Here is a 281,890-nt window from a genome sequence, read left to right as displayed (position 1 = left end):
GGACTAGCTCTCTTTGCAGGATCAGAGGAAAAGTCTCTGATCTGGGCAACCCATTACACTTTGATAGACTCCGCTTGGGAAACCTTTGATGACCCACCTGGAAAATAAGTGTAAGTGCAAGAGCTAAAACATAACATATTAAAACCAAAACAATAGAAAGAGGAATTCATGATAGTTGTACATGTGAAAATCTAGATCCCAGCATACCTTAGTTGTGACACTCTTCTCTCTTCACACGCTCCCTGTCTGTACCAGGCTGTGGAGTCTGTGTGTGTGTTTGTGCATCTGGAGAACTGCCTTGGCTGGTACTCTTGGTACTTACTTGCTCTCCTGCTCACGGTACATTCAGAGAGAGACAAGTCATCCGCCGTGCTTATCTGTCAAACTGACTACTGTTTCTCTCTCTCTCCCACTATACTCTCTCTCCAGCGCTGTGGATCTGTTCACACCACTGAAGAAGGAAAAGAGGGATCGCTCTCTTTCTCTCCTTTGAGGATGTGACGAGCTATAGCTCCTCCTACAGGTGAACCAAGGGCTGTCAAAAACATCAACCTCCCTCCAGATACACTGAACAAAAATACAAACAACATGTAAAGTGTTGGTCCCATGTTTCATGAGCTGAAATAAAAGACCCCAGAAATGTTCCACACACACAAGAAATGTGTTTACATCCCTGTTAGTGAGCATTTCACCTTTGCCAAGATAAACATCTACCTTACAGGTGTGGCATATCAAGAGGCTGATTAAAAAGCATGATCATTACCCAGGTGCACCATGTGCTGGGGACAATAAAAGGCCACTCTAAAACGTGCAATTTTGCCACACAACACAATGTCACAAGTTTTGAGGGAGCGTGCAATTGGCATGCTGACTGCAGGATCACGTGTATTGCGTTGTGTGGGTGAGCGGTTTGCTGATGTCAACGTTGTGAACAGAGTGACCCTAGGTGGCAGTAGGGTTATGGTATGGGCAGGCAGGCATAAGCTACGGACAACGAAAACAATTGCATTTTATTAATGGCAATTTGAATGCACAGAAATAACGTGACGAGATCCTGAGGCCCACCTCATGTTTCAGCATGATAATGCAAAGCCTCATGTCGCAAGGATCTGTACACAATTCCTGGAAGCTGAAAATGTCCAGGTTCTACATGGATTGCATACTTACCATACATGTCACCCATTGAGCATGTTTGGGATGTTCTGGATCGACCTGTATGACAGCGTGTTCCAGTTCCCACCAATATCCAGCAACTTCGCAAAGCCATTGAAGAGGAGTGGGACAACATTCCACAGGCCACAATCAACAGCCTGATCAACTCTATGAGAAGATGTGTCGCCATGCATGAGGCCAGAGACACTTGATTTGGAGCACTTGAAGCAATTTCATAATGCAATGTGTGGGAATGTTAATATTGTAGCTGAAGTAATAACAGACCTGAGGGCTCCACTTTTGTAAAATGGTACATGGTAATTGTTTAACTGCTTGGAGAGGCGTATTCTCAGACACCAGATAACCAAGTCTGATGGCCAAATTTAGAGGATGTCATTACCCCACATAAGAGATGTTTTTCTCAACCATGTTATTACTTGCATCAAATGCTTGATCAAATTTTTCATTACATACAGTACCAGTCAAAAGTTTGGACACCTACTCATTCAAGGGATTTTCTTTATTTTTACTATTTTCTACATTGTAAAAAAATGGTGAAGACATCAACACTATGAAATAACACATATGGAATCATGTAGTAACCAAAAAAGTGTTATATTTAAGAAATAAGGCACAAGGGGATGTGGTATATGGCCAATATACCATGGCTAAGGGCTGTTCTTAGGCACACGCATCACGGAGTACCTGGACACAGCCACTAGCCGTGGAATATTGGCCATATACCAACAACCCCCGAGGTGCCTTATTGCTATTATAAACTGGTTACCAACGTAATTAGAGCAGTAATAATAACTGTTTTGTCATACAGTCTGATATACCATGGCTATCAGGCAATCGGCATTCAGGGCTCGAACCACCCAGTTTATCATTTATATTTGAGATTGTTCAAAGTCGCCACCCTTTGCCTTGATGACAGCTTTGCACACTCTTGGCATTCTCTCAACCAGCTTCATGAGGTAGTCACTTGGAATGCATTTCAATTAACAGGTATGCCTTGTTAATTTGTGGAATGTCTTTCCTTAATGCGTTTGAGCCAATCAGTTGTGTTGTGACAAGGTTGGGGTGGTATACAGAAGCCCTATTTGCCCTATTTGGTAAAAGACCAAGTCCATATTATGGCAAGAATAGCTCAAATAAGAGAAATGACAGTCCATCATTACTTTAAGACATGAAGGTCAGTCAATCCAGAAAATGTAAAGAACTTTGAATATGCAGTCGCAAAAACCATCAAGCGTTAGGATGAAACTGGCTCTCATGAGGACCTCCACAGGAAGGAAAACTCAGAGGTACCTCTGCTGCAGAGCATAAGTTCATTAGAGTTACCAGCCTCAGAAATTGCAGCCCAAATAAATGCTTCACAGAGTTCAAGTAACAGACACATTTCAACATCAACTGTTCAGAGGAGACTGAGTGAATCAGGCCTTCATGGTCGAATTGCTGCAAAGAAATCACTATTATAGGACACCAATAAGAAGAGACTTGCTTGGGCCAAGAAACACGAGCAATGGACATTATACCGGTGGAAATCTGTCCTTTGGTCTGATGAGTCCAAATTTGAGATTTTTGATTCCAACCGCCGTGTCTTTGTGAGACGCAGAGTAGGAGAACGGATGATCTCCGCATGTGTGGCTCCTACCATGAAGCATGGAGGAGAAGGTGTGATGGTGCTTTGCTGGTGACACTGTCGTGATTTATTCGAATTTAACACTTAACCAGCATGGCTACCACAGTATTCTGCAGCGATACACCATCCCATCTGGTTTGCGCTTAGTGGGACTATCATTTGTTTTTCAACAGAACAATGACCCAACACACCTCCAGGCTGTGTAAGGGCTATTTGACCAAGGAGAGTGATGGAGTGCTGCATCAGATGACCTGACCTCCACAATCACCAGACCTCAACCCAATTGAGATGGTTTGGGATGAGTTGGACCGCAAAGTGAAGGAAAAGCAGCCAACAAGTGCTCAGCATATGTGGGAACTCCTTCAAGACTGTTGAAAAAGCATTCCTCATGAAGCTGGTTGAGAGAATGCCAAGAGTGTGCAAAGCTGTCATCAAGGCGAAGGTTGGGTACTTTGATATGTTTAACACTTTTTTGGTTACTACATGATTCCATATGTGTTATTTCATAGTTTTGATGTCTTCACTGTTATTCTACCATGTAGAAAATAGTAAACATATAGAAAAACCCTTGAATGAGTAGGTGCGTCCAAACTTTTGACTGATACTGTAGGTTTTTGCCACCACATTTAAAGTAAGGATGCTATTGAACAGCATTTCTCTACTATTCTCTGGGTCAGAGGGGTGATAGTGTTGCATTTCTTATGATCTTATGCTGTTAGCCATGGCATTCTTTGTATGTATAGTAACTGCTGTGTGGAATGCCATAGATGGTGCACAGCAGTCTCCTGCTGGACCACTGGATGGTGTAAGGAGGGAAAACATGGTTTCCATGACAACCTCACTGGAGCCCTTGAACCTCTGACATGTGATTTTTGAGCTCTCATGGAGGTGACTGCATCTATCATTCAAGAGTCTCCTACCGATGTGAACCCCACAGCTGGTTTGATTGTTTGGCTTTTATTGTTGGTCCACTGTAGAGTGAGCTCAGTTAGGGGAAAGACCATAAGCTGTCAATGACTCCCATACTCCCGTCTTCATCTGAACTCATCCAAACATTTTGAGCGGGGACTTAAACACATCATGTGTCTCTGATGGTACCCCCCAAATGACCATCTGAGCTGGTCTCCATGGAGACAGCAAGGTATGGCTCTGGAATGATGTTCTGCTGCCAGCTACAGTGTGCAGGGATCCGCTATAATAATGGCTGCTGTCAGCTTCTTTGAGTGTTTTTCAGCAGCCAACTCCAAAATGATATCCAGTTATGTACATATTCAGATGTTTCCATCTGGTTAGCAAAATCCCATCAATTCTTTGCAGTAAGCTGCTTCAGCTCACAGTGGAGACCAGTACAAAACCCCATTTGATGTGGGACTGGGCAGAGAGCAGTGCACTGACATGCCCTTTGTGATGGCAGATGACTGGCTAGGCCTATTTACTTAACTGGCACTGTAGTTTCTGAAATAGCCAGATACTTTAACCAAAGCATCCGAGAAAGTACAATTTCAGATGATTCCTGTCCTTATACAGTGCCTTGCAAAAGTATTCATCCCCCTTGCCGTTTTTCCTATTTTGTTGCATTACAACCTGTAATTTAAATCGATTTTTGGGGGATTTCATGTAATGGACATACACAAAATAGTCCAAATTGGTGAAGTGAAATGAAAAAAATTACTTGTTTCAAAAAATGAGTTAAAAATAATTCCTGAAAAGTTGTTTGTGCATATGTATTCACCCCCTTTGCTATGAAGCCCCTAAATAAGATCTGGTGCAACCAATTACCTTCATAAGTCACATAATTAGTTAAATAAAGTCCACCTGTGTGCAATCTATGTGTCACATGATCAGTCACATGATCTCAGTATATATACACCTGTTCTGAAAGGCCCCAGAGTCTGCAACACCACCAAGCAAGCGGCACCATGAAGACCAAGGTGCTCTCCAAACAGGTCAAGGACAAAGTTGTGGAGAAGTACAGATCAGGGTTGGGTTATAAAAATATATCAGAAACTTTGAATATCCCACAAAGCACCATTAAATCCATTATTAAAAACTGGAAAGAATATGGCACCACAACAAACCTGCCAAGAGAGGGCCGCCCACCAAAACTCACGGACCAGGCAAGGAGGGCATTAATCAGAGCGGCAACAAAGAGACCAAAGATAACCCTGAAGGAGCTGCAAAGCTCCACAGCAGAGATTGGAGTATCTGTCCATAGGACCACTTTAAGCTGTACGCTCCACGGAGTTGGGCTTTACGGAAGAGTGGCCAGAAAAACGCCATTGCTTTTGGTGTTTGCCAAAAGGCATGTGGGAGACTCCCCAAACATATGGAAGAAGGTACTCTGGTCAGATGAGACTAAAAAATGTTTTGGGGCCATCAAGGGAAACGCTATGTCTGGCTCAAACCCAACCCCTCTCATCACCCCGAGAACACCATCCAGCATCATGCTGTGGGGATGTTTTTCATCAGCATGGACTGGGAAACTGGTCAGAATTGAAGGAATGATGGATGGTGCTAAATACAGGGAAATTCTTGAGGGAAACCTCTTTCAGTCTTCCAGAGATTTGAGACTGGGATGGAGGTTCACCTTCCAGCAGGACAATGACCCTAAGCATACTGCTAAAGCAACACTCGAGTGGATTAAGGGGAAATTTAAATGTCTTGGAATGGCCTAGTCAAAGCCCAGACCTCAATCCATTTGAGAATCTGTGGTATGACTTAAAGATTGCTGTACACCAGCGGAACCCATCCAACTTGAAGGAGCTGGAGCAGTTTTGCCTTGAAGAACGGGCAAAAATCCCAGTGGCTAGATGTGCCAAGCGTATAGAGACATACCCCAAGAGACTTGCAGCTGTAATTTCTGCAAAAGGTGGCTCACAAAGTATTGACTTTTTTGGGGGGGGGGTGAATAGTTATGCACGCTCAAGTTTTCAGTTTGTCTTATTTCTTGTTTGTTTCACAATAAAAAATATTTTGCATCTTCAAAGTGGTAGGCATGTTGTGTAATTCAAATGATACAACCCCCCCAAAATCTATTTTAATTCCAGGTTGAAAGGCAACAAAATAGGAAAAATGCCAAGGGCGGGTGAATACTTTAGCAAGCCACTGTAGGACCTGTCCATTGCCAAAATATTTATGGGCTTGCTCAAACAGAATTTGACGAATACAACTAGACAGCATGACAGATTGAATATGTACTACTGTACTACAATGTCACTGAGACCACTGTCAGCACTCTGATTTCAAAGTGAGGGATGATATATTAACTACACCAGGACCAGTCAGAATCCATAGCATTGTAGGCCTATTTTTGTTTTCAAACACTTTTTTTCTGGTTACCAAGTAGTTCTCTATAATGCCATAATAAATTAATTTCATAAAACCAAATAAGCCTTTGATATTCAGTTTTAATAAGGTTTAAATATTATGCCGCCAAACATTTAATATGCCATAATCCCCTACCATTGTAAAATGTCAACATATAACATTCTAAATTACTTATAAACATATACAGTTCCATAAACCTTTATTCATTTTCTCACATTTGCTCCATTTAATATAAATTTAACAGCTCCAGAGGCCAGATGTCCCCATTTTAGAAATAGCATAAATCATAAGAAAACATGTCAGACAGTCCAAGACTGGGTCAACATAGTTAAACTACACTACAATTATTTTAGAACATAGTGCTCTTTGAAGCAGAATAGCTATATGAAGTTCCATTACATGCCGGGTCTACCTTTTTGATCAATGCATTTATTCCACTCTGGTTTTCATGCTCTCTTCCTCTACCTCTTCAATTTTCTCCCCGACGTCTACGTTTCCATCCCTAAATCAGACATGTCGGTTAGAAAATGTCTATATTGTAACTGCATCAAAGTTTTGCTTGACTGCAGTATTTTGTCTTCTCTTCACTAAAGACTTTACAACAGTCTCACAGTATTATGTAATGCAACATTGTATATAGAACTATACCACATGGCGTCCGTGGATTTCCAGCTGCAGTGGTATTCCTATTGGCATTAGATATTGTATGACTAAAACTAATTGTTAGTTGGAAGACACTGCGACACACACTTGTTGTCATTGTAGGTACCTTTTCTCCATGTCACTCTCAACACTTTGGTCATCAACATCGTCATTGTCATCCAATATGAAGACTGGTGCCGTTCCAAACTCTTCTCCCTTTGTTTTGACAAACTGCTCATTCAAACCAGCTTCCCTCAGCTTGTCTCTGTATATACGCTCCGCGTCAACCTTGGCGTTTTTCTAGAGCAATTCCATCAAAGGCCAGGGAATAGACAAGGTGCACAACAGTAAATAATACAACAATTGACCGCTTAAAGGCTCTTCTCAAGTGTTTGCAATTCCAGAAAATGAGTTTCCAGGTCAATGCAAGCCCATAGTTTACCTGGGACACCTGTTCAAACAGGTAAGGACGGACAGTTACTCTGGCCTTCATATCCTGTAGCTCCTTCTTATACTCTCTCGTCCTTTGTTGGTCGGCCTCCCTACATGTACAGAGCCACATAAACATTAAGTACAGATTAACAACTCTTTAATCAGTCTGTTCTTTTCTGTTTTCATCTGAGGAATTTCCCAGTACTCACCGGTGCTGTTTCAGCTTCTCATGATACACCTCTTTCAGGCTGCTATGAGGGTCCATGACCTTGGCGCGGACAGCCACTGTCTTCTTCATGGCCTGAGACCTCTTCCTATGTCTCCGCATCCACTCTACACTCTCCTGCTCCTTGCTCTCTTTCTGCTCCACAGACTTTCTGATGGACCAGGGAGAGGACAGGACAGAGATGAGTATGACTATGTCCTGTATCTTTACGTATTGAGACAGACACACCCGATAATGAAGTTCACAGTTCCCTTTTACCTAATGGCCATACAGCGTTTCCTTGCTGCATCTGTGATGTAGGTGGGAAGCGTATCTGTGGACAGTGATGTTAAGCCTCCAAAGGAATTGCTTCTCTTCAAAACGGCACTGACTATGGGTTTCTGAGGACAAAAATAATACAAGGAAACAAAACGTTTCCAAAGATACAAAGAGACATTTAATTTCAAGTTCTATTTGCAGAGTTCTACAGTAAGCTCACCTGTTCTTTTTCAGAGCTGCTTCTGCTTGGTCTTGAAGGCAGAGTTGACGTCCGCAGGTGGAAGGGCTGACACTTGGTAACATTTTTCCTCTCTGCCCTCTTCAGTGATTCCCTCTGAAAGGCCTTGTGCAGCCTGTCAAAATCAGGGACCTGGGAGTTGGTCTTTGGCTGGAAGGTAGGCTTCTGATCCAGGAAGGCCAGAACCTCCTTCTTAGTCCGTTGGGCGGTGCGAGGCTCCGGGTTCTCAGTATGAGTTTGGTTCTCTATAGGTGCTGTGGACTTCCTCAAAGTCTCCTGGGCCCTCAGCTGGATGCGTACCTTCCTGCGCAGCTCCTCCTCTACAGAGCATACAGAATTTAGTGAGAAAAACTTAAGATTTAGGGAAGATTATAATACTTTTATAATACAATTTACTGCACCTAAGCAAGATCTCTGGAGATATATTATTTAGGCAACACACCTTTTAAATGCTCAGAGACAGCATGGTCTTTGATTGCTTTCGGTATTGGTTTCCTGACATTGGTGGCTTTTTGAGACTGTGCCACCGTGCTTATCATTTGCATCAGCTTCTCTCTCTTCTTCTCATCTCTCTCCAGGAAGCTGAAGGGTTTCTGCATGGAGAGCAGGAAGTCCCTCCTCTGTTCATGGCCTTCCTTCCTCTCTTTCTGCCGCACCTGCGTCATCTCATCATAGAGGGGCAAAAACACATGGCCAGCCACAGGAACAGCACGAAACTTCCTCTGACATTCCGCCTCCTCTTTCTCCTCTTTGCTTAGTTGGAGCTGCTCTGTTTCTGTTGGTCCTTGGTGCTGAAGATGCTGTGGTCCTCTGTGTGAAACAGTTGTGTCAGAAGCCCAGGCTGCAGAGGATGTGACAAACCTCCCTGACTGTCTGAGCTGTGGGGATTTCCTGCAGGTAGACCTCCTACCTGACACCAGTTCAGACAGGGAACTGGATTTCCTCGGTCCCCTACATTTGAGATTGTTTTATTTAACATAGAACAATAGGATATTTGAGACTTATAAAACAAATATATTGTGATAACTTATTTGCATCATTGGGTGACTTGACATACCTGGCCTGAGAGCTGAAAAACAGGTCCAGTTGTCTGTCAGCACTAGACTTCCTGTCGAAGCCTGCTGACAGCATAGAGTTCTGCTGGATCCTTTTCTCAAGGCCCTCTCTCTGTCTCCTCTCTGTCTCCTGCAGCTGCTGCTTGTAGGCCTCCTTCATCTCCTGTAGTTGGTGCTGGAGCAGCAGCCCTGAACTCAGGCCATCCTCCAGGAAAGCCTGCAGGTCAGCCATGTTCCTCTGCTCTTGCATCCTAGCAGCAGTGTGTCCTCCTGAACCCAACATTCACCAAACAGCTATGGAAAGAAGGAAAAAGGGGAAGATATTTTGAATTATATTCCAAAAACACCTAATCCAAAAACACCTCCCACAGTGAGATAAACCCTTGTTTAGATCAGACATTTTTATTTCCATAGAACTGTGTCCCACATTTGATCAATTAATGATCATTAATATAATGTGAAAAGTTATGCAAAACTCCAGCAGCACATGATGTGAGCCTCCGCAAGGGTTGCCCTAGCAACCAAATTGCTTCTCCAAAACATTGCCAGAGAAGTCTTATTATATGTCTATGTTAACATAGTAGGCTACATGCTAAACTGTTTTAGGGCAGAAAATGTGTATTGTTACACAATGCATAACTACAATACATATTGAGATGACAATTTTGGAATATTGCAAAATAGAAAATATAACCTGATGCTCGTGCACTTTAGAACTACAGCATACTTATTCCAGTGGATTATTATTATTGTCCATTGTTGTCCATCTCTTCTTGCTTCTCTGCTTCACAACAAAGACTGTCATGTATCGACATCATATATTGATTGTTACAAAGTAATAACTTCGAATCAATGGATGATGTTTCGCTACTTGTTGTCAAAGCTAAGATATTTGACTCCACCCCCTGGAACTCTCTAATGTTTGATTGGCTGAAGTAAACGCTTGCGGTATCTCGATCTATACCTCAGTGATCTCGATTGGGCACTATCATGTTGACACATTTGTAACACATTTTTTTATTCAAGAAGCGCCTTAACTATCCCTTCTACATTGTCCTCCTGAATAAAACGGAATTATGTTTAAATATCAATAGCACCAAAGTGCGGACAACTTGTGAAGTGAAACTAGTGCGGTTCCTTTTTCTGATTGGTTGAGCACTACAGGAAGTACTTGCCTCTTACGTATGTCAAAATATACAACATGGCTGCATTATAGAATGGACACAGCTGCGATTAGTAGGACATATTCAAGGGGAAACATTTAGTTCTGATTCTAAACAATACAGTTTGAGTTGTTTAAGGGTTAGACGAGTACCACGTCGTTACGTTGTTTTAAAGATGCATAGTCTCACTAAAACGGCACTATCTTTCAAAGGAATCGGGCGGCGGTGTGTTGCTCTGAACCGTTTTTCAGAAACAAGAATCATTTGCAGAGGACTCACGTGCGCAGCAGAACATGGGGAACATGAAAATGAGCTCTATGATGTCATTATATCTGGAGGAGGGATGGTTGGGACCGCTATGGCTTGTTCTTTAGGTGAGTCAAGGTGATCTCCTGATGCTGCCCAGTCAAACAACCCCTCTGCCCCTATTTGCCCCCATCTAAAGGAGGAGGAGCCGTAATTCCGCTCCTGGATGCAAATTCTCAGACTTCATTCTCACAACTAAATTGCAGTTGTGGCTTTGCTGCTGATTTACACCATACAGCATTTGCCTTAGTTCTGTGTTGCTAAACAAGTAAGGTATAATTAAGACAAACATGCAGAGGAACTTTCATTTCTTGTTCTCATGGCACCACTAGTGATGCCAAAATGTAGGCTATATCAATGCTACTCCCACCACAACTTTTAATCTGTCTGTTTATCATTTTGGACGGAGCATCAATCAATTTCATGCATCCTCATTATTGTTGACAGGCTTGGATCCAAACTTGGAGGGGAAGAAGATTCTTTTGCTTGAGGCAGGCAACAAGAAAGTGATGGACAAGGTCCCAGACACCTACAGTACAAGAGTCAGCTCCATCAGCCCGGGCTCTGCCACCCTCCTCAGTGGTACACAACCATATTACGAAACACTATTATCACGTTCCCTGAGAAAGTAATCTCTCTAATGGCATTAGAAGCTCTGTTTTCCATTGGCAGCCAATGGCATCAGAAAAATGTAGGGAACCTCTCTGCATACAGATAGACATGGCTGCAATAGTATGAGCTTCATAAAGTACAGTAGGGGTGAAGAGTTGTGTGTAGATAGTTTGGTAGTTGTCTATTATTTGTCAGGGTTGGTTTATTGGTTTATCCATTTAAAAAGAACAAACAGTACATCTTGTCCAATGACAAAATAGCTCATGTTTAAGTGGCCAGCTTCCTGTCTGATTAAGCCTATTTGTGGTGTGGCTCAGCATTAAAAGGTTGTCAGGAAGTAGGTTAGTGATCAGGCCCAGCTTGTCTAGTCACACATGCTTAGCAGGGATCATATCTGGACTCTAGTCTACATCAATCATTGATGGGATCCTCTCAACTATTATTCATGTCTCCTTGGGTTTTAATTGACACCCTGATGATGTACTGCATGTCAGTAAGGAAGTGAAGGAAGTGATTTGGATACCCATGGCCATGTCAAGCCCAGTTAAATTGACTTGGATGTATACTGAACAAAAATGTAAACGCAACATGCAACCATTTCCAAGATTTTACTGAGTTACAGTTCATATAAGGAAATCAGTCAATTTAAATAAATTCATTAGGCCCTAATCTATGGATTTCACATAACTGGGAATACATACACTACATGGTCAAAAGTATGTGGTCAGCTGCTGGTCAAACATCTCATTCCAAAATCATGGGCATTAATATGGAGTTGGTCCCCCCCCTTTGCTGCTATAACATCCCCCACTCTTCTGGGAAGGCTTTCCACTAGATGTTGAAACGTTGCTGCGGGGACTTGCTTCCATTCAGCAACACTGATGTTGGGCGATTAGGCCTAGCTCGCAGTCTGCGTTCCAATTCATCCCAAAGGTGTTCGATGGGGTGGGGGTCAGGGCACTGCAGGCCAGTCAAGTTCTTCCATACCAATCTTGACAAACCATTTATGTATGGACCTCGCTTTGTGCACGGGGGCATTGTCATGCTGAAACAGGAAAGGGCCTTCCACAAAGTTGGTAGAACAGAATTGTCTAAAATGTAATTGTATGCTGTTGCATTAGATTTCCCTTCACTGGAACTAAAGAGACTAGTCCGAACCATGAAAAACAGCCCCAGACAATTATTCCTCCACCACCAAACTTTACAGTTGGCACTATGCATTGGGGCTGGTAGCGTTCTCCTGGCATCCGCCAATCCCAGATTTGTCCGTCGGACTCCTAGATGAAGCGTGATTCATCACTCCAGAGAACACGTTTTCACTGCTCCGTAGTCCAATGGTGGCGAGCTTTACACCACTCCAACAATGCTTGGCATTGCACATGGTGATCTTAGACTTGTGTGCGGCTGCTCTGCCATGGAAACCCATTTCATGAAGCTCCCGAGGAACAGTTCTTGTGCTGTTTGGAACTCGGTAGTGAGTTTTGCAACCGAGGACAGATTATTTTTACACGCTTCAGCACTCGGTGGGTCCCGTTCTGTGAGCTTGTGTGGCCTACCACTTCTCGGCTGAGCCATTGTTGATCCTAGACGTTTCCACTTCACAATAACAGCACTAACAGTTGACCGGGGAAGCTCAATTTATATATCTGTCAGCAACAGGTGTGGCTAAAATAGCAGAATCCACTAATTTGAAGGGGTGTGCACATACTTTTGGCCATGTAATGTATATGCATTTGTTGGTCACAGATACTTTTTATTTTTAAAGGTAGGGGCGTGGATCAGAACCAGTCAGTATCTGGTGTGACCACCATTTGCTTCGTGCAGCGTGACACATCTCCCTTGCATAGTGTTGATCAGGCTGTTGATTGTGGCCTGTGGAATGTTGTCCCACTCCTCTTCAATGGCTGTGCGTAGCTGCTGGATATTGGCGGGAACTGGAACACGCTGTTGTATACGTCGATCCAGAGCATCCAAAACAATGGGTGATATGTCTGGTGAGTTTGCAGGCCATGGAAGAACCTGGACATTTACAGCTTCCAGGAATTGTATACAGGTCTTTGCGACATGGGGCCGTGCATTATCATGCTGAAACATGAGGTGATGGCGGCGGATGAATGGCACGACAATGGGCTTCAGGATCTTGTCACGGTATCTCTGTGCATTCAAATTGCCATCGATAAAATACAATTCTGTTCGTTGCCCGTAGCTTATGCCTGCCTATACCCCACCGCCGTTGACATCAGCAAACAGCTTGCCCACACAACGCCATACATGTGATCTGCAGTTGTGAGGCCGGTTGGATGTACTGCCAAATATTCTAAAATGACATTGGAGGTGGCTTATGGTAGAGAAATGAACATTAAATTATCTGGCAACAGCACTGGTGGACATTCCTGCAGTCAGCATGCCAATCGCAAGCTGCCTCAAAACTTGAGATGTCTGTGGCATTGTGTTCAGTGACAAAACGGCACTTTTTAGAGTGGCCTTTTATTGTCCCCAGCACAAGATGCACCTGTGTAATGATCATGCTGTTTAATCAGCTTCTTGATATGCCACACCTGTCAGGTGGATGGATTATCTTGGCAAAGGAGAAATACTCATGAACAGGAATGTAGACAAATTTGTGCTCAACTTTTGAGAGAAATAAGCTTTTCTGCATATGGAACATTTCAGGGATCTTTTACTTCAGCTGATGAAACATGGGACCAACACTTCACATGTTGCATTTATATTTTTGTTGACATCGCCCACTTGAGTTCTTGTCTCATTTAATCATACTCCTCTAACAAGTAATTATGGGGCTTGTATGCCTCATACATAACATCCCTAGATGTTATAGATCTTGTATTCTATTAAAATGTTGTGTGTGCCTTTTCAGGTGTTGGCACATGGGATCACATTATGAACATGAGATGTAAGCCCTATCAGAAGATGCAGGTCAGTTCTTGGAAACGCCAAGCCCTAAAGTAATTTTTTATTGAGAAGCCCATTTAAGTCGTTAGAGTTATACTGCTATATACTTACTCTCATTCTCCATGCATCAGTAACTTGTTTGGCTATAAAGTTTTAGGAAAATTGTATCTCCCCTGCCATTTAACCTCTACTCAATCATGTACTTTACAATGCCATTTCTCTCGAGCATGTAATTGTTCACAAAGAAAACGCAAACCCAATGGCGGTTTAAAACACGCATTTTGTTCATTCCTCTGCCCAATTTATACATCCTCAGAGGCCATGCAAATGCCAGGGTGCCTCAACCCCCAAAGGACAGGAGGTCAATTTAAAACGATGATCAAAACTCCCTGGCTTAGTGAAATGTTTGTTTTTTCCCCTCTGGCCACAATCAGAGTAATTATTTAATTAGGATTATATTTAATCGGAAAAATATCTATTTGGCATCTTCAACTAGGCGTTCATCCCCTGTGTGTACTAATTATAAAGATGAATGTGACAAGCAGGAGGCAGAAGATGGAAGATGACAGGATGTGTGGATGTCAGTAGCAAAGTGACCGTGTTTTACAGCTGTGGGCGCAGGCTGAGTCCCTTCTGTAAGATGTGGTCAGTTTATACCAAAGAAAAAAACACAGGGTTTCTCTCATGGCCAAGGATGTCATCATAAAATATAATATGGTGATTATAGTGATATACCTCTTCCATTTTACCTTAACTGCTCTGCTCCTTTTTTTGCTTGTTTGTTTGCAGATGCATATTACAAGGATAGAGTAGTGCGTTGAGGTTAACCCCAAAAAATCTTCATTCACTATCCTAAATAGTTAACTACTGGCTGAAGAAGGAAAAAGAACCTGAATATTAGTAGGCCATTTCCAATGGTCTCTCTCCTGTCTGGGTGTTAAGATGGAAAGATAAGCAGGTTTTAAAGCTCCCATTTGGGGATTTCTCCTAGCAAAGAGGACAATAAGTACATAGCAACACATTCCTTATCAACAGAAGTATATCTTTCTTCAACATAAAAACTCCTTGGAATTTGCGGTTTGGTTTCATTAAATCTTTCAAGCAGCCAACCACTTGTCACAAGTTGCAAACCCACCACCATTAGTGGTTTTCTGTAGGGTAAAACCCACTACTTTATGGCATGTTGGGGGGGAAAGTAGTTTAGCTGTGTTACTTCTGAATGATAAGGTCTGAGAGAGAGTCCTACATAAGCATAACCACTTCCCTGCGTCACATGAAAAGTCTTGTCATTTACCATCTCAGAAATGATGTGCCTCAATTATGTGTTCTATTTTGACACTCAACTTTTTTGGGATACATTAACCAATATTTACCCGCTCGGTAATGTTAACAAATGTGTTCTGTCGGGCCACAAATATTGCCATAAATCCACATCACAAATGGCATTTCATCGTGCATCAGTAAGCTCCCTAAGTCAACCATAGAAGGGTGTTGTTGACCTTTCTAGATCTTAGTTTGGTCATTTAAGTAGTGCCTGCCAAGCTCTGGCTGCAGCTGAACAAATTTGATGTGTTCAGTTCAATTAGGCTGTGGCTCTTTGGCCGGCTAAATATAGGGAATGGGGATGCATTTAAGGATAGAGTTGTTGACCACAGGGATAATTGATTTCTGATTTAGGTTTGGGATGCCTGCTCAGATGCCCTGATTACATTTGATAAGGAGAACCTGCAGGACGAGATGGCATACATTGTGGAGAACGACATCATTGTGGCAGCCCTGACGAAACAGCTGGAGAATCTCTCTGGTAAGAAAGCAGTGCCACACACAGTCCAGTTGCATTGCTGATTTTCCCATGAAACCCTCACTATGCACGAGTAGTGATGTGACTGTCCTTAGAAGACATATTGAGTTCATTGACATCCTGTTAATGAGCACTGGGTCTGGCAGCTCATGTAATGTCACCACATTTGTTCCATCCTGTCCCTGTGTTTTGTTTATTTGTATTTTCCCCAGTGTCTGTTTTTAAAGACCAGTGCAGCTCTTGGACGCATCCATGTTTTTCCTGCTATTTCAATCAAGCTCCATATTTCCTGTGTGCCAGTTAGTGCACTCATAGACCGGGTGCCATGTAAAGGCACGTGCAGTTGTCCAATTACCTATTTCACATTGACATGTGCTCCCACGCCATTAAGGATGCTAAAGTGCTGACGGTGTGTTGTGCTGTATTGTTGTTGAAATTAGGACGACTTTTTGGAGGTTCAGAAATGAAACCTTAGCACTGCCTTGCGTCCGACTGTAAAACAGCATATTTATAAACGGGCTTTTCTACATTTTGCACTAAACAGATGTGTGGTTGCAGGCAGCAGGTTTTCCTTAAAGGCATCATGTTGGTCCTCTACTTAATTTTTTCTTCCTTTGGCCATGATGTTTCTCTGCTTCTGAGGCAGTACATGAAAAGCGTGCACTAAGCTAACTAGTTTGGTAGTAACTCTGCTCTCCAATCACTGCAGGCCAATATTTGTCGCTCGTGTTCAGGAACCAGTAGTCAATCTGCGGACGGGAACCTCTCCAAGTGGGCAACGCCAAGTGTAATTCCAGATACTTTCATGTTCGGGATGACCGACTACCGATAATTCAAAGAAAGTGGGAGTTTTGGTGCAATCCCAGCATGCGGAAAGTGTGGCATGGTCTGCTTGTAGATAAACACTATTAATCAATGCTATGCGGCAAGCCAAGACCATTAAGAAGATTGTCAATGTGAGCTTCGGCAGCTGGTCCCTGCCAGAGAGGGAAACCAGTGGTGTTTTACAAGGTGGTTTGTAGATCCTCCACTGCCTTAGTCACTTACAGCCAAACCTTACACTCTTTTTTTCCTTTTTGGAGGAAACAAGTAGCAAAGTCTTGATTAGTGTGACCAATTGTGATGAAAAATACTTACTGGCCCCTTCCTTGTTTAGAGAAAATGATTCTCTGTGGTGAACCCAAAATCCCCTTGGCTCTGCTTTTGACCATTTATTTTCTCTGTGTTCGGTCTCTCAGATCAGGTGAGGGTCCAGTACAAATCCAAGGTGGTGAAATACACCTGGCCCAAGTCCCACCAGGTAGCTGACGCCATCCCCTGGGTTCAGGTCATCCTGGCCAACGGACAGACTCTTCAAACCAAACTACTGGTCAGTCCATCCTGAGTAGTAACTCTTTTATTTTATGAATGTTTTTTTTGTTTTTTTGTCTTTGACCATAATGCTCTAGGATGTAACCGCTGTGATTGGCTGGTTTGCAGATTGGAGCAGATGGGCCAAATTCGATGGTAAGGCGGGAGGCGGGGATACCCACGGTCAAGTGGAATTACGACCAATCAGCTGTTGTGGCTGTCCTGCATCTGTCTGAGGTGAGATATACATCTTACAACCTGTCTTTCATCAAGACACATGGAGGCCATACTAATTGTTATCATGTGTTTCTATAGCCAACAGAGAACAATGTTGCCTGGCAGAGGTTCCTTCCAACAGGCCCCATAGCAATGTTACCAGTAAGTTTGTATCATAGGTTCAAAGTGCAGCTGAGCTCTTTGCTTTTTTCTGTCCCTTAATTTTAACCAACTCCCCCTTCTCTCTTGTGGCTGTAGTTGTCGGACACAGAGAGCTCTCTGGTGTGGTCGACCAGCCACCGCCATGCTGAGGAGCTACTGCAGCTGGATGAGGAAAGCTTCGTGGACTCCATCAACACTGCCTTTGTGAGTCCCGGCCTGACCCCACCGAATCAAATAATGATGAGGAACAGGTGCCTTTATACAGCAGAGAAAGAAATGGATTTCTGATACATTTGTATGCGTTATGAATAGTACATTTATGAATGGAAATCCTCTTGTTACCAACATGCTGCAAGTGCACCAATGAACCGGTTAGTCAATGCCAATGGGTGCACTTGTCACTGTTTTCTGTCTACTCTACATCATACATGTAGACAATACCAACGTTTTGCCAGCCTAAAGTCGCTTTCCCAAGCCTACTATTTTTACTGGTCCTGCCGATGGGGTCACCACGGTTGTCATGCTTGGTTTCAGGCCTGGTTTGCTAATTAAACCTGTGGTCTGCCAGTTGGTCATTACTGCATGGAATGTTTTTTAAACTAAGCTAATTCAACAGCAGGCCTGACCAGCCTCTTCTTTTAATTAGCAAGGGTCCTGTAACGCTGCCAAACCATTTTGTTAGTGAGGAAAAGTACACTCACTCTGCATTTCTGCTCTAGTTTGTTTCTTTAACATCTCTCTTCTCTCTGTCTACCACACCCCTCTATCTCCCCTGTACCTCTCTGTCTCTACCTCTACCTGCTGTTTCTACCTCTCTCTTCTCTCTGTCTACCACGCCCCTCTATCTCTCCTGTACCTCTCTGTCTCTTCCTCTATTTGCTGTTTCTACCTCTCGCTATCTCTCTTCCTCTTTCCCTCCGTCTCTTCCTCTCTGTCTCTCTCTCTCTCTCTCTCTGTGTCGTCTCTTTCTGCCAGTGGAGTAATGAGAACCACAGTGAGCTGGTGGAGACTGCTGGCTCTCTGTTCCGCACTGCCCTGTCAGTCCTCATGCCTTCTGCAGGCTCGGCACGCCAGCTACCCCCCAGCGTGGCCGGGATTGGCCCAAAGAGTCGGGTCATGTTCCCCCTGGGCATGGGCCATGCGTCAGAGTACATCAGGCACCGGGTGGCACTCATTGGGTAAATCCCCACTCACCCCTGGGGACACGCCGTTATTGAACTTCACATCGGTTTGCTTTAGAAAATTGTGACTAATATTTGACCTGGCATTTTGTAAATGTAAGGATCATATGCCCTTATTCTATGAAGGTATAACAGGATCATATAAATAAAATAAAAAAGATACTTATCAACTGCATCAAAAAAAAGTAAGGGTTAATGCCTCTATCCAATTATTTCTGTCTATTTGAAGGGAATGCTTGCTTTGATCCTACCCTGTAGATGTGGTGACTAGATTTACACGGCGGAGGTCTTTATTTTTCTTTGCAGCGATGCAGCACACCGCGTCCACCCTCTAGCTGGCCAGGGAGCCAACCTGGGCTTTGGGGATGTGGCCTGCCTCACTCAGCTCCTGAGCCAGGCGGCCTTTAACGGGAAGGATCTGGGTTAGTGACTACCCTGAACAGACACCAAACACAGTAGCCGTAGCCAGTGGTTTCTCAGAAGCTCTTTTCCACAGCCCAGGCTGGGACTCTTGCTGTTGATCTTGATTATAAAAAGAACAGTATTTCTTCCAAAGTTTATTTGATGTTTTTTTCATACAGTTCTTGGCAGAAAGGACAGTTCACAGAAATGGAAATCCTGTTATGTGAATATTTTATTTGTTCTGAATAGTTCCAATGCAGAAAACACATTAACAATGTACACAGGTCCAGAAACTCTTTTCTCCATGATTTGTTAACCCCTGGTGTTTTGCTCTGCCTGTGTTGTGTTGAGCAGGGGCCATGCAGCACCTGTTGGGATATGAGACAGAGCGCCAGCGACACAACCTGCCCATGATGGCTGCCATCGACCTGATGAAACGACTGTACTCCACTAACGCTGCCCCCATGGTTGTCTTACGCACCTTCGGTCTGCAGGCCACCAATACACTGCCAGCCATGAAAGTTAGTATGCTGTCTCCTCTTTAACCCCACCTTTCTCGAATGTCATGTCCCTTGTCAAAGTGAACCCACAACACTTGTTCAAGTAGAAGCCATCTCTTCTTCCATTCCCAAGGTTTGGCCACATGTCAGAAGTAAGCTCCACTTTGGCTTCATTCATGACCCCACCCGATCCTGACCTTTTTTCTGATTACATGTCTTTTTACTTCAGCTCTGCCTATAATTTCCATGGTTGTCAACTTACTACTACGGCAGCTTAGTTTAGCCCCAAATGTAGTGTTACAGAAAGTGTGTGGGTGGGATGCAGTGCTGGCCCCGGGGCTGCGTTACGGCGGTATTGACTTGTGTTTTCACACCCCTTTTATTACAGACCGCTGATGTGAAATGGCTTTATTCCCTACTAAGTGATTCAGACCAAAGCAACCGTAAATGGTTGTAGAGGCATTTCTCTCTGGAGACCCAAAGTTATGCTTGACATTTTTCCATATTAAATGTTCAGAGTTTACAGATCTTGTATACAGAGGTTTGTAGTGCCACTTTTTACACAGATGGGAAAGATGCTAGTCATCGTTTTTTGTAGAACTTGCTAGTGCTATACGTGGCTGTTGGATTCATGTATTTGTGGATAGGTATGGATGGATTGACAAAATGGATGTTTAGATTTGTGAGTTAATGTTCTTTCTCTCCAGGCTCAGATCATGGCGTTTGCAAGCAAGTGACACACACTGGTCCTGCCGTTGCAGTTTGATGGTACGCCAATGACTCTGTGAATGGAATGTAAAAGTGTAAATGAATAAAGTTATATTTTATGCTCTGTTATAACTTGAACACAGTTATTCCTGCACGTCTTTCTTTCTGTGTGAAGATGATTTTGGGGTTTTCCAAGCATTTCCGGGGCAGCAGGTAGCCTAGTGGTTACTAGGCCAACGCTCTAACCACTAGGCTACCGAAAGGTTGCTGGATCGAATCCCCGAGCTGACAAGGTAAAAATCTGTCATTCTGCCCCTGAACAAGGCAGTTAACCCACTGTTCCCAGGTAGGCCGTCATTGTAAATAAGAATTTGTTCTTAACTGACTTGCCTAGTTAAGGTTAAAAAAAATAATCCTGTATCCGTTTCACAAAACATTATGAACACCTGCTCTTTCTTTGACAGACTAACCAGGTGAAAGCTTTCATCCCTTATTGATGTCACTTGTTAAATTCGCTTCAATCAGTGTAGATGAAGGGGAGGAGACGGGATAAAGAAGGATTTTTAAGCTTTGAGACAAGCGAGACGGAATGTGAATGTGTGCCATTCAGAGGGTGAACTATCAAGACAAAATATTTTAAGTGCCTTTGAACGGGATATGGTTGTAGGTGCCGGACGCACTGGTTTGTGTCAAGAACTGCAACACTGCTGGGTGTTTCCTGTGTTTATTAAGAACGGTCCACCACCCAAAGGACATCCAGTCAACTTGACACAACTGTGGGACGCATTGGAGTCAACATGGGCCAGCATCCCTGTTGAACAATTTCAACACAAAGTCCTGATGAATTGAGGCTGTTCTAGGGGCAAAAGGGGTGTTCAACTCAATATTAGGAAGGTGTTCTTAATGTTTTGTACACTGTATATTGGGCTGTTTAAAGACTGAACATGTTAGGGAAAACAAATACATCAAATACACTTTTAGTATTTTATTGAAACATACATGTATAATGTATACACACATTTTACTTGCACCAGGTTTTCATAAAATATTGACATGATCTGTCAAACAGTTCACCTTAAAACATAGTGAACATTATGCAGCAGAAAGAAAGTTTTCATCTGCAAAGTCAAAGCAGTTAGACTGGTAAGTATTTTACTAATACAGGTTTACTTTGTAGTGTTATATACAGCAGTAGTTATTGGACATGTTTGCTACTGGACAGATAGCGGCTATGATTGCACGAGGAGCAGTAATACAGCAAAGTTAAATTTTGTACAGATTGCAACAGCATTTTAAATATTTGTACAGTTCACAAGAAAATTACAAACAGTATTAAGCATTATGTGTGTCTTGCACCAAGAGCTATATCCCTACAAATGAAAGATTAATGGGTTGAAGGTCTTTGATATACCTGACATGCTTAGACGCTCTAATAATAACATTATGACTGGTTGCTGAATACAGCAACAAGCTAAACCTCTGACGGTCCTGTACACGGTTGATCGAACAATGATAATTTAGTGCGCCACCGTAGACAACACAAATAACACAGAGTTCACCAACAGTCAGAAACACAAGTCACTCACTCTGATTCAACACAACTGGCCATCCTACGCAAGGCCGCACATCTACCAAGGCAGCACTTTTAAACATTAACACCATACATACAATAGTATTCATGTATCAAATGCAAGACTTACTCAGTGAGAACACTATCGTCTCCCCCCTCTGAGCTTTACTTGCCTCCTGAGTTGTTTCAAATTGGACACCTCCCTTTAACATGGATGGATATGTACAACTCTGTAGACAACATCCAAGCAACAGATCTCCAATACAGTATCTGCAGTTAAAGTGTTCTGTGCAAAGTATGAGGGGGAAAGCTTTGGCTAAGTCATTTCAACCATCTATTGTTATAAGCCTTGTGAGGGAAAATGTCTTATTCACTTGTCCTACAGTAGAATGTACTGGAAACACATTTCCAGATAGAATGAGTTGCAGTTTAACATTTACCTTTTGGATCTCCACCCAAGTCCAGGATCCCCACTGTCATTCCTGCAACCAATTTTTTCAAATATTCCACTGTACTTTACAGTGCACTCCATGACCAAAGTTCTCTAAATACCTTACTAGTCGCATTGCTTTTAAATACTCTACACACTCAAAGGTAGCCAAATAAGACTGCATTTCAGGTCAGACAGCCCTAAGGAAGCGAAAATGTAAACGCTTGCTTTGCAAAAATAAAGTCATCTCACTAATTATGGGTTAAACATACAGTAGAAATAGCTGTCCTTATAAAAAATATAGTGATTTCTTTGTCAACAGTTCTTGGATTATTTGCAGGAGATTGCTGAGGGAGGGAGGGGAGGGGTAGGCTGGAGGAGCGTGGCAGTGCTGCTGAGCAGGAGGGAGGGGCTAGTCAGGGGTCGGTGGCAGAGGAGATGCCCCAAGTAACAGGCTGTCCCTCTCAGTGCCTGCAGACAGTTAGGATAGCTGCCCTTAGTGGATGTTGAGGTTGTTAAAGTGATCAAATGTGGCTCCCAAGGCCCAACTTGTCTCAACGTTGTTCACCTTCTTGGCGAGCTGTGGAGCAGAACAAAAAACGATGTTTGTTAAGTTTTGACTTATTAACGTCTTGGTGCCTGTCCCCTACCTTTGTGCCCAGTGACCTGTTCCTGTCTCACCTGCAGCATTGTGTTGTCCTTGAAGCCAAAGCCCTCCTTCAACAGGCAGGTGATATATGTCATATCCATGCAGAGGAAGGGACTGATGGGACGGTACTTGGTCATCTTGTTGCACACTGAAAACAAATCAGGTAGGCACTACATTAACAACAAATCACAAAGGGCAGAGAGCACTGTGATATAAATATTATGTATTCACCTTATTTGGTGGATATTTAACAAGTATTTACTTAACAGTAACATAGTTCTGTCCTGCTAATGCTGAGTTTTATGACGACAGCACGCGTGGGCATATTTTGAGACATCTTGTATCATGTCTCATGTGGGGTCAAGCAGCAGACAACCTCTAACCTGTACACCACATAATAGAAAGCTGGTCATCTTGTTTGGTTTATTTTGTTTGTTTAGCTGACTGAGAAAGGGGGTGTGAGAAGAGTCAAGTGCTGAGGGTCTGCACATGTTGGTGATTCTGGGGATGGGTGGCAGAGCCAACAGACTAGCTGTACACAGTGTCTCTCTCTCAGGCTCAGCCTCCAGGTCAGGTTGGTGTTGTGTGGCTGTCAGGTACGAGAGAGAGAGCTCACAGCTGCCCAGGTCAACTGCCTGCCAACCTGCCCAACACCTGACGACCTGCCCAACGCCTGACGTGTTCATCAAGGCCATATGACTGTTTTCGCAATGCAAACAGACTTTACATAACACACCAACTTGTTCCTGCTAGCTGTAAATCTAGCACAGGCATTTATTGTGCCACGCGCTCTAACAGATTTACCCAGGCTATATGTCAATCTAACGTGCCAGAGCACTTTCCACATCAGATTACTGTAAATGTGTTAAGTAGCTAAATGTCAATGTGTATGTCAAATATCAACATATTTGTTAATGCTCTGAGAATAGTTATGAATCAGACATTTCATCTGATGGTCCTTGGTTATATTGGAAATGGCAGACGAAAGTGCCAATGTTCCAGGTTCGGTTACAGTAGTGCCAAGATGTTTGGGCACAAACAAGGTTGAGTGTTTGTGTGAGGTAGAACAGCGTGTATTTTTACAGCAGGATTTTGTGGTGAGGAACTGATGTTTTGTAAGGCCCGTGAGATTGTTGAGTCTAACATGCAAATAAGCACCAACATTTCTTGTTTGTACACTGTGTACTGCATCAATATAGTCAACATGTTTCTGAGGGGAAAAGCCTAGCACTCACCTTCTTTGGCTCTCTTCTTGAAATCCCTGACTTCTACCATACCACCGCGACTGCCATCTGGAAAACAAAACATTTATACTTATTCTCATCTGTCATTTCAGTTTTCCAAGCAAATCCTAAAAACTACAGTTAAATGTATATGAGGAGAAAATAACTAAACATTTTATTCATTTTTTTACTTTATTCCTTTCATATCATTATGAGGTTTAACTGGATGCTTTCTGAATGGTGGTTTTGTATCTGGTCTGTGTCTACTCACCGATGAGGCCTGACTCCACAGCTCTGTCAAAGTAGTAGGAGAAGGCATAGAAGATGCTGCTGCCCTTCACCTCAAACGGCTGGTGCACGATGCCTTTCACCACCCTCATCACCTCATAGTAACACAGCTTGTAACCTGCATAGCCTGGAGACACACACAGATAACATCAAAATAATCATTAGTATCTATCACAAACTCTACTGAATCTTCAAGGCAAGTATCATAAAAGTATAGAGTTACGTCAGCTTCATGACAACATAACACTCAAGTCAATTGTTAAGAAGTCCGAATAATTTTAAATTGGCACCAACGATAAAAGGTTTATTTTTAAATGAGAGTAAAATAACTGAGTTTGCTGCATGCTTGTGGTGCAATGCACTGGGAGAACCCGGAGCCTCTTTATGAGATCAAAATGGGGTTGAGGCTATGGGCTCTCCAGGGCTCTACACTAGAAAAACCCCAAAAGGATACTTTCACAGCACCCTGGGATTGGTTTGTTGGTTACAACCGGGGAAACCAAGTGCTGACAAGACTAGCACACGCCTGTTGGGTTATCTATTTTTACCACATAATTGTAAGCGGTCAACATCAAGCCTCTCCTTACACAGAAAAAATTACAGCTCGGGGACTAACCCAGTATCTTTTGTCTACATGACCGTGGTATGGGAGTGTTGCATTATTTGCGGAGTTAACTCACAATTTTCCTCTCATTTAAACACAAGGTTTGCTCTATTATAACTGTTTAAAGTCTGCATGCAGAGAGAAAGAATGACAAAACATGCATTCTGCACTGTCCAGTGGGAAAATGTTCTCAACTCAGACTGAACTAAACTCTAACATTGCGCTCTGAGACTGAATAATTTATTTCTAGTTTCGAGGATTATAAAAAATTTAATATTATCGAAAGTGTATGTTTTATCTTGTGCTTACCGTCAGGAATTCCACTAACTTTGTAGGTGATTCCACCAAAAGTCCAGTCCTCTCTGAATTTCTTGGGTAGACAGGAACTTGTGAAAACTTTCCAATCCAGACCTGAAAGAGTAAACCAGATTGGTTATTGCATTGTCCCCAACGAGGATGACAGTTAAATAGTGTGTCTGATTTATAGAAATCTAGTGTGTCTTGCAGCATTATACAAATGTATTTATCCAGCCTGAACAGATGACTGCAGTTGCCTAGCTTGAATAGCTAAGCAAATACTGTATGACAATTCAAATTACCATCAGCCCCCAAAGCCCCAAGAGTTGCCAATCGAGCCGCTACAAGTCCATTTCCAAGGTAGCTGAATGAGGACAGATATTCAGAATACATTCATGACAATGCCAAGGTATTGTGAGTATGCTATTTTCATTGCATGCCATGATATACAATGAGTATACAAAACATTAAGAACACGTGCTCTTTCCATGACGTAGGTGATTCCAGGTGAAAGCTATGATCCCTTATTGATGTCACTTGTTAAGTCCACTTCAATCAGTGTAGATGAAGGGGAGGAGACAGGTTAAAGAAGGATTTTTAAGCTTTGAGACATTTGAGGCACGGATTGTGTATGTGTGCCATTAAGAGGGTGAATGGTCAAGAAAAAATATTTAAGTGCCTTTGAACGGGGTGTGGTAGTAGGTGCCAAGCGCAACGGTGTGTCAAGAACCGCAACGTTGCTGGGTTTTTCACGCTCAACAGTTTCCTGTGTGTATCAAGAATGGTCCACCCAAATGGCATCCCGCCAACTTGACACAACAGTGTCAACATGTTGGAGTCAACATGGGCCAGCATCCCTGTGGAACGCTTGACACCTTGTAGAGTCCATGCTCCAACAAATTGAGGCTGTTCTGGGGGCAAAAGGAAAATGTACAACTTGTAGTGTGTTTGAGTTTTAAAAAGGCTTCTGAAGTTTGTAATTTCCACTTTGAAATTTCCGACTTGATTTTCCTTTTTCGAAAAATGTATCAACCCCTACAAATATTTCCATGAATTATAATCCACATAATAATTCACATTTCCTGTTACAGCATGATTAATTTCCTACAAAATGAAGATCTGTACTATAAATGCTGCACCAATGCTTGTTTACTCACCTGTGAGTATAGAGTTGTAGAGTGTGGTTGAACATGTTGATGTTGGCAATGTAACTGGCTGGGGCAGTGAAAACTGTTTTCTATGGGTACAGAGAGAGGGGTTGAGTAATGTCTAATTAAATAGCAATGGTTATCTAAATCTTCATAAAACATCAGTGGAGTTCAGTTGAACATTTACCTTTGATTTTGGAAGGAAAGTGATCTGGGTAGATCCTCCACCCAAGTCCAGGATCCCCACTGTCTTCCTGGTTTTGGCATACAAGTGACCTAAAGCAAACAGATGGAAAGTCAAACACATAGAATTGGAAATAGAAAACTATAGACAGGATGCTATTCATCATCAACATTATAAACAGAAAGTAGAACATACAGGTACTGTACATTGACCACATACTGCATTTAGAATTCATTCATTTTCCAACCACCCGCTTGAGACAAAGACAGGCATTCTAATAGATACAGTTGAAGTCGGAGGTTTACATACACCATAGCCAAATACATTTAAACTCAGTTTTCCACAATTCCTGACATTTAATCCTAGTAAAAATTCCCTGTCTTAGGTCAGTTAGGATCACCCCTTTATTTTAAGAATGTGAATAATAGCATAGAGAATGATTTATTTCAGCTTTTATTTCTTTCATCACATTCCCAGTGGATCAGAAGTTTACATACACTCAATTACTATTTGGTAGCATTGCCTTTAAATTGTTTAACTTGGGTCAAACGTTTCGGGTAGCCTTCCACGAGCTTCCCACAATAAGTTGGGTGAATTTTGGCCCATTCCTCCTGACAGAGCTGGTGTAACTGAGTCAGGTTTGTAGGCATCCTTGCTCGCACACGCTTTTTCAGTTCTGCCCACAAATTTTCTATGGGATTGAGGCAGGGCTTTGTGATGGCCACTCCAATACCTTGACTTTGTTGTCCTTAAGCCATTTTGCCTTAAGCCATTGTCCATTTGGAAGACCCATTTGCGACCAAGCTTTAACTTCCGGACTAATGTCTTGAGATGTTGCTTCAATATATCCACATAATTTTCCTCCTCATGATGCCATCTATTTGGTGAAGTGCACCAGACCCTCCTGCAGCAAAGCACCCCCACAACATGATGCTGCCACCCCCGTGCTTCACGGTTGGGATGGTGTTCTTCAGCTTGCAAGCCTCCCCATTTTTCCTCTTAACATAACGATGATCATTATGGCCAAACAGTTGTATTTTTGTTTCATCAGACCAGAGGACAGTTCTCCAAAAAGTACCATCTTTGTCCCCATGTGTAGTTGCAAACCGTAGTCTGGCTTCTTCCTTGCTGAGCGGGCTTTCGATATAGGACTCGTCTTACTGTGGATATAGATACTTTTGTACCTTGTACAAGGTCCTTTGCTGTTGTTCTGGGATTGATTTGCACTTTTCGCACCAAATACGCTAATCTCTAGGGGACAGAACGCGTCTCCTTCCTGAGCGGTATGACGGTTGTGTGGTCCCATGGTGTTTATACTTGCGTCCTATTGTTTGTACAGATGAACATGGTACCTTCAGGCATTTAGAAATTGCTCCCAAGGATGAACCATACTTGTGGAGGTCTACAATGTTTTTTCTGAGGTCTTGGCTGATTTCTTTTTATTTTCTAATGATGTCAAGCAAAGAGGCACTGAGTTTGAAGGTAGGCCTTGAAATACATCCACAGGTACACCTCCAATTGACTCAAATGATGTCAATTAGCCTAACAGAAGCTTCTAAAGCCATTACATAATTTTCTGGAATTTTCCAAGCTGTTTAAAAAGACACAGTCAACTTAGTGTATGTAAACTTCTGACCCACTGGAATTGTGATACAGTGAATTATAAGTGAAATAATCTGTCTGTAAAAAATTGTTGGAAACATTACTTGTGTCATGCACAAAGTAGATGTCCTAACCGACCTGCAAAAACTATAGTTTGTTAACAAGAAATGTGTGGAGTGGTTGAAAACTAGTTTTAATGACTCCAACCTAAGTGTATGTCAACTTCCGACTTCAACTGTATACAGTACCAGTCAAAAGTTTGGACACACCTACTCATTCAAGGGTTTTTCTTTATTTTTATGATTTTCTACATTGTAGAAAAATAGTGAACACATGAAAACTATGAAATAACACATATGGAATCATGTAGTAACCAAAAAAGTGTTCTTTTTTTTATATTTGTAGCCACCTTTTGCCTTGACAGCTTTGCGCACTCTTGGCATTCTCTCAACCAGCATCACCTGGAATGCTTTTCCAACAGTCTTGTAGGAGTTCCCACATATGCTGAGCACTTGTTGGCTGCTTTTCCTTCCCTCTGCAGTCCAACTCATCACAAACCATCTCAATTGGGTTAAAGTCGGGTGATTGTGGAGGCCAGGTCATCTGATGCAGCACTCCATCACTCTCCTTCTTGATCAAATAGCCCTTACACAGCCTGTGTGTTGGGTCATTGTCCTGTTGAAAAACAAATTATAGTCCCACTAAGCGCAAACCAGATGGGATGGCGTGTCGCTGCAGAATGCTGTGGTAGCCATGATGGTTAAGTGTGCCTTGAATTCTAAATAAATAAAGACAGTGTCACCAGCAACGAACCATCACACCTCCTCCACCATGCTTCATGGTGGGAACCACACATGCGGAGATCATCCGTTCACCTACTCTGTGTCTCACAAAGACACGACGGTTGGAACCAAAAATCTCAAATTTGGACTCATCAGACCAAAAGACAGATTTACACTGGTCTAATGTCCATTGCTCGTGTTTCTTGGCCCCAGCAAGTCTGTTCTTCTTGTTGGTGTCCTTTAGTAGTGGTTTCTTTGCAGCAATTCAACCATGAAGGCCTGATTCACGCAGTCACCTCTGAACAGTTGATGTTGAGATGTATCTGTTACTTGAACTCTGTGAAAGATGTATTTGGGCTGCAATTTCTGACGCTGGAAACTCTAATGAACTTATCCTCTGCAGCAGAGGTAACTCTGAGTCTTCCTTTCCTGTGGCGGTCCTCATAAGCGCAAGTTTCATTATAGCGCTTGATGGTTTTTGTGACTGCAAACTTTCAAAGTTCTTGAAATTTTCCGCATTGACTGACCATGTCTTAAAGTAATGATGTACTGTCGTTTCTCTTTGCTTATTTGAGCTGGTCTTGCCATAATATGGACTTGGTCTTTTACCAAATAGTGCTATCTTCTGTATACCATCCCTACTTTGTCACAACACAACTGATTGGCTCAAACGCATTAAGAAGGAAAGAAATTCCACAAATTTACTTTTAACAAGGCACACCTGTTAATTAAAATGCATTCCAGGTGACTACCTCATGAAGCTGGTTGAGAGAATGCCAAGAGTGTGCAAAGCTGTCATCAAGACAAAGGCTGGCTACCTTGAAGAATCTAAAATATATTTAGATTTGTTTAACACGGCGGCTATCATTTTGGGCATAGGATAGGTTTTAAAATAAATGTTACACTAACTCTGTGTAAAAAGTGAGGGAATTTTGCATCCCATCGTGACCAGATGGTGGCCAACATTCAAGACAGTCAGACAGGAGACTTTCACTGCTCTGCAACTGTGTACAGTGTTTAAACCTCAGAAATGACCCCCCTGACCATTAACACCACCTTAACAAAACATGAGCAATGTCTTACCTGTCAAAAAGTTCACTGTTACCCAGGCCAGGACTCCTACAAGAGAGAGTAGATGGAGAGTGTATGAGTAAAACATTCACTCGAGCCAAATCATATGCAATTGTTGCCTTTGTAATCGTGTTGTTGGAAGTTACTGATACATATTGCCATTTGAACACATGCAGTTCAGAGACTGTCAGTTAAGATATTGGAGGTTATACTAGTTTTCATTCATTTAGCAGCTGTTACATTAGCAATATTTGTCTGACATGGATAGACCAACCCAGGTCATTACTACTGTCTCAGAGCTCATGTTATGGCTCTCATAAAGTGAGGCTAATGAATTGCACATCTGATGAAACAGGAGTTGGTGCGGGTGTCTTAATGAGTGATGTGGAGGATCACTTAATATTGAGTGTGGGAAGGACAACCCAGACAAGGTTATTTAATTGCTCTATGAGGTAGCGATAGAGCTCTTATAAACACATGTTACGAGGACAGTGTTGGGAGATACCAACCACCTGGTTTGACAATACTGCAGCGTTTAGCTAATCTAAGCAATTTCTACAGTTTTCCTCTTTACCAACATACCCACAATACCACAGTACCATAAAAGAAAATGTAAGACAAATGTTTGTGGCACCAACAAAGTGACATACCTTCATTTGTTCCATTCATTATGGAGACACTGTTGTTCGGTACAAAGAAGGGGGACTCGTCAAAGACTTCCCGAACCTACGGAGACAATTTATGATGACAGTGCATATTAATAAAGATCATGCTGAATAAAGACAATAAGAAAATAAAAATAGATACTTATCTCAAGACTCAGGAATTGTTATGAGGCACATTTGTCTGAGAATGACGGAATGCAAAACCACAAGCATGGCTAGAGTAGCCGCACTAATTTAATAATTCAAATGACATATTCCACTACTCCAGACAACCCCAAAACAGCAGTTTTTTGCACAGTGATTGCCACCTCGAAGTGGGTAGACTTTCCCCCACAGTTTTTCAAGAACACTTGTAAGCACTTAGCAGTTTCATGTCCCGATCCTTGGCAGGACGGGTCATCCCTGTGCCAAACTAACTGAGGGGAGAGAAAACGTGCCTCACCTCATCCAGCAGAGCATTAGCCTTCTCCTCGGGCAGGAGGCGGAGCCCGGCTGTGGCTTTCAGGACCACCGGGGTCTGCTTCCACTCATCCTCTGGCACCGTCTTCTTGGCCACCTTCAGCAGTGCTCTGATCGTGTTCCCACCCTGAATGGGATAAAAGGCATTAACAGATGAGCAGGGTCTCCACTGGAACACTCAAATCACAGGCGTGACCAAAAGGGCTGATATAGATATTTCAACAGTGAATGAAGTATATACCGGCATTAACGTATTCAGTTGATTAAAGGGTTGATATGTTTGTCCACATAGGACTTCACATCGTCTGGTTTTTAAGATGTAGATCCCAAGACAGTAAAGATCAGACTTAGTGACAGCTTCAGCAGAATCAGTTCATGTAATTACATGGTCTACATCGCAAAGCCTAAATGAGAAAATGATAGACATGATACATACCTCTTCAGGCTTATCTTTATAGGCAGACAGACCAGGCTTCACCGCATGATACATCTCATTGTCCAGAACTGGCAGCTCAACTAAAAAGACAAAAAGTAGATGGGGAGAATGCATTCAATTTTCAAACAAGATATAAATATATGAAATGTGTGAAATAACAGAACTCTTCTGCATTAATGTGTGCTTTGAAATTTGCTTTGTTGCCTCAATCACTCCATTGCTAGGCTTTACAATCACTGATGTTTAAAGTAAAGTAAATACAAAAACAGCATATCAAAGTCCATTATTAGAGGTTCGTTTTTAGGGATTTCGGCCACACTAACAGATGATTAAAACTACAACTCAGCTGCCTCTTGGTTCGGTCTTGCCCATGATTGCTCTCTCCCCATGCTGACGGCACATGTTCGTCTTTACACCACAGAGCGAATGACCCAACAGCAAACATATACTCTCTGGGAGACAGCTGAATGTAAACCCCTATTGGCTCCTGGGACTAAGCTAAGGCTGAGAGATACTGAATGAGATACACAGAAAAAGAGAGAGAAAACACTCACCTGGGTCTTTCTGGATAAATGTGTAGATGTGGATCCGGGTGCCTGTGCTCCCAGCATCGAACATGATCCCATAGAAAGTGCGGCTGAGGTTGACAGGATGGGAGACCTCAAGCAAGACCTCAGGCAAGACTTTGGGCACGACTTCGAGCAGGAGGTTTTCGGGCAGGAGGTTTTCCATGTTAGCAGAGTGTTCGTGGTGGACTGTCTGGCGGGGATGGTAGGTTGCCTCCGCTTGGAAGTTCCAAGCCAGAACCGACATGGACATTACTGTCAGGAGAAGCATCTGAAGAGCCATCTTTTTTTTTACAAGAGTCAAACTGTGCTTTATTCAAGATAGTCTTCTTCAGAGGAGCAGCACAAAATGCAGTGGCAGCAGCTTGCAGAGGTGATGAGAGACAACCGGAGAGGCAGAGACAGTGTGGGTAGCAATGCACATTCAGGACTGTCTGGTCATCTGTTAACAGTATATAAAGACATAAGGTCTTGGCGCTGGGCCACACCATGACAGGTCATCCACCAATCCTGTTGCGTTCCATCTAGGTTCCTTCAAGAGTCCCCCTTCTGAAAGAGTTGGATACTGACTATCTGCTTACCAGCAGCAATTATTTTTCTCTCTCTTCATCTTTCGTGGGCAAACTGGAGCCAAAAATCCCCCTAAGTGAAGAAAGAGGATATATCAAGACATCAAAATGACTGGCTTGTAGAAATTTGAAGCAATTGTCTTAAAATACATTTTAAAATACATTTTACATTTTATTGGTGTATTTAATTAAGACTTACAGGCAAGCTTGTCGATTACTACAGTTCCTTCCCTGCACAAGTAGCCTATTACTCATATTCGTCTTAATTTCTTGTATTGCCCGTCTTGACTTGGGCTGTCAGGTAGTAGGTAGTAACCTGACAGCCCAAGGCAAGACAGGCAATACACCTTTCTCTGGATATGTACAAGTCATTTTTTGTGTGTATCACATTCCGAACCAATAATGACATGTGTGAAAATTACCACATAAAAACATATGCTGCAGACCTTTAAACCCAACCAACCTTTCACAAGAGATGTGCTGATGCAACTTGCACTCCAACTGGCATAAATGCTGAAAGAAGGACAGCAATAATCTCACTCCCACTCATCCCTGTGCTAACCACAAGCTTTCCTAGGAAAGAATATTTAAAGGCACGTTTCACAGGCGAAACCATGAAAAGCATGAGTAGCTGTTTTCAGTTTTAGCTGGGTGGTTGGCAAGGTGTCTTTAACCAGTCTATCAGCAAAAATATTCTAATGTACTGTAATGTTCAGAGTTTCTGGTTTTTAGGAGGGAGGGAGGCAATAACAATGTACTTCTGCAGCTCAGCAAAGAGGCCCTGCTAACTCAGAGACCTCATATGAACTTAGCTTTGCACCAGAGTGGGATTTCCTTCACTCAGTCCCCATGAGAAGCTGCAGCAACAGTAAACAAAGACAGGGCTGAAACAGGTAGAATTTGTATATTTCTAGAGACTGCAGACTTGCTGAACTGGTATCACCCAACTCTGCTCCTGCTAACAGGTTCACCACACAGTCACACACAGGGTGAGTGAAGCACAAACTGTGGTGGCATGTGTCACCCAGCTCAGCTGAGGGGGTGTGATTAAGCCGGAATGGGGGCGGCCAGCGGTCCTGCAGCAGGACTTGAGAAGGGCAGAGAGAAGGTCCACAGAGAGGGCATGAGGAAAGGATGGGGCTTGGCACTAGCATGCCATTCCAATCCCAGGACACTCCGCTGCGCAGCGCACTGTTCTAACACTGTAATTTGGACTAAAAATATTGCACTTTCTTTCCTCCTTCCTTTTTGTCTAAATACTGTGGCTACTTTTTTCCAATCCTGTGGTTCACCATTATGGTCCATTTCCCCTATCAAAGCATGCATGTGCAGGACCTCTCATTGACTTTGTGTCAATTTAAAGGTCCAATGCAGCTGTTTTATCTCAATATTAAATAATTTCTGTGTAACAATTAAGTACCTTACTGTGATTATTTTTGACAATTTTAACTGAAAACAAACAAAATAGCTTCTTAGCAAAGAAAAAGAATTCAGTGGGGGAGGGAAAAACGGAACATTTGCTGTTATTGGCAGAGGTTTGTAACTCTTTATTGGTTTATTAACTCATTCACCGCATGGTGATGTCACTATGGAAGGCCAAAACTCCATCCCACTAAAACAGGCTGAAATTTCAGGCAGTCTTTTCAAAACAGCTACACTAAAAGGGCATCATAATTTTCACAATTTCACAGTATTATTCCAGTGTGTGGAAATATATACATTACCAGTCAAAAGTTTGGACAAAACCTACTCATTCAAGGGTTTTTCTATTTAGACAATTTTTTACATTGTAGAATATTAGTGATGACATCAAAACTATGAAATAGCACATATGGAATCATGTAGTAACCAAAAAAGTGTTAAACAAATCAAAACAGATTTTAGATTCTTCAAAGTAGCCACCCTTTGCCTTGATGACAGCTTTGCACACTCTTGGCATTCTCTCAACCAGCTTCATGATGTAGTCACCTGGAATGCATTTCAATTAACAGGAGTGCCTTGTTAAAAGTGAATTTGTGGAATTTCTTTCCTTCTTAATGTGTTTGAGACAAATCAGTTATGTTGTGACAACTTGCAGACATGTTTACGTGCTGCTGTGCGTTTTGTTGCCAACCTTACTTTGCTACCTGACAACTTTACGGTTTTTACTTTTAATTACCGTTTATGTTTTTCGTTTTTCCCTCACTCAACTTTTTTTCATTCAACTTTTTCACTCCGGACGTTTTATCTGGACATGGTTCATCAGGACTTCCAACAGCCGAAGCTAAGTAGTAACATTAACATGATGCCTTCTAATTGCAGTCGCTGTACTCATAATATACAGGAGAACGATCGCCTTACGGCGAGGATAGCTGTGCTGCATGCCCAGCTTCAGACGCAATCGTTAGGCAAGGGTAAATTCAGTGTAGGAAAGGATGAAACAGCGTCTGTGCCACCAGTAAGTACAGATAGTAACATTAGTATAAATCCCCTCGCACGGTCCCCGCAGCCGGACAACTTTCTCATGGCTTCTGGAGGGAAATGCTGTAGGATTGCTCAACCGGTGTCGCTCATTCAGCCGACAGAAACTTTCAACCGGTTCTCCCCATTGAGCAGCGAGTCGGAGTCAGAGGCCGAGCCTTCTCTGGTCTCTACTCCTCCCGTTACGGGGTCTGAGACGCCGAAGGCTCCCACCATTAGCTCTCACAAATTGAAAACCCTAGTCATTGGCGACTCCATTACCCGCAGTATTAGACTTAAAACGAATCATCCAGCGATCATACACGGTTTACCAGGGGGCAGGGCTACCAACGTTAAGGCTAATCTGAAGATGGTGCTGGCTAAAAAGCTAAAACTGCCGAGTGTAGAGAGTATAGGGATATTGTTATCCACGTCGGCACCAACGATGTTAGGATGAAACAGTCAGAGGTCACCAAGCACAACATAGCTTCAGCGTGTAAATCAGCTAGAAACATGTGTCGGCATCGAGTAATTGTCTCTGGCCCCCTCCCAGTTAGGGGGAGTGATGACCTCTACAGCAGAGTCTCACAACTCAATCGCTGGTTGAAAACTGTTTTCTGCCCCTACCAAAAGATAGAATTTGTAGATAATTGGCCCTCTTTCTGGGACTCACCCACAAACAGGACCAAGCCTGGCCTGTTGAGGAGTGACAGACTCCATCCTAGCTGGAGGGGTGATCTCATCTTATCTAGGAACATAGACAGGGCTCTAAGTCCCCTAGCTCCACAATGAAATAGGGTGCAGGCCAGGGGTCTGCCACTAGCACAGTCAGTGTAGTCAGCTCAGCTATCCCCATTGAGACCGTGTCTGTGCCTCGACCTAGGTTGGGCAAAACTAAACATGGCGGTGTTAGCCTTAGCAATCTCACTAGAATAAAGACCTCCTCCATTCCTGCCATTATTGAAAGAGATCGTGATACCTCACATCTCAAAATAGGGCTACTTAATGTTAGATCCCTCACTTCAAAGGCAGTTATAGTCAATGAACTAATCACTGATCATAATCTTGATGTGATTGGCCTGACTGAAACATGGCTTAAGCCTGATGAATTTACTGTGTTAAATGAGGCCTCACCTCCTGGTTACACTAGTGACCATATCCCCCGTGCATCCCGCAAAGGCGGAGGTGTTGCTAACATTTACGATAGCAAATTTCAATTTACAAAAAAAAAAGACGTTTTTATCTTTTGAGCTTCTAGTCATGAAATCTATGCAGTCTACTCAATCACTTTTTATAGCTACTGTTTACAGGCCTCCTGGGCCATATACAGCGTTCCTCACTGAGTTCCCTGAATTCGTATTGGACCTTGTAGTCATAGCAGATAATATTCAAATTTTTGGTGACTTTAATATTCACATGGAAAAGTCCACAGACCCACTGCAAAAGGCTTTCGGAGCCATCATCGACTCAGTGGATTTTGTCCAACATGTCTCTGGACCTACTCACTGCCACAGTCATACTCTGGACCTAGTTTTGTCCCATGGAATAAATGTTGTGGATCTTAATGTTTTTCCTCATAACCCTGGACTATCGGACCACCATTTTATTACGTTTGCAATCGCAACAAATAATTTGCTCAGACCTCAACCAAGGAGCATCAAAAGTCGTGCTATAAATTCTCAGACAACCCAAAGATTCCTTGATAACCTTCCAGACTCCCTCTGCCTACCCAAGGACGTCAGAGGACAAAAATCAGTTAACCACCTAACTGAGGAACTCAATTTAACCTTGCGCAATACCCTAGATGCAGTTGCACCCCTAAAAACTAAAAACATTTGTCATAAGAAACTAGCTCCCTGGTATACAGAAAATACCCGAGCTCTGAAGCAAGCGTCCAGAAAATTGGATCGGAAATGGCACCACACTAAACTGGAAGTCTTCCGACTAGCTTGGAAAGACAGTACCGTGCAGTATCGAAGAGCCCTCACTGCTGCTCGATCATCCTATTTTCCAACTTAATTGAGGAAAATAAGAACAATACTACATTTATTTTTGATACTGTCGCAAAGCTAACTAAAAAGCAGCATTCCCCAACAGAGGATGGCTTTCACTTCAGCAGTAATAAATTCTTTCAGGAAAAGATCATGATCATTAGAAAGCAAATTATGTACTCCTCTTTAAATCTGCATATTCCTGAGTCTGCACAACTCTGCCAGGACCTAGGATCAAGGGAGACACTCAAGTGTTTTAGTACTATATCTCTTAACACAGTGATGAAAATAATCATGGCCTCTAAACCTTCAAGCTGCATACTGGACCCTATTCCAACTAAACTACTGAAAGAGCTGCTTCCTGTGTTTGGCCCTCCTATGTTGAACATAATAAACGGCTCTCTATTCACCGGATGTGTACCAAACTCACTAAAAGTGGCAGTAATAAAGCCTCTCTTGAAAAAGCCAAACCTTGACCCGGAAAATATAAAAAACTATCGGCCTATATCGAATCTTCCGTTCCTCTTTAAATTGTTTGTAAAAGCTGTTGCGCAGCAACTCACTGCCTTCCTGAAGACAAACAATGTATACGAAATGCTTCCGTCTGGTTTTAGACCCCATCATAGCACTGAGACTGCACTTGTGAAGGTGGTAAATGACCTTTTAATGGCGTCAGACCGAGGCTCTGCATCTGTCCTCGTGCTCCTAGACCTTAGTGCTGCTTTTGATACCATCGATCACCACATTCTTTTGGAGAGATTGGAAACCCAAATTGGTCTACATGGACAAGTTCTGGCCTGGTTTAGATCTTATCTGTCGGAAAGATATCAATTTGTCTCTGTTAATGGTTTGTCCTCTGACAAATCAACTGTAAATGTTGGTGTTCCTCAAGGTTCCGTTTTAGGACCACTATTGTTTTCACTATATATTTTACCTCTTGGGGATGTCATTCGAAAACATAATGTTAACTTTCACTGCTACGCGGATGACACACAGCTGTACATTTCAATGAAACATGGTGAAGCCCCAAAATTGCCCTCGCTAGAAGCCTGTGTTTCAGACATAAGGAAGTGGATGGCTGCAAACTTTCTACTTTTAAACTCGGACAAAACAGAGATGTTTGTTCTAGGTTCCAAGAAACAAAGAGATCTTCTGTTGAATCTGACAATTAATCTTGATGGTTGTACAGTCGTCTCAAATAAAACTGTGAAGGACCTCGGCGTTACTCTGGACCCTGGCATTGAAGCTCGTTTGTAGGTTAGATAGCACAGTGTCCAAGGAAGGGCCAGAAGTATACAGAATGGTGTCGTCTGCGTAGAGGTGGATCAGGGAATTGCCCGCAGCAAGAGCAACATCATTGATATATACAGAGAAAAGAGTCGGCCCGAGAATTGAACCCTGTGGTACCCCCATAGACTGCCAGAGGACCGGACAACATGCCCTCCGATTTGACACACTGAACTCTGTCTGCAAAGTAGTTGGTGAACCAGGCAAGGCAGTCATCAGAAAAACCGAGGCTACTGAGTCTGCCGATAAGAATATGGTGATTGACAGAGGCGAAAGCCTTGGCCAGGTCGATGAAGACGGCTGCACAGTACTGTCTTTTATCGATGGCGGTTATATCGTTTAGTACCTTGAGCGTGGCTGAGGTGCACCCGTGACCGGCTCGGAAACCGGATTGCACAGCAGAGAAGGTACGGTGGGATTCGAGATGGTCAGTGATCTGTTTATTAACTTGGCTTTCGAAGACCTTAGATAGGCAGGGCAGGATGGATATAGGTCTGTAACAGTTTGGGTCCAGGGTGTCTCCCCCTTTGAAGAGGGGGATGATCGCGGCAGCTTTCCAATCCTTGGGGATCTCAGACGATATGAAAGAGAGGTTGAACAGGCTGGTAATAGGGGTTGGGGGGGGGGGGGGGGCCGAGGTTGTTGGCCGAGGTTGGAGTAGCCAGGTTGGAGTAGCAAGCTGTTGGCCGAGGTTGGAGTAGCCAGGTGGAAGGCATGGCCAGCCGTTGAGAAATGCTTGTTGAAGTTTTAGATTATCATGGATTTATCGGTGGTGACCGTGTTACCTAGCCTCAGTCCAGTGGGCAGCTGGGAGGAGGTGCTCTTGTTCTCCATGGACTTTACAGTGTCCCAGAACTTTTTGGAGTTAGAGCTACAGGATGCAAATTTCCTGACTGACTGTGTGTATTGGTTCCTGACTTCCCTGAACAGTTGCATATCGCGGGGACTATTCGATTCTATTGCAGTCCGCCACAGGATGTTTTTGTGCTGGTCGAGGGAAGTCAGGTCTGGAGTGAACCAAGGGCTATATCTGTTCTTAGTTCTGCATTTTTTGAACGGGGCATGCTTATCTAAGATGGTGAGGAAGTTACTTTTAAAGAAGGACCAGGCATCCTCAACTGACGGGATGAGGTCAATATCCTTCCAGGATACCCGGGCCAGGTCAATTAGAAAGGCCTGCTCGCAGAAGTGTTTTAGGGAGCGTTTGACAGTGATGAGGGGTGGTCGTTTGACCGCGGACCCGTAGCGGATACAGGCAATGAGGCAGTGATCGCTGAGATCCTGATTGAAGACAGCAGAGCTGTATTTGGAGGGCAAGTTGGTCAGGATAATGTCTATGAGGGTGCCCATGTTTACGGATTTAGGGTTGTACCTAGAGGGTTCCTTGATGATTTGTGTGAGATTGAGGGCATCTAGCTTAGATTGTAGGACTGCCGGGGTGTTAAGCATATCCCAGTTTAGGTCACCTAACAGAACAAACTCTGAAGCTAGATGGGGGGCGATCAATTCACAAATGGTGTCCAGGGCACAGCTGGGAGATGAGGGGGGTCGGTAGCAGGCGGCAACAGTGAGAGACTTATTTCTGGAGAGATTCATTTTTAAAATTAGAAGTTCGAACTGTTTGGAAATGGACCTGGAAAGTATGACATTACTTTGCAGGCTATCTCTGCAGTAGATTGCAACTCCTCCCCCTTTGGCAGTTCTATCTTGGCGGAAAATGTTATAGTTGGGTATGGAATCTCAGAATTTTTGGTGGCCTTCCTAAGCCAGGTTTCAGACACGGCAAGGACATCAGGGTTGGCAGAGTGTGCTAAAGCAGTGAGTAAAACAAACTTAGGGAAGAGGCTTCTGATGTTAACATGCATGAAACCAAGGCTTTTTCGATCACAGAAGTCAACAAATGAGGGTGCCTGGGGACATGCAGGGCCTGGGTTTACCTTCACATCACCCGAGGAACAGAGGAGGAGTAGGATGAGGGTGCGGCTAAAAACTATCAAAACTGGTCGCCTTGAGCGTTGGGGACAAAGAATAAAAGGAGCAGATTTCTGGGCGTGGTAGAATAGATTCAGGGCATAATGTGCAGACAGGGGTATGGTGGGGTGCGGGTACAACGGAGGTAAGCCCAGGCACCGGGTGATGATAAGAAAGATTGTATCTCTGGACATGCTGGTTATAATGGGTGAGGTCACCGCATGTGTGGGAGGTGGGACAAAGGAGGTGTCAGGGGTATGAAGAGTGGAACTAGGGGCTCCATTGTAAACTAAAACAATGATAACTAACCTGAACAACAGTATACAAGGCATATTGACATTTGAGAGAGACATACAGCGAGGCATAAAGTAATCGCAGGTATTGATTGGGAGAGCTAGCTAAGACAACAGGTGAGACAACAGCTAATCAGCTAACACAACAACAACAGGTAAAATGGCGATGACTACGCAGAGAGGGTCGGATTAACTACACCCAGAGCCTGAGTTCGCGGCTGGGGCCGACAGATGTTTTTTTTAAACAACAGAATGGAGTACCGTGATTAATGGACAGTCCAGCAGGCATCAGCTATGTAGCCAAGTGATCATAGTGTCCAGGGGGCAGCAGTAGATGGAACAGGGAAGCCGCAGAGTAGTCGCCACTACGCTAGCACGCGGGCGACACAGCGTTTAAAGTTAGTAGCCCGGGGCTAGTGGGAGCGTCTGCTCCGACGGAGGCCGGTTGAAGGCACAGCGGATGAAGTATTCGTCGGCAGACCAGTCGTGGTGGTGCGGCGGGGTGCCGTGTCGACAGAGGATCCAAGCCAGATGGCGAAAGAGGTATTGTAGAATTTAGTTTGCTAGCCGGGAGATGCGCCTGGCTCACGGCTAACTGGTGCTAGCTTCGTGGCAGGGAAGTTTGCCACTAGCTAGCTGTGAAGGTCAGAAGTAGTGGTCCAGGGATTACGGCAGGAAACCGGCGTTGTAGTGGAGAGACAGTCCAGTACTGGTAGATTGGCGAGTATATTCCAGGCTAAAAACAGGTTATTATCCAGGCTAAAAACAGGGCTGGTATCTGTGCAGAAGGTAAAAGCCGCTAGCAGTGGCTAACAATGACTAAATAGCTTGTAGCTAATTAGCTTCTGGTGGTTCTTGAATGTGTTCTAAAATTAAAAATAATAGCGATTCCGTATCACATTGGTTGAGGCAGGTTACCGGAAGGTATAATCGAATTAAAATGGAAAAGAGTGAAAATAAAATGGAAATATATACAAAAAAGAAGAAAAATACAAAAGTACACGAGAGGACGAACAAAAACACGTCTTCACTGCTACGCCATCTTGAATCATGTGTTGGGGGGCTAGGGTCAGTAGTTTATGTGTCGGGGGGCTAGGGTCAGTCTGTTATATCTGGAGTATTTCTCCTGTCTTATCCAGTGTCCTGTGTGAATTTAAGTATGCTCTCTCTAATTCTCTCTTTCTTTCTTTCTCTCTCTCGGAGGACCTGAGCCCTAGGACCATGCCTCAGGACGACCTGGCATGATGACTCATTGTTGTCCCCAGTCCACCTCGCCGTGCTGCTGCTCCAGTTTCAACTGTTCTGCCTGCGGCTATGGAACCCTGACCTGTTCACCGGACGTGCTACCTGTCCCAGACCTGCTGTTTTCAACTCTCTAGAGATAGCAGGAGCGGTAGAGATACTCTCAATGATCGGCTGTGAAAAGCCAACTGACATTTACTCCTGAGGTGCTGACTTGTTGCACCCTCGACAACTACTGTGATTATTATTATTTGACCATGCTGGTCATTTATGAACATTTTAACATCTTGGCCATGTTCTGTTATAATCTCCACCCGGCACAGCCAGAAGAGGACTGGCCACCCCTCATAGCCTGGTTCCTCTCTAGGTTTCTTCCTACGTTTTGGCCTTTCTAGGGAGTTTTTCCTAGCCACTGTGCTTCTACATCTGCATTGCTTGCTGTTTGGGGTTTTAGGCTGGGTTTCTGTACAGCACTTTAATATATCAGCTGATGTAAAAAGGGCTATATAAATACATTTGATTTGATAGCACTATTTGGTAAAAGACCAAGTCCATATTATGGCAAGAATAGCTTAAATAAGCAAAGTGAAACGACAGTCCATCATTACTTTAAGACATGAAGGTCAGTCAATCAGGAACATTTCAAGAACTTTGAAAGTTTCTTAAAAGTGCAGTCGCAAAAACAATCAAGTGCTATGATGAAACTAGCTCTCATGGGGACCGCCACAGGAAAGGAAGACCCAGAGTTATCTCTGCTGCAGAGGATAAGTTCATTAGAGTTAACTGCACCCCAAATAAATGCTTCACAGAGTTCAAGTAACAGACACATCTCAAATAAACTGTTCGGTGGAAATCTGTCCTTTGGTCTGATGAGTCCAAATTTGAGATTTTGGTGAATGGATGATCTCTGCATGTGTGGTTCCCACTGAGAAGTATGGAGGAAGTGTGGTGTAGGGTGCTTTGCTGGTGATACTGTTGGGGATTTATTTAGAATTCAAGGCACACTTAACCAGCATGGCTACCACAGTATTCTGCAGCGATAGAACATCCCATCTGGTTTGCGCTTAGTGGGACTGTCATTTGTTTTCAAAAGGACAATGACCTAAACACACCTCCAGGCTGTGTAAGGGCTATTTGACCAAGAAGGAGTGATGGAGTTCTGCATCAGATGACCTGGCCTCCACAATCACCGGACCTCAAATCAATTGCAATGGTTTAGGATGAGTTGAACCGCAGAGCGAATGAAAAGCAGCCAACAAGTGCTCAGCATATTTGTGAACTCCTTTAAGACTGTTGGAAAAGCATTCCTCATGAAGCTGGTTGAGAGAATGCTAAGAGTGTGCAAAGCTCTCATCAAGGCAAAGGGTGGCTACCTTGAAGAATCTAAAATCTATTTTGATTTGTTGAACACTTTTTTGGTTACTACATGATTCCATGTGTTATTTCATAGTTTTGATGTCTTCACTATTATTCTACAATGTAGAAAATCGTTAAAAAAAAAAAAGAAAAACCCTTGAATGAGTAGGTGTCAACTTTTGACTGATACTGCATATAAAACACAGGAAAATCACATTGACAGACATCTGACAACAGCAAAGCTATATGAGCCAATTTAACAGGTTGCTGGCTGCTCACACTCAAAAAACACAAGGTGTCACATTAGAGTTACTAACTCCAGTCCTTACGAAAGCCATGACGTTGTGTCTGCTTTTCCCCCATGCTGCCATCTCCAAGGTCCTTCGTGAGAAGAAGACTCGTGCCCTGACAAAGACAAATGTATTCTACCGCATAATTAAGTTTGGCGTTCAGACATACAACAACTTACTACTGTACTACTATAGAAAATTATGTATTTGGATCATGTGCAGTGTTTTGATTGATTTGTCCCTTGGAATCTTACTACTAGTCCCTATTGTGTCAAAACATGCCAAACCTTCATGATCAGATTACAATGATTTTAGAGGAGAGCCATGGTCTGACAATTTCTGAGCTGAGCTGTAAACTGTGAAACTAGACAAACTACATTGTTCAGTGGTCATGGTTGAATACTATGATAAAAGTATGTTTAGTTTGAAAATAGTTTAGATCTTTGTAAAGCAAGGTAATTGCTTATTGTACACAACCATGCTTTGTTTCAGAATATGTAGGCTAGTTGGTAAATAATATGTATATATATATATATATATATATATATATAAAAGGTTGTGTTAGTCTATAGGGCTTCACGGAGGGAGGCATAGACCTATAGAAATTAGGTGGCAGTAAGACACAGCAAATACTAGTCAAAGGACCAAAAAGAAATCCTCAGTGGTATCTTAAATACAACTTTTGATGTTTTGTTGCATCTTAACCAAAAGCTTTAAAGCATGAGAGGTGACCCAAGCTTTGTTATCCAAGGCTTGCAATGTATTATTAATATGCTGCAATGTTACCCTCAGGAATATCATGTTTGCGGGTGTCCTACCACAACACTCTATTGAAGAGACCTAAACCATGTTATTACAATTCCAATGATAATGACAGCTTCAAAATGCTCAGGGTTATTTCAGTTTTCTACTCCCTGTCATAGCAATTAGCTTTAAATTTAGTCGCCAAACTCTGCATGATGCCAGTGCAAAAAGCTATATGCTTAAATTTACAGTAACTACACCCTGACATCTGTGATATACTTTATTGTTCAACTTTTGGTTGAAGAATGTTCCTTGGGCACCTTCAAGTTTCTCCATAAAGCACAATTTGGAAGCCAGTTGAGAGAGGGCATGTAATGTGACAGTGGCTTTTGGATTCAAATGACCCGCAATAACTTTACATTGATTATTTCAGTTGGTTCAGGTACTCAGAACCTGTAAAGTCAACTGCAATTTGTTGAACTTTTGTGGCTTCTCCGAAATTTATGTAATCCAACAAAACAGTGTGATCCTGGTGGCTGTGTAACCTGTCAGCGGCCCAAGGTTCTTCCCAGGACACGCAGCACAATATTCCTGTTAGAAGGGGTGCAAATGACGTTACATACCAGGGGGTGCACCTCAATCCACATGTAGGCCTATAAACAGATCTGTGTTAATGTGTCACGTGTGCTATATTTAACATATTCACATGACAAGAGGCTCAAGAAGCAGAAAATGAACATGTCTTTCTTGATATTCATGCAAAGGTCTGTTGATGGGAAGTTTCTGTATTTTATTCGTCTGAATGTTTGTAGCGCAGAGATCCTATTTGTTATATTATGTAGCTAGCCTAACTTTATTGCGTGTAGCCTGTTTCATTTGAATATGTTTTTGTGTGATTGCATTCTAAGTCAAATTTACCTGGAATAGTTTTGTATACTGTGCATATGACATTACCTGCTTCAGGTGATTGTGAAGTAGACTGCTAGCATGTCCACAGCCAGTGCCACATGATATGGTTTCTATGGCATCAAAATTGTAAAACACAGGTTCCCCAGTGGCTTGAAGTGAAGCTTACCTAGCTATTGTTAGGCAAGGTCTGTGTAGGTATAGCCACTACAATTCTTTGTCCAAATTGTATGTCTACAAAAGGAAAGAAATGAGGCAAACAGGAGTCAAAAGCCAATAAAGAGTCTGACATTGAGAAGGAAAAGGTCAATGCTGCTCTTCTTTAGCTTTTGCAGAAGCAGCAGCTGTTCTTCCTGGTGTCCACAAAAAAACACTGGTACACTGATAGTCACACAAATGTAAAATAAAACGATATACAAACAACTTTCTTTTTTTATTACAAAAAAATTAGCATATCCTGTTCCAACTTTTTTTGTTGTTGCAGATTACAAGGCTGGAGGGACAATTTAAAAAGTAAAATAAATAAATAAAACAGGCCCTTGAGGAAAATTAACAGCTGGTAAGTATTTAGTCTTTGTGAATTAAGTTCGGGTAACTAACCTCCCAGGTAAATCTTCCATCATTTTGACCTAACAGCCACATTCAAAAGAACAATGAGTGACTAGACAGGGCAGAAATGGACCAGGAACATTTACATGTAGTCTATCTAATAATACATATTAATTGTCCTGTAAGTCCCAAGGGTATACATTGTTTGTACTCCATCAAAATAAATGTGCTGTGTTGGTTCTGAACCACAGTGTTCTTTTTAATTAGGCAGTCCCTATGCTAACTTATATGAAAAAACAAAGAAAACAAAAACAAAGAAAAACAAAAACTAAGAACCTACCCCATACACTTTCAGCCATATAGTCTGAAATTATGTTTTGGTAATGCCCTTCTTTGGAAACAGAAAAAAAAGTCATTAAAATGTGCATGGTCTCAAACATACAAACTAGTTTTTATATAGGCTAAGAAGGTATCTTTCCCTCATGTGTCATATGGATTGTTTGTGCTGGTGTGCAACTTTATTTACGGGTTAATTTTGACAGTTGATCTCTACAGAGAAAAATAAATCATATTGATTGGAGTAAAGATCCTTGAAATATCTAACTGCCATTGGAATGGTCAAACAACAACATGTTCCACTTTTGCTGACAGCTGTTTTCCATCTCCATGCTGGTAAAAATGGGACCCAATAAGCTTTTGAGAAATAAGACGCTCGGTCTGGACCAACTTAAAACATCCCCATTTTAGACATGCATGGCATTGTCACTTATGCCCATGTAGCACTAATTCTGGAAAATTATTTTTGTGGTTGACCCTAATGATGTGATTTCACGACATGCCCCTCAACCCCCTTTGCTCATTGTAAAGTGATAAAATGGTTCATCTTGAAAATTGACTTAGCTAATGGAAATCATCACATAAAAGCACTCCGAGAACATGAGCCCCGTGGCATGTCTCAAATTAGTCTGACAACGTTGAAAAAGTCAGCCACCAAACAATTATATCATCAAGATATTTAGCAGTTGTCATTTTCCAGTCATTCCACTGGGTCAGTGCCATATTTTCTTTGCAACTAAAACACAGCATTAGGAATAACAGAGAAGAGAGAAATGCTAAACTTCTGAAGCACAAATCTGGCCATTTGATGAAAGAATGCAAGCTTTCTGAAGAAAGCTGTGGCTAATTGAATTGACCCCTGTCCTAAGTTTATGGAATACAGTCACATAGCAAAATAGGTGGCATCTAAAGTAGCATGGCATTCATAAAGTAATCTAAAGAATAACAATTAGGCATAACATTATAATCAAATGGTTGCTAACCTATCATTTAGTCATCATGTACCTGATTGTGGGTGAATGTTTTGCTTGCCTTCCATAACTTTGTCCACTTTAGTCATTTCTGACTGGAGTGTACACAGCAGCATTTAAACTCTGATTTCAGCCTCAGTTTGACTGATTTGGGTTTGGTTGCAAAGGCCATATTTCATCTGAACTTTTAGATTTTATTCCCAGCTATTATAGGTGGTTGTTCTCCTCCTGTTCCTGGAAGCTATGGTAATTTCTCAGAAAATCTGCATCAATTATATTTCTGAAATAGCAGCTGCCATCTCACGTACAAATATGAAGTGGACACACACTTAGCTTTGGAAAGTGTACATTCTCAAAATGTTCATTGTATACATAAAGTAGCTAATAATATCGGTATACAGTATTTACACCTGCTGTGTAGAGAACATCATTTTCTTTGACTGCAAAATCCAAGTAATATACAGTATAACTAACTCTGATTGGTTGTTGCAGGTTTCAGAGTACACTCTTACATTCATTGAGCTGGATGAGAACTTCAAGAGATCCATCGAGTTCAGGATGATCCAGGGTGAACTGAAGACTATCAAGGAGTTTGGGGAAAAATAAAGCCCGAATGGACAGGAGCTCAGTAGCATGAGAACAAGATGGACAGAAACCTTGTTTCATACCCTGAAGTACCACTCTTGATTATGAATGATTTCACAGTTCTATCAATGATCATCAACTCTCTCTTTTCTAGATGAAAGAAAGCATGTACATTGCGGAGAGGGAGCACAAGTAAAGCCTAGCTAGAATGGAGCACACATTCTTCAGTGAAAAAGGTATGACTTTAAAAGGACAAATAATTTTGTACATGAAAAATACACTTAGGGAAAACTAGCCTTGAGCTAATCAAAAAGTATTGGATTTAATGGGTAAAGATGTTAAGGTGTGAAAAGCCTACTTGCGCTATAGAGGGGGGCGAGAGGAACAGTGAGTACTGTGTTCTCTGCAGGTTCGCCTAGAGGAGGCAGAGCAGAGGATCGCCCAACTGGATGAGAGGGCCCACAATGAAGCCGTTGTGCGAGTGTCTCCGCTGGCCAATTACAGGCTAATTTTACTGTTCAAACTGCACCTTCAGGCCAGGAGAAAAAAAAGAGGCAAAATAAATAACATGGGAGGGGAAACAAGGTTATTATCTTGACCACACCAGTTTGTCTTCCTTAAGATAGTGTACATCACCTAAGCCAATGATGACATCCCAAGCAGTTCCAGAATGCCTTGGAGGGAAGAGGGTCCTGGTTTGGAACAGTGGGGAAGACCTCTCTGTGTAGTGTATAGTTCAAAAGCCAAGTACTATATATACACTTTGAAGTCTGTGTGTTCTTTTATAGTCTATAAATGATCTTCAACACTGATACTGAATGTGGCATTTTTCATAGATTGTATTGCCAGTTCTATACTTCAGTTCTTGGTGATTTATATTGTAGAAATAAATGTAAGCTGCATTTTCAGACCAATTTGGTGACTTAAGGCAAATTAAAACCAAATCTTCCCCAGCATTCTAAGCTTGGAATTTGATGTCACTCATAATCTTCTCTACTACATCACCAGACCACTCCCTGTCCCATCACCAAACCCAGTGCACCACCTTTATGCCATTTATACCTTAGAGTTTGGCACATGACAGGTAAAACTGTCAAGCAGCTAGACAACGCATCACTCTTCATGTTCAACAACAACGTTGGTAGCCTAGTGCCTGGCTGAGACTAAGTGGAGAACCTGAGGAAGATGACTGTCACTGGCTGAGGAAAACGCCTCCCTGGCACTGCATAAGGTACACCAGCCCCAATGGCGCCACAAACAGAACTGTAGGCATTTTCATGCACTGGCAGTGCCTGGACAAAGATTCATCATCTCAATAACTTGTCTTTTGTAAATTGTTAAACACGTGGCAGATCTCCAGTGGACATATTTCAGATGGTATTTCCCCTTTTATTTATATTTACTGACCCCATGTTTGTTTTGCTTGCGGCCCCTCATACGGCCCCTCATACCCTCCACAGTGCGAGCTGGTGGCTTTGGCAAGTTTCCACTGGCTTCTGGGTTCCAAGTCAGTGGCTTCCCCCCTCAGCATTTTTGGGCACTGTTTCTCTAAAGCAAATACCATAATCTCACCCATTATTTTAAAGTCCTTCTTTCATGCTCCAGCCTCCTTCCATTCCCTTCCATGCTCCACCCATTCCCTTCCATGCTCCACCCATTTCCTTCCATGCTCCACCCATTCCCTTCCATGCTCCACCCTCCGATTCCCTTCCATGCTCCACCCTCCGATTCCCTTCCATGCTCCACCCTCCGATTCCCTTCCATGCTCCACCCTCCGATTCCCTTCCATGGTCCACCCTCCGATTCCCTTCCATGGTCCACCCTCCGATTCCCTTCCATGCGCAACCCTCCGATTCCCTTCCATGCGCAACCCTCCGATTCCCTTCCATGCGCAACCCTCCGATTCCCTTCCATGGTCCACCCTCCGATTCCCTTCCATGCGCAACCCTCCGATTCCCTTCCATGCGCAACCCTCCGATTCCCTTCCATGCTCCACCCTCCGATTCCCTTCCATGCTCCACCCTCCGATTCCCTTCCATGCGCAACCCTCCTTCCATGTGTTAGGTTTCGTTCCTTACGTCCTTCTTTTTCAATCATTGGTGAAATTAGTATTATGACAATATCTTTAACGCCCACTCCCCAAAGCTGATTTATTGTGGAATGTTTGACTAGTCTTATCTCCTCCACTCCCCTGCAGAGCTCCTTCTTCACAGTCACACATTACTCCGAGGGGCCTCTTCATAATGAAATAGAGAACTAAAAACAATTGTGGAATACTAAACCTCTAAAATGAATTTGTATTGTTAATCTGTAGTCTATGACCCTATAAATGTAAGGAAGGTCTTATAACCCCTCCTTTTCTATTAATATAACATAAGCATAATCAATTATTCTAATACACCAAACATTTGTACAGCCCCAATCATAACCCCTAGGTAAATCCTGACATGCTCAAACCTCCATCCATTTCCTTCCATGCTCAAACCTCCTTCCATGCTCAAACCTCCTTCCATTCGGCAATTAAGCCCCCCCAAAACATTATTAATTCATCAACATGCCATTTAGTGGCTTTAATTACATTACTTTGGAGAAAGCCATATGTATATTGTTTTGTATATTTTTATACACTGCTCAAAAAAATAAAGGGAACACTTAAACAACACAATGTAACTCCAAGTCAATCACACTTCTGTGAAATCAAACTGTCCACTTAGGAAGCAACACTGATTGACAATACATTTCACATGCTGTTGTGCAAATGGAATAGACAAAAGGTGGAAATTATAGGCAATTAGCAAGACACCCCCAATAAAGGAGTGATTCTGCAGGTGGTGACCACAGACCACTTCTCAGTTCCTATGCTTCCTGGCTGATGTTTTGGTCACTTTTGAATGCTGGCGGTGCTTTCATTTACATTACATTTACATTTAAGTCATTTAGCAGACGCTCTTATCCAGAGCGACTTACAAATTGGTGCATTCACCTTATGATATCCAGTGGAACAACCACTTTACAATAGTGCATCTAACTCTTTTAAGGGGGGGGGGGGGGGGGGGGGGGGTTAGAAGGATATTCCTTAAAGAGGTGGGGTTTCAGGTGTCTCCGGAAGGTGGTGATTGACTCCGCTGACCTGGCGTCGTGAGGGAGTTTGTTCCACCATTGGGGTGCCAGAGCAGCGAACAGTTTTGACTGGGCTGAGCGGGAACTGTACTTCCTCAGAGGTAGGGAGGCGAGCAGGCCAGAGGTGGATGAACGCAGTGCCCTTGTTTGGGTGTAGGGCCTGATCAGAGCCTGAAGGTACGGAGGTGCCGTTCCCCTCACAGCTCCGTAGGCAAGCACCATGGTCTTGTAGCGGATGCGAGCTTCAACTGGAAGCCAGTGGAGAGAGCGGAGGAGCGGGGTGACGTGAGAGAACTTGGGAAGGTTGAACACCAGACGGGCTGCGGCGTTCTGGATGAGTTGTAGGGGTTTAATGGCACAGGCAGGGAGCCCAGCCAACAGCGAGTTGCAGTAATCCAGACGGGAGATGACAAGTGCCTGGATTAGGACCTGCGCCGCTTCCTGTGTGAGGCAGGGTCGTACTCTGCGAATGTTGTAGAGCATGAACCTACAGGAACGGGTCACCGCCTTGATGTTAGTTGAGAACGACAGGGTGTTGTCCAGGATCACGCCAAGGTTCTTAGCACTCTGGGAGGAGGACACAATGGAGTTGTCAACCGTGATGGCGAGATCATGGAACGGGCAGTCCTTCCCCGGGAGGAAGAGCAGCTCCGTCTTGCCGAGGTTCAGCTGGAGGTGGTGATCCGTCATCCACACTGATATGTCTGCCAGACATGCAGAGATGCGATTCGCCACCTGGTTATCAGAAGGGGGAAAGGAGAAGATTAATTGTGTGTCGTCTGCATAGCAATGATAGGAGGGACCATGTGAGGATATGACAGAGCCAAGTGACTTGGTGTATAGCGAGAATAGGAGAGGGCCTAGAACAGAGCCCTGGGGGACACCAGTGGTGAGAGCACGTGGTGCGGAGACAGATTCTGGCCACGCCACCTGGTAGGAGCGACCTGTCAGGTAGGATGCAATCCAAGCGTGGGCCGCGCCGGAGATGCCCAACTCGGAGAGGGTGGAGAGGAGGATCTGATGGTTCACAGTATCAAAGGCAGCCGATAGGTCTAGAAGGATGAGAGCAGAGGAGAGAGAGTTAGCTTTAGCAGTGCGGAGCGCCTCCGTGACACAGAGAAGAGCAGTCTCAGTTGAATGACTAGTCTTGAAACCTGACTGATTTGGACCAAGAAGGTCATTCTGAGAGAGATAGCAGGAGAGCTGGCCAAGGACGGCACGTTCAAGAGTTTGAGAGAAAAGAAAGGGATACTGGTCTGTAGTTGTTGACATCGGAGGGATCGAGTGTAGGTTTTTTCAGAAGGGGTGCAACTCTCGCTCTCTTGAAGATGGAAGGGACGTAGCCAGCGGTCAAGGATGAGTTGATGAGCGAGGTGAGGTAAGGGAGAAGGTCTCCGGAAATGGTCTGGAGAAGAGAGGAGGGGATAGGGTCAAGCGGGCAGGTTGTTGGGCGGCCGGCCGTCACAAGACGCGAGATTTCATCTGGAGAGAGAGGGGAGAAAGAGGTCAAAGCACAGGGTAGGGCAGTGTGAGCAGAACCAGCGGTGTCGTTTGACTTAGCAAACGAGGATCGGATGTCGTCGACCTTCTTTTCAAAATGGTTGACGAAGTCATCCGCAGAGAGGGATTTCACTCTAGTGGTAGCATGAGACGGAGTCTACAACCCACACAAGTGGCTCAGGTAGTGCAGCTCATCCAGGATGGCACATCAATGCGAGCTGTGGCAAGAAGGTTTGCTGTGTCTGTCAGCGTAGTGTCCAGAGCATGGAGGCGCTACCAGGAGACAGGCCAGTACATCAGGAGACATGGAGGAGGCCGTAGGAGGGCAACAACCCAGCAGCAGGACCGCTACCTCCGCCTTTGTGCAAGGAGGAGCACTGCCAGAGCCCTGCAAAATGACCTCCAGCAGGCCACAAATGTGCATGTGTCTGCTCAAACGGTCAGAAACAGACTCCATGAGGGTGGTATGAGGGCCCGACGTCCACAGGTGGGGGTTGTGCTTACAGCCCAACACTGTTTATTGGGGGTGTCTTGCTAATTGCCTATAATTTCCACCTTTTGTCTATTCCATTTGCACAACAGCATGTGAAATTTATTGTCAATCAGTGTTGCTTCCTAAGTGGACAGTTTGATTTCACAGAAGTGTGATTGACTTGGAGTTACATTGTGTTGTTTAAGTGTTCCCTTTATTTTTTTGAGCAGTGTATATAAAGCCATATGTATATATGATGATCGCAACCCTATTTTAAGACTAACCCCTCAACCATTCCAATATTTCCCAGCCCTAGAAGACCAGTGAGCTGATGGAGAATGTGTCCCAGGTGAGGGCCCAGGAGATAGCAGAGCTGAGGGGGAAGGTGGGGAGCTTGAAAGACACAGCACCGGGCCCTGGACAGCACCAAGGCCGGCCAAGTGGAGTTGGACAAGTTGCAGAAGCTGGTGACCATGCGGGAGAAGGAGATGGGGCGAGTGAAGCGGCAGCCACAGCATTGTGTAGCAATGCGCAGAGCTAGAATGATTCTTCCAGGAGGCCCTGGGCAAGGTGAAGCATGAGATCCAGGCCTGCCCGCTGCAGTACAGGCAGGAGGCCCACAGTAGGAGGATGAGTAAGGCCTGGTCAGGCAAGCAGTACTCCTGAATCCACACCTCCCCCAAAACCCCTCACAGCACCAACAGTGTCGACACCGACCTGGAGGAGGCTGAGAAGTGGTGAGGCCTGCCTGCGGTCATCACCACCACTTACCGTACATTGCCCCATTTCTCTGTTAGCAACTCCTTGTCAGCTGTATATGATTCAGCAGTCATCTATTCAAAACACAAACATTGTACACTGTTCAAAAGTTGACAAATAATGTCTAGACTGTTCCTACATGAAAATCAATTTTTCCACTACACTTGTGTTTCAGGAAAAATCTCCAGAGCAACAAGGTTGACATCTCTGAACTCACGTGGGAGAAGGAGAAAGAGCTTAGACTGCCAAAATGAAAGGACAGAAAGCAAGGTAACAGCTAGCTACTACATCGTGTGGGTCCGGTGTTGTCTGCCAGCAGACATGCTCATTGTTAGCTTCCCTCTTTTCTATTTCTACTGCGTTCAGTTTAGATGATACCATCAATTTGGAATCATTAAACATGAAAACAAAACCCCTGGCACAATAAAGAGTTGAGATCAAAACGCAGTGATACCATAAGAAGCACGAGCCGTGCTGCAGTCTGAGGGACTTTAAGACATTTAAAAAGGAGTCACAAATAAACAGCTCTTTTGTCAGCAGAAGAGGATACCATAAAACATCAGTTAGGTTTAAACCAAATTTTCTTTTCCGTCCAGCTGCTTAAAAAGAAGGAAGAAAGAGTCTGGGCACAATAGTAAAAATAGGGCCGGCCACAGAGTCCTGTGCTTGGAAACAAACATCTGGCCACGCCGATTTGCCTTCAGCCTCTTGGCCCCACTTCACGTGCACAAGGAGTTTATTTAGTTCTTTGAACGTCTGTGGTTAGGGAACAGCTGGCAGCATGATTGTCAAGTTGAGTGCAGGGGATCTGAATGTATATGGTGTCAACATTGTCCTGACGTCTAGCCTTGCAAACAGAGCATTTGGCAACCTAGGATGAATTTACAGAAACCCAGTAGAGTATGAATCATAATGACTCATTTCTGCAGTCTACAGCTAGACAGAACAGCTGCCACAGTATAGGAAAACGTTCCTTTAAAAAATCTACAGCATTTCAATCTACTCTTCCTTTTGCAGGAATCTGAGCCAACCTTTGGCGTTGTTGGCATCCCCAGATAGGAACCAGAACGACACAGATCCCGGGTAAGACACCAAAACAATACTTGAGAATGTCCTGGTTTCTCTTTGTAATTACAAAGCTTCGGTAGATTTATCTGTCCCATAGAGCATGTTTAAACACTGGCAGTGAGACAGTGATTTATCAGACCTTGTAGATTTTTTGCTACATAATGACATATGCCTTGCAGAATTACAGAGGAGCCGTCCCTTGCGACCATCACCCAGGCGCCTGTGTATACCCTGCCCTCCAACCCCAGCGCCCTGCCGGATATCCAGAACACATGAGCTCCCCGACAGTCCCCTGCGGTGTTAGTGTCACGGTCGGTCTGAGAATTTTGCTGCTCCAAATGAAGTCTCCAGAATTATGTTGATGTTTTGTGAAAAACGTTTGTGTGGTATTTTCTGAACGTCATAATTTAAAGCGTACAAAAGGAATACTTTAACTTTTTAAAAGGAGTCAGGACAGACGAACGATAAAGGGTTCAATTAAAACAGATAGCTTCTTATTAAAATGCAACCTGTACTGAACGTAATGAAATATTGACACATGCAGGAATAACTGCACCACAGGATGTGTGTATAACACACATTTCTAAGATCCAGATGAACTGAAACCATGATTAATAGTGGCATCACATTTGGCAGCTACACATTCATCAATATCATAATGTTGTTGAGGCAGTATATTTTGAACGCTGACGTTATAGAAGAAAAGCTATGCAAGTACTTCACACCGTTTAAGCTCCTACAGTTACTTTGCATTATTGCCAAAAACGTAACATAGATCGTCATGATCTGTGAGAACCCTTGGGAGTTGCTAGCCTAATATACACATAATTACTAGAAACTTGCCTAGAGCAAGGGTACTGTCAATCAACAATGAAGCCAAACTATTTATCCATAGTGAGTGAGTGAATGAATCTTGAGATAACAAGCAACTAATGGCACAGTAGTTTTGACATTTTGCTTCACAAAAGACATGAGAAATGTTTTCCTCCAGACCAGTTAGCGTCCCATGGTTGGCATGGAAACTGAAGGAGTTTGCACAGTGGCGTCTTCTGCCTTCCATTGTGAAGAACAGTTTTGATCTGTGTGTAAACCTGGATGCCCAGTAGAAAGTAGGGAAAACAACTATAATATGCTGCTCTGTAACTATATATGTGGCATCATGACCGTATTACATCACTGAGAACATTAAACAAAGCTGAAAATCTGGACTGAATACAGTTGGCTTTGATCAGTTATCACTAGTTAAGAGGACCGAGTGGTTTACATCACTAGTCAGCCACAGAAACTCCAACCTTCATGTGGAAATTGTCCAGCGCAACTTCCTGTTTGTCAACCTTACCTTATGTCAACTGATACTCGTTTGCCGTAGAAGTTGGTGTCTCCTCTGAAAGAACCTTGTGAGCCAGTGAAGGAGAACATGGGCAGAGGAACAGGGATAGGAACATTTATCCCAATCTGAAAAACACAAACTTCCATTACTGCACTGGAAATGCAAGCTGTTGACTCAAAACAGGATCAGAGCAACTGGATGAGTAACTCTGGGAGAGGAAGGTGTACTAAATGCATGAAATTAGTTACATCAAACCAAAAACCATTGCTGTTGTTTTTGAGGCCACTGGAAACTCATGGTTGGTTGAGAATGTTTGAAAAAGCAGGAGAAATTTTGGACACCGGAGTCAAGCCTTTTGGCTGAGGGAGCGAAAAAAGATGAGGCTTTTGTTACAGCGAGGTTTGTAGGAGATTACAGCACATGGCCTGCCCTACACGGTGTTCTCCGTCATGTGAAGAGAAAACACTGGGTATAGCTGAGGCCCGCAAACAAATAGGGTAAATTCGGGCCATATTTATGCTTTAAATATTTAACAGGTCCTAAGGAATCCCTTTTGAGTTTAATTTAAGATTCTCTCCTATAATCCTACCAGGAAAATGTCTTTCTATGCCCCCCTGTTTTGATTAAAAAGGCACATACTTTATTTGCTATAGCTATTTATAGTCCACATGGGGCCAGGTGGTGAGGGGCAGAGGAGTTGATTTTAGAGCAGAAGCAAACAAGGCTATACTTTTCATGGAAAATAATTATTGTTGAGTGTATGTTTTAGAACAGAGGTGCGATGTCCTCCTTGTTTAAGGTATAGACATGGCAGAGGGATATGAATGGCTCCATTCTCCCAGGACATAGGGGGACACACAGGGGTCCACAGCCACTCACCTGGCCTACGTCCACCTCATGAGTGTATTTGCGTGCTGTGGCTACGTTTGTGGTAAAGATAGCTGTGCTGTTGCCATAGGGGTTATTGTTGACCGGGCTGATGGCATCATCTAAACATTCGGCCTCCAGGACCACCAGAACAGGCCCAGAGATCTCCTCAGTATAGGACTTCATCTGGGGCGAAGAGAAAATTAAATGAAAGTTTCAGGATTTGCACAGAAATTAACATAATTTTTGGCATGACAGCTTGTCATCTGCAAGCACACACAAACTTACTGTGACATTGCCGATGATGGTTGGTCCAAAAACGTTGCCGTTCTCATTGCCCTGGACTTTGACGTTCCTGCCGTTGAGCAGCAGCTGGGCTCCCTCATCCATCCCACTCTGGATCAGGCTGTTGACCCTCTCCTTGGCCTGAGAGATCAGGGGCCCCACGTCCACTCACACCTTGTCCCCTGAGAGGGTTCCCCGAAAAATAACCTGCAGTGAGAACTCTCCCTCACAGCCACACACATTCACACAAATACCCCTTCAGCCACACACAAACACTCAAAAGCCCAGCCAGGGCGAGGGGCACCCAGCGGCACTCCCTCTGAAATGGCTGTTTAAATGCAGCCACACAAATTAGAGAGTATATCATTGCAAATAAGGGGCATCATTCATTCTTCTCCCCAACAACTTCCTTTCACAAAGACTTGATGCTCTGAGCTACTCTTAAGCATTGGGCGCAAACGCCACCGCAAATTTGCAGCATGAGTGACTCAACAAGCCCTCTCTTCCAGCTCAGCCCCATCTGAAGTTATGGTACAGCAAAGAGGCGAGATGTGGTTAGGGCTGCGTGGGAGGATTTAAGAGGACTAAGCAGAGGGCCCATTAGGGCTGGATAGGGTGGGAGGTGTGAGCAGGGTGAGGTACCTGCGTTAACGCGCAGAGCCTTGGCACATTCCACCAGTTCAGGCAGCCAGCTGAGGCCCTCGCCCACCAGGATGGCTGTGGAGAGGGCCATGCAGCGCTGTTCTGGTTCCCCGAACACCGCACCCACCAGCTGGTTCAGAGTGTTCTCCTTATTGGCATCAGGCATCACCACACCATGGTTCTTTGCTCCCTACAGCAGAGCATAAGGGGGAAATGTTTAGCCTCCTGCCACTTGACTTGAATACCAAGGAGAGTGATCCAATTCAAGTAAAAGCCCATCACATCATGTCTTCAATGTGGTTGAACGCAGATTCAAACAGAGATGGTCTCAAAAGTTCATCCTCTTAAAGAACTTTAGTGAGCAAACAATAGAAAGTACAATATTGTAAGTGCTTTACATTACATCAGTGCATTTCATTTGTAGATAATGTGAATGTGTTAAAAAATATTAGACTAATTTCCACAACGTGTGTAAATGGCTGTCTGGCACAATACCTGTTCTAGCTGTACAGCTAATCAGCCAAATTGGAGAAGAGAAGCAGAGAGGACATCCTTCAACAACCGTTTCTAAGACAACACCGCCACCCTCTGTTTATTTCTAGAAACACCATATGCATGTCAGACTCGCCATGTTGGACTGTACACTCTTGCCGTTTTTGGATCCCCTCTCATAGATGTACTCTCCAGCTTGGTTGGAGCCCACAAAGCTGATGGATGGATGATCACATAAGGTATACAGCTGGGAAAGACAGGGACTTATTTTAGATTGAGCACTGACAGGCCAGCCAAAATCAATTCATAATCTCTGCACTTTGTAATACAACAACGACGTCAATGCATGAGAATCAAAGCAGAGAGACAAATTGAATAATTCACATCACATTAGTAATGCCTCCAGATATATCTCAGAGAACAGCAGGTGATGGGGCATGTAGCTATTGTCTTACCGTCCTGCAGCCATGGATGATGTTCAGGGTCCCGTATAGCATCCCAGCGTCCTGCAGCACCTTGGCCAAGAGCATGATGCAGGCTGGCTTCAAGCAGGTAGGTGTTGCCACACGCCATGCCAATGGGGAACATCCACAGAGGGATCATGGCGGGGAAGTTGAAGGGGGCGATGCCGGCACACAGCCTGATGGGCAGGCAGCATCTTTGGTGATGGAGGGTCTTCCCCAGCATCAGGGAGTTGATGCTGCATGTGTGCTTTACCAAATCAAAACAAATTGTATTGATCACATACACATATTTAACAGATGTTATTGCGGGTGTAGCGGAATGCTACCACCTCTGGAGACGGAAGTGGATGTTCGTCAGAGAGAGAGAAGAGCTGGGTCAGTCCCAGAATGTGTGTCACTACCCCTCACATGGAGACGGTCACAAGCGATAGACCAAAGATCTCTTTACATTATTTCAATGTCTAGGTCACTAGTGGAAAGATGAACCATTTCCTTGGCTGCACCACAAGTATCCAAAGAAGCTTATAGACCATATCCCCAAATATTTCCCTTCGGAAAGGCTGGTGCACATGAGACTTATGCAATCCTCTGAACACATCCCCCTCTGCATCTGCCAGGGTCTCGCCCTTCTCCAGAGTAATGCTCCTGGCAAGCTCTTTCTGTAACAAGACACACACACCATGAGCCAACACACACACCAAATCAGCTTCCTAATTTAAAATGAGTAACTTGCATTAAAGTCAACCCGAGCAACAGTATGGGTAAACCAATTGTATAGAGGCATGCTAAATATGTAGGGTATAAATGTTTCAAACGATAGGGCAGGGCATTCAGGGGTAGTCTTTCAACCGCATAATATGACAAAAACAATGTGCCAAGTTCATGTTGCTAAACGTGCAATGAAGCGTGGATGATGAGATTTTACCTTTGCTTCTGTTTATTTATATACATTTAACTAGGCAAGTCAGTTAAGAACAAATTCTTATTTACACTGACGACCTACACTGACCAAACCCGGGCGACGCTGGGCCAATTTGGCGCCGCCCTATGGGACTCCCAATCACGGCCGGATGTGATACAGCCTGGATTCGAACCAGGTACTATGGTGACGCCTCTTGCACTGAGATGCAGTGCCTTAAACCGCTGCGCCACTCAGGATTGGATTGTACTTCAGAACAGGTTCTTATCCCTGAGGTGTTTCAGACTTACAATGTTGTCCTTAATAAGCTGCTGATAGTGCAGAAAGATCTGTTGGTGCGCCAAAATGGAGGTTTCAGACCAGGAGCAGTAGGAGTGTGAGCAGGAGTCCACAGCAGCCAGCATCTCATCCTGTGTAGCCTTGGGGACACAAGCTATCACCTCATTGGAGGCCTGTGACAGTCAGAGGGAAGAATAATTTAGTGGGTGAACTGCAATCTGATTATAAAACAAAAATATTTGACTGTTATGAGCTGTGTGCTGAGCTTGAGCAGATAACTTCAACACATTATGATTGGACAACTGACAAACCACCATTTGGGGCCATTTCATCAAAAAGATGACCATCTACAGAAATGTCTGAGAGGAATGCTCTCAAGAGTCATTCTAAACCTCTATGATAATCAAACTGAAAGCAAAAGGCCAAACGAGCAGTGTCAGCTAACTGACCTTTGAACATTCATGCAAAAGCATGCTTGAGAATTATAACTGGAGATAAATGTCAAGAAAACAGCACAACAATATGTACACTCAAAAGTCAAGCTTTTCTTTTACATAATAGTAAATGGGCCTTAACCTTCTTATTGCTGAAAGTCAAATCCCACTTAACTGTTTTTTTACATTTATTTTACCTTTGTTTAACCAGGTAGGCAAGTTGAGAACAAGTTCTCATTTACAACTGCGACCTGGCCAAGATAAAGCAAAGCAGTTCGACACATACAACAACACAGTGTTACACATGGAGTAAAACAAACATACAGTCAAAAATACAGTACAATAACAAGTCTATATACAATGTGAGCAAATGAGGTGAGATAAGGGAGGTAAAGGCAATAAAAAGGCCACTGTGCGAAGTAAATACAATATAGCAATTAAAAACACTGGAATTGTAGATTTGCAGTAGGTGAATGTGCAAAGTAGAAATACTGGGGTGCAAGGGAGCAAAATAAATAAATACAGTAGGGGATGAGGTAATTGTTTGGGCTATTTATAGATGGGCTATGTACAGGTGCAGTGATCTGTGAGCTGCTCTGACAGCTGGTGCTTGAGATAAGTGTTTCCAGTTTCAGAGATTTTTGTAGTTCGTGCCAGTCATTGGCAGCAGAGAGCTGTAAGGAGAGGCAGCCAAAGGAGGAATTGGCCCTGGGGGTGACCAGTGAAATACACCTGCTGGAGTGCGTGCTACGGGTGGGTGCTGCTATGGTTAACCGGCTAAGCAGACATTGTAGCTGCACCTTACTGCAAAGTGCAGCGGCAGACCCATCCAAGGTCTTGTTTGTGCATTGTGACGTACGTTGCACTGAATGAAAAAAATAGACTACTAATACAAACGTTCCATCAATAAACAACTTTGTGGTAGGCTGTGGGTAGAAATGTAAAACATGTTACATTTAAATCGGTTTGTCATATACAGTCGTGGCCAAAAGTTTTGAGAATGACACAAATATTAATTTCCACTAAGTCTGCTGCTTTAGTGTCTTTAGATATTTTTGTCAGATGTTACTATGGAATACTGAAGTATAATTACAAGCATTTCATAAGTGTCAAAGGCTTTTATTGACAATTACATGAAGTTGATGCAAAGAGTCAATATTTGCAGTGTTGACCATTCTTTTTCAAGACCTCTGCAATCCGCCCTGGCATGCTGTCAATTAACTTCTGGGCCACATCCTGACTGATGGCAGCCCATTCTTGCATAATCAATGCTTGGAGTTCGTCAGAATTTTTTTTTTTTTTTTTTGTCCACCCGCCTCTTGAGGATTGACCACAAGTTCTCAATGGGATTAAGGTCTAGGGAGGTTCCTGGCCATGGACCCAAAATATCGATGTTTTGTTCCCCGAGCAACTTAGTTATCACTTTTGCCTTATGGTAAGGTGCTCGATCATACTGGAAAAGGCATTGTTCGTCACCAAACTGTTCCTGGATGGTTGGGAGAAGTTGCTCTCGGAGGATGTGTTGGTACCATTCTTTATTCATGGCTGTGTTCTTAGGCAAAATTGTGAGTGAGCCCACTCCCTTGGCTGAGAAGCAACCCAACACATGAATGGTCTCAGGATGCTTTACTGTTGGCATGACACAGGACTGATGGTAGCGCTCACCTTGTCTTCTCTGGACAAGCTTTTTTCCGGATGCCCCAAACAATCGGAAAGGGGATTCATCAGAGAAAATGACTTTACCCCAGTACTCAGCAGTCCAATCCCTGTACCTTTTGCAGAATATCAGTCTATCCCTGATGTTTTTCCTGGAGAGAAGTGGCTTCTTTGCTGCCCTTCTTGACACCAGGCCATCCTCCATAAGTCTTCGCCTCACTGTGCGTGCAGATGCACTCACACCTGCCTGCTGCTATTCCTGAGCAAGCTCTGTACTGGTGGTGCCCCGATCCCGCAGCTGAATCAACTTTAGGAGACAGTCCTGGCGCTTGCTGGACTTTCTTGGGCGCCCTGAAGCCTTCTTCACAACAATTGAACCGCTCTCCTTGAAGTTCTTGATGATCCGATAAATGGTTGATTTAGGTGCAATCTTACTGGCAGCAATATCCTTGCCTGTGAAGCCCTTTTTGTGCAAAGCAATGATGACGGCACGTGTTTCCTTGCAGGTAACCATGGTTGACAGAGGAAGAACAATGATTCCAAGCACCACCCTCCTTTTGAAGCTTCCAGTCTGTTATTCGAACTCAATCAGCATGACAGTGATCTCCAGCCTTGTCCTCGTCAACACTCACACCTGTGTTAACGAGAAATCACTGACATGATGTCAGCTGGTCCTTTTGTGGCAGGGCTGAAATGCAGTGGAAATGTTTTTGGGGGGATTCAGTTCATTTGCATGGCAAAGTGGGACTTTGCAATTAATTGCAATTCATCTGATCACTCTTCATAACATTCTGGAGTATATGCAAATTGCCATCATACAAACTGAGGCAGCAGACTTTGTGAAAATTAATATTTGTGTCATTCTGTATGACTGTACAACCACTATAATGAAGAGTTTATTCTAAAAGTATTATTTATGTTATTAACTCACCACTGAGGAGGAGTAACATGCGCCCAACCTCCTGGTAGAAAGCAAGAGGTTAGCAATTGATACAAATAATAATAACGCATGAGTTCATGCATTTATTGTGAATAGTATCATTTCAACTCTCAGCTATATAGCATTAGAAGCAAAGTAGATGCACTAGGCCTACTACCTCATAGGGGGGGTGGTTCTGATACCCAAGCTGACAAGGTGAAAAATCTGTCTATGTGCCCTTGAACAAGGCACTTGCTCCAGGTGCACCGTACTGTTATGGCCAGACCCTGTAAAACACAGGTGTCAAACTCATATCATGGAGGGCCAAATGTATGAGGGTCTTCGCTCCTCCCTTGTACTTGATTTATGAATTATGGTCACTAATTAGTAAGGAACTCCCCAAACCTGGTCTTCTAGGGCTTAATTGAAAGGAAAAAAATAAAAACCTGCAGACACTAGGCCCTCCAAGGAATGAGTTTGACACCTCTACTGTAAAACAACATTTCACTGCACTGTCCGGTGTATGTGACAAAAGCAAATATAATTTTTACTTCCAGGCCTCTTGTTAGGACGGGATTAATGTACAACTACGGCAATCCGGAATGTCATAGAAGTGCAACTGGGACATAAAGGTGAATGTTGGGGTCAATTTCACAGCGATTTTTAGATGGATTACTAAAAGCTAAAAATGTATGAATTAGACAATTTAGCTGTACAGCACACATGGGAGTCATACCTCATCCCGTCAGTAGAGGATGCCTGGTTGTTCCTTAAAAGTGCTTTCCTCACCATCTTAAATAAGCACGCCCCATTCAAAAAAACGTAGAACTAAGAACAGATATAGCCCTTGGTTCACTCCAGACCTGACTGCCCTTGACCAGCACAAAAACATCCTGTAGCGTACTGCATTAGCATCAAATAGCTCCCGCGATATGCAACTTTTCAGGAAAGTTAGGAAAGGCAAGCTTTTTCAAACAGAAATTTGCATCCTGTAGCACTAATTCCAAACCGTTTTGGGACACTAAAGTCCATGGAGAATAAGAGCACCTCCTCCCAGCTGCCCACTGCACTGAGACTAGGAAACACTCACCACCGATAAATCCACTATAATCGAGAATTTCAATAAGCATTTTTCTATGGCCGGCCATGCTTTGGCTACCCCTACCAACAGCTCTGCACCCCCCGCCCCGCTTCTCCACCCAAATCCAGATAGCTGATGTTCTGAAAGAGCTACAAAATCTGGACCCCTACAAATCTGCTGGGCTAGACAATCTGGACCCTCTTTCTAAAATGATCCACAGAAATTGTTGCAACCCCTATTACTAGCCTGTTCAACCTCTCGTATCGTCTGAGATCCCTAAAGATTGGAAAGCTGCCGCAGTCATCCCCCTCTTCAAAGGGGGAGACACTCTAGACCCAAACTGTTATAGACCTATATCCATCCTGCCCTGCCTTTCTAAAGTCTTCGAAAGCCAAGTTAACAAACAGATCACGGACCATTTCGAATCCCACCGTACCTTCTCCACTATGCAATCTGGTTTCCGAGCTGGTCATGGGTGCACCTCAGCCATGCTCAAGGTCCTAAACGATACCATAACAGTCCTCGATAAAAGACAGTACTGTGCAGCCGTCTTCATCGACCTGGCCAAGGTTTTCGACTCTGGCAATCACCGCATTCTTATCGGCAGACTCAATAGCCTTGGTTTCTAAAATGACTGCATCGCCTGGTTCACCAACTACTTCTCAGACAGAGTTGAGTGTGTCAAATCGAGGGCCTGTTGTCCGGACCTCTGGCAGTCTCTATGGGGGTGCCACAGGGTTCAATTCTCGGGCCGACTCTTTTCTCTGTATATATATCAATGATGTCGCTCTTGCTGCTGGTGATTCTCTGATTGACCTCTACGCAGACGACACCATTCTGTATACATCTGGCCCTTCTCTGGACACTGTGTTAACAAACCTCTAAATGAGCTTGAATGCCATACAACACTCCTTCCGTGGCCTTCAACTGCTCTTAAATGCTAGTAAAACTAAATGCATGCTCTTCAACCGATTGCTGCCCGTACCCGCCCGCCCGACTAGCATCACTACTTTGTACGGTTCTGACTTAGAATATGTGGACAACTACAAATACCTAGGTGTCTGGTTAGACTGTAAACTCTCCTTCCAAACTCACATTTGGAGATGCTTATCCAAAATGAAATCTAGAATCGGCTTCCTATTTCGCAACAGAGCCTCCTTCACTCATGCTGCCAAACATACCCTCGTAAAACTGACTATCCTACCGATCCTTGACTTCGGCGATGTAATTTACAAAATAGCCTCCAACACTCTACTCAGCAAATTGGATGTAGTCTATCACAGTGCCATCCATTTTGTCACCAAAGCCCCATATACTACCCACCACTGCGACCTGAATGCTCTCGTTGGCTGGCCCACGCTACATATTCGTCGACCAAACCCACTGGCTCTATGTCATCTATAAATCTTTGCTAGGTAAAGCCTCACCTTATCTCAGCTCACTCATCACCATAGCAACACCCACCTGTAGCACACGCTCCAGCAGGTATATTTCACTGGTCATCCCCAAAGCCAACACCTACTTTGGCTGCCAATGACTGGAACGAATTGCAAAAAAAATAAAATCACTGAAGCTGGAGACATATCTCCCTCACTAACTTTAAGCATCAGTTGTCAGAGCAACTTACTGATCACTGCACCTGTACACAGCCCATCTGTTATTAGCCCACCCAACTACCTCATCCCCATATTTTTTTTGCTCTTTTGCACCCCAGTATCTATACTTGCACATCATCATTTGCACATCTATCACTCCAGTGTTAATGCTACATTTTAATTATTTCGCCACTATGGCCTATTTATTGCTTACCTCCCTAATCTTACTACATTTGCACACACTGTACATTTTTCTATTGTGTTATTGACTGTACGCTTGTTTATTCCATTTGTAACTCTGTGTTGTTGTTTGTGTTGCACTGCTTTGCTTTATCTTGACCAGGTCGCAGTTGTAAATGAGAACTTGTTCTCAACTGGCCGACCTGGTTAAATAAAATGTGAAATAAAAATAAAATATAGCTGCAAACCTTGACAGGCAGCGGATATGATAAGCACTTTAAAAAAAATGAATAGTAGGAGGTTGGTTTGGTACCCATTTCTAAGGAGGAATGCTTCCTAAAAGTGACCTACGGAATAGTCGATAACAAGACAAGCACCAAGCCACGACATCTATAATTTTGTAAACAAAGTGAAACCTATCAAAAGCATTTAGTCGTCATTAACTCGTGGGTAAAGCATTATAACATGATTTCTTACACCTTTCTTTCAACAGTGATCTCGATACAGTCCATGCCATGATGAAAATGTGTTTATTGCTCGATCTATCCCCGAACTATGTCTCCGGCCAGCAGTGTCAGCAGAAACACCCTTCAAATTTTCTCCATCACCTACATCGACAGAGGGAGGAATCTGGAAATAGCTGATCACTTATTGGCGTAGAACACCTCCCACAAAAATATGAACCTTATTGGCTGAAATTACAATTGTATTAGCCAATCTCTATGTAAAATTATAGACGAACCAACTTTTTAGAAAACATTTATAAAGCGCAGATCCGTCTTTTTGACAACCCGACTGGGTTATTTATGGTCCACCACAGACAATAGCTGAATATGGTCCAAAGATAATGATAGAGGTCTCTAGTGGCCAAAAGGCTATATTAGAATGTGCAGCGCCACTCAGGGCTTCCACCATTTTAAATGTAGTCAACTGGGTGGAACTTCTACTTTTGTTGGCTGATCCCTCCTGGTGACCCTGTTGGAGTCTTGTCCAACCAGGTCATTGGGAGGATTCAGCCTATCATGAAGAATAAAATGTATTACTTTAAAATCGAAATAGCATCAATGGCGCTACACATGATGTCGCAGACGCTATAGTTGCACAGCTACAAAAACGAGTCCTCTACCTATCTCTATGATGTGGTCGCCTATGCTATATAGGAAAAGTACCTACAAATGTACAATTAGTTGGCGCTAATTTTATGAAACACGGGGGAATTTATATAATCTGCATAATATAGTTAACGTTTCCATCTTGCAGTATTGCGCAAAACCGCATAATAAGCTGTCATCGAAGTATTCTGTGACATGTAATGCCACATCCGCTGTTAAATGCACAACAAAGTAATAGTTTGTCTACTGTCTCTAGCCTACCTACCCCTTATAACCTGCAATGCGTCTCTCACTCTTGTCTCACAACGTTTCAGTACTAGACACTGAAACGTGGAATTAATTGAAGATGCTGGGAAAGTGCTTAGTCATAGACAAAAACCAGGGAGGAGGGTATTTGGGAGCACATTCTTCTATTGGCTGCAAGGAACACAGTTGTTTTCGTTATCATTCTGGAGTAACAGAATTTGCAGTAGTTAAACGCCTGATCTGTCTGAATACTATGGCAAATCAAACCAAGGTGAATCAATGAGGAATGTTAAGTAAGATATGAGAAAATGACGTATCACGTGCACTGATGTACTTTTCTTTCCTTTAGCCCATTATTCATGGGTATTTTAGGAGTTCGTGCTCTTGGAGGGTTGGAATCGGTAAGTACCCTTTGACTATGTATAGTCCACATCTCTGCGTACTTTACAGCATAAGAAAAGTGGCAATTCCTTTTGACACGGTAAATAAATAACCTACGTTGCTTCTTCCAGCTTTTGCTCTGAAAGGTATTGAATTTGACCAAGTCCCAGTCAATCTTATCAAAGATGGGGGTCAGCAGGTAACTTCCTCACGCTTTTGTTTTTAGGTAGAGGTATTGAACATCAATGTTGTAAAATATATGTTCTCATACTGTACACATCAGTTTACAGAACAATACAAGGGGTTAAACCCTATGCAACAAGTTTCTGCTGTTCAAATTGATGGCATCACGCTGTCACAGTCGGTGAGTCCAATGATGTTATTGGTTTGTCAGTGTTTCAACAGTGATGTACTTCTGATAAAATTTAAAATACAACTTAAATCTAACTCCAAATTTCCCAAATGTAACATTGACAAGACTAATCCACTTACCCTCAGCTGGCAGTGATCCAATACATTGAGGAGACCAGAACAGGACACAGGCTTTTCCCTGCAGACCCAAAGAAACGTGCCCAGGTGCGCATGATCTCTGACCTTATCGCCTCTGGGATCCAGCCTGTGCAGGTAAGTGAATTACAGCACAAAGAAAGTGGATAAACAAGAGACAAGTACAGTGGGGCAAAAAAGTATTTAGTCAGCCACCAATTGTGCAAGTTCTCCCACTTAAAAAGATGAGAGGCCTGTAATTTTCATCATAGGTACACTTCAACTATGACAGACAAAATGAGGAAAAAAATCCAGAAAATCACATTGTAGGATTTTTAATTTATTTATTTGCAAATTATGGTGGAAAATAAGTATTTGGTCACCTACAAACAAGCAAGATTTCTGGCTCTCACAGACCTGTAACTTCTTCTTTAAGAGGCTCCTCTGTCCTCCACTCGTTACCTGTATTAATGGCACCTGTTTGAACTTGTTATCAGTATAAAAGACACCTGTCCACAACCTCAAACAGTCACACTCCAAACTCCACTATGGCCAACACCAAAGAGCTGTCAAAGGACACCAGAAACAAAATTGTAGACCTGCACCAGGCTGGGAAGACTGAATCTGCAATAGGTAAGCAGCTTGGTTTGAAGAAATCAACTGTGGGAGCAATTATTAGGAAATGGAAGACATTTCTCATACATTTCTCATAATCTCCCTCGATCTGGGGCTCCACGCAAGATCTCACCCCGTGGGGTCAAAATGATCACAAGAACGGTGAGCAAAAATCCCAGAACCACACGGGGGGACCTAGTGAATGACCTGCAGAGAGCTGGGACCAACGTTACAAAGCCTACCATCAGTAACACACTACGCCGCCAGGGACTCAAATCCTGCAGTGCCAGACGTGTCCCCCTGCTTAAGCCAGTACATGTCCAGGCCCGTCTGAAGTTTGCTAGAGAGCATTTGGATGATCCAGAAGAAGATTGGGAGAATGTCATATGGTCAGATGAAACCAAAATATAACTTTTTGGTAAAAACTCAACTCGTCATGTTTGGAGGACAAAGAATGCTGAGTTGCATCCAAAGAACACTTTGCATTTCAAGGTCCTGGAGTGGCCTAGCCAGTCTCCAGATCTCAACCCCATAGAAAATCTTTGGAGGGAGTTGAAAGTCCGTGTTGCCCAGCAACAGCCCCAAAACATCACTGCTCTAGAGGAGATCTGCATGGAGGAATGGGCCAAAATACCAACAACAGTGTGTGAAAACCTTGTGAAGACTTATAGAAAACGTTTGACCTCTGTCATTGCCAACAAAGGGTATATAACAAAGTATTGAGATAAACTTTTGTTATTGACCAAATACTTATTTTCCACCATAATTTGCAAATCAATTCATTAAAAATCCTACAATGTGATTTTCTGGATTTTTTCTCCTCATTTTGTCTGTCATAGTTGAAGTGTACCTATGATGAAAATTACAAGCCTCTCGTGTTTTTAAGTGGGAGAACTTGCACAATTGGTGGCTGACTAAATACTTTTTTGCCCCACTGTATAACCAATTGAAGGCACACAGTCCACTGCAGATCTGACCAAGTTTGCAAAACAAACTTTGTTTACTGTATGGACATCATGTGTTTGAATTGCCATTGCAACAATGATGACTGTAGAGCTACTCAGTCACGTCTGATAATTTGTATTTCAGAATTTGTACGTGCTACAGAAGATAGGAGCCGAGAAGGTGCAGTGGGCGCATCATTTCATCCAAAGAGGTTTTGAAGGTGGGTAAAAATAGCCTTACATACAATACCAGTATCGCTCTAGACAACCATTCCAGTCCTGATTTAATGTCCCTGTGTCTTTCAGCCCTGGAGCCCATTCTGAAAGAGACAGCTGGCAAGTACTGTGTAGAGGACGAGGTGAGGGGACACTCATCACACAGTAGACCTCTCTTCAAGTTTAGGAATTCTTGAACTAACCATGTTTACCTTTTAGATTTCCATGGCAGACATCTGTCTCGTCCCTCAAGTCTATAATGCTGAACGGTAAGGCAACCAGTCATTCAGAATTGTTACAGAAGAACACCACAGTATGAGACCGATTCATCACTGAACATACAACCCACATGACTTGTACATTTGCCCAACAGGTTCAAAGTGGATGTTGATCAGTTCCCAACTATCAAAAGGCTAAACGAAACCTTACTGAAGGTAGATGCTTTCAAAGAGAGTCATCTGTCCTGCCAACTAGACACACCTGCTGAAATATGTACATGAGAACCCCTCTGATGTCTAAGGGAGCCAGTAGTGCCACCATCATTGACTGCTTCTATAAAATGCCTTTGTCTTATTTAATGCGATTGAAACCAAAGACAATCTATTACTTGTATGATGAAGTTTCATTATTTTAATATTCATATTTACCCTCTAAGAAACAGTACATTCACCCATCTACACAAAATATGCCAATGCTGACCAAAGTGGATTTGTTAAGGGAAGCAATACAAAATGTAAACACATGAACAAATAGTGATGTATTAAATAATTTAAAAAAACATTTACTGTACAAATTCCCAAGTACCATACTAGCGCTCTGTTGATCCTTCATGTTACTGTAGAAGTTTATGGAATGTGAAACTGGCTGTCTGCACTTTGTTAAATAATCGGTTTTGTAAAAAAGCTGAAGTTCAGCTAACTTAAATTCAAATAAAACAGAAAATTGATTTCAGCTCTACCATGTGATAACACACATTGATGAGAAAATATTTAAAAACAGAAGATTGCTTGTCAGATCTGATGTGTATACCATCTTCTCAATGGGAAAAATGCCACTTAAAACAAATGGGTCACGACCCATAATGTGAAACACCACAATGGGATAAAAAGGCATCACTTGCACCATAACTAACAATCAGCCCCCCCAGGGAAAAAAGCTGATCAGACAAGACTACAGCACAGAGCAAACAAAGGGGCCTTAAGCAGCCACAATAAAACTGTAACTGAAGACTTGATGAAATCTAAGCCTAACGTAACAGAGCCTTTACGCAGAACAGAAAATACCAAGGACTCAAAAGTCCCTGTACGATTTCCGCCCATGGCACATTCATATTATTTAGAATGTGTAAACCAGATACAGGGATAAAAGGTCAATTTATTTTCCTTATTTCCCAATAAGGTCGTAATCGTCTCCCCCTTAAGATCCAGTCTCTTATTCTACAGGGATCTCCACTGTGCACTTCATTGTGTTATTGTAGAAGGTCCCAGCGCAGTCAGAGCCCCCAAACACCAAGAGGGTGCAGTGGATATTGGCATACTCCCCCTGCTTCTGTTTATCAGCATCTGAGATGATAGAGCCTCCCAGATTGATCACACTGTGTCCGGCACGAGGCCTGGCGCAGAGCAGAGGGGAGACCACTGACTGCCACATACTGGTGTCTGAAAATAACCAAGGCAGGCATTTTTATTCAGAGCAAATGAAAGAGGCTGGATTACCATCAACTTTCTTGAAAAAAAATTATAGGCCTTGGTGAGTGTGTACTCACCCGTGTTGAAGATATGAACATCCTGCAGGGCTCCAACAGCACTGCAACCGCCACTGACCAGCATCCTGTTGTCTGATACTGGCAGTGCTGCATGATATCTGACCAAAGATGATAGGGCAACTTTAACTTAGTAAAAAGGAATTTCTACACCAATATACATCCTTGTTGTTTACAGATACTAAGCAATAAATATCAGATTAAACAAATGGCATAGAATTAAATGGTTGCAATATTGGTCTGTGTGGCAATATAGACATTTTTCATCACGCCAAATACTTGTTGATGTCCTAGATATCTGAAATACGAAAAATGTCAGATGGGCATTGTGTTTATATTTTACAAGGTTTGATTTGTATATGTTCTCACCCTCGAGGCAGTGGTGGCATGTTCTCATATTTCACAGCTGTGTACTCCATGAAGCCTTTTGCCAAAAATTAAGAAAATTAAATTTGAAGATCGTGGCAACTAGCTTTTTATATAGAGTACTCCACATTACCACTGTCAGTGCCTTACCAAGATCCAAAATGTGGAGGTCGTTTAGGTAGGTTGCAGTCTTCCTGCCACCAAAAATGAGCAACTGGTTGGACAAAAGCGTGGTTGTGTGCCTGTAATGTAAACACAAAATGTGTTTATTAAATAAGCACTGTCGTCCTGTAATGGTTAGATACAGTAAGTGAAATATTCTAATAGCCCAATGCCTTGTCTACAGAAATATAATCAAGGAACACTGACCCAAACCTAGGTAGAGGTCGGTCCCCCTCGACGATGGGTTGGTACCAGAGCTCAAACTCTGGGTTAAAAATGTACAGAGCATTACTGCAGACTTTGCCTCCAGGACAGCGGCTTGGGTGAACCCCCCCAAAAACAAAGAGTTCTTTCTTATAGATAGTTGCAGAGTGGTAGGCCAACATGGGGATATCACCTCTTGCCTAGAAGATGAATTTCCACAAGAGAGAAAATCAAACTTTTCATTTGAAGGTCCTTAAGGTCAATTAAACTATAAAGTTACAAGTGGCACTGGACAGGACACTCACTGTGACAAGCTTCCACTTCCAGGTTAGAGTGTTGAGGATATAGAGGTCGCTGTAGCGCTGGCCCTCCCTCAGGCCACCGTACACGTAGACGACCTTGGAATCAGGGTCATAGGTTGCAGAGTGGCCATGGGCACACGGTGGGACAGGTCCAGAGGTGGAGGAGTTCATTGGGAACCAAAAATCATTGTCTGAGAAGATAACGTTGACAATCAATTTGATCAATTAAATGTGTGCTGGGCATTTCAAGATGCCAGGTAACAAATATTTACATTTTGGCTCCAAATTGTTTTATACAAGTTATTAAAATGGGCAACTCATCTCACCTATCTCCAGTTTCCATAGGGAGTCCTCGCAGTGAGTCTGGTCAGAAGCTTCTCCTCCAATGACAATGGCCGTCTCAGGATCACTCAGACACATGGTGTGACTCCAGCGCTTTGATGGGCAAACTGAAAACAAAATATCCTTCATGTTTTTCATTCAGCAGAATAGCTGCTATTTGAAATAAACAAATCATTTCATGGCGAATTCTGTAACCTGCTCTGCAGTTGGTCTTCTTCATTCCAGTCTTCTCAACACTGTTCTCTCTAGATAGCTTTATTTTTTGGGGGCTAGATGCTCGACCAGTGTGCTCCTGAGGAATAATTTCAGGGCTCCATGCGATGCGACCCCTCTTCCCAATCACCGTCCGTCTGGGGGTCTTATCCTTTAAATACCATTAAGATGAAAAAGACCGGTTCAATTTCTCCCGCCACACCACTCTCTACTTGGAAAGGTTCTTACTCAAGCATGAGCCCTACCGTAAGCGAAATACAGGGTTTCTCAGACAAAATGGAATCATTGATTTCTGTCTTGTTAGCTTTGAGTTCGGCATAGCAAATGCTGTCTCCTAGATGTGATGAGTTGGGGGTTGTAATCTGCAAAGAGTGATACATTGGATTTCTGTCTCACTGAACTACAATTTTAATGACAGTGTAGACCAGAAAAATGCCTCAAAATCAAGAGTGTAGTGACAGGTCTACTAACTAGTGGATAACCCTGCAATTTACCCTCTGACTCCCAGAGTTGTTGAGCAGAGTATGGGAGAGATGGCTGTTGTGCGCGACTGGGCTGGAGTGTTTTCTTGGCACAGGTGGAGTATTGCTGATGAAACTGGCTTCATTCTTTTTGAGGAAAGAGTTGAATAACATTATTTAAGACACTGGTACATTATGTAGGCTGTTATTAATCATTCCAGAATCCTTTGCAAAGACGAATATAGTATCTGGTCAGTATTTAATTTATAATGTGAGATGTCACAATAAAGTGACACCTGTCACAATAACAATATTGAAAATGTACAGAATAAAAACGCTGGAAACCATACCTCTCCACAAACAGTGAGCAAAACCTTCCCATATACTCCTCTCCTCCCTTTCTCTGTTGCCTCTTGGACAAGGTCAGCATTCCAATCTCCCTCCCAAGTCAAGCATCTTTAAAACAAGCAATATAGACCTTGTATGCATTTTTGCAATTGTTATTAATTAGAATGCATGTAGGCCTAATGTACCTTGTCTGGTCTGACAATGTACCAATCCTCTGCGGTTTCACGTCCTGGCTAACCAGAACATCAACTGAAATGGTTGTCTCGCTTGATAAGAATCGCCATTCCCCAAGACTGAATACAACAAGTTGTTTGGGAAGTGGCAATGGAACATGGACTTGGTGGCACTGGCGATTGGATTTGCTGCAATAATTACGGACAAACATTTATGCTGTGAACTACAAGGATGAAGATTGGGCATGTCTGTAATGAATAACGATGGCTCAATTTGGGAGTTGCTGCGTGCCCACTTTCAAAATTTCAACAACGAAATACCTGATAACTACCTGATAAACTGACGTGGTGCATCGTTTAACGACCAGAGGACGAAAAAATTTAGCCGTCCCATGTTGATTTGCTCCGAAGTGAATCAGCAAAATTGCAGATTTGCGTTAACGAAGATTGTCCTAATATCACCAGGACAAATCGCTCGCCAGCGCCAGTGCAAGTGAAAGTGGCGTGTAATTTATAAACTGCGCACCTGTTATCGGCTCTATTGGGTTGCAGTGTGCACAGATCTAGGGTCAGTTTAGTCTCAACCCAGTCCAAATCTTCACCATTATGCGGGCCGACTTTACCCTGCTGTCATGTGACCATGTTCTATCCTCATCTGATTACTTTTTGGAACAGCTCAAAATAAAACTGTTGATGGATGTTTCATCAGCTGTGTTATACTTACATCAACTCCCTCATGATTGTTCTTAATGGAGAATCATGGGACAAACTCCCATAAGAGCATAGGCCTTAAACTGTATGTGTGAGATAGGTCAGCTCTAATGATCAAATCCTATAGCATTTATGTAATGTTCTCTATCTTCAGAACGAGTTAAACAATTCAGTTTATCCAACTGATTCTGTCATTTCAGCAGTTGCAGGATAACAAAACAAAATAAAATCAGATTATATTTGTCACCTGCGCCTAACAAAACAGGTGTAGTAGACCTTACAGTGAAATGCTTCCTGACAAGCCCTTTTAACCAACAATGCAAAAACATTTTTAAAGAAAGAAAATATTTGCCAAAAAAATACCCCCAAAAATTAGGTAGGAAAAAAGTAACACAATAAAATAACAATAACGCTATGTACAGGGGGTACAGGTTAGTGGATGTAATTGAGGTGAAATGTACATGTAGGTAGGGGCTTTTGTGAATTTTTCAGTACATATGTGGCAATTATTTATTTCAGATGGAGCCAGCAAAACCAGTGCACTAGTTTTGTGCTCTGGGTCATTAAACACCATTAGACCTGGTTACACCTCTTGGGTTTTTTCCAGAACAGGGGTGTGTCCCTTTCAGAGGAGTCAGCCGGAGGACATGTATTGGTTATTCCTGTAGCGTGCCAAGGTCTGTTGCTATGGTTCTACATGCATGAAACTATTTCTGTGAGACTCTACAGGTTGCATGTCCTAATATGAAGGCAATATATAAAATAAAATAAATATTTAACCTTTATTTAACCAGGTAGGCTAGTTGAGAACAAGTTCTCGTTTACAACTGTGACCTGGCCAAGATAAAGCACAGCAGTTCGACACATACAACAACACAGAGTTACACATGGAATAAACAAACATACAGTCAATAATACAGTAGAAAAAAAAGAAGAAAAAAAGTCTATGTACAGTGAGTACAAATGAGGTAAGATTAGGGCGGTAAGGCAGTAAATAGGCCATGGTGGCAAAGTAATTACAATATAGCAATTAGACACTGGAATGGTAGATGTGCAGAAGATTAATGTGCAAGTAGAGATACTGGGGTGCAAAGGAGCAAGATAAATAAACACAGTATGGGGATGAGGTAGTTGGATGGGCTGTTTACAGATGGGCTATGTACAGGTGCAGTGATCTGTGAGCTGCTCTGACAGCTGGTGCTAGTGATGGGTCTCCAGCTTCAGCGATTTTTGCAGTTCGTTTCTGTCATTGGCAGCAGAGAACTGGAAGGAAAGGCGGCCAAAGGACGAATTGGCTTTGGGGGTGACCAGTGAGATATACCTGCTGGAGCGTGTGCTACGAGTGGGTGCTGCTATGGTGACCAGTGAGCTGAGATAAGGCAGGGCTTTACCTAGCAGAGACTTGTAGATGACCTGGAGCCAGTGGATTTTGCGACGAGTATGAAGCGATGGCCAGCCAACGAGAGCGTACAGGTCGCTGTGGTGGGTAATATATGGGGCTTTGGTGACAAAACGGATGGCACTGTGATAGACGGCATCCAATTTGTTGAGTAGAGTGTTGGAGGCTATTTTATGACATCGCCGAAGTCGAGGATCGGTAGGATGGTCAGTTTTACGAGGGTATGTTTGGCAGCATGAGTGAAGGATGATTTGTTGCGAAATAGGAAGCCGATTCTAGATTACATTTTGGATTGGAGATGCTTATTGTGAGTCTGGAAGAAGAGTTTACAGTCTAGCCAGACACCTAGGTATTTGTAGTTGTCCACATATTCTAGGTCAGAACCGTCCAGAGTAGTGATGCTGGATGGGCAGGCAGGTGCGGGCAGTGATCGGTTGAAGAGCATGCACTTAGTTTTACTTGCATTTAAGAGCAGTTGGAGGCCACGGAAGGAGAGTTGTAGGGCATTGAAGCTCGTCTGGAGGTTAGTTAACACAGTATCCAAAGAAGGGCCAGATGTATACAGAATGGTGTCGTCTGTGTAGAGGTGGATCAGAGAATCACCAGCAGCGAGAGCGACATCATTGATGTATACAGAGAAGAGAGTCGGCCCGAGAATTGAACCCTGTGGCACCCCCATAGAGACTGCAAGAGGTCCGGACAACAGTTCCTCCGATTTTACACACTGAGCTCTGTCTGAGAAGTAGTTGGTGAACCAGGCGAGGCACTCATTTGAGAAACCAAGGCTGTTGAGTCTGCCAATAAGAATGATAACAGTGGCTAAATTCCAGAGGTGATAAGCCATTAAGAGGAGTTACTATGAGTATGATGTAAGGAGGACAAATGTATAAGTAGCTTGTGCTAAGACTGGAAGGGAGTTACTTCATGATTTGACTCGGCTTTTGTTATATTGATTAATAAAAGTCTATTTGAACTCACATGCTCCGGTATTTGTGAAATATGATTGACCAAATATTTCCACAACAGGGTAAAGTGACTATGCATAGATAATAAACAGCGAGTAGCAGCAGTGTAAAAAAGGGGGTCAATGCAAATAGTCTGGGTAGCCATTTCATGAACTGTTAAGCAGTCTTATGACTTGGGGGTAGAAGCTGTTAAGGAGCCTTTTGGACCTAGACGCTCTGGTACTGCTTACCGTGCGATAGCAGAGAGAACAGTCTATGACTAGGGTGGCTGGAGTCTTTGACAATTTTTAGGGCCTTTCTCAAACAATGCCTGGTATAGAGGTTCTGGATGGCAGGAAGGTTGGCCCCAGTGATGTACTGGGCCATACGCACTACCTTCTGTAGCGCCTTGCGGTCGGATGCTGAGCAGTTGCCATACCAAGCGGAGATGCAACCAGTCAGGATGCTCTCGATGGTGCAGCTGTAGAACTTTTTGAGGATCTGAAGATCCATGCCAAATCTTTTCCGTCTCCTGAGGGGGAATAAGCATTGTCGTGCCCTCTTCACGACTGTGTTGATGTGTTTGGACCATGATAGTTTGTTGGTGATGTGGACACCAAGGAACTTGAAGCTCTCGAACCCTTGATATCCGCTTGCTTTATAATGCTTTATAATCGTTCTTTAAAAGTAATTTCCTCACAATCTTAAATAAGCATGCCCCTTTCAAAAAATGTAGAACTAAGAACAGATATAGCCCTTGGTTCACTCCAGACCTGACTGCCCTCGACCAGCACAAAAACATCCTGTGGCGGACTGCACTAACATCGAATAGTCCCCGCGATATGCAACTTTTCAGGGAAGTCAGGAACCAATCAAAGGCTAGCTTTTTCTAACAGAAATTTTCATCCTGTAGCTCTAACTCCAAAATGTTTTGGGACACTGTAAAGTCCATGGAGAATAAGAGCACCTCCTCCCAGCTGCCCACTGCACTGAGGCTAGGTAACACTGTCACCCCCGAAAAATCCACGATAATCGAGAATTTCAATAAGCATTTCTCTACGGCTGGCCATGCTTTCCTCCTGGCTACCCCAACCCCGTCCAACAGCTCCGCACCCCCCCGCAGCTACTTGCCCAAGCCTCCCAGCTTCTCCTTCACCCAAATCCAGATAGGAGGTGTTCTGAAAGAGCTGCAAAACCTGGACCCGTACAAATCTGCTGGGCTAGACAATCTGGACCCTCTCTTTCTAAAATTATCTGCCTCCATTGTTGCAACCCCTATTACCAGTCTGTTCAACCTCTCGTATCATCCAAGATCCCTAAAGATTGGAAAGCTGCCGCGGTCATCCCCCTCTTCAAAGAGGGTGACACTCTAGACCCAAACTGTTATAGACCTATATCCATCCTGCCCTGCCTTTCTAAAGTTTTTGAAAGCCAAGTTAATAAACAGATCACTGAACATTTCGAATCCCACCGCACCTTCTCCGCTGTGCAATCTGGTTTCCGAGCTGGTCACGGGTGCACCTCAGCCACGCTCAAGGTCCTAAACGATATCATAACCGCCATCGATAAAAGACAATACTGTGCAACCGTCTTCATCGGCCTGGCCAAAGCTTTCGACTCTGTCAATTACCGTATCCTTATCGGGAGACTCAACAGCCTTGGTTTCTCAAATGACTGCCTTGCCTGGTTCACCAACTACTTCTCAGACAGAGCTCAGTGTGTCAAATCAGAGGGCCTGTTGTCCGGACCTCTAGCAGTCTCTATGGGGGTACCACAGGGTTCAATTCTCGGGCCAACTCTTTTCTCTGTATATATCAACAATGTCGCTCTGGCTGCGGGTGATTCCCTGATCCACCTCTACGCAGGCAACACCATTCTGTATACATCTGGCCCTTCTTTGGACACTGTGTTAACAAACCTCCAAACGAGCTTCAATGCCATACAACACTCCTTCTGTGGCCTCCAGCTGCTCTTAAACGCTAGTAAAACCAAATGCATGCTTTTCAACCGTCGCTGCGCGCACCCGACTAGCATCACTACTCTGGACTCATATTAAACATCTCCAATCCCAAATTAAATGTAGAATCGGCTTATTATTTCGCAACAAAGCCTCATTCACTTACACCGCCAAACATACCCTCGTAAAACTGACTATCCTACCGATCCTCGACTTTGGCGATGTCATTTACAAAATAGCCTCCAATACTCTACTCAGCAAACTGGATGCAGTCTTTCAGTGCCATCCGTTTTGTTACCAGAGCCCCTTATATAACCCCCCACTGCGACCTGTATGCTCTAGTCGGCTGGCCCTCACTACATATTCCTCACCAGACCCACTGGCTCCAGGTCATCTATAAGTCTATGCTAGGTAAAGCTCCGCCTTATCTCAGCTCACTGGTCACGATAACAACAGCCACCCGTAGCACTCGCTCCAGCAGGTATATCTCACTGGTCATTCGAAAAGCCAACACCTCCTTTGGCCGCCTTTCCTTCCAGTTCTCTGCTGCCAATGACTGGAACGAATTGCAAAAATCGCTGAAGCTGGAGCCTTATATTTCCCTCACTAACTTTAAACATCAGCTATCTGAGCACTTTTCTGCTCTTTTGCACACCAGTATTTCTACTTGCACATCATCATCATCTGCTCATCTATCACTCCAGTGTTAATTTGCTAAACTGTAATTACTTTGCTACTATGGCCTTTTTATTGCCTTACCTCCTCACGCCATTTGCACACACTGTATATAGACTTTCTTTTTTTCTATTGTGTTATTGACTGTACGCTTGTTTATTCCATGTGTAACTCTGTGTTGTTGTTTGTGTCGCACTGCTTTGCTTTATCTTGGCCAGGTCGCAGTTGTAAATGAGAACTTGTTCTCAACTTGCTTACCTGGTTAAATAAAGATGAAATAAAAAAATAAAAAATATTAGACAAAATTACATTGGATGACCAAGGATATTATTTCTATTCTCCAAAACTACTAAATATATGCTTTCAGTTGAGGGTTATGTAGCACTCAGGTTAACACACCAATGTGTTCACATAGAGCCAGACATTAGTTTAATCAATATATATAGAACCAGTCAAAAGTTTGGACAAACTTACTCATTCCAGGGTTTTTCTTAATTTTTTACTATTTTCTACATTGTAGAACAATAGTGAAGATGTAACAGGGTTGGTTATGTTTCCACTTGCCTCTAAAGAAATGTGTTTTTAATGTTCAAGCAATTTTATTGGTTTAGTTCAACTCTGATGACAATAAGGTGTGATGTGATTGGCCCCCTTGCAGATAGGGGGAGATCGCGAATGTCAGGTCTTCCCAGTAGGAAAATGTGATGCAAGGGGAAGGTCACGTTCTGAATACTGTTTTCTATTTTACAATGTGTACAAGTTTGCTGTACGTTACTGATTTATACATGTGTGGGTATATGGTACCTGTTAGGGATTGAGGGGCTTTCTGGGATGTGCTTTGGCATATGATTGCTGTAAATAAGTGTTTTAGCTAGCATACACCGATGTCATGGTCACATAAACCACTGCTAACACAGTTGTCTTCATGCTACAGATTTTGCCATTGACAGCCATCAATACTGTTAAGCCCTGCACAACTAACGTGCTGTTTCCCATTTAACAGAAATAAATGATGCTCAACTGGGACCACTGGCCGAAGTGATTTATTTTGAGAAAACACAACGCATGGAGAGTACATTATACATCTGTTACAAAGACATGACAACTATGAAACACATATGGAATCGTGTAGTAATGTAAGAAATTGTATAAGATACTGGTAACTTGTTTTAACCACTTCTCAACATAAGCTATACTTGGCACAACATGCACCCATCCCCCACTATACCCCCACACTTTGTACTCTAATAAGTAACCACAGACCCACACACTCAACCCTCCCCCATGTATAGGCCCCTGTTAAAACAGACGCACATGCATTCTGCTCAAGGATGAGACTTTAAGACAAAGAACTGTGGGAAGGGCCAATGGAAACGTCGACATCCGGCCGAACAGGACTACCCACGACCCAGATCGACCAATCGGAAGGCCAGACTACAAGATCAACCTACTTTACTTGATGCATATATAATCAGCACAAATTGTTTAGAGGTCTCTCTTTCGACGATTCCATACGAGTCAGACAAAAGGGGCCGTGCTGCACGATTTACTAAGATATTTTTACATATGAATAAACCGCCTTATTATACCATAATCCACCTCGTCCTATGTCTCCATTTGATCTCCTGTCTCCAGTAAACGTTTTATCAACAGTAACCAAAAAAAGTGTTAAACAAATCTAAATCTATTTTATATGAGATTCTTCAAAGTAGCCACCCTTCACCTTGACAGCTTTGAACACTCTTGACATGCTCTCAACCAGTTTCACCAGTCTTGAAAGCGATCCCACATATGCTGAGCACTTGTTGGCTGCTTTTCCTTCACTCGCAGTTAAAGAAAAACCCTTGAATGAGTAAGTGTGCCCAAACTTTTGACTAGTACTGTATATATGACCCAAAAATCCTTGATTGATCTTGAAAGATAATCATTGGCTGAGACCAAGCTCTCTATACTTTAACTACTTAATGGGAACATAAAGTAAATGAGCTGTAGAAAATGTTTTCAAAAAACATCATGCAATGCAAATGAGAATCTTCTTTATTGTGATTTCTTTTTAAAAGGAAAGCTTATAAGAAACAGAACTGCATGCAGTACAAAGCACAGCAATCATGGGACACTTATTTCAGTTCCTTATATTTTAACAGCACAATTCATATGATACAGTACCTTTGGAAACATGCACAACACAGATGGATGAGGTACAAACATTATTTTTTGGAACCTCGTATGGGCGGCTATAATCAATTGAGAACATGATTAGGTGCATACAGAGCTACAACACAGAAAAGACACACAATATAAATTATCTTCTTTTACAGAGATCTGTGCATAAAATTGTACTTTAAAGGGACGATCCAAATCATACTTTTATACTTAACAAAAAATAAACGCAACATCTAACGTGTTGGTGCCATGTTTCATGAGCTGAAATAAAAGATTTCAGACATTTTCCATACTCACAAAAAGCTTATTTCTCTCAAATGTTGTGCACAAATTGGTTTACATCCCTGTTAGTGAGCATTTCTCCTTTGCCAAGATAATCCATCCACCTGACAGGTGTGGCATATCAAAGAAACTTATTAAACAGCATGATCATTACACAGGTGCACCTTGTGCTGGGGACAAGAATCGGCCACTAAAATATGCAGTCACTCAACACAATGCCACAAACGTCTCAAGTTGAAGGAGCGTGCAATTGGCATGCTGACTGCAGGAATGTCCAAGAGAGCTGTTGCCAGATAATTGAATATTAATTTCTCTACCATAACCTGTCTCCAACGTCGCTTTAGAGAATTTGGCAGTACATCCAACCGGCCTCACAACCGCAGACCACATGTAACCACGCCCTCAGGCAGCTTCACCTATGGGATTGTCTGTAATATTATAATACAATATTACATAAGAGCTTTTTGTGATAGGGGATGGCTTTTATTTGTGTCATAAAGACAGACGGTGACCATTTGCTTTATCATTGGACTCGGAGCAACATTCAATATTCTTTCATTGACAATCACTCATTCCAATCACAGTATGCAAAAAAAACTATTGAATTGTTGTGCAGAATATTTGTTTAAGTGCATTTGGATTATCATACAATTCAAGTAAAAATAATAATGATTTAAAGGCAAAAAAGTGACATACATGAAGCAAAAAATAAAACAAATGACAGTTCTTTGGAGCACCTCTCCTGATTAAGCTTTCCACCTAGCAATCATCTTTCTATCAGTGTTCTCTGATCGCTGCCACCAAAGAAATGTTGTGTCTGATTAATATACAGTACCAGTCAAAAGTTTGGACACACCTACTCATTCCATGGTTTTTCTTTATTTTTACTATTTCCAACATTATATAATAATAGTGAGGACATCAAAACTATGAAATAACACATATGGAATAATGTAGTTACCCAAAAAGTGTTAAAAAAAAAACTAAATATATTTTAGATTTGAGATTCTTAAAAGTAGCCACCCTTTGCCTTGACAGCTTTGCACACTCTTGGCATTCTCTCAACCAGCTTCATGAGGTCTCCTGGAATGCATTTCAATTAACAGGTGCGCCTTGTTAAAAGTTCACTTGTAGAATGTATTTCCTTCTTCATGCGTTTGAGACAATCAGTTGTGTTTTGACAAGGTAGGGGTGGTATACAGAAGATAGCCCTATTTGGTGAAAGACCAAGTCCATATTATGGCAAGACCAGCCCAAATAAGCAAAGAGAAACGACAGTCCATCATTACTTTAAGACATGAAGGTCAATCAATGCGAAATATTTCAAGAAATTTGAACGTTTCTTCAAGTGCAGTCGTAAAAACAAGGGCTATGATGAAACTGGCTCTCATGAGGACCACCACAAGAAAGGAAGACCCAGTTACCTCTGCTGCAGAGGATCATTTCTTTAGAGTTACCAGCCTCAGAAATTGCAGCCTAAATAAATGCTTCACAGAGTTCAAGTAACAGACACATCTAAACATCAACTGTTCAGAGGAGACTGTGTAAATCAGGCCTTCATGGTCGAATTGCTGCAAAAAAACTACTACTAAAGGACACCAATAATAAGAAGAGACTTGCTTGGGCCAAGAAACACGAGCAATGGACATTAGACCAGTGGAAATCTGTTCATATTTGAGATTTTTGGTTCCAACCACCGTGTCTTTGTGAGACGCAGAGTAGGTGAACGGATGATCTCCGCATGTGTGATTCCCACCGTGAAACATGAGGAGCTGTGAGGGTGCTTTGCTGGTGACACTCTCAACGATTTATTTAGAATTCAAAGCACACTTAACCAGCATGGCTACCACACCATTCTGCAGCGATACGCCATCCCATCTGGTTTGCGCTTAGTGGGACAATCATTTGTTTTTCAACTGGACAATGACCCAACACACCTCCAGGCTGGGTAAGGGCTATTTTACCAAGAAGGAGAGTGATGGAGTGCTGCATCAGATGACCTAGCCTCCACAATCACCCAACCTCAACCCAATTGAGATCATTTGGAATGAGTTGGACCACAGAGGGAAGGAAAAGCAGCCAACAAGTGCTCAGCATATGTGGGAACTCCTTCAAGACTGTTGGAAAAGCATTCCAGGTGTAGAGTCTTTCTACAATGTAGAAAATTGTAAAAATAAAGAAAAACCCTTGAATGAGTAGGTGTGTCCAAACTTTTGACTGGTACTGTACATAAACTATATATAGAATATATATCTTTAAAATATGGTCAATTTGCCTTAACTCACTGCACATAACTTTTAAACAGAACATGGCACAAACACAAGCCTACGTCAAATCTTTCTCTATAAACACAGTAAAACATATGAGCAAAATGTCCCACTTCATAATTCTCTGGTCCTCTTAGATTTTAAGTGTAGACTAGGAGCGAGCAACATCTGCTGATTGTGATGAAAAATCTATGCACTTATAATTAACGATAACATGTTCTATGGAATCAAAAATTTAATTCTAGTAAGTCATACAGTCATATGCAATAGCTGACGGTTACAGTTCCTCAGGCACTGTAATACACTCTGTAGTACAGAGTCTTATTTCGCCATAGTGAGTAGGAGTTATTAAACTTCAGAAGGTAAGTGCCTTCTCCTGGATACTCGTGACTGCCACCTTGCACTGCAATGTGACTGTCCAGACGATACACAGGTAAGATTTCCCCTATGTTGGAGTTGGCCAATGATTTAGAACACTTCTCAACATCCCCTGTGTTGATAAGTCCTGCATGAGACAACACATATGGCCTTCAAGACAATTACAACCTCAACTAATTTAAAGAGAAGTTATTATTAAAGATGTTTAAATCTTTTCAAATAAGATTTTGATTATTTCGTATTAAATTAGTTTGGAACTAAAATTTCAAACCAAAAGAGAAGGTACCTACTGACCTTCTAGCTGATTTTCCTCCTCTTCGTCATCACTGGATTCACTGATGTGGACCGTGATGGCCTGGCTGGTGACAGGGGTCCAGTCAAAGTAGATTCCAAAGGCTATGTCATTGCTATCTGTGGCAAACTCCCAGCACACCTGCTTTCCCTCAGGAACGGTGGGCACATGCACTGTCATAATGTTTCCTCGTTTCACTGTCACCACACTGTCCTTCTCCAGTCGCAGCTTGGACTTGAGCTCCTTCATCGCCATGGAGGTCCACGTGGAGGGAGGCTTCAGCGGTGGCATTTGGGCTAGAGCACAACCATAGACTATATGTGAGGACAACATCGGAACCAAACATGAGCAGTGTTCAAAAATGTGTGATATATTTACTCAATTTGAGATCCTTTGTCAAATAGACATTTTTCAGCATGCTCATTATTTTATTAATATGTTGCAATACAGACATCAGACTCCAGTACATGGATGAAAGCTATGAGTTATCTTTAGTGGCAGTGGGTGTTAAACCCTAGACTAAATTGTCTCACCTTTTCTCTCTCCAGGGTTCTGGCTATTCCCACTGCTGTTGCTCTCCTCAACATCTCCCCCCATGGCCTGCTGCCCGGCAGGAGACTGTTGTTTAACCTGAAAACACACAAGTGCTTGCAGTATTTTCATTTCATTGCCATGTACTTTTTATGTGGCATGATATTTACCTCAGCTGGCTGGTTGGACCCCTCTGTGTCATTGGTTCCATCCATATCAGGGTGACTTATGGGGTGGTTGGAGTTAGAGAGGCCTCTGCTCTGGAGCCTGTACATAGACAGTATGACCATTCTAACTTCTAAACACAATTCAGCATACAATACAATTGTGCTATGTAAGGCATACATAAACCAGGCAATGCATTACAACTATACAAAATTGTTATGCATTATTTAAATTGTATTTAGTTATAGCATATTGCAGGAATTAAATACTGTAGCTATACAGCAAAATATCAAAGTAGGTCTAGCAAGAACAAGTGAGTAACCTGTCTAGCGGATTGGTCTCCGACGTTATCCAAGGGAAAGAGAAAACCGATAACACTGTCAATCTGGATTGACGCTCCGAAGTAGACTCCAATTTATCTATCTCTAAAATGAATGCATAAACACCGTTCAATCTCGCTCTAAATAGCGTACTGTATTAAGTCCCCCACCCCCTCTCTCTATCCCTCCCCTTTGCGCGCACGCACGCACAAGCACGAATGCCGCGTTCAAAACAACTTGGAACTCGGAAATCTCCGACTACAGTGTATTCAAGACAACTGGAAATCATAAAAAAACGAGCTGGGGAAAATCGTTTTGAACGGTCATCTAACTCGGAATTCCAACTCGGACCACTTTCTTGAGCTTCGACCTGAAGATCAATGTCGTCATTATTTGACCTCGTATTTTTCACAGTTTCAAGTTCTTGAACACACCATAAAGCGCAGTTTACCATCATATTAGAAGACACTGTCAATCTGTCTGGAAGGCATTCAGATCCTGTATCATGAAAGAAAACGAATAGACACCAGAATACATTTTCACCAACGTAAAAACGAATAGACACCAGAATTGTTTTTTTTACCAACGTAAAAACAAACGAAAAAGTTTTATATTGCTGCATTGTTGGAGCTAGAAACATAAGCATTTCGCTGCACCGTGGTGTTACGTCTGCATTGCTTACTGTTTGGGGTTTAGGCTGGGTTTCTGTATAGCACTTCGTGACATCTGCTGATGTAAATAGGGCTTGATAAATACATTCGATTGATTTTGCGTACGCAACCAATAAACTGATTTGATTTAGTCAGCGAACTTCAAAGTCCGATTGGTGCGCGCGCGGTTACAAAGTAACATTCCTAGATAGCCTCCTGGTCACAAAATTGCAACAGATTTGAAACCAATTTCATTGCTGCAGCTAGATGATAAAATGTAACAGCTCAAGATACATTGAGTTGGGACAGACTGCTACTAGCAAGCTGATGTCCCCGCTGAGCAATCACTGCACCCACTGGCCATTCTGAGCTGAACGTACGCTTGCTAACGTTAGCTATAGTTAGCTAGCCAGTTGAACTAGTCGTAAAATCCTCTGCCATTCTTGGAATCGATGCATCTCGACATAATCTTGTAACTCGTCAAAAATTATAAATAAAATAAAAAACTACCAGAGATTATGATAAAGAAACTCGCACATCTGAGCTATATTTTTTGCAGGTGCATGGTAATAGGTGAATAAGATTAGAAATAAGAAGAAACCCGCACACTGCTCTTTAATACGCCTTACGTATCGACCCCAAGGCTTTTGTGAGTAAAAAAGAAGAAGATGTGCACCCTTACGTAGACACCCACATCCGTTCAATGCATCGAATGGTGTTGGAGTCGAAGGAAAATAAGTAAGCGTTACCAAATATAACAATGTTCATTTCATAACTATTCTAATAAAGTGTGTATATAAAACGTTTTAAACACGTCTGTAAAACCACAATGAGGACATCGACCCATCAAGCAAGTTTTCATAAATCATTGGGAACTCAGAGTAATCTGAAATGGGGGCATTATGTTCACATTTACAACATAACAATACATAGGCATTTCATCATTAAGACCTCAGCCACAGTCATCTATCAGACTCCCATCCAGAGCAACACACATAAGCAACCAGGGTCAACGCCCTGCTCAAGGGCACGTCGACAGATCTCCCACAAGATCGAAAACGGGGACCGGAACCAGCGATCCATCAGCCACCGGCCCAAGCTCCCCCCCACAGTTCACCAAGAGCTGCCCCTCAATCATCCGAGACCCCCCCCAGAGAAAAAAAATATTCCATTCCCCACCCCCCAATGCACCAGCAACTGAACAAAAGAGAAAGACAAAGGAAACCAGAAAACTATGCAAAAAACAAAGATATCAATGACAACAAAAATCATAACAGCAAGGCCAACTGAATATGTTTGAGTGTATGTATGGCACTATTTACCTTTGTGCATGTGCATTTGATTGTGTGTGTATATGCACGAGTACAAACACCTGCAAGGCATCAGCCTCAAGCAAAGGTATTAGATGTAAAAACACTGCCCCTCAGTGTCATTCAAACGTACTTTTTGTTATGTTTTATTTTTACTTTATTTTTTATACTTTTATCTTTGACCGTCATTCTATCCCCGCCCTGTAACTCCACTCCCACATCCCAACCCTTTATCTTGTCAAAGGAGAAATGCTCATTAACAGAAATGTAAACACATTTTTTTCACAACATTTGAGAGAAATAAGATTTTTCTGCATATGGAAAATGTCTGGGATCTTTTATTTCAGCTCATGAAACCAACACTTTACATGTTGTGTTTATATTTTGTTCAGTATAAATCCAATATTTTTTGTCAAATTGGACATATACATATTGCCCCTTACAAAATGATCTGTACGTTGTGTCGCAATAAACGTTTGGTCCATTCTACTCAGGAGCACTTCTATTTTCCAAATCCACAGAGTTTACACCCCAAGGAGTGTTACTGCTCAATTTGCACCCCTTAACGAGTTTTTGATATTGGACATATACATATTGCACCGTACAAAATTATTTGTTTCCAAATCCATAGTGGTTACACTCAGGGGGGAGTGGCTGCCCATTTGACAGCCCTTATATAGAGCCCTTATATAGAGCAGCCCATCAACTTAAATCCAATCGTTTTTGTCATATTGGACATACATATCGCGCCATACAAAATTATCTACTCACTAGAGTCCATAGCATTCAAAACAGATGAGTTTGAACTAAAAAGTTTGCGTGGGGCCCCTCGACACTATATGGTACAAATATAGCACTGTAAGGGAAAAAACTATTGTGTCCATATAACTACTACAGTCTGCACTTTTGTACTGTCACTAACTCTCCGCTGACTGACTAATTCAGGAATATACCTGAACTATTTTAGATTACTCTTTGTTTGCTTCCAGTGTGAAATAAAACGCCATTCCAAACCAGACTTGCCTTATAATGGAGATGCCAAATTCCGACTATTAGCAGGTGATTAGGTGAGAAACAATGTAATCAGTAGACGTATGTCACGAATTTCAAATGTGTCTATTTAATAAGCTGTGATAGTATTGGGCATGACAATGTACTATTGTAAGGTTACGTTGTATTAATATCTGCACAAGTACGGTATGTGAGTAGTACAACAAATTTACAAACTGGTGCTACACTTGTCTCCTATTTTTTATGCTCCATTCATGAACAATATTATAAAGGAGCCTTCTCAAAAGGCAAAATATTTCAGTGGACATTAGTTTATTTCCCTTTTAAGAATATTTCATGCTTTAAATACAAATTGTGAAGATCAACTGTACACTTATGTACAATAAACAATATTCTCTATTATCACATGCATTACAATTCCCATTACAGTTAAACATTTTTGTAGTGAACTACTGTCCAAAACAACTCAGGGGTTCAGAGCAAATGTAAAGGCTGCAGTATCACATGAGCTATCCCCAAAATAAGCCAAAAACACTAGTCCAATATTTCAAACATGGGCATGATATTTAAGACCAGACAGCACAAGCCAACTTAGGCAAATGTATAGTGAAATAAAGTTTCACACTGACATTTGAATTTGTTTTTAAATTGAGAAGCAGTCTACTTCGCACATTAAAGAACTTGCTACACAGGCAATTATACCGTACGACTGCAGCCTGCAATTCTCTTATAAATGTATTTCGAAGACAGCCATAAAATCATGAAAAAGTCTAACACCCCCCATTGTACTGGTAACAAGTGACCTTCACATCACTTGTAATTAAAAGTGCAGATGATCTATACATTTTACCGCAACACATTCCACAATGCTGAGACTCTTTTAGGATGCTCTCTGCAAGAAATGTTACATAGAATGCTATAAAGCTCACACATACATATCCACATATGCTAAACCTTATAAAATGTTAGGGGGCATACACTTCAATAGCTTACAACATCTCTGGTCGAGATATAGTGTTATTTGACACCAAGTAGGATAAGATCATGTTGAATATGACAAACTACAGACTTGCTGTTATGACGATTGTTAAAAAAAGATTCAATGAAATGCTGAGCTTCCAGACACCACTCCTTATCTCTGTCCCTTTTAAGGACATGGTATGTTAATTTTCCTCACTGTTACCATTATGGAAAGATTCTCAACATTCAAAACTATCCAGTCCTATCCTCAAAGCTAAGGTAATAAATGATGATCCACAGTAGGGAGGGACATAAGACAGTGACCTCTATATTAACTGCTCCTACGAGTCCCTCTATGTAACATATGGTATTACAACAGTATATTACCATGAAGGCACTGCAGGGGAAAATGTGCTAGGAAGTTAACACAAGCTGATTCACACGAGTTCAAACTGCAACAAGTCTACGAGATGAATTGTGTTTTATTTACACCAGCGCTGACTTTTCAGCGCCACTACATTTTGGCAATATACTCCATCCTGTATATAGCCATGTTATTTTCTACTCCCTATACTCCCTATACAGTGTCTTTGGAACGTATTCAGACCACTTGACTTTTTCCACATTTTGTTACATTACAGCCTTATTCTAAAATTGATTAAATACATTTTTTTCATCAGCAATCTACGCACAATACCCCATAATGACAAAGCGAAAACAGGTTGCTAGAGATTTTAGCAAATTTAGAATAAAAAAAACAGAAATACCTTATTTACATAAGTATTCAGACCCTTTGCTATGAGACTCAAAGATGAGTTCAGGTGCATCCTGTTTCCTTTATGGTAGAGTGGTCAGATGGAAGCCACTCTTCAGTAAAAGGCACATGACAGCCCGCTTAGAGTTTGCCAAAAGCCACCTAAAGGACTCTCAGACCGTGAGAAACAAGATAATCTGGTCTGATGAAACCAAGATTGAATGCCAAGCGTCACATCTGGAGGAAACCTGGCACCATCCCTACGGTGAAGCATGGGGGTGGCAGCATCATGCTGTGGGGATGTTTTTCAGCGGCTGGGACTGGGAGACTAGGCAGGATCGAAGGAAAGATAAACGGAGCAAAGTACAGAGAGATCATTGATGAAAACCTGCTCCACAGTACTCAGGACCTCAGACACAGCCAAGACAACACAGGAGCGGCTTCTGGACAAGTCTTTAAATGTCCTTGAGTGGCCCAGCCAGAGACTTGAACCCGATCGAACTTCTCTGGAGACCTGAAAATAGCTGTGCAGCAACGCTCCCCATCCAACCTGACAGAGTTTGAGAGGATCTGCAGAGAAGAATGGGAGAAACTCCCCAAATACAGGAGTGCCAAGCTTGTAGCGTCATACCCAAGACTCAATACTGTAATCACTGCCAAAGGTGCTTCAACAAAGTACTGAGTAAAGGGTCTGAATACTTATGTAAATGTGATATTTCCGGTTTTACATTTAATAAATTAGCAGACATTTCTAAAAACCTGTTTTTGCTTTGTCATTATGGGGTATTGTGCATAGATTGATGAGAAGAAAAAAAAACAATTTAATACATTTTAGAATAAGACTGTAAAGTTAAAAAAAGGTGGAAAAAGTCAAGGGTTCTGAATACTTTCTGAAGGCACTGTATATAGCCATGTTATTTTTATTTGTTATTTACTGTGTATTTATTCCTCGCATCACTATTTCTATTTTATTTTTTATCTTATCTTTAACTCGGCATTGTTGGAAAAGTACCCGTAAGTAAGCATTTCACTGTTAGTCTACTATGCCGGTTGTCTATGAAGCATGTGACAAATAAAATGTGATTCGATTTTTTGCATCAAATTAAATCTGCAGAGTCAGTTCCTTCCAGCTTGTAAGACTCAAAAGGCCTTGCAACAGCTGAGACGGAGTGTGTTCTCTGAAACAAAATACACCGCCCTCTGATTCCGCACAATCATCTCTTCAGTTATTGGACAGCAGTCGGCAATCACTCCTCCCCTTGCCGCCATTTCTGGGATTCCTCCTGGCGTGCGTCTGGGTGAATCTGGTTCCTCATGCCCCCCAGTACGTTGGAGGTGGCCTCGGTGGCCATGATGAGAGGCTTGACCACAGCTGGGGGGAGCTGTCTAAGGACCCCACCCACTGCCCCGGTCATCCCACGCTGCTCGTGCTCCCGTGTGGCCGTGTCATAGATGGTCAGAGCAGTGTCCGTGATTCCCTGTTGGGACACACACATTGAACATGATTTATAACAGTCCTGATAAGTAACTTCATTCTGTACTCAATCTTGTAGTGTGTTACACTTTAAGCAGCACTACAAGTAGATGAGATGCAAATTGCTAGCATCTTGCAATTTACCTCTTTTACAACACTGTAAGCGTTGGCTACTCCTTCTCTTAGATCAACTGGCTGATGAGCAAATCGGTAATGAGAGAACCGTTTTATTCTCTTCATTTCCCTCTCATCGGATCCTGGAGATACCATGTCATAGGCAGTCTCTGCTGCTGCCTGAAGAGCACAAATAAAACAAATTGTTTTGCATTACATTATGGAGCCTGACAAACTGGTAACACAGAAGTTGAGATGCAGGACAGTTACAACCTACATTGGAAATATTCTATCTGAACCAGGGTGTGTTTTTACCTGGATAGTCCGCACCATGCGGTTGGTAAGCTCCAGAGCAGCCATAGCTGTGGAGGTGCCAAAGGAAGCAGTACCCCGCTGCAATCCACGTACAACCCGACCATCCTTCCGGTACTGCTCTATCGGGAGCCACACCAGATCCCTAAATCCCTGGACTGAACAGGCGGAACATTTTATTTGGTCAATACAAAAAAGGCCCATAAGATCAGGATTTCTGACTTTAATTTAGTTTATTAATACATTAACACATTAAAAATACATACTGAACAAAAATATAAACGCAAATGTAAAAGATTTTACACTTCAAGTGTTACAGTTCATATAAGGAAAATCAGTCAATTGAAAAAATTCATTAGGCCCTAATCTATGGATTTCACATGACTGGGAATGCAGATAGGCATCCCTTGGTCACAGATACCGTAAAAATAGTAGGAGAGTGGATCACAAAACCAGTTAGTATCTGGTGTGACCACTATTTGCATCATGCAGCATGACATCTTCGCATAGAGTTGATCAGGCTGTTGATTGTGGTCTCTGGAATTGTGTACAGATCCTTGAGACATGGGACATGGGACATTATCCTGCTGAAACATGAGGTGATGGTGGTGGATGAATGGCATGACAATGGGCCTTAGGATCTAGTCACGGTATCTCTGTGCATTCAAATTGCCATTGACAAAATGCAACTGTGTTTGTTGTCCGTAGTAAATGCCTGCCCATACCATAACCCCACCACCCCAATGGGGCACTCTGTTCACACGTTGTCTGCGGTTGTGAGGCCGGTTGGACGTACTGCCAAATTTTCTAAAACGACGTTAGAGGCGGTTTATGGTAGAGAAATTAACATTAAATTCTCTGGCAACAGCTCTGGTGGACATTCCTGCAGTCAGCATGCCAATTGCATGCTCCCTCAACTTGAGACATCTGTGGCATTGTGTAGTGCAACAAAACTGCACATTTAAGAGTGGCCTTTTATTGTCCCCGCACTTGTGTAATGATCATGGTGTTTAATCAGCTTCTCCTTCTATGCCACACCTATCAGGTGGATGGATTATCTTGGCAAAGGAGAAATGCTCACTAACAGGGATATAAACAAATTTGTACACAACATTTGAGAGAAATAAGCTTTTTGTGCATATGGAACATTTCTGGGATTTTTTATTTCAGCTCATGAAACATGGGATCAACACTTTACATGTTGCATTTATATTTTTGTTCTGTGTAAGCATAACAATAGTATTTTTTATGTTGATCCAAAAGCTTACAGACTAATTTCCTGTGTGGCGCAATTGGCCAAAAGCATGACCTTTGTCACAGTATCTTGTGTGGTGCTGAAAGGCTTAGACAGAATCTTTTTACAAAGATCCAGTTAATCATTTAAGGAACTCCTTGCAAATTAAACCACATGCAACATGCTGTCTGATTAATAGGTGAAGACATTAGTGCCTCAAAACCAGTTTATCAACATACACATGTCCTACTTACCCAACTGTACCAGCGAGTGGATAGGTCCCACTCCACCCAACAGTCCTGGCAGCTGGTTCTTCTTGATGTCGTTCAGCCACTCATTTATTGCATAGGAAAAGAGCTTATCCACTCCCAACAGTCTGGAAGAAAACCAATAATGTCCTCACAGTTACTGCATACTGTATTATTCATACTATACATAGAGTGCTTGTGTGTCATCATTTAACATAACGAATGACCCAATTAAGTGTTGGTAGGTCCAATCATAACGAATCATACTAATTTGAGGGGACTGTACTGATTAAACCTACCCTTGTCTGTAGCATAACCGCCTTAGTTTCAACTCGGAGCAATTCAGCTGTGTCAACCCAATCACAATACCAGCAAATGTTCCCTGTAACAGAGGAACAGCGTACGAAACATGAGCAAAATGTGCTACTGTGAGGCCTGTCAACACTGGAATCACCGAACACAAAACTGAATGTGTTGGTATGCAATGTTTTTAAGAGACTGTTAAAACAACATACCTGCTCCATTGAAACATGTTTCCCATGGTAATCCAGACGAATGGGAACTTCAGAAGTAAACCGAAACTCTCTGAGGGAAATCAAACAAATGAAAACAAATATTTCATCATTTGCTAACAACATCAATAAACACAATGTGGACACCTGCTCGTCTCATTCCAAAATCATGGGCATTAATATGGAATTGGTCTCCCCTTTGCTGCTATAAAAGCCTCCACTCTTCTGGGAAGGCTTTCCACTAGATGTTGGAACATTGCTGCGGGGACTTGCTTCTATTAATTTCTTTATGGACCTTGCCATGCTGAAACAGGAAAGGGCCTTCCCCAAACAGTTGCCACAAAGTTGGAATCACAGAATCGTCTAGAATGTCATTGTATGCTGTAGCATTAAGATTTTCCTTCACTGGAACTAAAGAGCCTGAACCATGAAAAACAGCCCCGGACCATTATTCCTCATCCACCAAACTTTACAGTTGGCACTATGCATTGGGGCAGGTAGCGTTCTCCACGCATCCGTGCTTCTACACCTGCATTGCTTGCTGTTTGGGGTTTTAGGCTGGGTTTCTGTACAGCACTTTGAGATATCAGCTGATGTACGAAGGGCTATATAAATACATTTGATTTGATCCGCCAAACCCAGATTGGTTCTGTCGGACAGCCAGATGGTGAAGCGTGATTCATCACTCCAGAGAACACGTTTCCACTGCACGAGTCCAATGGCGGCGAGCTTTACACCACTCCAGCCGACGCTTGGCATTGCATATGGCGATCTTAGGCTTGTGTGTGGCTGCTGCTCATCCATGGAAACCCATTTCATGAAGCTCCCGACGAACAGTTCTTGTGCTGACGTTGCTTCCAGAGGCAGTTTGGAACTCGGTAGTGAGTGTTGCAACCGAAGACAGACGATTTATACGCGCTACAGCACTCTGCGGTCCTGTTCGGGGAGCTTGTGTGGCCTACCACTTCGCCGCTGAGCCGTTGTTGCTCCTAGATGTTTCCACTTCACAATAACATACCTTACAGTTGACCGGGGCAGCTCTAGCAGGGCAGAAATTTGATGAACTAACTTGTTGGAAAGGTGGCATCCTATGACGGTGCCACATTGAAAGTCACAGTTCTTCAGTAAGGCCAGTCTACTGCCAATGCTTGTCTATGGCAATTGCATGGCTGGGTGCTCGATTTTATACACCCGTCAGCAACGGATGTGGCTGAAATAGCTGAATCCACTAATTTGAAGGGCTGTCCACATACTTTTGTATATATAGTGTACCTGTCCACCTCTACACATAGTGTGGACACCTACCTGAAGAAGATGGGCTGGTCAGTGAAGGATGATACAGTGGCAGCCTCAGCTTCCCCAGAGTCGCTGTTACTGGGCAGGGTGAGGCCGTTGAGACTGAGGCTGGAGCGGCTCTGGGCAGGCACAGAGATGATGGGGGCAGGGTCCTGGCTCCCACCTCCATTCTTAGTGAAGCTGCACGAGACCTCTGGGGCAGACGGCTTCTTCATTGAAACACACAGTGCTGCAGGCCAACAAATGCATCATTGAGGGTCAACATTTTGCTCAGCGACAAATCATGAAATAAAATACGTGATGAAAATGCTATTCAATAGGCTACATATTTCATACAATAGTAGCCTATAGCCAAGGATCTTTTACCTTCTTGATCAGGTGGAGAGAACATCTCAACTTCAGCAGCAAGGCTAGCAAAGAAGTCTTTCAAGAAAAACAATGCATCCTACATGAAAATAAAAAGCCTGTGTCATTTCAAAGGGATCAATATTAAAACTGAAACGTGTTAAATGAGAGCATGTGAATGCCTACCAATTTCCATGGCTTGAAATCTTTTGCAAACCTCAGAAGGATGTATGATTAACTAGAAAAAAACAGCACGTTTTTCTCTGGCTCACCTGATCGATGTTGAGGCGAAGGGGCATGAGTGAGACTCTCAGACAGCACTCCTGGGGTGCTTGACCCGTCTCTGGACACATGTGCAGAGCCCGAACTGTCAGCTGCAAGAAAACAAAAACACATTCAGCCTCAACATGCCTTATCCACTACCATGTCTTTGATGTGACCACAGTCACATGGACATTACTCTAGATGCCCAGTGTCCCTCACCATGTTGGAGTGGGCCGTGCGGGGCATCTCCTTGCTGGAGTAGAGGTACAGGAACTTGTTCATCTGGGAGGTGGCCAGTCTGTCTCTGATCTCCAGGTCCTGGACGATGAGAACCTGCCGGGACACAGGCTGGTCCGCCGCCGACCCAGAGGCCACCGGGGCCTGGGGGTATACCTCATGTTGGAACCGCACCTGAGAAAAGAGCAAGATGTCCTAAACTTTAGCTTCAGACTCATAGGCTACATGTTGTATAGTTACAGGAGAGGGGGGTTGTGTCATGTTCTCTTACTTTGCTGAGCTGGATCTCCATCAGGACGTCAGGGTTCCTGCCCCGCCCTCCCCCGGCCCGTCCTCCACCCCTGCCCTGTCTGACTGGGGTCTGGGAGGGGGAGCTGTGTGGGGTACACCTTCAACATAACCCAAACATTAACAGAGGACACTTGATCATCTGTTGCATCTTTTGACCATTACATCCGTTTCTTTCTCTAGCCATCCTGACATTTCACACAATCTCAGTTCAATCACATCTCCCAGTATTGTTGTTGTAATAAAGAACAGTTGAACAGTCCAAAGCACACACACTCACCCCCAACTTCTAGCTGGAGAGGAGGTGAATGTGGAGCTCCCAAAGTCCTTCCCCCCGTACAGGTGCCAGATGACAGAGATCTCCCTGATGAGGTAGCGCAGCTCTGGGACAGGGAAGTTCAGGGCTCCTCTGCTGGAGTCGCTGCTGTCCAGGGGCAGGCCAAAGTGGTCGTCTTTGATCTCAATGGAGTCTGGGATTAACTTGTTCACCACGGGCTCCTCGTCCCGATCCTGAGACAAACACACCCATCACACCAATGCAATGGAGTGACACTTAAAATGTACAAGTTATTCAACATGCTGAGTAAGTAAGTGTATGAGATGCATGCTCTTACGTCTGCTCTGGAGCCCGGGGTCTCTAGAATACAGAAGTCGTCGGTCTCTGGGACCAGGCTAGGGGCAGGGGTGATGAGGGGTGAGTGGAGCGTAGGGTAAGTGGGACTCAGCTCTTGTGGCAGATTTCCGCTCTCGTCCGGGAAAAGGAAGAGGTCAGAGCGAGGCTGATCGAGGTCATGATTCTGCTCCTCATGAATTCCTGTGGGGGAGAGTAAGGACAACGTAAAATCACACAGACAACTACTATGCATGTAGTAAATGTCAAGTCATTTTAGTTGTATGTAGTCTCACCATTGTGTTGCAAGGCCAGGCTGTGCTGGTTGTCTGTCTCTTCCATGGCCTCACTCATCAGGTCCTGCAGCATCTGCTGCTCAGCGTCGGGGAGCGGAGGAGCCTGGGAAGGGGGCCGGCTTGAAGCCTCCGACTGACCAAACAAGGACATGAACACCATTTTAACTCAGCAGACAGTCCATTGCCTCACAACAGTATTTACACCAGTATAAATTCTACACAGTCCAAACTGGTCTACTCTCAAGGCAATAGTTTGATATACTGTAACTGTAATGGCTATGTTGAGTCATAAATAAGCCTCACAATTTACAAATACAACAAATTCTCCACTGCCCAGTCACTGCTCTTCACTCTCAAGGCAACAGCTTGATATAGCGTAATGGCTATGATAAATCATACATGTATCTGAGGGGTATAAATGCTGACCTTGGCTCTATGCTTGGAACAGGTGCTTTTGGCCTCCGGCCCAGGAGGGGTCACTAGGTCTCCATAGCTGGCCACATACTGGATGAGGTTCATCAGAGCAGCACAGGAGTCTGAACACGTTCTGATGTGGATGACGTCACTGGAGCAGCGCAGCTCAAATCTGGGCTCAGTCTGTCAAAAGACACAGTGAGAAGACTGGATCAACGGTGCCGTCTTGCTGTTGGAAAGACTTTTCTGATAGATCAACAGAGGTTGTCAGCTCTTACCAATTCTCCGTCCACTCCAGGTTTGACAGCAGTGATCCTCAGCTCTAATGTTCCCATGTCTACCACCTGCACATAGTCTGGGAGATAAAGCACATGGGTTACTGGTCCAATCAAATCTGTTAAAATGGAGAATATGTTAAAGCATCTTTGAATAACACATTTTACCAGAGTTTGTCTCACCTCGCATTAGATTTACAGAGACGGCATTGCTCTTGTCAGAGAGGAACAAAGCTGCTTCATCCAAAATGATCCTAGAACCAGCACAAAATACATACTGAAACACAAACGTTCAACTTCTGATTTCCTGTCAATGACACATCCAGTGCTGCAACTGTACCTGAGAGTGGAGGATGAGTGGTCTAAGGAGACACTGCTGGAGATGCTGAATGTCTCCACTACCAACAGAGACCTGAGTGGCAGGTACAGGGGTCTGCAGAGAGGATATACACCATGTTAAAATACAATCATCCAGATCAGGTATTCCTAAACTGGGGTATGCGCAATGCCGTCGGGGGTACGCCAAATACAACTGTGTTTCACATTTTGATTTTTTTAAATTAAAAAAATATATATTTTTTTCCCCTTCACATTTTCAAACAGTACATTTATATTTTCCAACGGGGCTATAAAGTTGGGTGAGTTTTTTTCCCCCTCACCTGACTAGCCTCGATTCACTGCCAAAAATAAAATTACACCATCTTGTGTTCAGCAAAAAAACACAATGTTAAATACAGGTAGCCTAGTCAAATACTTAACATCCAATCACATTAACCGTTACTCTCTCGCAGGAAACCTTCACTCTTGCACAGACATTTAGAAACATGACAATTCGAAAAATAAGCCACAGGAGTTTTTTTGAGTGAGAATAAAGACTACTTTCAAGTAGTAAGACACGTATCAAAGCAACAGATACCATTAATAAGAAGGGTCTAGAAGCATTTTATATGGTGAGCTACAGAGTGGCTAGGACAGGCAAGCCCCATACTATTGTGGAGGACTTAATATTATATGCATTACAGCTGGATGAGTCAACAGACGTGGCGGGCCTGGCACAGCTCCTGGTATATGTCCGTTACGTTTATGGGGGGTCAATTAAGGAAGACATCCTCTTCTGCAAACCACTGGAAACCAGAACAACATGAGGATATTTTTAAAGTACTGGACAGCTTTGTGACATCAAATGGACTTTGGTGGTCAATATGTGTTTGTATCTATACTGATGGCGCAAAAGCCATGACAGGGAGACATAGCGGAGTGGTAACGCGCGTGCAAGAAGTTGCTCCAGACACCACTTGGGTACACTGCAGCATCCACCGAGAGGCTCTTGCTGCCAAGGGAATGCCTGACAGCTTGAAAGATGTTTTGGACACTACAGTGAAAATGGTTAACTTGGTTAAAGCAAGGCCCCTGAACTCTTGTGTATTTTCTGCATCATGCAATGATATGGGCAGCGCCCATGTAACGCTTTTACAACATACAGAAGTGAGCTGGTTATCAAGGGGCAAAGTATTGACCCATTTATTTTTTTTTAATTGAGAGACGAGCTTAATGTTTTCTTTACTGACCATAATTTTCACTTGTCTGACTGCTTGCATGATGACGAGTTTCTCACACGACTGGTCTATCTGGATGATGTTTCTTCTCGCCTGAATGATCTGAATCTAGGATTACACTTTCCATCAGTGTATGATTTTTTTTGTGTGCAAATTAACTCAAGCTTACGGACAATGTCAAATGTAATATAGCGAAGCACCTGAGTGAGCTGGGTGCATCATTACGAAGGTACTTCCCCGAAACGGATGACACAAACAACTGGATTCGTTATCCCTTTCATGCCCTGCCTCCAGTCCACTTACCGATATCTGAACAAGAGAGCCTCATCGAAAATGCAACAAGCAGTTCTGTGAAAATGTTATTTAATCAGAAGCCACTGCCAGATTTCTGGATTGGGCAGCGCTCAGAGTTTCTTGCAATAGCAAATCAAGCTGTTAGGACACTGATGCCCTTTGCAATTTCGTACCTATGCAAGAGTGGATTCTCTGCCCTCACTAGCATGAAAACGAAATACAGGTACAGACTGTGTGGAAAATGATTTAAGACACAGATCTCTCCAATACAACCCCACATTGCAGAGTTATGTGCATCCTTTAAAGCACACCCTTCTCATTAACCTGTGGTGAGTTATTCACAATTGTTGATGAACAAATAAGGTTCTATATGTAAGATGGTTAAATAAAGAGCAAAATGATTGATGATTATTATTATATTGTGTGCCCTGGTCCTATAAGAGCTCTTTGTCACTTCCCACGAGCCGGGTTGTGACAAGAACTCACTCTTTCTTATGTTTAATAAATGTACCATATAGTGTGTGTGTGGCAGGCTTACAATGATGGCAAAAAACAACATTTGAGAGTGCGCTGACCCTAGTGCTAGAGCGGTACGCAGCTGGAGATTTAATGTTTGAAGGGGTACGGGACTATAAAACGTTTGGGAACCACTGATCCAGATACACAGCCGAGTTAGGTTACAAACGTGACGCATCTACACTGTAGTGTAGTCCACTGTTTCCTCAACTCCAGTCCTCCAGTATCCCCAACAGAACACATTTTTATTGTAGCCCTGGACAAGCACAACTGATTCAACTTACCAACTAATCATCAAGCCCTAAATAAGTTGAATGAGTTATGTTAAGCTGGGGAAACAACAAAAACGTGTGCTTTGGGGGTACTCGAGGACTGGAGTTGGGAAACACTGGTCTAGTCAACAGCACCTGTAGTCCACTGAGCAGCTCCACAGGTGCAGATGAAGGGTGGTGACTGAGGCAGGTGGGATGTAACCCAACACAGGCTCATCCGACACATTCAGGAAGTCCACAATCTGTTACACACAACAAAGAAACACTGATCAGACAAGAGTATGGTTCATTCTATCCAAGGGATGCTTAATGTTGTGGCCTCAGACCGTACACAAACACCTTGGATGGATAGGTGTTGTGTTTACCTGGTCATACCAGCCCAGTTTTGGGGGAACCACTCGGTGCTGGAGTGTGGTCCCTCTCACTCCCACTGCAACCAGGAACTCCTGCAGAGGAAACACATACTAACAGTGAGCACATATCTCCCCGTCTGTCAAAAATGACATGGCTTTTCTTTCTCAAGCAACAGACTAGTGTTTGAAACACTGGCACAAGTTAATGCACACCAATAGTAGAAATGTAAATGGGGTGTACCTACCTTGACATTGCGCTCCATGTTCTGGGAGGAGATCTTGACGGCGACAGACAGCATGCTGTGGTCCTCCAGGCCGATGCCCTCGGAAGGGGACGCCCTATCAGTCTCAGAGGGGTAGATGGCCGGCTCCAGCCAATGAGGACGCGTCCTGCAGGGCAGCTTGATGTCGGACACTGGGGTGTCTCCTTCCACCAGACCTAGGTAGAGATATAAACCCATACAATGTAACAGACACAGTGGCATCCCCATGAACAATGGCATATTGACTCATTTGCAGAGGGGATCTATGAAGCTCCACCTCAAATGTGTGCCCAGGCTTAATGTCTCCAGTCTTACCTTGGTGATAGAGACAGATGTTGCTGGTGTGGAAGCAGATGTAGTGCCTGTCTTTGTAGCCTTCGTACTGTGTAACACTGAACAGGACCCCATTCTTCACCTCCAACCAGAATTCTCCATGTCGGTTATTCAAAATAGTCTTATCCTCCAGCTGGAAAATAAAAATACAAATTGGGGGACCAGTCAGTCAAACAGTCTCAGAGAATACCCAGCTGTTTAAATGCAATGTAACTGAGAAATGACAGATCATTGTAAATGTAACTCAGGGTTACCTTAGCGCTGGTCTGCAGAGCCACCAGGCCGTGGTTGACAGTGAGGATTACAGAGAACACGCTCTGTGAGGTCTTGCTCTGGGCCTTGGGCTTCTTCTTCCTGCGAGATCTGAAGCACTGCTCAGAGGCAGGGGAGTAGTGGTGCATGGTCTCCTCCTCTGATCCACTGTCCTCCTCTACAAGCACAGGATACCACAGTCATATGGGTTGGGAAAGTTGCAGTTCATTTGATATGAATGAATAACATTTTAACCATTACATTTCAGTACTTTTTTACCTGGTACATTAGTACATCTCAATAATATTAATGCACAGAACAGAGTGCACTACAGACTTGCAGCAGCGTATGAAAACCATGAACGAGGTTGAGATGCAGCAGATGTTGGTTGAACTATGTAGGGAGAGTCTCACCCTCAGGGCCAGTGGAGCGGAACGGGCTGAAGCTGTCCTTGGTGTAGTGTGCAGCGTTGATCAGCTGGCTGGCTACAGACAGCCCTACTCCATACGGCATGTTCTCCACTGTCTCCACAGGCGAGGGAGCGTTGGGCTCCCATAACAGCAGGTCATTGTTTATCCTGCAAGAGAGGGGGAGTTGATTATAGACATAGTAAAATGATCATAATTATAGTGAATAGTAAATAGTCAAAGTAATAGCTGTGGTAGAAGCAGTGGAAGATGTAGTAGTTATTGTGATACTATAGTTTTCGCATTCCTAGAACATTTGATTAGTTTCCCCAGTTTTTTGTGCACAGTACCTGTTATGCAGTTTCTCATAAAAGGCCTTGTTGGGTAATGATAATTGCACATTTGGCAAGCACAACTCTAGGATAAAGCGGGAATTGCTCATGGTTTTCTCCTGGAACTCTGTCATTTCAGCCACATCACCAGGAATGACCATCTAAAGGAGAGGGGAAGAAATGTCAATAATTCAAGTTGCCTTAATTACCAGTCATAACTAAATGTTGATCAATCAGTCCTAATTATGTTCAAATTAGCGTTTCAATAATAAATGTGCTCCTACCTCCTCATTCTCATACATGACCCGGCGTGAGGAGAAGGGGGAGGGTTCAGGCTTCCCAAAATCACAGACATCCTTCAGTGAGTGGGCACCTCCCCCCTCCTCCTCCTCTTCCTCCTCTGGGGAGTGGCTTTCGGCCCCCTCATCCTCCTCCGCAGTCACACGCTCCAGGATGGAGTGGACAGCGGTGGGGTTGACTTTCAGCACCACTCTGGAGGGGCAGGGGAGGGTTAGTAAGGAGAGTTTCACAACATCTAAGAGACAAGGTGTAGGTATGACATGAAGCAGTACAGTACTACACGGACTGGTGTACAGTACCTGGGCCAGTCAAACTTCCCACTGTCAGAGGTGGTCATGTCTCCATCCATGGTGTGGGAGACCCTGAGGAACCTGGCTGCAGGCTGGTCCTCCTGTTCCTGGAACTTCCCTGTGCGAATGGATGAAAAATTAATACAGAAATGATATATATCAAAAGTGGTTCTGGTTTTGAGGCTAACCTGTTCGTTAGCAGCTGGGTGACATACATACCGACTAGCTCTCTGAAGGTGAGCTCCATCTTGGTCTGCTCTGGGGAGCTGCCGCCTGTGAACTCTGTCTTCACCTCCAGGTCCTCCAGCTCCAGGTACAGAACCTCCTTCTGCAGGGACTTCTTAAACCAGGGGCCTCTCTCCTGGTCCGAACGCAGGTCTGGGATGGGGAAGCGCACCACCAGGCTCAACACAGGAGCATTGACTCTTATGGACACGTGGGTGTTGGCTGGAGTACGGCTGTCATCAAGGAAGACCTCTGTAAAGGCCTTGTGCTATGGGGTGGACGAAAAAATTTGAGGTGATTTACTTTTTCATAGTTATTGCAATAATAGGCAGCTTGCTTAAACACATGGTAAAATCGCTGCTATGACTGTGTAAAGATGGTATTAAGACGGTCCTCACCAAGCTGATGTGTTTATTATAGGACGTGTACATGTGAGAGGCCATCATCTCTGTGGTGACCAGTTTCTGTGGCTGTAGCAGAGAGTTGAGGCGGTCCACGATGCTGATGTCCAGTTCAGAGCGGACCGCCCCCAGCTCCACCTGGAAGTCAGCCTTCCTGGGCATGGTGCTCAGACGCACCTGTCCACCCTGGAGGAAAGCATGTAAGGGGGTACTGTATCAGGCACTGTACAGGATTTGCTACGTACTGTACATTGTGGGCCGAATACTAACTTGAGATGCACACAAATCTCAGTTTGACATTAATGCATGACTGATGCAGAATTAAGTTGAAGTTACTTGAGAGTATGGCAAGTTGGGTTGCGGAACTGGGAATCTAATTACGGTGCATTCACTGCAGATTTGAATCTCCCTAAGATTGCTCTTACCTGCGGCCCTCTGCGTTCAGACAGTTTGTAGAGCAGGTGGAGGCAGGTGGCAGATGGTGCCTCAGTGGTGACAGGGGTATCAAATGTCAGGAGCTGAGGTGGGACAGACCGAGAAAACATCAACATCTCTACAAGCACATGCCATCTATGCCTAGATCCAAAAATAGAATTAAACATCTGTTATGTTATGATATCTGTTATGCCCATGTGTTGTAATCTGATTACTGGGACACTGTGGATGTTGTTGGTGGGGAGGCCTTTACCTCTGTGTACTGGACCCCTCTTAGGGACACACCCCTTTGGGCCTCAGAGGGGAAGAGACACTCCAGCAGCTCCATCTGGCCCAGGGACACGTCTGTGCTGAAGCTGTGCAGGCTGGAGCCCTGACAATGCTCATATGTCACCTTCATCCCCTGAGCCACAAACCTGGAGAGATAGAGGACACATATGACATGGGATTGAGTCAGTCAGGTTACTAAGGTGGCAGGGAAGTGCAAAATATGTCAATATGATCACCTGAGGTGGTCATAGGGGCAGGCATCGTCAAACGCTGTGCGTAACTGGATGAACCCTGCTGGGGGGAGCTGGTCAGAGCAGACAACCCTGAAGAAGTCAGCAGCCATGGGGGCCAGGGGGCTGGGGGCAGCATCTGGTGGGGGCAAGGGGTCGATGTGGAGAACACACACAGCCAGGCTCCCCAGTGTCAGCCTGAAGACCAGCTCTGGCCTGGACTCATCACCATGGGCTTTGGTTGGGTGGGCTGAAACACAGTACAAAATGAGTGAATTACTGACTTGTAAACACTCTGCTCAGTTTATTCTAAATGGTAGTGACAGTGTATCCTGGTTCTTACAGGTTTGCCTCAGCAGCTTGTGTTGGAGTGGTGAGTCCCGCATCAGGAAAGGGCTTTCTTGGGTCTGTTTCTCCCTCTGTCTGGGCACATCAAGGTAATCGTCCCAGAGGTTCTTAGAGGACAAAGGAACAAAGCATTACACTATGTTACAATAACCATGTCATTAGATCAGGTTAAGATGCTTTTACTAAGTCCAGTGAGACGTACCGTGGCATTGCCAGAGGGAGACTCTCCTGGAGAGGGGGAGTAGTTACTGTTGAGTGACAGGTCCAGGTCCACAGTGGGCGGTTCCCCCAGTGGGGGGAGGGATGACAGACTGTGAGACATGTCCATGTCAGCCATGGAGAAGAAGACATCCTCTGCTCCAACAAGAAAGAAACTAGATCAAACAATTGTTCATGATATTTAGATATAAGCCTACAATAACTATCAAAAAGCTCAATACAAGTCATCAGGTTATTAAACAGTGGTTGGAGGTAACAGTTCATCTGAACCTCGGCTGGACACAGTTCTGGTGGTCTGACTCTCGAAAAGGTCAGGGTCTTCCCCGGCCATCATTGAGTCCTTCTTCAGGCAGCGGTTTAGCTCCATGTGGAGCCGATACTCATCCTCCTGCTGCATAGGACGGTTCCTCTTGTCCTTCCCCCACTCCGGCCCACCTTCGGACACAAAAGCAGAGGCTTATAGTGTTTCACTCAACAACCTCTGAGGCAGCTCCTTTTAAGATATCATCATTAAATTGCAATCATTAAACCCACCTGAGCCTGAAAAAACTCCAAACATGTCCAGGAGTAGGTGAACTTGCCGTGGAGATAGCAGCACGATCATTGTACTGATCTGTCCATCAACATCCAACTGAAAAACAAAAATACTCTTTCAAAGACCAAGACAATAGACATTCTGTGCATTTCAGTGTGTCCAAGTTTCACAGATGCTGTGCCATTTCAATCATGTGAGAATGCTGACCCAACCTTTGCTCCAGGCATGGTTTGGTTCTGTTTCAGGACAAGCGACAGATCGATTCTGCCACTAAGGTGACCAATCTGCATGGGTTCAAAGGGTGTTGCAGAGGAAATAGGCTCTGTGAACTGGGGGTGTGGCTCACAGATTATTCTGGGGTTCCAGCTGGGGGATAGCTTGGCCTCTGTCTCCTAAGGGGGTGCAGAAAAGGGAAGAGCGAGTGAGTATCAGTTATCTGTGCTTAAAACTACACAGGAGATTATTTGGATGTAGACTCACTGCTGGGATGGGTGAGGATTTGAAGCCAGCTCTGGCCGCCTCTGAAAACTCGTCCCAGAAGACGGTGACTCCCTCCAGTTGCAGGTTTTTATGTGCAAACGTGGTGGGCTGGTGCACATTCACACTGGAGCTCTCCTCGCCCGTCTCATCACAATAAACAATCCTGAACAACACAAAACAGATAAGGATTTAAGAGCTCATGTAAAGAGTGGAAAGCTCTGTAAACTGCTCAATAAAATCAGGAATACCTAAGTAAAAGTTATTGGACACTACTTGAATGTGCAAGTAGTTGTTATAACATAACTTACTTGTTGATTCGCATCTCAAGAGCGATTCCTGTTTTGGAATTTTCTGGAACATGTTCTATTCTGAGAACCGTGTCCAAAAAAGTAACCTTGACTCTTCTCAGAACTACAGAAATGAAAGTAGAAATCATAATCAACCCTATTGATCCTTGGGAAAAAAGCCCAATCAAGTGTTGACTTATTGTACAGTAATTTTGTACTGCACCTGTTTCTATGGTCTCTGCAAACTTCTCCAATCCCTCTAGTGGCTGAAAGCTTTCCCCCAAGTCATCCGTTAGTCTCTGGCTCAGACACTCTTTGGCAAGCTGCATGCTGCTCGTCATGAAGCTGGACCAGTACATGGGTTCCATACCTGATGCTAGGGGCACACAGGAAGAAACAGTCATGGTCAACATGATTTATTCAATTTGTAGTCGATGTGGAATCGTTAGCTAGTTAGCTGTGTGCGCACTAGTAGCAGGCAGCCATAGTACAATGATGCTGAAGAAACAAACAAATGGAGGTGTCCTCTTACCCATGCGTGGTCTGGGTCTGAACACCATCTCCAGTCCCTTGACCTCGAGGGCACAGTTCTCCTGCAGCAGGGACGCCCATGGTACGGTCAGAGAGATGGTCTGGATGAAGCCCTCTATTACCTCGAAGGGAGCATCCACTGACTCCAAGATCTCATTCAAAGACTGAAGGGGAAGAAATAGCGCTCAGGCAAAGGTATACTTAAAGCATTTATGTCAATACAAATCCAATTATGTCATTGCTATTATTTGTTTACACAACAAAGGTTGAACTTACCCACTTGTCCAACGGCACTTGTGCCAGGGATCCAGTGCCTTGATAGAGGTCTAAGCTAAGCTGATCTAAACTCAGTTTCTCTTGTAGGAAATTGCCCAAATACCGATGCAAAAGGTATCTGCATGCCCGCTTCTTTATAGACTCAGAAAATGGCCAAGGCATGTTGGTCTGATAATTGTGGTGGCTGCCAAATGGCTGTTGAATTCAGTATTCAACAAATATGGAGAAAAAGGATGTTGGAGAACTATATATTAATCATAAAATAATTTAGCATTGGTAGTATCGGTCTTGTCATCCTGGCAATTTCAAATCAGGAAAATGTCAGCTTAAACATCCTATACACACAGGGGGAATTCTATGGTTTCTATGGAGATATGTGGCGATAATTCCAACTTCAGTTTGCTGTACCTATCAATGAAAAGGAACATAAGATTGAAACTCAACTTCACATTTGAACACCACACTAGATAACAAGTTAAGACTTCAGTACCAGTACCATAGCAATATTGTTGTCACTCCTAGGAAGAGAAGTAGACAGTATTACTGTTGGTAGCTGCATGTTAGTGACACCACCCTGACTTCCAAGCGTCGGGCTAATATCTATAAAGAATGGGTGGCAATATCTATCTAGCACCACATCATTGTTTGCTCAAACCGGGTGTCTAACGTTACTCGCTTGATAATCCTGTCCATAACGTTAACTTAAAGGATCCGGCGAAATATGATAGGTTTTAATGGTTTGACAATACTGTTAGGTTATTTTAGTTTGATTACAAATATGTAGCTAGTATGACAAGCTTACCAGGGTATGTCGTAACTATAAAATTAAATCCCCACATAATCGACTTGTTTTTCGTCTGGGGTTGTTAGCTAGCTAATGTTAGCACGACCAAGCTAGCATGAACCTCTTGAACATCTTGGACTAGAACTAGAGTTTGTCTGCCACGCTCTTTTGAATATAGCTCAACTGACATGGCACGACAGTATGTTATGTGTCATATAATGAGTTCTATATAGCAATTTGATGGCATAATAGCTTACGTTTCTCACCTTCTGCATGAATTGTTTACAAACACGTTCATGACACTGCACCATTGAGGGAGTTCGATAACGTGAACCGGTCTATGGCCCGTGATGTGACCGGGCAAAACCGGTGAGTGAGGGGCGCACTCTCAAATCGAACAGTAATCTGCGCCGCTCATCCATGTTGTCAACAAGGCAGCATGATGCATCGTTAAGAAACACACATGTATTTTCCATAAAATATGTTCTAATTTTCAAACGAGATAAATTATTTTGATCAAAATCAATCACTTTTGTATTTGAAAACACATAATCCTACTATTACTCCACGTGATTAACCTACGTCACTTTTGTTTTGAGCAGTCTTCGCCGTTGGCCAGAACGAGGCACCTGGCTCACGACCGGTTTCCAAAACAGATGCAATCAAGGCTAACCCGCTTCACCCGGGGTATGTCCGGGGCATTAATATAACTCCCTCTTGACGCTTTCCACGCTCCGCTGTACGTAAGAAGACAGGGCGACGTACACAACCGCACTCCACCCCTTCTGCGAAAATCTACTAAAAGTGTTTACTGCGCATATGCTCCCAGCAAAGCTTTTTCCTCCACAAGCCATTCCACTTGAACTTTTTCTTATGACTTCTGATCTGAATATTGCCATGTTCAAAATCAAGGTGTAGAAATAATTGCAAATAAGTAATTATCAAAAATATTTTACAACAGTGGTGTTGACCAGAAGTCACTAAGGGCAAAATATTTTGAGAACTGGAAATGTGAAATCTTCATGAACAAACTCTTTGTTGATCATACGGAAGTACAGTAAAAAAAAAAAAAAAAAAAAAGCGGAGGGAGGTGAGTAAGGCAGCTAGAATTCTTTTAATTGTTTAAAAATATAAATTACATTTCTTGATAAGTTTAAGTATAATCATGATTGTTTATTGGAAATACAAATCATTCTATAAAGAGAACCCATAGCCACGTACATTGGCTGCTATTGGCGATAAGTTAGCTAGCAAGCTAACATGGTGATGGACTGCAGTGGGACTGTCTTGTCACAGAATGAGAAGTGGTACGGTAGTGATGGAAAACCGAGGCTTTCTGAAGAAGGCTTCGGCGCTTTCAACAAATTGTGCCGAAAACGGTGAATTACTCAAAGTTTCGTTATCTGTTCACAATGCATTAGTAACAACATATTTTCATAACTCCGTGGCGTAGCGATAAATCGTTGGCTTTGCTACCCTATAATCAGTTGGAATACCTGCATCATACTTCCTTTTTTTGCCTTCCAAGTTTACTACACTGAACAAAAATATAAAACGCAACAAGATAATCCATCTATTTGACAGGTGTGGCATATCAAGCTGATTAAACAGCATTATAATTACACAGGTGCACCTTGTGCTGGGGACAATAAAAGGACACTTTAAAATGTGCAGTTTTGTCACAGAACACAATTTTTTTGTGGGAGCGAGCAATTGGCATGCAGACTGCAGGAATGTCCGCCAGAGAATTGAATGTTAATTTCTCTTCCATAAACTGCTTCCAATGTCGTTTTAGAGAATATTTGGCAGTATGTCTAACCAGCCTCACAACTGCAGACCACGTGTAAACACGTCGGCCCAGAACCCCAACCTCGGGTTCTTCACCTGCGAGATTGTAACGGGGTGCTGAGGAGTATTTCTGTCTGTTTATAAAGTTATTTTGTGGGGAATAACTCATTCTGATTGGCTGGGCCTGACTGCCAAGCGGGCGGGCCGATGCCTTCCAAGGCCCACCCATGGCTGCACCCCTGCCCAGTCATGTGAAATCCACAGATTAGGGCCTAATTAATTAATTTCAATTGACTGATTTCCTTATATGAACTGTAACTCAGTAAAATCTGTGAAATCGTTGCATGTTGCGTTTTATATTTTTGTTCAGTGTATATATATAAAAAAATGAATCTATGGCATTTAAGATGCTTAAGACAAAAGCTTATACTAAATAAAACAAATGATTTAAACAGTGCAGAAAGTGTGGTTTCACATTTAATTTTTTTTGAAAGTGTGTCTTCAGCCTCACCCTCACATCCCTGAATGTTCTCTGCTCCCTACCTGCTAAGCTATCAGTCAGGGTAACGCCTCGATCACACCGACAGCATCATTGCTTTTTGGTACACCAGAAGTACATTTATTTCCAATGGAACGCTGCGTTTGCCTTGCAGCATGGCGTTGGAGAGGCAGTTGCCATGCATTCTGTGTGGTGCATACATTGGATTTATCGCGCGTATGCATCAAACTGTATGTGCAGAAGTTGAATGTTGTACTTTTGTTACACACATAGAGATGCTGCATACCATTTTGCACAATAACGCCGAATGTGTGATCGAGGTGTAAACTACTTCTTTGAAGTTTATTGGCAGACTACACTCATAAGACTACAGACTACACTCGTATTGGCACAACCTACTGTACGAGGTAGTAAAAAAGATTAAACCTTTATTATGAAATACTAACTATATTTGTAAGTACATTGTCCAGTAGAGGTCAGTGTTTGAAAGTAGTTTGGAATCGAAGAAAGCACCAGAACCACAGTGAAATCAGTGGGATCTCACATTTTGCAACACATGGTTGCAAACGCAGCGTTCCGTTGGAAATGAATGTACTCCTGGTTTCCCAAAACGCTGTCGGCGTGATCGAGGTGTTAGCTGCTTAGTGATTTTAACTCATGCATCAGCTCCGATATCAAACGTAAAATCACTAGTAAACAGTAACTATGGTATGAGATGCTAGTCATACTCTGACTGGTCTCAGTTATCACATGATTCATGAATAAATTCCAAACCATCACAACACACCATCCTTTAAATTAAATGTTATTTGTCACATGAGCCGAATACAACAGTGAAATGCTTACTTACAAGCCCTTAACCAACAATGCAGTTAAGAAAAATAAGTGTGTGGGGGGGGGGGGGGGGTAGTCCGGGTAGCCATTTGATTAGCTGTTCAGGAGTCTTATGGCTTGGGGGTAGAAGCTGTTAAGAAGCCTTTTGGACCTAGACTTGTCGCTCCGGTACCATTTGCCGTGTGGTAGCAGAGAGAACAGTCTATGACTAGGGTGGCTGGAGTCTTTGGCAATTTCTAGGGCCTTTCTCTGACACTGCATGGTATAGAGGTCCTGGATGGCAGGAAGCTTGGCCCCAGTGATGTACTGGGCCATACGCACTACCCTCTGTAGTTCCTTGCGGTCGGAAGCCAAGCAGTTGCCATACCAGGCGGTGATGCAACCAGTCAGGATGCTCTCGATGGTGCAGCTGTAGAACTTTCTGAGGACCCATGCCAAAGCTCTACTGTAATATTGTTTACAGTCAGACTGGGTCCATCCACAAAAATATAAACCCTGGAGTTAGGTGCATTCCGATGTTTGGAACTTTGGACTTGCTTGTACCATGTACCTATCTTACATCTTAGTTTACAAACTCTCCTATGATAACAAAACACATTTATTATATGGTAAAACACTACTTTTTTCTTTTTTTTTGTACTTAGCTTGCATTTACTATACTTAATTGTATTACTTATTGCACCTTTAACATAATTGTCCAGTGATTTTGTATGTGTCTGGTGTAGAGGATGGAGATACACTACCAACTAGAGGACTCACCTGTTTCCTTGTTTGATGAAGACTGTATTAATCACATGAAAGACATGAGGTTGGAAGCAGAGGCGGTGGTCAATGATGTTCTATTCGCCGTGGCCAAAATGTACGTGTCCCAAAATCTGGACAGTGTTTTGGATGTGGCCTACATAAACGTGGAAACTAGAGGGAAATCGTTATTGCCTTGAGCTCACTGAAGCCGGAATAAGGGTGAGGGATATTGACTTGATGCTGTGATTCAATTTGTGCTGTTATTCTGTGTAGGCCTATATGATGGACCGCTCTATATTTGACCTTACAGGTGGTTGGCTACGCCTTCGACGAGGTGGATGAGAGCTTGAGCACCCAGTACTATGAGCCAGTACTATGAGACTGTTTATTCGCTGCTGGACACCCTCAGCCCAGGTTAGAGAAGCCTTTGGGAATGCCTTGCTACAGAGATTGGAGAGGCTGCAGCAAAATGGCCACTAGAAAAGACACTGTAGCTAATGCTGTGGAAGTGAAACAAGGGTTGTTGGGACATCAATTGTACTATCTGAATACAAACAGAAACCTTTCTGGTTAGGTCATGATTTACCGGACATCCATCTGGCTGCTACCACCACCAGGGAAGGCAGAATGATTTTATTCACATGGGGGGGAAAGGTATTTCAAGGGAGTATGCGAGCACACTCGTTCGCGTAGTCGAACTGAAGCATGCTGCCGCTTTAACATGCTGACCACACCGCTCGCATCGCAAAATAAATGTACACATACATGTTATCCAATCATTGCATCCACACTGTGCGAGCGTCTGTGTAGCCAGGCGTTAAAATAGAACTTGGTTCTATTTGTGATGCTTGACAAGCTGCAAGTCCCGCCTCTCCCATCTCCTCATTGGTTTTTAGGAGCATATACACACGTGGGTGATTGAAAGATGAACAGTGGTCCACACTCCAGTCGGTGGTGGTAATGCACCTTTTAAAGTTGGTTGCCAACCGCCATATAAAGTCCAAAGAAGAAGAAGCCTGAAGGGGGAGAGATTACTAGAAACAAACTCGGTTTACCCTTTTATCTGTGGAATTGTCGGAGTAGAGGACCTTGTGCATTTCAGGTAAAATAACAACCCAATGTTTATATCCCAGGACAAATTAGCTAGCACCAGCTAGCTAGCTAAATTGCCATAAATGTTTAATGCTTTTTCGACCAGTCCCCAAATTCATGTAGTTGGTTCAGAGTTCATTTTGATATTTCAACCTGCGTGTCTTGATCGCGTCTGGTGTGGGTGGACAAAATCAATATGCGCGCGGACTGGTCAGCATGCTAGCCCCTTCATCGGTGTTGGTCAACAGTACTACTTCCTAGCAGGAGTGGGAACATGAAGTGTTTGTCATTCAATGAGAGATGACTAGTTTTCATGCCTATTTTTTCATGGCATCAAAGATTTTAGCTAGATGTAAAATTGCGCAACTTAAGACCTCGACAAATTTCTTGTTTTATCTTAGATTAATTAAGTCTGACGTTTTTGATTAAGTGTTTCTGTCTGTTGTTGCTACGGCGTCTCTATATGGACAAACAGTAATATCATCGCTTTTTTCTCGTTTCCAAGCAAAGGTCTTTAGGGAGTATGAGAGCACAGACATTGGCTTCGCCTAGCCAAGTTCTGCTCGGAGCAAACTGAACCCATGTATGTGGACGCCTTTAGGCAAACAATTAAAGCACCTGAAGATGACTTGAAGAGGATGGATCATTGATAAACGTAATTGTTTTGGATATGGAACAAACTGCATTTGGTTCCTCAGTAAAAAGCACAATATGAGTGTTTAACTACCGGTTCCACCTCCTGAGAGTCAACATATTTGAATTATTTCAGATGTCAAAAGATGGAATCATATTCATTATTGTGAAGCTGCTTTAGGATGTTGGCCCATACATCTATGATTAGCCCCAAGTCCTTATCAGTTTCACAGTTCTGGTACTGTTCCAGTTTGTGTTGGGAATATATTCTCATCCCTTGTAAAGTCTCATTTTAAGTTAACTTTGTATCAAACCAGTTTAGCCTGTATGTAAAATGTCTCTTGAATTCTTACTTTCATTCTTTATGCTGCTGACCAAGAAAATCTAATTTCATTCTAGTCTGCAATTCTATTGCACTTGTTGCTTTTCAAATGAGTGATGTCTGTGCATCAGTCTTACCTAGGTGAATGCGTAAAGCCAGTCATCCTATGTAATAAAATGGTATTATCTTAAATGCTGAGGCATGTGTTATGTTATTTGGTTATGCTTTTTAAAAGATAAATTTACCGCTCACAGCATTTTGTCAGACATTTGTTTTTCCGTAATGTTAATCAGATGTGAAAGCAAATTCCCAAGGTAAAACTTTAACACTTAAGATGAATTAAATACTTTTATTAGATGAAACAATTTAGAAATCCTGATTTTATAAAATTACAAATCTAGCCATTACTGGTTGACAATACACATCAGTTTCTGGGATCTTTCATTTCTGCTTATGAAACATGGGTCCAACACTTTTACATGTTGCATTTATATTTTTGTTCAGTATAGAAATGAATAGACAAATGTATAGATTGTGTCCGGTATATTCGACAAGCAATACACAAACGTTTCCCTTTTATCAGACTTGCAGTCGTCTTCAATAGGGATGGGAATGTGAGTGATCACCCCATGGACAATTGCTCTACTCGTCTGGCTCTCAACTGCTAAAACGAGAACCAGGAAGGATGAAAAAGAATATAGGCAACATTTACTTTGAATTAAACCTTCACACTCATGGAAATTGGCCTATATGAATAGGGCTAAATTTAAATGCTTCTTACAGAAGAAATATTAAGTGCATATGCATAAGCATGGTAGCAATTGAAAGGGAACAGTTTGGAGATTATGGGGAAATTATTAGACCAAAGTTGAGGATGCAACAGTTCACCAGACACAAGACTGAAACCAAACATTACATGTGCATTTTACATTTACTATACTTTCCACCACATTTGTAGGTAACAAATTCTGGAAATACTCATTCAGTAACAAGAATATTCCTAGGAAATGTGGGGTAGGTGCAACATAAAATAAACTGACAAGGGTTTGAGTGAGAGGACTAACTTGTCTCCCATACACACAAAAAGATGGCAGAATGTTTTTTGCTGCACAAGTTACCCAATTAGCTGGAGGGTTGGGGCCAACTTCTTGTCATGTGCGGTGCTCAAGTTCAGAACGGCTGTCAGTCAAAACCCATACAGTGCTGTGAAGCGCAGAGTTTGAGCTCTGACATCATTTATAGCATGTTACTGTACAGCCACAGCATTCCAATAGCTGCTTATCAGTGCCCAAATCTGAAATGTTCAACCAGTATGGGTACGAATGTGAAGGGCTACAAAAAAAATCGGTTGATTATATATATATATTTTGGGGAGGCAGGTAGCCTAGTGGTTAGAACGTTGGGCCAGTAACTGAAAGGTTGCTGGATCGAATCCCCGAGCTGTCATTCTGCCCCTGAACAAGGCAGTTAACCCACTGTTCCCCGGTAAAAAAAATATACCGTTATTTACCACTTGAATGTCACATTGACAGCATAGGCCTGTCCTTTATGGAGCTGGCATGGTTGTTTAAGACAAGGGTGGATGTCCACAATCACCACCGTACCAACAGCAGAGGCTGGAGAGAATAGAAAACAGATTGCAGTGTCACTATTCGTTATTCTAGTAATGAAACCAAGCCAAAGAGCCACACCTTGTAACATATGTTATTTTGGTAACCTTCCCTTGTGGTAAATGAAAACAGCCTTGCAACAAATAGAGGTCACACATCACATGACAAGATAAGACCAAAACATTCACTAAATGAAATAATTTGTCATCAAAATGCCAACACATAAATCAAAACGTACCACAATCTGCAAATTTCACAGGTTCCGCGCAGGTGAGAGCAATCAGGGAGAACAGATGAAAGCTAAGTGGAAATCCATAGTTTCAATCTGGACCTGAAAGCGGTTACATACAGTTGAAGTCGGAAGTTTACATACACTTACATTGGAGTCATTAAAACTAGTTTTTCAACCACTCCACAAATTTCATGTTAAACTATAGTTTCGGCAAGTCGGTTAGGACATCTACTTTGTGCATGACACAAGTAATTTTTCCAACAATTGTTTACAGACCAGATTATTTCACTTAATCACAATTCCAGTGGGTCAGAAGTTTACATACACTAAGTTGACTGCCTTTAAACAGCTTGGAAAATTCCAGAAAATTATGTAATGGCTTTAGAAGCTTCTGTTAGGCTAATTGACATAATTTGAGTCAATTGTAGGTGTACTTGTGGATGTATTTCAAGGCCTACCTTTAAACTCAGTGTCTCTTTGCTTGACATCATGGGAAAATCAAAATAAATCAGCCAAGACCTCAGAAAATAAATTGTAGACCTCCACAAGTCTGGTTCATCCTTGGGAGCAATTTCCAAACACCTGAAGGTACCACGATCATCTGTACAAACAATAGTACATAAGTATAAACACCATGGAACCACGCAGCCGTCATACCGCTCAGGAAGGAGACGCATTCTGTCTCCTAGAGATGAACGTACTTTGGTGCGAAAAGTGCAAATCAATCCCAGAACAACAGCAAAGGAACTTTTGAAGATGCTGGAGGAAACAGGTACAAAAGTATATATCCACAGTAAGACGAGTACTACATTGACATAACCTGAAAGGCCGCTCAGCAAGGAAGAAGCCACTGCTCCAAAACCGCCATAAAAAAGCCAGACTACGGTTTGCAACCACATGGGGACAAAGATCATACTTTTTGGAGAAATGTCCTCTGGTCTGATGAAACAAAAATAAAACTGGCCATAATGACCATTGTTATGTTTGGAGGAAAAAGGGGAAGGCTTGCAAGCCAAAGAACACCATCCCAACCGTGAAGCACGGGGGTGGCAGCATCATGTTGTGGGGGTGCTTTGTTGCAGGAGGGACAGGTGCACTTCACAAAATATATGGCATCATGAGGTAGGAAAAGTATGTGGATATATTGAAGCAACATCTCAAGACATCAGTCAGGAAGTTAAAGCTTGGTTGCAAATGGGTCTTCCAAATGGACAATGACCCCAAGCATACTTCCAAAGTTGTGGCAAAATGGCTTAAGGACAACAAAGTCAAGATATTGGAGTGCTCATCACAGCCCTGACCTCAATCCTATAGAAAATGTGTGGGCAGAACTGAAAAAGTGTGTGCGAGCAAGGAGGCCTACAAACCTGACTGTTACACCAGCTCTGTCAGGAGGAATGGGCCAAAATTCACCCAACTTGTTGTGGGAAGCTTGTGGAAGTCTACCCGAAACGTTTGACCCAAGTTTAACAATTTAAATGCAATGCTACCAAATACATCTTACACCCATAACACCGCTCTCTACAGGTGGTGAGGGCTTCATTTTCCAGCAAAGCTGCATGTTCATCACAACAGCATGACAAAAGTCTTCACCAAGCCAAAGAGGCTGCAACCTACTTATCAAAACTACAGTAAACCCTCTGAAAGGGTGAAATCACTCGCCACAAATTTCTGGGATATTGACTGAGCAAACAGTGGATTCTATGTTTATTCATAAGCGGTAACGTATTCATTTGTTTTCCAACAACCGCGGAGAGGGCTGTTTAGGTTACTAGCATAGTATTGGGTCTGTTCTAGCCATCATACCTGGCGGTCCTCAATTACGTGAGATGGGGAGAACAGTGTTTCATTTGGGGAAGCCGTGGAGAGGGCGGGTTTCTCTGGGGAAGCCGTGGAGAGGGCGGGTTTCTCTTGGGAAGCCGTGGGGAGAGCGGGCTTCTCTGGGGAAGCAGTGGGGTGAGGGGGGGTTCTCTGTGGTCTGTTACCCTGTTTGGTTTTTGTTTTCTGCTGCCAGACAAGTTTGATTTTAATTTGTACATGCTTAAGATGTTTTATTTGAAATGCTCTTGGATGTAAATGTCAGGAAACGATCTCGGGAATCAGTCAGATGTTAAGGCTGTGTCTCGTGGAACGTGAACGGTCTCACGCGCAAAAGGGGCATGATATTTAAGCGTTTGAAATCACTTGGTGCTGACATAATTTTCCTGCAAGAAATGCACATAAAAGCCACTGTGCAGCGGCATCTGAGATCCAACTGGATTTCTCAAGTTTATCAATCACCCAAAGCTAGAGCTGTCGCTATTCTCTTTCGTAAAAACATCCATTTCCAACTCTCCTCCATGTCTACAGACCCACACGGTAGGTATATCATTGTACCAGGGAACATTCATTATTTTCCTGTCACCCTATTGAACGTTTATGGCCCTAACATTGACAACCCACATTAATTTCCTAATGTTTTTGATTTGCTCCCAGATCTTAGTACCACTAATCTAATAATTGGAGGCGATTTTAATTGTTACCTTGATCCGTATCTTGAGAGACTGTCTACACATACTCCTTCTAATATCACTTCTGTCCAGGTTCTAAATAATCATATCAAATCCAGGAATCTAGTGGACATCTGGAGACCACAAACAAACAAAAATGACTCATTCTACTCATGTTCACAAGTCTTATTCTAGAATCGACTACTTTCTAATAGATTCCAAACTGATAACCAATGTGCTTAATTCGAAACACCATAGCATCTTAATAAGTGACCACAGTCCAATTATGTTGTCCCTCAATCTTTCTTTACCAATACTTTATTACAGATGGCGTTTTAACCTCTCCTTGCTCACAGACCAAGCATTCATTGACAGCATGACAGCCAAGTTGATTGAGTTCCTCAAGACTAATGACACACGAGTGGTATCTGATTCTACACTATGGGAAACTTTTAAAGTGGTTATGAGAGGTCATATTTCATATGAGTCTGCTATTAAAAAAAAGTGAATCGCAGTCGGTTGGAGGAGATAGAAAAAAACCTCCCAGCTTTGGAGGAGACATACAGAACTTCACTCTCTCAGGTTGACTACAACAATATTTTGAAATTAAAATATGAATACAATTCTATTCTTGGTTCACAGGTCAGTAACCTCCTACTAATGCTGAGACAAAAACAATTTGAACTAGGGGACAAACCAGAAAGGTTACTGGCTAGACAACTAAAGGGTGCACAGGTAAATAGAGCAATCCATAACATCCGGTCTAAGGCGGACACTTTGCTGACATACCCTAAAAGGATAAACAACTGATTCAAATAATTTTACTCAGTTACATTAGACCAGAAGCATCTGGATGAATATATCCGCTTTCTTTGATTCCATCAGCCGGCCAAAACTTGATGATAGCGCCAAAAAAGAATTGAACTCAAATTTCACAACAGCGGAAATAATCGAGGCAATAAAAGCTTTCCCACCTGGAAAGGCTGCAGGCTCTGATGGTTTTGGCTGTGAATGTTATCAAACCTTCAGTGAAGCTCTCGCTCCCCTCTTACTCAGGATGATCACGGATTCAACAGAAAATAATATTTTGCCGAAATCATTGTATGAAGCCAATATTTGCCTTCTGTTAAAAAAAGGCAGAGGCAACAGATCCTGCAAATTATAGACCGATAGCATTGCTTAATTTCGATTTTAAAAAATATCACAAGTGCTTGCTAATAGGTTGAACAAACATGTAACCATTATTCCTTGGATCAGACGGTATATCCCCGGCAAGTTCTGTTTTTCTAATGTGCGCAGGCTGCTGAACATTCTTTGTGCAAATCAGGGGAGGGGCTCCAAGGCGGCTGTTATATAGCTAGATGCTCAAAAAGCGTTTGACCAAATAGAATGGTCATATGTTTGAAGCACTCACTATATTTGGCGACTCATTTATCACCTAGGTCAAAATGCTCTACGCCTGCCCAACATCCGCTATTCTGACCAACAGCGACACATCCAGTCCCTTTGAACTACATAGATCTGTCCTACAGGGGTACCCACTCAGTTCTCTGCTCTTCGCTGTCGCCCTTGAACCCCTGGCGATACAAATAAGGGATCATCCTAATATCCAAGGTCTGAAAGTAGGAAACATAGAAAGCCGCATTTCGTTATATGCAGACGACGTACTTTTATACCTCTCCGACCCGGTAGCCTCTGTCCCTAAACTACTAGACTTAATCAATTAATTTCGCAAACTATCTGGCTATTCAATACATTGGGGAAAAGGTGATCTCATGTGTATCGCAGATAATTTGACAACAAGTGAGCTAGAGAGGATACTATTTAAAGTGGTGCATGACCACTTAATTTACCTGGGACTAAAAATCCAAAGCTCATTCACAAGCTAAACTACAGTGAACTGGTTGCAAAGCTAAAACAAAACATAGAGAGCTGGAGAATATTGCCTCTTTCTATGATGGGGCGCATAAATGCCATAGAAATGGTTTCTCCCCCCAGGTTCCTTTATCTATGCCAGAATCTGCCAATTTTTCTTACCTCATAATTTTTTAAGACTTTGGACTGGACAATCTTGTCATTTGTCTAAGGTTACAAAAAACACCGTATTCGTAAAGCCCACTTGCAAAAGCCCAAGGAAAGTGGCGACTTAGGCCTACCCATTGTTAAGCATTATTACTGGGCTGCAAACACCAGGGCATTACCGTACTGGCAACTGGGTTTCCCTGATAAGTTGGACACTGTTGCCCCCCTGTGGCTAAATATGGAACTCAAGTCTATCACAAACTCCTCTCTTCCAGTCTTGCTTTTCTCCAAAGCAGAGTTCCATATTCCATACAAACTGACAGGCAACAACTTTGCTTTGAGATATTATTTTAGATCATACTACATGGTGTCAGAAGTAGTTTTAAAATTCACATAAACGTGAAGGACGTACCAAGTAAATCATACATTCAGGCTGTTTCAAAGCAGGGAGGGCACAGTGTTGGAGATAAAACAGCGCATATCATTATTTTGCTAGCTAACGAGCAATGACTAAGTTACTGCTAAGCAACATGTTTGCAAGAGGAAGAAGCTGGCGGGATTTTAGGGTTTGCGACTCCAAGTTCAACGGACTCTGGCGCAAACACGGACAGGCCAGTGGCTAGTGCTGACGGATTTCGCATTAGTCCCCCGGAGAATTTGGTTTGTATGCACATTCAAAACTGGCCGAAATTGATTAGGCCCTTTGATAGGTACAGGGTAGAATCAGGCTTAAACGTGAAAAATGAGGCATTTCAAGTTAATACACTGATCTACTCTATGGGTGATGAAGCCGAGGATATATTAAATGCTTCAACGTTGACCGAGGAAGAGAAACTTAACTACAGTGCCGTTAAAGACTGTTTTGAAACGCATTTTGTAGGGAGACACAACATTATTTTTGAGAGAGCTAGGTTTAATATGCGCAAACAGGAGCAGGGTGAAACCACCGACAGTTTTATCACAGCTGTTCACAAACTAGCAGAACATTGTCAGTTTGGCGCGCTCAGGGAAGAGCTGATCCGAGATCGGATTGTAGTCGGAATAAGAAATATATCACTTTCTGAAAAGTTACAGTTGAATTCCCAGCTTACCTTGTCCAAAGCGGTAAACCAGGTTAGGCAGAGTGAGACAGTAAAAAGACAGCAGACGATACTGCGCGACAGCAGCTCCTTGCAGAACGAAGAGAGTGAGGAAATACATGCATTTTCATACAGAGCTAAAAAAAAAACGGAGGGGAACAGAGACAGACGTGGAGAAAACAATCACAGACAGCACCAGTAGCTAGTTCAAGTGTTTGTCGCAAATGTGGGAAATCCCCTTTCCACAGATGGAAAGATTGCCCAGCAAAGGATGCAGAATGCAGGGAATGTCACAGGAGAGGACACTTTTCAGCTGTCTGTCGATTAAAGCAAATGCATGAGGTCTCAGAGGAGGTACAGCAGGACAGCATCTTTCTGGGAGAAGTAAAGGAAAACAATGCTGGCTGGCATTCAGACATTAAACTCAATGGGGAGGTTGTGTCATTTAAACTAGACACTGGGGCAGCAGTGACAGCTATCCCAACTAGGCTGTATAGCTATAGCAGAGATGGCCCTTTGCTCTCTACAAACAAAAAACTGTACGGGCCCAGTAATAAGATTTTACCAGTGGTAGGGCACTTGGTGATTAAACTGGAGAGTAAAGACAAAAGTGCCATCCAGCCTGTCTTCGTCATTGACTCTCTGGCCAGACCGTTGCTGGGGCTGCCAGCAATTGAAGCATTGCAACTCATTGAGAGAGTGAGCGAACTGGAGGACCCAGGTGAGGTTTTCAAAAAGAAATTCCCAAAAGGGTTTTCTGGTCTAGGAAGGATAGAAGGTGACTACAAAATCCGCCTGAAAGAGGATGCTGTCCCCTATGCCCTTACCACCCCCCGCCGGGTACCTATCCCTTTATTGGCCAGAGTAAAGGAAGAGTTGGGGAGGATGGAAGAAATTGGGGCGGTGTCTAAAATAGAGAGTCCCACAGACTGGTGTGCAGGGATGGTGGTGGTCCCAAAAGCCAATGGGGAAATAAGGATCTGTGTGGACATGACTAAATTGAATGAGGCACTCTGCAGATAGAGACACATCTTACCATCAGTGGAGCAGTCACTGGCTCAGTTGGATGGCTCACAAGTCTTCACAAAGCTGGATGCCCGCTCAGGTTTCTGGCAGATACCGCTGTCATCAGAGAGTAGGGCACTCACAACGTTTATAACACCGTTTGGCCGTTACTGTTTTAATGTTTTGCCATTTGGAATCGCTTCCGGTCCTGAGCATTTCCAAAGACGCATGTCCCAGCTATTGGATGGGCTGAGTGGCCCATAGTCCACGCGGACGATGTGCTCGTGTGCGGAAGGGACAAAGCAGAATATGATGTAAGGCTCACAGCAGTTCTGACCCGACTCCAGAAGACTGGCCTGACACTCAATGAAAAATGCACTTTTGCACAATCAGAGGTCTTGTTCTTGGGACACAAAATCAGTGCAGCTGGAATTGAGCCGAACCCAGAGAAGATCAGCGCCATCACAGATATGCCCAGACCCCAGAATGTGGCTGAAGTCAAGACCTTCTTAGGCATGGCCACATATGTGGGTAAGTTCCTCCCACAATTCTCAGATACAACCAAACCTCTGAGAGACTTACTAGCCAAAGAGAATGACTGGTCATGGGGTCACATGCAACAGGTAGCGTTTGACAAATTCAAAGGAGATCTGGCCTCACAGAGAGTGCTGGCCCAGTACCGTCCCCACGCTAAGACAAAAGTATCAGCAGATGCATCATCCTTTGGGCTAGGGGCGGTCCTCACACAGATGCAGGACAACATGGAGTGGCGTCCAATAGCATACATCTCCCGAAGCTTATCCGACACAGAGCAAAGATATGCTCAAGTGGAGAAGGAGGCGTTGGCTATCACATGGGCATGTGAAAGGCTCAGCCAATACCTTATTGGCCTGCAGTTTACGGCAGAGACTGACCACAAACCACTGTTGGTTCTGTTAGGGACAAAAGCACTGGACGACTTGCCTCCCAGAGCTCTGCGCTTCCGCCTCAGATTACTGAGGTTCACCTACAAGATGGTGTATGTGCCAGGGAAGGCACTGATCACAGCGGATGCACTCTCCAGGGCCCCAATTAAACGCCCATTATCAGAGGAGGAGCAATGTCTAGAGGGTGAGGTACAGGTGTCCATTAATGCAATAAGGGACAGTCTACCTGCATCTCAGACCAAACTGCAGCAGATTGCAGAGGAGCAACAACGAGACCACATTTGCCAACAGAGTGCAGCAGTGCAAAAAGGGATGGCCCAGGCAGGAGGAACTGCCTCAACTGCTGAAGCCCTATTGGGTGCACCAAAGTGACTTCCACTGTAATGGAGACCTTCTCATGAAAGGACAACGGATAGTTATCCCAGAGACTGAGGCTCCCAGAAATGCTAGACAGAGTGCATGATGGACACATGGGGATAACCAAATGCAGACTGAGGGCTCAACAGTCAGTGTGGTGGCTTGGTCTGAGTACTCAGATTGCCAAGCTGGTGGCCCAGTGTGAGGTCTGTACAAAATGTCAACCTAGTCGTCCGGAGCCAATGATGGCAACGGAGCTGCCAAAACGGCCATGGCAAAAGGTAGGGGCAGATATGTTCTATTGGAAAAATGACACTTATCTGCTAGTGGTAGATTACTATTCAAGATACATTGAAATAGCAAAGGCACCTATAACCACATCAGCTGGTGTTATCAATGGATTAAAGTCAATTTTTTCCAGGCAAGGGGTCGCTGAGGTCCTGGTTACAGATAACACTCCCCAGTTCTCTGCGAGCTCCTTTTGTGCTTTTGCCGCAGAATATGACTTCATACATGTGACCAGTAGCCCCTACCATGCACAGAGTAATGGTGAGCCAGAGAGAGCTGTGAAAACAGTCAAGGGACTGCTGAAAAAGAACAAGGATCCATACAGGGCTCTGTTAGCTTACAGAGTTACACCACTGCATCATGGGCCGTCGCCTGCCGAGCTCCTGATGGGCAGGAGGCTGCGTTCCCCATTGCCTGTCTCGCCGGCTCAGCTTAAACCCTGATGGCCTAACAGGAAGGCCTTCACTGAGAGGGACAAACGGCTGAAACAAACGCAAACTGGAGACTTTAATCGGACACACCGTGCTAAGGAGAGGCCAGAGCTGACCGAAGGTCAATGTGTGTGGATTACAAACTCAAAGACACCAGCAATAGTGCTGAGGAAAGCGGATGCCCCACGCTCCTATGTGGTGGACACAGGCTCAGAAGAGGTACGAAGGAACAAAACACACCTCAGAGCTCTTCCAGATCTACCAGCCACACACTCTGAGGCCACAGAAAATGCACAAAAAGAGGGTGAAGGAGAGAGAATGCTCACAGAGCCACAAGCGCGCCCAAAAAGGGATGTGAAGCCACCAGTGGCTGAAAGACTATGTTACGTGAAGAGAAAACATACTGTTGGGACCATACCCAGCAAAAAGAGACTGTACCTAAGTTAATGTTCATACTGTGTGATTTAATGCTTTCATACTGTTTCAGGATGGGAAGTAGCATATTAGAGAATAATACTGGTTTCCAAATGGCATTTCAGTTATGCTTCAGTGGTTATGCATGTTGAGTTCTTGTTCATGGGAGAGGGGAAGATGTAGTAGGATGTCCCTTGGGGGTATCCGTACCTATGTAGGACATGCGAGGGTTAGGTTAATAAACAGGCTGGAGCTAGAACCTTGTTGTCGCGCGTCCTTATTTTAGATCATACTACAATTTTAAACCAGATTAAGCATGTTTGTAAGGTGCCTGATACCTCTGATACACCCCGATATGCTTTAATCATTATTTTGTTTCATCTCGGTCTGATAAGGTGTTTCTTGAATGGAGGGAGAAGGGACTGGCCACAATGGAAGACTTCTACATAGATAAGCAATTAGTATCATTCATCCAATTAGAATAAATTAAATCGCTCCCATTCACATTTTTTCTGTTACTTACAAGTCAGGCACTATATCAAAGGGGAAATTCAAAATGCTGACACCCTCCCTGTACAACATTCGTTTTATGATTTGTTACAGCGCCCTCCCAATTCAAAACACCTCATCTCACCTTGTCTCCTTTTTCTCCAACTACACAGAGGCCTCTACTAGCCATCTCAAGGAGACCTGGGGTAAAGAGTTAAATATTGCGATCTCAGATGATCTATGGGGGGAAGCCCTGTCAAGAATTCCCTCCTGTTCCATCAATGCCAGATATCATTTGATACAATACAAAGTCGTGCATAGACTTCATTACTCCAAAACCAAATGACATAGAATTTACCCCCAGGTCTCCCCACTGTGACAGGTGTAAAGCCTCAGAGGGTTCCTTAACTCGTCTTTTTTGGCTCTGCCCCATACTCAATAATTATTGGAGGAACATCTTTGATTGGTACTCAAAGTTATATGAGAGGGCCTGACCCTGAAGCAGAACTCACTCGCTTTGGCTGCTCAGAGTCAGTTTTAAGATCGTCCTTTGAGGAACCACAGGCTCTGATGTTTGGAATGGTGGCTGCTAAAAAAATGATCCTCACAGAATGGAAGTAGCCCACACCCGTTGCTTCAGTAGATGGCTAGCAAAAATTATTAACACCATTAACTCCTCCAGCAGATATCTCAAGGTTTGGGTTCTGTTTCTGGACAAAGACTGACTGAAAACTGACTAGGATCACTTACTGTTGTTGTGACTCATTGTTGCTCTAATCTTGTCCCATGTCTTGCCTAAGCAATACCAGCAGCTGTATTTTTATTTTATTAGTATTTTTTTCCGTGTGCGCTTTTGTTTTGTACAAAATTGCAAAAGAAAATCCTTTAAAATAAAATATATTAAATGTAAAAAAAAAAGAAAAAAAGAATGATGGAGGCCACTATGTTCTTGGGTACCTACAATGCTGCAGACATTTTTTTGGTACCCTTCTCCAGATCTGCGCCTCGACACAATCCTATCTCTGAGCTCTACGGACAATTCTTTCGACCTAATGGCTTGGTTTTTGCCCTGACACGCACTGCCAACTGTGGGACCTTATATAGACAGGTGTGTGCCTTTCCAAATCATGTCCAATCAATTGAAAAGTCAAGTGGTCTGAATACTTTCCGAAAACACTTCAGAAAGTATTCAAACATACAAGTATTCATTTTGTTACGTTATAGCCTTATTCTAACATTGATTAAATAAATAAAAATCCTCAATCTGTGTTACAGCCTGAATTCAAAATTGATTAAATAAAAAACACCTATCTACACCCAATACCCCATAATGACAAAGTGAAAACATGTTTTAGACATTTTTACAAATGTATTTTTTGTATTGAAAATAAGAATACAGAAATATCTCTGGGATGCTGGCCTTCTAGGCAGAGTTCCTCTGTCCAGTCTCTGTTCTTTTGCCCATCTTAATCTTGTCTTTTTATTGGCCATTCTGAGATATGGCTTTTTCTTTGCAACTCTGCCTAGAAAGCCAGCATCCCAGAGTCGCCTCTTCAATGTTGACATTGAGACCGGTGTTTTGCGGGTACTATTTAAGGAAGCTGCCAGTTGAGGACTTGTAAGCGTCTGTTTCATAAACTAGACACTAATGTACTTGTCCTCCTGCTCAGTTGTGCACCGGGGCCTCCCACTCCTCTTTCTATTCTGGTTAGAGCCAGTTTGCGCTGTTCTGTGAAGGGAGTAGTACACAGCGTTGTACGAGATATTCAGTTTCTTGGCAATTTCTCACCTTCATTTCTCAGAACAAGAATAGACTGATGAGTTTCAGAAGAAAGTTCTTTGTTTCTGACCATTTTGAGCCTGTAATCGAACCCACAAATGCTGATGCTCCAGATATTCAACTAGTCTAAAGAAGGCCAGTTTTATTGTTTCTTTAAATCAGTACAACAGTTTTCAGCTGTGCTAACATAATTGCAAAAGTTTTCTAATGATAAATTAGCCTTTTAAAATGATAAACTTGGATTAGCTAACACAACATGCCATTGGAACACAAGAGTGATGGTTGCTGATAATGGGCCTCTGTACGCCTATGTAGATATTCCATAAAAAATCAGCCGTTTCCAGCTACAACAGTAATTTACAACATTAACAATGTCTACACTGTATTTCTGATCAATTTGATGTTATTTTAATGGACAGAAAATGTGACTCCAAACTTTTGAACGGTATATATACAGTACCATTTAAACGTGTGGACACACCTACTCATTCCAGGATTTTTCTTTATTTTATACTGTTAGAATGTTTTGCAATTGCCTGCCATAGCCCCCCCCCCCCCAAATGTAAACATTGGCTGGTTGGGGTCGCGAGAATTTTCAGATATCCAAATGGGGTCGTGGACGAAAAAAAGTTTGGCAACCCCTGGTCTACAGTAACAAATCCATCAATCCAACAGTCACTTGTTAACTACCGTTCTATCTTCGTTTGAATATACACCGATATAATAAGTTGTGAAAAATCTATATTAGGCGAACAAAACAACTTTTTAATACATACCGCTTGCGTCCTTCAGGCACAGATAGAACAATAAGCCAGATATTTCACCGGATGTATTAATGTGAAGCATTCCAGCCAGCATCTGGTTGGCGTTTCCACTCACTACCAAATATGGTGATGAGAGGAAGCCCTAGTTGCCGGCAGTGGGAGAAGATTGAGCGATATGGATTTTGGCCGAAATTCTGCACATTTTCTCATCGATGAAACATTTGATCACCCATACAGTTTTTTTGTTGCCAAAACTGGAATCTGTGTTTTGTAGACTACCCTTTGTCAACGTTTCTAAAAAGTGTGTTGTTTAGAAGGAGTGCAAGGGCGAATTGCGTTACTGCACACGCGCACTTCGCAGAGTAGGTATTCCCTAACAGAAATATGCAAATAAATGCTAGAACGCGACAATAGGATCTCACTAGCTCGTTCTTGACTCTGCCCACCTCCTTGCTTGTTCTGCCCACGATAATTCATTTTCTCCCATTAGAAACGACAGGCTCTGGTCTATCTTGGGTTACTTATAAAAAAAAATCTTTGCTTCAGGTGCAGGCCCACAGACACTCCTTGTCACAGGAAACTGTCGCGAATCTACAAGGTCCGCTGACTGGCGTTGAAAGTAACGAATCAGATATTTTATATATTGCACGGTAGGCGTTTCTTATGACGTCATGACCAATCGTTTTTCGTCTCTTGATCTGACGCCGCAGTTCTCCATGTTGGGGGTGGGCTTTCTAGCTACAGTGTTACGGAAGATGTCATTCGTTCTTCGAGGAGCTATGTTGAGTGCGACAAAGACAAGAGCATGGACCCTTGCTAGGTATACAATAAGCAATTCTATGGGTATTGAAATATAAGGGAATTGTTTAAGAAGGCATATAAACAACTTAATTCTGTCCATTCCGCTCTCTTAACATTACAGCATTGGTTATCATTTTGGGTCAATCAAGCTTTCATCATCTAACGTTAGCTACGTAAAAGTTTGATTGCTGTCAATAAAACATTGTCCTACCATCTAATCAGACAAATACTTTGGACTTAGTCAACGTTGTGTGTCTTGATCTAGCTACACATGGGTCGAGCCAGCTCTCATGATCCACTGAGCCTTTATGCATGACCCCAAGGCTGGACCCATCGCTATAGGCTTTGGGAAACAGGTTGGACTCCCAGAGTTGTGCATCGTTCTGGTGGGTGGCGATGAAAAAAAAAACTTACCACAATACTAACCAACAGACAGGTTGTGTTCCAAAGCTAATGCCTCGTGTTATCGCATTTTGGTACTCCGGAAATACATGAATTTCCAATGGAACGTTGCGTTTCCCTCGCAAGAGCAGTTGCATTGTGTTCTGTGGTTCCTATGTTGGATGTATCCAACGTATGTGTAGACGGCTTGACAGAAATGGTAGCAGAAGGTGAATGTTGAACTTCTGATGATGCTGCGTATTATTTTGCGCAAAACTCTATTGGTGTGATCAAGGGGTAACGCCTCGATCACACTGACAGTGTCTCACATTTTGGTACACCAGAATTACATTAATTTCCAATAGAATGCTGTGTTTGCCTTGTAGTATTGCGTTCTATGTGGTACCTACATTGGATTTATCAACATATGCGTCAAACTGTAAGCGTAGAATTTTGCACAGACGCTCTTTTAATTTTATTTTTTTTACCTTTATTTAACTAGGCAAGTCAGTTAAGAACATATTCTTATTTGCAATGACAGCCTACCAGGGAACAGTGGGTTAACTGCCTTGTTCAGGGGCAGAACAACAGATTTTTACCTTGTCAGCTCGGGCATTTGATCCAGCAACCTTTCAGTTACTGGCCCAACGCTCTAACCACTAGGCTACCTGCCACCCCTTCCCTGCAGCGAACGCCTCGATCACACCGATAGCGTCTTTGTGAAAAATGGTACGCAGCATCATCTGGATATGTGTGCAACAAAAGTTAAACATTCACCTTCTGCTACCATTTCTGTCAAGCATACAGTTTGACGCATAAGGGTTCCATTGGAAATTAATGTACTTCTGGTGTACCAAAATGCCATGACACTATCGGGCATAAGTAGTAGTAACTAGTAGACTGCACTGCTATCAGTCTAACGTTAGGCCTTATATGTCCGTAGTAGAGGCATAGAGTTGCATTAATTTGTACTTAGTTGGTCAGCATTAACTAGTTGAATAGTTTTTATTTGGATGAAGAAATTGTAACTAACTACACTATATATACAAAAGTATGTGGACACCCTTTCAAATGAGTGGATTTGGCTATTTCAGCCACACCTGTTGCTGACAGGTTTATAAGATTTGAGCACATAGCCATGCAGTCTCCATAGACAGATATTGGCAGTAGAATGGCCTTACTGAAGAGCTCAGTGACTTTCAATGTGGCACCGTCATAGGATGCCACCTTTCCAACAAGTCAGTTCGTAAAAATGTTGCCCTGCTAGATCTGCCCAGGTCAACTGTAAGTGCTGTTATTCTGAAGTGGAAACGTCTAAGAGCAACAATAGGAGCAACAACAACGGAGCCGCGAAGTGGTAGGCCACACAAGCTCACAGAATGGGAACCCCGAGTACTGTCCTCTGTTGCAACACTCACTACCGAGTTCCAAACTGCCCTGGAAGCAACGTCAGCACAATAAATGTTCGTCGGGAGCTTCATGAAATGAGCAGCCATGGAAGCGTCGGCTGGAGTGGTGTAAAGCTCACCGCAATTGTACTATGGAGCAGTGGAAACACGTTCTCTGGAGTGATGAATCACGCTTCACCATCTGGCAGTCCAATGGACAAATCTGGGTTTGGCGGATGCCAGGAGAACGCCCCCTGCACGAATGGATAATGCCAACTGTAAAGTTTGGTGGAAGAGGAATAATGGTCTCGGGCTGTTTTTCATGATTTGGGCTAGGCCCCTTAGTTCCAGCGAAGGGAAATATTAACACTACAGCATACAGTGACATTCTAGATGATTATGTGCTTCCAACTTTATGAAAACAGTTTGGGGAAGGCCCTTTCCTGTCTCAGCATGACAATGCCCCCGTGCACAAAGCAAGGTCCATACAGAAATGGTTTGTCGAGATCGGTGTGGAAGAACTTGACTGGCCTGCACAGAGCCCTGACCGCAACCCTGCCAAACACCTTTGGGATAAATTGGAACCCTGACTGCGAGCCAACATCAGTGCCCGACCTCACTAATGCTCTTGTGACTGAATGGGCGCAAGTCCCTGCAGCAATGTTCCAACATCTAGTGGAAAGCCTTCCCAGAAGAGTGGAGGCTGTTATAGCAGCAAAGTGGGGACCAACTCCATATTAATGCCCATGATTTTAGAATGAGATGTTTGACGAGCAGGTGTACACATACCTTTGGTCATGTGGTGTATATTCAAAGTGAGTGATGTGTATGTCTTGAGCATCTTTGGTACTCTGATTTGACTGAATAATTATATTTATTTTAGGGCCTCTGCTCCCCTTGTCACCAATGTGGGCCAACCGGTATTACTGAGATGTCCCCAAAGGTCACAACCCCTCTACACAGATTTCTCTCGATTAAGCAGCACATCAGCCGAAGAGAAACCAGCAGAGTCCAGTCCAGTTGAAGAGAAAGTATACCTCAGTGCATCATGTGTTCAGGTTAGGGCAATTATTCACTCAAATTACTTACACGTCATGTACAATATATATAATGTAACTTCTCATTTGAAATAATTCCCATATGTGTGGACTGTAAAGTTCTACTGTTTTTCTCACTCACTTTCACTTTCATCAACACTGTGGTGGATGATCAAGTGATACAAGGGCACTCCACAATGTCAAGGACTGACATAATTACCCTCTTCTCTGTGTGTTGTTAAGAGGCTAGAAGAGATCATGGATAAGGGAGAGTACCTGAGAATACAGGTGGAAGGGGGAGGCTGCTCTGGGTTCCAGTACAAGTTTATCGTTGACAGTACTAGGAACGAGGATGACAGGTAATTGTCATTGATTGATTGTCCCTCTGTAATCATTCAAGAAGAACTCATTATGAATGAACTATTTAATGTGTTGAATGGCATGCAGCAGTAACACAATTATTTGTGCTAACACAATCATTATCTCAAATCAAATTTTATTGGTCACATACACATGGTTAGCAGATGTTATTGTGAGTGTAGCGAAATGCTTGTGCTTCTAGTTCCAACAGTGCAGCAATATCTAACATGTAATCTAACAATTCCAAAACAACTACCTAATTCACACAAGTCTAAGTAAAGGAATGGAATAAGAATATATACATATATGGATGGGCAATGACAGAGTGGCATAGGCAAGATGCAATAGATGGTATAAAATACAGTATATACATATGAGTGATGCAAGGTATGTCAACATTATTAAAGTAGAATTATTAAAGTGGCTAGTGATCCATTTATTAAAGTGGCCAATGATTTCAAGTCTGTATGTAGGCAGCAGCCTCTCTGTGTTAGGGATGGCTGTTTAACAGTCTGATGGCCTTGAAATAGAAGCTGTTTTTCAGTCTCTCGGCCCCAGCTTTGAGTCACCTGTTCTGACCTTGCCTTCTGGATGTTAGTGTGGTGAACAGGCAGGGGCTTGGGTGGTTGTTGTCCTTGATCTTTTTGCCATTCCTGTGACATCGGGTGCTGTTGGTGTCCTGGAAGGCAGATAGTTTGCCCCCGGTGATGCGTTGTGCAGACTGCACTACCCTCTGGAGAGCCTTGCGGTTGTGGGCGGTGCAGTTGCCGTACCAGGCGGTGATACAGCCTGACAGGATGCTCTCAATTGTGCATCTGTAAAAGTTTGTGAGGGTTTTAGGTGACAAGCCAAATTTCTTCAGCGTCCTGAGGTTGAAGAGGCGCTGTTGCTCTTTCTTCACCACACTGTCTGTGGGTTTGTATATCTGATCATTACACTGTGTTACGTGCTATCTCTCTGTCCTCAATCCCTTCGAATGCCCCTTTTTTAATCCATTCTAAACTCTTTCCACTGCACCCCATTTTTTTCTCTCAGGGTGTTTGAGCAGGGAGGGGTAGGGATCATTGTGGACCAAGATAGCCTGGAGTTTGTGAAAGGCTCGACACTGGACTATACTCAGGAGCTGATCCGCTCCTCCTTCCAGATGCTGAAGAACCCCCAGGCAGACCACGGCTGCTCCTGCGGAACCTCCTTCTCAGTCAAGTTATGAGTCTCGGCCTGAGGCTTTCAGCTCTCAAACCCTCATCCCCTACATCCCTCACTAAGTCATCAAATTATATAGTCAGAGACCGTGTTCTCATGGTTGCATAAGTTATTACACAATTCACAGACGATCCTTGTAGCAACTCAGCAACTAAAAACATTGACAGACTGGTGTATCTTTAGGTACAGTATGCTTGGTTACAAATTAAACTAAGTGGATGAGAATCTGAGATTTTCTTGGATACAAAGAGATGTATTGGTTTTCAAGTGTTACATTTCACTACAATATAAAACTGTCTTATTGATTCATTATACATTTATACTAAATGAAGACTATGCTTTGGAGTGGTTTGAATGCGCAAGAGTGTATCCTGTACCTAGATGTGTTTGTATATGTAAAGAATGGTTTCATATCTCTAACAATAAAACGTGTTAAAAGGATGTTACATGGCTTTTTTATTTGGGATCAAATTTATGCTTGTGTATGTAAACTGGTCATAGAGTACCACAGTATGAGTCATAATACCCATAAAACCTAGCGGTTCCAATTGTTTTTCCACCATTACTTTTTCCCATAGGGGATTTTAGAAACACTTAAAATAAGGGCTGTGTTTCATGTAGGCTTACCCTCATGACGTTTTGATAACTGTAAATCCCACTAGGACAAGGTTATTTATCAATATATTTGCCTGGATTAACCCCGCAAAAATGAAACGCAAATTAGCTGCTAATATGGCTATGATAAAGAACTACAAATGCCATGATGATCTGGACGAGACTGTCGAATCGAGGCAAAGGTAAGAATCTCTGGATTAACTATCTAATGTTAGTTAAATGTAATAATGAATAAATTGGCAAAATGTCTTTAAATTGACAATTATGTGAACTATCTTGTGCTAGTTTTAAATTGACACAATACCTGTTAGCAAAAGTGTCAGCTAGAGATGACGTGCAGGACCTTGCAGGGAGTTGTAGTTTTGCATGATGCAAATGGTATTCACACCAGATACTGACAGATTTTCTGATCCACACCCCACCTTTTTTTTAAGGTATCTGTAACCAACAGATTCATATCTGCATTCCCTGTCATGTGAAATCCATAGATTGGGGCCTAATGAATTCATTTGAATTGACTGATTTCCTTATATGAACTTTAACTCGGGAAAATCTTTGAAATTGTTTCATGTTGTGTTTATGTTTTTGTTTAGTGTATTTACCCATTGAATTGGGAGCTTTCTGATTATGTCATGATGATGATTGAGTAGCTAGGAAGTGTGGTCAGTCAATCACAGATATGTCTATCAATCAGCACTAGGTAACTACAGTACAGGAGTTCAAGTTCTCCATCACTGCGACGGATTTCCATCATATGGATTTGTTTATAAATGTTTTCAATGTTTTTATATTAAAAATATTAAAAAAGAGGAATTGGTCAAACTCACAGTTTAATACATGTACAAAATGATCATCTTTCCCTAAAATCATGATGGTCATGACTTTTTACATGAAAGGGGAAGTTAACTTGGCCCCTCAAACAATCCATCTGAGATCGACAGTTTTAGTCATGGGATTTTGTTGTTGTTGCTTTAACCCCTGCAACTACCATTAGAGCATTGCCATTTTAAATACTCTTCTCTGTTTTGGAACATCAACATTTTTGTGAATGATAAGGGAATTATTTGTTCTGAACAGGCTATCATCTCAACAGTTTATTATTAGCTCACCAAACCGTCAAATTTACATAGCTTAGATCACTGGCTGTATGCAAATAGTTACTGGATTGATATACCTTTTTGGTTGAGTTAGTACCCTCTGCCTGATAAAGAACTTATGTTGTTGTCTACATTTTCTTTATTAAAATGTGATTTAAGAAACATTTCACAAAAAATATACAAAATAATATTTACAAACTATATTTACATTGATGTAATGTAAATCAAATATGCAGTAAACATGTCATCTATTTAACAACATAATTAAAACAAGAGGGAAAACATTCTGCACATTTCATATTTTCAATTTACTCTGTTAGTTATATCATATCTGGTTACAAGAAACATACACCTATATCCTTGTAAAAAATAGCCACTCACTTTTAAACATACAGTGCCTACAGAAAGTATTCAGACCCCTTGACTTATTCCAGATTTTGTTGTGTTCCAGCCAGAATTAAAAATGTATTACATTTATTATTTTCTCACCCATCTACACATAATGACAAAGTGAAAACATGTTTTTAAATGTATTGAAAATTAAATACAGAAATATCTAATTGACATAAGTATTCACACCCCTGAGTCAATACTTTGTAGATGCACCTTTGGTGGCGATTATATTTTTGAGTCGTCTTTGGTACGCCTGTATCAGCTTTGCACATCTAGATTTGTGGATTTTCTCCCATTCTTCTTTGCAGATTTTCTCAAGCTCTTAAATTAGATGGGGAGCGGCAGTGAACAGCAATCTTCAAGTCTTTCCACAGATTTTCAATGGGATTCAAGTGTGGGTTTTGACTATGCCACAAGGACTTTCACATTCTTGTTCTGAAACCATTCCAGCGTTGCTTTGGCTGTATGCTTGAGGTCATAGTCCTGTTGGAACATAAATCTTTGCCTCAGTCTAAGGTTGTTTGCACTCTGAAGCAGGTTCTCATCAAGGATTTGCCTGCATTTGGCTCCATTCATTGTTCCCTCTATCCTTACCAGTCTCCCAGTCGCTGCTACTGAAAAGCATTCCCATAGCATGATGCTGCCACCACTGTTCTTCACGGTAGGGATGGTGCTAGAAGGGTGTTGAGCTGTGCCTGGTTTTCTCCAGACAATGCTTTGCATTGCTTTGCATTGCTTTGCATTCAGGCCTAAGAGTTACATTTTCGTATCATCAGACCACATAATATTTTGCCTTATGCTCTCAGTCTTTCACGTGCCTCTTTGCAAACTCCAGGCGCTTGGTCATGTGCCTTTTTTGGCTTCCACCTGGCCACTGTCATAAATCCCAGATTGGTGAAGTGCTGTAGAGACTGCTGTCCTTCTGATGGGTTCTCCCATCTCAGCCAAGAAACTCTGTAGTTCTGTCAGATTGATCATTGGGTTCTTGGTCAAATCAAATCAAAGTTTATTTGTCACGTGCGCTGAATACAACAGGTTACAGTGAAATGCTTACTTGTAAGTACAAGCCCTAACCAACAGTATAATTTTTAAACAAAAAAATAGGTTTAGGTTAACAATAGATAAGTAAAGAAATACAAAATAAAAAAACAGTAAAATGACAGTGAAAATAACAGTACTGAGGCTATATACAGGTGGTACCGGTACAGAGTCAATGTGCGGGGGCACAAGTTAGTCGGGCTAATTGAGGTAATATGCACATGTAGATATAGTTAAAGTTACTATGCATAGATGATCAACAGAGAGTAGCAGCAGAGTAAAAGAAGGGGTTGGCGGTTGGGGGGGTGGCAGGACACAATGCAAATAGTCCGTATAGTTAATGTGCGGGGGCACCGGTTAGTCGGGCTAATTAATATGTACGTGAATGTATAGTCAAAGTGACTATGCATAGATGATAAACAAAGAGTAGCAGCAGCGTAAAGGGTTGGTGGGGGAAGGTAGCCATTTGATTACCTGTTCAGGAGTCTTATGGCGTGGAGGTAAAAGCTGTTGAGAAGCCTTTTGGTCCTAGAGTTGGCACTCCGATACCGCTTGCCATGCGATAGCAGAGAGAACAGTCTATGACTGGGGTCTTTGAACATTTATAGGGCCTTCCTCTGACACCGCCTGGTATAGAGGTCCTGGATGGCAGACAGCTTAGCCCCAGTGATGTACTGGGATGTACGCACTACCCTCTGTAGTGCCTTGCGGTCGAAGGCCGAGCAGTTGCCGTACCAGGCAGTGATGCAACCAGTCAGGATGCTCTCAATGTTGCAGCTGTAGAAACTTTTGAGGATCTGAGGACCCATAACAAATCTTTTCAGTCTCCTGAGGGGGAATAGGTTTTGTCGTGCCCTCTTCGCAAATGTCTTGATGTGTTTGGACCATTCTAGTTTGTTGGTGATGTGGACACCAAGGAACTTGAAGCTCTCAACCTGCTCCACTACAGCCCCATCGATGAGAATGGGGGCGTGCTCGGTCCTCCTTTTCCTGTAGTCCACAATCATCTTTGTCTTGATTACATTGAGGGATAGGTTGTTATTCTGGTACCACCCGGCCAGGTCTCTGACCTCCTCCTCATAGGCTGTCTTGTCATTGTCGGTAATCAGGCCTACCACTGTTGTGTCGTCTGGAAACTTGATGGTGTTGGAGTCGTGCCTGGCCATGCAGTTGTGCCTGGACAGGGAGTATAGGAGGAGACTGAACATGCACCCCTGAGGGGCTCCAGTGTTGAGGATCAGCGTGGCAGATGTGTTGCTACCTACCCTCACCACCTGGGGGCGGCCCGTCAGGAAGTCCAGGATCCAGTTGCAGAGGGAGGTGTTAAGTCCCAGGATCCTTAGCTTAGTGATGAGCTTTGAGGGCACTATGGTGTTGAATGCTGAGCTGTAGTCAATGAATAACATTCTCAAGTAGGTGTTCCTTTTGTCCAGGTGAGAAAGGGCAGTGTGGAGTGCAATAGAGATTGCATCATCTGTTTATCTGTTTGAGCGGTATGCAAATTGAAGTGTGTCTAGGGTTTCTGGGATAATGGTGTTAATGTGAGCCATTACCAGCCTTTCAAAGCACTTCATGGCTACGGATGTGAGTGCTATGGATCGGTAGTCATTTGGGTAGGTTACCTTAGTGCTCTTAGACTATAGTGGTCTGCTAGAAGCATGGTGGTATTACAGACTCAATCAGGGACATGTTGAAAATGTCAGTGAAGACACCCGCCAGTTGGTCAGCACATGCCCGGAGCACACGTCCTGGTAATCCGTCTGGCCCAGCGGCCTTGTGAATGTTGACCTGTTTAATGGTCTTACGTCGGCTACGGACAGCGTGATCACACAGTCGTCCCGGAACAGCTGATGCTCTCGTGCATGTCTCAGTGTTGCTTGCCTCGAAGCGAGCATAGAAGTGATTTAGCTCGTCTGGTAGGCTCGTGTCACTGGGCAGCTCGCTGCTGTGCTTCCCTTTGTAATCTGTAATAGTTTGCAGGCCCTGCCACATCCGATGAGCGTAGGAGCCGGTGTAGTACGATTCAATCTTAGTCCTGTATTGGCACTTTGCCTGTTTGATGGTTCGTCAGAGGGCATAGCAGGATTTCTTATAAGTTTCTGGGTTAGTCCTGCACCTTGAAAGCGTCAGCTCTAACCTTTAGCTCAGTGCGAATGTTGCCTGTAATCCATGGCTTCTGGTTAGGGTATGTACGCACAGTCACTGTGGGGACGACATCCTCGATGCAATTATTGATAAAGCCAGTGACTGATGTGGTGTACTCCTCAATGCCATCGGAAGAATCCCAGAACATATTCCAGTCTGTGCTAGCAAAACAGTCCTGTAGTTTAGCATCTGCTTCATCTGACCACTTTGTTTTGACCGAGTCACTGGTGCTTCCTGCTTTAATTTTTGCTTGTAAGCAGGAATCAGGAGGATATAATTATGGTCAGATTTTTCAAATGGAGGGCGAGGGAGAGCTTTGTATGCGTCTCTGTGTGTGGAGTAAAGGTGGTCTAGAGTTTTTTCCCCCTCTGGTTGCACATGTGACATGCTGGTAGAAATTAGGTAAAACTGATTTAAGTTTCCCTACATTAAAGTCCCTGACCAAGGTCCTTGGTCACCCCCCTGACCAAGGTCCTTCTTGCCCGGTTGCTCAGTTTGGTCGGACGGCAAGCTCTAAGCATAGTCTGGGTAGTTCCATATTTTTTTTATTTCCCAATGATGGAGACCACTGCGCTCTTGGAAACTTTCAACACCCTAGAAATGGTTTTATATCCTTTCCCAGTTATATGCCTCATCACAATTCTATCTCTGCGCTCTACGGGCAGTTCCTTGAACTTCATGGTAGTTTCTGCTGTGACATGCTCTGTCAACTATGGGACCTTATATAGACATGTGTTTCTTTCCAAATCAGGTCCAAACAATGGAATTGGCCACAGGTGGAATCAAATCAAGTTGTAGTGACAGCTCAAAGGAATGATCAAAGGAAATTGGATGCACCTGAGCTCAATTTGGAGTGTCATAGCAAAGGGGTGTGAATACTTATGTAAATTAGATATTTCTGTATTACATTTTCAATACAATGCAAAACAAACATGTTTTCACCATCATTATGGGCTATTGTGTGTAGATGGGTGAGAAAAAACATATATTTAATCAATTTTGAATTCAGATTAATGAAACAAAATGTGGAATAAGTCAAGGGGTAGGAATACTTTCTGAAGGTACTGTATATCAATATGTATGCTCTTAATAATGTAACATAGCAGCACACTGAAAAATGGTGAAAGGAAATATGCAACAGTGCATTGAAACATCCATTTTTAGCCTTTTTTCTTTTCTGAGGAATTTGGTTGGACAGGGAATCAGGTATAGTCTTTGGATAAGCCATACACTCCCATTGCACACATACACAAAGCCTCAAACAAGTATACACACACATGGCATGTTATGAAGGGTTACAGCACAACCTAAAAGATCGCTACAACATGGTCACACACTGCTGGGGGATTTGAGGTTCAACCAGTGGACAACACGGTCACATACACAAATCATTAGGGTAACACAGTGACCAGGTCGGGTGTACAGTGCATAGTATGCTTTGGCATGCTCACATCCAGATCGTAACTGTGGATGTTACATTCAGGAGGAAGGCCACAGGAGTTTAAATCATTGGTAAAAAAAAAAATTGAAACATAAGAAAACAAACTAGAATTAGTCCAAAAAACCCCTCTGAAATGATATAAAACAAACATCAAACCACTCCAAACCTCATCAGTCACTCAAGTAGATTAAGGCTAAGGTAGTTTGTTACACGTCTTTAAAAATGGCATTTTCATCAGTCACATTTACTCGTACTAACTGGCAAAACTGCAATTTAGAACGTTGACACAGAAACACTCCACCAATCCACAATGACCATCAAAATCATGTGCAGGTGATATGAAAGGAAGTTTTACAACTGTGATGTGATGTTTTGGAGGGATATTTTGCAACGGTAGTGACTCAATGTCCTCTACCTCAGGGCTTATGAAAATGAGGCTCACGCAGACGATTGCACCTAGTGTTGAGGCAGTGAGTCATGTTTACTAGCTGCCAGGTGCGTTGTCCGTTTTGACATGCTTGCCCCACAGCGAAGCGGGTTCTTCTCTCTGAATAGCCATGCTGGGAAAAGCCCATGCAGCCTCCTGGACTGGGTTCAGTGGTGGATGGATGATGTGTCACTCCAGTTATGTATCTCAGTGTGGGGCATGGACGCACCTCCAGACAAACAGGCTGCAGAGGACACCGAAAAGGAAGACGCAAAACACACTTATTACTGTAACAGTTATACAGCAGTCTAATACTAACCTACAGTATTTCATACACCATTACAATGTTTATTTAATTGTTAATTGCTGCAATGAACCAAAAACACTACTAATGACAATGTTGTAAATTGAGACTTTCAGAGGAATATTATACGAATAGAGACGGGGGTTCTACCTTCTATCATCCCCGCCAGCACTAATGACGAAGCGATCCCCACTTGTGAAGCGAATATTAGTCAAGTGGGCCGAGTGGCCCAGAAAGCGTTTATGTTTGGCCTGCAGGGAACAAGAAGTGTGTTAGCAAAATGGCTACCCCAAAATACCGGTAGCTGAGCTAAATTTAGACTGAATTTAGAATAGATGCATACTGTAGGTTAGGTGGCACTGTAATTATGTCATCCTGGTCAACCACAGGCACAATAACATCACACAGACACATGAATGGTACACATTGAAACCACGAACATAAGCCCGGAACACAATAGTGGAAGTTCACCAGCAAAATAAATAACTCCATTCAAATCAATGTCGAAAGCTACTATTTTATTTAAGTCAAAGTGAATAATGTAGACTACTGTACAACATGATACAATTAATGAGTAATCATTCAACAAGTATTAGCAGTTATAAAAAATGTGCCGTATTACATTTTTGAAAGTGACGTAAATAAAGAAATATATTCTATAACTGTAAATGTATACATTTCTGCCATCTTGGATTCATAAGGTACAATTCAACCAGAATTCAATATTTACACAGAGACACAAATCAGCATCATAGAATACAGATTATACTTACAAACTTTTCTGGACATGGAAAGTCAAACAGCTTTACCATTCCAAAGTCATCGCCTGTGACAATGTTCAGGCCAGAGTGGGACACACAGGCACAGGTGACGTCTGCTTTGTCAGTGTTACGGGACCAGATCCCCACAACCTCGTCCCCCAGGACACTGACCAGACAGTGAAACATCACACGTTAGACAGGAAGTAACTCCAATGATCATGACGGGCCTTTTCTTAATTTTGAATTTACTCAACTACTGTGTCCTCTTTCCTCAGTCCTCTCTCGCCTCCTTATGAAAAAGGTCAAAGGTAATCGAGGAAAGGCGGCGAGGAGAAGAAACATGGACGAAAACGCGCTTGTATTAAATGAGACTCTACTCTCTACTCACACATCAACAGGCAAATGACGTTTACAGGGAAGGAATCCCAAAATAAATGCAAAGTGAGGATAATTTGTAAGTCGCTCTGGATAAGAGCGTCTGCTAAATGACTTAAATGTAAATGTAAATGTAAATAAGTAGCATATCGTTTTTAAATGTTGCATGTTTTTCTCCTTCGAGAAAACAACTGCTTTAAACGGGGTGTGGCAGATATCAAAACTCTTCCACAAAGAACTCAGGTAGGATACACATGACTGTCCTCGATGAAAGGTGGCTAACGAGGAGGCGAGGACACTCTTCCGTTAACCTATTAACTAATTGGCACTCTCTTTGACCACTTGACCAATTATCGGTTTCCAGGTCACAGAGGAGAGGACAAACTTTTGCCCAAATGAGAAAAGGCCAGGGTGTAACTCCTGTGTCCTTAGTATGGATTATGTCATATGGCCACGTCAGTAGTGTGATTACTATGGCCCTAACATAACACACACTCACCTTGTCCATGTGGCCCAGGTTATCCTGTCTATGACTGCCTGCTCTGTGGCCTGCTTCCCAGATGGTACCTCATACACCAGCCGCTTGTAAGCACCAGTAGATATCTGTTTGGGTAATAGCAAATAATAATACAGTCTGAATATTGTGAGAGTTTCATATTGGAGAGTTAGTACACATTTGCACAATCATAGATACACAGATCTTGTGCCTACCTGAACATAGCAGCTGTCTGCAGAGAAGTCCATCTGCATGACAAAGCTGGGGATGTCCCTGCAGCAGTTAATGCGGTTGAGTTGTGGTCCAAGCGTTAGATCGTAGAAGTCAACCGCACTCTCACTGGAGCCCACTGCCAAGTAGCGTGAATCTGGACTGAACCTGAGGAAGAAAGATGTTCAGTTGAAAATGTGTCCTCTGACACTTGTTCCAACACAGAGAAGAATACTCAGTACACTTGGGACAGGTTTCCCCCATAATAAGCACTGAGTGATTTCTTTATAGGGATCCCCCCACCTGATATCTTGGATGGGGGAGCGGCGGTCCCTTTTCTTGCCCCAGATCTTGAGTGAGGTGACCAGCAGGATAATGAACTCTCCGTTCTTCATGCCGATGGCCACCATGTCCCCCTCAGGGCTGTAGGCCACCGTACGTGCTGGGTGGCCCAGGTTCACCTTGTTCAGCATCTTCTGTTACCCCCAAAAAGATTCAACACAGAGAAAGTCAACACACAAGGTTCTTATAGTGCCTCACTCACAACACATGAGTAGAATCAAGTACAAAACAACTATAAGAAAGATTCCATCAAAAAGCTAACAGGACACACTGAGAGGCTCCTGACCTTCTCTGGGATGTCCCACAGCCTCACAGTGCCATCCTCTGCAGCAGACAGGAACACATCCCGAGTGGGATGGGTGCCCACACCCCAGATCGGTCCATCCATGTGGCCGTTCACCAGGATGTTGCATGCCGCGTTCTTCTCCCCCACCTCAATGATCTCAGCGTTCCTCGTTCCTACAAGGATTTTACCCTTCAACAGAAACAAGGGAAATGTGGATGAAAAATCCAGATGTGGACTTGATCCTTAACCAAAGCATGACCCATTACCCTATTATTCATTCCCAGTGGATGGTGGAGAGCCTTACCTTTCCTCTGCATACGGAGCGCACACAGTCTATGATCTGTCCCGTCTCCAGGCGGAAGGCTCTGCAGCGCTTCAGCTCCTGGTCCCACAGCTTCAGAGCACCTCCTTCCTTTGACCTATAGGGAGCACCAAACACAACTCCGTTGTGACTACTGTAAACCATTCAGGTTTCTTACAAAAACATATTTAGGAATGAGAGTAAGAAAACCTATTAAATAGCAGACTGAGAGGAATTAATCCAAATCAGTTTATTGAGTTCAGAGGGCTAACAATAGTGGTAGCTGGTACAGTGAGGAGAGGAGCAGTACTCACGGTCTTTCCTTGCCTCCTGTAACGATGAGGCCATCTCTTAGTGTGGTGTACATGGTGAATACAGGCCCTGTGTGGGCCTTAGCCACTACTCTCACTAGAATGTGCTCCTTCCACACACACACATCCCCACTAATGGTACCTGTAAATGTCAAGTTATTCTGAAACAAAAAACAAAAACTGCACTAATCTAGTGATCTGAAAGAGCAGAGGATCATTGCACAGACAATCAAGCAGTACAAGAATCAATTACATTGCATGTTATCAGTTGTTATCCGTATTATTGTTGTTAACCATAGCCAAGTATATTCAATAGGCTTTTATGTGCATGCAATTATTACTACATTTATCATATATGGTGTCATACTACACACCATTGTCATGCCTTTGAAATGAAAGGTAGGTTATATTCAAATGTTTTCAACATGAATTCAAGTCATTAGGAAATAAATTAAATAAGTATCGTATGTCTTAACAATAAGCAAAATGTCAAATATTAACGCTGATTATACCTATTCCATAGGGGAAATTGCATATGCAGTAACTGTATTGTCCGATTGGGTATCATATGGCAATAGAAAGTGGGGAATGGACTTACAGCCCCAAATGCCACAGAGAGCATGGTCTGCATGCGGGCGTCCTCTATGTTACTCATCACGCCCTTCTTACTGAGCAGAGCCCGGCCAGCCAGCGTCCAGAACCTCACATGCTTGACACCCACAGACACAAACTGGGTGTCCGAGTCTGGACGGAACTCCGCCACAAAGATCCGCTGAATATGGCCTGACCGACTGGCCACGTTGCCACCTTGAGAATAATGATTTATTAGAACAAGCTCTGTAGGTGATACATCTACCTGTATTAATTCCAGCTGGGCACTAACAGGTGCACCGTGATGAGGTGAATAGCCTCTACTGAGTTAGTGTGAGGTGTTTACCTTCTTGCCACTTCCAGATGGTGATGGTGTGTTCTGGGTCCAGACCCACAGAGAGCAACAGCTTCCCAGTGGCACTGAAGCTGACCGAGCAGACCCCCCGGGAGTGGAAACAGCGCAGGACAGACAGCGTCTGCTTGTTCATGGCGTCCCACACGTGAATGGAGGGCGACGTGGCTGAAGGAGGGAACAAGACAATTGTAGATTCAAGCTTCATGTATGCTGGCTGAGAAGACGACAGAAACTTTTGGCCCAAACTAAATCCACAAATGAAATGATTATGTGATTATGTGACTTTTTGATTAAAAATAGTTGATCATGGATATTAAATATCAATGGTGCATTCATGTAAAAATGTGCCTTGAATAAAGTAGCCTACTAATGTAAGTGGGGGTCAAACAAGAGCTGCAAAGACTTCAAAGCAAGCAAGTTTGTGTGAGGTGCACATTTGACATTCCCATCTAACCCACTAGGTGGCAGTGTATCAATATAATACATTGTGGATGTAGTAGAACAGGGTTCCCCAACTGGCGGCCCGTGGGCCGAATTTGACCCACGGGTGGTTTGATTTGGCCCCCCCCAAGTTTTCTGAGCAATAATTTTGAAAAAAAGTTCAATGTTGGACATAAAAGTCTGTAAAAACACCAGTTATTAGAATTGTTTTAATCTGTTCGCAAGTATTCCCACGCTTAATAGAGAGACACGTGATCGTATACAAATGTAAGCAAGGTTTGAAATGATCATGTTTTTGTCAAATATTATATCTGTTTGGGATTCGTGACGTCAAATTTCAGTCTACAAATGATTTGTAATTATGTTCCGGCTCCCTGACCATCCGCTCAATAAAAGAAAATCGCCCCGTGGCTGAATCTAGTTGAGGATACCTGTAGTAGAAGGTATCTGGATAGCTGTCAATCAATTAAACCATGCTCTGTATGAAGAAGATAAGGATATTCTCAATCTACCATAAGAAACACATCTTCATATTTTCCATTTAGTTTATTGAAACCCTCTCCCTCAGAACAATATTCTCTGCTGTCTGGAACAAACCAAAACTATTGAAATGGCAAAGTTCTTACCTGACATATCACCAGTATCACCTGTAAGGAAGAAAAAAATTGAGAAAAAATCTTTAAAAAATACTACTGAGATCAATGGCACCATTACAACTCTATGACACTATTTTACACAGTCCAAGTGTTACTAAGATTATTGTCAGCATACTGTATTGTAGTAGTTTTCCTCATTAAGAGCCAATAGGTACATGGGAAATGTACAAGGAGCTCCCACATGCAGCTTTTGATTCTCTTTCCAGACAAATAACAGTTGTTTACAGACCAAGTGTGTTTGATAGGTTTCTGTGGATTGCGAGGCACAGAGCATGCGTGACAATTATTATTTTATTCAACCGTGTGAATATTGCGATTATACAGGTTAGCTGCTTCAGAGCACAGATAAGAGAGGGGAGCACAGTAGTCCCCCAGCAGAACACACAGTTACAACACATAGGGAAAAACCTCTCACAAACATACCTACTTGGCCAGTTGCTACCACGTTGGGGAATTTGGGGTGTTGATTGATAGTCAGGCACAGAATGTCATCACTATGTTCTATATAGAAGCTTTGGCAGGCTGCAAGGAAGCACACACACCACACACACACACACACACACACACACACACACACACACACACACACACACACACACACACACACACACACACACACACACACACACACACACACACACACACACACACACACACAGATATATATGAATTGACAGTTCTCGTAAGAACATATTTAGGTTCTCAAAGAACAGCATTAAGACTCATTCAACAGTACTGTAAAACTCTGTTCAGATGAACACAACTCTGCCCATCCCTTCTTTACTCTAACCCCGCCCACCTGTGGTTAGGTTGAGGACGATGCCAACAGAAGCTGTGTGGTAGATGATATCTGCCCCCTCATTCAGGTAGTGGACGTTGTTGCGGCAGTCATTGCCACGGTAACCAAAAACCAGATCCAGCACCAGGTCCTGTGGGAGAGTCATGAAAGGGCCAGGGTCAAAGGTAATCCCCATAGCTACAGAGGGCGAGACAACTTTCTTTTTTGTCAGTGCCAGGAATGGCAGAAGAGCAGGAGCATGTACTTCCTCAAGATGGAATTATGATTAAATCAGGGTCCCTGAAGAGGAGGTCTGGAGTGGACAAAGAAGAACACTTGATTCTAAAGGATTGCATTACCAAAACAATGACCAACCCATTTGCTGAATGACACACGCTAATGTAAAGATCTCATTTGATGAAATAGGTGGGTTGCAATAGCCAACATCCATAAAACATTATTTGGATGTGTGTATTTGTCCTGAAGTAACACCAGTCTCACCTCGATGGGCCTCTTCTTCTTGCCCACGTTGTTGGTCTGCAGCTTCTCAGGCTGTGGCAGCGCCCTGCTTACAGGAGGTCTGACACAGAATAAGAGGATCTGTTGTGTATGATCCCATCGACCAATCTTTCTCAAGTCAAAGATCCAAAATACAAGTCAAGACATTCATGAAACATGTATTTCCAGAATACCTTTCTTGAGCTGTAAGTGCTCAACAAGTGAAATTCGGGTCTGAAATATTTAATCAGAACTTAATATGGACCAGAGGAGATGTGTCTTACCTTGACCCTCTTCCATGGCAGCAATAACAAAGGGAAAGGGAACATTAGAACAGGGGTTTTGACAGCATAGCGTTCACAGCTGCCCCACCGACACAGCAGCGTAACACAACACGGACACTGCAGCCACTGAGGACATAAAATACACCATATTCAGCGCCACGGAGTATCCATAACAACCAGCACCTTCAGGATCTCTATGACAACCACTAACCAGCACCCACAGATGCTGCATGGGTTGTCCAACCATAGACTGAAGCAGACATGATTTTTTATTATAGCCGGAAACCAAAAACATTTCCAAAACCCAAATAAAGACCTTATGTACAGCTTATTTGGACAATAGGTTCTGTGAAATACATATATTAACATCCTTTATCAATCGATACTTGAGATATCTGAAACTGAGATACTGTATCTCAGGGTTTAAAGTATATTGTGCCTAGCAAGAGGTACTTTTCCCTAAAGTAATGGTGATGTCTTGTGTAAAGTCTCTTACCTGACTACCCCCTGCCTTCAAGTAGAATGAAAGAGGAGAGCAGGACAGACAGAGACAGATGGACAGACATTGAAGAGAGAAGAAGAGAGAGGTGAGGTTATCCTCAAATGGGCAGTATGAATTCACGTAAAGGCAAAAAAGAAACGTGATTGAGTAAATTTGAATTTACACAAATTGAGTTGGTGGATCGTTTGGTCTCACTTTGATACATTCACTATGAGTTCCCAATTGGCTGTGCTTTCACTACATCTCGTTTCAGTTTAAACTGATTCGCTCAAAGTATTTTGACTGTTCAAGATTTGTCCATCATGTGTCCAATAAAGAAAGCTCAAAAGAAAAAGAAAAGAAAAAGATTTGATCCCTTGTGTATCTCTCCACAGTCCTGTGGTTTGTTACCTCTCGTCCACAGACGGCTCCTTCAGCTGCAGGTGGGGTTTGACCCCAGTCATGGGTCGCATGTTGGTGGATAAGGCCTTGATGGTGTAGTTGATCTCATTCTCCCTCGTCACATCACTGTCATAACCTGGCCAATGACAGAAAACATCAAGATACTAGATCAGAACACAGCCTTTTTACCATCTACGGGAGGCTACATAGAATTACATATTAGAGGGAGGCTAAATATATCAGTAGATAGTGACTCTGTGATGACTTCAGACTGAAGCCCCAGGTTTAGTTTGGGGTGTATTTCTCACCCCCATCATCCTCGCTCTCGATGTCCGACTCTTCACTGTCACAATGTCTGGCCTCCCGGTGCCCCTCTGCCTCGTGGGTCCAGATCATGAGGCACGTGTCACCCCCGCCGACCGTCACCAGGAGACCGTCATCATGCGTCCAACGCACGTTAGTCACATGGGTGCTATGGGCCACATAGCGCTTGAACTTTGCATACTTTCCCTGTGGGCAGAAGTAGCATTAACTTAAAATAACATTCAAATAACAAATAACACTAGCATAGAATTAACATTACATTAGTGTAAATGTTACAATTAAAAATTTTAATAAAAGAGTCATTTAGCAGACGCTCTTATCCAGAGCGACCTACAGTTAGTGCATTCATCTTAAAACAGCTAGCTGGGACAACCACATACAAGTATCTCAGTCATAGTAAGTACATTTTTCTTCAATAAAGTAACTATCCACAAAGTCAGTGCTAGTAGGAAAAAGTAAAGTGCGAGTCTTAGTTCACGAAAGGCAAGGGTGTTTATGTTTATGCTTTTTTAGAGGGGTAGGGTGGGGGGGCTTGGGTGCTGTGTGATTATTTAAGATATTTAAGAGGGTTTATATTCCAGTAAGGGCAAGAGGACATTAAAATATAATATTTATTATAATAAAATATTATTAACAGTGTCTTACCTTGACAGGATACCTGAATAGCTTGACGTATCCCAGATCATCACCCGTTGCTAGCACCTTTCTGTCGTTGCTAAGGCAGGCAGCAGTCACCTCGGTAACCTCACTGACCACAGGCCAGATCCCCTCACAGGACGTCCCGAGCACACAGGTCCATGTGCTCCAGTCTATCTTCTCCACCTGAAGAAGAGGAGGAGGAGGGAGGAGAAGTGGGAGAAGGGAGGAGAGGAGGACACCAGTGGTTCCTATGAGATTTGACACAGCACCAGCCTGACAGAAGCTATCATCTCTAACCCCTATATCCTTAGTGCCCCCCACTCTCTGTGTCTCACAAGGTGTCTGAATGTCACACAGTATAAGGCCCTAAAAACACTATCCCATTTAAATTGCCAGAATAAGAACGATGCTGGTAAAAAGTGGGCCGTGTTAATGCTTGAATGCCCTTCCCACGCCGTCCTGTGACATCCCGGGGGGGAAAGTAGGCCAGCCCCGCTATACCCACCACAACGCCATGAGCCATGGCAGCAGTGTCTGTGCTGTGCTTACCTCGGTAGCAGGAATGGTCTGCTTTTTCCCCCGTGGAGCTTCGAAAAATAACTGCTCTTTAGCACCAGTGTTTACTTGAAGTAGTTTTCCTGTGAATGAGAGAACACAGTTAAGATTGAATCGGATTACAAATTAAACACTTTTGTGCTTTATAGTAGCATTATCATTCAGTTTTATACTTGGAATAACACAAAACAACTATTTATTTACCCAGGGGTTTAAAATGGATTTCAACACATTGTGAATGAGCCAACAGTAAGAATAGCCTGAAATACAATGGCTTTGGTCCAAGTCCACTGTCAGTTGCAAAGGTCACTGCCACAATCAGTGTACTGGTTAAACCAACATGTTTACCTCTCTTGTCCCAGTCCAGATGGGTGATGTAGATTAGGGACCCCTTGCACACCCCCACCCTCTTGCTGCTCATCACATTATAGATGTCCACAAAGCTGTCACCCGACGCCACCGCCAGGTACTTCCCTGCACCTGAATAAACACAGCAGCCATGTTTCAAAAGGGTTTTCTCATCTGTTTCACAAGACTGACAGACCTTCTGATCAGCAGCCAAGACAACAACACAAATAAAATAAACTCTGACTCCATATCTACAGTATGTGGTCACAATTCTTTATAACAAAAACAACTATCTTCGAACCCTTTTAAGTTACTATCGGTGATGTGTTGGGAAACTGGATCGAGAGTTTAGTTTCTAGCTCTCACTTTATCCTCCCCCACTACTCTCTTCCCACTCAGACAGACTTCGTCTCTCCCTGCCTGGCCTTGTTACATACAGTAGTGTATTTGGGTCAAGCCTGCAGCAATACCTCTTCTCCTCACAGCAGGGGGAAATATGAATACCTGGCCACATCTCTGCTTATTTTTTATTTATTTTTAAGAAAGTTAACTTTTACACTCTGTCTTTCTTTCCTCAGGGAAGAATATCTGGATGGGGTTTATAGGGAGGGAGGGATGAAGGGATGGACGGAGGCGAGCATCTGACCTGGTGAGAAGCGTATGTCTGAGATTATGTCCTTGCGGTGGTGGAAGGACACTAGGTCCTCCAGGGTGTCTGCATTGACGATGAGGAAGCTGCCGTCGTTCAGGCCCACCGCCAGGGCCTTGCCCTCAGGGGAGAAGCAGCAGCAGCGCCCCCCTATGGAGGACGTCAGTTAGTACTAATGCACCTAATAACTGTATGAATGCACCACAGAAAGAAAGGAAGGAGGTGAATGAATGTAGCATAGACTTCTCTATTTTGAGGGTTGAGTGACTCACCTTTCTTGAGCTTGCGTACAGCCAGCATACAGTGGCTGGGGGACAGGTCCCATATACGCAGGGTTTTGTCATCGCTGACAGTGGCACAGAGAGGGAGATGAGGATGAGTGGCCAGGCCCCACACCTCACCCTCCATGTGACCCTGTGTACCCATCAAATAGACAATATCATTGAATTCAGTGCAGCTCAGTTCAACCTAATCAAGGTCAGAGAGTAAGGAGTAAGGAACCACATTTTATAGGGTGAACCATCTTCTGACCCCTACATAAAATATTTTATATACTTAGTTAAATAAATACACGTCTAGCACAGCCTTGTATTTGGCAAGCACACATCCACAGATTTATTGTTAGAATTATTAAGTGCATAATCAAAATCAATGGAGGAGCCGAGGAGCCATAGCTTCTGTTGCTTGGCTTCACCCATAAGAAATTGCTCATTTGCTCGAGAGCATTTAACAAAAGAAATCAATAACATTAGTTCTGGGTTTCCTATGGGTCAAAGGAGGCCTGGGGAGATAGTAGAAGCACTTATCTTTGTAAAATGAATTTACAAAATTAAAAGTCTGCAGTGCAAAACTGTCTTATAAACAGTTGCCTAACTTTTTCTGCAACATTATTCCAGGGAAAGGGAAGTGGGGATACCTAGTCAGTTGTACAACTGAATGCCTTCAACTGTAGTGTACAGTAGTTTTACAATGGTTTCCAAAGTGATGGGACAGTTCCCCTCACTGCCAGTCTGTTAGTACATTTGCAGGCTTTAAACCCCAAAATAATGTGCCCCCAGCTGACCCCTTCATTACTGACATCTCATTGGCTCCCACATAACCAAACTGCAAAAACCTGGGTGACACATCCCTGCTTGCCGGAGTTACAGCTGGAGCATGTCATGTGTGCTGGTCATTGTGGCATTTGTGACAGACAGTTGACTTTATAATTGTATGTAACTCTGTGTAACCGCTCACCTGGACCAGCAAGGTAATAGGTCCACTCTTATCCACCTCCAGAATCTCGCCATTCTTTGTCCCCACCAGTATATAACCATGACCAAGAGATATGGCACGTATGGAAGGGTTGTCCTCCAACAGCAACCCTATAGAGTGAATTATAGGATAACGTCAAAGACCTTCACTTTAACCAGGGGCAGAGGAAGCAATCTTCATTAACGCTAAATGGATTGAGTGTTTAAATGGATTTCCACTGAATGATTCCATTGGCGTTGGAGCTATGAGCCCAGTATGTAATGTGATTGGCTCCACGGCGGCGGTATGAGAGAAAGGTGATCTTTTTACCTTTGGAGCCTGGAGCGAGGACTGCTCTCTTGATGGCGTACGTCTTGAGGCATCTCTCAAAGGTGTTGTCCCACAGAGCCACTATGCCGTCCTTCCCTCCGGTCACAAATCCCTACAGAGTGGGACATCACGAGAGAACAGGAGATAGAGAGATTCTAATCTTCTTTAATCACTCACATAGCATCTTTGTATAAAACTGACAACTGAAATAATACAATCCTAGTACTCTCTTCATTGACAATACTACACCATCAGAATTGTAATGGCACAAACAAAGAGAGAAACAGAGATAGCGAGAGAGGAAGAAAGATAGAGATAGAAACAGAGAGAGACGTCTCTATTTGACATTTCAAATGGCCAGTGTGTTAATAACCCCTTCCCTTCCAGTACCTTCTCCAGGGCGTGCATACTGAAGACTGGGCCATCATGGGCTTTGACTGTCTTCACCAGGAACATGTCTCTCCAGATACAGATGTCTCCTGTGCACGTCCCCGAGAACACCATCTCCTCTGTCCAGCCATACACAGCACACATCATCGTCTCGGTCTTCCCCATGTTGCCCTTACGCCCGATCAGACCACCACCTGAAAGAAAGGTTGTGTCAGTAACTCCCATAACAACACATCACACCGTTCCTTGAGACACTGCTGAGTCAACTCTCTTGTCTGACTTTGGGGTCTCTTACCTGTTTTATGCCAGAACTTCATATGCTTTATTCCTGCTGTGATGAGCTTGTCAGGACAGTATGGATTCACTTTGATGACGAAAATCTTATCCTTGCTTCCCCTGAAAAATTATTACAAACATTTCATTAATTCCATTCACACAAAAATACTATGGATCTGAAAAGGAAGAGGAATACACTTAGAAGACAGTTAGTATACAGTGCATCTGCATAGCGTGGCTGCCACCCTCCCTAAGGGCTCTTGATCACTTCACATATGAACAATAAGGATCAGTGGCCTTTCCTGTCTGATCCAATGGAGCGTAGTGCACTCTGGGATGGCTCCCTAATCACTGGCCTTTGAGCTGCTGCATCACTACATGGCACTCACTGAGGCCAGAGCTGTACTGACACCTACTTCATCTCTTGATCCCTTTCAAGCCTTCTCACTCACTTCCATCCCTCTCTCTTCCTCCCCCTCTCTCTTTTTCCTCCCTCTACTCTATCTCTTCCCCTCACCATGCTCCTCTCCCAGCTGAGGACTAGGCAGTGCAGTGCACAAGGCAGGCTCTGTCAGGCCCCATTTCCCTCTGTCCGCCTCACTGCACTGCCCACCAGGGCCTGCAAAGTAGATTAGTGCAGCTCCAAGCTGTCTGAGCTGCCACGGGAGCACAGTACACAACAGCTACGGCACGCAGGCAGGAAGAGGAGCAGTCCTCCACTGCTCTAACAAGCCTGATGGAATTCCAATAGACTATATTATCGCTATGAATATCAAGCGCAAAGCCATAGAGGAACAAGACCAGCAAAGACTGAGAGAAATGGGGGTGTCCATATAGATGGTAGATTATTATTTTGAAGTCCTGGATATTGGATATTTGCTCATTTGAATTGCCATTTCGATTTTACATAATTGTCTATTTCTAAACAGGCACTTTCAATTTGAAATTAGCGCCCACAGTGAATGCAGTCTGAACCCAGGTAAAATGGATTCAGGTTAAGATGGATCCAGGTTAAGATGGATCCAGGTTAAGATGGATCCAGGTTAAGATGGATCCAGGTTAAGATGGATTCAAGTTAAGATGGATCCAGGTTAAGATGGATCCAGGTTAAGATGGATCCAGGTTAAGATGGATCCAGGTTAAGATGGATTCAGGTTAAGATGGATCCAGGTTAAGATGGATCCAGGTTAAGATGGATCCAGGTTAAGATGGATCCAGGTTAAGATGGATTCAGGTTAAGATGGATCCAGGTTAAGATGGATTCAGGTTAAGATGGATGGGCAGGAGATCTGCACCAGCCATACACTTTAATCATTCAGCTGTGAGTTGGCAGGGCCAAGTGTTCTCTATTCAGAAAGGAACAGCTTTAAGAGTCTGCAGGGTGGTTCCCCTCCCTTCTCTCTTTATCAATCAACCAGTGAACCCTTCTATATAAATGTCCACATTTAAAGTGGAGCTGCTCAAGTTGTCTAGAGAATTAAAGGGAAGGTTTAGATCGAGAGCATTGATGTACTTGTTGTTATTCTCTCAGCTCTGGAGCCTGTACTGTACAATGGCCAGGGGATGTTTGAGATGCTCGACATTGCATGACTGGACACGTATCTGTGAATCAGTGGGGCTGGATGACTAATTTATCCTGCAGGGACTACTGACCGGGTTATAGCCTGTGGACAAAGATCGCACATTTCCATGAATACAACCAAACTGAATCTGCACCAAAACTAGTAGTATGAGATCAACATGTATAACACGAGCTAACTCACAGAGAAAATAGAAAACATTCTCTGTTCTTGTTTTTCATCAGTAAGAGTGCAGTGTTCCTAAAGCATGTCAACCCCTAGGACTTATCTTGACCTTTGACCTCTCTAGTCTCTGCCTATCAAGGAGACGGCTGCTGAGATCTGAATGGATCATCTGAGATGCCATAACAGCTACTGTACTGTACCAACCTGATGGCTGAGAGCTTCTCCCCCTTCCTCCAGTCCCAAAGGACAATGGTGTGGTTGTCATCCAGCCCCACCGAGGCCAACCGCTTGCCATCCGCTGAGTAAGAACAACAAAACACAACTTAATTCAATACAAAATTCACAAGGAGGCTTCTTATTTACTCTTGTTTTGTGAGGAACAGTAAACTAGTCTGCTCCCTGGTATGATCCATGGCATGTAATGGCAGCTATGCCTCTGTCTGTGGCCAATTAGTGGGAGAGAGATGAGCGCCTTTTCCTTGATGTGCCAGCCTGCCAGAGTATACTATCTCTGTAACATGTTTGTTCAGAGCGATGCTCTTAAATTGGCACAGATTTTAACTCGCCCCTCCTGTGTGAAGGAAGAGTTATTTTTCTTCATGGCTGACTGAGAATGTCAGGTTAGATTAAAGCAAGAATTGGTCGTTGTTGTGTTCAATGTGTTACATTATCTGGAGAGTGTATGGAAAGCAGCTGTAAACAACTCTGGGGTATTACCTGAGAAGTCCAAGGCACACACTCCGAGTTGGTGGAATCCTTTCAACACAGACATGGGTTTCATAATCTCTGTATCCCATATGTGGATGGAAGAATCTCGCCCTACCTGGACAGACAGAAGAAACAATTAGCTTCCACATAATGCTTCCACTCATCCACAGCAACTTCAACACCCATTCATGACAAGTCAATAGTTTTAGCACAGTCTTGGCAGTAGGAAATCATCTTTGGTTACTTTGCACCATAAGCATATGAGCCTCCAGCTCCCAAAGGCATCCTCAGAGGTCAGCCTCTCTACCCTTAGGCCCTGAGAGGGGTTGCTACTCTATCCCTGTCTCTGAATAGTTCATTGTTAGCAGTGCTACCTACCTGGCCTGTTGCTACATAGTCCTTGAGGGGGTGGATGGCCAGGCACAGAATGTCGTCATCATGGCCCATGTAGAAGCGCTGGGTGTTCTGCTGTCGGTTGTACACCACCCCCACGGCCGCTACGTGGTACACTATCTCCCCTGTCTGGGTGTAGAACAGGTTGTTCCTGCAGTCGTAGCCTCTGTAGCTGGAGCACAACAACACAGGGAGCAATTATTGAGATCAATAATAATGAATGATTAATATCAGTCACAATCTATCTCTTGTTTGTGTGATGTTTGATGGTATGTGGTGCTGCCATGGATGATGGTATGAGGTGTCCTAACCCGTGGATGAAGTGTAGCTTCAACCCGCTCCCTGGTGCTCTCTCCCTCTTCTTCATGGCCACCGCACGGTGCTTCTCCTTGGACTGCTCTTTGAGCTGAGCTAGATCTTCTTTGTAAACCTGGACATGGAAATACAATATGAGGAATCTGTTAAGGTTTTTACTCAATGTAATATCAATTGTTTTTCATATGCAATGTTCATAAATGTGTCATATTCAAAGGAAAAGCCATCTGAGAGGAGAGCAGGTGTTGTGTCACTAACCTGCCGCCGATATGTGAGGTGTGTCTCCTGCTCGATCTCTGAGTCCATCTCAGGCACGTCCGACTGGTCCGAGTCCGACTCCTCACTGTTGGAGTCGCCCAACGTCTCTGCGGGAGAGAAGAAGAAGACTACATCATATCTATTCTAAAACCCAGCTGCTCCCACATCAGTCTGTTGAATAGGGTTAAACACACTAATCCATAACTAGCATGACAACCAGTATTGAGTACCATTTTAGCCAACACCAAAGTGGATCACAGAACAATTATTTTGCTGGGTGAAGATGACATCTCATATTCATCAAGCAAGCCTTTTAAAAGTCTTCAGTGTTGGACTGCTTGCCCCGTTCCACAGCCCTATTAAGCAGACTGAGACATAAAAATGCTGATGCAGAGAAACTCGGTTGGCTGTGCCAAGACCAGGCAGTGAGTAGCCCTGGCACTGCTAGGCCGGTACTCGCTGGTCCATTAGGAAAATTAAATGGAAAGACAGTTAGTATGTGGTTTCATTTCACAAAGCGCAGCGCAGCTCTGTCTGAGACCATTTAGTTGAGAAACATTACTTACAAACGAGGACAAGGTTGTAGGAGCTGTACACAAACACAAAAGTGCTCTTCTATGAGCTGATGTAGAAAGCTTTTAGCTGGGATAAGGAACATCATTCAAGGGGAAGGGTCACACACTTCTCTGCACTTCAGAGTCATATTCACATTGAGCAGGAGTGATGTTATGGAATAGAAACGGGACAGCGATGTACCTTGAGGTGCTATGTGAAGAGTTTCTTTCGACTTTCTGTCTGTGACAAACTTCCACTGGAAAACTGAGTGGTCAGCACCACCAATGGTTATCACCCACTGGTAGTCATGTGACCACCTGGCATTGGTTATATGGGCAGAGTGACCTAAATACTTTTTAAACTTTGCACCTGGGATAGAGAGAAGAGTAGTTCTAGGTTAATTTGTGAATGCATGAACTGACAACATCACATCAATGAATAGAGAAACCAATGGAAATCCTTACCTTTTCTTACACACGGGTACCGTAATAGCTTCACTAATCCATAATCATCTGCTGTTACTAAAACTTGATTATTAAAGTTGGCGTCAACAGAGTTGATGTCATTGATCTCGGAGTATTTGGGCCATATTCCGTTGACCTCGGGGCCCAACACACACGTCCACGAGGACCACTGCACCAGCTTCAGCTCTTCCCTGTTGGTGACCTCTTTACCACCTGTGTAGAAAGACAGTATTATCTCCATCACGTGCAACTAAAGCATCAAATGAGCAGCACATTAGTCATCATGACAATGTTGTCTCATGGCCATATGTAGGACTGACACAATTACCGTATAATTGTGTGACCGTCAATTATGGACAATGACCAAACTAAAAAGAATAAACATCATAATCGTCTTAATACATTCATGTTAGAAGGGGGAGGGGATTCAAATGTATTTTCAAGTAGATATACAGTAGTTTACACAATAGCAGCTTAACATTTTTACATGAAGTTGGTAAAGTTGTTAATCATTTTACAACAGGACGGCACAGTCGGGAGGAGAAGCTACATTTCCAAAAGTTCCAAGCAGTCAAAACCATTTGTTTTTGAGCCAGGGGTGTCACCAAGGCTGTGTTATATGTAGCAGCTAATTTTCAAAGATGGTCATTTGAATGACAACTAATCGTTACAACCCTAGCCCTACAACAAGGCATACATGACACATATAGCTGTAAAATATCATTAATGACAGTGTAGAAATGACAAAAGAAATCCTGTCTTAGCCGGTGCCGTTTCCTTCCCATAGAGAATAAGGCTCTTCACAGTGTCCTTTATCTACATGCCGAGACGTCTAATCGTCAGACTTACTTGGCATCCTGTAGAAGAGCCTCTTTCCGTTGCCGTCATTGGTCTGCAGATACTTGCTGTCTGTGGACCAGTCCATGTGTGTGATGAAGCTAGTGGAGCCGATGCACTCTCCCACCTTCTTATACCTCTGCACCACGCCGTAGATGTCCACAGAGTTATCATTGGAGCCCACGGCAAGGTGAGCTCCATCGGGAGAGTACTTCAGCTCATGGATGGCCTCCTTCCTGTCTTTGATGTGGACCACCTCTGTCATGTCTCTGTGGAGAGGGAGGACGTTACTGGAAAGGTCATTCACTATATTCTTTAAATAAGAAACAACCATTCTCTAATCAAATTGAGTATCCAAGCATCCACTAACTTGTCATATTGTTCATCAGTAATGAAATTGCAAAAAAAGGAAGTTAACATGAAGTTCATATCAAGCTAATCAGAAAGAATCAGATGTGCCCTCTGACCTCTGCCCTGTACTCACCTGACCCGTAGGACGGTGAAGGAGCCGTCCTTCATGCCCAGCGCCAGGTGAATGCCGTCCGTGCTCACAGCTGCACAGCGGATAGGTTCCTCCATATTACAGCGAGCTATCAGCGCATGATCTATAAGGCTCCATATTCTACAGAGACAGAGGGAGAGACAGAGAAAGATACAGAGGGAGAGACAGAGGGAGAGGGAGAGAGAGAGACAGAGGGAGAGACAGAGAAAGAGACAGAGGGAGAGACAGAGAAAGAGACAGAGGGAGAGACAGAGAGAGAGACAGAGGGAGAGACAGAGGGAGAGACAGAGGGAGAGACAGAGGGAGAGACAGAGGGAGAGGGAGAGACCGAGGGAGAGGGAGAGACAGAGACAGAGGGAGAGACAGAGACAGAAGGAGAGACAGAGACAGAGGGAGAGACAGAAGAAGAGACAGCTTTGTAAGTACTCATGTGGGTCCAATTCCTTAATGAACCATATAAGTACCTGAATATGTGTACCTGTATGTATACATTGCTTTGGACACACCAGATCATTGAGGGTAACTGCATTTGTGGGAGGGATACTGTCGTTCTAATGAGCATAAACTAATCCTAGGGGTTGACAGTGGCTGTGCTTGGTCACCCACCTGACTGAACGGTCATCGCTGCCGGTCATGGCCAGGGGCTTGGTGGGGTGCACTGCCAGCGCCCACAGCTCCCCCTCACAGTGACCCTGCATGATGAGGAAGGGCTTGGTGCGATCGTGGACCACCACCTCAAAGATCTCACTGTCCTGGGTGCCCACCAAGATGTGATCTCCCCGCCAACACACGCTGCGCACTGACAACCCTGCCAACACACACATGCATGCACAAACAGTTAATAAATAAAAACATTCAGACAGACACCTACACACAGAGTGGCTGTTAGAAACAGAACAAGACAGAAGGAATACAAGAGGACTACACAATCTATTAGTTGTTATGGAGACAGTGTAGTTGGCTGTCTCTGGGGTAAGAAGGAATTGAGGTAGCTATATACAGTATATTCATACATTGTATACATATTCATATACTGTACATACATAAATATGTATACAAATAATACAATAACACTTTGGGCTGAATAACAAACAAGGGGAATGGAACAATACAATACAGGGACGTCTATGCACATAAGGACAGAGGTAGTACTCTGATTGTCCAGTGCACTGCTCACTGTTACCCACCTCCGCTATTTTCACCTCTAGCTACTGTTAGGCCCAAGACCACAAATCAAACGAAAGAAAGAAGAAAGGAAACAACTATTAGTCCCTAGAATACATCCTCTAGATGTAATAGAAAGGGCTCTAGAGGTATACAAAAGGCCTGTACTATCAAACAGCATGAGAAGAACACACTGGTTCATTTAACGACTCAGTGCACATTGGCATCCTGTGGACTGACTCTGTGTGGGGGTAGAGAAGAGGAGAGTAGATGAGGGAGTTGCATGTCACCTTTATATCCCTGGTCTGTTTCCCTGAGATCGATAACAGTAATTGGTTTGAAGTTGAGATCCCATAGCCGGACGCAGCCGTCCCGGCCCCCCGTGGCAAAGCCCTCTTCACAGGCATTCATGCTGAAAATCCCGGACTGGAAGAAAAGACAGTCTGTCAGTGGGGATGCGCACCATAAATGAACAAGACAGACCAGCGGTACAGCAGCTAGCAACAGCCCTGCTGCAGCAGACACGTCTAACAAGGCTTTAACAATTAGAAACTAGCTGCTGCGGGAAGTGATAACACAACGGTGCGTTACATAAAGCGCTTGAACCATTGTTTTTTCCCTAATTTATTGGCAGGCTCCGGGGGCCACCTGCTGTGCAACGCAGTGACTGAAGTAGACTGTTTGGAGTGTAGAGGACAGACATGGACCAACGTAGAGTGCCCTCCCCCACCCCTCCAGCCCTGCATCCAGCTGTTGAACTCACAGATATAATTGAATCCCTAGAAGTAAACGGCTGATTCTTTTCACTGAGGAAAATAAGAGAGAGCCAAAGAGGCTACATGACATGGTGTCACCCTGCTAAACCGGTCCTCTTGTATGCTGGCATCAGGCTAAATAAACCAAGCTCTATGGACGGAGGAGTTGATCAGTCGCAGGTGGGTGAGTTGGACATGGATGATGACCTGTTTAATCATCCACTGGTCAGCACTAAGGTGGGTGTAGGCAGGCAGGCAGGCAGGCAGGCAGGCAGGCAGGCAGGCAGGCAGGCAATGCGATTGAGTGAGTTGTGGGTCTGAATGTGAAAGCAGGCCTGTGGCAGACATGTGGGGGCTGTAGCAGAATGCAAGCCTGAGCTGCATAGCATGACATCTCTTAATTTGAGAAGAGTCTGCTGCTTAGCATTCCCCAAACTACACCCCACTACTGACAGGGGTGACACATAAACAAGAAACACCACCAGGAAGTGAGGCAGAACTAAAGCTGATTTGAAGTTAGAACCAACAACCACACACACTTACTCCATGGGCTCCTTGGACTGTCCGGATCAGGTTGATGCCCTTCCAGACGTAGATGTCACCGTTCAAGGCACCTGAATATGTGACCTCATCTCTGGCACAGGCCAGGCAGAGGATGGTTTGGAGATCTCCCGTTTTGCCAAAAACTCCTCGCTTAGGGGTCAGGGCGTTGCCACATAAGCTCCAAAACTGAACCCAGAAACAAACAGGGGAGACAGGAGAGAAGACTGAGTTTAACGGGGTGGTTAATAAATAAATCAACCAACTAATCCTACCCTGAGTCATATATTAATAATATCATACCAAAACGTTATCTAGCATGGAAACAAGGCTGTGGCCTTTTAACTTGTGTTTATTTGTACAGTGAACATTATTTTTATTTTGTAAAGTAAAGTACAAGGTCTGTACAAAATGACAAAGACAAACACTGGGATCACATTGCGCACGTAACTGCATGTAACATCTCAATTTGCATGCACACACACCCAGACACACACAAACACACACACACAGATCCATCTCCATACACAAACTAAAATCTAACCTTACACACAAAGGCTCAAATCTAAATCCCTCACCAAGTCCACAGTCGTGAACCCACGCTGGAGGTCAGAGCTGTAATCAGCTGATCGGCATGCAGACACACCCTGCCTCAGGGCAGGTATCACCATCACACACAGTCTCCACCACCACCGGTCACTATCAATCCCAGACCCCCCATAATTCATGAACAAGGTCATTGGGATGCACGGGCACATTCCAGACCGCGGACAAATTCCATAAAGCGGAGAGCCGCTTTGTCTGCATGACGAGGAGATCAAAGGAAAGAGTTGAGTGTGTGTTGTGTTTCCTATGCCCAGACACTGGCACCGTGACACGTGTCAGAGCACACAGAGGGATGCACTCGTCAAAGGGAGCAGCTGGAACATGACAGCCTTTTTCATTTCCTGCCTTAGGAGGATGTCTCTCATGTCAATATTTATCCCCCTAGCTTTAGCTAGAGCTTGGATCTCTGTTCAATTGTAAAATGCCTACAGGTGTAATCATGATGCATTATACATACAGGCTTTAAGTAAACCAACTTCCAAACAACCTTTGAGTTTGATGTAGATAGTAGCAATATCCCAACACTGAGGGTACTAAGTGCAGTATAGTGTGTCCTACGTATCAGACGAGAAGAGAGCTGTATGTCTGTAGAGCTAAGATAGGACCCAGGGATGAGCTCTGGTACCAGCCCAGCCGGTGAGAGCATCACTAACACTGTGCTGTTGAGGGAGAGAGGGCCAGTGTGTTAACAGGAGGGATTGATTATCACAGGCCAGCATCATCAGCTCCACTACACAGCCCTAGTGTCCCAGACTGCTGAAAGTCTGAGGTCCTGGGACACCACAGGGGAGGATGTTCTTAATCCTGTTGGGTAGGTAAAGCCAGAAAGTAGTTTCCAGGAAAAGAGAGTGGGTGCTTGGCGCGAGGGCAGGTCGTGTTGAGTTGTGTGGTCGTAATGGTGACGCTCAGTGGAGCTCGGCAGGGCTTTGTGTCCCAGCCTCAGCCTGTTGTGGAGGCAGGCAGTGGGAATGGAGGCAGCGCGAGTGGGTGCCTGGCTGGCCCTGCCTGCCTGGGTCTGATAAGACAGGGACACGCAGGCTACGGCTAATCCCCTCACTGCTCTAAATTACTGCTGAGAGGAGACGAGAGGCTGGAGGGTTTATAATGAGACCAAAGGGAGAGAGAGAGAGAGCGAGAGAGACTGAGCTAGTGAGAGAGAGTGTGAGTGAGAGAGAGCCGCAGTGACAGCGGAGTGGAACACTTCAATTCTGCTAAAGAATAACAAGTAAAACCACTCTCTTTAAAAGCAGAGATAGCAGCAAGACCAGACGATCCTCCCCAGCCAAGACTTAGGCTGGCCACAGTGAGTCATAAAGAAGATGAAGGGAAAAGAGAGGAGGAGGATGCTCTAGCTAACAGTGCCCATCCCAGGATCTGCAGAATGTCAGTAATCAGTAACATGGCCACGTGCACAACAGAACCTTCCTGCACCAATCCTCCAGGGAAAACCTTTGTAATCAAAGTTGAGAGGGTGTAATTCATCAGCCAGGCACCAACCCCCCCCCCCCCCCTGTGGGTGGTTATGAGCTTGCCGCTCATAACCACCACAGTGACTCTCAATGTCATGGCATTGACGGCTTGACTGAGCATTATAGAACTGATTGACTGACTGGCTTATTATCCATTTTACAGCAATGACTGACTGACTCAGTGTAATGATACTTGCTGACTGAGTTGTGTCAGGGCAGTGGTGTAAAGTACTTAAGTAAAAATACTTTAAAGTACTACTTAAGTAGTTTTGGGGGGGTATCTGTACTTTACTATTCTATTTTTGACTACTTTTACTTTACTACATTCCTTAAGAAAACATTGTACTTTTTAACTCCATACATTTTCCGGACACCCAAAAGTTCTAGTTACATTTTGAATGCTTAGCAGGAAAGGAAAATAGTCCAATTCACGCAATTATCAACCGAACATCCCTGGTCATCCCTACTGCCTCTTTTCTGGCGGACTCACTAAACACACATGCTTTGTTTGGCTTTCTGTAAATAAAAAAAAACTAGAAAATGGTGCCATCTGGTTAGCTTAATATAAAAAATATATAAATTATTTATACTTTTACTTTTGATACTTAAGTATATTTTAAACCAAATACTTTCAGACTTTTACTCAAGTAGAATTTTACTGGGTGACTTTTACTTGAGTCATTTTCTATTAAGGTATCTTTACTTTTACTCAATTATGACAGTTGGTTACTTTTTCCACCACTGTGTCAGGGTCCTGCCGGAGGAGGCTTTGAAATCATCCCATCCTTCTGCTTAACATCCCTCTTCCCATGACTGCCTCTCTTGTCTGCCTGTCTATATCATTAACATTTCAAGTTCTCCTTCAATCAATCAATCAAATGTATTTATAAAGTCCTTTTTACATCATCCGATGTCAAAGTGCTATACAGAAACCCCGCCTAAACAATGCAGATGTAGAAGCACGGTGGCTAGGAAAAACTCCCTAGAAAGGCCGGAACCTAGGAAGAAACCTAGAGAGGAACCAGACTCTGAGGGGTGGCAAGTCCTCTTCTGGCTGTACCGGGTGGAGATTATAACAGTACATGGCCAAGATGTTCAAATATTCATAGATGACCAGCAAGGTCAAATAATAATAATCACAGTGGTTGTAGAGGGTGCAACGGGTCAGCTCCTTAACAGCTCAGCACAGAATGTGTGTGTTAGTGTGCTTGTGTGTATAGGAATGTGTGTATGTGCACATTGGATGCCACCCTCATGAAGGGAAAACAGAGTGCAAATGGTGAAAGACACGGCAGGATTTCCTTAAATCAACAGTAAACATGTCGTCACCCACAAATGTCAAAATCAGGCCAGTGGTGTCTGTAATATTGCGTGTGACTAGCATACGTACAGTTGATTACCACAGCACCCCCCTTTGGCCAATCAGTGTAATTTTGTCTCTATGACAAGATGCATCATTCACCCAAATTTTGTTTTAAAAAATCAGTCCAGCGGTGTCTGAGATATTGTGTTGGTTAGCTAGATTAATTTCCCTGAACATGTGTACCAAATTTCATCACTCTGAGTCAAACAGATCAAGAGATATAAACATGTGTCCGTTATAGCACCACCGTGTTGTCAATATGAATGTTGTTGCATATGCTGAGTCTAGACAGTGTTTGCAACATGTGTACACATTTATGTTACAATACAAATATCCTTGACTGATTTATATGCATTTATGTGCCAGACCACACCCACATGAATGTTAATTGGTCAATAGCGTTTTAGGTACCTGTCTGAAAAATATTGCCTTGAGAGGCCTTTGTCCAGATGCCACATATCAAGATTTGTGCCAGAAAAATTCACAAAATTCTAAATAGCAGAAAGTCAATCATGGTGGACCTTATGGAAATGTGTTCTTTGTGAGGAGAGGGACCTATGTACCAAATTACTTTAGGTCAAATGGGGTGAGGAGCGTGATCTTTCAAGATATTTTAAATATATTGTTATAGCGCCACCTTCTGGCCAATCAGTATAATTGTGTAAATGCCGGATCTCTACAGCAAGACGCATCATTCACCCAAGTTTTGTCAAAATTGGGCCAGTGCTGTCTGTGACTAACGTACGAATGTACTAATGTACCAACGGACGGAGACAGATCCACAGTCCCCTCCCAGACTTCATCGTGGGGGACAACTAATCATCTAACAGCCAGACGTGTGCATGTCTGCAAGTCCCAGGCACAGGGCTGCTAAGCAAATGTCACAGTCAAAGCCAAATCAAATGACCTTTTGATCGCAAAAGGATTTTAGCTAATGGTGGATCCTCTTGCTTCCCTCTTGTCTTTTGTGTTGAAGTGGGGGCAGCAGACAGTCCCAGAGACTGTGTTTTTCTGGGACTATAGTGAGGGGATTATTGGGGCTAAATCTGCTGGATGCATTGAGTGCTATAATCGCTGAGTGAGCACAGGGCTGGGGAGCAGATGTCACATGGTCCGCAGGGTAAAGGCTCGGGAATTATGTGGGACGATTGCTGGATTGCCTTGGCATCATGAGATAGGGAGAGAAAGACAAAGAGAGAGATAGACATGGACAGGGAAAGAGAGTGAGAGGGGGAAGGGAGAGAAAGAGCGCGCGAGAGAGAGAGGAGGGGATTGGTTTGCTGCACTGGGGTCCGTGCGTGGGGTTGTGGGAGAGTAGAGGTATTCTCGTGAGGGATGGGGGTGGGGGAGACACCAGGCAGGGCAAAGAGGATGGAGAGTCATCATTGAGATCCATGTCTCATAAGAAATACTAAACATATGTCAAGGAGGATAGCACCTCCATATTACAGATAAGGTAGATCAATTCCTATCCCAATGATGAACACACAATCACACACAGAAGCACACTGAACTAAATTAAAAATATTTTATGAACGCAGAAGTTCCCTGTGATATGATACCTATCTCAAGACAACAATTTGGTCTAAATTTCATTTGGGGAGTAGTGTTTAATGACCATTCAAGGGGAACACCGTGAATCTAATACAAGGTGTTTGCAGAGATATGAGTGCTTCACTGAAGGCGGTAGTTTGTATAGAGAAATGTGAAGCTGAATGTGGAGAACTGAAAGGGAAACATGTCCATACAGCTGAGTATCATAGCCACTGCTGAATTCTCCTTTAAAAATAAGAAATTGTTCCTCCTCTGCAGTCCACATTAATAGAGATGAACTTGAAAAGAGAGAATTCTATGAGTCACTGCCTGTCCTACTTACGTTATGGATTAATAGTCATAAACTCCAGAATAAAAGTAATTTGCATATATCACTTAGGGCTTTGATATGATCATGATACAGCAAAGAAGATAGAGAGAAAAGGAGAGCATTACCGTTAAATTCTTTGCGGAACTTTTTGAAAATCAGACTGGTTATGTACAACATACAAGACCAAAAGTATGTGGACACCTGCTCGTCGAAAACATCTCATTCCAAAATCATGGACATTAATATGGAGTTGGTCCCCCCTTTGCTGCTATAACAGCCTCCACTCTTCTGGGAAGGCTTTCCACTAGATGTTGGAACATTGGTGCGGGGACTTGCTTCCATTCAGACACAAGAGCATTAGTGAGGTCAAGAACTGATGTTGGGCGATTAGGCCTGGCTCAGTGTCGGCGTTCCAATTCATCCCAAAGGTGTTCGATGGGGTGGAGGTCAAGGCTCTGTGCAGGCCAGTCAAGTTCTTCCACACCAATCTCGACAAACCATTTCTGTATGGACCTCGCTTTGTGCAGGGAGGCATTGTCATGCTGAAACAGGAAAGGGCCTTCCCCAAACTGTTGCCACAAAGAAGGAAGCATAGAATCGTCTAGAATGTCATTGTATGCTATAGTGTTAAAATTTCCTTTCAATGAAACTAAGGGGTCTAGCCCGAACCATGAAAAACAGCCCCAGACCATTATTCCTCATCCACCAAACATTACAGTTGGCACTACGCATTGGGGAAGGTAGCGTTCTCCTGGCATCCGCCAAACCCAGATTTGTCCGTCAGACTGCCAGATGGTGAAGCGTGATTTATCACTCGAAAGAACGTGTTTCCACTGCTTCAGAGTCCAATGGCGGCGAGCTTTACCTCTCCAGCCGACGCTTGGCATTGTGCATGGTGATCTTAGGCTTGTGTGCGGCTGCTCGTCCATGGAAACCCATTTCATGAATCTCCCGACAAACAGTTCTTGTGCTGAAGATGCTTCCAGAGGCAGTTTGGAACTCGGTAGTGAGTGTTGCAAACGAGGACAGACGATTTTTACCCTACACGCTTTAGCACTCCCGTTCTGTGAGCTTGTGTGGCCTACTACGTTTCCACTTCACAATAACAGCACTTACAGTTGACCAGGGCAGCTCTAACAGGGCAGAAATTTGATGAACTAACTTGTTGGAAAGGTGGCATCCTATGACAGTACCACGTTGAAAGTTACTGAGCTCTTCATTAAGGCCATTCTACAGCCAATGTTTGTCTATGGAGATTGCGTGGTGGTGTGCTCGATTTTATACACCTGTCAGCAACGGGTGTGGCTGAAATAGCCGAATCCGCTCATTTGAAGGGGTGTCCACATACTTTCCTATATATAGTGTATCTGTGTGTGCTAAATATCCAACCAATTCTAGATCCAAACACACCTTGACAGCTGAGGGCCTTGAGTAAGCCAGTTTGTAAGGTATGAACTTGATTTAAACAGTACCTTGATATGTTTGACACCACAGCTAACAAGCTTGCTTGGCTGGTACAAGTCCCATGATATGTCAAATATCTGTGGGAAAGATCACATGGTAAGTTTAACTATGTACAATTAAATGCATAACATACCGTGCAACAAATTAGTTTACAACACTTTTGATGTCATCTTCAATTAACGTCATTGTACAAGGCTTCACACAAAAACTTAAGGTGTGGCAGTGTGTGTATGTCTTTGTCTGTGTGAGTCGTTGTGTGTATGTTGGTTGAGTAAAAAAATAACACAGCAGCATACATATCTTTTAAAAATTCTACTCCATTAGCTTAGCGTCTCTTCAGACAGAGTCTGGAATGCTAACGGTCAATCAGGCCTAACTTGTTCATGTGCGACTCCTTTGGGCTGCCACTCCTTCCTGCTCCATCCTGGCTGCATTTCTAACTACAGTAATTGAGGAGATCGATCCGGGCTTGGTGCCTGAGACAGAGAGGGGAGGATGGTGTTGTATAGTTACCCTGTCAGTGTGGCCAGGAGCTGCTGCCAGCACCTTGCCCCTCCTCCAGTCCCACACACAGATCGTGTTTTTGGAGTCCAGACCCACTGAGACCAAACACTGCAAAGGAAACAGCATTTTATGAAACAGAATGACTACAATAAAATAAAAGATAACATTGGCTGCATATAGTAAAAACACCAGTTTTCATGCCTCTGGCTCTGGCTGGGAGCCCATATGTATGAGTCTGCTGGAAGGGGCTCCTATAGCCTAGTGAGTAGGCAACACCCAGCTCTACTCTGCTGCACGTTGCTCTGTGTGGTGGTGAGAGGCCACTTCCATCTGCCATTGAATCAATGTCTGGGCATGGAGAGAATCCATGGGAGGGGAGGAGAACTACTTTAACTGTGTTTGAGAAGAATGAAGGGTAAAGCTCCACCCCATGATGAATCATTGTGAAACTGGGGGTATTCATTCAGCAAAGAATGCAGAGATTATCTGGATCGAAAAGTCTACATGAAGAAATGTACTGAAATGATTCAGAAGGTTTACGCATGTGGATATAGGGCTCTAACTTCTGCCATTGAGGGGATTCGATTAAGCTGGGTCGGGTTGCACCGAGCTATGACCCGCCACGGGACCGGGCGAAGCCGGTGAGGGAGGTGCGCCCTGCTCAAATCTAACCGTAATCTGCGGCGCTCTGTAATATTGTCAACAAGGCAGGAAGATGCATCATTCAGAAACATACAACATCTCTTTTCCATAAAATACCCTCTGGGGAAAGGGTTCTACATGGGACCCAATAGGGTTCTACCGGGAACCAAAAAGTGTTCTTCAAAGGGTTCTTCCATGTGGACAGCTGAAGAACCCTTTTAGGTTCTACATAGCACCTTTTTTTCTAAGACTGTAGTTTTCATTGGGAACGTTGCTATTATTATCTGGGTGAATTATTTTCTGCACATACTGGTGCTAGTCTGGTTGCAAGTCTTCGAAGCTAACATTTCACTCCTTTTATGGCACATGGTATATGACACAGAGTACAAGGAGTGGCATAAAAATACTGGCAAACAGACTACACTGGTGCAACCAAATCAAAATTCCAGGACGCACAGCAAAGATATTTAGTGGCATATGTGACCAACTGGTTGCAATTAAGAGCCCTATGTGGATATTAAGGCTACTATACAGAGTTAGAGCAATATTGTTTAGCCAATAAATATGTCACATTTTTGGGATAAAACATGAATCAATTAGACATGGTTGCTTTATTTATTTTTCTGGAAGGGGCAACATAACACAGAATTCATCCACACAATGTTGACTTGAACATAGACATGACCAGATCAGTAGACGACAGAAAGAGATCAGGAACACAGAAGCATTCAGAGCCAGAGCCTGTAATGGTTTTACAACTGTCACATCCTATCTCAATCCCTAGATGACTCTATCCAACCAGGAAAATGTATGAGGTCATTTCCATGGTCTAGCTCTGTAAACAGCGGCGGTAGAACCACTCTGAGGGGCCCTATGGGAAACTCAGAGATAAAAACCGAGTGCTTGAGCCATGACATATAGATTTTTGAAATATGAGTACTCCAGCAAACACTAGACAACAAAACGACTGTACATAAACCCTGACTGTCCATAAACCCTAAGTATTACTCTGTGGAGAGTTGGCAAAGAAGCTAACATTTCAGTGGAAGGGTACACATGAAACTGTTATAATGCCTAATGCATATTTACAGTATAATGGTAATAAAGAGGAAACAATTACAGTTACATAAGTAACCTTTATTAAAATGCAATGGGGACTTAGACTTTAACACTAAGTAAATGGACATGAACCGTAATAAACGTGATATTTAATAATTTGGTGCTTATATTTGTCCTATTTCACACATTAATACGCATGTGAGAATTGGAAATGTGTTTTTTTCATTTCCCACTCTCCCTGAGACACCCTCGGAGAGTTGGGTTAAGCATTTAGGGTTAAGTGCCCTGCTCAAGGGCACATCGACATATGTTTCACCTTGTCAGCTCGGTGATTCAAACTAGCGACCTTTCGGTTACTGGCCTAATGCTCTAACCGCTAGCCTACCTGCCACCCCTTTAGTGTCATATTACAATATGTAGGTGTTGTGAAGGTCTTCAACTGTCTCAGAACACTCCCCAAAAGACCTTTAGTCATTTATAAATTGGGGAACATGTGCATGAAGCTCTGCACTATTATAGCAAGAGTTTGCACAAAGAAAACAACCCCATACGTAACTACTGTAGTACAGGACTACCCCAGTCGTCAAAGCTCAGGGCCCTATACTGTTTGGTTGGCTCACCGTAACTTCACAACATCCTGTCAAACTCTGAGTCAGTGGATGAAATAGATTTCCAGCTGACTCTTAAAGTTAAACCTCTCTCTTACACTCTCCCTCTCTCTCGGTATAGCTGTCCTGCTAATACCGCTGGAGTAATCCCAGATGTGTCATTAAGAAACACAAGCCAGTAGGCGTGCCGAGTGGGAGCGCTACTGCCACCCCACAGCAGAGGAGGAGACAACAGTCATGTAGCTGTTATATTCATCTCTTACTGAACTATTCATGTTCATCTACAACTGTCTGGAGGGTTTTCACTATATCTGTCACTTGATGTAGTACAATAAAATGGAAAGTAATTTGTACAACAGGAGGGATCGTTGGGATGTGGAAGGTTTACAGTGACTACTGCAGCTCAATATTGGATCCTACATTCTCTTTGAAAAATCCACATTTTACATAGAATTCACTCTGTCAATACTGATTCATGAGTAGCCATATGTGTCACTGTTTTTGTATGAGCACACGGCATGGTTACGCATATATGCGGAAGACACATTTCGGTTGAATGCATTCAGCTGTGCAACTGACTTGGTACCCCCCTTCCCTTTCCCAGAACTGTACCTGTCCATCGAGGTCGAAGGCCAGGCAGGCGATGCCGTGTGTGTGTGTGTCCTTGAGGATGGACACGGTCTGTACGGTGTAGGAATCCCACACACAGATGTAAGGCTCCTTGCCCACCTGTCCCGTAGCTACCAGCACACGCTCCGGATGCAGAGCTAAACTGTAAGGAGAGAGAGAGAGAGATACAGTCAGAGAAAGAGAAAAGCAGAGTGACAGAGAGGGGGGAAGAGAAAGAGAGAACTCAGAGAACCCAGCTGCACCCTCTAAAAAGAGACCAGTGAGATGATTCACAGTCTATAGGCCTAATGATCAGTGATTATCCCCCTCAGATAGCCTGGGTAAAAAAAGAATGAAAAAAAGACAGAGCAGAGGAAGGCCTTGCATTATCAGAGAGTGGAAGCTATTAGCCCGAGTTGCCACGTTGGATCTGTGATAGGCCAAGGCAGGAACATGGTGAATCAGAATGGCAGCTTTACCCCTCCTTTCGATATTATACACTCACACAGGGCACGGCAGGAAATAGCCTACCCACTGCCCTAATTCAGGATTTCTCATCCTCTAAGCTCTGCCCTTTGCCCCCTTTACCTTTACAACATCATCTAGGGCTCCCAAGCACAGATACTGTAGGCATCAGAAGCAGCCACTCTTTGCTCCCCCCTGCTCTCCCCCTCTTCCACCGGGGCACGCTCTACATCTGAGCAACAGCCCGCAGTCTGATGCATGTAGCATCCCCCTTCCAGCAGCTGCCAGTCACGTTCCAGGCACGTCTGAATGATTCACAGGGCAATTCTTTCCCTTGCGTTGACCTGTTATATATTTCATGCTGTGACGAAGCTCCCACCATTATAAATCAGGGCACCTGTTTGCCAACTGCACTCCACAACTTCTAATCCTGTATCTGTGTATTCAGAGAGCAGGCCAGAGATCAACCGCATCAGCATGCTGGGGGGTTTCTCTGGGAAACCAGCCTTCCCGGGGTCAGGAGTTTTTCATATTTTATTGTGACACTCAATTTGCATTTGAAATGCGCTTCAGAACTATTCTGCTCGCTCTGTCACAGCTCCGGAAATTGCTTTTTAGCCTGTTGGTGTAATTCCTCTATTCAGCCGTGGTGCTTTGTTAGCGATACAGATGTAGGATCTTAATCTGATCACTCTTTTGTTGCTGAGAATTTTCCTGCACCGCAGGAAATACAGATGAGCTTTGTGATTGACATAAATTCACTGAAAACCCCCACTAACACACGGTGATATTGACAGTATTGCACTTTGGGTCATGGTAGTAGGTGTCAGGCGCACCAGTTTGAGTGTGTCAAGAACTGCAATGCTGGTGGGTTTTTCACACTCAACTGTTTCCCGTGTGTATCAAGAATGGTCCACCATCCAAAGGACATCCAGCCAACTTGACACAACTGTGGGAAGTTTTATTGGAGTCAATATGGCCCAGCATCCCTGTTGAACACTTTCGACACCTTGTCGAGTCAATGCCCCGACGAATTGAGGCTGTTCTGAGGGGAAAAGGGTTGTAAACGCAGTATTAGGAAGGTGTTCCTAATGTTTTGTACACTCAGTGTAGGTCAAATTAAGATCATACATCTGTAAGTCTGAGATGGGCTAATAGGCTTGAGGAACAGGGCAGGGGCTATCACACCACATCTCCACGTCTCCTTCACTCACTCACTCATGAGAGAGGTTTACTCTTTATCTCACCCCTCGCCCTCCCTGTCATCTCCCCTCCCCCCACGAACTTCTCATCACCTCGTGTATGAATTACATAATCATATCAAAGCAGCTAAAAATAGTAGTCAGAGGAAGAGAATATGATTGGTGCTCTTTGGGATAGAGGAGATGAAAATGCTTTTCAAACTGTGTAATAGTCATCAGGTCAAGAGCACACTGATACCAATACCATACATTCAGCAGCTTTATTCAGTACACAGATGAAACAACGAGAAGGACATCGGATCAATGAACCTTTGTACGAACATTGCACTTTGCATTGCTGAGTACAAACTCTGTGCAGGTCAGAAACAAACAAAAACCATTTGACTGACTCAGAATAAACTCAACATTTCCTACAGAGAGGTTGCATTACTCTAGCCAAATAGCACTCTGAATTTCACTGTCTTTCTACACAACAGACTTAGAGAACGCCAGCTGCAGGGACAGGGGACTTTCCTTTCTAAATCCGAGGGTAGAGAAACATCCTTATGAAGGAAATTCCAAGCGGAGGTCTGTGTTCTCCTCAGAGCAGCTGGAGTGTGTGGAGAGATGGGGGACCCGTCTACTTTTTCATTAACAGTGACAGTGAGGGTTGAGACAAGGGCATTAACCTCTCCTCCTCCCAACTCAAGCCTGTGAAGGCAGGGCTAAGCTGGGGCACACCACATCAATCAAGACTCAGCTCCTAGGGCCGCTGTACTAGTTTATAAAGATAGTACATCTCTTGACTCGTAGAGTCAGTTTTTTTCCTTACTCGATGTCCAGTCAAACCTCTCTTGGAGTTTTCCTTTTCCTGTACTGACATAATGTGACAAACAACTACACACAGTAAAATAGCAACACTCCTCCCAGTCCTTCCGTCACAATAACGTCACTGCTTCTATTACATTTATATCAGCTAATGAGATTGGGAAATCTCTGGGCTGGGGGGGTGCTGCAGTGCTGCAGTGCTCTGGTTTGATAAACGGCTGTTTGTTGTGGCTGGCTTCCACCTGCCAAGAGGACTCGGAGTCCTGGCAGGCAGGCAGGCAGGCGTGTTGGGCTGGATAACTCTGCAGTCATGGAGGGTGGTGCTGGATACCACTGCTATACAGATGTAGGATCTTCATTTTGTTGCTCAGAATTTTACTGCTAAGCAAGAAATGCAAAAGTGTAGTGTATTTAGGTTTTAAAAAGGCTTCTAAAGTTTGTAATTTCCACTTCAGACTTGATTTCCCCCCCCCCAAAAAAGAAAAAAACTAAACCCCTACAAGAATTTTCATTAATTATAATCCACATTTCATGTTGATCAAATTAAGATCCTACATTCTGTACTGTTGGGAAGAGGAAGTGAATAGGGAATGTTCAGATGAAGCAATGTAAAGCCCAGGGACAGGGACAGTGGATCAGGGACTTGGCATGGATTATGGCCCATCATCATGGTGACAGAGCCATGGCAGGAGAAACGTCATTCAGGGCCAGCCATGGAACCATTTAACTAAAGTGTTCGATCAATGGAGTCATTAGGAAAAAGGGTTTCACTGAAGCACGGTGTGCGTGCTTGCATGCGTGTGTGTTTATTTAGTTTCACAGTAAGTCTGCTAATTGTATAAATCTTAATTGATTCCTCTCAAACAAGAATTGTTGCAACTCAATTATATTGACATGGCTAATAAAGGAACAAATTATGCTCTCAAAATCGGCAACTACATCAGCCTATCTTTCTTGAATCCAAGTCCCTACATTTGAAATGACTTCACTCAACAACAAAAAAATCAAATACGAACATATTTGTCTCTTGATTGATAGAGTAGAAAATGCATGTTAAAGGTCTATTAAAGGGAGATATGATGTTTCACAGCCAAACACACGCACATATACTCACACACACACACACCAGTTGTCACAACATGGCTAGCTTCCAAGTCAGTTTTGATCCACACTAATGTAGCAGTCACCTTGTCTGCTCTTGTTCAGGATTATAAGGAAGTATAAGATTAGCACATTTTAAAAAGTATTTATCTTCCTTGGCTTTTAGAAAGCTTGTTTAATCTGTCCGCCAATATTACACCATGGCTGTGTTTACACAGGCAGCCCAATTCTAATATTTGTTCCCCTAATTGGTCTTTTGACCAATCAGATCAGCTCTGAAAAAGATCTGATGTGAAAAGATCTGATGTGATTGGTCAAAAGACCAATTAGTAGAAAAAATATCAGATTTTGGCTGCCTGTGTAAACACAGCCAATGTACTGCACCTGTCTGTCTGTGGCGAGGCAGCTCCAAACTATAAATAGAAAAGTCAAAAAATTGAGTTTTTCCTATTAATTGAGATCACCGTTTGTTATGCTATTATCTGGAACTAAGACAACACCTCAAAATGCAGTTAATCTGGATCCTTCTTTAATAAACCAACAACACGTTTTCTTCTTTTTCTATTTCTAAAGCTTGGTGTAGTTTGGTGAAGATGCTTAATAAACAGTCCAGCATTCTGGAGGATCCTAATTGGACTAGACAGATATGATCTTTAGAGTGCACAACAGCATTATCCCACCAACCGGTCAATTCTCTTGTGCAGTCATGCATCAGTCGGATACTATAATGATCAGGATTTAATTGTGTGTGTGTGTGCGCGTGCGTGCATGTAGGGTAAGGGGGGTCAGGATGTGCTTGAAGAGGGATAGCAGTATGGGGGGTTGAAAATATTTGAGCTTTGTAGCAGCACTAACCAAGATAAGCAGCTTTGGATAATGAATGAATGGATGACTGTAGTACTAGTGTACTCATTGGGATTTTGAACAGGAGTGCGCCAACCAGGATGCAGAAATGAATAGCCAAGCTGATGAGTGTGTGCTGGAAAACCATGAGCAAAAGGCTTGTCCCCATCTATTAGCATCACAGTAACAAGCTAAACCGCATGCATGACTTCACACTGACAACATGCATGTTCATGCCGTGCTTGACCGAGCATAGGTTCAACACATATGTTACACACACACTATGCCCTGCGAACAAAAGGTATCAATAAGACGTCCCCGGAACGTCAGGAGATTGTGTCATGGTCCCCTGTTTGCTTGGATGTGTTGTTTATACACGAACACTTAAACAACACAATGTAACTCCAAGTCAATCACACTTCTGTGAAATCAAACTGTCCACTTAGGAAGCAACACTGATTGACAATAAATTTCACATGCTGTTGTGCAAATGGAATAGACAAAAGGTGGAAATTATAGGCAATTAGCAAGACACCCCCAATAAAGGAGTGATTCTGCAGGTGGTGACCACAGACCACTTCTCAGTTCCTATGCTTCCTGGCTGATGTTTTGGTCACTTTGAATGCTGGCGGTGCTTTCACTCTAGTGGTAGCATGAGACGGAGTCTACAACCCACACAAGTGGCTCAGGTAGTGCAGCTCATCCAGGATGGCACATTAATGCGAGCTGTGGCAAAAAGGTTTGCTGTGTCTGTCAGCGTAGTGTCCAGAGCATGGAGGCGCTACCAGGAGACAGGCCAGTACATCAGGAGACGTGGAGGAGGCCGTAGGAGGGCAACAACCCAGCAGCAGGACCGCTACCTCCGCCTTTGTGCAAGGGGGAGCACTGCCAGAGCCCTGCAAAATGACCTCCAGCAGGCCACAAATGTGCATGTGTCTGCTCAAACGGTCAGAAACAGACTCCATGAGGGTGGTATGAGGGCCCGACGTCCACAGGTGGGGGTTGTGCTTACAGCCCAACACCGTGCAGGACGTTTGGCATTTGCCAGAGAACACCAAGATTGTCAAATTCGCCACTGGCGCCCTGTGCTCTTCACAGATGAAAGCAGGTTCACACTGAGCACATGAGCACATGTGACAGACGTGACAGAGTCTGGAGACGCCGTGGAGAACGTTATGCTGCCTGCAACATCCTCCAGCATGACCGGTTTGGCGGTGGGTCAGTCATGGTGTGGGGTGGCATTTCTTTGTGGGGCCGCACAGCCCTCCATGTGCTCGCCAGAGGTAGACTGACTGCCATTAGGTACCGAGATGAGATCCTCAGACCCCTTGTGAGACCATATGCTGACACATGCACATTTGTGGCCTGCTGGAGGTCATTTTGCAGGGCTCTGGCAGTGCTCCTCCTTGCACAAAGGCGGAGGTAGCGGTCCTGCTGCTGGGTTGTTGCCCTCCTACGGCCTCCTCCACGTCTCCTGATGTACTGGCCTGTCTCCTGGTAGCGCCTCCATGCTCTGGACACTACGCTGACAGACACAGCAAACCTTCTTGCCACAGCTCGCATTGATGTGCCATCCTGGATGAGTTTCACTACCTGAGCCACTTGTGTGGGTTGTAGACTCCGTCTCATGCTACCACTAGAGTGAAAGCACCGCCAGCATTCAAAGTGACCAAAACATCAGCCAGGAAGCATAGGAACTGAGAAGTGGTCTGTGGTCACCACCTGCAGAATCACTCCTTTATTGGGGGTGTCTTGCTAATTGCCTATAATTTCCACCTTTTGTCTATTCCATTTGCACAACAGCATGTGAAATTTATTGTCAATCAGTGTTGCTTCCTAAGTGGACAGTTTGATTTCACAGAAGTGTGATTGACTTGGAGTTACATTGTGTTGTTTAAGTGTTCCCTTTATTTTTTTGAGCAGTGTATATATATATAGCACACCCACCCTAATAAAGGATGACACATTTCATTTCTACTGCACAACTACATCTCTATAACCTAGATACAACACAGTGCACATTCATTACCAATGAAGACTTGGGACCTCATCTTAAAAGAGCACAGCAAGCAAATGTGTCAGAGTGCATGAAAACGAGTGTGGCTGGATCAACTGTCACTGTGTGTGCATACTTAAAATCTGCATCTCATCATATCAATAACAAGGACAACCCATCTGAAGTCAGAGAGAAGTGTCAGACATTCCTGCTTTCAAGCTAACGCTTGCGTCAAAAGAGGGAACAGCCTCACGCAAAGTCCTGCTAATAAGATGAGGGATTCCAGAAGAGCTGAAATAGATCGTAGAGTTGATGAAACAGAGAAATGAGGCAAAGGGGGAGTGAGTAGGTTGCTTAGGTTGCTTAGAAAGGCTATAAATACTACACATCCTCAGACAGACGCAAGCAGTCCTGCTGCACCCTCTCATTGATACTATTAGAATAAAGAACATCACGAATCAACACAGATTTGGTGTTACATGAGAAACTAGTGAATCCAAGTGCACGTGGTTTACATACGGACATGGCCACACAGAGCACAGAGAGTAGGGATGCATAGGAAGGTAGACAGAAAGAGAGAGGAAGAATTACAGCAAGACAGACAGAAAGAAAACAAGTAACAGTGGTTCATTTTTTTAAAAACTTCATTTAAGCTGGGGGTCATGCTAATGTAATAGGGTAATATTCAACAAATATTCATGTTATATACAGTTGATGTCAGAAGTTTACATAGACTTAGGTTGGAGTCATTAAAACTCGTTTTTCAACCACTCCACAAATTTCTTGTTAACAAACTATAGTTTTGGCAAGTCGGTTCGGACATCTACTTTGTGCATGACACAAGTAATTTTTCCAACAATTGTTTACAGACAGATTATTTCACTGTATCACAATTCCAGTGGGTCAGAAGTTTACATACACTAAGTTGACTGTGCCTTTAAACAGCGTAGAAAAGTCCAGAAAATGATGTCATGGCTTTAGAAGCTTCTGATAGGCTAATTGACATCATTTGAGTCAATTGGAGGTGTACCTGTGGATGTATTTCAAGGCCTACCTTCAAAATCAGTGCCTCTTTGCTTGACATCATGGGAAAATCAAAAGAAATCAGCCAAGACCTCAGAAAATAAATTGTAGACCTCCACAAGTCTGGTTCATCCTTGGGAGCAATTTCCAAACGCCTGAAGGTACCATGTTCATCTGTACAAACAATAGAACGCAAGTATAAACACCATGGGACCACACAGCCGTCAGACCGCTCAGGAAGGAGACGCATTCTGTCTCCTAGAGATGAACGTACTTTGGTGCGAAAAGTGCAAATCAATCCCAGAACAGCAAAGGACCTTGTGAAGATGCTGGAGGAAACAGGTACAAAAGTATCTATATCCACAGTAAAACGAGTCCTATATCGACATAACCTGAAAGGTCACTCAGCAAGGAAGAAGCCACTGCTCCAAAACCGACAGACTACGGTTTGCAACTGCACATGGGGACAAAGATCATACTTTTTGGAGAAATGTCCTCTGGTCTGATGAAACAAAAATAGAACTGTTTGGCCATAATGACCATCATATGTTTGGAGGAAAAAGGGGGAGGCTTGCAAACCGAAGAACACCATCCCAACCGTGAAGCACGGTGGTGGCAGCATAATGTTGTGGGGGTGGTTTGCTGCAGGAGGGACTGGTGTACTTCACAAAATAGATGGCATCATGAGGAGGAAAATTATGTGGATATATTGAAGCAACATCTCAAGACATCAGTCAGGAAGTTAAAGCTTGGTCGCAAATGGGTCTTCTAAATGTACAATGACCCCAAGCATACTTCCAAAGTTGTGGCAAAATGGCTTAAGAACAACAAAGTCAAGGTATTGGAGTGCTCATCACAAAGCCCTGACCTCAAACCTATAGACAATTTGTGGGCAGAACTGAAAAAGCGTGTTCGAGCAAGGAGACCTACAAACCTGACTCAGTTACACCAGCTCTGTCAGGAGGAATGGGCCAAAATTCAACCAAATTATTGTGGGAAGCTTGTGGAAGGCTACCCGAAACGTTTGACCCAAGTTTAACAATTTAAAGGCAATGCTACCAAATACTAACTGAGTGTATGTAAACTTTTGAACCACTAAGAATGTGATGAAAGAAATAAAAGCTGAAATAAATCATTCTCTCTGATATTATTCTGACATTTCACATTCTTAAAATAAAGTGGTGATCCTGTCTAACCTAAGACAGGGAATGTTTACTAGGATTAAATGTCAGGAATTGTGAAAAACTGAGTTTAAATGTATTTGGCTAAGGTGTATGTAAACTTCCGACTTCAACTGTGTACACATCACATACCTGACTCCATTTTAAGGATATGCATATTATTGGTACCATTTGAAAGGAAACACTTTGAGGTTAGTGGAAATGTGAAAGGAATGTAGGAGAATATAACACAATAGATCTGGTAAAAGATAATACAAAAGAAAAAAACAACCGTTCTTTTGTCTTTTTTGTACCATCATCTTTGAAATGCAAGAGAAAAGCCATAATGTATTATTCCACCCCAGCTGCAATTTAGATTTTGGCCACTAGATGGCAGCAGTGTATGTGCAAAGTTTTAGACTGATCCAGTGAACCATTGCATTTCGGTTCAAAATTTTGTTACATGACTACCCAAATGTGTCTAAATTGTTTATTAATAACTTTGCATGTTCAAAACTGTGCACTCTCCTCAAACAATAGCATGGTATTCTTTCACTGTAATAGCTACTGTAAATTGGACTATGCAGTTAGATTAACAAGAATTTAAGCTTTCTGCCAATATCAGATATGTCTATGTCCTGGGAAATTTTCTTGTTACTTACTTACTCATGCTAATTGCATTAGCCTACGTTAGCTCAACCGTCCTTTGGACGGGACACCGATCCCGAAGATTAAGTTACAAGGCAATACTAACATTAACAAAGCATACTTATAGGCATATTCTGTAGATCCTAAGGTTTACTTACAAGACAAAGTATGGACAACGACATGCCTATTAGACCAGAGAACTAGAAGTCTTGGAAATAAGAATTGATCGTACAACCTTCCTCCATGGACAGGATACAAGATACGAGAGAGAACAACAGACCTTCATATCTGAAGGTGTAAAACCAATTACCATTGACCAATCAAACGATACCAAGTTTACAGTAACCTAATCACCCACGCCCAATCTCCACAAGGTGTCACAGCATCTAAAGGCCTGTGTGCGTGATTAGACGAAATGTAAATAAGATAGAATCGCTGAGAGGACAACAAAACACCTTTGCATAGAGTAATTTCCCTTTGCAACCTCTCCCTCAACGTGAGCAAGACAAAGGAGATGATCATGGACTACAGGTAAAGGAGGGTCGAACACGCCCCCATTCTCATCGACGGGGCTGTGGTGGAGCGGGTCGAGAGTTTCAAGTTCCTTGGTGTTCACATCACCAACAAACGATCATGGTCCAAACACACCAAGACAGTCGTGAAGAGGGCACGACAACACCTTTTCCCCTCAGTAGACTGAAAAGATTTGGCATGGGTCCCCAGATCCTCAAAAAGTTCTACAGCTGCACCATCAAGAACATCCTGACCGGTTGCATCACCGCCTGGTATGGCAACTGCTCGGCATCCAACCGCAAGGCGCTACAGAAGGTAGTGCATACGGCCCAGTACATCACTGGGGCCAAGCTTCCTGCCATCCAGGACCTATATACTAGGCAGTGTCAGAGGAAGGCCCGCAAAAAATTGGCAAAGACCCCAGTCACCCAAGTCATAGACTGTTCTCTCTGCTACCGCATGGCAAGCGGTACCGGAGCGCCAAGTCTAGGTCCAAAAGGCTCCTTAACAGCTTCTACCCCCAAGCCATAAGACTGCTGAACAATTAATCAAATGGCCACCTGGACTATTTACATTGAACCCCCCCTTTGTTTTTACACTGCTGCTACTCACTGTTTATTATCTATGCATAGTCACTTCACCCCTACCTACATATACAAATTGCCTCGACTAACCTGTACCCGCGCACATTGACTCAGTACCGGTACCCCCTGTATATAGCCTCATTATTGTTTTTTTATTGTGCTATTTTTAAAAATATTTTTTTAACTTTAGTTTATTTAGTAAATATTTTCTTAACTCTATTTTCTTAAAACTGCATTGTTGGTTAAGGGCTTGTAAGTAAGAAATTCACGGTAAGATCTACACCTGTTGTATTCGGCGCATATGACAAATATAATTTTATTTGATATTTGAATTTAAAGTTCACCTTGTACAGATACAATTTTCCACAGAGATACAAGTTACCATCAGAGTTCAACTCAGAGGACAATAATCAACAATAACACTAATATATATATATATATATATATATATATATATATAAAAAAACATCAATTACACAATACATGAATGGTAAACACAAAAATAGAAAAACACAATCATATGAAATGTCATGGAAATACTTCTTAAAAATATCTCTTCGACACCGGAGCTTGTAAATTCAATATAGACTTTATTACAACTGCTGGTCCCAGACTCAGAGATCACTTTATATACAGTTTTAGTTTGACACAACATACATAGTCACTCCTCTTTATGTATAAGATCCACATATTTTGCTATTCTGCAACTTTTTGTTTCCTAATCTTACTTCTTGTCACGCCCTGACCTTAGAGAGCCTTTTTATTTCTCTATTTTGTTAGGTCAGGGTGTGATTTGGGTGGGCATTCTAGTTTTTATATTTCTTTGTTGGCCGGGTATGGTTCCCAATCAGAGGCAGCTGTCTATCGTTGTCTCTGATTGGGGATCATACTTAGGCAGCCTTTTTTCCACCTTTAGTTTGTGGGATCTTGTTTTTGTCTAGTGCCTGTGAGCACTCCAGTCATTACGTCTTGTTTCCTGTTTATTGTTTTTGTTGGTGAGTTTCATTTAAATAAACATGTGGAACTCTATGTACGCTGCGCCTTGGTCCGCTCATTTCAACGAACGTGACACTTCTAGTCTGTCTAGGACCATCTTTACTTGGTTTCTCTTCCCCTTCTTGGCACATACTTCAGGGCATAGATGATATTGGTGGCGTAACCATAGCAATGACACAAAAAAGAATACAGACATTCATAGTGCAGGTGCATGTCCAAGGACACCCACAGGACTAGGCAAAGGCCTCCCTCAAGCCCACAATGGCCCAGTCACACACACACAATGGCCTCCCCCCAAGCCCACACTGACTGTGCTCACCACTCCGAGACGCACAACACATGCACCGGAAAATCCCCCATAGAAACAAACCCATTCTTCAGTAAAAAGGCCATCTAACATCCGCCTGAATTGCCCTAGAAGAATCTACTCCACCAACTTGAAAGAGTTTGAGATCATTCCACGAGGCACAAAAAAAATAAAAGCAAATTTACCTAACTCGGTGGAGATTGAAGGCATCTCCAGGGTTAGCCATCCCTGAGTTTGGGTCTGGTAACTTACTCATCTGAAGGTTAACAATGAGGTACGGTATGGCGGAAGTTTATGCAAGTGGGCTTATAGACAAATAATACAATGCATCGATCTATGAGACTTCATGGAGGGCCAACCTACTTTCTGATATAAAATGCAATGATGTGTACTGAACCCATCGCCCATAATAAAGCGCAATGCGTTGTGATAAACTGCATCCAATGGCTTCAATACAGAGGCAACTGCATTCAAATAGACCAGTGGTCCCCAACCCTTTCTGAGTCAAGATCACTTTCGCATTCAAAAAGCAAGCAAGCCGGGATCTACCGCTACAACAAAACAAAAAATCATGACTTAAAAACATTAACCTAATAAAGAACAGTTCTGTAGGAATGATGTTTGCACAGTAGGCCTAATACATTATCACAGCATATTGGCAATTTGACTGGCCTGCCAATATTGTTATTCTCAGCCCATATTAGCTTTGACAACAAAATAGATCAGTTGGTGTAGCACTTACAAGGCACAGCTGAGCATAAATTGAAATAATTCGCTTTTTTATTTGATTGGACTGATGGTACCTGCATATGATGGTAATGGTGTTTTCAAGACAACTGGAAACTCGGCAAAACGATTTCAAATCATGACGTCATTGAACTTCAGTTCGGAAAGTCGGAGCTCTAGAAATATGCCCGAGTTTCCGAGTTGGATGACCGTTCAAAACAATTTTCCCCAGTCTGATGTCGTTTTTTTCTCAGTTCCCAGTTGTTTTGAACACGGCATTAGTCTCAGCGGAGGAAGGGACAGAGCAGCACAGGGTCCGCCTCTCACGGTCCCTGCTCTCTCATTTCTTTCCTCCGATGAGACTGACCAGAGAGAGGACAGTCTTCCACCTGATGGCGAAACTCGAGTCGCACCGCATCTGCCTCAGGCACAAATTCATGTTGTTCCTATGATCAGAAAACATGAAATAGGCATACTCTTCGATATTAAAATAGACACGACCAGTTGCTAATAATAATACGAATGCTTGGCTACTCATTAATTGCAGCTGCAGCGCGAATGGAAGTAGAGAGAAGCGTATTTTGTAATAGCGTTGAATAAAAAGTGTTGACAATATTGAATAAAACGTAAACATGAACTCACTCATAAAAACAGCAGTTATTTTGTATATTATCAATATAATATAATATACATGATCTATATCTGTATTATTGTGTCTGGTCATGGTTTTAAAAGTCATGAAATCTCACCTAGGTTAGTACCAAACATTGCTGTAGCCACCGTCGTGGAAGCTGTAAATAGGCACAGTGATTTGAGCTATCCAATTGGCCAGCACACTATAGTCAATAACCGGAATGACTGTTGAGTGAATGATTGTTTACTGCGGTTGACTGACGTCACGAAAATTATGCATGCGTATCGATGTGGCTGGAAGTCTTGCAGTGTTATGATTCTGAACGGCCAAATAGCTAGTAACAATGACAAGAAGCTGCCATGTGGGGAATTGTAGTTGGCTCGTTTCAGCTCATTGTATCTTGTTATGGATACCATGTCTTGTTTTGAGGAGTTTTGACTGATGTCATGTCTATGCTAATATGTCCAAAAATGTGCTAGCTAGCTAACCAACAACTGTAATGATGCATTTCAAATAAAATGTTATTTGACACATGCTTCGTAAACAACAGGTGTAAACTAACAGTGAAATGCTTTCTTACTGGCCCTTCCCAACAAGGCAACAAGTCAAAAAGGTTAGTGCAAACTGGGGTCAATGAGGATAGTCCGGGCAGACCGTCCGATAGAAAATACTTATACTGTAGTTACTGTAAACTAGAGGACAGAAAACACTTATACTGTAGTTACTTTAGACTAGAGTACAGAAAACACTTATACTGTAGTTACTGCAGACAGAAAACACTTATACTGTAGTTACTTTAGACTAGAGTACAGAAAACACTTATACTGTAGTTACTGTAGACTAGAGGATAGAAAACACTTATACTGTAGTTACTGCAGACAGAAAACACTTATACTGTAGTTACTGCAGACTAGAGTACAGAAAACACATACTATAGTTACTGCAGACAGAAAACACTTATACTGTAGTTACTGTAGACAGAAAACACTTATACTGTAGTTACTTTAGACTAGAGTACAGAAAACACATACTGTAGTTACTGTAGACTAGGGGACAGAAAACACTTATACCGTAGTTACTGTAGACAGAAAACAAATATATTGTAGTTACTTTAGACTAGAGTACAGAAAACACATACTGTAGTTACTTTAGACTAGAGTACAGAAAACACTTATACTGTAGTTACTGTAGACTAGAGTACAGAAAACACTTATACTGTAGTTACTGCAGACAGAAAACACTTATACTGTAGTTACTGCAGACAGAAAACACTTATACTGTAGTTACTTTAGACTAGAGTACAGAAAACACTTATACTGTAGTTACTGTAGACTAGAGGACAGAAAACACTTATACTGTAGTTACTGCAGACAGAAAACACTTATACTGTAGTTACTGCAGACTAGAGTACAGAAAACACATACTATAGTTACTGCAGACAGAAAACACTTATACTGTAGTTACTGTAGACAGAAAACACTTATACTGTAGTTACTTTAGACTAGAGTACAGAAAACACATACTGTAGTTACTGTAGACTAGGGGACAGAAAACACTTATACCGTAGTTACTGTAGACAGAAAACAAATATATTGTAGTTACTTTAGACTAGAGTACAGAAAACACATACTGTAGTTACTTTAGACTAGAGTACAGAAAACACTTATACTGTAGTTACTGCAGACAGAAAACACTTATACTGTAGTTACTGCAGACAGAAAACACTTATACTGTAGTTACTGCAGACAGAAAACACTTATACTGTAGTTACTGCAGACAGAAAACACTTATACTGTAGTTACTTTAGACTAGAGTACAGAAAACACTTATACTGTAGTTACTGCAGACAGAAAACACTTATACTGTAGTTACTGCAGACAGAAAACACTTATACTGTAGTTACTGCAGACAGAAAACACTTATACTGTAGTTACTGCAGACAGAAAACACTTATACTGTAGTTACTGCAGACAGAAAACACTTATACTGTAGTTACTGTAGACTAGAGTACAGAAAACACTTATACTGTAGTTACTGCAGACAGAAAACACTTATACTGTAGTTACTGCAGACAGAAAACACTTATACTGTAGTTACTATAGACTAGAGTACAGAAAACACTTATACTGTAGTCACTGTAGACTAGAGGACAGAAAACACTTATACTGTAGTTACTGCAGACAGAAAACACTTATACTGTAGTCTATTATTCATTTATTTAACCATTATGTAACTAGGAAAGTCAGTTAAGAACAAATTCTTATTTATAATGACGGCCTACACCGGCCAAACCCGGACGACGCTGGGCCAATTGTGCGCTGTCCTATGGGACTCCCAATCACTGGGGGGTTGAGATATTAAAATTAACTTTCAAAGATACTTTACTTAGGACAGCTAATCAGCCGTACTAGTGATTGTCCGCGAGGTGAGTTCATCGTTTCTACCTCGTGTTGAGATTCAGAGTGCAGACCACTTTAAACGTAACCTGCAGCTCTACGTCTCTCTGGTCTGATGTGTTTTTTTCTTAACCCATCATTTTATACAATTTGTTCAAAATTCAAAAATCTGACCTCAATCAGGGGCGTGACTTGTCACTGTGCAAAGCTTATGTAAAACAATTATCTCTTATAGCTTCAGAAATCACATCCCTCTCTTAACAAAAACACTGTACAACGCATAGGATGGACACTTCATACATGTGGAGAGGGAGAGGGAGAGCTGAATGAATACTTTCCAAGTTACAGTATTTCCTTTATAACATTTTTAATGACATCACAAAATAACAAAGAAAATGACATGAGTGTTCTATAGATCGCCTCTGACCATTCCCCACGTTCTCTGTTAGAAATATTGTTCCATTATTCGCTTTTGAACATGTTAGAGTTTCAGCGGGAAAAGGTCTGTTGAAACAATGGACATTCCTTGTGTCCTTGGGTGAACCTTGGAGAGGGAGAGCTGAATGTTCTCTCCTTGATTTACAACAGGGCATGAGTTGTTAACCCCCACCAGTTCTTTCCTCCCCCCCTCTGCGGGTGAGAGGGGCTCTGAGTGAAGTTATTCATTGCAAACCTGATCTGACCTAATTGGATTCTCGTGGACAGTCATGACACTGTAGTGGAGTGGATAGACAAGACAGTACCACAAAGTACAATGCTGGGCACGACTCAGTGAGAATGAACAGGTCCTAGTCAGTTCAATGAAATGGCCTTTCATTCATGTTCCTAACCTGGCCATTAACTAGCTCTCCTCAGTCAGTCAGACAGTCAGAGGGTCAGTCAGTCAGTCAGACTGGAAGACTGGCAAACCCGAGAACGCCACAGGGCAAGATAACATCAGCAGGGTGATATGAGGAGAGGAATGAATTCATCCAGCACACAAAACACTAACAAATCTAAACATAGTTACAAGACAAACAAACTGAAGAACTGAATAAAGTCTGACTGACTGAATAAAACACAGACTGACTCTAAGAAATGAAAGTTAGACTCCATTCACTGTAGAGAGCTTTCTCTGTGGCTGTTTCTTCGTAGAAAATGTAATCACAGCACAGTGAGGAGGGAGATGACTGCACCTCCCACTGCTATTTGAGGTGGCTGCATCTTTTTCACATGACTTCGTGCAACGTGAGCGAGAGCTGCCCGCCAAACAGCTGCAGTTCCGTCTTCTGTGTGTGCTCCGCACTGCTTCCCCTGAGCCCTACCTCTGAGGTAACCGAAACAGAAATCTGCGCACCACAAGAATGTATTAGCTCACCAAGCTAAAGTCTAAGCATGGAGAGCCAACACAAGTCCTCAGGTCTCTGAGAAGGCCACTCATGGCATGAGCTTCACTGAACTACCTCCACTACACATATGCTTCTGATACAGTACCAGTCAAAAGTTTGGCACCTACACAACACCTACTAAATCATGGATTTTTTCTTATTTTTTACAATGTAGAATAATAGTGAAATCCTCCAAAATATGAAATAACACATATGGAATCATGTAGTAACCAAAAAATTGTTAAACAAATCTAAATATATTTTATATTTGAGATTCTTCAAAGTAGCCAACCTTCACCTTGACTGCTTTGCACACTCTTGGCTTCATGAGGAATGATTTTGAAACAATCTTGAAGGAGTTCTCACATATGCTGAGCACTTGTTGGCTGCTTTTCCTTCACTCTGCGGTCCAACTCATCCCAAACCATCTCAATTGGGTTGAGGTCAGGTGATTGTGGAGGCCAGGTTATCTGATGCAGCACTCCATCACTCTCCTTCTTGGACAAATAGCCCTTACACAGCCTGGAGGTGTGTTTTGGGTCATTGTCCTGTTGAGAAACGAATGACTGTTCCACGAAGCGCAAACCAGATGGGGTGGCGTATCGCTGCAGAATACTGTGGTAGCCATACTGGTTAAGTGTGCCTAGAATTCTAAATAAATCACAGACAGTGTCACCAGTAAAGCACCCCCACACCATCACACCTCCTCCTCCATGCTTCATGGTGGGAATCACACATGCGGAGATCATCCGTTCACCTACTCTGCGTCTCACGAAGACACGGCGGTTGGAACCAAAAATCTCAAATTTGGACTCTTCAGACCAACAGACAGATTTCCTAATGTCTAATGTCCATTGCTCGTGTTTCTTGGCCCAAAGCAAGTCTCTTCTTATTATTGGTGTCCTTTAGTAGTGGTTTCTTTGCAGCACTTCAACCATGAAGGCCTGATTCACGCAATCTCCTCTGAACAGTTGATGTGTCTATTACTTGAACTCTGTGAAGCATTTATTTGGGCTGCAATCTGAGGTGCAGGTAACTCCAATGAACTCATCCTCTGCAGCAGAGGAAACTTAGTGTCTTACTTTCCTGTTTCCTGTCCAGTTTCATCATTGAGCTTGATGGTTTTTGTGACTGCACTTGAAACTTTCAAAGTTCTTGACGTTTTCTGAATTGACTGATCTTCATGTCTTAAAGTAATGATGGACTGTTGTTTCTCTTTGCTTATTTGAGCTGTTCTTGCCATAATATGGACTTTTACCAAATAGGGCTATCTTCTGTATACCACCCCTTTATTTATTTGAACCTTTATTTAACTGGGCAAGTCAGTTAAGAACAAATTCTTATTTACAATGATGGCCTACCCCAGACGACGCTGGGCCATTTTGCGCTATGGGACTCCCAATCATGGCCGGTTGTGATACAGCCTGGAGTCGAACCAGGGTCTGTAGTGACGCCTCTAGCACTAAGATGCAGTGCCTTAGACCGCTGCACCACTCGAGAGCCCTACCTTGTCACAACACAACTGATTGGCTCAAACGCATTAAGAAGGAAATCAATTCCACAAATTATCTTTTAACAAGAGACACCTGTTAATTGAAATGCATTCCAGGTGACTATCTCACGAAGCTGGTTGAGAGAATGCCAAGTGTGCAAAGCTGTCATCAAAGCAAAGGGTGGCTACTTTGAAGAATCTCAAATATAAAATATACACTATCGTTCAAAAGTTTGGGGTCACTTAGAAATGTCCTTGTTTTTAAAAGAAAAGCAAATTTTTTGTCCATTAAAATAACATTGATCAGAAATACAGATTAGACATTGGTAATGTTGTAAATGACTAAAACTGGCCTTTAGACTAGTTGAGAATCTGGAGCATAGTAAAAAAAAAAACTTGAATGTGTGTCCAAACTTTTGACTTGTACTGTATGTCTTGGAGATGGATCGCCTCCTCGCGGCATTTGAACTGAAGCACTTCCCACAGAAGTTAAGGCAATGCAAGGTCTGTCTCTCTTTTGACCAATTAATAATGGATCAACTGAACAGCTGACTAACAATATAAATCCAAGTAATTTCTAGTCTCGGCCAATAACACAGCCACTGAAGCAGTGGACACAGGTCATTCAGTACAATGCATCATTGTATGGCGCATGCTGCTGCAATTTGTCCCCTAGAAGTGAAAGAGGGGTAATCTCCACAGACCAAACATTGATGTGAATGATTGGAACAATCATATAAATGTGGGTCTCTGTGTCAATTCAAGTTTATCTGACCCCCCACCAGAAATATCTCTGTGGGAATCACAGACTACAGCTTTTCAAATATTCCCTGAAGGTCCTGGAATGTTTCAAGTCCATTTATCCAGTTGGGCTCCCGAGTGGCGCAGCGGTCTAAGGCACTGCATCTCGGTGCTAGAGGCGTCACTACAGACCCTGGTTTGATTCCAGGCTGTATCACAACTGGTCGCGATTGGGAGTCCCATGGGGCGGCGCACAATTGGCCCAGCATCATCCGGGTTAGGGTTTTGCCGGGGTAAGCTCTCATTATAAATAAGAATTTGTTCTTAACTGACTTGCCTAGTTAAATAAAGGTTAAATACATTTTAAAAAGATGGGTCACTGCAACCTGGTCTCAGAGCATTTCGTATTATTCTGTATGTAAATCCAGGACACTCCATTTAGTATGATATGTTACATTTCGTATTGTTACATAAGACAGATGGTTATGACAGGTGGATGGGTGTTTGTATAACGTGAAAGTTTCGCAACCCAAAGGTTGTGAGTTCGAATCTCATCACGGACAACATTCGAATTTTAGCTAATTAGCAACTTTTCAACTACTTACTACTTTTTATCTACTTTGCAACTACTTAGCAACTACTTAGCATGTTAGCTAACCCTTCCCCTAACTCTTTTAGCTAACCCTTCACCCTAACATTAAGCTTTTTAGCCAACTCCTAAACTAAACCTAACCCTTAGCCTAGCTAGAATTTGTAACATAGCATACGTTTTGTAAATTCGTAACATATCATATATTTAGCAAATTCGTAACATATTGTACATTTTGCAATATGTATCATATCATACTAAAGGAGTCTTGCAGATTTACGTACAGAATAATACGAAATGCTCTGGGACCAGGTTGGAATCCTGCTCAGAATCCTTTGATAAAATGTCTCACCTTATCCTCCTGAAAAAAACAACGGTATCAGAGATATGATAAAGCAACTGCATCCTTCAAGACAACTAACACGTTCAAATCATTACTCCCTCCCGAAAGCCTCTACTTTGATTAAAGTCGCTCAATAGGTGCTGAAACGAAATCTACTTTTAATGAAGTGGCTGTCCATCCAGTGGGTGCTGAAAGAGGTTAGTTAGCTCACAAATTAGGACTCAGTCTGATATTTTCATAAACTATACAATTTTCACTCTTTGAAATTGTATAACGTAAGTCACATATTACAACTCATAACCTCGATTCAATAGATACTTAGGCAAAGTATCTCCTCGCCAGAAATATAAACCTGATCATTTTCGTGTGTTTTTTGTTGGCCATGTCGTCCCGTTTTATTTTTAATCTCGGTATATCTGTGAATGAATGAGTTTCTGCAAGTGGGATTACCTGATTATGTCATCGTTGTGTCCCAAGTAAAATTTTTGCTTGTGTTCCCGTGTGTTGTACACTACTCCCACACCGGCGACGAAGTACACTATTTCCTTGGCCGCTGTGTAGTACAGGTTGTTGCGGCACTGATGTCCACGATACCCGTAAACCCACTCTAGTCGCAGGTGACAATTCGGAGCGGTCCTGTCAGCCATGTCCGTATTTCTTTTTTGTCGAGAGTTTTTTATATTTCTTCATTCACCAAGACGGATTTCATTCAATCCCGTATCCCTTAGTTCCACTGGAAATGCATCGTATCCGGTACAAGCGGTAACAGCGGGCATTCGAGTGCCATGTGCATAATAGTCTAACTGAATCTAGTTTTACTTCGAGATTATATGCTTTAATCAAAATGGTTAACTATGCCATCTTTTTCATAGTGAAAACCATATATCTACCTCTACTTCAGCCTTAGGCTAGCTGCCCCTCTTGAGAGTCGAGGCAGGTCGAAGCTCTTGTCAAATCCTATAAAGATGGAGTTTTCGCGTTTATTTACAAGCACCGCCCCCAAATGTTATCTACATTGGTGATAGATCAACAATCTGTCCAATCACATCCCCAAATATCTATTTAGCGTTTGAAGGGATGTTCACGGACCAATAGCAATCATTATAATTGGACATGAACGTCCTCCCATAAAGAATGTGCTCTAACCATGGTGTGAAGTCAATGACAGGAAGATTTTGACAGCTGTCAATCCAAGTATATGGCGTCACCGTTAAATATTTTACACCATTGCACATTTCTTCAACATTCTGCAGTAGTTTTTCTATCCATGCAAAGGCTCTATCCCACGGAAAGTAGGTCTACTTATATGTTTCAGAGACTATATCAATGCTGTTGAAAGTGACATTCAAAACATTAACTGTATCACTATAGCTAATACACCAACTGGATATTTTTTGAGAAAACACGCATTTAGGTTCACATTATGATACTTTTGACTCCTATCCTCCCAGCTTCTACTTTAAATAAAGTCGCTGTCTACTCAGTGGGTGCTGAAATAAAGGTCACACAATTTAGCGAATGAAACTTGAATACAAAAAAGCGCTCGAAAGGTTTTGACGAAACCCATTGATCATGCTTCACTTCAGAGAATACTATTTGTTCTCGCGGTAAATACCCCCAAAAATCAATGCACCGGGTGGGAAGAGTTCGTACTATAATGGATGGGATGGTCTTAAAAGCAGTGCCAGTGCACACCTCCATCCCCTCCGGCATGCTGAGCGAGCTCAATCAAGTGCACATACAAGAGGACCTCCCCTCCCCTCTCCTCCGTTGCTGGGAGTGACAGGACACTTGCTGCTCAAGCAACAAGCTTAGTGTTGATATCTAAGCTCTAATTTACCTAGCTAGCTACCTCTTCATTTATTTTAGTACTACAAGCAATTAAGACACAATGGAGATACCTATGGATCCCTTGTTTCTTGCATGGAGCTACTTTAGAAGACGGAAGTTCCAACCATGTTCCAATATTTGTTCGAAGATATTGGAGGACAGTCCATACGACCAGGTAATTATAAGCTGAACTTGCTAGCTAGCTAGTTATTTTAGCTCTGCTAGCCAGCTCCAAGCATTAATCCAATTTAGCTAGCAGTAGCAAGCTAATGTTGATAGCATGCTTGCAAAATCTGCCATTGCTTGCTTGCTGGCTAGCTAGCTGTTTTGCTAGCACATTGTTAGCTAGCTATGTAGTATTGGTTGCAAGAAAAAACATCTTGTTAACTAGTTAGCTAGCCTAGCTATCATGTATGGCAAATTTAGACCTTAGCTAGTGCCCCGCTGTCAATTTCATCTCACTTTTAGTTAATCTAGCTACTCTTAGCTTCCTTTTTCTTGAAATGTGCTTTCTATAATGTATGCATCAAATCTGTATTCACATCTTCTCTCATAATTTCACTCACTGCTGTATTAAAAGGAACCTGACTCCTCATCATATATCTCTGAGGTAACCTCTTCCTTGCCATGCTGATTCTAACCTGGCATGTTGAAATACAAATAGAATGGATAGCTAAATTAATGAAATATCTGTACTGGAGTTCCATACCTTGTAACATCACATTGTAAAATAAAATCTGACTCACTGTAAATATGCCTTCTAAACACACTCTGTTACTTCTTTGACAGGCTGCATGGAGTCTGAAGACCCGTGCTCTGACAGAGATGGTGTACATTGATGAGGTGGAGGTGGACCAGGAGGGGATCGCTGAGATGTTGCTGGATGAGAGCTCCATCGCTCAGGTTGCTCGTAAGTCTGAACTCTGAACTGTCCCAGAGGGCCAAGAATTTTTCCCGGTCAGGCCAAATGGTCAGTACAGCCTACTGAATCTCAAAGTCTGTCTCAATCACAAAAATATATTACCATTCTGATCTGGTAAAATCTGTCCAAAATGTTCTCAGCTCTTTGAATGTACTGTAATGAAGCTTTCTTTCAGGCCCTGGGACATCACTGAGGCTTCCAGGAACAAGCCATGGAGGTGGACCTACTCCAGCCATCAGGTATGTGACATTTTAGAATTCACAACTATCTTGTATGTGTTAGGTAAGTATCCCAAGGCATTTCCCCTACTGAAATTGTGCAATTACTGTAACAATGTTTCTGAAATTGAGTCGTGGGGAGCATTATGTTCCTTGAAAAGCATCAGATTAGTTCTGAATCTGAACTGAGCTTTTTTTCCCTGAATCTAGGCCCATGACCCAATCGGGACGTCCTATCACAGGGTTTGTGAGGCCCAGTACCCAGTCTGGCAGACCAGGGACGATGGAACAAGCCATCAGGACCCCTCGCACGGCACACACTGCCCGTCCTGTCACTAGTGCGTCTGGGAGATTTGTCCGGCTGGGAACAGCCTCCATGTTGACCAATCCTGAGGGACCATTTATAAACTTATCTAGACTCAACTTCGCTAAATATGCCCAGAAGCCCAATTTATCCAAGGTAAGAGTATTTTTATGAATGTAAGGCAATGAACATGGTCTCTCCAAAAATATTTTTGTCATTGTACTTGTATTTATTCGGGTTCAATACATGTTATGACAATTTCTTTGGGTTTTTTTTCTGCCCCCAGACCTTATTTGAGTACATCTTCCATCATGAAAATGATGTTAAAAATGTGAGTTACCAATACAGATATACACTGAGTTTACAAAACATTAGGAACATCTGCTCTTTCCATGACAGACTGACCAGGTGAATCAAGATGAAAGCTAGGATCACCTATTGATGTCACTTGTTAAATCCACTCAATATTAGTGTATGTCTTTGGCTTCCCATATTGTTTTTGTTTGTAAGTTTCACTCTAAAGCCATTTGTACCTTTTTTGTTTGTGTACAGGCTTTAGACCTGGCTGCTCTGGCCACTGAGAATGCTCAGTTCAAAGACTGGTGGTGGAAAGTCCAGCTGGGGAAATGCTACTACAGGTAAATCTTTAGATAATTACTTAGATCTCAAACAACTGTTATTATACTATACTACCACTACAATTCTACTACATTGTGACTGTTTTCATTGACAGACTTGGTTTACACCGGGAATCAGAAAAACAGTTCCAATCTGCTCTCAATCATCAGGAGGTGGTGGACACGTACCTCTATCTGGCGAAGGTAACAACATGCAACCTACAATGTCCCTAACACTGTAAATACTGTGTAATTACAAGTGTAAAACCACTGTATACAGTATGGATTAACCATGACACAAGGCTTCTCCGTAGCAGATAGCACGTGGTGCGTCACTCAATGGCGAGTTGTTTCTATAAATCCAAATAGGTTTTGTTTTTTTATCAAATTTATTTATATAGCCCTTCTTACATCAGCTGATATATCAAAGTGCTGTACAGAAACACAGCCTAAAACCCCAAACATCAAGCAATGCAGGTGTAGAAGCACAGTGGCTAGGAAAAACTCCCTAGAAAGGCCAAAACCTAGGAAGAAACCTAGAGAGGAACCAGGCTATGAGGGGTGGCCAGTCCTCTTCTGGCTGTACCGGGTGGAGATTATAACAGAACATGGCCAAGATGTTCAAATGGTCATAAATGACCAGCATGGTCAAATAATAATAATCACAGTAGTTGTCGAGGGTGCAACAGGTCAGCACCTCAGGAGTAAATGTCAGTTGGCTTTTCATAGCCGATCATTGAAAGTATCTCTACCGCTCCTGCTGTCTCTAGAGAGTTAAAAACAGCAGGTCAGGTAGCACGTCAAACAGAACATCGATCTACAGCGATCTACTGCCCTATATTTGTCACAAATTATATAAAAATACTTATTGTTCTGTTTTGCCACTAAAACAGGTGTATCAGCGGCTTGATCAGCCTATAACTGCACTGAACCTCTTCAAGCAAGGTCTGGACCACTTTCCTGGGGAGGTCACTCTCTTAACAGGAATTGCTCGCATTCACGAGGCACGTGACATGATTCCTTTTTTGTTGTTTGTGAAGCGTTCTCTTGCTTAAAGAAAGCACCGGTTGAAATTGGCATGTCAGATGTGTAATCTGAAAATATCAGCTGATTGCCCTGGAATTTGGAGCCTAATTGTTTTGCATCTCTAGTAGCTATTGAATAATTCTACTCTCAATTGAGAGAACAGATGCAGGTTGATCAGGAGGTCCAAAATCTGTCTTTAATAGTATCTGTTATCTGCGTCTCTCACAGGAGATGAATAACTTCACCTCAGCCACAGAGTACTACAAAGATGTCCTGAAGCAGGACAACACTCACGTTGAGGCTATCGCCTGCATAGGCAGCAATCACTTCTACACGGACCAGCCTGAGATCGCCCTGCGCTTTTACAGGTTAGTCACACACACACACACACACACACATACCACTCCCTTTAATTCCCTCATTTGACTCTGATTATTATGGCTATGCCAGTCTAATATTAAAGAATGTTGATCATGTCAATGGATACACATGCCTTGTGTGGTTGCGTTGACTTTACAGTTGTTTTTCCCTCTAACCCTCCTTTCCTGTAGACGGCTGCTGCAGATGGGAGTATATAATTGCCAGCTGTACAACAACCTTGGACTGTGCTGCTTCTATGCCCAGCAGTATGACATGACCCTCTCCTCCTTTGAGAGGGCTCTGGCCCTAGTGGCCAACGATGAGGAGCAGGCTGACGTCTGGTACAACATTGGACACGTAGCTGTGGTGCGTTAGCGTTAGCTTAGCACACACAGATGTTATTGTTACTGCATGAAGTTACTCTACAGCACCCTCTTCTGTATGCCAACTGGTTTCTCTTGGACAGGTTCCAAACTCTGGCTGCGTGCTTTGAACATATAGCATGCTATCACTTCTTCACATTTCTGTTTATGTTACATGCATCTTATGTTTCTCCCCACAGGGAATAGGAGACCTGACTCTGGCATACCAGTGTTTTAAACTGGCCTTGGCCTTCAACAACGACCATGCTGAGGCCTATAATAACCTGGCTGTGCTGGAGCTACGCAAGGGACACATTGAGCAGGTGAGTGAACTGGGGTTTCTAGATCTTAAAATATATGATATTGATCAAATGTTAGTTTTGGTAAGAGAATTGAGAGAGTAAATCTGTTATAAATGACATACCTTCTTTCCAACTGGTGGAAACTTCTTCCAGGCTTGCTCTTCTAAGGCATTATACCCAGTGGTTATTTTCCATATAGTACAACACATTATGTAAAAAGTCTTTAGGAGCATCTACAGTAGTTGACTGTTTATGATGTTTTGGTATAGAGTCTAATTCAGAATGGTTGTTTTTGATTTCCTCCTTTTTCTCACAGTCCAAAGCTTTCCTCCAGACCGCTGCATCACTCGCCCCTCACATGTATGAACCACACTTTAACTACTCCACTCTGTCAGACAAGGTAACGAGACATCTCATCAGCACTTTTTAATCTATTTAACTATTGACATGCAGCCTGCACATTCATAGCACTGTTTTAAATTAAAAGGACAGACTGTTTTTAGTCATGAGGGATCATATTAATTGATGTGCTGTTGTCTTCTGCTGTGTCCAGACTGGAGATCTGCAGAGTAGCTATACTGCTGCCCAGAGGTCAGAGGATGCCTTCCCTGAGCATGTAGATACCCAAGAGATTTTGAAACACCTGCGCCAGCACTTTGCTGTGCTGTGAGCTACTGACCAACACACCTGACCTGAAAGTCCAGTCTGCCTGTGCGGTAGCTCACTTACTCACTTGTCATAGAGTGCTGCTATTAAACAACAGTGACTGGCCTCCTCGTGTAATGGTTAGACGTCTTCACGATCTACAGACAAATCTCTTTCCTGCAGGGACACAACTGTTACTTGATGGTGACATTATACAGGCTAAATGATACCAAGGGCAATCTGGCTTGGGCAACTCACTGTACAGAAATGATTGTAAAACAGTAGTTTACAACTGCCTAGCCCAATGTAGGTCTTATTAGTTGTAATTTAAGTGTTTTATGTGCTTGTTTTTCTCTGCAATGGTTGGTTCACAGGCTTGTAGAATAGTGTAAGGTACTTTTAAGCACCGATTAGTAAATGTACATAGTAAAGTATGAACATGGAAGAAACAAATATTTATAGGTAATGTATTTATACTGCTATCTTTTTATAGTGTATTCAGATGTATTTTTGTACTACCATTCCTCTTGTCACAATTGTTAGACGGAGTGGAACAGGGGAACCCAAGAGCAGACTCAGATGAGGAGACTGGGATGAAGTAACCAAGGTATTTATTGAAACACGGGGAGATGGAGTGCAGTTCAGGGAAGCTCGGGCAGGTTGCTGGAAACCAAATGCTGAGGCTGGAGCGAGAGGGGTTGAGACAGGGTGAGCAGGTCCGGAGGGGAATCCAAGGGAGTAGTAGAGTGGGCAATCCAGGGACCAGAGTCAGAGCAGGCAGAATGAACAGAGATTATGATCTGGCAGTGAGGAAGCGGCAGGACTGAGTATTTGTAGAGGTCTTGATTATGTTTCCGCCCACACAAACACACACACACAGAGGGAGAGGGAGAGAGCACTGGGGGAGTGGTGGCAGGTCAAGGAGACACCAGATGAGCACTAGAGGGCGTGGCAGGAGCAGATGTGATAACAATTTGTAGTCTGTCTTGTTTGTTTTTGATTGATTACTCGTTATGATCAAAAAGATACAGAACTCATATTCATTTCTATGTGTTTAACTTTACAGTATGACAATTTATTTCAACAGATACAATCTTATGCTATGTACAACTTCAATTTACATTTGATTCCAATGCCTATTATTTTCAATGTATGTATTTACTTGATGAAATAATGGACATTTTACAGTAATTTATAAGCCTTCCTTGATTGCATTTCACTTGTACAAGTAGCATCATTCCAGAACTTCATGGGATTTATTTTGATGGCCGCAAAGTCCTCCATTCCATAGTGGTCATTGGGCTCTCCGTCTTCCCAGTACCTTTTAAACCAAGTTAAAGGTTACTTTCTAGACATTCTGGTATTATCCTGAATGATAATGGTACAGTGGAAACATTTAACCAAGAACTGCTTAACATGTTGGTCTATACAAATACACTGCTCAAAAGAATAAAGGGAACACTAAAATAACACATCTTAGATCTGAATGAATGAAATATTCTTATTAAATTTTTTTTTCTTTACATAGTTGAATGTGCTGACAACAAAATCACACAAAAATGATCAATGGAAATCAAATTTATCAACCCATGGAGGTCTGGATTTGGAGTCAAAATTAAAGTGGAAAACCACACTACAGGCTGATCCAACTTTGATGTAATGTCCTTAAAACAAGTCAAAATGAGGCTCAGTAGTGTGTGTGGCCTCCACGTGCCTGTATGACCTCCCTACAACGCCTGGGCATGCTCCTGATGAGGTGGCGGATGGTCTCCTGAGGGATCTCCTCCCAGACCTGGACTAAAGCATCCGCCAACTCCTGGACAGTCTGTGGTGCAACGTGGCATTGGTGGATGGAGCGAGACATGATGTCCCAGATGTGCTCAATTGGATTCAGGTCTGGGGAACGGGCGGGCCAGTCCATAGCATCAATGCCTTCCTCTTGCAGGAACACACTCCAGCCACATGAGGTCTAGCATTGTCTTGCATTAGGAGGAACCCAGGGCCAAACGCACCAGCATATGGTCTCACAAGGGGTCTGAGGATCTCATCTCGGTACCTAATGGCAGTCAGGCTACCTCTGGCGAGCACATGGAGGGCTGTGCGGCCCCCCAAAGAAATGCCACCCCACACCATGACTGACCCACCGCCAAACCGGTCATGCTGGAGGATGTTGCAGGCAGCAGAACGTTCTCCACGGCGTCTCCAGACTCTGTCACGTCTGTCACATGTGCTCAGTGTGAACCTGCTTTCATCTGTGAAGAGCACAGGGCGCCAGTGGCGAATTTGCCAATCTTGGTGTTCTCTGGCAAATGCCAAACGTCCTGCACGGTGTTGGGCTGTAAGCACAACCCCCACCTGTGGACGTCGGGCCCTCATACCACCCTCATGGAGTCTATTTCTGACCGTTTGAGCAGACACATGCACATTTGTGGCCTGCTGGAGGTCATTTTGCAGGGCTCTGGCAGTGCTCCTCCTTGCACAAAGGCGGAGGTAGCGGTCCTGCTGCTGGGTTGTTGCCCTCCTACGGCCTCCTCCATGTCTCCTGATGTACTGGCCTGTCTCCTGGTAGCGCCTCCATGCTCTGGACACTACGCTGACAGACACAGCAAACCTTCTTGCCACAGCTCGCATTGATGTGCCATCCTGGATGAGCTGCACTACCTGAGCCACTTGTGTGGGTTGTAGACTCCGTCTCATGCTACCACTAGAGTGAAAGCACCGCCAGCATTCAAAAGTGACCAAAACATCAGCCAGGAAGCATAGGAACTGAGAAGTGGTCTGTGGTCACCACCTGCAGAACCACTCCTTTATTGGGGGTGTCTTGCTAATTGCCTATAATTTCCACCTGTTGTCTATTCCATTTGCACAACAGCATGTGAAATTTATTGTCAATCAGTGTTGCTTCCTAAGTGGACAGTTTGATTTCACAGAAGTGTGATTGACTTGGAGTTACATTGTGTTGTTTAAGTGTTCCATTTATTTTTTTGAGCAGTGTACATAGAAGGTCATACATGATTAAACCCTCTATCCAGTCCAATGACTTGTGCAGCTCTTACCCCTGAGTCAGATCAGTCCCATCAAGCCATGTCCAGGTCCCCTCTGTATCCTCTTCCTCCTTCAGTCCTATCCAGAACCCTTTTATGTGCATGGGTTCGGAGTTAAACTGCACTGTGTGCATCAACTTATGAATGCCTGAGCAATCAAACACAACAAGGCAGGAAAGAAGCTTATTTAATCAGTGGTAACTGAATTTTGGACATTCTTTCTCTTATAGTGCTCTCAAACCATTACAATGTAAAGGGGCCTACTCCATGGAGTAGGGCACTTAGAGCATTCCACATAGAGACACATTACATAGAACTGATGGAAATGTTGGGGGAGGGGGTTCTACTAAGCTAACATATGGAATTGTTTTGACATGGTCATGGATCATTTAGCTATTTGATTTTGAATTTTAGGACCCCTGTAGTTATAAAAAATATATATAAATGGAAAAACAAACAGTCAAAGAATAAATGTAAATGATGTAATGTAAAGGAGTAAGGTTTTGAAGTGTCTGTCCTATATCTAGGAGATATATACGAAAGCTCAGGAAATACTGTATATATATTTTGGGGACACATATTAAATATTTTTTTGTTGGCACAAAACTACTTCCATACTTTCATGAATTTGTTTAACCGGTACTGGGTTACTTTCAGACAACACTTGTGGAGAAGACCCTCGTGAGAGTCCCCTTTCCGTAAGTGTGGTCATATTAGTTTGTAGGACAAACCATATCGTTCGAACGCTACAGTCGTTTTTTGAGAAGACCGATGTTTGGGATGTCTCCTGGTCTGGCAAACAGCGCTGTAGATCTGCCATTTTCCATCGCAGGTGCGAAAGGCCGACATAGGCGTATGCGGTGGATTGAGACTCACCCCATACAAAAAACATATCTAGCTTAAACAGACGAGTCAATCGTCTCCTAAGAATTTACAGTCATCAATGTCTGTTCTACATACAACATTGCATAGCATACAAAAGACTGAGTCCCAAAAGTCTCACCAACTTCAGTGACCCTGGACTGCAATGCCACCTTCTGTTCCTGAAGGCTTTCAACCTGCCTCTGTAACTCCATGCCAGTGTGTTTGGCACTCCCTAGCTGCCCGCTGGTTTTGTTCACCTTTTGGAGCTCTCGCAACCTGGACTCAGAGCATTTCGTATTCTGTACCTAAAACCGGGGCACTCCATTTAGTATGATATGGTAAATTTGGCATGGTTACATAAGACAGATGGTTACTTAAGGCAAAAACGAAAGGAGGATGGTTGATCGAGGTGGGTGGATAACGCGAACATCTAGCAAGCCATAAGTTGCAAGTTTGAATCTCATGACAGACAACTTTAGCCTTTTTGCTAATTAGCAACTTTGCTACTACTTAGCATGTTAGCTAACCCTTCCCCTAACCTTAACCCTTTTAGCTAACCTTTCCCCTTTAACCATAACCCCTAAACCCTAGCCTAGCTTACGTCTGGCCTTCACAAGAGAAGGTCACAGTTGTTTTATAGGGGTATCCTTCGTTTATTTGGTGTGGGCTATGGCCAAACAGTAGCCTGTATGAAGTTGGGTTAATAAACCGTAAATTCTTAAACTCAATCCTCTGTCTGGACAATTGTTCCTTTATGATCTAGTTAGGTCATTGCAATAACATACGAAATGTAACATATCAAACTAAATGGGATGTCTCAGATTTACATACAGAATAGTATGAAATTCTCTGAGACCAGGTTGCAACCTCCTCTTTGGCATGGATCATATTGCTGTGGGTGGCTCTGAGTTGCTCCAGCTCACTACTGCTCTGTGTCAAGTTCTGATATAGTGGACTGTAATTCTCACTGACCTTGCTGTCTATGGGGACCAAAGAGAGACCTAACATCACTAGAGGAAGAGGACAGCAGATATTTCAATTAATTATTTAAAGCAGAGTGAAATGATTAAGGACACTACTCACATTGGACCCCCAGACCAATGTCAACGACCAGTAGAAGAGCACTGAGCATGCCCAGACTCACTGCAACCAATCAGTAGAATCGAGAACTCTGCCCATCTCTCACCATGAACATGGACACTGGACAAGGGACAATTTTATCAAGTATTACCGCAATAATATTTGGGTTAATCCACAGGATTTTTGTGACATACCTGTATTCAGAATTTCATTCTCAAATCTACAATCTGTCAAAAGTTGGATTGATATTTTATATGAGAGCAGTTATTCTCTTGATTTTCCAAAAAGGTCACGTTTTCCTTACGGTACCTTGTTGGTCTTGTCTGTTATGGAGAGGATGTCCATCTGTGCTGAAATCATCCTGACATCAGCTCGTTGTATGTTCCCTTGAATCCCTTAAACCGATCTTCTGATATGTCAGAATTCTCCATTGACTTGTCTGTCTGCTGTCTGCCAATATTGAACTAAAACAACTGTCTACTCATTCTCTCTGTCTGTGGATGATTTGTTTAGTCATTGCCCTATGTCAATGCTTCATGTGAATACTGTGAAGCCATTGGTGGTTTGAGTGGAGGGAGGTGTGTGTGTGTGTGTGTGTGTGACCAGAAAGATCCTCAAACAACCAGTGATGTATTATATTTGCCCAATTTTAATTTACTTTTGTTATAAACATTTTCTTTTAACATGTAGTGTCTTTGCATATGACAACACTCATGAGACAAATTATTACAACTTTAATTCCTGAACTTCCTTTGCTTTCATTTCACATATCCATTTCAGTGCATATCTACATGGGGCATCGTTCCAAGTCTTCATGGCATCCCAAGTCGTCTTGGGATGGTTTTTGGAGTAAATGGCTGCACAGTCCTCGTTATTCATATCGTCGTTAGGCTCCCCATCTGCCCAGTATCTTGAACAAAGGTCAAGGTTCATTTTTAGACAATTTGTTTATCCATACCATGCCACAGCAGATAGGTTAAACTTATGTTAATCAGAGTCTACATGGCTCTGATATTAATTAATAGGTAATAGGACAGTAGTAATAGTTAATGGTAATACTAGCTACTAAACTAACCAATTCCAATAACTTGTGCACCTCTTACCCCTGAGTCAGTTCAGTCCCATCAAGCCATGCCCAGGTTCCCTCTTCATCCTCTTCCTCCTTCAGTCCTATCCAGAACCCTGTTAGGTGCCAGGATCCTGAGCTGGATCTTAATGCTTGTATTGCCTTATTGATAAACTCCTGAGCAGACACACACACACACCACACATAGAGAGAGAGAAAGAGAGAGTGAGATAGTGGTCAAACCTTTACCATGTAAAGGGGTCTATTCCATGGAGTGGGGCATTAACATAATTCCACTTAGAGAGACATTCCATAGAACTGATGAAAATGCTAGAATGTTCTACTCATTCTATGCTAACCTGGTATGTACTGTATATTTTATTTAACACATTTTGGAAGTTACACCATATTAAAAAATATATATATATATATTTAACCTTTATTTAACTAGGCAAGTCAGTTAAGAACAAATTCTTATTTACAATGACGGCCTACCCCGGCCAAACCCAGACGACGCTGTGCCAATTGTGCGCCGCCCTATGGGACTCCCAATCACAGCCGGATGTGATGCAGCCTGGATTTGAATCAGGTACTGCAGTGACACGTCTTGCACTGAGATGCAGTGCCTTAGACCGCTGCGCCTCTCGGGAGAAATATGGAATATATCCAAATAACTTACCTGCTTCTCTTCACTATCTATTATTGCCAGGTCAGCTCCCTTTTTAATGCAGTTATCTCTGCTTCTGTCCCACGTTTTCAGAGGAATGGAGTTAGACAAGGGAAAGTAGTAACACACCGAGTTGAGCAATTTCCATCCTGGCAAACAACGGCCACAGATTTCCACTGTTATAAAACGAGATGGAAAACATTGAAACATTACTTTTGTAGTAACGTGAAAAATGAAGGCCCCCATATAAGCATGCGCTGCTGTTTCAGATCTCCAGATTGGGATATTATCAAAGCAATTATTTTGTTATGAACATCTACCAATAATAAATTCATCAATGTCTCTTCTAGATACAACATTGCATAGCATACAAAAGACTGAGTCCAAAAAGTCTCACCAACTTCAGTGACCCTGGACTGCAATGCCGCCACCTGTTCCTGAAGGCTTTCAACCTGCCTCTGTAACTCCATGCCAGTGTGTTTGGCACTCCCTAGCTGCCCGCTGGTTTTGTTCACCTTTTGGAGCTCTTTCTGCAACACTGTCAAGGCCTCCTCTTTAGCATGGATCATATTACTGTGGGTGGCTCTGAGTTGCTCCAGCTCACTGCTGATTTGTGTCAAGTTCTGATATAGTGGACCGTACTTCTCACTGACTTTGCTGTCTGTGGGGACCAAAGAGAGACCTAACATCACTAGAGGAAGAGGACAGAATTATTCAATTAATTATTTAAAGGAGAGTGAAATGATCAAGGACACTACTCACATTGGACCCCCAGACCAATGTCAACGACCAGTAGAAGAGCAATGAGCATGCCCAGACTCACTGCAACCAATCGATAGAATCGAAAACTCTGCCCATCTCTCACCATGAAGATGGACACTGGACAAGGGACAATTTTATCAAGTATTACCGCAATAATATTTGGGTTAATCCACAGGATTTTTGTGACATACCTGTATTCAGAATTTCATTCTCAAATCTACAATCTGTCACCAAGCTCCTGGATTGATATTTATAGGAGAGCAGATATTCTCTTGATTTTCCGAAAAAGGTCACTGTACCTTGTTGTTGGTCTTGTCTGTTATGGAGAGGATGTCCATCTGTGCTGAAATCATCCTGACATATCAGCTCATTATATGTTCCCTTGAATCCTTTCAACACATTTTTTGATATGTCAGAATTCTCCATTGACTTGTCTGTCTGCTGTCTGCCAATATTGAATTAAAACAACTGTTTACTCATTCTCTCTGTCTGTGGATGATTTGTTTAGTCATTGCCCTATGTCAATGCTTCATGTGAATACTGTGAAGCCATTGGTGGTTTGAGTGGAGGGAGGAGTGTTTGTTTGTGCGTGTGTGTGTGTGTGTGTGTGTGTGTGTGTGTGTGTGTGTGTGTGTGTGTGTGTGTGTGTGTGTGACAGAAAGATCCTCAAACAACCAGTGATGTATTATAATTGCCCAATATTTATTTAATTTACTGTCGTTATAAACATTTTCATTTAACATGTAGTGTCTTTGCAAATGGCAACACTCATGAGACAAATTATTACAACTTTAATTCCTGGGCTGCCTTTGCTTTCATTTCACATATCCATTTCAGTGCATGTGTACATGGGGCATCGTTCCAAGTCTTCCTGGGATGAGTTTTGGAGTAAATGGCTGCACAGTCCTCGGCTTTCTTATCGTCATTCGGCTCCCCATCTGCCCAGTACCTTGAACAAAGGTCAAGGTTAATTTTTAGACTATGTAATAGGTAATAAGACAATAGTAATAGACAATGGTAACACTAGCTACTGAACAAACCAATTCCAATAACTTGTGCAGTGCTTACCCCTGAGTCAGCTCAGTCCCATCAAGCCATGTCCAGGTCCCCTCTGTATCCTCTTCCTCCTTCAATCCAATCCAGAACCCAGTGTTGTACCTGACTATTGAACTGTATCTTAATGCTTGTATCGACTTACTCATAAACTCCTGAGAAAACACACACAAACAAACACAGAGAAAGAGAGGGAGTCATGCACAAACAAGCTGTTGAACTAGGTTGGTTAAATTATTAATAATGCCAAGTTTGGAACAGTACTCACTTTCCCACTACAATGCCCTCAGAGTCACACAAAATATGATAATAAACATCACGCTCCCAGTTACAGGAGCAAGATCCGCACTGACGGTCCATGTCTTACCTGCTTCTCCCAGCTATCTACCACAACCAGGTCAGCTCCATAACTTAAACATTCTTTTCTGGCCTCTCCCCAGCTTCTAGACTCATTGGCATCAGAAATGGCAAAGTAGTAACATGTTGAGTTGAGCAGATCCCATCCTGGCAAACATAGGCCACAGCTTAGCTCTGTAAAGACACATTGGATGTTTGTTTTTTTACTAGTCAGTAGATCAAATCCTAAATTGGGTGTCTCACAAAAAGTTATCTCACCAAGCGAAGATATTTGGGACTGCAGCTGCGTCTTGTCCTTGCGAAGGCTCTCAATCTGCGCCTGAAAGTTATCGCTGCTGGTCGTCTGTTGCTGTAATGCTATCTCTAGTTGGTGGAGGCTAGTGAGCTCTCTGTGTAACTTTCTCTGGGCCTCCTCTTTAGCATGAATCACATTGTTCTGGGCGGCTCTGAGTTGCTCCAGCTCACTGCTGATCTGTGTTAAATTCTGATATAGTGGAAGATGACTCTCACTGACTTTATTACCTGTGGGGATCAGAGGAACCCAATATCACTAGGGAGAAAAAAACACCTTTCATGAAAAAAGTAGTATGTTTACGTTTTTTCTATGTAAACAACAGGACATGCATGCTGCATTGACATGTACATTAAGAGTGAGAGATTACTATACTTAGTGTTGAGTCTTTGGACATGGTTATACTCACAGTATACTCCCAGGACAATGGCAACAACCAGTAGAAGAGCACCAAGTGGCCCCAAACATATTGTAACCAATCGGTAATGCGGAAAACTGGGCCCATCTCTTACTGTGAATGTGGATACTGAAAGGGATCATTTCCATCAGTATCAGAGTGTAGAGGTTATAAACAAGTTATAAACAGTCCACAAAATAGTAATGTTTTCACTGAACGATTTCAGTGAAACATTCTAGACAGCTTACTAAAATGTATGATTTGCACAAACTGGATCAGGGTTACACTTTGGGGGTGGGCAGTGTCAAAGGCCACATTGTCTCAAAGAGCTTTTCTAAAGCCAATTCAAAAACATACTATAACAAAAATGTACAGTCGCAATATGCTGAAGAAAAAGGTTAACACATTGACTTAATATCTAAATCCTATTAGTTTATACTAGAAAAATGTATTTGTTTACGGTACCTGGTTTCTGGTCTTGGCTATGATAGAAGGGAGCTTCATCTGTGTCGAACTCATTTTCGGTATATTTCTCGTAATTCTCCATTGAATTGTCTGCCTTGTTAAAAATGTTCCAGTCAGTGGGGATGGTCGTATCTCTCTGTTGAGTTTGTTCAAACATTGGACTGTGTCAATATAGTGTGTGTGAGTGTCTGTGTGTGCGTGTGCGTGTCTATTTGCGCAATGACAGGATTGACTTCAGAGATACAGTGATCGTAGAAAGGGGTTACTGTGATTTTGACAGTAACTTACAGGCAGCTCGGTGGCAAGTAAAATTCTATATTTCATATTAAAACACACCTACTGTAATATAAATACAGTATCAAAGCAAGTACTGTATAGTGACACACAGTACAATACCGTACTGTATTATTATACTGTAAAAAAAAAAAAGTAAATGCTACCGTAATCGAAATGGATGAATGAAATCCATTGATGGGAGAGGTTTGTATTCCACAGTATTTTATTGTAATTACAAGTGATTGTTGCAAGCAGGTTGGCTGCTAGGTCAAATGTTTACAAACATTAAAGCATATTAATGAATATTTGGTGTTTTATATCACTTGCACTTCTAGAGGCCATAACAAAGGCTTCCAAACTGGCAGCGACTACAGTGAAAAACAGACCAAAAGGACATGGCAAAATGCTCAACCGTTTAAGACTTGCTGCCTCTCCAATCTGTCTCCTATACATTTTAAATTGATGGGGCACTATAACCACATAGGAGTTAAATAAGTACAGCATTCTCATTAATGGGTGCAACAAATATAACCTCTTACAAGGCATGACTCAAAATATGTCAATGAGCCAGAAACAACAATACCATGCACCCACTAGTGCTCCAAAGTTTTTGGGGCGCTTCAAAGGTACGGTATGGGAAATCATATCACATTGTATTTGTCACATACACATGGTTAGCAGATGTTAATGCGAGTGTAGCAAAATGCTTGTGTTTCTAGTTCCGACAGTGCAATAATATCTAACAGGTAATCTAATAATTCCCCAACAACTACCTAATACACACATATCTAAAGGGGTGAATGAAAATATGTACATGTAAGTATATGAATGAGCGATGGCCGAGCGGCATAAGCAAGGTGCAATAGATGGTATAAAATATAGTATATACATGTGATATGAGTAATGTAAGATATGTAAACATTATTTAAGTGGCATTATTTAGAGTGGCATTGTATAAAGTGACTAGTGATCCATTTATTAAAGTGGCCAGTGATTGAGTCTCAATGTAGGCAGCAGCCTCTCTGAGTTAGTGATTGCCATTTAGCAGTCTGATGGCCTTGAGATAGAAGCTGTTTTTCAGTCTCTCGGTCCCAGCTTTGATGCACCTGTACTGACCTCGCCTTCTGGATGGTAGCGGTTTGAACAGCCAGTGGCTCAGGTGGTTGATGTCCTTGATGATCTTTTTGGCCTTTCTGTGACATCGGGTGCTGTAGGTGTCATGGAGGGCAGGTAGTTTGCCCCTGGTGATGCGTTGTGCAGACTGCACCACCCTCTGGAGAGCCTTGCGGTTGAGGGTGGTGCAGTTGCCGTACCAGGCTGTGATACAGTCTGACAGGATGCTCTCAATTGTGTATCTGTAAAAGTTTGTCAGGGTTTTGGGTGACAAGCCAAATTTCTTCAGCCTCCTAAGGTTGAAGAGGTGCTGTTGCGCCTTCTTCACCACACTGTCTGTGTGGGTGGACCATTTCAGTTTGTCTGTGATGTGTACACCGAGGAACTTAAAACTTTCCACCTTCTCCACTGATATCCCTTCATTATGGATAGGGGGGGTGCTCCCTTTGCTGTTTCCTGAAGTCCACGATCATCTCCTTTGTTTTGTTGACGTTGAGTGAGAGGTTGTTTTCCTGACACAACACTCCGAGTACCCTCACCTCCTCCCTGTAGGCTGTCTCATCGTTGTTGGTAATCAAGCCCACTACTGTTGTATCGTCTGCAAACTTGATGATTGAGTTGGAGGCGTGCATGGCCACGCAGTCGTGGGTGAACAGGGAGTACATGAGGGGGCTAAGCACGCACCCTTGTGGAGCCCCAGTGTTGAGGGTCAGTGAAGTGGAGATGTTGTTTCCTACCTTCACCACCTGGGAGCGGCCCGTCAGAAAGTCCAGGACCCAATTGCACAGGGCGGGGTTGAGACCCAGGGCCTCTAGCTTGATGATGAGCTTGAAGGGTACAATGGTGTTGAATGCTGAGCTGTAGTCAATGAACAGCATTCTTACATAGGTATTCCTTTTGTCCAGATGGGATAGGGCAGTGTGCAGTGTGATGGCGATTGCGTCGTCTGTGGACTTCTTGGGGCGGTATGCAAACTGAAGTGGGTCTACCTTGGCCGGTAAAGTGAAGGTGATATGATCCTTGACTAGTCTCTCAAAGCACTTCATGATGACAGAAGTGAGTGCTATGGGGCGGTAGTCATTTAGTTCAGTTATCTTTGCCTTCTTGGGTACAGGAACAATGGTAGCCATCTTGAAGCATCTGGGGACAATAGACTGGGATAGGGAGCGATTGAATATGTCCGTAAACACACCAGCCAGCTGGTCTGCGCATGCTCTGAGGACGCGGCTAGGGATGCCGTCTGGGCCAGCAGCCTTGCGAGGGTTAACACGTTTAAATGTTTTACTCACGTCAGCCACGGAAAAGGAGAAGGGGTGGGGCACAGTCCCTGTTAACGGGCCGTGACGGTGGCACTGTATTATCCTCAAAGCGGGCAAAGAAGGTGTTTAGTTTGTCTGGAAGCATGACGTCGGTGTCCGTGACGTGGCTGGTTTTCCTTTTGTAGTCCGTGATTTCCTGTAGACCCTGCCACATACGTCTCGTGTCTGAGCTGTTGAATTGCGACTCCAACTTGTCCCTGTACTGGCATTTCGCTTGTTTGATTGCCTTGTGGAGGGAATAACTACATTGTTTATATTCAGCCATATCACCAGACCTCTTTCCATGGTTAAATGCGGTGGAGCGCTTTCAGTTTTGCGTGAATGCCGCCATCCATCCACGGTTTCTGGTTAGGGTAGGTTTTAATAGTCACAGTGGGTTCAACATCTCCAATGCACTTCTTTATAAACACACTCACCGAGTCAGCGTATAGGTCGATGTTGTTCTCTGAGGCTGACATATTTGTTTGTTTGTTTGTCAATTAGGGTGTGCAGGGTGAATACGTGGTCTATCGTATGATAATTTGGTAAAAAGCCAATTTGACATTTGCTCAGTACATTGTTTTCACTTAGGAAATGTACGAGTTTGCTGTTAATGATAATGCAGAGGATTTTCCCAAGGTTGCTGTTGACACATATCCCACGGTAGTTGTTGGGGTCAAATTTGTCTCCACTTTTGTGGATTGAGGTGATCAGTCCTTGGTTCTAAATGTTGGGGAATATGCCAGAGGTAAGGATGATGTTAAAGAGTTTTAGTATAACCAATTGGAATTTGTTGTCTGTATATTTTATCATTTCATTGAGGATACCATCAATACCACAGGCCTTTTTGGGTTGGAGGGTTTTTATTTTGTCCTGTAGTTCATTCAAGGTCATTGGAGAATCCAGTGGGTTCTGGTAGTCTTTAATAGTTGATTCTAAGATTTGTATTTGATCATGTATATGTTCTTGCTGTTTGTTCTTTGTTACAGAGCCAAAAAGATTGGAAAACTGGTTTGCCCATACATCTCCATTTTGGATAGATAATTCTTTGTGTTGTTTAGTGTTTTCCAATTTTTCCAAAAGTGGTTAGAGTCTATGGATTCTTCAATTACATTGAGCTGATTTCTGACGTGCTGTTCCTTCTTTTTCCGTAGTGTATTTCTGTATTGTTTTAGTGATTCACCACAGTGAAGGCATAGACTCAGGTTTTGTGGGTCTCTATGCTTTTGGTTGGACAGGTTTCTCAATTTCTTTCTTAGGTTTTTGCATTCTTCATCAAACCATTTGTCATTGTTGTTCATTTTCTTCAGTTTTCTGTTTGAATTTTTTGGGATCTAATAGGGAAGCTGAGAGAATATACTGTTTAGGTTTTCTACTGACAGGTTTACACCTTCACTATTACAGTGAAACGCTTTGTCCAGGTAATTGTCTAGAAGGGATTGAATTTGTTGATGCCCAATTGTTTTTTTGGTCGATTTCCACACTACTCTCCTTCCATCTATAGCATTTCTTAATATTATTCAGCTCCTTTAGCTTTGATGCCTCAGAGCAAAGCTCTGTTCAAGTAGTGTGATTTTTCTGTGATTGGGTTGAGGTCAGTGATAAAGTAGTCTACAGTACTTCTGCCAAGAGATGAGCTGTATGTGTAGCTACCATAGGAGTTCCCTCGAAGCCTACCTTTGACTCTGTACATACCCAGCGTGCGACAGAGCTGCAGGAGTTGTGACCCGTTTTTGTTGGTTATGTTGTCATAGTTGGTCATCCCCAAAGCCAACACTTACTTTGGCCGCCTTTCCTTCCAGTTCTCTGCTGTCAATGACTGGAACGAATTGCAAACATCTCTGAGCTGGAGTCTTATATTTCCCTCTCTAACTTTAAGCATCAGCTGTCTGAGCAGCTTAAAGATCACTGTACCTGTACACAGCCAATTTGTAAATAGCACACCCGACTACCTCATCCCCCATATTATTACTTACCCTCTTGCTCTTTTGCACCCCAGTATCTCTACTTGCACATCATCATCTGCACATCTGTCACTCCAGTATTAATGCTAAATTTTTATTATTTTGTTTGTTTATGTGTAACTCTGTGTTGTTGTTTTTGTCGCACTGCTTTGCTTTATCTTGGCCAGGTCGCAGTTGTAAATGAGAACTTGTTCTCAACTGGCCTACCCGGTTAAATAAAGGTTAAATAAAAATAAATAAATAGTTGTGGCATATGGGGGAGAGAATGCTGTCCCCTCCAGGTAGGTGTTTGTCCCATTGTGTGCTAAGGGTGTCAGGTTCTTGTCCATTTCTGGCATTTAGGTTGCCACAGACTAGTACATGTCCCTGACGGCTCTGGCGGCTCCTGACTGACGGACAGCTCAGATGGCGCTGGACAGACGGGCAGCTCAGACGGCGCTGCGCAGACGGGCAGCTCAGACGGCGCTGGGCAGGGCAGACGGGCAGCTCAGACGGCGCTGGGCAGACGGGCAGCTCAGACGGCGCTGGGCAGACAGGCAGCTCAGACGGCGCTGGGCAGACCGGCAGTACGACGCCCTCTCACTCCACGGTAAGCACGGGGAGTTGGCTCAGGTCTCCTACCTGGCTTAGCCACACTCCCCGTGTGCCTCCCCCCAATAAATTTTTGGGGCTGACTCTCGGGCTTCCAACCGCTGCCTCCTCATACCGGCGCCTCTCTGCCTTCGCTGCCTCCAACTCTGCTTTGGGACGGCGATATTCCCCTGGCTGAGCCCAGGGTCCCTTGCCGTCCAGAATCTCCTCCCAAGTCCATGAGTCCTGTGTCTTCTGCCGCTGCTGCTGCTGTCCTTTACCACTCTGCTTGGTCCTTTGGTGGTGGGTGTTTCTGTAACGGCTGTCTATCTCTTCCTCCTCATCTGACGAGGAGAAGCGAGAAGGATCGGAGGACCAATACGCAGAGTGGTAAGTGTCCATGTTTTAATAATATAAACTGAACACTACACAAATAACAAATGTGAACGAACCGAAACAGTACCGTGTGGCGACAAACACTGACACGGAAGACAAACACCCACAAACCAACAGTGAAAACAGGCAACCTAAATATGGCTCCCAATCAGAGACAATGCAAAACACCTGCCTCTGATTGAGAACCATATCAGGCTAAATGAACAAACCTAAACATATAAACAAATAACATAGACTGCCCACCCCAACTCACGCCCTGACCATACTAAATAAAGACAAAACAAGGGAAAATAAAGGTCAGAACGTGACAGTCTGCTCTATACCAAATTAGCATACCGCCTGAGTCTCTTCCCTGTTTCACACCTGGTAGTTCGGTGGATGGGACTACCAGCTTTCTGTAGCCTAGATGGCAACCAGTGGGTCCGTCTTCTTTAAACCATGTTTCTTGTAGGATGGCAATGTCTGTATTTCCAATTTCTTTGTTGAAGTCTGTGTTCCTGCTCTTTAGGCCAAAGGCAGATGACCTCAGACCTTGTATATTCCAGGATGAGATAGTAAAAGCTTTGTGTTCCATATTGTCTAGTGTTGTTTTTGTATGGTTTACGTCCAAAGATGTTATAACAAAATGTGGTGAGTAAGGGTTCACAATTTTTTTTGAGAACTTCCGGAATTGAATGGTGGAATGTGAACAATTGTAGACGACACCCCCCCCTTCAACATGCATACTATAAACAGACCAAACTCATCTTGTCTTCTCTTATTATCTTTGGTTTCTGTGAGAAAATAAAGCATGGCTGCGTGCAGAAACTACCCATCTTTGGATTACTTTCGATTTCTAGAAAGTGTTTTACGCAAATATTTCGATAAATGGTGAGCTCACCCATGACCGAAAGGTTGCAAGATTGAATCCTCGAGCTGACAAGGTATAAATCTGTCGTTCTGGCCCTGAACAAGGCAGTTAACCCACTGTTCCTAGGCCGTCATTGAAAATAAGAATTTGTTCTTAACTGACTTGCCTAGTTAAATAAAGGTAAAATAAAAATAAAAATAAAAATAAATCTTTGAAATGCAAGAGAAAGGCCATAATATATTGCTCCACCCCAGGCATTTAGATTTTGGCCACTAGCTGGCAGCAGTGTATGTGCAACGTTTTAGACTGATCCAATGAACCATTGCATTTCTGTTCAAAATGTTGTATCAAGACTGCCCAAATGTGTTTAATTGGTTTATTAATACATTTTCATAACCGTGCACTCTCCTCAAACAATAGCATGGTATTCTTTCACTGTAATAGCTACTGTAAATTGGACAGTGCAGTTCGATTTTGTTGGGTATTAATGCGCCCTGAGATCTACAGAAACGCAGTCTAAATAAAGATTTATGAAGTTTGCTTCTGCTCACAGACTTTGCGCTGCGCCACCATTCAGATCTAAGCACTAGTAACTTGAGTGTTTCCGGGTCTTTAGTGAATGCATAGAAATGAAAAAGATGGACTCCTTGAGCGGTACTGTCAGCTTCCAAAATTTACATTTTGTAAAGTGGGTATTTAAACTGGAGATAGTAGGTATCTTCTTTTCTGTATACATTACTATCAGAGATCAGGAGAGATGGTTATTGTATTACTGCTGCATTAACAACGTCCAAAGGTTTCGAAAGACCAGGCCAAAATATTTGCAAGTAACTTGGTAACTAGCAAATCAACAACATTGTTGCACACTATTGCTGTGGGATATTTTTTTTTAAGCAGTCGTAACTATGATGATGTAAGGTTCTGTATTTATTTTCTTAGTCAACCTTGTGTTCTGTATTGTTGTGTTCTTGAACGCAGCCCTGTCTTTCATTTTTGTTCATTGATTTCACCTGAGTTAGTTACTCACCTGGTCTCATCAGCTCCTTATTTAGTTCAGATCATTCTGTTTGTGCCTTTGTGAGGTATTGTTCGTTTTGACTCTACTAAGCCTTTTCGTAGCGCGTTTGTGAGAACCAGGTATAGCCTTCAGTCCTAGTTTTGATTCACTCAGTGTTTGCCTACCTGTGTATGAGCTTTGCCTGCCTGTGACCACGATTCCTGCATTCTGCGAAGGCGAAATAAACACCTGCCGCGCTCTGCTCGTGAATCTACACCTTTTTGTCCTTGATTATTCATTACAGATGATCGCTTTTACTGATACAATGTATAGCAGTTCTCTGTACATTTTACTCTCTCCAAATGTTATTTTAAATGAATAGGAGTTTGTTTACGCAATTCATTTGTAAATAGTTCGCAATTATTAGGCCTACAGTGTTTGCCGCTTATTATACTCAAAATGTCACTCAGACTATGAAAGGCATTTCGCCTCACTAAATTCATATTCTGTCAGTGAATCTTTCGCCAGTGGGCGATCGACGTCAGTATACAGCGGCAAGGAAGAAAAGTTACATTTGGCGAAGCAGACAGAGGTAAGCAGGTCAAGCACTATTTCTATCATTCACGCACGCACACACCTCTGTTCTGTCAGAGCAAAATGCATAAAAAATGTATTGACCTATTAGGCCTGTTTTATTAGTGATCTACAATAGCTTTTCGTGCATGATGTGTGAATCTCCCACCAAACCTGGCCGGTAGCCTCTGAGATGGCCAGTCTACTTTAGTTTTCATACCCCAGTAAGAAAGGCTTGCGAGAGAGCTGAAGATCCATTACATTCCCAAGCCGTTTGACAAAACTGCTATTATTCACGTTGCTCAAGAGTAATAGTGTAAGGGCATGGTTTGTATTTATTTGATCCCAGCAGGAAAACAACATTTTGTAAATGTCAAACCTTTGTTTACTTGCTGAAAGAACAGTTTGTTTGATTAGAGCCTACATCATGTATAGTACATTATTAGGGATATACCCTATTATTATCTTATTATTACTCTATTAAATTTTATAATAGCAGAAGCACAATGGGGGGGGGAGAAAATGAATAACATTAATATTTTAACTTTGAGTAAGTAATTGCAGTGAAGTCTTGTTGCCTGAGGTCTCTTGGTGTTATTTGTTGTAGCCTTCAAAGTGAAAGTGTTTCTGATCTCATCCTGACCTCTCTCTGTCTGTCCCCTGTCAATCACTGTACAGGACAACTCTCTGGTGGTGTGGAAGGAGGCGGACTTGAACTGCCTCAGATAAAGAGCATAAAGATGTCACAGATGAGATCAGCATCCTCTCCATCCTACAGCACAACATCAACAGCCTACTTCAACCATTTCATGGACAAGGACACTCTGCTCATTGAGCTTGAATATTGTAATGGTGAGATATGGCATCATCTTATCACTTGAATGTGGTGTATTTGTATGAAATACACATGGGATATTAAAGCTGTGTTATTAAGTGTCCTTATTAAACGTAATACTTTCTATTTCGGGATAATGATATTGACTCAACTGAAATATGATTGTCCCAATTGTAATGGTCTGGCAGTTACAGTAGCAATAGAAAAGGTCCACTATCTTTTCAATTTCAGGAGGAAATCCTTTTGATAAAATCAACCAACAGAAGGGGAAACGCTTCACTGAGGAGGTATGAAAGTGAAACACAACATGATGTAAGGGTGTATTGTACCTAGAGACACACAATGGCTCTGGCTTTGTTCTAGATAAGAACAATTGTGAACATTCAACTTCATCTTTCCCTGACAGTTTTTAATATCTAAAACATCTTAAATTCCCCTAGGTTGTCATATGGTACCTGTACCAAGTTACCTCTGCAGTGGCTCACATTCATAAGGCTGGTATCCTGCACAGGTAAATTCCAGGGTTGGGTCCAAACTTTCCTCAATGATTGTGCTATGGGCTGCTTTGATTGTTTGTATTGTATGTAAGCTGTGTTGGTTATGAATACCAAAGTCCTTATTCGGTCTGGTCACAATTTTATTTTTTCTGACCTATTTTATTCTTCTCTTGAAGGGATTTCAAGACACTGAATATCTTCCTAACTAAAACAAACCTTATAAAGTTGTGTAATAACATTTGAAGTATTAGCCTGGAGAGCTGTGCTTTTCTGGTGTTATGTTGACCATGTAGATCTCAATTACGTAGTGCTGAATGAAGTTAACACACAGTCATTATAGTTGCTGCAGAGCTGATTACATTCAGTGAACAGATTTGGTGAGCAGACTGGATACTCAAACCAAATCAAGTCCAGAGAGCAGTGTGGTTGTTCTGTCCCTTTGTGGGCATAGTCTACATATCTCTCCCTGTGTGTACCTAAGCCTGCTGTATTTGTAGTCAGCTCCATCCATGGCTCTTCACTCTGCCACAGGGACATGACTTCTGTTTGGTGGCAGGTGTGAAAAGTGGTAGCAGCGAGTGTACAGCTAATTGTGACCACGAGCAGTGCCATGTGTCTGACGGCCCATGTGGATAGCTAGAGTATACTGTATGACATAATGCAGATAGCCCGGTCAGCCAATGTGCGGGAGCACTGGTTGGTCAGCCCAATTGAGGTAGTATGTACATGAATGTATAGTTAAAGTGACTGCATATATTATAAACAGAGTAGCAGCAGTGTAAAAAGAGGGGTTGGAGGGGCACACAATGCAAATAGTCCGGGTAGCCATGTGATTACCTGTTCAGGAGTCTTATGGCTTGGGGGTAAAAACTGTTGAGAAGCCTTTTTGTCCTAGACTTGGCACTCCGGTACCGCTTGCCATGCGGTAGCAGAGAACAGTTTATGACTGGGGTGGCTAGGGTCTTTGACAATTTTTAGGGCCTTCCTCTGACACTGCCTGGTGTAGAGGTCCTGGATGGCAGGCAGCTTAGCCCCAGTGATGTACTGGGCCGTACGCACTACCCTCTGTAGTGCCTTGAGGTCAGAGGCTGAGCAATTGCCGTACCAGGCAGTGATGCAACCAATCAGGATGTTCTCGACGTTGCAACTGTAGAACCTTTTGAGGATCTCAGGACACATGCCAAATCTTTTTAGTTTCCTGAGGGGGAATAGGCTTTGTCATGCCCTCTTCACGACTGTCTTGGTGTTTGGACCATTCTAGTTTGTTGTTGATGTGGACACCATGGAACTTGAAGCTCTCAACCTGCTCCACTACAGCCCCATCGATGAGAATGGGGGCGTGCTCGGTCCTCCTTTTCCTGTAGTCCACAATCATCTCCTTAGTCTTGGTTATGTTGAGGGATAGGTTGTTATTCTGGCACCACCCGGCTAGGTCTCTGACCTTCTCCCTATAGGCTGTCTCGTCATTGTCGGTGATCAAGCCTACCACTGTTGTCGTCTGTAAACTTAATGATGGTGTTGGAGTCGTGCCTGGCCATGCAGTCATGGGTGAACAGGGAGTACAGGAGGGGACTGAGCACGCACCCCTGGGGAGCTCCAGTGTTGAGGATCAGCGTGGCAGATGTGTTTAAAGGTGAAAGCAGTGGCCAGCATGTGTGTGCAGGGGAGACTCACTTTGCTGTGGTTACCGTGGAGAAAGAGCTGCACACTTGGGCTGTGAGTACCATGTTCCTATAAGTCCAAAGCAGAACATTTTTTTCGAGCACTTTAAGGTTGTTTTTGTTGATCAAACATGTGCCCTTTTGATGTCGTGGTTTCATTTTAGAGTGTCCAAGATGCTGGGCCATGGGGCCCAGGCCTCGTACGGCAGCCACACAAGGTTGAGAGGCTGCAGGGAAAGGCCATCCGTCAGGTCGCTTGTGGAGCTGATTTCACTGCCTGTGTCACTGGTGAGTAGTCTGTGTGGAGCACAACTCCAGTAGAATAGGATGTTTACAGTGGGAGGTTTCTGTCTTTTTACAACACAGATACAATTCAGACAGATTTGGTCTAGTTTGACAACATGCCGTTGCTGTTTCGTTTCAGATGAGGACTAGATGTACATGTTTGGTTCTGACTACTACGGCTGTATTGGAGTGGAGAACGAGCAGGGCATGTAGGTGCTAGAGCCAGTGCTGTTGGAATTCTTTGAGGAGTGGCCTGTCAGGCAGGTGTCCTGTGCAGACAACCATGTGGTGGTGCTGACCCACAGGGGAGATATCTACTCCTGGGGCTGTGGAGAGCACGGTATGTACCAGAACAGCGTATACTGAGCTACACAGCAGTACTGTATGTCTACCACGATGCCTCCCTCAAGCTCCATATCCGTTGTCCCACCTTATCTTGCCAGTAGATGGAGCTATGATGATGAAGGACATAATTAATTTATGAAGTTGGCCTTTTCCTCAGTCTTGGCCTGGACTGTGAGGATGACTAACTCCCTCATGCAAGTAAGATCCTGCCCTCTAGTTTCCAGCAGAGAGCTTGAACATATAATTTAATTCTGCTCAATGACGTCTCAATTTTATCATCCAGACAAATGAATGAAAATGTGTTTGAATCCACCATTAAAATCGATAGGAAGCATAATGTTGTGTATCGTCTGGCTTTCACAGGTGGAGATACCCAAAGGAGCCATTATCTCCTCTGTGGCCTTGATGGAACCTTCTGACAGTCTGGCAAAGTCCTGGCCTTTGGGAACAACAATCAACCTTGGAGTCTCTGGCCTCAAACCTTCCTGGAGAGGTACAGCATCACATTCAACATACTAGGATCCACTCACAGGCTCTTCTCATTGCTTTAAAATAAGGAATAATGCAATTAATGGTGGAGAATTTAAGTTTTCTTCCTTCAATATCAGGCCTACCAGAGGATACCATACACCACTACACTCACTTTGGTCAAGCAGCTGGCCAGGTATAAGATCCAATTTCCGCTGGGAAGACCCACACTGCTGCCATCAACGGGACAGCTACCAGACTCCTCTCTTTTTTCTGATCCCAAATTGAAAGTATATAGAATTTTATATCAAGACATGGTTCTGACTGAACTCTGACCTTGCAGGCTGATGACCTTTGGCTGCAAAAATGATGGTCAGCTTGGTGTGAAGGACTTCAAGAAGCACCATGGCATCCAGCTCTTGTTGGGGTGTTTTTTTTTTTGGGGGGGGGGTCAGATGGCTTCACCATCGCAGCCACGGAGGGTCAGAAAAACAACTAAACTTCAACATTCTCTGTTGCAGCATGTTGTTGAATATGCTGTTTAATGTGTATATGCAGCTTAGTTGTGGTGCTTGTTTTTTTTATTCTGTTAGCAGGGAGTCCTGCTCTGACCTACAAAAGTAGGACTCAATCTAATGGAGAATACCGGTAGTACTGGTAGATTCCCTGTTTAGGTTCTGGAAGGATATAGGCTAATCTCTCATCCTTTCGGACCATCAGATCTTTGCCTGGGGAAAAGCAGGAAACGGATGCCTGGGAATGCTTTACCACAACCCATTTTAGGCTCCCTCCACCATGTGCCAGACCTCTTCTGTCGTGGCTGGCACACCATTCTCATCATGGGTTAGCCACTAACTTCTGTTCTAACACCAGCTAATAATTTATTGAAAAATACAGTTGAGATTGATTATGTTCCCTGTTTACAGAAAAGGTTCTCAACTCTAAAACTATCTGCTCAAACAGCAGTGGACTTTTAATTGGCAGTGGTAAGTAAGATGGCCATGGTCTCTCTGGTTACTTTTTCATTACATTCACAATCTGAACAGGTCAATAGTTTTATACCAGTGTGGTACTGTACTGACCACATGGTGTGTCCTGGTGTTTGTCGGTTCACACTAAGGCCTGGGCCAGGCCTCTACCTCCACTGTGGATCTGGAGAGTGAGCCAGGCTCAGACAGGGCTACATGAAGGGCGATTGGGGGGCACTAAGGAGGATGACACAGACGAGCGACACATCAAGACCTCCATAACGTCTCTGACGAACCAGACTGGCGACAGCTCTTGCCCCATCTGGCTGCGCCAGGTTTGTACTCAAAACAACAAGCATAATAAAAGCCTGAACAGAGAGGGTTATGGCCACTGAATGTTGGTGTCCCTCCCTGGTCATCCTCCCTAACAGGAGCTACAGTATGCAGAGTTCATCCCTGCATACCTGGCCCTCTGGCTCCTTCTTTCTCAGAGAGCGTCACACTGCTCTATGATGAGCTGCAGGAGGTGAAGGCTGCTGCCGCCACTGAGAAAGGCCTCTCGGTTATGACAAACGCACTAGACTACATCCCCACGCTAATGTCTCAACCTAACCAAGTGTTATTTCTTTACACCACTCGTATGGGCTGTGACGGGGTCAACGGGTTGGAGGAGGCAGGAGCCTGTAGAAGGGGAGGCACCAACTTGCTACAGAGCAAGCAATGAGGTAGCAGAGGTATGTGCAAGATAACCCCTTACACACATTGTTACAGCACAAGGCTAGTTGAGACAGTATTCTGGTGCAGTTGCTTGTTTGTTCTGTGTTTCTCTGTAGTTGTTGCCATTTTATTTTACAGTACATTTTACAGTATAGGTAAGCATTACTCACTAAAGACTAGTGGTACCCGGGTCAGCTGTTTGTTCACCTGCCCCTGCTCACAATTGCAAATCATTTTTTATATGGCCCCACACTTGACCCTAACCCACAAATATAAGAAATGCGCTGTAGGCTACAGTCAGAAGGTATAAAGTTTTTTTTGACAGGGGGTGGAGGATTGTTTTTTGCGTAAATTATGTTTCTTATCATTTCTGACATTTTAGTAGGCTATTTGTTAGACAAGTTGACTATAATTAGATGCGTGCAGCTTCTCTTGTCATTATATGTTGCCCTAGAAGACTAAATAAACACTTGCTCACTAGAATAATGTCATAAATGGTAGAAGGAATGCTTCAATCTAGTTGACATCAGTAAAGTTTTCTGTCATCTCTGCTTCTTTTGCAGAGCAAACATGTTTCTGTTAAGATTTCAGTTTGGCTTGGATGTGTATTTTATGTGGTAGAAATACAATCAGCTTGTATGATTCTGATAAAGATAGATAGCACCTCTACAGATGGTATCTAACTGCACATTCACATTCCTTCAAGATGATGAAATAAATACATTGTATTTCTCCACTCCTGTTGTCGAGTCAAAATGTACATTTGGTATGTCAATTTGCTGCAAGAAATATTCAAACAGAGGTTACAGACCTACAGTCAGTTTCCATTTAACCCGTCTGAACCGTAGGCTACAGTTCCCTTGATGTGCCATAGGCCTATTCGTCTTGTGACTGTCGAATTTGTGTAGCGCCTCACAATCATCACATATAACATAGGCACTGCTATCATTGTCTTAATAAAATTTTTTTTTTTTTTAACCAAGTAAGCTAGTTGAGAACAAGTTCTCATTTAGAACTGCGACCTGGCCAAGATAAAGCAAAGCAGTGCCACACCAACAACACAGTTACACATGGAATAAACAAGCGTACAGTCAATTGTATTTTACCACTTCACAATCTTTCCAAACAACTTCTGGCCCCTCCCTTCTATTTATTTTCAACACTCCATTTCACAGCTTATCTCTTTTTGAATTAAACTCTGACATTGGCCTTTTTCTCTCAGTGGATAGAGAACTTTTTCTGCCCATTCCCAAAAGCTTTTGGCGATCAGTGTGCAGGCTATTTGGCGCACGTAAAGTTCGACCCTAAAGTTTAGGCTTACGCACTAATGCCTGATAGAACCTCAATGTAGCCAATAGGCCTAGGTCACAGAAGGTTGGTGGCACCTTAATTGGGGAGAACGGGCTCTTGGTAATGGCTAGAGCGGAATTGCTGGAATGGTATCAAACACATGGTTTCCATGTGTTTGATGCCTATGGTATTGTTGTATGCCATTCCATTGACTCCGTTCCAGACATTATTATGAGCTGTTCTCCCCTCAGCAGCCTCCACTGGCTTAGATATAAATGTAACATTCATTGATTTTGTTTCTGTATTTTCTCTTTATTCAACCCAGCACCTGTAGTGATCCCTGTAGGCAAAGTTGTGTAGTAACACTGAGTCGAGTCCCTATTCTAGACCGATCAACTCCATTGCTATGCAGACAAGTGTTATCAAGAGTTGTTCTCTTTCATAACAGTGAAGTGACCAGCTCAAAGAGAACGAGAGACTCTGGACAGCAATCAACCATCTGTGCAAAGCAGGAACTGAAAAGAACAGCAACCACCAATCCGATCACAGGCCTGTGGCAGGACAGGGAGGAGCCTCCAACCATGATCGGGACAGATCTGCTGGGGCAAATCCGTGAGCAAAAACTGTCCTATCCAATGAGTGGCGGTGACCCTGTGCAAAAATAGTATTATATTTGAGATTCTCCAAAGTAGCCACCCTTTGCCTTAATGACAGCTTTGCACACTTTATACACCTGTCAGCACTGGGTGTAGCTGAAATAGCCAAATCCACTAATTTGAAGGGGTGTATTTCAAGTACTTATTTTTTGCTAATTTCCTTTCGAAAGCCCTGAGCCCTGTTCTTCATATGTGATGCTGTAAAAAAAAAAAAGCCTAAATACTATTTCAAATAGCCAAAGGTATACCAAATATTGTCTCTTACATCTAATTTACCAAATAAGTATTTAGTGTTAACATTTAAGTATTTACAATCTTGTGTATTTCATATGATGATCAGCTTGCTATTCTGTATCTGGAAAAAATTGTGTATGAGGTTCACTTTTACATAACTCAAACTACTGATTCAATATAGACAATCACTTTTATTGCCTTAAGATAACCTTGAATTTGTTTAAACTGGTATTTAAGTGGAGGAAATGGTCATTTTATGGTTAATCTTCCTTCTGTAAAATGTAATGTCATGAGTACAGTTCTCTTCCTAGAATGTAGAAAAGCTCGTTTTTGTAAAGTTAATGGTAATATTTTGTTTTTTCTATTAAATGTTTTCTCAACTGTTGCTTTTTCAGGTTTATATTGTCTTTGTGTTCCTCCTGTTTTTGAGTATTGATTCATCCTTTTGACACTATTTGTGAAAAGTGTAATATTCACATTGTGTATTTGTTTACTCTGGGTGGTGTGTGTACAGTATGTGTGTGTTTTAAGTGTCCTTTACCAACAGCTTGCAACTCTTGGTTGGTGTGCAGTTAATTGATACAATACACAACACTGGTGGAATTTCCTTTATCAGTGCAAGAGAAGTGTCCTTATTCCTTAGTGCTTTTGCATACTCTTAAACCAAATTGTGTTGTGATGAATTGTGCACAAATAAAAAGAATAGGCTATGCTTTTTATACAGTTTGTTTAATGTTGAAATATTACACATATACTGTGTTCATTTTTGCAATACATTTTTTTTCCAATGGCTTAGCTTACCCTATGCAACATTATAAAATAGCGTGGGTGTACCGTTACAGTGGTCTTACGTTCCACCATTCATAGAGGCACCTTTGTTTTATGCTTCATGTAAAAAATTAAAAAATAACATTTTGGTCAGATGAATTCTGAAATGAACCAAACACTATAGACAAAGCAAAATCAGATTTGTATTTTTTTTTTTATTGTGCTTCAAAATCCACCAATCGTTGGTTTTCATTTTCTTTTAACCCTTTTGCAGACAATCTTGTTCAGCAGTATCTGAATAGTTTAGTTCCCCCCCCACTTCAAAGGCAGTGTGAAAAATGTGTAAACTATACTCTACAATTCAAAATGTTATTTTAAACTAAATACTCTCATACTAAACCACAACGCCATACCTGTACATTTAGTTCTATAAAAATGTAAGTTAATGCAGAGGCTTTTAGTTAACAAACTACATATAAATTGCATCAGGGCTTTAGTTTTAACATCTGAAACCCTACCTCAAAGTTGATTAAATAATCCCACAGCAGCCCCCCACCCCACATTTTTTACAATTTTATATACAAAATAATTGCCTTTTGTGAACTAACATTCGCTCTTGACTTTTTTCCCCCCTACTAGCAATGACTTTGCTGATAGATACTTTGAGGAATAATTTACTTATTATAACTGAGATATGTGGTTGTCCCACCTAGCTGTTTTAAGATGAATACACTAATTGTAGGTCGCTCTGGATAAGAGCGTCTGCTAAATGACTCAAATGTAAAATGTAGTTTTGAATGCTTTTTATAAACATCATTGCAAATTAGTTGGTTTCGTCAGCGGCGGTGGCGGGGAGGTGGAGGGCGACTCTTGATGTTCTGGCACTTGGGGATATGTCGCTCTGCTGGCCCAGGGGCAAATCGGCGGGCACAGTGAGGGCAGGTCACATAATCATCATTGTCTTGGATAGGTGGTTGGGGCTGCAAAGCACCTGTTGCTGGAACATGGGCTTGGCGCAGATTACGAATGAATGCCTCGTGTTTCTGCCTCCAGTTGCTCTTCTTTAGCTGTAAATCAAGCCAAAATCATATTAACCAGGGTTGAGAAATGGCATGAGAAACGAGATAATATAATACCATTATTTCCTCAAATTAAAGGAATTGGGGAAAAACTCTTACCTCAGGAGACTTGCTTCTTGAGTTGGTTTTCATGAACTCTTCCAGGTCAGTTCCCTTGGCCCTGTACTTGGAGGAGTCAAAGACTTTACGGCTGGAGCGCTGCATCCTCTCACAGACCTGAAGGTGCTTCTCTAGTCTCTCTGCAGCAAATTTTCTGTGGCAAATCCTGCAAGGGATGAGCTGGAGGCAAGCATTGTCAGCACTCTCCACTGGGCTGAGTTCCACTTGCAGTAGCCGACTTGACTGGCGGTGAACTGAGGGTGATGTGTGGGAAGCTTCTCGAGATATTTTTCTACAATTGATGCTACTGCGGCTCCCTGGCACTGATCTATGTGAAGTTTTAAGCTGTCCCTCCTGATCCAGCCCTCTATGAAATATGTCACGCCTCTTATCATCAGCTGAAACATACCTCTCTCTAGAAGACCTTTCCCACTTATACTCCTTCTCCCAGTCTCTTTTCTTCTCAACCTCCCCATTTAGTTCTCTCTCTTTCACTTTCTCCCTCTCCCACCTATTCCTCTCAAATCTTTTCTCCCTCTCCCAATTTGTATCCTTTTCATTCGCCCTTTCTCTAGCCCTCCTGCTCCACTCTCCATTTTTCTCCCTCTGTTGCTCTAGGTCCTTCTCAGCCCTCCTGTCTCTACTCCACTCTGGCTTGTTCACAATTTCCCTTTCCATTCTTTCCAACCTCTCCCACTCTTCTGCAAGTGCCCTCTTCTTCTCTCTTCTCTCCCTATTGAACTCTTCTTTTTTCTCTCTCTGCCACTCAATATCCTCCCGGCTTTTATCCCTCATAATCAACCTCTCCCTCCTTTCCATCTCGTGAACTCTCTCCTTTTCCCTTCTCTGCTCAGCTGAGGACACCTTGCTCTCGATCCACTCCTTTTCTCTTTCCACTGGTCTCCTAATATGCCTCTCTGCCCTCTTAGTGTTATCACCTGAGACAGTTCTCTCCCTCTGCTGCATTTCTCTCACTTTTTCCTGAGTTTTCAACAGCTTCTCCTGAAGTATTAGTTTATCCATTTCAATTTTCGTTGCCATCCTCCGCTCATAATCCAGCCTCTGCTGCTCTCCCTTTGATCGTTTGTACCCAGAAACCCTTCTGCTGTTTGTGTTCTCTTCCAATGATGGTGAAGAATCCTCAGCAGGCCTTCTTTGGCTTATTATGCCACTTCTTCTATCATACTCTGAATGATCATGTGGTGGTGAGGGAAAATATGGAGGGAGTCTTTGAAACTCATTAGGTTTACAAGCTACCTCGTCATTACTCAACCTATCTATGATTAAAGTTCTTTTATGGTAAACAGGCTTCAGTGAAAATGCCTTGTCCACTCCATCTGCTTTCCTCCCAGACACAATATCACCTGGTTCTTCAGGGTAAACATACTTTGTCCTTGCTGAGTTATGTGTTCTGCTTTGGGAGGAATATTTGGATTGATGAAATGTCTCTTGGGAATACTGTTGCTGCCATTCATTCATGGCAGTCCTTTCCCTTGGTCTATGATCCTCAAACGGTTGCTCTCGAAGGCTGGTCTGATGTTTCAAAGGGTGATGCAAAGCTCTTGAGCGGTCCTTCACAGGTGGGAGTTTTTCCAATATCACTTCTTTATCCAATAAAAGAAAAGGGTCAGGGTGAGGATGCGGAGCCATTTGCAACCGATGCATAATTATACCCCCAAAGAAATGGTTGATTAGGGGTTGATTTTACTTGTTGAAAAGATAAGGCCTAGCTAGCTAACTATATGACTTAGCTAGCTAAACGTTACATGAATTGACTCACCAGCTGCTCTCCCTCTTGAATTGGCAGATTTCTCTTTGTGATTCTCTTTCAGCATTTCACTACTGCTTAGCAATGGCTACTCCAAGACATGACTAATTATCTTCTTTAAAATAGGTTGTGAATATCTCCAAAATGTGGAAAATGTTGACAGCAGTAGCATGCACACACTTAGCACCTGTTTTGTTGGTATCAGTTGCCTAGAAACAAAGTATTTTGTTAACGTTTTCTGATTGGTGCAGTACTGTCATCCGGAAGCAATGACCGGATGTAACGAAAAATAGCTGTCTGAATGAAAATCTCCAAACTGCCAAACCATTTTGGAGAAAGCTGAGCTAAGGTATGATTTAGTAAACTACCCATATAAACAATGACAATATTATGCGCTTGTTCTAATTGCACTGATAAGAGGCAAATGAAGATCACAGGTTAGCAAGCTAGTTAGCTAGCTACAGTAATGAAAGTGGAGGCTAAACTAGCTTTGGGACACAACATAGGGAGTCTGTACACAGACAGTGTGTCCCAAAGCTATGGCTAAGCATGCTGTTTGAGTCAGTCTCTTGTTTTGGTGAAGCTGTAAGTAACCTAGTTACATCTGCAACTAGCTAACTACAATAAATAGGTAGTCTCTAGGCAGACCGGCAATGTTCCCTAGGTCTGGGATGTCTGAGATTAATAAATAGGTATAACAAAGTAAAACAGTTTGGCCAATCTAGCTATCTAGGTAGCTACTCGCATTTGTTTTGAATTGAACCCTTCAAAAATATTGATATATTTTTTTCGCTTTTCATTAAGACAGCTGGGATGTCTACTGAAGAGATGATTTCAGTAGATTATGAAATATTTGGGAGAGTTCAAGGTGTATTTTTTCGAAAATACACTCAGGTAAGAATACAATACAACAGTAGGACATAAGCCATTATTATTATTATTTGTCATTTGAAAGTCATGTTTCATACCTATGCTTAGTAACACATGGTCATTTAGCAGGCTGACTGTCAGTCAGTAGATTGGACATAAGCATACTTTCATAGCTACTCATTTATGTTTTCAGCTGTATGGTGTGCTTCATTTAATTTCTTTGTCACTCAGTCATGCTAGCAGGAGTAAGCAGCCCTGGCCTGGAGGTCCTGGCCGAGACACATCAGGGGTTGTAGTGCTGAGCTGGAATAAAAAATATGTATACCTTGTGGCTCTTCAAGGAAATACTCCTGAGTAATGATAACCTCTCCTTCTGCCATATTTGGTGGTGTTTTTCAGGCAGAGGGGAAAAAGCTAGGTTTGGTCGGCTGGGTGCGGAACACAGAGGCAGGAACTGTGCAGGGGCAGCTTCAAGGTCCAAGCAACAAGGTGAGACAGATGCAGGATTGGCTGAAGTCCACTGGGAGCCCCAAGTCACAAATCATCAAAGCAGAGTTCAAGAATGAGAAGAACGTTAAGAGTTTGGATCACTCAACGTTCAAAATAGTTCGCCCTTGAATTTATTTTATACAGTATTACATTCCAAACTAACGTGTGAGATATTATTGTTATTTAAAATGAGGATTGTTTTGTTAGAGTTCCTGAAATGGAAAGCTTTAGAAATGTACTGTAAATAATTTAAACTTATTTCAATGTATGTTAGGCCTTAACTCTGAATTGTGTGTTAATGTGTAATATTTAAAATACAACTAAAATAAAATATTTAACACAATTGAATTGTATATTTCTTGCTTGATGATTTAAGACGTGTTTGATCTTGCTTCACACACTAAAATATTCAGTCCTCTAGGAACATGGTCTTTCATGCCTTAAGGGGGCAGTGTTTTCTCCTTAAACAGGGTAAGAAACCGGTGTGGTGCAAGCTACCATAGACTTCACAATGTAAACAGTCGCTGCTGGAATGAACATGTTTAGTACAAGTCGAGGCTTCCAAACGACTTAAAATCCAGACAGAGACTGCACACGTTAGTCGTATGTATCAATTTAAAACACCCACCTGCAGCCCGCACCTGTAACGTTAGCTAAATTGTCGGTTGGAAAGCACTGGTTTGAATCTTGGCTAGCTAACGTTAACAGGATAGCTAGCTAATGTTACACATCAGTGGCTCCTTGTTGCCCTTAGACATTAACCAAGGTCTAACGTTATAAATATGATTAAGTGTTTGTCAAAAGAAGTTCAAGGTAAGCTTCGGTCTGGAATAGCAATATTTTCATTACAGCAGTGTCTTGAAGAGCTTATTCTGAACAGTATTGATGCTAGTGCAACATGCGTGGGTGTGAGGGTGGACATCGAAGCCTTCAAAGTGCAGGTTATAGACAATGGCTCAGGGATGGACATAGAGGATATGGAGTCTGTAGGAAACAGATACTTCACAAGCAAATGCAGTTCTTTAGAGGACCTAGATCATCTCAAATTCTATGGATTCAGAGGAGAAGCTGTTGCCAGTATTGCTAATCTCGCCATGCTGGTGGAGATATCATCCAGGACCAAAATGTCTGTGAAGACTCATGTGAAAGTCTTCAAGGATGGTAAAGGCTTGGACGTGTTTGAGGCTGAGACTACCCGCCCATCTGCAGGGACAACTGTTGTTATTTGTAACTTCTTCCACAACATGCCAGTGAGGAGAAACAGGATGGATAGCGTGCTGGAGTTTGAACGGATCAGGCAGAGAGTGGAGGCCATTTCACTCATTCACCCCTCTGTCTCTTTCACGCTGAAGAATGACTGCACAGGGACCATGGTGGTGCAGCTCTCCAAAGCCCGAAACACTTACTACAGGTTTGTTCAGATCCATGGTTTAGGTAGGGCCCAAAAGCTTGGGGAAATCAACCACTCCCATGCACAGTTTGAAGTAAGTGGTTATGTAGGACGAGAAGGCCACTACAACAACACCTTACAGTTCCTCTATGTGAATGACAGGTTACTTCTCAAAACCCGCATCCACAAGCTGCTGAACCTTCTCCTACGCAAAGTAGGCAGTTTAAGTCGGCAGAATGACAGCCCTGGTTCACCACCTGCCATTAGGAGCCCAAAGCAGAGAAGAGGAGCCGAGCTACATGCAATGTATGTCATCAATATCATGTGCCACTACTCTGAGTATGACATATGCCTTGAGCCCGCCAAGACCCTGATTGAATTCAAAGACTGGGAAAGTATTCTGTTCTGCATAGAAGAGGCGGTGAAAGCATTCCTGACAAGAGAGAACTTGGTGAGTGAAATCTCCCCAGAGGATATCCAGGACTACATTTGTAAGAATGTGTTTAGTGGCCAAACAGCTAGCACAGATGGAGTTAAGGACTCCATTGGCAAAGGTGTCCAAACACACATGGAGGGTGTTACCCTGAAATGTAATGTTGGAAGGACCCTTGCATCTGAACCTGTTCATCGACGGCAGACAGAAGACTCTGACAAGATGAAAAGTGTTTGTCAGACATGTGATGGAGTTGAATCAGAGCAGGGTGACAGAGTAGGAAAACCAAGGGACAAGGAGGTCCTTACGGGTTTTGAACAGGAACAAGAGCATAATACCACAAACCCACAATGTCGACCAAGCTCAGTAGATACAGACCAAGGTCTACAGTATGATTCAATTACAGATTCATCAGTTACGGATTCATCAGAGTCTTACAAGGAAGTTACGAAAGAGAATGAAAGCAATGCACATCTGAAATCTGCTATTTCTTGTCCTGAATCATCTCAGCATAGTCTTATCTTTAAGACAAAGGGAGAAAATCTGAAAATGAGTATAGAAGAAGGAACAGAGATGAAGGATAATAAAAGAGAGCATGTATCCCTCTCAAGATGCACTGTGAGAGCACCATGTTCTCTCACTCAGGGAATCCAGTCAGAAATGGGCTCTATCAAACAGACACTACCTCAACCACAGGACACAGAACTGAATCCAGGTGGACACAGAAAGATCTTTCTATCACATCCATACATTCATAGCAGTTTACCCTCTCAGAAATGTCTCTCCCACCAGAGTAGACCAGGGCTAGCGTTAGAATCTAGAGAGAAACTTGCAACAAAACGAAAATGGCCTATGGTGGAGGGCCCAGGCCATCTTCACGTTTACGACAGAGAAGGTAAGGACCTTCCCACTGGCATCCCTTCAAAGATTTCTACGTTCATGTCATGTCAAAAGCTGGCTTTATATAAAGAGGCTGGATCTCTGGACAGGTTCAGAAGAATATACGGGAAGCTTACCGAATCCAATCCAGTTCCTGTCGACGTTAATAGCAATTATTTAGCAATTGATGCCACAGCTTCCCAGACCGAACACTTGGTTATGAATGCCAAGGCTGTTTTGCCCTATCTTGAAGCGGATCAAGAAAGGGATGTCACAGAGTCACGTCTGGATCTGATGAAAGACCACAAAAGCCCATTAACACTCTCCATGTTCACCAAACTCAAATCTCTCTCTGCTCGGAGCAGTGAAATATCTTTGGCTGCCAAACTCTCTCAATTAAAACACCAAAGGACAGAGGTTGCAACCAGTGCATTTGTACATCCTCCAGAGACTACTTCAAATGAGGATATATGTCCCCAGGACACTGTAGAAAACAATGCTATTCTAGAAATCAATAATGGAGAACACAATAACACTGGCCAGAATCGTGACTTCATCCCGGGCTGCAGTACAAATCCTCTGCCAGATGAAAAGGAAGCGAACAATGTCACAGCATCATGTGATTGGCTGCATCACTATGACGACGCTGTGGGGAAGCTGGTCTACATCAACAAAGTGACAGGACTCAGTAAATATGAAGCACCCTCTGCTGAAGAGACACAAGTGTCTTGCACGTCAGATGTCACCAACATGGCAATCAGTGTCATCTCCAAAAAAGGTAAGAACTTTTATCATGTGTTCATCATATCTGTCTAACGCCTACTTTTAAAGTTTAGACCATTATATTGTTTGGATCAAGTTTGACAGTAGCAAGCTATGTATGAAAAGTATATTTAAGGATGTATGTTTGACTATGAGTGCTTGTGTTAGTGTTTACTACCTAGCTTTCCTTCCTTCCCCTGCAGGGATTGAGTACAGGTGTTACCCATTTCAAATGGATCTAGTCTTGCCCTTCCTTCCCAAATCCAAAGCAGGGAGAGTTCTTAGTTCAGGGCCTGACAATAGAGGTACAATGGAGGTTTCTAGCAAAAATGTAGATCAGAATGCTGCAGTAGACTAAGTGTGTGTATTATTAACCTATTTTTTTATATTCTTGTGTAATCTTATTTTTTCTTTTATCCACAGATGACATTCAGGACTCTAATTCACTGTCCTCCCTGTACTCTGAGTGGACTAACCCTGTGTTTGCACGACCTCCTATGGTAAGCCAAATTCTCTCGTTTCACTCCAGAATGTGCAAATAGACTACCTGCCTCAGTCCAGAAATGAAATACAATTACATTATTTAGGGACTTTATTTTCACATGTAGAAATTGTGGGTTGTCTTGACTTCCCTTTAAAGCACATTATTGCTTATTTCAACAACCCATGACTTGCCAGGTTGGTGTGGACATATCAAGTGTGCAAGCTGAAGGACTGGCTGTGAAGATCCATAACATCCTCTTTCCATACCGCTTCTCCAAGGACATGATTCACTCAATGAAGGCAAATATCTCATTACCCTTTGATTCATATGATAGTGTGTTGAATCAGTGGCTTTATTTCCCACCATGAAGTGATTTCTAACACGAGCTAAATATCTCTCTTACCTTCTAGGTTATTCATCAAGTGGATAAGAAGTTTCTTGCATGTCTTATCAACACACAAGACCAAGAGCCTGCGGCCTGCAGTGAAACTGATGGTACAGAGAGAGATTGTCAGTTTTCCAGTTTTAAGTCATCCATTTTTCTTTAAGTGATCACACCTTTTGAATTTCAGGGAACCTTTTAGTGTTAGTGGATCAACACGCTGCGCATGAGAGAGTTCGTCTTGAGAATCTAGTTGCAGGTAAGACCACCCCACCCTGAAGTGGATGCTATGCAGTTACAAAGACAATGCTGAAATACTCTGTAACAACATGTTAATACAGTGTTGTTACTGTAGTAATTACAGCATTACCAAGTAGGAATACGAGCAATTGGTGTAAAGTGTAACCACCCATTCTGTTATGTATGCAATGATGCAGATTCGTACGAGGATGATCCAGAGGCACCGGGGGAGAGACGGCTATGCTCATCCACTGTAGCCCCACCACTGGAGGTCAGCGTGACAGAGGAAGAGCTGAGGCTGCTCAGGTCAGCGCTTAGCTGCCTCTAAGACAAGCGGTCAGAGGAACTCTGTTGACCATCCAAACGAGATGTAGTGAATGTGCGGTTGGTTTTCCCAGCTGTTAAGTGGAGACAATTGTCTCAACCACTTAATTAGGAGTGAGGGTCTATAGTGGTGGTGGCACAGCTTCTGCTCTGATGATATGGATTAGGGGGTGTTCCTTTCGACAGGTCCTGCCGGCCATCCTTGAGGGGCCTGGGTCTGGAGATGCAGTTCTCGCAGATAGGAGATCCCCAGGTCCTGGTGGGGAAGGTGCCAATGTGTTTCACAGAGAAGGAGAGAAATGAACTCCGCCGGGGGAGGCGTTCTATCATCAAGCCCATAGTGGAGGTGAGAATTATACCACCTCTCCTCAGCAAAATTATTGTACCCTGTAATATTTCCTTATTGATTCAATTATCACCTCATTCCTACCTCATGCAACTGCCCTCCAGGAGTACCTTCAAGAGCAGATTGAGGTGAGCATGAGTACTGTCTGTGTACTCTTCCAAAATCTAAAAGGAGAATAATTTTCCATGCTGTCTTGTTTGAAAGAACAATCAATAGGATGAATATCGTCAAATAATTTGTCTTCTTTCATCTCAGTTACTGCGTTCAACTGGCAGAGTACGAGGGACATTGCCTCTTACGGTACTTAAAGTCCTCGCCTCCCTTGCATGTCATGGTGAGTGTTATTTTTAATTCAGTGGTCATACTGTACACGTTTCTCATTAGTGTCATGGTGAAGTATTATTGGTGTTATGGCCCAAACAGGTGCAATCAAATTCAATGACCGCCTCAGTAAGGAGGAGTGTTGCAGCCTGGTAGGCGCTCTATCTTCATGCCAGCTGCCCTTCCAGTGTGCCCATGGCCGCCCATCCATCGCCCCGCTGGTAGACGTCCTTCACTTGAATGACCAAGAGGTACCACTATAGACATGCACTGATTAAGGACCAGCTTAAAAGGAAAGCGCCACCCAAAAAATTTGGGTATTTGTTATATGTCAGCAATCAAGTTTAAGACATAACTTTTAAAATAGGTGGTATGCCGTATTTTGAAAGTTAATCTTCAACTTAGTTGCTGACATGCAAAACATTTCAGGACTATAATCAATGGAGTAATGAAACATACCAAAATAGTTTTACTTTAAACTGTTTAATTTGTCATTAGGATCCCCATTAGCTAACGTTAGCTAATCTTCCTGGGGTCCAACACATTACAAATCAAGACTTCAAACATGTATTTTGTTAATATCTGTAGTGACAAATGAGTCTTGCGCCACAATCAGAATTTGCTCTATGCCAAGCTTAATTTTACTTGCTAAACAATATTTTCTTGTTTTTCACAGGAACCACCTAGACCAAACCTCAGAAAACTGAGAAGAATGTACAAAGCCTGGGAACTTTATGGAAATAGATAAGTGTGCCCAACATTGTCAAATGATAAAAGATTAATTTAAAAACAGGATCTCATTAATTAAGAGACATTTCTTGTAATTGCTCATCTTTTAATGCTGTATAGTCTTTATAGCTATATGAAAGACACCCAGAGTGAAAGCCTTCTTATTAAAAAACACAACCATGTACCTGACATACTGGGGACACTATTTTTGCATAACAATAGCTGAATGTGATGGGAGGCTTTGTACACTCACAAAAAATTTAGTGTGTTTATTGTCATGCAATGTTGCATGAGTACATCTCAAACCAATGTATTTCTAATCAAAACAGTGCCTGAGATGAGGCTAGTAAAAAACTTAAGTCTGAAATAAATTAAAATTGTATACGGGGGCTACTACCCAACTTAATTTCTCACAAATTGCACACCATTTCCTCAACATGGTCCCCGCTTCGTAGATGGCTTTACTCTATCAGTTTCTTCGCCTTGAAGAAACGCCGTAGGTAGAAGACCTGCCACGTTGCCAGCCCAATTAGACAGCACATAGAGAAGATACTGAAGTACAAGACACGTATGTTGGTGGATTCTGCAATGTGAGGGAAAATCTATTTAACCGAGTAACGTGTCGGTTTAAATAAACTAAGGTTTTACTCTTCACAAGACAAGGCAAAAAAGATTGAGAAACATATGAAAGACACTGAACATTTTCTGGTTGAGTGAAAACATGGACCGCAAATATGTTGCTTTGCACCTTTTTGTTTTTTCCCATATAGCACTTACCATTTGTGTCCCTCATTTCCTCTTCACGCTTCTTCATGTAGGCAAAGTCATTCACAATGGACTCCGACAAGTCTTCGAGGCGTCTTAGTTCAACTTCTAGGGGCTTCAGCTTCTCAACTTTTGCAATCTGAAAAGAGCAGAAGAATTAAAGTTGAGCGTACTGTGTCAAATGGACATGAGTATTCTCTCTTCCACCGAAACATTGCACCATACAGAATAAAGCCCCGATTGACCACTGGATGTCCTTAGTCACATTTAATAGTGTATAAAATGTTAGTGTATGACACTTGTATTGTGGAGTGGTAAAGAGCTGTGTGAGCATGCTTTCAGAAATGTAGTTGAGAGAAAGTTAGTCTTAGGGTGTCTTCACACTTGGTCCCCTTTCAGACAATTTTTGTTAAGGCAGTTCTTAATTTTTTGTGCAGTGTGAACACTCCAAATGAACTCAGAACCCTCAAGAGCCCCCAAACTGAAGCCATCTCGAGAGGTGGTCTGGTTTGGTTCGCTTTAAGGCAATGTGAACAGAAGGCTCCCCAGGTTCGCTTGTCATTATTCCCGGACCATACACTAGACTACTGCAACAGTTTCCCCTGCCATAACCCCTCACACTAGACTACTGCAACACGGTTTCACCTGCCATAACCCCTCACACTAGACTACTGCAACAGTTTCCCCTGCCATAACCCCTCACACTAGACTACTGCAACACGGTTTCACCTGCCATGACTACTGCAACAGCTTCCCCCTGCCATAACCCCTCACACTAGACTACTGCAACACGGTTTCACCTGCCATGACTACTGCAACACGGTTTCCCCTGCCATAACCCCTCACACTCGACTACTGCGATACCGTTTCCCCTGCCATAACCCCTCACACTAGACTACTGCAACACGGTTTCACCTGGCATGACTACTGCAACACGGTTTCACCTGGCATGACTACTGCAACACGGTTTCACCTGCCATAACCGCTCACACTAGACTACTGCAACACGGTTTCACCTGCCATGACTACTGCAACACGGTTTCACCTGCCATGACTACTGCAACACGGTTTCACCTGCCATGACTACTGCAACACGGTTTCACCTGCCATGACTACTGCAACACGGTTTCACCTGCCATGACTACTGCAACACGGTTTCACCTGCCATGACTACTGCAACACGGTTTCACCTGCCATGACTACTGCAACACGGTTTCACCTGCCATGACTACTGCAACACGGTTTCACCTGCCATAACCCCTCACACTAGACTACTGCAACAGTTTCCCCTGCCCCAACCCCTCACACTAGACTACTGCAACACGGTTTCACCTGCCATAACCCCTCACACTAGACTACTGCAACACGGTTTCACCTGCCATAACCCCTCACACTAGACTACTGCAACACGGTTTCACCTGCCATAACCCCTCACACTAGACTACTGCAACACGGTTTCACCTGCCATAACCCCTCACACTAGACTACTGCAACACGGTTTCACCTGCCATAACCCCTCACACTAGACTACTGCAACACGGTTTCACCTGCCATAACCCCTCACACTGGACTACTGCAACACGGTTTCACCTGCCATAACCCCTCACACTCTACTACTGCGATACCGTTTCCCCTGCCATAACCCCTCACACTAGACTACTACAACACCGTTTCCCCTGCCATAACCCCTCACATTGGTGCCACAAAAGAGAGATGTTCAGATTCGTGGGGGGAAAAACATGCTGTTTTTGGATATTGATTAGCAGTTGTCAAGGATGCACAGACATTACAAAACATGTATCGAGTGTTGTACTGACACGATGTTCAGATTATATGTTTGCAATACGTGATCTATAGGCTAAGAGATTCATAAATTGTTTATTTGAAAGTGGGGCTTGAATAATGTGAACACAACATATTCAGTGAATCAATGCTAGCTCTTAAGCGGCATTGGTGTACAATTTGCAGTTCTATTTATTCTGTTACCAATAATACTTACATGTTAAATTACAATTATAATCAGAAGATACAATCTATTAGCATCAAATGTGAGTAGGTACAGTACCAGTCAGAAGTTTGGACATCTACTCATTCCATGGTTATTATTTATTTTTACTATTTTCTACATTCTAGAATAGTGAAGCCATCAAAACTATGAAATAACATGGAATTGTGTAGTAATCAAAATATATTTTAGATTCTTCAAAGTAGCCACCCTTTGCCTTTGACAGCTTTGCACACTCTTGGCATTCTCTCAACCAGCTTCATGAGGAATGCTTTTCCAACAGTCTTGAAGGAGTTCCCAAATATGCTGAGCACTTGTTGGCTGCTTTTCCTTCACTCTGCGGTCCAACTCATCCCAAACCATCTCAATTGGGTTGGCGTCAGGTGATTGTGGAGGCCAGGTCATCTGATGCAGCACTCCATCACTCTCCTTCTTGGACAAATAGCCCTTACACAGCCTGGAGGTGTGTTTTGGGTCATTGTCCTGTTGAAAAACAAATGGTAGTCCCACTAAGTGCAAACCAGATGAGATTGCGTATCGTTGCAGAATGCTGTGGTAGCCATGCTGGTTAAGTGTGCCTTGAATTATAAACAAATCACTGACAGTGTCACCAGCAAAGCACCATCACCCCACCTCCATGGTTCACGTTGGGAACCACACATGTGGAGATCATCCGTTCACTTCCTCTGCGTCTCACAAAGACACAATTTGGACAGATTTCCACCGGTCTAATGTCCATTGCTCATGTTTCTTGGCCCAAGCAAGTCTCCTCTTATTGGTTTCCTTTCGTAGCGATTTCTTTGCAGCAATTTGACCATGAAGGCATAATAATTCATGCAATCTCCTCTGAACAGTTGATGTTGTGTCTGTTACATGAATTCTGAAGTTTTTATTTGGGCTGCAATTTCTGAGGCTGGTAACTACTGAACTTATCCTCTGCAGCAGAGGTAACTCTGGGTCTTCCTTTCCTGTGGCGGTCCTCATGAGACAGTTTCACCATAGCACTTGGTTTTGTAACTGCACTTTTTCAGAATTGACTGACCTTCATGTCTTAAAGTAATGATGGACTGTCATTTCTCTTTGCTTGTTTGAGCTGCTCTTGGTATTTTACCAATAGGGACATCTTCTGTATAATACCCCACCCTTGTCACAACACAACTGATTGACTCAAACGCATTAAGGTAAGAAATTCCACAAATTCACTTATGAAAAAGCACAGCTGTTAATTGAAATGCATTCCAGGTGACTACCTCATGAAGCTGGTTGAGAGAATGCCAAGCTGCAAAGGGTGGCTACTTTGTAGACTCAAAATATATTTTGTTTTGTTGGTTACTGTACGATTCCTTTTGTTATTTCATAGTTGATGGCTTCACCATTATTCTAGAATGTGGAAAATAGTAAAAAATAAATAAAAATCATGGAATGAGTAGGTGTGTCAACTTGAGACTGGTACTGTGTATCTAGCTGTCCAATAACATGTTCTGATGGAATGGCTTATACTGCAGTTTGGGTTTTTACAGAGTGCATTTAGTAAATGTTCAAAGGTCTTGGTTCCTTAACATAGAAATGTGAATGCAAAGAGAACTCAGACCACAAAATAGAATAGGTGAAGTAAACTGGCAAAAGAGTTGAGTCCTCATTCAAAGGCAAGGGCAGTGTGAATACAAAGAACTGAGTTCTTTGGCTTTTTTTGTTTGTTTTTTTAACTCCAGTGTTCACTTTAGAGGACAGATTTTAAAGAGAACTGTGAAAGGAACCTTAACCATCATTGACATTATACATATATTTTTTTTTTAATGTTGACTCATGGTCACACCAAATCTGATCCAGATGCACCTGGAGAAAGGCTGACGGGCAGTTGGTACTTACCTCTTCGTAATTCTTTGCCTCCACACCATGCTTCATGTCTAAATTGACCAGCTGGTCTGTGACCCTCCCAGTACCTAGACCCCAGAATGAAAAGACTTATTGTACAGGGGCCAAACATTCCAGGAAATGACTATTCCCTGCTTCTAAATCCTGCCCAGTCTGCTTTGGCTTAATCATATATACTCTTAACCCTTGAAGCAAGGCTTGACATTAACTTTTTTAGCCACTTGTCCGAAAGCTGAAATCACTTGTCTCCATCAAAATAAAATAAAAATAAAAGACTACTACACATTTGGCTCGCTACGGGATGGATGAGAGGAATCATGATATTGACAAAAGATACTTAGAATATTCAAAAATATTTGTCTCCACTATTTTGCACTGTGGCACGAAAGATGTGTAGTGGCCTAGGCCTATCTGTGTGTGCCTAAGCGTGCAGATGGAGCGAGTGACAGTCAACGAGCCTAGCTGGCTGTGCGTCTTGTGATTGGTTGTAAATCATCATGGGCTGCAGAGCAACTCTGCTGTCGTCAGCAGGGGCGTAGGCCTGGGTGGGCGCAATCAGATTGAGCACTTGTTCCAAACTGGACATTTTTACCTCTTTTTACCTAAGCACAGTAGTCTACTTGCAAGAGCGCACCGGAATTGAGTAGCGTCACTTCAAATGGTCTACTGCTGGAGTTGCTGCACCTCCTATACAATATTAGCTCAAAATATATAGGAGTTCTTGCACCTAAATATAAAATGATACCGGGACCCAAAATGAGTACTGGCACCTATTTCAGTCAAGCACTGGCCTGAACATGTATACACCATCAGATGGAATTCATAGCAAGCATTAGGGAGGGGTTGGGAAAACTAAAGGGGTATTGATATTAATAATACATTATTTGGCAGATGCCTTTCAGGACACTCAAGGACGTTGTATATAAAATCAATTGTATTTAGGCCTATGTAATGAATTTGAATTATGCTTGATTATTTACTGGGGGAAAAAACTAAATGAAATGTTAATTATATTCAATTCAGTTCAATTTCTAAACAATGGGCAGGTTCTGGCACATCACTTCACACTGATACCGTGTGTAGGCTACCTACAGTTAGCTAGCTAAGACAAGTAAAATGGCCAAACTAAGCTCCCAGTAAAAACATTTTTTTTTGAAGAGACCATGACCATGTTGGAGCATTTGCCAAGTTATTTGATATCAGTGATTTCCCCATGAAGGGCCTCCAGTCCCTCCTACTGATTGCATTGATCTAATCGAGGGACTTAGTGTCAGTACATTCAGAGACAATGATCAGCACTACAAAGCTGTTATTCAACACTTCGACTCGCACTCTACCTCCCTCCGCTGACACATCACCATCAGTCCATTGAAATAACCGTGTTATTTAAAATTCTGTTCCGATGTGCCTCGCAAGTAGGCTACAACAACTGACCTCTGACCAGTTTGGGGACCTAGACTATTGATCATTTAATTGATCACACAATACATTGTAGGTGCACTTGATCTCCCGTGCCCAGCAGATAATTGCATTTCGACTCAAGCGATCGACTAAGAAAAGATTGGTGACCACTATTCTAGTCTATCGATACCTATTGTGATTACCTATTGGTCCCGTGTGGCTCAGTTGGTAGAGCATGGCGCTTGCAACGCCAGGGTTGTGGGTTCATTCCCCACGGGGGGACCAGGATGAATATGTATGAACTTTCCAAATTGTAAGTCGCTCTGGATAAGAGCGTCAGCTAAATGACTTAAATGTAAATGTAAATGTATTACCTATTGTGATTATTACTGTTATAACAGGCCATTTTGTTCTTGTCTCTTAATTATAAGCCTACAGTTTGTGTAGGTCTGTCACATGTTAAATTAATTTACATAGGCCTACAAGATTAGTGCATTCATGTAAATAAGGTATCTTATTTTCAATAAATTTGTAAAAATGTAAACCTGTTTTCACATTGTCATTATGGGGTATTGTGTGTAGATTGAGGGAAAAATAAATGTAATCCATTTTAAAATAAGGCTAACATGAGATGGTTTGTTGTTTGCGATCAATTACAGAAAGGTATTAGGTCAGCTTTTATGATGAGTGCCCAAATTGTGAACCAGAATCTTTTGGGCTGACCCTGCATTCAACAGATTTCTGCCTACGCCACTGGTCCTCAGAACTGGATAATTATAAACTGATTTGCATCCTTCTCTCTTATTAAGCCTAGGCTACTACAGTTGAAGTCGGAAGTTTACATACACTTAGGTTGGAGTCATGAAAACTGTTTTTTCAACCACTCCACAAATTTCTTGTTAACTATAGTTTTGGCAAGTCGGTTTGGACATCTACTTTGTGCATGACACAAGTCCATTTTTCAAACAATTGTTTACAGACAGATTTCACTTATAATTCATTGTTACACAATTCCAGTGGGTCCGAGGTTTACATACACACCTTTAAACAGCTTGGAAAATTCCAGAAAATTATGTCATGGCTTTAGAAGCTTCTAATAGGCTAATTGACATCATTTGAGTCAATTGGAAGTGTACCTGTGGATGTATTTCAAGGCCTACCTTTAAACTCAGTGCCTCTTTGCTTGACATTATGGGAAAATCAAAAGAAATCAGCCAAGACCTCAGAAAATAAATTGTAGACCTCCACAAGTCTGGTTCATGGGAGCAATTTCCAAACGCCTGAAGGTACCATGTTCATCTGTACAAACAATAGTACGCAAGTATAAACACCATGGGACCACACAGCCGTCATGCCGCTCAGGAAGGAGACGCATTCTGTCTCCTAGAGATGAACGTGCTTGGTGCGAAAAGTGCAAATCAATCCCAGAACAGCAAAGGACCTTGTGAAGATGCTAGAGAAAACGGGTACAAAATATCTATATCCACAGTAAAACGAGTCCTATATCGACATAACCTGAAAGGCTGCTCAGCAAGGAAGAAGCCACTGCTCCAAAACCGCCATGAAAAAGCCAGACTATGGTTTGCAACTACACATGGGGACAAAGATGGTACTTTTTGGAGAACTGTCCTATGGTCTGATGAAACAAAAATATAACTGTTTGTCCATAATGACCATCGTTATGTTGAGAAAAAAGGGGGAAGCTTGCAAGCCGAAGAACACCATCCCAACCGTGAAGTATGGCGGTGGCAACATCATGTTGTGGGGGTGCTTTGCAGCAGGAGGGACTGGTGTACTTCACAAAATAGATGGCATCATGAGGAGGAAGATTGTGGATATATTGAAGCAACATCTCAAGACATCAGTCAGGAAGTTAAAGCTTGGTTGCAAATGGGTCTTCCAAATGGACAATGACCCCAAGCATACTTCCAAAGTTGTGGCAAAATGGCTTAAAGTCAAGGTATTGGAGTGGCCATCACAAAGCCCTGACCTCAAACCTATAGACAATTTGTGGGCAGAACTCAAAAAGCGTGTGAGAGCAAGGTGCCTACAAAACTGACTCAGTTACACCAGCTCTGTCAGGAGGAATGGGCCAAAATTCACCCAACTTATTGTGGGAAGCTACCCGAAACGTTTGACCCAAGTTAAACAATTTAAAGGCAATGCTACCAAATACTAATTGAGTGCATATAAACTTCTGACCCACTGGGAATGTGATGAAAGAAATTAATCATTCTCTCTACTATTATTCTGACATTTCACATTAAAATAAAGGGGTGATCCTAATTGACCTAAGACAGGGAATTTTTACTAGGATTAAATGTCAGGAATTGTGAAAAACTGAGTTTAAATGCATTTGGCTATGGTGTATGTAAACATCCGACTTCAACTGTATTTGCATTGTAGGTAGGTTGCACAATGCTAGAATAATATGGAAATAGGTCAAGGCCAACTACGCATAATTTCTTTCATAAGCTTTCCTCAGCTCATTCTATTTTTCCATCTTTGTATTGTTTGCTCAATTTCACTTCGTGGCCTAAAATATCTCTCATTAAAAATACATCTGAATGAGAATAGCATAGATTCCGACTTTCATAATTATTCCAATTTAAAAGCGGCAACTTTAGGACATTAAACACTATTGGATTAGTTTGAAAAACACACTTAATAACTTTCATTTGTCTTATATTTCAGTTAGTAGGATTAACCTTTTGGGTGTTTGGTTCGCAACGTCAAGAAGGGATTTTCCCCCCCGGTCTCGCATGCATCATTCCTGTCTTACAATGCTTTTCTCAACTAAGGTTTGTTGAAATTTCTCATTAGATTTTTATATCTTGCTATTGTTTTGCAAAGAAAAAGCCATATTTCAGACTCTTTTTTTGGCCAGTCTGAGATAAGGCTTTTTCTTTGCAACTCTGCCTAGAAGGCCAGCATCCCGGAGTAGCCTCTTCACTGTTGACATTGAGACTGGTGTTTTGCGGGTATTATTTAATTAAGTTGTCAGTTGAGGACTTGTGATGCATCCGTTTCTCAAACTAGACACGAATGTACTTGTCGTCTTGCTCAGTTGTGCACCGGGGCCTCCCACTCTTTCTATTCTGGTTAGAGACAGTTTGTGCTGTTCTGTGAAGGGAGTAGGTCACTGCATTGTACGAGATCTTCAGTTTCTTGGCAATTTCTCACATGGAATAGCCTTCATTTCTCAGAACAGGAATAGACAGACGAGTTTCATTAGAAAGTTATTTGTTTCTGGCCATTTTGAGCCTGTAATCGAACCCACAAATGCTGATGTTCTGATTAAAGAACCAATAAAACTGGCCTTCTTTAGACCAGTTGAGTATCAGGAGCAACAGTTTTCAGCTGTGCTAACAATTGCAAAAGGGTTTTCTAATGATCAATTACTCTTAAAATGAGAAACTTGGGATTAGCTAACAATGTGCCATTGGAACACAAGAGTGGTGGTTGCTGATAATGGGCCTCTGTACGCCTATGTAGATATTCCATTCAAAATCAGCCGTTTCCAGCTACAATAGTCATTAACAATGTCTACACTGTACAGTCGTGGCCAAAAGTTTTGAGAATTACACAAATATAAATGTTCAAAGTCTGCTGCCTCAGTTTGTATGATGGCAATTTGCATATACTCCAGAATGTTATGAAGAGTGATCAGATGAATTGCAAAGTCCCTCTTTGCCATGCAAATGAACTGAATCCCCCAAAATAATTTCCACTGCATTTCAGCCCTGCCACAAAAGGACCAGCTGACATCATGTCAGTGATTCTCTCGTTAACACAGGTGTGAGTGTTGACGAGGACAAGGCTGGAGATCACTGTCATGCTGATTGAGTTCGAATAACAGACTGGAAGCTTCAAAAGGAGGGTGGTGCTTGGAATCATTGTTCTTCCTCTGTCAACCATGGTTACCTGCAAGGAAACACGTGCCGTCATCATTGCTTTGCGCAAAAAGGGCTTCACAGGCAAGGATATTGCTGCCAGTAAGATTGCACCTAAATCAACCATTTATCGGATCATCAAGAACTTCAAGGAGAGCAGCTCAATTGTTGTGAAGGCTTCAGGGTGCCCAAGAAAGTCCAGCAAGCGCCAGGACTGTCTCCTAAAGTTGATTCAGCTGCGGGATCGGGGCACCACCAGTACAAAGCTTGCTCAGGAATGGCAGCAGGCAGGTGTGAGTGCATCCGCACGCACAGTGAGGCAAAGACTTTTGGAGGATGGCCTAGTGTCAAGAAGGGCAGCAAAGAAGCTACTTCTCTCCAGGAAAAACATCAGGGACAGACTAATATTCTGCAAAAGTTACAGGGATTGGACTGCTGAGGACTGGGGTAAAGTCATTTTCTCTGATGAATCCCCTTTCCAATTGTTTGGAGCATCCAACAAACAAGCTTGTCCGGAGAAGACAAGGTTGAGCGCTACCATCAGTCCTGTGTCATGCCAACAGTAAAGCATCCTGAGACCATTCATGTGTGGGGTTGCTTCTCAGCCAAGGGAGTGGGATCACTCGCAATTTTGCCTAAGAACACAGCCATGAATAAAGAATGGTACCAACACATCCTCCGAGACCAACTTCTCCCAATCATCCAGGAACAGTTTGGCGAACAATGCCCTTTCCAGCATGATGGAGCACCTTGCCATAAGGCAAAGGTGATAAAGTGCCCGGGGAACAAAACATCAATATTTGAGGTCCATGGCCAGGAAACTCCCCAGACCTTAATCCCATTGAGAACTTGTGGTCAATCCTCAAGAGGCGGGTGGATAAGCAAAAACCCACAAATTCTGACAAACTCCAAGCATTGATTATGCAAGAATGGGCTGCCATCAGTCAGGATGTGGCCCAGAAGTTAATTGACAGCATGCCAGGGCGGATTGCAGAGGTCTTGAAAAAGAAGGGACAACACTGCAAATATTGACACACTGCATCAACTTCATGTAATTGTCAATAAAAACCTATGACACTTATGAAATGCTTGTAATTATACTTCAGTATTCCATAGTAACAAAAATATCTAAAAACACTGAAGCAGCAAACTTTGTCCACGACTGTATTTCTGATCAATTTTATGTTATTTTAAATGGACAGAAAATGTGTTTTTCTTTCAAAAACAAGGACATTAAGTGACCTCAAACTTTTGAACGGTAGTGTGTGTGTGTATATATATATATATATATATATATATATATAAAATGACCGGATATTTTGCGCTGCTTTTGTCAGACTCTTAGCTCTGTTCTCTGTGTAAATAAAATATTTATTGAAATAGGCTATAGGCAATTTACTCAATGTCAACAATGTACTGCTGAGCGCTCCCTGGTCCAATTCTGATCTGAGTAATTGTTTGATAGTGATTTTTTTACTTGTCAATTCAGACAACTGAAATCTACAATGAAAAGAAATATGAAACACAACATGTAAAGTGAAAGTCCCATGTTTCATGACCTGAAATAAAAGATAGCAGAAATGTTCCATACGTCAAAAAGCTTCTCAAATTGCGCACACATTTGTTTACATCCCTGTTAGTGAGCACTTCTCATTTGCCAACTTAATCCATCCACCTGACAGGTGTGGCATATCAAGAATCTGATTAAACAGCACGATCATTACACAGGTGCACCTTGTGCTAGGGACAATAAAAGGCCACTCTAAAATGTGCAGTTGTGTCACACAACAAAACGCCACAGATGTCTCAAGTTCAGGGAGTATGCAATTGGCATGCTGACTGTAGGAATGACCACAAGAGCAGTTGCCAGAGAATTTCATGTTCATTTCTCCACCATAAACTGCCTCCAACGTTGTTTTAGAGAATTTGGAAGTAAGTTCAACTGGCCTCACAACCGCAGACCATGTGTATAGCGTTGTGTGGGTGAGTGGTTCACTGATGTCAACGTTGTGAACAGAATTCCCCATGGTGGGGTTATGGTATGGGCAGGCATAAGCTACGGACAACGAACACACTTGCATCTTATAAATGGCAATTTGAATGCACAGAGACACCGTGACAAAATCCTGAGGCTGATTGTCGTGCCATTCATCCGCTGCCATCACCTCATGTTTCAGCATGATAATGCACAGCCCCACGCCACAAGGATCTGTACACAATTCATGGAAGCTGAAGGTCCCAGTTCTTCCATGGCCTGCATACTCAGACATGTCACCCATTGACCATGTTTGGGATGCCCTGATTCGACGTGTGCGACAGCGTGTTCCAGTTACCACTAAAATCCAGCAACTTCGCACAGCCATTGAAGACGATTAGGACAACATGCCACAGGCCACAATCAACAGCCTGATCAACTCTATGCGAAGGAAATGTGTTGCGCTGCAGGAGGCAAATGGTAACACCAGATACTGACTGGTTATCTGATCCACGCCCCTACTTTTTTAAAAGGTATTCCCAGGCGGGAAATCCATAGATTAGGGCCTAATGAATTTATTTCAATTGACTGACTTCCTTATTTATGAACTGTAACTCAGTAAAATCTTTGAAATTGTTGCATGTTGCGCTCATGTTTTTATTCAGTATATATTCTGGGTTGTCTGATTTAAGATTTTTTACTTGCCCCGTACAAAGCAAACAAGCCTTAAGGTCGAACCCTGCTGGCTTTACACTTAAACGACCCATGCCCATTGCTATATTAGAATATATCTGTGACATGGTTAAACACACTCACCTAGAGGGGATTTGCTTTCGAAGCAAACCTCAAACATATCATAGTCCTCTGTTGTAAAGGCAAACTTCCCCTTTGAAGCATCCTCCTTGGAGTACAAGATGTGACCTGATGAATCTGCAATCTGAAATGGAAAATAATTAAAACACACGGTTGGTACTTTGACCCAGATACACTAGACATGCATGAATCAAAATAAACTAGCTAGCTACTTGTTAATTTTTATAACATACACTACATGACCAAAAGTATGTAGACACCTGCTTGTCGAACATCTCATTCCAAAATCACGGGCATTAATATGCTGCTATAATAGCCTCCCCTCTTCTGGGAAGGATTTCCACTAGATGTTGGAACAATACTGCAGGGACTTGCTTCCATTCAGCCACAAGAGCATTAGTGAGGTCAGGCACTGATGTTGGGCGATTAGGCCTGGCTCGCAGTCGGCGTTCCAATTCATCCCAAAGGTGTTTGATGGGGTTGAGGTCAGGGCTCTGTGCAGGCAAGTCAGTTCTTCCACACTGATCTCGAACCAAACCATTTCTGTATGGACCTTACTTTGTACACGGGGGCATTGTCATGCCGCAACAGGAAAGGGCCTTCCCCAAACTGTTGTAAGAACAGAATCATCTAGAATGTAATTGTATGCTGTAGCGTTAATATTTCCCGTCACTGGAACTAAGGGGCCTAGCACGAACCATGAAAAACAGCGTCAGACCATTATTCCTCCTCCACTAAACTTTAGTTGGCACGATACAGTCGGGCAGGTAGAGTTCTCCTGGCATCCGCCGAACCCAGATTTGTCCGTTGGACTGCCAGATGGTGAAGCGTGATCCATCACTCCAGAGAACACGTTTCCACTGGTCCGTAGTCCAATGGTGGCGAGCTTTACACCACTCCAGGTGAAAGTCACTGAGCTCTTCAGTAAGGCCATTATACTGCCAATGTTTGTCTATGGAGATTGCATGGCTATGTGCTCGATGTTATACACCTGTCCGCTCGTAGCTACATGATTAATACTATACTTTCATTGATATCCTATTCATGTCTTTTGCCGTACTCTGTTGAACCAAAATGACAGCATTTTATTTAGCTAGCTACATTAGCCAGCTGTACAAGTTCGATAGTCCATACATCGTATAGGTTAGCTAGATATCAAAAGGTTCTGGTCAGGTGGCCAGCTAATGCAAACAAACCTGCACAGAGACATTTTTTTTATATTGGCATTGATTGTATTGATAGTAGCCAAATGCACATATTCAAGGCTTCCATGTCAAATAGTAATGCTAACACCAACTTGATTCCAAGGATTTGATACAGTCTAGCTAGCTAGTTCAGACCTAGCTAGCTATGTTACCTTGAGATTGGTTTTCGCATTTGGTTGTTCGCTAACTTCGTATTCGCCTGTGACCAGCACGTCTTTGTGGATCTCTTCCCGCAAACATTTTCTAAGATTTACCGGTAGATAGAACGTAATAGAAAAGATCAAATCAAAAAGAACAGTAAAGGTAAGTAATAGAAAAAATCTAGACATACTGTATGTAGCTGGCTGTACGCTACAGTCAGTCGCCACCAAGCTCTCTCGATAATAAAAATATAGATAGTGCTCAGTTCCGGGTTAAGTCACGTGATCTCTTCGCTTCCCAGTACTTTTTGCAAGTGCAACGCGCGCGTGGTCATAATGATTTAAATAAATCTCCATACAGTTTCTACTTTGTATCCATATTATTTTCACTGACATGTATTGCATCGTTTTCTTTTAGTAATAATAAGTACTAAATACGTAAATGCAAATCATGTTCTTCAATGGTTACTGGTAGATCGAGCCGTAATAAGGTTTTTGTTTTAAAAAATAATTTGAAGAAAATATTTGATTTCCAGGACATCAGTGTCCTTATATAGAATGCATCCTTTGCGAGATTTGCGTATAATAACTGTCGTTATATTAATGGCGTAGGCTAATATTATACTCTCATTCTATTATGTAATTAAAATAATAAAAAAATAGCTTTAGAACTAACACAACCAGATTTATCAGTTCTTGTGTGTAGATAACTTCAGTTGTAGTGGCCTATAATTATCCTACTGCCTGATAAAACGTATAACATTTACAATAATTCTAAGCAGTAACCATTGTGTATATTTCCAATGTCATATAGTGCGCTGTAAACCAATTCATTCAGATTGAGACAACTGCATTATATGGCCATTAAAATGTGCTGTTATTTTCACAAAATCAATAGAGTCCGTGTGCCTGAATTTATGAATGGACATGCCACACGCTACACACTTCTCTCTGATATTTGTTGTATAAATGCATTTGGAAAAATTACATTATATTTAACTGGGGGGAAATTACACATTTTAGCAACTCAGTCAAATGACATTGAGCATTTGGCAGATGTAAAAAAAATATGCTAAATGTGTGTTTCTTTGTCCTGTGGCTCCCCTCCATAGAGATGGTATAGCCTCCGTTCATTCATAAAAGTCTGGCAGACTATAAAAGGAGGGGCTTGCACACGCGTCTATCAGTTACCAGGTATAAACCTGAAATAGAAGCAACTGAAGAAAAACAATATTTGACGAGCAGGCTGATTATTCTATTAGCTGAGGATATTTTAAGACATGTTTCTTAACTCTGAATTAGATTCAATGTCTCGCTGCAGCACAGAATCTCCTGTCGGGGACACCCTGATGTACGATCAGAAGACGCAAGATTACTCTTTCTCCTGGTCCTCAGCTTCGCCGTCAGAGAGCAGTGCACAGGTATGAATGAATCAAGTGATGATGTCTGTGATGCAATGATAATAATATTCACACACAACGATGTCAACGACTATTAATTAAAATGTGGTTGACTTTCATCATTTATCATTGTTAATCAATACTCTATTAACATGAATGTGTGTGAAATCAATAATCGGAAATCATTGATTTATTTATCGAGATTGTCAGCATATGGGTGGGTAAGTGGGGTACATGATTTTACCATATTATTCACATTTGTTATGAATACCTATTTCCTATTCCAAAATCCAAGAGTGAAATATTGAAAATGCAATAACACGCCTGTGGATGAAAATTGTGTGTATTATCATTGTCAAGTCCTCAGACCAAATATGTAGCGTGTCCATGCAGCGGATCATTAAGAAAATAAATCCATTCCGGAGATTTCACAGCATCTCTGCGTCAGTGTTGACGTCAGTAGCAATGATAAAGTAAAATATTGGTTCGTGGGGTGACTATTTATAGGTGGCTAGATATATTTTAAGAAAACCCATACATAGTTCATACATGCCATGACAATACAGCATAAAGTCAGACATCCCCAATACAAATGGGGTAATTCCCTTATGTCTCTGTCATTAGAATAACATGTGTTTAGAATGACTGACTTGTGCAGTAAAATAATTAAGGAAATTGTGATAAAAATCATTAGTGGTAAATTATTAATAACTGTGATAATATATAACTTTGCAGGAGCTCTGCCCAGACATGGATATACCAGCCACTTCATTTGTTCCAACAGTGACTGCAATTTCCACTACCCCAGATTTGCAGTGGATGGTCCAGCCGACTATTATAACATCTGTCTCCCCATCTCTGGGTAGCAAGCAAGCCAATGAAGTGCAGAGCTCTCACCAGGCAACACCCAAAGTGGGCGGGAGCAGGGGAAAAAACACTGGCAGAAAGGGGAAAATCGAACAGGTTGGTTAGCGCTTTTCAGATTGCAAATAAAATGAAACACATTCACTTGTGTGAACATCTAAATCAATCTTAATTTCCAACAGTGCAGCAGCATCGCATGCTCCCCAAGAGCAGTGTATTTGGCTGTGTGCCGACCTCAGGCAGTCCATTTATATTCAGGTCACAGTGAGTCTGCAACAACGGTCTATTTTTAGACGCATTGCAGAGAAAGATGCTTTTGCTACTCTAGAAAGGGGAACTGGCAATGGAAGTCTGAGATTAGGAGATTAAATGGCCAGATTATTCAAGGTGCAAGTGTTTTTCTCTGAATCTCACAGCTCTCTCCAGAGGAAGAAGAGAAGAAGAGGGTGAGGAGAGAGAGGAATAAAATGGCTGCAGCCAAGTGTCGCAACAGACGGAGGGAACTCACTGATACACTGCAAGCTGTAAATTAACCCTTGGACATCATGCTAATCACAGTACCATCATTTTAAACAGTAATCTATAGTTATGATTGTTTACATTTCCTGTGTTCCTCCTTTTTTTTTTTTCAAAGGAGACTGATCAGCTGGAGGAAGACAAAGCAGCTCTGCAGATTGAGATAGCCAATCTCCTCAAAGAGAAAGAGAGGCTCGAAATTGTCCTCGCTACTCATAGCCCTGTGTGCCAAATTGCAGAAGACCTGGACATCTTCTTGGAGCGCAGTGGGTCTCCCGAGCTGCCCCCCAGCCCAGAGGGGAGTAAGCTCCATGAGGACAGTGCCCAGGAAGCCCCCTCGCTCCAGGACATGGACATTCCCAGTGACCCGTCCACAGCCATCTCTGGGAACTCCAACATCCTACTCTGTGCCAGTGCTGAAGTAAACATCTGCGACCTTGAGCCCTCTTTGGATATGAAGGAGGGGCTCCTGGACAATCTGCTGCCCAGCATGGAGGAGAAAGTCCCTACAGAGACTGCCCGCTCTGTACCAGACATTGACCTGAGCGGTTCCCTTGGGGTTACGGACTGGGAAACCCTGTACAAATCTGTGTCTAACGACCTAGAGCCTCTGAGCACTCCTGTTGTGACCTCGACCCCCACCTGTAGCAGCTACCTGACCATTTTCACATTCTCCTGTCCCGAGCTCGACTCCCTTGGAGAGGGGTTTGACGGTCGCAAAAATGGAGTGGGCAAGGCTGAATCTGTTGATATCCTCAAGTCTCCAACCCTGTTGGCCTTATAAATGTAAGCAGAGGGAGTTGATTGGTGGATCACTGCAGTTGGTATCCCCAATTGTAATAAGATATCAGAGACTTGCTGTGGTGTCAGCACTTCAGTTTGAGGATTACATCAATGAAATGTGTTACTTGACTAAGCAAGTATAAACTTCTTCCAGATACAATTGATGTAGCTAAAAGCATGGCTATACATTTTACAGATGGGGATGAAGTATGTTCTGGTTAACGCATGCCGAGGAATTCCAAATAATGTTCATATATGTTTGATCTGATAAACTGTGTTGTGGAATTGACTGTATGGTTTTGTGCTTCAATGGGAATAGTATATCAATAGCAATGAATATTGTGTTAAAGTAAACATCCATGTTCAGTACTTACATAGATACCTCAATATCATCCACTGTGATTTGACCTCATTGTTACAATGTTTAGAGTTTTCCATGAAAACATCCAGTGCTATATCTATCCAGATGTAATTTATGATGATTTATTTTTTTACCTCAGATTTGGACTTGTTTGTCAAATAAAAAAAGTTAATGAGCATTGATTGCTTATTGATAAATATTAATTCAAAGTGATGTTGGATGCTTTTTTGATTGTAAAACACACATACCAGCTAGTGTTGCTCCATCGAGTTTCACAATTAATGCATTTCATAATTAGATAAAACAATACATTCTATGGTCACCTGAATATCTAGAAACAACCGCATTGAATTTGATCTGGATGCTCCCCTTGTTTGTAGTTTCTCTTAATTGTTGTAGAAAATATCTTTCCCTCTCGATCTCTTTCTCTCGCTCGCTATCTCTCTCTCTCTGTGTGTGTTTCTGTCTCTGGAAAAGGTGAGAGTATTGGTATTGTAAATTATTCAAACAAGTGGCGTTTATAGGCATTAACGGCAGGTGTAAATTACACACGGATTCGCAATTGAGGTGCGTGGGCAGACGACAGGGTCTGTCCTGCTCTGCACTGGGTCAGTGGAGGGGTTTGTTTTCTGGTTTCTAGGGGAGGGGCGGATAGGACTTCCCCACTTCTTGCTCCCACTTTTAGCTGTGCTTTTTACATCCCAGTTTACGTCTAGTTGGCATAACTCATTTCCGCATTCCCAAATCCTCCCAGATAGGGATCACTATTTAAAACGGGCTGATGCAACGGTTTCCACTTTTTAAAATACTCTCGACCTTCAGCTGACAAGAAGAAAGGACAACTGTTGCACTCGGGATCAAAGTCAGGTAATACATTTTCGTAGTCGAGAAACATTTATTATACTGGGGCGCCACACTTGAGTTGCGAATGTGTGCAATTCATGAGTTTCAGTGGACAATTGTGCACAGTCGTGCAATTGTGCAAGCCCGTTCTTTCGTTCTCTTTGGATTGGGCAGCAATAGCCTAATTTAAGCATTTATGGAGATTATTAACGTTCTTCATGAGACAACTTTACACTCAATGGTTTTCTGTTTAGTATGCACGCTTGCAGACCTACACGTTTATTCATCCCAATAAAGTGTTTCTCTGCAACTTAATTTTTCCCGAACGAACAAGTATAATTGGTTTAACGTTTCATCACTGCAAAAGTCAGTTACATAACATGCATGCTATACTGAATAATAACTTCTGCTTTGAAATGAGTCATGACTCAAGTGTATCATTATTAACCGAGGTTTACTTTTCTTGTTGCTGTGTAAACACGGGCTTTCAGGAGTTTGACGACAAACGTGTTGGAATAATGACAATGTATCAATTTAGTAGGTAGCCTACTATTTACAGTGGACGCTGGATCTATTTTTTCTGTAAAATAAAATAGGCTTCTGGTAATAATGTTCATTTCGCAACTAATTCAGCTCTGTTAAAGGTTTCTTAATTTTTTCACTTTGTTTTAGTATTGAAACTTTCACTGTTGCATACCCAAATCATTGAGTAATGAACACATTTGTATCGTTCTTATTCATATAATACATATTTTATTTTAATTAAATGTTCTAATCTGCCTTTATTGGGACATAGATTATTGGTATGAATGGTGAGGTTGCAGGTACACAGTCCTCAATTGAAAACATCCAAAGGCGTCTATCAAAGCTAGACGTGAGGAACCACTTTGGACCAGATTGACATGAGACATTGGATTGCTCATAAACCCTGCCTTATTGTTCACCATTCATTCCTTCCTTTCACCGGGAGGGAGAAAACATGTTTCTTTGTGAATGCAATGTAACCACGCTTTACAGGACCGGGCATTACATTAAGATATACATTTTGTTCACTTGGCAGATGCACTTATCCAGAGCAATTTAGTCAGGGCATTAACATAAATTACCAAGATGTATTTGTCTCTAATACAAGGACAACAATACATCTTAGATAATTTTCTTAGATATCTGCAATGACTGTGTAACTGCAGTTAGCCTGCACATAAACTGTGCTATGGAGATATTTGTATTGTTAATTAAAATTGTCTGCACATTCTTATGGCTTTGTTTGTAGACACACATTACAGTTGTTGCATAAAAAAAAAACATTACGGAGACCTGGTTGTTGAAGTATGTGACTACTGCATAGGCTACTAAAGCTGCCACAAAGGTAATTGTCATCATGTAGCATTGCAACTAACATCATAACAGTACTAGTTTTAACAATACCAGAGGAGTTCCACATATTACTTCCAGGTTTTTGGGCTTGGTACTTTTCTTTTGAGGAACTTTAGAACTGAAACTAATTATATGCTATGACAAAATGATGGACATTTGCTTGTATTTTCTTGATTTAAAAATTGGTTTCAGTCCAGTACAACCAAATGTGCACCACATAGCAAACATTGAATCACGTTCTGCACATAAGGTGAAGCAGGCTAAGCAAAACCTGTCTAAGACATACCAATATCTATTCTGTTAGTTAGCTCTCTATCTATCCAGGCAAAAGTTTGGACACACTTACTCATTCCAGGGTTTTTCTTTATTTTTACTATTTTCTCCGTTGTAGAATAATAGTGAAGACAACTATGAAATAACACATGGAATCATGTAGTAACCTTCAAAGTAGCCACCCTTTGCCTTGATGACAGCTTTGCACTCTTGGCATTCTCTCAACCAGCTTCATGAGGAATGCTTTTCCAACAGTATTGGAGTTCCCACATATGCTGAGCACTTGTTGGCTGCTTTTCCTTCCCTCTGCGGTCCAACTCATCCCAAACCATCTCAATTGGGTTGAGATCGGGTGATTGTGGAGGCCAGGTCATCTTATGCAGCACTCCATCACTCTCCTTCTTGGTCAAATAGCCCTTACACAACTGTTCTGCCTGCAGCTATAGAACCCTGACCTGTTCACCGGACGTGCTACCTGTCCCAGACCTGCTGTTTTCAACTCTCCAGAGACAGCAGGAGCGGTAGAGATACTCTCAATGATCGGCTATGAAAAGCCAACTGACATTTACCCCTGAGGTTCTGACTTGTTGCACCCTCGACAACTGTGATTATTATTTGACCATACTGGTCATTTATGAACATTTGAACATCTTGGCCATGTTCTGTTATAATCTCTACCCGGCACACCCAGAAGAGGACTGGCCACCCCTCAGCCTGGTTCCTCTCTAGGTTTCTTCCTAGGTTTTGGCCTTTCTAGGGAGTTTTTCCTAGCCACCGTGCTTCTACACCTGCATTGCTTGCTGTTTGGGGTTTTAGGCTGTGTCTCTGTACAGCCCTTTGAGATATCAGCTGATGTAAGAAGGGCAAAATAAATAAATTTGATTTGTCCTGTTGAAAAACAAATGATAGTCCCACTAAGCGCAAACCAGATGGGATGGTGCATCACTGCAGAATGCTGTGGTAGCCATGCTGGTTTTAAGTGTGCCTTGATTTCTAAATAAATCACTGACAGTGTCACCAGCAAAGCACCCCCACACCATCACTCCACCTCCTCCATGCTTCACGGGGGGAACCACACATGTGGAGATCATCCGTTCACCTACTCTATCGAAGACACGACGGTTGGAACCAAAGATCAGACCAAAGGACAGATTTCCACTGGTCTAATGTCCATTGCTCGTGTTTCTTGGCCCAAGCAAGTCTCTTCTTATTGGTGTCCTTTAGTGGTTTCTTGCAGCAATTCGACCATGAAGGCCTGATTCACAGTCTCCTCTGAACAGTTGATGTTGAGATGTCTGTTACTTGAACTCTGTAGGATTTATTTGGGCTGCAATCTAAGGCTGGTAACTAATGAACTTACCCTCTGCAGCAGAGGTAACTCTGAGCCTTTCTTTTCCTGTGGTGGTCCTCATGAGAGCCTGTTTCATCATAGCACTTGATGTTTTTTGTGACTGCACTAGAAGAAACTTAGAAAGTTCTTGACATTTTCCAAATTGACTGACCATGTCTTAAAGTAATGATGGACTATCATTTCTCCTTGCTTATTTGAGCAGTTCATGCCGTAATATGGACTTGGTCTTTTACCAAATAGGGCTATCTTCTGTATACCACCCCTACCTTGTCACAACACAACTGATTGGCTCAAATGCATTAAGGAAAGAAATTCCACAAATGAACTTTTAAAATGACACAGCTGTTAATTGAAATGCATTCCAGGTAACTAACTACCTCATGAAGCTGGTTGAGAGAATACCAAGAGTGTGCAAAGCTGTCAAGGCAAAGGGTGGGTACTTTGAAGAATCAAAAATATTTTGATAACACTTTTGGTTACTACATGATTCCATATGTTATTTCATAGTTTTGATGTGTTCACTATTATTCTACAACATAGAAAATAGTACAAATAAAAACCCTGGAATGAGTAGGTGTGTCCAAACATTTGACTGGTACTGTGTGTGAGATATATATTCTGACAATTACCAGATTTTCATCCGTAAAGCCAAAATGGGTTGTAGCTGTGCAATGGTAATATTTTAGTAAATTATTTACTTAGTTGAACAGAATTTGCTGTAAAAGGAGGGCAAATGGAAGCTGTTGGTAGATTTAATGTTGCACATTAGGGCAGTTAGGTGGAGGGAGGGGGCAGGTAGAAAGGGGTAGCGTATTCTTGAGTGAAACAGGCTACACTTGCATGCAAATACACCAAAACCTCAAATTACTTATCTTGGTACCTTGCCCAGAGTGAGGTTATTGGCTTACTTTGCTTGGGTCCCATTAATTGCAACTCAACGTTGTACGACTAAACGGCATAGGCCCAGGCTGTATAGACATTGAAGGAAACCTTCAGTACTTTCTATTATTTGGGTAGGAGCAGAGGTCAGTGTAGGACATTCTGTATCAATGTATCCTGGGTTTGAGTTGGTGTCTGGATTACTGTACACTCTTTTACTAGTTTGAATTTTTATTAGACGTATGTACGGGATACACATGGTATTCACCATCCAACAAAATGCTTACTTGCTGGTTCCTTCACAACAAGAATAATCAATAATAAAATATAAAAAATACAGACAAAGTAAATGGCTCAGTACAACAGAATATACATTTTAGCATAAGTATAATACAGGAAGGCACAATGTTTAGTCCAATATTTACACGTTTTGGGGAAGGGGGGTTGGGAGGCAGGTGTTTAAGTTGTGCAGCATTTAGCAATCATAATAAGAGTTTGGTAGCAGCAGGTGTGTGTGTGTGTGTGGAGAGTCTAGTAGCAGCAGGTGAGTACATTATGTGCTAAGTTGCGGAGAGTATGGTAGCAGCAGGTGAGTACATTGTGCTAAGTTGCGGAGAGTCTGGTAGCAGCAGGTGAGTACATTGTGCTAAGTTGCGGAGAGTCTGGTAGCAGCAGGTGAGTACATTATGTGCTATGTTGCGGAGAGTCTGGTAGCAGCAGGTGAGTACATTATGTGTTAAGTTGTGGAGAGTCTGTGCAGGTGGTCAGTCCAGTTAGTTTCTATCTACAAGCCATCAGACTGAACACTGTCTCTGAGCCTGTTGGTATCAGATCTCAAGCTCTGATACCGACTGCCTGATGGTAAGGGAGTGAACGGCTTGTGGCTGGGGTGTGTGGGGTCCTTAATGATGCTGCGGGCCTTCCTCAGGCACCGTTCTGAGTAGATGTCCTGGATGGGTGGGAGCACGGTACCAGTGATGTACTGGGCCAACTTCATCACAAGCTGGAGGGCCTTGCGGTCGTGGATGGAGCAATTTTCCTACCAGGTCGCGTTGCAACCAGTCAGGGCGCTCTCGATGGTGCGGCAGTAGTATATGGAGACGACCCGGGTGGCATGCAAATTTCTTCAGCTGCCTTAGGAAGTAAAGATGCTGTTGCACCCTCTTGGCAAGAGTGGTGGTGTTGTTGGTCAATGTCATGTCCTCAGTGATGTGGACGCGGAGGTACTTAACTGCTGACTCTACTGCAGTCCCGTTCATTTGAGTCAGGTCATGTTCCCTCTGCTTCCTGAAGTCAACAATCAACTCTTGTTTTGCTGATGTTGAGGGAGAGGTTGCAAGTTCACTTACCTCCTCCCTATAGGCTGACTTGATGTTAGTTATCAGGCCTATAATTGTGGTGTCATCAGCAAACTTGATGGAATTAGTGTCATGCAAAGCCATGCAGTCATAGGTGTATAGGAAGTACAGCAGAGGGCCGAGGAAACATCCCTAGGGGGCCCTTTAAGAGTCAGTGTAGAGGAGATGTTGCCAATCCTCACAGCCTGTGCTCTGCCCGTCAGGAAGTCCAGGGTCCAGTTGCAGAGGGTGGTGTCCAGACCCAGAGCTTGGTGTTGAGCTTGGAGGGAACAATAGTGTTGAATGCTGTACTGTAGTCAATGAACATTATTCTCACATAGGTGTTCCTGTTGTCCAGATGTGTTATGTAACACATATCAAAGTGCTGTACAGAAACCCAGCCTAAAACCCCAGACAGCAAGCAATGCAGGTGTAGAAGCACGGTGTCTAGGAAAAACTCCCTAGAAAGGCCAAAACGTAGGAAGAAACCTAGAGAGGAACCAGGCTATGAGGGGTGGCCAGTCCTCTTCTGGCTGTGCAGGGTGGAGATAACAGAACATGGCCAAGATGTTCATAAATGACCAGCATGGTCAAATAATAATAATCACAGTGAACAGGTCAGGGTTCCATAGCCGCAGACAGAACAGTTGAAACTGGAGCAGCAGCACGGCCAGGTCGACTGGGGACTACAAGGAGTCATCATGCCATGTAGTCCTATCAGGTCCTCCAAGAAAGAGAGAATTAGAGAGAGCATACTAAAATCCACACAGGACACCGGATAAGACAGGAGAAATACTCCAGATATAACAGAATGACCCTAGCCCCCAACAAACTACTGCAGCATAAATACTGGAGGCTGAGACAGGAGGGGTCAGGAGACACTCTGGCCCCATCCGATGATACCCCCAGACAGGGCCAAACAGGCAGGATATAACCCCACCCACTTCGCCAAAGCACAGTCCCCACACCATTAAGACACTAACAGCGTACAGACGGTAGGCAATTAAGGTCACAGTTATGAAAACTTAGGACACTAAAGAGGCCTTTCTACTGACTCTGAAAAACACAAAGATGCCTAGGGTCCCTGCTCATCTGCATGAACGTGCCTTAGGCATACTGCAAGGAGGCATGAGGACTGCAGATGTGCATTGTCCGTACTGTGAGACGCCTAAGACAGCGCTATATGTAGACAGGACGGACAGCTGATCGTCCTTGCAGTGGTAGACCACGTGTAACAAGACCTGCACAGGATCGGTACATCCGAACATCATACCTGCAGGACAGGTACAGGATGGCAACAACTGCCCGAGTTACATCAGAAACACACAATCCCTCCATCAGTGCTCAGACTGTCCACAATAGGCTGAGAGAGGCTGGACTGAGGGCTTGTAGGCCTGTTGTAAGGCAGGTCCTCACCAGACATCACCGGCAGCAACGTCACCTATGGGCACAAACCCACTGTCGCTGGACCAGACAGGACTGGCAAAAAGTGCTCTTCACTGACGAGTCACGGTTTTGTTTCACCAGGGGTGATGGGCGGATTTGCGTTTATCGTCGAAGGAATGAGCGTTACACCGAGACCTGTACTCTGGAGCGGGATCGATTTGGAGGTGGAGGGTCCGTCATGGTCTGGGGCGGTGTGTCACAGCATCATCGGACTGAGCTTGTCATTGCAGGCAATTTCAACGCTGTGCGTTACAGGGAAGACATCCTCCTCCCTCATGTGGTACCCTTCCTGCAGGCTCATCCTGACATGACCCTCCAGCATGACAATGCCACCAGCCATACTGCTCGTTCTGTGTGTGTATTCCTGCAAGACTTTAATGTCAGTGTTCTGCCATGGCCAGCGACGAACCCGGATCTCAATCCCATTGAGCACGCCTGGGACCTGTTGGATGGGAGGGTGAGGGCTAGGACCCTTCCCCTCAGAAATGTCTGGGAACTTGCAGGTGCCTTGGTGGAAGACTGGGGTAACATCTCACAGCAAGAACTGGCAAATCTGGTGCAGTCCATGAGGAGATTCATTGCAGTACTTAATGCAGCTGGTGGCCACACCAGATATTGACTGTTACTTTTGACCCTCCCCTTTGGTCAGGGACACATTATTCCATGTCTGTGGAACTTGTTCAGTTTGTCTCAGTTGTTGAATCTTGTTATGTTCATACAAATATTTACACATGTTAAGTTTTCTGAAAATAAACGCAGTTGACAGTGAGGACTTATTTTGCTGAGTTTATATACTATACCCTATCTGTCATCCGACCAAATTAATTACCTGCTACTCACCTGGGAATAGAGGCAGATTTCCTTGCAAAACTTAGTGCATTCGGAAAGTATTCAAACTCCTAGACTCTTTCCAAATTTTGTTACGTTTCAGCCTTATTCTGAAACTGATTAAGTAGTTTTTTCCCCCTCATCAATCTACACACAATTACCCCATAATAACAAAGCAAAAACAGGTTTAGACATTTGCAAATGTATTGGAAAAAAAGATGTGATAAGTATTCAGACCCTTTACTCAGTACTTTGTTGAAGAACCTTTGGCAGCGATTACAGCCTCAAGTCTTCTTTGGTATGACGCTACAAGCTTGGCACACCTGTACTTGGGGAGTTTCTCCCATTCTTCACTGCAGATCCTCAAGCTATGTCAGATTGGATGGGGAGATTCAGGTCTCCAGTCCTGGCTCTGTCTGGGTCACTCTAGGACATTCAGAGACTTGTCCCGAAGCCACTCCTGTGTTGTCTTGGCTGTGTGCTTAGGGTCATTGTCCTGTTGGAAGGTAAACCATCGCCCCCAGTTTGAGGTCCTGAGCACTCTGGAGCAGGTTTTCATCAAGGATCTCTGTACTTTGCTCCGTTCATCTTTCCCTTGATCCTGACTAGTCTCCCAGTCCATGCTGCTGAAAAACATCCCCACCGCATGATGCTGCCACCATGTTTCACCTTAGGGATGTTGCCAGGTTTCCTCCAGATGTGACACTTGGCATTCAGGCCAAATAGTTCAATCATGGTTTCATCAGACCAGAGAATCTTGTTTCCTTGAGTCTCTGTTAGGTGCCTTTTGGCAAATTCCAAGCGGACTGTCATGTGCCCTTTACTGAGGGAGTGGCTTCCGTCTGAGCACTCTGCCATAAAGGCCTGGTTGGTGGAGTGCTGCAGAGATGGTTGTCCTTCTGGAAGGTTCTCCCATCTCCACAGAGTAACTCTGGAGCTCTGTCAGAGTGATCATCGGGTTCTTGGTCACCTCCCTGACCAAGGCCCTTCTCCCCCGATCGCGCAGTTTGGCCGGGCAGCCAGTTCTAGGGAGTCTGGGTGGTTACAAACTTCTTCCATTTAAGAATGATGGAGGCCACTGTGTTCTTGGGGACCTTCAATGCTGCGGAAATGTTGGAACCCTTCCCCAGATCTGTGCCTCGACACTATCATGTCTCGGAGCTCTACGGACAATTCCTTCGACCTCATGGCTTGGTTTTTGCACTGTCAACTCTGGGACCTTATCATGTCCAGTCAATTGAATTTACCACAGGTGGACTCCAAGTTGTAAACATCTCAAGGATGATCAATGGAAACAGCATGCACCTGAGCTCAATTTCAAATCTCATAGCAAAGGGTCTCAATACCTATGTAAATAAGGTATTTCTGTTTTATATTTGTAATACATTTGCAGAAATGTCTAAATCTGTTTTCGCTTTGGCATTATAGGGTATGTGTTGATTTAATGATTTTTTTAAATGTATTTAATCCATTTTAGATTAAGCCTGTAACGTAACAAAATGTGGAAAAAGTGAAGGTGTCTGAATACTTTCCAAATGCACTGTATATCACTACAGTTATAAACAAAACAGATTTACAGGCAAGACGCTGATGAACAAGTATGACACCATAGCTCTTGGATAGTGTCAGTTTAGTCAGACAAAATAGGAGAAGGGATAGAGGAAGGGGCTTTATCAGAGGACCAGGGTTGGCCACATTGTCCTGAGATCCTCCAGCCACATTCCACCTCCCTGACATGGAGAAAAGGCTCATATGGAGGAAAACATGGGAAATGGGTGTTTGTTGGCAATGGCAGTCTGTAGCTCTCCGTGGGATAAAGTGGAACGTGTCTGAGTCTACTTTTGTGCAGGGTTGTGTGGCTCTTGGCCTCCTTGGGAATAAAAAAAACCCCCACATAGATCCTTGCCAAGACCTCTGTAAATGGGAGTATACATACATTCCAGAAAAAAGAGATGAAATAATAAAATGGCCTAATGGGAGACAGCCTCGGCCTCCTGCTCTGCAACAGGCCAACATTTCATTAGAGAAGGCTGCCAGGGAGACCAGGTGCACTTGTGGAAATGACACCTTTAAGCCCTTTAGCAGACTGAAATGAAAGTAAACCAATTATCTGTCAACTACACCAAAACTAGAAGCAGGTTTGAAATGTGAATATTTTGGGTAAAATGTATTCAGATCTTTTACTCTGGTACAGCTGCAAAATGTTGTGAAATATTCAGAACATGGGGACAAGGTGGTGAATTGTACATCTCAATCCACGTCTTTCATTTTCTTAATGCATTTTCCTGCCCTTTTGTCCCTGTTCCTATCAGCTGTGGTCACGGCTGGGTCTTATATGATGCCGGGACCAATCCCAGATCCTCGGATGACAGCCGGCTCATTGCCCAGCCTGGGTCCCCTGGCAGGGATCCCCTACACCACACTGACTGACCAGCTCAAATACGCCAACCTCCGGGAACTGGGGGCCATGCTTTCTCCACTGCACTTCCTGGGCAAGCTAGGGAAGAGGCCCCTAACCATCAAAACAGAGGTGAGAATTAAAGTTTTGCTTTCGTTCTTGATGTTGTGAGAAGTTAATTCAGATATCTTTCATGTAATTTTACTGTTTAAGACTTAGTTTTTTCTAACTTTTCTAACAATCAATGTTTTGTTCCCAGACCTCAGAGGGACTTAAGTATCTACTTAAAGGTCCAATGCAGCTGTTTTTCTCTATCAAATCATTTCTAGATAACAATTAAGTACCTTACTGTGATTGTTTTCAATAAAAAATTGTCAAAAAGAAACAAAGCCTCTTTTAGCAAAGAGCAACTTATCAAGCAAGAATTTTGCAAGGACTGTCTGAGTGGTCTGATTGGGGTGGGGAAAACTATCTGATATTTGCGTAGAGGTTTGGAACTATTCTTCTTATTGGTCTATTAACAAATTTACCGCCTGGTGATAACACCAGGCAGTAGTGATGGGTAACCAATGCCTTTGGGGCTTTCACTCAGTTGTGCCGAAAAACTGTTACTCTGAACTTTTAAAACAGTGCACATGAGACATCTACTGGTCAGGAATACATATCAGCATGGGTGCTGTTTATATAAACCTGTTTTCCCATTGCCTCTATCAAAATGTCGTGGGGCAATGGATAGGCGTGAGCGTTGGTAAACAAAATTGTTAGAATGTTGGGTTTACATTCTACTTACAGTACCCTTTTTGCCCTGTTTATTTATACTTTTTTTTTACTGTGCATCCATGGTTAGTGCTAAGTGATTTAACCAAAATGTCTGTTATTTTTCGGGTTTTAAACAACTTTGACTGACTTCGGTTCAATTATTTGAATTCCATTTAGTTATTTTTTTCTTCTTTGAACTCCATGTGCACATTGCTCTAGAAATAAATCCAATCCAGTTTGAACTGTACGATGTAGTAAGGAGTTGTAGTTTCCAACAGGCCAATATTCTACATAGTTTAGTGTATTAAACTGTGGTAATTAACAACAATGACCATAATCCATAGCGCATCTACTTGGTCTGTGTATCATTTACGACGGCTATGGAAGAGACAGGAATTCGCAATCGTGAGGAGATCGAGAAGCATCAGCTGCTCTAGGTATCTTTACCTTAAAATGCATGATCAAAGTGATTGATAGTTGGTATTCAGCAGTCATAAAAGTATGAATTATTTACTTTGAAGAACTACAAAAGTGATTTTTGTCAGACAGCACATGCAGCAGCTCTACAGAGATGAGATGACTTGCTTGGAATGAAATAATAGTAATCAAATAAAATTCACAACTGAAATATTTTATTAAAGTGAATAAATTATAGTTAGTATGTGATAAGCAGTAATGGGCAATCATGGAACTTTTATTAATCATTTTATTCTGTTACAGCATTCAACCAAAATAATCGAAACCGAAAACAGTAATTATTTTTACAATTATTTTATCGAAACACCAGCATCCTGAAGTCGCCTCTTCACTGTTGACGTTGACTGGTGTTTTGCGGGTACCATTTAATGAAGCTGCCAGTTGAGGACTTGTGAGGCGTCTGTTTCTCAAACTAGACACTAATGTACTTGTCCTCTTTCTCAGTTGTGCACCGGGGCCTCCCACTCTTCTTTCTATTCTGATTAGACAGTTTGTGCCGTTCTGTGAAGGGGTAGGCCATTTCGACACTGCAATCGACACTGTATTTCTGATCAATGTTATGTTATTTTAATGGACGAAAAATGTGCTTTTCTTTCAAAAACAAGGACATTTCTAAGTATCCCCAAACTATTGAACGGGTATGTTATATATACATATTAGTATTTTTTTTTTAAATGGCGCCACAGTCCTTTGTATGATTTAGGATGTTAAATAAAAATCGGAACAGCCTATGCTTAACAAAACACTTGATTTAAGTTAGAAATACAATGTAACCAGTGTTTCAAAGAAAATAGAAGAAAAAAAAAGAACATCCTAACAGGGATTCGTTCCTGTGCATCAAGGCCACAGACTCAGTTGCTGCTGCTGTACAGGCAGAACCACCTGTCATGGGAGAACTGGAGAAGAATGTTTATATTAACCCTGTAAATAGTGCCCGGCAGAGCTCAATGTTTTGGAAGCCACAGCAGATTCCACTGAGGGAGGGATCAACTAAGCTTTGTATGCAATTTATTACGTGGTAACTGCTTGTCAACATTGCTTTGGGATTGAATTAAACTTTCAACTAACTTTTCCAAATTAATAAACTTTGGAAACATAATTTGATAATAACACCAATAACTACAAGAGCTGTTTAATTTACAAACACTGAGAAAGACAATTCTAAATAGGAACTCAAGATTCAATGGTGTGCTACAATTTCAGAATAGATTCTTCTACCTAATGGCGCTACGCCCTGAGCTACAGTAGCTTTCCACCTGCTAAGGTGAAATGTCTAGATAAAAACTAAAAGCTGCCAGCAGTGATCGGCTCTCTGTTACGACACCTGTCAGATGCTAGTGTGACCACCAATGCTTCCAATGTCATCATCACGTGATATTGTTACAAGCATCGATATGTTGTCTCGACTCAGTAGTGCTATCAACCATCACTACCAGGCAGGCAAAAACTCAAAACCATCAAAGCAGGCTGAAATGTATTTTCAAACAGCTCTTATACTTAAATTGCATTTTCAGAATTTCACAATATTATTCCAACCTCGTAGTGTGGAAATGCATACCAGTGGTGGTTAGTGCTGTTTATGATGAGGGAAGACACCATTTATTTTTTTAATGAGCATGGCCTAATTTCTATTACAGAATATTGGATGACTGTCGTTCATATTCCGTTCACCCAGTTCAGGCTACTACATGAGTCAAATGTTCCCTATAGCCATCAGGAGTTTGCTAAAACTTAGCATATGAATGGAAGTTTACAATGTAGGTGCATACAGGTTGAGAGAAATTTGAGGTGACAGTGACACTTTCAATACTGCCTTGCACACTCTTGCCTGCATCTAGCTTATCTAAGGTGTAATTAGTCCAACAGTTCCAAACAAGAGTTTCTATTGGACAAATTCAGGTATTTTTATCCCTGTTGTTTGCTTCCGTTTTAAGAAATGTTTTTCAACAGAATTGGAGTGTATACACCCCATATCATGTGTAAACACCATGTTGTATTCCTTCTCGCCTCTATGCACTCTTCACACCTTTTTCCCTTCCTTTGTGGACTTCAATGCACAACACATCAGATGTATGTGACCAGGCTAAAAAAACTCCTACAATCATGCAGTAACATTAATGTTTAGTCAGTAGGCAGTTACACCAACGGGCCCTGGTGGCAATAAATTAATAAAACCAAAAGCTTACCTTGGACGAGTTTGTAACAATTTTCCTCCTCTTCAGACGAGGAGTATGAAGGATCGGACCAATACAGTGTGGTAAGTGTCCATGATAGTTTTAATAAAACTGAACACGACACAATACAAAAATAAAAGTGAATGATAACAAAAACCAAAACAGTCCTGAACCGTGAAACAAACACTAACACAGGAAACAATCACCCACAATGGAAAACAGGCTACCTAAATATGGCTCCCAATCAGAGACAACGATGAACAGCTGCCTCTGATTGGGAACCACACCAGGCCAAACACATAAAACAACCTAGAAAAATAACATAGACTGCCCACCCTAACTCACGCCCTGACCAAACTAAAATAGAGACACAAAAAAGGAACTAAGGTCAGGACGTGACAGAGTTTCAATGTTGTTGGATAGTCATAGCCAGCTAACGTTAGCTAACATAGCATCCCTCTGTTTGAGCCGGGTGTTTTAATAAGGCTAAACTAGCCAGCTGCATTTGCTAGCTAAGTAAGTGATATGAGAATTAAGTTCTCCTGTTCATTAACCAATTTAATTACTCAGTCTGCGCTATCAGGATTTTTATGATACTGATAGAAATAAAACAGACAGAGGCCCAGTCTACAATAGTTAAACGTTTATTCACGGAACGTTCTAAAATCAGGAACACAAAACAATTCATTTTATACTGACTTCTCACGCCCACACATTCACACAACCATACGCACACACACACACACACACACACACACACACACACACACACACACACACACACACACACCGACAGAGATTAGTGACCTTGTCCCTGAGACGTACTCCCTGTTCTCTCCCAAATCTCTAGTCAGGTCGGCACCGAGCTCAGACAGTCTGTGTTTAAAATACCATAAAGACATATTGTCTTTACACAAATTCTGACTAGGACTACACATTTATTGATTATGATTTATACATTCTAATCACTTCCATTCAATTATATGTTTCAGGGCGGAATATTCTAATCATTAAATTAACCGATAATTCTCAACTAACAGTAAGTGAACAAGAAAGTGAAAAATGACACTCCTCTCATTTTTGAAAATATTAATTTGTTAAACTGTTCAACTATTGTCTTTCTCTCTCTTTGAGTCAATTACTCACCACATTTTATGCACTGCAGTGCTAGCTAGCTGTATCTTATGCTTTCAGTACTAGATTATCTGATCCTTTGATTGGTTGGACAACATGTGAGTTCATGCTGCAAGAGCTCTGATAGGTTGGAGGACGTCCTCTGGAAGTTGTCATAATTACTGTTTAAATCTATGGAAGGGGGTGAGAACCAAGAGCCTCCTAGGTTTTGTATTTGAAGTCAATATACCAAGAGGAGGAGGGAAGCTAGCTGTCCTCCGGCTACACCATGGTGCTACCCTACAGAGTGCTGTTGAGGCTACTGTAGACCTTCATTGCAAAACAGTGTGTTTTAATCAATTATTTGGTGAAATGTGAATCTATTTAGTATAGTTTTGTCTAAATGTTTTACATTTATTTTTATGAAGTTCACTGAGGAGGATGGTCCTCCCCTTCCTCCTCTGAGGAGCCTCCGCTGACATGTATACATACAGTACCAGTCAAATGTTTGGACACACCTACTCATTCCAGGGTTTTTCTTTATTTTTGTTATTTTCTACATTGTAGAATAATAGTGAAGACATCAAAACTATGAAATGATACATATGGAATCATGTAGTAACCAAAAAAGTTTTCAACAAATCAAAATATATATGAGATTCTTCAAAGTAGCCACCCTTTGCCTTGATGACAGCTTTGCACACTCTTGGCATTCTCTCAACCAGCTTCATGAGGTAGTCACTTGGAATGCATTTCAAATTCAAGTGAATTTGTGGAATATCTTACCTTAATACATTTCAGCCAATCATTTGTGTTGTGACAAGGTAGGGGTGTTAGCCCTATTTGGTAAAAGACCAAGTCCATATTATGGCAAGAACAGCTCAAATAAGAAAAGACATTAAGGTCAGTCAATCCGTAAATTTCAAGAACTTTCAAAATTTATTCTAGTGCAGTCGCAAAAACCATCAAGCGCTATGATGAAACTGGCTCTCATGAGGACCACCACATGAAAGGAAGATCCAGAGTTACCTCTGCTGCAGAGGATAAGTTCATTGGTTACCAGACTCAGAATTTGGCAGTTAACTGCACCTCAGATTGCAGCCCAAATAAATGCTTCAGAGTTCAAGTAACACACTTCTCAACATGAACTGTTCAGAGGAGACTGCGCGAATCAGACCTTCATGGTCGAATTGCTGCAAAGAAACCACTACTAAAGGACACCAATAATAAGAGGCTTGCTTGGGCCAAGAATCACGAGCAATGGACATTAGACCAGTGGAAATCTGACCTTTGGTCTGATCAGTCCAAATTTGAGATTTTTGGTTACAACTGCCGTGTATGTGTGGTTCCAACCGTGAAGCGTGAAGGAGGAGGTGTGGGGGTGCTTTGCTGGTGACACTGTCAGTGATTTATTTAGAATTCAAGGCACACTTAACCAGCATGGCTACCACAGCATTCAGCAGCGATACACCAGCCCATCTGGTTTGCACTTAGTCCCACTCATTTGTTTTTCAACAGGACAATGACCCAACACACCTCCAGGCTGTGTAAGGGCTATTTGACCAAGAAGGAGAGTGATGGAGTGCTGCATCAGATGACCTGGCCTCCACAATCACCCGACCTCAACCAAATTGAGATTGTTTGGGATGAGTTGGACCGCAGAGTGAAGGAAAAGCAGCCAACAAGTGCTCAGCATATGTGGGAACTCCTTCAAGATTGGATAAGCATTCCTCAAGAAGCTGGTTGAGAGAATGCCAAGGGTGTCCAAAGCTGTCGTCAAGGCAAAGGGTGGATACTTTGAAGAATCTCACATCTATTTTGATTTGTTTTAGACTTGTTTGCTTACTACATGATTCCATGTGTTATTTCATAGTTTTGATGTCTTTACTATTATTCTACAATGTTTGGGTGTGTGTCACAGAATATCATGTTTTTGATTGCAATGGGCCTTTAATGTTGACCAATAGCATCACCTATTGGACAGAACGATCATTAAAACAAGTAACCCACTTTTAGATTGTTTCCTGCAGTTGAAACAATTGTGGGGTCCATTTTCCACCTTGTTCAGTTTTAAAATATGTTTGCATTTCCCTTTAATGTAGAGAGATGAGGAAGAAGACAGGAGGAAACGAAGGAGAGAGAAAAACAAAGTAGCAGCAGCACGCTGTAGAAACAAAAAAAAGGAGAGGACAGACTATCTACAAAGGGTGAGAGGTTTTCTTTAATGAAATGTGAAATAATTCTCCAGTTTTCTAGGAATAAGTAATGATCTTCCTGCCCCCTCTGTCTCAGGAATCGGAGAGACTAGAGGTGATGAATTCTGAACTCAAAGCTCAGGTTGAGGAGCTGAAGCATGAGCGGCAGCAGCTGATCATCATGTTGAATCACCACCGCCCAACGTGCATAGTCAGGACGGACAGCGTCAAGACCCCTGAGAGTGAAGCCAACCCTCTGCTGGAGCAACTGGAGGGCTAGTGATGTCTCAGGACTCTGAGCTGAAGAGCAGGGTGTTGTTACAGTTTACAGTGAAGCCCTAGTCCGGCCAACTAGCAGCACTTCGGTATCTCTGGGTTCCTGGCTTAGAGGCAAACCAGCTAAGCACACCTGCCTGGAGCCAGAGAGCCTTAAAACACAAACGTGACCCAATGTGATTGGACTTTGTGCTGGCACATTTATTTTTATGTTTTGTTATTGTTTCCATTCAGGTCCCCATAGCCTCACCCACTATCACTGTAAATAAATAAATAAATACATACATGGCTAAATGCAGCTTGGTGAGAAATACTCCCACTCCTGGGCAACGTGACAGATCTCTCAGGCCCCTAGGCACAGTCAGAACTTGTCCTATGTTTGTTTTTACTTATGTGTACTGGTTATGAACTAGTAGGGTGTTTGAATATAATTTTTTTCTCTATTACAGTATGTCCTGATGGCAGACCGGTTGAAACGTCTTATTTTTGTTGGCGCAGGCGTCATATATGCACATAGCCTATGTATGGACTGTTTACATTGTAGTTGGTCTGCTATTACTTCCAAATATGGTTCTTATTTTTAAACTTACTGTATATTATATCATATACATATAAGCGATCACAAAAGGTGATACATTTTGTATTTCTGTTAAATAAATAGTTTATTTTCTCCTTGGCTTTTGTTATGGTTTAGAACAGTGAACGTCTATTCAAATGGTAATTTAATCCGTGATATGAATAATGCCATTACACAAATCCTAATTGTAAACGATATCATACACTGGCACCACTACAAAATTACTATAAGTCCATGTAAATACAGCTGATGATTTGTCTATAAGGTTATTTAAATCAGCTGCTTGATTTGATCACTCTTCTCATTCATTTGATTACAGGGTAAATTTTGTGTGACACTGCCATCTGATGGCAGATATTCATATAGGCGCAGAGGTTTTGGCATGGGAGGCTATATGGACCATAGAGTAGATGTTAAAACCAGGTATGGATATGCCTGGTGCCCAAATGGATTACCTATTATTAAAATATATATATATATTCACCTTTATTTAACGAGGTAGGCTAAATGATAACAAGTTCTCATTTATAACTGCGACATGGCCAAGATAAAGCAAAGCAGTGCGAAACAAACAACACAGAGTTACACATGGAATAAACAAAACATAGTCAATAACACAATAGAAAAAAAGTCTATATACAGTGTGTGCAAATGAGGTAAGATAAGGGAGGTAAGGCAATAAATAGGCCATAGTGGCGAAATAATTACAATGTAGCAATTAAACACTGGAGTGACAGACATGCAGAAGATGAATGTGCAAGTAGAGATACTGGGCTGCAAAGAAGCACACAAAAAAACAGTATGGGGATGAGGTTGTTGGATGGGCTATGTACAGGTGCAGTGATCTGTGAGCTGCTCTGACAGCTGGTGCTTAAAGTTAGTGAGGGAGATATGAGTCTCCAGCTTCAGTGATTTTTGCAATTCGTTCCAGTCATTGGCAGCAGAGAACTGGAAGGTAAGGCGGCCAAAGGCTTTGGGGTGACCAGTGAAATATACCTGCTGGAGCGTGTGCTATGGGTGGGTGCTGCTGTGGTGACCAGTGAGCTGAGATAAGGCGGGGCTTTACCTAGCAAAGACTTATAGATGACCTGGAGCCAGTGGGTTTGGCGATGAATATGAAGCGAGGGCCAGCCAACGAGAGCATACAGGTCGCAGTGGTGGGTAGTATATGGAGCTTTGATAGACTGCATCCAATTTGCAGAGTAGAATGTTGGAGGCTATTTTGTAAATGACATCGCCGAAGTCAAGGATCGGTAGGATAGTCAGTTTAACAAGGGTATGTTTGGCAGCATGAGTGAAGGATGCTTTGTTGTGAAATAGGAAGCCAATTCTAGATTTAATTTTGGATTGGAGATGCTTAATGTGAGTCTGGAAGGAGAGTTTACAGTCTAACCAGACACCTAGGTATTTGTAGATGTCCACATATTCTAAGTCAGAACCGTCCAGAGTAGTGATGCTGGGCAGGTGCTGGTAGCGATCGGTTGAAGAGCATGCATTTAGTTTTTACTTGCATTTAAGAGCAGTTGGAGGCCACGGAAGGAGAGTTGTATGGCATTGAAGCTCGTCTGGAGGTTAGTTAACACAGTGTCCAACGAAGGGCCAGAAGTATACACAATGGTATCGTCTGCGTAGAGGTGGATCAGAGAATCACCAGCAGCAAAAGCAACATCATTTATGTATACGGAGAAAAGAGTCGGCCCGAGAATTGAACCCTGTGGCGCCGCCATAGAGACTGCCAGAGGTCCAGACAACAGGCCCTCCGATTTGACACACTGATCTCTATCTGAGAAGTAGTTGGTGAACCAAGCGATGCAGTCATTTTAGAAACCAAGGCTGTTGAATCTGCCGATAAGAATGTGGTGATTGACAGAGTTGAAAGCCTTGGCCAGGTCTATGAATACAGCTGCACAGTATTGTCTCTTATCGATGGAGGTTATGATATCGTTTAGGACCTTGAGCGTGGCTGAGGTGCACCCATAACCAGCTCAGAAACCAGATTGCATATCAGAGAAGGTACGTTGGGATTCAAAATGGTCGGTGATCTGTTTGTTAACTTGGCTTTCGGAGACCTTAGAAAGGCAGCGTAGGATAGATATAGGTCTGTGGCATTTTGGGTCTAGTGTCTCCCCCTTTGAAGAGGGGGATGACCGCGGCAGCTTTCCAATCTTTGGGGATCTCAGACGATACGAAAGAGAGGTTGAACAGGCTAGTAATAGAGGTTGCAACAATTTCGGCTGATCATTTTAGAAAGAGAGGGTCCAGATTCTCTAGTTCTGCTGATTTGTAGGGGTCCAGATTTTGCAGCTCTTTCAGAACATCAGCTATCTGGATTTGGGTGAAGGAGAAATGGGGAGGCTTGGGCAAGTTGGTGTGTGGTTGCAGGGCTGTTGACCAGGGTAGGGGTGGCCAGGTGGAAAGCATGGCCAGCCGTAGAAAAATGCTTATTGAAATTCTCAATTATCGTGGATTTATCGTGATGACAGTGTTTCCTAGTCTCAGTGCAGTGGGCAGCTGGGAGGAGGTGTTCTTATTCCTCATGGACTTTACAGTCTCAGAACCTTTTGGAGTTTGTGCTGCAGAATGCAAATTTCTGTTTGAAAAAGCTAGCCTTTGCTTTCCTAACTACCTGCGTATATTGGTTCCTAACTTCCCTGAAAGTTGCATATATTCGATTCTAATGCAGTACGCCACAGGATGTTTTTGTGCTGGTCAAGGGCAGTCAGCTCTGGAGTGAACCATGGGCTATATCTGTTCCTGGTTCTACATTTTTTGAATGGGGCATGCTTATTTAAGATTGTGAGGGAAGCACTTTTAAAGAATAACCAGGCATCTTCTACTGATGGAATGAGGTCAATATTCTTCCAGGATACCCGGGCCAGGTTGATTAGAAAGGCCTGCTCGCTGAAGTGTTTTAGGAAGCGTTTGACAGTGATGAGGGGTGGTCGTTTGACCGTAGACCAATTACGGACGCAAGCAATGAGGCAGTGATCGCTGAGATCCTGGTTGAAGACAGCAGAGGTGTATTTGGAGGGCAGGTTGGTTAGGATGATATCTATGAAGGTGCCTGTGTTTACGGATTTGGGGTTGTACCTGGTAGGTTCATTGATAATTTGTGTGAGATTGAGGGCATCAAGCTTAGATTGCAGGATGGCCGGGGTGTTAAGCATGTCCCAGTTTAGGTCACCTCACTGCACGAGCTCAGAAGATAGATGGGGGGCAATCAATTCACATATGGTGTCCAGGGCACAGCTGGGGGCAGAAGGTGGTCTATAGCAAGAGGCAACGGTGAGAGACTTGTTTCTGGAAAGGTGGATTTTTAAAAGTAGAAGCTCAAATTGTTTGGGCACAGACCTGGATAGTAATGTCGCGCAGCTGAGAGTGGAGTGGAGACGACTACATTGAGAAATAGACACATCTCTAATAATATCCGACTGGTATTGCATATCATAGATAACTCAGATTTGGTCTCTGATGAGAGTTTTATACTCTTTTGGGATTTTTATAAAGCCTTTCATACAGTGCAACATTACTTTATTTTTCATGCCCTTAGAAAAGTTGTCTTTGGAGATTTATGTTGTAAAACTATTAAACTCTGTATAGAAATGGTAATAGCTCTATCAAATTGAAAGCAGGTACTTATCTAAGGTTTGAATTCATGTGGGGTATCAGACACGGGTGTCCAATTTCACTTTATCTATTCCTATTAGCCACACAGTTTCTTACTTCTCATATTAAGACAAGTGTTTTAAAGGGTATTTCTATTGCAGACAGGGAGATCATTATTAGTCAGTTAGAGGATGACACCAACCTCTTTTTAAATTATTCCTCTCAGATTCCAATTGCACTTAATGTGATTCTTTCATTCATTCTGTAAAACCCTCAAACTCAACTCTGGACTTCTGTCACGTTCCTGACCTATTTTCTGTTGTTTTTGTATGTGTTTAGTTGGTCAGGGCGTGAGTTGGGGTGGGCATTCTATGTTATGTGTTTCTAGGTTGGTTAATGGGTTGCCTGATATGGTTCTCAATTAGAGGCAGGTGTTTTACGTTTCCTCTGATTGAGAACCATATTAAGGTAGGTTGTTTCACATTGTTTGTTGTGGGTGGTTGTCTTCCGTGTCTGTATGTCTACCACACGGTGTCAGGACCCGGTGCGAGAAACAGTCACTAATAATTGGCAGAACCCAGAAGATGAGGCAGACACAGAAGTACTAGAGATGGTGGTTTAATAAAAAATAGATATCTTCCAAAATACAAAAGAAAATCCACAAAGTGGTAAAAACAGCAAGGGAAAAAACAAACCTCAAAAGACCAATCCAAAAATACACGAGAACAAAACCAGAGAACCTCTGGAAAATCCAACAAGAGAAAAATGTTCACAAAGGCTGGGGCTGGGTGCTAACATACAAACACTGAGCAAGGAACTAAGGAACACACAGGGTTTAAATACTAACAAGGGAATGACTTACAGGTGCAAACAATAATTAGGGCAAGAAAAACAAAAGGTACAAAAAAGGTGCAAGGGGGACATCTAGTGAACAAAACCAAACAGTCCTGGCCAAAACCTGACAGAATCCCCCCCCTAGGAACGGCTCCTGACGTTCCTACCAGCCTTCTCAGGGTGGAGGACCCTGAACTGACGAATGAGGTCAGGGTCCAGTATGTCCTTGGCAGGAACCCAGGAGCGCTCCTCGGGACCGTAGCCTTCCCAGTCCACCAGATACTGCCAGGACCGCTGCACCCGGCGGGAATCCAGTATCCGGTGGACGGTATAAGCCGACTGGCCTCCGATGACACGGGGCGGAGGGGGAGGTCTGCCTGCCGGGATAAGGGGAGAAAAAACAACAGGTTTTAATAAAGAAATGTGAAATGTGGGATTGATTTTAAGGGATCTGGGTAAGTGCAGGCGAAAAGTAACGGGATTGACTCTCCTGGCAATCTTAAAGGGACCGATGAATCTCTGGGACAGCTTGCGAGACTCCACCCTTAGCGGTAAGTCTTTTGTTGAGAGCCATACTCTCTGGCCGGGGTACAGGGTAGGACCGGGACGGCGACGTCTGTTGGCTTGTCGCTGGTACTGCTGTGAGGAACGCAGAAGATTAAGACGGGCCTTCTTCCACGTAAGCCGACAGCGTCTGATGAACCTCGAGGCTGAAAGCACTCTGACTTCTGCCTCCTGGTCCGGGAACAATAGCGGAGCATAGCCAAACTGACACTCATGCGGAGACATACCAGTGGAGGAGGAGCACAAGGTGTTGTGCGCGTACTCGGCCCAAACAATGAAGGATGACCATGTGGACGGGTTGTTGGAAACCATACATCTGAGGGTGGTTTCCAGCTCCTGATTCATCCTCTCAGTTTGGCCGTTGGACTCCGGATGGTACCCTGAAGATAAACTGGCCGTGGCCCCTATGAGTTGGCAGAAGGCCTTCCAAAACCTTGAGGCGAACTGGGGACCTCTGTCGGAAACCATATATTGCGGGATACCAAAGACTCGGAACACATGGTTAATCACCAACTCAGCTGTTTCCTTGGCAGAAGGTAACTTAGTCAAGGGAACGAATCTGGCCGCCTTAGAAAACCTGTCGATGATGACTAGGATAGTAGTATTACCATGGGACGGAGGAAGGCCAGTAATAAAGTCCAATGAGATATGGGACCAGGGTCGGTGGGGAATAGATAGAGGGTGAAGGAGTCCTTGAGGGCAGAGGTGAGAAGATTTGCCCTGGCAGCACACGGAACAGGCCTTACGAAAGTGGCAACGTCTTCTTTTATGGTGGGCCACCAGAACTTACGCTGGATGAACTCCAAGGTGCGACCTACGCCCGGGTGACAGGTGAGGCGAGAGGAGTGTCCACACAGAAGGACTTGGGACCTTGCTGCCTTGGGAACAAACAACCGATTAGCAGGACCTCCTCCAGGGCCCGGTTCGATGGCTTGGGCTTGTTTCACGGTATCCTCCACTTGCCACGAGATCGGAGCCACGATCTTAGCGGCCGGAAGGACAGTCATGTCAGTATCTTCTCGAATGGCAGGAGAGTAGATTCGTGACAAGGCGTCCGGTTTGAGATTCTTCGACCCGGGTCTATAGGTGAGAATAAACTGGAATCGGCTGAAGAAAAGAGACCATCGAGCTTGTCTGGAGTTCAACCGCTTCGCCTGCTGGATATACTCCAGATTTTTGTGGTCCGTAAGCACTTGAAACGGTTGAGAAGCCCCCTCGAGCCAGTGTCTCCATTCCTTCAATGCCATCTTAACCGCTAGGAGCTCACGATCCCCCACATCGTAATTCCTCTCGGCCGGGGTAAGCCGGTGAGAGAAGAAGGCGCAAGGATGAAGCCTCTTGTCTTCACCCCTCTGAGACAGGACAGCTCCAACACCCACCTCTGATGCGTCTACCTCCACCACAAAAGGTTCATCCGCCGTCGGTAGTGTCAGGATGGGAGCAGAGAGGATGCGCTGCTTGAGTCCTTGGAAGGCCGTCTCAGCTTCTCTTCCCCACAGAAACCTTGTGTTGCCACCCTTGGTTAACGCTGAGAGAGGGGCTGCCACCGAGCTGAAGTTCTTGATGAACTTGCGGTAGAAGTTAGTGAAGCCCAGGAAACGCTGAACTTCCTTAACGGACTTGGGGGTGGGCCAATCTGCTACCGCCCCTACCTTCTTGGGATCCATCTGGACTCGACCGGGTTCCACTACAAATCCCAGGAATTGTACTCGAGAGGAATGGAATTCACACTTTTCAGGCTTAACGTACAAATGGCTGTCTAGAAGGCGTTTGAGCACTTGTCTGACCTGCTTAGTGTGTTCTTGAAGGGAGCTCGAAAAGATGAGGATGTCATCCAAGTAAACAAACACGAAAATGTTAAGCATATCCCTAAGCACATCGTTTATGAGCGCTTGGAACACAGCCGGGGCGTTGGTCAGGCCGAAGGGCATCACCAAGTATTCGTAGTGACCAGTAGGCGTGTTGAAAGCGGTCTTCCACTCGTCACCGGGTTTGATCCGCACAAGATGGTATGCGTTCCGCAGGTCAAGCTTAGTGAAGACCACTGCTTCCTGGAGCAGCTCAAAGGCTGTGGCCATAAGGGGTAGCGGGTAGCGGTTACGGACGGTTATGGCATTAAGTCCCCGGTAGTCGATGCAAGGACGTAATCCCCCGTCTTTTTTGGCCACAAAGAAAAACCCTGCTCCCGCCGGCGAGGTGGATGGACGCATGAGGCCTGCTGCAGAGAGTCCTTGATGTAGGTATCCATAGCAGCTCGTTCGGGAGGAGATAGGGAAAAGATCCGACCCCTGGGAGGGCAGGTGCCCGGAAACAGGTCGATGGGGCAATCGTAAGGTCTATGGGGTGGTAGTTTGGTGGCCCTCTGTTTGCTAAATACCGGTTTGAGGTCATGGTAACACTCGGGAACTCGGGACAGGTCGATGGATTCTAGAGACTCGGGAGGGGAACTCGGGGAACTTGGGAAGATACAAGTGGCTTGGCACGTAGGACCCCACTGCTTGATAGTGCCCACAGACCAGTCGATGTGAGGGTTATGGCTGTGAAGCCAGGGGTATCCAAGGACGAGAGGGAACTCGGAACACGAGGTCAGATGAAAGTTCATCACTTCCTGGTGTTGGGAAACTGAAAGTCGCAAGGGGGTAGTGACACGAGTGACAAGTCCAGATCCCAAAGGGCTTCCATCCAACGTAGTAACCCTTATGGGATCACTTAGAGGTTCAGAGGGAACGACATTTTCCTTCGCCCAGACACCATCCATGAAGTCACCTGCGGCTCCAGAGTCTACCAAGGCTTGAAGGGGAAGCTCGTGGTTGTCCCAGGAAAGGGTAACTGGAATGAGCAGGCGGGAGTTGGATGGATGGGAGGAGGTTATGTTTCCCGTTACAGTCCTCCCAGGCCTGCACGGGAGAGTGCGTTTTCCCTGGAGCCCGGGACACGTGGAGAGGAAATGGCCCGGTTTGCCGCAATATAGACAGCATCGCTCCCTCATCCGGCGGTCTCTCTCAGCCTGGGAGATGCGTCCAACCTGCATGGGTTCCGGTGGAGTCAGCGAGGATAAAGGCGGAGACTCGGAGCTGGGACCGATAGGAGCTAGGGTGAGAGATCTACGGTTGAGCTCTCTCTCTCTCAGACGCTGGTCTATGCGTGAAGCCAACTTGATCAGGGACTCGAGGTTGTCTGGTGGTTCCCGAGTGGCCAGTTCATCTTGGATGGTGTCGGAAAGACCCTTCAAAAAGCACACTGTGAGCGCCTCGTCGTTCCAGCCACTCGCTGCTGCCACCGTGTGGAACTGGATGGCATAGTCCGTCACGCTGCGCCGACCTTGGCGGAGAGTCAGGAGCTGTTTGGCTGAGTCAGGACCGCTGGTAGGACCTTGAAACACTCGCTTGAATTCTTCAGCAAAGGTAGAGTAGCTGGCACAGCAGGGACTTTGGGCATCCCACACAGCAGTAGCCCAGGCTAGGGCTTTTTCCGACAGCAGGGTGATGATGCATGCTATCTTGGACCGGTCGGTGGGAAACGACGAGGGTTGCAGCTCGAAGGAGAGAGAACATTGGGTGAAAAACCCCTTACAAACACTCGGATCACCTGAGAACCGTTGGGGAGGCGGCAGACGAGGTTCAGCCAGGGGGTTAACTGCCACGGGCACTTGAATCTGATGAACTGGAGCAGAAGCGGTTGCAGGAGAAAGTTGATCAGAAATCTGCTTTATGGAAGTCATCATCTCCGACAGAAGTTGAGAATGTCCAGCCAGTAAGGCCTCTTGCTGAACCAGAGCAGCTTCGTGACGTTGGACAGTCCCCTCGTGGTGGGACAGCATGGGAAAAAAGTCCTGGGTACTGGCTGCCTCTGGGTTCATATTAATGGCTCAGTGTTTCTGTCAGGACCCGGTGCGAGAAACAGTCACTAATAATTGGCAGAACCCAGAAGATGAGGCAGACACAGAAGTACTAGAGATGGTGGTTTAATAAAAAATAGATATCTTCCAAAATACAAAAGAAAATCCACAAAGTGGTAAAAACAGCAAGGGAAAAAACAAACCTCAAAAGACCAATCCAAAAATACACGAGAACAAAACCAGAGAACCTCTGGAAAATCCAACAAGAGAAAAATGTTCACAAAGGCTGGGGCTGGGTGCTAACATACAAACACTGAGCAAGGAACTAAGGAACACACAGGGTTTAAATACTAACAAGGGAATGACTTACAGGTGCAAACAATAATTAGGGCAAGAAAAACAAAAGGTACAAAAAAGGTGCAAGGGGGACATCTAGTGAACAAAACCAAACAGTCCTGGCCAAAACCTGACACACGGGACTGTTTCGTTTGTCGTTCGTGTATGTAGTCTGTTCCTGTTCGTGCGTTCTTCGTAGTTTGTAAGTTCTCAAGTCAGGTCTGTCTACATCGTTTATTTGTTTTAGTTTGTTAAAGTGTTTT

At 43.0% G+C, this 281,890-nt stretch overlaps 20 protein-coding genes, 1 long non-coding RNA gene and 3 pseudogenes across 38 annotated transcripts in view; 11 read left to right on the top strand and 13 right to left on the bottom strand.

The window, feature by feature from the left end:
* Positions 1 to 461, bottom strand: part of ngb (neuroglobin) — a 7,187-nt gene extending 6,726 nt beyond the window's left edge. Inside the window, exons 1-2 of the mRNA XM_071327580.1 lie at positions 208 to 461; positions 1 to 104 (exon numbers count right to left, since the gene is read on the bottom strand). The exon at positions 1 to 104 is cut by the window's left edge and continues 120 nt beyond it. The gene's annotated coding sequence lies outside the window, so the exon portion shown is untranslated. The remainder of the gene's footprint in view (positions 105 to 207) is intronic.
* Positions 462 to 6,186: 5,725 nt separating this feature from the next.
* On the bottom strand, positions 6,187 to 9,829 carry fam161b (FAM161 centrosomal protein B). Of its 3 annotated transcripts, none has more exons than XM_071327575.1 (9): positions 9,703 to 9,829; positions 8,978 to 9,269; positions 8,363 to 8,871; positions 7,903 to 8,240; positions 7,683 to 7,804; positions 7,408 to 7,575; positions 7,209 to 7,308; positions 6,894 to 7,066; positions 6,430 to 6,626 (listed from the first exon to the last, which is right to left on the bottom strand). In XM_071327575.1, the coding sequence occupies exons 2-9, from the start codon at positions 9,256 to 9,258 to the stop codon at positions 6,554 to 6,556; spliced, it is 1,764 nt and encodes a 587-aa protein (XP_071183676.1). In that variant the 5' UTR covers positions 9,259 to 9,269; positions 9,703 to 9,829; the 3' UTR covers positions 6,430 to 6,553. The 3 variants fall into 3 exon arrangements, with proteins under 3 accessions (XP_071183678.1, XP_071183676.1, XP_071183677.1); XM_071327576.1 differs by having other exon boundaries at positions 9,670 to 9,767; XM_071327577.1 differs by lacking the exon at positions 9,703 to 9,829 and having other exon boundaries at positions 6,187 to 6,626.
* Positions 9,830 to 10,145: 316 nt separating this feature from the next.
* Positions 10,146 to 20,427, top strand: coq6 (coenzyme Q6 monooxygenase). Its single transcript, XM_071327578.1, has 12 exons — positions 10,146 to 10,512; positions 10,892 to 11,026; positions 13,935 to 13,993; positions 15,647 to 15,773; positions 17,009 to 17,139; positions 17,250 to 17,357; positions 17,436 to 17,498; positions 17,595 to 17,702; positions 18,474 to 18,676; positions 18,986 to 19,101; positions 19,436 to 19,602; positions 20,289 to 20,427. The coding sequence occupies exons 1-12, from the start codon at positions 10,314 to 10,316 to the stop codon at positions 20,316 to 20,318; spliced, it is 1,446 nt and encodes a 481-aa protein (XP_071183679.1). The 5' UTR covers positions 10,146 to 10,313; the 3' UTR covers positions 20,319 to 20,427.
* An 896-nt stretch (positions 20,428 to 21,323) lies between these two features.
* On the bottom strand, positions 21,324 to 32,880 carry LOC139530838 (ectonucleoside triphosphate diphosphohydrolase 5-like). Its single transcript, XM_071327574.1, has 13 exons — positions 32,252 to 32,880; positions 31,698 to 31,777; positions 31,245 to 31,388; positions 30,788 to 30,863; positions 30,150 to 30,185; positions 26,686 to 26,774; positions 26,508 to 26,587; positions 25,653 to 25,714; positions 25,363 to 25,464; positions 24,433 to 24,576; positions 24,174 to 24,230; positions 22,971 to 23,086; positions 21,324 to 22,869 (listed from the first exon to the last, which is right to left on the bottom strand). Exons 1-13 carry the CDS (start codon positions 32,544 to 32,546, stop codon positions 22,786 to 22,788), a joined length of 1,365 nt encoding a protein of 454 aa, XP_071183675.1. The 5' UTR covers positions 32,547 to 32,880; the 3' UTR covers positions 21,324 to 22,785.
* A 10,867-nt stretch (positions 32,881 to 43,747) lies between these two features.
* Positions 43,748 to 54,987, top strand: LOC139531005 (basal body-orientation factor 1-like; annotated as a pseudogene).
* A 530-nt stretch (positions 54,988 to 55,517) lies between these two features.
* Positions 55,518 to 59,032, bottom strand: LOC139584083 (methylmalonate-semialdehyde/malonate-semialdehyde dehydrogenase [acylating], mitochondrial-like; annotated as a pseudogene).
* An 8,186-nt stretch (positions 59,033 to 67,218) lies between these two features.
* Positions 67,219 to 70,460, top strand: gstz1 (glutathione S-transferase zeta 1). Its single transcript, XM_071327573.1, has 9 exons — positions 67,219 to 67,483; positions 67,562 to 67,613; positions 67,725 to 67,792; positions 67,877 to 67,957; positions 68,092 to 68,217; positions 69,784 to 69,859; positions 69,945 to 69,997; positions 70,074 to 70,123; positions 70,228 to 70,460. Exons 1-9 carry the CDS (start codon positions 67,313 to 67,315, stop codon positions 70,352 to 70,354), a joined length of 804 nt encoding a protein of 267 aa, XP_071183674.1. The 5' UTR covers positions 67,219 to 67,312; the 3' UTR covers positions 70,355 to 70,460.
* A 9-nt stretch (positions 70,461 to 70,469) lies between these two features.
* Positions 70,470 to 74,692, bottom strand: LOC139530836 (rab9 effector protein with kelch motifs). 2 transcript variants are annotated; one of them, XM_071327571.1, is made up of 13 exons: positions 74,520 to 74,692; positions 74,200 to 74,376; positions 74,017 to 74,122; positions 73,700 to 73,813; positions 73,451 to 73,567; positions 73,188 to 73,356; positions 72,977 to 73,099; positions 72,654 to 72,841; positions 72,352 to 72,548; positions 72,133 to 72,224; positions 71,986 to 72,040; positions 71,620 to 71,717; positions 70,470 to 71,512 (listed from the first exon to the last, which is right to left on the bottom strand). In XM_071327571.1, exons 1-13 carry the CDS (start codon positions 74,579 to 74,581, stop codon positions 71,286 to 71,288), a joined length of 1,725 nt encoding a protein of 574 aa, XP_071183672.1. In that variant the 5' UTR covers positions 74,582 to 74,692; the 3' UTR covers positions 70,470 to 71,285. The 2 variants fall into 2 exon arrangements, with proteins under 2 accessions (XP_071183672.1, XP_071183673.1); XM_071327572.1 differs by lacking the exon at positions 74,200 to 74,376.
* Positions 74,693 to 80,900: 6,208 nt separating this feature from the next.
* On the bottom strand, positions 80,901 to 88,434 carry tmed8 (transmembrane p24 trafficking protein 8). The gene is made up of 5 exons (XM_071327568.1): positions 86,274 to 88,434; positions 85,957 to 86,053; positions 85,789 to 85,885; positions 85,258 to 85,551; positions 80,901 to 85,090 (listed from the first exon to the last, which is right to left on the bottom strand). Exons 2-5 carry the CDS (start codon positions 85,999 to 86,001, stop codon positions 84,873 to 84,875), a joined length of 654 nt encoding a protein of 217 aa, XP_071183669.1. The 5' UTR covers positions 86,002 to 86,053; positions 86,274 to 88,434; the 3' UTR covers positions 80,901 to 84,872.
* A 1,103-nt stretch (positions 88,435 to 89,537) lies between these two features.
* LOC139530831 (autophagy-related protein 2 homolog B-like) lies at positions 89,538 to 110,096 on the bottom strand. 3 transcript variants are annotated; one of them, XM_071327565.1, is made up of 43 exons: positions 109,322 to 110,096; positions 108,281 to 108,688; positions 108,006 to 108,168; positions 107,697 to 107,849; positions 107,495 to 107,597; positions 107,187 to 107,349; positions 106,919 to 107,098; positions 106,706 to 106,802; positions 106,442 to 106,606; positions 106,155 to 106,306; positions 105,948 to 106,059; positions 105,611 to 105,854; positions 105,358 to 105,520; positions 105,095 to 105,187; positions 104,667 to 104,855; positions 104,263 to 104,536; positions 104,053 to 104,161; positions 103,738 to 103,945; positions 103,472 to 103,614; positions 103,128 to 103,291; positions 102,717 to 102,892; positions 102,445 to 102,595; positions 102,112 to 102,305; positions 101,879 to 101,959; positions 101,649 to 101,755; positions 99,216 to 99,308; positions 99,059 to 99,129; positions 98,879 to 98,955; positions 98,613 to 98,783; positions 98,187 to 98,319; positions 97,895 to 98,094; positions 97,561 to 97,790; positions 97,264 to 97,381; positions 96,975 to 97,166; positions 96,764 to 96,865; positions 96,513 to 96,591; positions 96,156 to 96,375; positions 94,854 to 94,923; positions 94,638 to 94,720; positions 94,345 to 94,466; positions 92,860 to 93,014; positions 92,575 to 92,724; positions 89,538 to 92,434 (listed from the first exon to the last, which is right to left on the bottom strand). In XM_071327565.1, the coding sequence occupies exons 2-43, from the start codon at positions 108,440 to 108,442 to the stop codon at positions 92,204 to 92,206; spliced, it is 6,243 nt and encodes a 2,080-aa protein (XP_071183666.1). In that variant the 5' UTR covers positions 108,443 to 108,688; positions 109,322 to 110,096; the 3' UTR covers positions 89,538 to 92,203. The 3 variants fall into 3 exon arrangements, with proteins under 3 accessions (XP_071183666.1, XP_071183665.1, XP_071183667.1); XM_071327564.1 differs by having other exon boundaries at positions 109,331 to 110,096; XM_071327566.1 differs by lacking the exon at positions 109,322 to 110,096 and adding an exon at positions 109,083 to 109,226.
* Positions 110,097 to 112,257: 2,161 nt separating this feature from the next.
* Positions 112,258 to 115,338, top strand: LOC139530835 (GSK3-beta interaction protein-like; annotated as a pseudogene).
* Positions 115,339 to 129,518: 14,180 nt separating this feature from the next.
* LOC139530834 (iron-sulfur cluster assembly 2 homolog, mitochondrial-like) lies at positions 129,519 to 134,473 on the top strand. Its single transcript, XM_071327569.1, has 4 exons — positions 129,519 to 129,682; positions 132,316 to 132,490; positions 132,713 to 132,828; positions 133,865 to 134,473. Exons 1-4 carry the CDS (start codon positions 129,534 to 129,536, stop codon positions 134,037 to 134,039), a joined length of 615 nt encoding a protein of 204 aa, XP_071183670.1. The 5' UTR covers positions 129,519 to 129,533; the 3' UTR covers positions 134,040 to 134,473.
* A 1,392-nt stretch (positions 134,474 to 135,865) lies between these two features.
* LOC139530832 (echinoderm microtubule-associated protein-like 5) lies at positions 135,866 to 193,115 on the bottom strand. Of its 3 annotated transcripts, XM_071327567.1 has the most exons (44): positions 192,612 to 193,115; positions 172,232 to 172,391; positions 169,320 to 169,418; positions 168,815 to 168,883; positions 162,044 to 162,229; positions 161,036 to 161,171; positions 160,188 to 160,389; positions 159,564 to 159,701; positions 159,092 to 159,348; positions 158,243 to 158,455; positions 157,980 to 158,147; positions 157,224 to 157,330; positions 156,962 to 157,080; positions 156,636 to 156,822; positions 156,267 to 156,372; positions 155,754 to 155,847; positions 153,824 to 153,924; positions 153,529 to 153,722; positions 153,139 to 153,250; positions 152,812 to 152,939; positions 151,848 to 151,989; positions 151,573 to 151,725; positions 150,927 to 151,058; positions 150,573 to 150,661; positions 150,030 to 150,206; positions 149,369 to 149,570; positions 149,070 to 149,196; positions 148,674 to 148,688; positions 148,178 to 148,186; positions 147,897 to 147,975; positions 147,417 to 147,546; positions 147,041 to 147,139; positions 146,588 to 146,608; positions 145,512 to 145,685; positions 145,173 to 145,381; positions 144,578 to 144,735; positions 144,267 to 144,381; positions 143,963 to 144,151; positions 143,638 to 143,810; positions 143,340 to 143,502; positions 143,128 to 143,231; positions 142,266 to 142,419; positions 141,643 to 141,743; positions 135,866 to 141,432 (listed from the first exon to the last, which is right to left on the bottom strand). In XM_071327567.1, exons 1-44 carry the CDS (start codon positions 192,806 to 192,808, stop codon positions 141,396 to 141,398), a joined length of 5,925 nt encoding a protein of 1,974 aa, XP_071183668.1. In that variant the 5' UTR covers positions 192,809 to 193,115; the 3' UTR covers positions 135,866 to 141,395. The 3 variants fall into 3 exon arrangements, 1 of the variants encoding a protein (XP_071183668.1); XR_011666128.1 differs by lacking the exons at positions 135,866 to 141,432; positions 141,643 to 141,743; positions 142,266 to 142,419; ... (8 more) ...; positions 146,588 to 146,608; positions 147,041 to 147,139 and having other exon boundaries at positions 147,489 to 147,546; positions 148,178 to 148,303; XR_011666129.1 differs by lacking the exons at positions 135,866 to 141,432; positions 141,643 to 141,743; positions 142,266 to 142,419; ... (9 more) ...; positions 147,041 to 147,139; positions 148,674 to 148,688 and having other exon boundaries at positions 147,489 to 147,546; positions 148,178 to 148,303.
* Positions 193,116 to 193,932: 817 nt separating this feature from the next.
* Positions 193,933 to 205,937, top strand: LOC139530826 (tetratricopeptide repeat protein 8-like). Of its 4 annotated transcripts, XM_071327557.1 has the most exons (14): positions 193,933 to 194,166; positions 194,781 to 194,901; positions 195,089 to 195,152; positions 195,342 to 195,591; positions 195,722 to 195,766; positions 195,988 to 196,073; positions 196,169 to 196,256; positions 196,946 to 197,056; positions 197,307 to 197,446; positions 197,630 to 197,804; positions 198,001 to 198,123; positions 198,419 to 198,502; positions 199,291 to 199,354; positions 205,819 to 205,937. In XM_071327557.1, exons 1-13 carry the CDS (start codon positions 194,053 to 194,055, stop codon positions 199,342 to 199,344), a joined length of 1,455 nt encoding a protein of 484 aa, XP_071183658.1. In that variant the 5' UTR covers positions 193,933 to 194,052; the 3' UTR covers positions 199,345 to 199,354; positions 205,819 to 205,937. The 4 variants fall into 4 exon arrangements, with proteins under 4 accessions (XP_071183658.1, XP_071183657.1, XP_071183659.1 ...); XM_071327556.1 differs by lacking the exon at positions 205,819 to 205,937 and having other exon boundaries at positions 198,656 to 199,354; XM_071327558.1 differs by lacking the exons at positions 196,946 to 197,056; positions 199,291 to 199,354; positions 205,819 to 205,937 and adding an exon at positions 198,656 to 198,897.
* On the bottom strand, positions 199,787 to 204,231 carry LOC139530830 (uncharacterized). The gene is made up of 4 exons (XR_011666127.1): positions 204,045 to 204,231; positions 203,739 to 203,855; positions 201,804 to 201,939; positions 199,787 to 200,068 (listed from the first exon to the last, which is right to left on the bottom strand). It is a non-coding gene; the product is annotated as an uncharacterized lncRNA (long non-coding RNA).
* LOC139530829 (asialoglycoprotein receptor 1-like) lies at positions 204,362 to 206,722 on the bottom strand. Its single transcript, XM_071327562.1, has 6 exons — positions 206,530 to 206,722; positions 206,231 to 206,347; positions 205,866 to 206,129; positions 205,481 to 205,644; positions 204,839 to 204,978; positions 204,362 to 204,645 (listed from the first exon to the last, which is right to left on the bottom strand). The coding sequence occupies exons 1-6, from the start codon at positions 206,654 to 206,656 to the stop codon at positions 204,462 to 204,464; spliced, it is 996 nt and encodes a 331-aa protein (XP_071183663.1). The 5' UTR covers positions 206,657 to 206,722; the 3' UTR covers positions 204,362 to 204,461.
* A 189-nt stretch (positions 206,723 to 206,911) lies between these two features.
* On the bottom strand, positions 206,912 to 209,010 carry LOC139530827 (asialoglycoprotein receptor 1-like). Of its 2 annotated transcripts, none has more exons than XM_071327560.1 (6): positions 208,795 to 209,010; positions 208,342 to 208,458; positions 207,899 to 208,162; positions 207,651 to 207,814; positions 207,299 to 207,438; positions 206,912 to 207,179 (listed from the first exon to the last, which is right to left on the bottom strand). In XM_071327560.1, the coding sequence occupies exons 1-6, from the start codon at positions 208,949 to 208,951 to the stop codon at positions 207,014 to 207,016; spliced, it is 1,008 nt and encodes a 335-aa protein (XP_071183661.1). In that variant the 5' UTR covers positions 208,952 to 209,010; the 3' UTR covers positions 206,912 to 207,013. The 2 variants fall into 2 exon arrangements, with proteins under 2 accessions (XP_071183661.1, XP_071183662.1); XM_071327561.1 differs by having other exon boundaries at positions 206,912 to 207,168.
* A 5,432-nt stretch (positions 209,011 to 214,442) lies between these two features.
* On the top strand, positions 214,443 to 225,506 carry LOC139530851 (serine/threonine-protein kinase Nek9-like). Of its 4 annotated transcripts, XM_071327599.1 has the most exons (13): positions 214,443 to 216,850; positions 217,510 to 217,683; positions 217,898 to 217,953; positions 218,107 to 218,177; positions 219,618 to 219,879; positions 219,989 to 220,112; positions 220,249 to 220,449; positions 220,556 to 220,652; positions 220,818 to 220,947; positions 221,063 to 221,765; positions 221,849 to 221,908; positions 222,043 to 222,624; positions 224,346 to 225,505. In XM_071327599.1, the coding sequence occupies exons 5-7, from the start codon at positions 219,673 to 219,675 to the stop codon at positions 220,257 to 220,259; spliced, it is 342 nt and encodes a 113-aa protein (XP_071183700.1). In that variant the 5' UTR covers positions 214,443 to 216,850; positions 217,510 to 217,683; positions 217,898 to 217,953; positions 218,107 to 218,177; positions 219,618 to 219,672; the 3' UTR covers positions 220,260 to 220,449; positions 220,556 to 220,652; positions 220,818 to 220,947; positions 221,063 to 221,765; positions 221,849 to 221,908; positions 222,043 to 222,624; positions 224,346 to 225,505. The 4 variants fall into 4 exon arrangements, with proteins under 4 accessions (XP_071183700.1, XP_071183698.1, XP_071183699.1 ...); XM_071327597.1 differs by having other exon boundaries at positions 221,849 to 222,624; positions 224,346 to 225,506; XM_071327598.1 differs by having other exon boundaries at positions 221,063 to 221,118; positions 221,266 to 222,624.
* Positions 225,507 to 225,525: 19 nt separating this feature from the next.
* zc2hc1c (zinc finger, C2HC-type containing 1C) lies at positions 225,526 to 228,719 on the bottom strand. 2 transcript variants are annotated; one of them, XM_071327591.1, is made up of 3 exons: positions 228,514 to 228,719; positions 226,734 to 228,337; positions 225,526 to 226,622 (listed from the first exon to the last, which is right to left on the bottom strand). In XM_071327591.1, exons 1-3 carry the CDS (start codon positions 228,566 to 228,568, stop codon positions 226,392 to 226,394), a joined length of 1,890 nt encoding a protein of 629 aa, XP_071183692.1. In that variant the 5' UTR covers positions 228,569 to 228,719; the 3' UTR covers positions 225,526 to 226,391. The 2 variants fall into 2 exon arrangements, with proteins under 2 accessions (XP_071183692.1, XP_071183691.1); XM_071327590.1 differs by having other exon boundaries at positions 226,734 to 228,719.
* Positions 228,720 to 228,747: 28 nt separating this feature from the next.
* On the top strand, positions 228,748 to 230,203 carry acyp1 (acylphosphatase 1, erythrocyte (common) type). Of its 2 annotated transcripts, none has more exons than XM_071327601.1 (3): positions 228,748 to 228,850; positions 229,310 to 229,395; positions 229,771 to 230,203. In XM_071327601.1, the coding sequence occupies exons 2-3, from the start codon at positions 229,315 to 229,317 to the stop codon at positions 229,987 to 229,989; spliced, it is 300 nt and encodes a 99-aa protein (XP_071183702.1). In that variant the 5' UTR covers positions 228,748 to 228,850; positions 229,310 to 229,314; the 3' UTR covers positions 229,990 to 230,203. The 2 variants fall into 2 exon arrangements, with proteins under 2 accessions (XP_071183702.1, XP_071183701.1); XM_071327600.1 differs by having other exon boundaries at positions 228,754 to 228,850; positions 229,306 to 229,395.
* Positions 230,204 to 230,344: 141 nt separating this feature from the next.
* On the top strand, positions 230,345 to 236,546 carry mlh3 (mutL homolog 3 (E. coli)). Of its 2 annotated transcripts, XM_071327588.1 has the most exons (12): positions 230,345 to 233,340; positions 233,528 to 233,629; positions 233,748 to 233,824; positions 234,003 to 234,107; positions 234,219 to 234,303; positions 234,381 to 234,449; positions 234,628 to 234,736; positions 234,941 to 235,100; positions 235,205 to 235,228; positions 235,356 to 235,434; positions 235,524 to 235,672; positions 236,098 to 236,546. In XM_071327588.1, the coding sequence occupies exons 1-12, from the start codon at positions 230,643 to 230,645 to the stop codon at positions 236,167 to 236,169; spliced, it is 3,729 nt and encodes a 1,242-aa protein (XP_071183689.1). In that variant the 5' UTR covers positions 230,345 to 230,642; the 3' UTR covers positions 236,170 to 236,546. The 2 variants fall into 2 exon arrangements, with proteins under 2 accessions (XP_071183689.1, XP_071183690.1); XM_071327589.1 differs by lacking the exon at positions 233,528 to 233,629 and having other exon boundaries at positions 230,346 to 233,340.
* LOC139530849 (transmembrane emp24 domain-containing protein 10-like) lies at positions 235,889 to 250,520 on the bottom strand. The gene is made up of 5 exons (XM_071327593.1): positions 250,235 to 250,520; positions 248,881 to 249,001; positions 240,790 to 240,863; positions 236,928 to 237,054; positions 235,889 to 236,733 (listed from the first exon to the last, which is right to left on the bottom strand). Exons 1-5 carry the CDS (start codon positions 250,409 to 250,411, stop codon positions 236,612 to 236,614), a joined length of 621 nt encoding a protein of 206 aa, XP_071183694.1. The 5' UTR covers positions 250,412 to 250,520; the 3' UTR covers positions 235,889 to 236,611.
* An 876-nt stretch (positions 250,521 to 251,396) lies between these two features.
* Positions 251,397 to 254,355, top strand: fosaa (v-fos FBJ murine osteosarcoma viral oncogene homolog Aa). The gene is made up of 4 exons (XM_071327592.1): positions 251,397 to 251,643; positions 252,358 to 252,585; positions 252,903 to 253,010; positions 253,121 to 254,355. The coding sequence occupies exons 1-4, from the start codon at positions 251,503 to 251,505 to the stop codon at positions 253,784 to 253,786; spliced, it is 1,143 nt and encodes a 380-aa protein (XP_071183693.1). The 5' UTR covers positions 251,397 to 251,502; the 3' UTR covers positions 253,787 to 254,355.
* A 344-nt stretch (positions 254,356 to 254,699) lies between these two features.
* Positions 254,700 to 272,543, top strand: jdp2a (Jun dimerization protein 2a). The gene is made up of 4 exons (XM_071327594.1): positions 254,700 to 255,013; positions 264,793 to 265,010; positions 271,504 to 271,608; positions 271,694 to 272,543. Exons 2-4 carry the CDS (start codon positions 264,816 to 264,818, stop codon positions 271,874 to 271,876), a joined length of 483 nt encoding a protein of 160 aa, XP_071183695.1. The 5' UTR covers positions 254,700 to 255,013; positions 264,793 to 264,815; the 3' UTR covers positions 271,877 to 272,543.
* The last annotated feature ends 9,347 nt before the right edge of the window (positions 272,544 to 281,890 follow it).

Source organism: Salvelinus alpinus, chromosome 9, assembly GCF_045679555.1.
Source record: "Salvelinus alpinus chromosome 9, SLU_Salpinus.1, whole genome shotgun sequence".
Classification (NCBI taxonomy): Eukaryota; Metazoa; Chordata; class Actinopteri; order Salmoniformes; family Salmonidae; genus Salvelinus; species Salvelinus alpinus.
This window is presented reverse-complemented; position numbering and strand designations above follow the sequence as displayed.

Excerpts from the sequence above, each read along its gene's own strand:
- fam161b (XM_071327575.1), bottom strand. The coding sequence starts at position 9,258 with ATGTTGGGTTCAGGAGGACACACTGCTGCTAGGATGCAAGAGCAGAGG. Across the intron at positions 8,872-8,977 it reads TTTTTCAGCTCTCAGGCCAG|GGGACCGAGGAAATCCAGTT; the intron begins GTATGTCAAGTC and ends TCTCAAATGTAG. Across the intron at positions 7,576-7,682 it reads AAACGCTGTATGGCCATTAG|AAAGTCTGTGGAGCAGAAAG; the intron begins GTAAAAGGGAAC and ends CTGGTCCATCAG.
- coq6 (XM_071327578.1), top strand. The coding sequence starts at position 10,314 with ATGCATAGTCTCACTAAAACGGCACTATCTTTCAAAGGAATCGGGCGG. Across the intron at positions 11,027-13,934 it reads CTCTGCCACCCTCCTCAGTG|GTGTTGGCACATGGGATCAC; the intron begins GTACACAACCAT and ends GTGCCTTTTCAG. Across the intron at positions 19,603-20,288 it reads ATACACTGCCAGCCATGAAA|GCTCAGATCATGGCGTTTGC; the intron begins GTTAGTATGCTG and ends CTTTCTCTCCAG.
- LOC139530838 (XM_071327574.1), bottom strand. The coding sequence starts at position 32,546 with ATGGCTCTTCAGATGCTTCTCCTGACAGTAATGTCCATGTCGGTTCTG. Across the intron at positions 24,577-25,362 it reads AGTTAGTGGAATTCCTGACG|GCTATGCAGGTTACAAGCTG; the intron begins GTAAGCACAAGA and ends GTGTGTCTCCAG. Across the intron at positions 22,870-22,970 it reads AGGACAACACAATGCTGCAG|CTCGCCAAGAAGGTGAACAA; the intron begins GTGAGACAGGAA and ends TCTGCTCCACAG.
- gstz1 (XM_071327573.1), top strand. The coding sequence starts at position 67,313 with ATGCTGGGAAAGTGCTTAGTCATAGACAAAAACCAGGGAGGAGGGTAT. Across the intron at positions 67,484-67,561 it reads CTATGGCAAATCAAACCAAG|CCCATTATTCATGGGTATTT; the intron begins GTGAATCAATGA and ends TCTTTCCTTTAG. Across the intron at positions 67,958-68,091 it reads GCATCACGCTGTCACAGTCG|CTGGCAGTGATCCAATACAT; the intron begins GTGAGTCCAATG and ends ACTTACCCTCAG.
- LOC139530836 (XM_071327571.1), bottom strand. The coding sequence starts at position 74,581 with ATGGGACGGCTAAATTTTTTCGTCCTCTGGTCGTTAAACGATGCACCA. Across the intron at positions 74,377-74,519 it reads GCACCACGTCAGTTTATCAG|CAAATCCAATCGCCAGTGCC; the intron begins GTAGTTATCAGG and ends TAATTATTGCAG. Across the intron at positions 73,357-73,450 it reads AACCCTGTATTTCGCTTACG|GATAAGACCCCCAGACGGAC; the intron begins GTAGGGCTCATG and ends TGGTATTTAAAG.
- tmed8 (XM_071327568.1), bottom strand. The coding sequence starts at position 86,001 with ATGGATGGAACCAATGACACAGAGGGGTCCAACCAGCCAGCTGAG. Across the intron at positions 85,886-85,956 it reads GGTCCAACCAGCCAGCTGAG|GTTAAACAACAGTCTCCTGC; the intron begins GTAAATATCATG and ends GTGTGTTTTCAG. Across the intron at positions 85,552-85,788 it reads GAACCCTGGAGAGAGAAAAG|CCCAAATGCCACCGCTGAAG; the intron begins GTGAGACAATTT and ends GTTGTGCTCTAG.
- LOC139530831 (XM_071327565.1), bottom strand. The coding sequence starts at position 108,442 with ATGCCTTGGCCATTTTCTGAGTCTATAAAGAAGCGGGCATGCAGATAC. Across the intron at positions 107,850-108,005 it reads CAGACCCAGACCACGCATGG|CATCAGGTATGGAACCCATG; the intron begins GTAAGAGGACAC and ends GTGTGCCCCTAG. Across the intron at positions 96,376-96,512 it reads CTCTCCACCTGATCAAGAAG|CACTGTGTGTTTCAATGAAG; the intron begins GTAAAAGATCCT and ends GTTGGCCTGCAG.
- LOC139530834 (XM_071327569.1), top strand. The coding sequence starts at position 129,534 with ATGACCAATCGTTTTTCGTCTCTTGATCTGACGCCGCAGTTCTCCATG. Across the intron at positions 129,683-132,315 it reads AGAGCATGGACCCTTGCTAG|GGCCTCTGCTCCCCTTGTCA; the intron begins GTATACAATAAG and ends TATTTATTTTAG. Across the intron at positions 132,829-133,864 it reads ACTAGGAACGAGGATGACAG|GGTGTTTGAGCAGGGAGGGG; the intron begins GTAATTGTCATT and ends TTTTTCTCTCAG.
- LOC139530832 (XM_071327567.1), bottom strand. The coding sequence starts at position 192,808 with ATGGCTGACAGGACCGCTCCGAATTGTCACCTGCGACTAGAGTGGGTT. Across the intron at positions 158,456-159,091 it reads GCTCTTCTACAGGATGCCAA|GTGGTAAAGAGGTCACCAAC; the intron begins GTAAGTCTGACG and ends CTTTCTACACAG. Across the intron at positions 157,081-157,223 it reads ACCTCACATATCGGCGGCAG|GTTTACAAAGAAGATCTAGC; the intron begins GTTAGTGACACA and ends TTCCATGTCCAG.
- LOC139530826 (XM_071327556.1), top strand. The coding sequence starts at position 194,053 with ATGGAGATACCTATGGATCCCTTGTTTCTTGCATGGAGCTACTTTAGA. Across the intron at positions 195,153-195,341 it reads GGACCTACTCCAGCCATCAG|GCCCATGACCCAATCGGGAC; the intron begins GTATGTGACATT and ends CCCTGAATCTAG. Across the intron at positions 197,805-198,000 it reads ACATTGGACACGTAGCTGTG|GGAATAGGAGACCTGACTCT; the intron begins GTGCGTTAGCGT and ends TTCTCCCCACAG.
- LOC139530829 (XM_071327562.1), bottom strand. The coding sequence starts at position 206,656 with ATGGAGAATTCTGACATATCAAAAAATGTGTTGAAAGGATTCAAGGGA. Across the intron at positions 205,645-205,865 it reads GTCCAGGGTCACTGAAGTTG|TGGAAATCTGTGGCCGTTGT; the intron begins GTGAGACTTTTT and ends GTTTTATAACAG. Across the intron at positions 204,979-205,480 it reads TAGATAGTGAAGAGAAGCAG|GAGTTTATCAATAAGGCAAT; the intron begins GTAAGTTATTTG and ends GTGTCTGCTCAG.
- LOC139530827 (XM_071327560.1), bottom strand. The coding sequence starts at position 208,951 with ATGTTTGAACAAACTCAACAGAGAGATACGACCATCCCCACTGACTGG. Across the intron at positions 208,163-208,341 it reads CATTGTCCTGGGAGTATACT|GTAATAAAGTCAGTGAGAGT; the intron begins GTGAGTATAACC and ends TGATCCCCACAG. Across the intron at positions 207,180-207,298 it reads GGGACTGAGCTGACTCAGGG|GTACTGGGCAGATGGGGAGC; the intron begins GTAAGCACTGCA and ends CCTTTGTTCAAG.
- LOC139530851 (XM_071327597.1), top strand. The coding sequence starts at position 219,673 with ATGATGGTGTTGGAGTCGTGCCTGGCCATGCAGTCATGGGTGAACAGG. Across the intron at positions 219,880-219,988 it reads AAGAGCTGCACACTTGGGCT|AGTGTCCAAGATGCTGGGCC; the intron begins GTGAGTACCATG and ends GTTTCATTTTAG.
- zc2hc1c (XM_071327590.1), bottom strand. The coding sequence starts at position 228,398 with ATGCATCGGTTGCAAATGGCTCCGCATCCTCACCCTGACCCTTTTCTT. Across the intron at positions 226,623-226,733 it reads CAAGAAGCAAGTCTCCTGAG|CTAAAGAAGAGCAACTGGAG; the intron begins GTAAGAGTTTTT and ends CTTGATTTACAG.
- acyp1 (XM_071327601.1), top strand. The coding sequence starts at position 229,315 with ATGTCTACTGAAGAGATGATTTCAGTAGATTATGAAATATTTGGGAGA. Across the intron at positions 229,396-229,770 it reads TTTTTCGAAAATACACTCAG|GCAGAGGGGAAAAAGCTAGG; the intron begins GTAAGAATACAA and ends GGTGTTTTTCAG.
- mlh3 (XM_071327588.1), top strand. The coding sequence starts at position 230,643 with ATGATTAAGTGTTTGTCAAAAGAAGTTCAAGGTAAGCTTCGGTCTGGA. Across the intron at positions 233,630-233,747 it reads TTCAGGGCCTGACAATAGAG|ATGACATTCAGGACTCTAAT; the intron begins GTACAATGGAGG and ends TTTTATCCACAG. Across the intron at positions 235,673-236,097 it reads TTCACTTGAATGACCAAGAG|GAACCACCTAGACCAAACCT; the intron begins GTACCACTATAG and ends TGTTTTTCACAG.
- LOC139530849 (XM_071327593.1), bottom strand. The coding sequence starts at position 250,411 with ATGTCTAGATTTTTTCTATTACTTACCTTTACTGTTCTTTTTGATTTG. Across the intron at positions 249,002-250,234 it reads ATGCGAAAACCAATCTCAAG|ATTGCAGATTCATCAGGTCA; the intron begins GTAACATAGCTA and ends TTTCCATTTCAG. Across the intron at positions 237,055-240,789 it reads AGGCAAAGAATTACGAAGAG|ATTGCAAAAGTTGAGAAGCT; the intron begins GTAAGTACCAAC and ends TGCTCTTTTCAG.
- fosaa (XM_071327592.1), top strand. The coding sequence starts at position 251,503 with ATGTTTCTTAACTCTGAATTAGATTCAATGTCTCGCTGCAGCACAGAA. Across the intron at positions 252,586-252,902 it reads GAAAGGGGAAAATCGAACAG|CTCTCTCCAGAGGAAGAAGA; the intron begins GTTGGTTAGCGC and ends TGAATCTCACAG. Across the intron at positions 253,011-253,120 it reads TCACTGATACACTGCAAGCT|GAGACTGATCAGCTGGAGGA; the intron begins GTAAATTAACCC and ends TTTTTTTCAAAG.
- jdp2a (XM_071327594.1), top strand. The coding sequence starts at position 264,816 with ATGATGCCGGGACCAATCCCAGATCCTCGGATGACAGCCGGCTCATTG. Across the intron at positions 265,011-271,503 it reads CCCTAACCATCAAAACAGAG|AGAGATGAGGAAGAAGACAG; the intron begins GTGAGAATTAAA and ends CCTTTAATGTAG. Across the intron at positions 271,609-271,693 it reads GGACAGACTATCTACAAAGG|GAATCGGAGAGACTAGAGGT; the intron begins GTGAGAGGTTTT and ends CCTCTGTCTCAG.